A 206,827-nucleotide genomic window follows, 5' to 3' on the forward strand; every position below is an offset into this window, starting at 1 on the left:
AAGGGTTAACATGCACACTTAGATTCTGGCATAGATTAGAATACAAGAATGAATAGCTTGGAAGGTGTGTCAGAGTATGAATTTAGGCATCTTGAAGTTGACTGACAGAAACCAGTTGTTCAGTTTGATTAACCATAACAGCAGGGCAAACAAAATTGCCCTGTTAAGGGAGTATCCTCACTTCCAGATGTTTGCTTTGAGTATCCAAATATAGAAAGTCATATTCTGTGACTGCACTTTAAGATGTCTGAAATAATTTCTTATTACAACTGAGCATTACTGGCAAAATAAGAAACATCCAGACTCACAATGATGCCCCAAAACAAGGCCATATACTGTATACGTCACTTTTATGCTAAACCAATGGAGTCTAAATCCATTTCTAGCTCCCTACCATCCTCCTACTTTTAGATGCATCTCCTCTCCAACTCATCTGAACCAGAACATGTTAATAAGGAAATTCAGGTTGTTAAAGAAGGTGTGATGGAGCAGAGATACATCAAAATGTTGCTGGACAGTGACCCTTGAAGACTGGACATGGTCACCTGTAAGCTAGACTATAGTGATTGTAATCTTTTCCTGCTCTGCTGAAATCTTTGTGCTCTACATAACGATCAGATATTTTCATATCTATTTTAAAACACAAGGTAATGTCAATAATTTGTGGTGGACTACTGTAAGTAGTCTTCAACAATGGCTCAGTGAAACTCTTATCTACACTAGGAAGTCACACAAAACCTAAGGCTCTCCTATTTGATGTGAGTCTTACTTTGACTGCATGTTCCCAAAACTGAGACATTAACCTTAAAGATGAAAAACACAGTTCAGATCTGTACAGTCCGGCACAACCCCCCCCCCCCCCCCCCCCAATATCTGCAACATTCATTTCCTCATAGAAATTACTAGTTGCACCAGCTCCACTGCACTCCAGATTGTTTCTACGGTGCTTTTTGCAAGTCCTAAAGACTTTTAAAAGAACCACACAGAGGCCTGAAAAAAATTGACAATTTTCTGGTGTCAAAGAGGAAAATGTCTTTTCACACATAAAACAGCAAATTGAGCCATGGTTTTTATTTCCCTGACACAAATAGGGTTCAGAAAGAGAAAGGAAACAAAACTTAGAACCTTTCTCAGGAAATGGAAACCTAAAGCATTTGTAGAAATGAAAGGATGAAAACCTAATACTGTTTTGCTAATGACGCATACCAGCAGGTTGAATGACAGTTACATAAACCTGTATTTCTTGCTTGTTCAGAGCCTGCATTTCTAAAATTGGACCTATGGTGCAACTACTTGTTTTTACTCCTGCGTAGAACATGCTGATGAATTCCTCTCTTTAACACGGGATTAGTGACTGTCACAGTATGAAAGTGTAACTTGAAGATTAAATTATAGCTGGTATGAGGACATGAAACTCCCTTTAAAATGTCTCTAGCTTGTTAAAAATATAGCCATGTGTTTTGATAAACTGAACATTAGGATTATTTTCAATAATAAATATTAGGTGTAGATTACAGATATATATATTTCTTCATCTTTTTAAATATCTTAAAAATTTCACTTTAAATTCAACCATATGTGTGGAAAACCAACCTCAAGGGGGCCAATATATTTGCCAAAGGTTACACCCAGAGTGAGGTAAACAATGTGAAATTCTGATCAACTATAAAAGTGAATAATTATTTTGGCTGTTTTAATACAGCCAAAATTTCAGATTCAATAACATTTTTTATATCGCTCTCAATAATTACATCCGTTCAATTATAAATACAGACTGTAGAAAATTATTTAATGTTTGTAAACTGTTGAGTCCATTTTCCACCACTTAGGTCTTTTTTAAGAATTTCAGTTTTTTATGTGCTGATTTTTTAAAATAAAACTCACCTTTCATTTCCCTCCACCTAGTTTTTATTAATCAAATTCTAATGCAAACATTTATTCTTTCTTCAAAATATTCAGCTTCATACTTTTAATCAGTAAAAGCAGCTTGGTACAATATCACCATTTGAGCCTTCAAATACAATACACATCCAAAAATATTAATTTTATTTGCATAAAGACATGGTTCATCAATTAAAAAAAAACATTTATTTGGAGGTTCAATTAAAAATTTAAGTCTGATATTAGCCTTAATTAAACTTTAGTGGCCTCATTCTTATCCACATGTAAAACTGTGATCAACAGCGCAGCTTTGAAATTCCCGTCATCCTGATGGTGTTGAAGAAAGGCTTCTGTGTAACTCAGTGCTTTACTCTTTTTACCTTAAAAGACAAAGTAAAACCATACAAAGAAACAAGAAGTCGTGCAACAAATGTGAGCACAAAGCAGAAAATGAACTACACGGCTGAATAAATATCTACAGTTCAACATTTAAAAGCCATTTGCTCTAAGACCAAATAGCACCAGTCACTGACGGGTAAAAAACTTGCTGTTTTGATCAACAGTATTCATTCTGCTGCTGGATTCGTCTCCTGAACAGGAACTCCAACCGTCTCTATTCCTGTCAGTGATATCGAGTGGTTCTGTTCTTCTCCTGAGGCTCCTGGGTCCTGCAGGGACAAGATTGACATTTAAGTTTTACACGCAGCTTGTGTATACATTGGCCCAATGGAGACGCTTTTTCTGCTGCAAATAGATGCCACTACTTGTCTTTGGATTCTGGTATTCTAGAATTGGAAAACACATCGCTAACTCCATCATCCCCCAATGCTGGGATACCTCAAGGGTGTGTGATCAGTCCACCGCCATTTATGCTGTTACCATGTTAACTTTCATTTTAATGAAATTTAATGACATAGTCATTAAATTTGCTTGTGATATTATAGTAGTTTAAATTAATCTATCATTCCCATAAAACAACCAAAGGGAGAAAGTCAAAAAGCTAGAGGGCTGGTGCAGACAACAACAAACTCTCCCATGATTCATTCAAAATGTTGAAATTAGCTCTGATTGATGTAGCCACATCACAAAAGTTGCACCATTTTGTTCGCACCGAGGCATGATATAACGTCAGGCCTTATAACATCAAACTATTTCGCACACAGCTCCGTGTGATGTGTTGTGTGATTGGTCAAAGATTTGTGCCCATGTTTAATGCAGAAATGCGCTTGGACAGCAATGCTAATATTTGCTTCAAGTAGTCCACTTCTACTATCTGTTTTGATTCTTTTGAGGAGTGTTTATCTGACACAGCAAGGAAGTATGTTTACATGTGCAATTTTTCAATAACTACAAAGACTGTCATGTGGGTAAAACTCCTGGATGGAAACTGCAATGCTGTTGTCAAAGGATGCGGCTGTCTGAAAAAACAATGTGGCACTTTCTTTGTGACTAGCTTGTGAAAGCAAAACGGCAGATGCAGAGAGGAAAAGGGGGAACTCTGAGCATGACGTACACTGAAGATGGAGGGGTGTCACTTAGGTGGTTTGTGCTGTTGCACGAAAGTTGTGTGGAAATACAAATTTCATGCAACCATTTGACTGTGTCGACTGCTCAGCTTTTGGAAGAAATATAGGAGTGCTTATGATGCTCAGTGAGGATAAAATACGCAAGATAATATCGGACTACTGGAGCTAACGATCGGCTTACCAGCAGCACACTTTCAGTAGGAAGAGTGAATAAGCCTCTAAAAGTTTACATCTCTGATGACCTCGTGTGGTGGAACAACAGCACTGCAATATTGAACCAACCAAGAGGCCTTTTGAGAAAACTAAAAACAAACAACACTATGAACCAGCATCCTCCCTCCAGATGAAATATGCCAGACAAGAAGCACATGTACAGGATAATGAAGGAGCTTTCAGCGAACACCTGGTAGCTGAATTGATATCCAAGGTTTCCCCCCGAAAACTTGCTAAGCCTGGTGGTTGGTTGCTAGGGCAGTTATTCATCGAGCGTCTGGTCGGTTTTTTTTTAGTTAAAAAATTTTTTCAAGTTGTCAGGAAATTTTAAAATATCACTTGATAATCATGTGTTATTGAAAGACGGGAAGATTACCTGAACACCAACTATAAAGTTGTAAAAAACGCAAACATTTAAAAAAAAAAAACTTGAATAAATAAACAATGCTTAGCCTGGTGGGGGCACAAGTAAAGCCTGGTGGCCCACCAGACTTATAATACATGGGGGAAACCCTGGATATCAGATCACATATCCAGCAATTGCTGTGTTGACGTATACACAAAAAAGCCATGTATTTGTAATTTAGAGTCTTTTAAAAATAGTTTGATTGATGGTTGATCATAAGCACCAAGTATTTTCTATCAAATATTAATATTGCTGTTATTGCTGGTAACCTTTATTTGTCAATATTGTTTTTATTAGTAAATATATTTCAGTATTTCAACACAATGAAAAAATGACCACACCACTGACATTAAATCTCTTCTTCAGTGAAACGTATAACAATCCTGCACTGCATCACTATTGCATGAAATAAACACAATATGACCAACTCCCCTCCCAAAACACTATACAAACGTCAATAATATAGAAATAAATATTGGTCACTAATATCAAACTTTTATTACGTATCGGACCGATACTGATATGTTAAAAATGACCAACACCAGCTGATCTTAATCCTAATGTGGACATGCATTTAAAAATAAATCTAAAAATTGATGTCTAAGCACATTCACAAACACGTCATAACATTTAGCAAGCAGAAACAATGATTTTAAAGAAACAAAAAAAACTTCCAAAAACCCAGATCTTTACCAGTTTATGTTGCAGGTTATTATTCAGCCTCCTGTTTGTGCCAGCATGGCACTGCAGCGGTGAAACAAAATTCACACGTGAAAGGACACTTAAAAACTATGATAACCTTCTAATCTGAACTAGTTTGATGCAAATTAAAAACAACTCACCTGGACATCAGTCTGTATGTCTGCTGGTTGGGGTGGCTCTATTGTAACGTCTCTTCTGAGTTCTTCTTTAGAACCGTTCTGCTTTGTTTGTATCTGTTTCTTCTTTGCTTGTGATGAATTTGAATCAGTTTGTTGATTTTTTGGTTGGTCTTTTTTAGCAGCAGCATTTTCTTTTTCTACCTCCTCCCGGGTCTCCTGCTGGTCTTCAGACCCCGCGTTAGCATTAGTGTTCTCCACTTCAAGGCTTTCCTCATGCTGCTCACCATCTAGTTCATCCTCGCTGAACCGAGGGTCTGCAGCTTTTAGAGTCTCCACACCGACTGGTGCTCTTTCCTCCTTGACCCTGTTGGGTCGTCTGCGGTGAATGTTGTTCCTGTCCGACCTCGCGTCATTACCTTGCTGCCGTGGGATGGGCTGTTGAGCAATTGCAAGTGGAGGTGCATGAGCAGGTGCGTCTCCACCAGCCAGGTAGTCAAGGTTCTCAATCCTGGGAGGAGGCCGCTGGTTATGCTCCAGCCCTGCAGGAGGTGGATCCCTTCGAGGGCGGCGAAAAGGCGCCATGATGCCATGCTGAAAGGCTGCGTGCACACTTCCATACATGACCACCTGGACGGGAGTCAAACATACCCGTCAAGAGATCCATTGCCTTTACTGTTCACCTTATCTTATTACTAAGTGTGATGATGTGTACTTACCAAAATACAAAGCCCAATAGTTAAGAGGACTGGGATCTGCAGGGTAACTGGAAGATCTTTGAGGAGTTCCCTGAGGAACTCACTGATTCCCTGCCCAAAATGCTTCAGCGGCTCTGTGATGAAGGTTGTGATGGTGACTGAAATAGCCTAAAAAATAAAGTATTTAAGGATTAAACATTATAATAACGCAAGTTACATAGCATGTGAAAGTTGATGTTTAACAAGTGAAACAACAACAGAAAAAACATTTTAAGATGAAAATAACTTTCAATTAGTAGCTGGATAAAAGTGTTCAAAGTCAGACATCTGTCTGCAATTAACTCAAAGCAGGAATACGAAAACACGATTTAGCTAAGAATATATTTAACATTCACCAACATTATTGCATGTTTTTGTTTTCTACTATTATTGAACACTATTTTTTCCTTGTCTGGTATTAAGCTTTTTAGGTGATTTCAAACATTTAAGTGAGACAAAAAAAGAAATCTGTCAGGGAAGGAATACGTTTCAACAGCACAACACATGTAAAGACTTGCTGCACAGGTTCTACGGTTCGTGTCATGATTTTGCTAATGTGAATAACCTTGCAGCATGAGGAAGCTTTTACATAAAACTAGGCAAATCCTTTCAGCGTTTTAACAGGTCTGTTTACCCCCTCTGCAAACATTAACACATTCATCAACATGAAGGCCTACCTTGGTTGGAGGCACCAGCAGGAGGGGGTTAACCATGAGGACTTCATAGTATTTTTTGCAGGGGTCATCTTGCAGAGTCCAGGTGGTTCTGAACCACTCTGTAGAATAATAATATAATAATTCTTGCAACAGTTAAAAGTGCATTTCTTTTACTGAACTGGGCAAATATTATAAGTTGAACCAACTGATCCGACTTTCAGGACATCAAATATGTGTGATCATGCTTGATGGCTTACCTTTTAGATTATCCCTCCAGTCAATTTTCTTCACTCCGGTGCATTTTTCATTGACGTTTTCCATCCGTACTATGTCGTTCTGGTGCTTAGCGAAAGCAGTCTGAATAAGTAAGAAAAGCACATCATTTCAAAGCTCTGAATGGCAGTTAAATAAAACAGCAAGACATCTGAAAGAGCTCATTTTTACCTGGTACAGATAGAACCAGTTCCAGATAATACTGACAAAGAAGCAAACAGCAAACATCCTCCTGAACTGGACTAACCAGGAGACAGCTGACCACAGCTGGGTGCATATTATGGTTGATATAATGAGAACAAGTATCATGATCTGGAACACAGGGAAAAAAATAAGAGTTAACATAAATAACTTAACACCTAAAGCTTATAGAAGATACTTAGAAGGTTTTAGCCAGCCTAGCTATTATTATTTAACACTACACTTGGTTAAAACCTCAGTTACAATATAGAAATGTACTTTTATTGCTGGTTAATGTTTGTTAAGAAAAGGTACAAAAAAATCATCTGACTGCAAGCTTGACCTTTGACTTACTTACGAGATATACAAGGCCAGCTGACCTGTAACCTACTAAAGATACTGTACATGCAAAATAAAATCAATACCTTTAATACTGTATCCAGCTCCACACCAAAGGTGTCTTCAAAACGCCACTTCCAAGCTTCATAATCATGTTGTTTAAAGTCCACCAAAATCTGACTGAGTGCATTGTCCAGAGCTCCTGTTCTCCATCGATCCTCGCCCTCCAGAAGTGACTGAATTTCAGTCATGGCTTGTTTGGACAGCTTGATTTTGGCATCATAGAAGACATCCGACGAGTCAGTTGGCTGATGAGATTAAAAAAGTAAAGACAGAAAATTGCTTGTTTTTGTTTGGTTTAGTGTGTGAATAAGCTTTTTGGGTTCATTCATACAAAAAACACCAAAAGCTACTGTACAGGAAACTGAAGCTAAATGTAACTAAAAATCTTCTGATTTCACATTTTTATCCAATTTTCTGAACGTTTAAAATATTTTTTAACTTCTTAACATAAAAATCTCACTAAAACTGTTCATATGTCATTTATTTTGATTTATTTTTTCTTCTTGTATTAAACAACCTGAACGTTGTGAAGCACATTATTATGGTATCCAGTTAAAACGGATACCATAATAATGATTTATAACGTCTTGTATTAAATCAGGACCCACCACACCGAGTCTTTGTATCCCCTTCAACAGCCTGCTGAGGAACCGTTTGAACACTGGGTTGCAGGTAGGTTGTTGTGACATGAGGGCCATCGCCTTCTTCTGGTCCTCAATCTAAAGAAAAGTAAAACTACATTTTATACAGATGACTTTCTGTACAATTATATAAACATTACTGTTTTTTGGCCTGTGCGAGGAAGCTGGAGTACCCAGAGAGAACCCACACATGCACAGGAAGAATAATGTCAACTCCATGAATAAATCAGGATTCAATCCCAGGACCTTCTTGCAAGGCAACAATTTTAAGATTACTGTTTACAAAATAAAATGGTTTACAATTTTTATTCATGTGTTTACTCATTCAAAAAATACATGAAAGGTCGTTTGGTATTTAATTCTTTAATATTTGGTATTATGCTTCTTTACACATTTCTGAATCCAGCATACCATCTTTAGTGTCTGCTGCTGTGAGGCTGAAGGGAAGTGAACATTTTACAATAACATTTAAGTGACTTTTGTGAGCGCTGACCTGTCTCTGCAGATCCTCCACCTGGTGACTACAGGCTGTCAGCTCAGCCTGGTTCTGGTCCTGGACGTACTCTCTTCTTTTGGTGGCCACATTGGTAAAGGTTGTTGGCTGGGAAGTAACACACCCACAGGCTGAATACGGCACCAGAACCAGAGACATCACCATATTTTTCATAACACTCAACGAGTTTGTGTATTAAACCAACCTCGGGAGGTTTCTTCATCGTTTTGGTGCTGGAATCGTAGTTGAGCATGTCGTAAGGATCGAGCCAGTCGTCGTCTGCCTCCTGACACCGAGCAGGCAGTGACAGGTAGCACAGCAGCAGTAAAAACAGCATTTTGTCCATATGTGCAGAGGACCAACTAAACAGCAGCTCCAGCCCACCTGAAGACGAGCTAAAGCAATTATGTCGAGGATACAGCTACAACGACAAACAGTCTATCGAGACACCGACTTTTGTTCATGTCTTCACTTAAAAACATTACTGCGTTACCGAAAGTAAAAGTTACCGCCACATAAACGATTCAAGCAGCACAACAGCAGGGAGTAGGAGACATCCGTTTTCGGCTACTTTATAAAATCCGGAAGCAGTTTAAGGGATAGTGAAAGGGATTGTGGGAAATGCAGTTTGTCATAAAAAAGATTTGAAACGGATGTCTCTCAAAAAAGTGGAAATAAGAAGCCACTGATTGCTTTCTCAGATGTGTTTTTAAAATGTGAAGTCAATGGACAAACCATTAAAATGCTTTAATTGGTTATATAGTTTATGCAATTATGGCTCTTAGAGTACATCGAAAACTACAAGGAAGTAAATACCTTTTAGCGATATCGGATTAGCTCCACCCTCTGCTTTGGACAGGGCCCGGCCAAGCCTCTATGGGGCCCTAAGCGAAATTTGGTTGAGGGGCCCTCTATTTCTGCTAACAATGTGGACCAGCTGGAATCAACAGTTAGAATATTAGATCATTCGCACACCTGCTATAAACTTATTGCATCTCTGATAGTGCTGTTTACATTATATCCTATGCATATATAATATAGAATACATTTATTAGCCAGTGGATTTCTAGGTGCCAATTTCCTTAATTTTGAGGAATTGTGATTGGCTGATATTTAATTGGCCGATACTTACATGTGAAGCCCATCTTATTCACTGATCTTATTTTTTGTCAGCAAAGGTTTAAAAATCAGTCTCTGTCCTCTTCTGCTTTGCAGTGAGAGGTTTGACTGACAGACCGGCCCACCAGGTCATATCTGAATGTTTACAATCATGACATTCTATGATTAAATTAATTTCTCTTAAGTGTAACTCCAATAGCTAAAGATTTAATTTGCACCAGGTGAGTTTTTCTCCACTGAGAATGTGGACTAGTACTGGTGCCGGGTTGATTCTGAGCCTTCAAATAATTTTATCAGAAGTTTCGCATACCTTATAAAATTGATGTAAGAAATATTGTTTGTTTTACCCACATAAATGATCAGCAGCAAAACAACATATCCCCAACTACAGTTTAGAACAGCTCATTGTTATATTGATGCACCAGCCATGTAACCTGATGGAAAACTATTTGCTACACAATGTCAAAAATTGAGAAGTTTTAATTATTCTTATCAAACGTTATCAAACACGCCATTTTGAAGCTAAAAAACCTCAGAAATATACAGAACCAACCATGAGAATCAACTCATTTAAAACTCAGCTTCACACAAAGACCCTAGCATAAATGTTTGGCTGTTGAACTGAACCGTTCAAGGTAGCTATAAAGCTAATTTTCTATTAGCAGCTTCACAAATCTTTTTTACAAACATTACATTACCAAGACATATTAAAACATATCTTTATCTTGGCTTTTTTCTAATCTTCCTCTTTCTTTTCTCCCTCCCTGAAGGATAAGTCCCTTTTTGAGACATTGATTTGGTTTGCCATCTTATCTTCTACGGGAGCTTTGGACCCTTGGATGAGCACCACACATTGCACAGCAGCTCAAATTACCTACCACGGCCACCAGGGGCCCCCAAGAGCAATTTTTTGCCCTACACATACATCATCAAATATATATTATTGTAAAAACAAATCATTTTATGATAAAATTGTGTGTTTTTGTTATTATAATGACATAGAAATTGTTACAAAAAATAAAATAAAAAATCAGCACCACTGAGGGTGCCCCTTGGTGGCCCTAAGCGGCTGCTTAGTTTGCTTATGCCTTGGGCCGGCTCTGGCTGTGTACATTTTCACAATATGAAACTAAAGATTTAGATTTATTTTTTTAAATCAACCTTGAATTTGGCTGAATTAGATTATTTCTGAAGAAATAGTAACAATGACAAAAGTTATAAAAAGAAGAATTGGAAAGCAAATATTTTATAGAGCCCCAAACAACTCAACCTCAATTTAAACCATTAAGATTACACCCTCATCTCCTCTTTTTATATACTGAGCAGCTCCAAGAGATAAGAATCATGTAAGTACACAGTGTAATTTAAACAAATAATTAAAAGTAGTTTAAGTTGTTAACATTTTAGGTAGTGTCTTAAAAGTCATATACAATAAAGTTTAAAAACAGGAAAAATAACGCAGTACCAGGGTTTATATAAAATTGCTCTTCCTGCTCAAGTACTGAGCTCATTGTGTTTGATGTAGAGTGACACTAAAAAGGATATATTCCAATCAAGAATGAGAAGCTTGAACCAAATTATTAAATTCAGTGATTTATTTTACACAATTTCTATACATGGCAATGCTTTGCTGAGGTAGAAGCATAACTTAAGCTTTAATTACTACCACAATAACTCCAGTTAATTAACAAAACCCTCAAAACTGTACTAAATACTAATACTAATAATACTAAATAATACTAAAGTATTACATGGGCTAAAATAACAATAATGCAGAATTTCACATTTCAGGTCTATTTCAGCAGAAGAAGACCAAGATTGCTCTAGATACACTGTAATAAAACGTCTGTCAACCATAGCTGAAAAGCCTCACCAATTTCTGAATTTTGCCTGATGATGAACAGCAAAACAAACTTCCAGGCAACCAGATAATTCTGGTTGTTTTAGTACGGACAAAAATACACATTCAAAGTCATTTTTCACAGAAAAATATTTTCATCTCGTTGTATAAATGTCCACTTCTTAAAGAAAACAAAATCACAGAGAACCAGTGAACCACAAACAACACTAAAATGTAAAATCTAGCTGAATCACTGATTAACATCCTCAGCATAAAGTATTTTTTTTAAATCTTTGTAAAATAACATTTGTAACTTTCTAACTCTCTTTATAGTCCTAAATGTCTACCATGTAAGTGTTTCTGGATGTATGAGTTGTGCAATAAATGAGTGTTATAGACTCATTACTCACAACAAAAAATACATTATTTTCTCTTAAAAATAAAAATACTGAGATTAATTTATTTTGATTATTTAAACATTTTTTGTTTATTGCTCAATTGTTTCTTCAAAAGTCTTTTCTTGTAAATGTAATACAGCTAGTAGTAATCACAGAGGTAACATTAAGTCTTGTGAATCGGGGAACATTTTCCTTTGTATCTAAAGAAAAATAAAACATTCTTGATAAAAGAGCAAGGTGTCTTTATGCACCTAAATTCAACTTATCACAGAGGAGCCACTTTACTGTTCGCAAGACGATTCTACTATCAAAATATGAGTCAAGCAGTTAAATGGAGATCATTTCTGAACAACAAACTTTGCTTTGGAGTCTAATCCACTAGGATTTGTCTCCTCAACAGAAGTCGGTAGCTTAAAAGAGTTTCTTAGAGACATGGAGGACGTGTCGTCTTCCTTGAAGTCTTCTTTGTCCTGCAGAAATGGGTTTACAATTGGTTACAATAAAACAACTCCAAATTTATAATAAAAAACAAAAAGCACCTTATGTTAAATTTATAAAAGAAAACAAGATCATTTATGAATTATTTTCTCAATTACACATTATAAATGGTTATTAAAAAAATAGATGCATCAGTCGATCATTTATGAATTATTTTCTCAATTACACATTATAAATGGTTATTAAAAAAATAGATGCATCAGTCAATCAGTCAGAGATCAAAATTGGTTAATCTTTCAATAATCTCCGGTCAGCAAATGGCATATCAAATGTGGAATTTTGTTTCCAACCCCCCATGTTTCTTAAATTAGATAAAACTAAGAACTTTGATATGGTTTTATAAATTTTCAAAAGAACCAACCTCCAGATTAGCCTGTGAAGGATTCACGTTGACTGGGCATAAGCTGTCTGGTTCATCAGTGTTGGCAGCAGACTTCTCAGGTGTCTTCTGCTGGTTTGTGAACCTTGAACTAACAGAGAGATTCTCAATCGCCTCAACATTTTCTTTGTTTTTTCTAAGTTGAGGTTCGACACAGCCCAGTGTCTCTGCAGTGATGCTACTTCCCACATTATCGACAAGACTTTTATCAACAGCTTGGTCACAATCCTGGTCAGACGCAGACACCCGATCACCATCCTTCACTCCTGAAGGAAGATCTTGCAGATTATTCATTGGTGTCTTGGTGTAGTGTTGCGAGCCAGGCTCTACACTTTGATTCATGAACCACTGTGTATCAATAAAGCACAAATATTAGTGACGTGATCATATATCCAGAGCTGTGTATTTGTGTTCATGAAACCTTGGCTTCTCATTACCAAAATGATGAGCATGATGATCATGAAGACTGGAAACTGAAGGGTAACTGGCAGATATTTTAGGATTGCTCGATGAAGCTCACTTATACCCTCCCCAAAGTGTCTTAGTGGGTCTTTCATTAAAATCCAGAAGGTAAATTCTACTACCTAAACAAAAAAATAATGTTGAGAACAAATAAACATAACTATCCAATTAGAGACAGAACTATTCCAAAACAGACAACTAGCAGGACAAAGTCATAGCTGTAAGAATGGATCTTACTGTCTTTTTTTCAGAACAGACACACAAAGACACACCAGGTGACCCACCTTGGTTAGACGTACAAGACGGAGGGGATTGGTTCTAAAAAAAGCATAGTAATCTTCACAGGGGTCGTCATGGAGAGGCCTGCTGGTTCTGAACCACTCTGCAGATTAGCATGAAAATGGTTTAATTAGCCTGACCAAAAACGATCTTACACAACTTTAAATCACATCATCTACACCATTTAAATACTATGTAATCGAAAACAGGTTTTCCTTTCAAACCTGACTTATATCACAAAATCTCCTCCCACTAAAGTTTTGGAAGATACAACATTTACGGTAATACAAAAACATTTTCAGGGTTTGCTGCATTTCACCTGTGAACCACCTGATTTACCATTTCCAACATGAATTTACCATTTACAGAGAGGATGGATTCAAAGATATAGAAACTCTATAACACTCAATAATCTTTTAAACAAGTGAAGACAACAAATCAATATAACTTAATTAGTTTGCATTGCTATGCATTCATAAGTGCAATCCTACCTTTCAAGCCATCGGTCCAATCCATTTCTTGTATTCCTTTACATTCTTCATTGAGGTTTACAGTTTCTCTGATGATGTTTTGATGCTCAAAGAAGGCAACCTAAACAAACATTGAAAGCATTTAACGGTTAAATATTGTAAATATTGTATGACAGCCAAACACAAAGCTAGAGAACCAAAGGTGCTCTGGATTACCTGGTACAGACATAACCAACTCCAAGGAATACTGACAAGGAAGTAAACGATCAGCACCATGATGAATTTCAAGGTCCAAACGATTAGAGAACCAGAAAACGTCTTCTGGATGCAGGTGATGGCTAACAGTATCAAAACAAGCATCCCGATCTGGAAAAAGAGGGCGGCAATAGCAGGTAAACGAGATGGGGAACATTTATTCTTTAAGACATGAAAAAGACAAATGACAACAACTTTAGTTAAATTTGGACTTCAAAGTGGTGTTTTTAAAAACTACGCTTAGTAAATAAACAAAACTCTTCAAATACATTTTAAACAATGTTTTATGTGTAGTTCTTTTAGTAATCCCTAAATTCACTTACAGTTTCCACTTCTTTTAATGTAAAATAAAAATGTGAAAGCAGGATTGCACATTTATGTTTGCTTTATCCATCTCACCTTCAACTCTTATTAACTTCCCTGTCCCTTATAAGGAAAAGCATCCCTGCTCTTCTGCTTCCAGATGATGGACTGAGCAGCGCTCCATGTGATAGTCAAAATGTGGGATATAGCTTCCTCAAGTTATTCCTCACCTGGCTGCTGTCCCACATTTGATTGATGAATAAAGGCAACTACTGCAAAAACATTTTAACTATCCACGCAGTAAGACCTCAAACCAAGATTATGACCCAGGACTTTCATGATGCAAGGCAACCGTCACATCACCTGCCCTACCATGCAGCCCTCAAACATTTTTGATGTCAAACATTTTAATGTTGATGAGGTGTGTATACCCCAACAGATTTTAGATCACAATTATTTATTTTGAGCATTTTAAACAGTGTTTCTGCATGCACCCTGTTGAAGCACTAACCTGTCTCTGCAGATCCTCCACATGTTGACTACTGGAACTGCACTGTGGCTCAGTCTAAATACAGAGAAAAATGAACGCTGGGACTCATTTTTAAATAAAAAAAATGCTGTATAAAAATAGATATAAACTGACCGTTATCGTCTTTCGCATAGTTTTGGCAACTGAATCATAGTTGAGCATGTCATAAGGGTCTAGCCACTCGACCATCTCTACACGCCTGGAAAAATAGCAGCAATAAAAGCTGGCTGATAATGCAAAAATCCAGTTTTCACAACATAAGACTTTCAGCCAACCTAAAATAAAATGGATGGCATTAATGTGGCGGACTTCACAGCGTCTCTAACCCTACAAGTATCAACCGAAAGTGAAAGCACGGTCGACAAACTTATTTATGGAAAAAAACAGAGCGGCGTCCAGAAAATGTGGTGAGGAGAGACGAACGGTAAAAACTCACAGTGAAATATCGAGATTTAATGGCGTCTAAGATATTGTTGTCGAAATGCCCGGTGTACTACGTAAATGGGCTGCAGGAGTTTGAGGAGGAGCGGTCCGATAAAGATTCCTATGAGCTCCGCCTTCTTGTAAATGATCTCTATCAACATTGTTTATGATAAACACTCCCAAATACTTCATTGGTTTGTATGACCCTTTAAAATATAAAGTGCTCAAAATAAGTGAGAAGATAAAAACAAAAGGCTAATGTTTGTACAGTACATTTTACTGTTATTTTTTCCAAATACAATAAAATAAAATAGAGCAGATGTAGCCTATAGTATTTCATTTTTTCCATATAACTGGAAAGTGATTTTTGCTAGTTTCACATAAAAAGTACAAAAACTTAAAAGACATCACCGTGTCACCTGTTGAGGGTTGTTAATTGTTGTAAACTTTGTGCCTGTGGTGCTAATATAAATATCATCATATATCATCGAACACAAATGTATGTAATCACTACCTGTGGCGACTATCTGCAATATTTTATAGCAAAAAATAGTTTCATGATCAGTTGAAAACTGAAAACTGCATTTTGCATTTAATCTGATTATCTACCTTGAATTAAAGTTTGTTCAATGATTTGAAACATGGGTCCCCAAAGTCTGTCCTCTAGGTCCGGCATCCTGCATGTTTTTGTTATCGCCCTAGTTTAATGCACCTGGATCCAATGATGGCTGGTTAGAAGGCCTAAGAAGAAAACTGACATGCTGAAAAGGTTGTTGGTTCCACCAGGGAGAGAACTAAAACATGCAGGACGCCGGCCCTCAAGGACTGACTTTGGGGACCCTTACGTGTGACAAAAAAGTAAAAACTGAAGAATTCTGTTAGTGATTGTTGTTTTTACAGCATTGCAAATGTCATACTTTTCCAAACCTTTAAAGACCTCAGACCTACAGATCTGTCTAAACCAAATATAAAACAAAACGTGAAAATAAAAACAAGCATATACCAACTAGTCTGAGTAAGACATTTATTGTCAAATTGTAAATATTTACAAAACATCATGAATGCATTTACTGTAATTAGGATAAACTGCAGTTCATCTGCTGGGAGGAAAAGCATCTTTAAAAAAGATGTACAACTAACATCAGCTTAAACACCACCAGAACAGGTCAAAAGTCTCCAAGGCTTAAATACTCTTTCAGTCATATTTACCTGAAAACAGTATTTAAAAATAAACTCCAGTTCACGTGTTCGTCACAGAGAAGCCTGATGCGTATGTGTCAAAGAGAAGGAGAAAGTTCATTTATTTTCCTCTCTTCCCTTTACCACCTTTAGGCTGTCGTCCTTTTCCTTTTCCTCCTCTGCCTCCTTTTCCTTTCCCTCGTTGTTCTTTCCTCTGCACCCCCCGCATGTCCTTCTTCATGCGTCCGTCCACCACTTTGAAGAGTCCCTTCACTCCACGAGGCCGACTCACCTTCTTACCAACTCCTTTTTTGGCTACCAAGTATGTTACTTCTCTTTTTTCCTTTTTCACGCCTGCTTTTTTGTAGATACTGACAGAATACGGAAAAAAAAACTTGATTAGTATATATATATATTTTTTTTAAGTTAGCATCAACCAGTAAACAACTACAGCTCCAGTCTCATAGTTGTCAAAACAAACCTCTTCAGCTGAGCCATCTTCTCTCTTTCAGAAATGTCGGCAGTGTTGACGACAGCCTCGGCCTTCTTCTTGGCTTGCTCCATCTTCTTCAGCATCTAGATGAATCCAACAGAAACTAGACTTAATCTCTGTCCATTCTCTAAATTATAATGATTTCAATCCTTCTGTATATCCCCAATCTGACCTAGTTTCACAGCGTTTTTCTCTTACCCTTCTCTTCTTCCTGGCCTTCGCTTCAGCCACCCGCTTGATTGGCCGGGCATTGATCTCTTTCCATTTCTGTTTGTATTCCTCCACCATCTCCTTGGTGACAGGCATCGGTCGTGTCCTGTGTTTGCGTTCATCATCCAGGAACCACTCCGGTACTTCCCATGGCTCGTCAGAGTTGGCAAACCTGCAAAGCAGAAACAATCAGCCCCTCTGTACAGACTCAAAATTCATTAAACCCAACTGTGTAGTTCATATTGTGTCTAATGCATCAAGAAACAGCAATAAGAATAATAATAATAGTTTTGTGTATTCTCTGCTGGAAGAGGTATGCACATTTATGAAGTATGACTTCCAAAAGCAGACATTTACCTGTGGAAAGAGAAGTCTACCAGATCTCTGGCTTTCTTCTTGGATGTAGCGATCTCACAGCCGAGGGACAGACCCTCTGCGTCCAGGATACGGGCCTTTTTACCTGAAAACCAAAAGAAACATTTTTAATACAAAGTTCAACAACTATTAAACAAATTCTGCAGTAGGAGAAACCTAAGGTTTCAGCATTTGACTTCTTGTGTCCTGGTCAGATAAAATGCTCTTTCCCCCACAAAGCTTACATTTCTCTGTTCTCATGGAGGCTTTTATACTCACTGGTGCTTTCAACAGGAACGACCTGGAAGTTGTCATCTTCAGCCCCTCCTGCTGCCCCTCCGGATCCCATGGCTTGCTTCATTTTTGTAATCTCACTGAAACAAAATAAGTGAGACTCGCATATCAGTGGACGTTGTGGCTGCAGCAGCAGTGCTCAACTATTTAAGCTTAAAATTTTCTTCCATTAACTCTGTACATTTTGGAGGAAATACAACCCAGTCAGAGAAAATCAAGTTTTACTTTTCATCATCGCTGCTGTCGTCCGAGTCGCTTTCCTCTGCTGCTTCCTGTGACGGTTCTGGAGTTTCCACCTCTGCAGGAGCAACTTCCTCTTTTTCTTCCTCGTCTTCTACTTTATCTTCACTCTCTTCTTCAGCTTTCCTCTTTCTCCCTCTCCCTACAAAACCAAAAAAACTGATTCAACAGATTTACAGAGCTGTAAAATAGTAACCCGTTACATTTTTTTTCTGTATGTTGTCACAGCAGTTTCACTTTAATAGAAAAAGATAACCTGAATAAACACAAACTGTTGTACTTCAGACTAATGTGGCCCCATGTGAAAAAACAGATATAAAAGCTGTTTTTAGCCATTACTAGTAATGAGTCTTTTACATCACTAGTAAAATTTTACTACTAGTAAAATTGTATCAATTCCACCACTTAAAAAGGTTTTTGAACAGGAATCACTAGTTTACAGATGCAATATTGGAGATTAAACAACACAGTCAAGTTGAGTTGAAAAGTTAATATTGGTGCTAAAGTTAGTAAAGCAAATAAATGTAACGACAGTTTGAAGACTGAAACAACTCAAGCTATTTTCATAGGGAAATGTGGCCAAAAAGCAAAAACAAAAGAAATCTGCAAACATTCTTCATGGTATTTTAAATGAGACATTCTGAGATATGAAAGATTGGAGACGGTTGTTTACCTGACTGTTTGGTTTGGAGCCACTCTGTCTGTTTGAGTTCATTCTCTGCATCACCTTCCAGGTCAATTTCTGAAAAGATGCCCTGAAGAAGGAACGAAAACAAAGATAAAAACCGAGATATGATTGAGTGTGAAATAGGCTTAAACAACCAATCAAAGGAATGTGATTTGAAGTGAAATACAGAAGGAGCACTTAAACTTACAGAAGTTGAATTAGGAAAAAATGCATGCATGGACTAACCTTGCTGAACCACATGTTTGTTTCTCGCTCCAACTTTTCATTCTTTCCTTCCAGTTCTACCAGCAAGCCACCATCCTGTTCCTCTTCCTCCTCAGCTTCCTTAGTAAACTTCACTCTGAGTAATAACATTAGGAATGGTGATTATTTTCTATCAAAACCAAACTATGTTTTAAAAACATGTCTCAGACATGGCAAAAATGTATGTATTCCATATTTTTCCTTAATACTTTGTATTAATCTAAATAATAAAAATAATAAAAAATTTATGACATATTTGTCTCAGCAGCATCAGGAATAACTGTTGCTTGTCTGTTTTAAACAAGCATCATCTGATTTTTCTTTGAGATATTTCTTTTGAAGGCTGTTAACACAAAAAATGTTAAGACAAAACAGATTTACATAACAAGATGGGAGGTTTTCTAGAAACCAGAGTGAGGAGCTTACTCATCAATTTCCTTTATAATTTTAGGCTAATAATTTGTTATTAGACTGTGTTTCATTCAGTGAAGGATAAGTAACTTTACTTGTTTATTAATCTAAATTGAAGCTGAAAATATGAGATTTCTTCATTTCTGGTTGTGTCTCCCCTGAAGCCAAGGGATTACTGTAACGTCTTCTTGTAAGATAAAACCATCACTTACTTCTTCGGCGCTTTTTTTTCCAGCTCTTTTTGTTTCTGTTGCACTTCTTCTAAATCCTCTTCATCCAAATCAGATGCCAGGGAAATTTCATCCACATCTTCGTCCTGATCTGAAAGGTAGATGTCATCGTCTCCGTCTCCCAGATTACCCGCAGCCTCCATGTCCCCTTTGGAGATATCAGTCAGCACCTGAAGGAAGAATATCAAAAAAGTTTTAAATTCAACTAGAAAAACATGATCACACTTCCATGTGGAAATGAGAACAAGAGCTGATAATTATACTGGCTCATTATTGTTCTTAATTGTGTTTGATCATAACCTGCTGCTTCTTGAGAGAAGATAAGGAAAACAAGGATGAGTCGGTGGTGCTGGCGATGGAGACACCTGGCAGGTCCATCTTCAGCTCCACTCTCTCCCTCTGCTTCCTCCTCTCCTTCAGCAGCTTCCTCTTCTTCCTGATGAAGCACCAAAGCTCAAGATATACACACACATCATAGCAATAAAGCAAAACATACTGAGGTTAAGCTGCACCTGAAACGTAAAAACTAACCGTTTGAGCTCAGCCACTTCCTGAGCTTTTAGGTCAGCCAGTTTTCTCTCCATTTCATCTTCCTCATCATCATCATCTTTTTCCTTGTTCTCGTCAACTTTTTCTTTCTTTTTCTTCTTTACACCAGATTCATCTTCTGAGTTGATGCCCTCCTCATCTGAAGTTAAACTACAAACAAGGCAGAGTTTTTATAAATGCCCTGTGACATTTCATTAAAACTTCATTTTGTGGTTTTAACAGAGTAAACGTGTTTACCTGATCTCCTGGTCAAGTTGCTTGGCCTCTTCCTTCAGTCTCTTTGCTAGATATCGTCTAAGTTTTGCTCTCCAACTCAGCAGCAAACTTAATGAGGGCAGAGGAGGAAAAAACAACACCTATGTAAGCGTGCAGTAATGACACATCTTGAAATCAACGGCTTCAATGCAAAAGCAGAGCAAAATTAAGCTGCATTATTTCATTATGTATTTTAATAGAAGAAGTATGCATGTGTAGCTAGCTAAAATTAATGTGAAGAAGTGCAATAAGCACCAAAACTTGGCTGTGTCTTGGTCTGAGTTATTTTAGACACTTATGTGTTTTACTTTGGTCCCATTCTTTAATTGTAAATACTCATGTTCTTTTTTAAAATGTATTCTAAAGTTTCTTGATATGTATGCAAAGAACTAAAAAGTGTTAATCTTAATTTTAACTTCAATAGTTGAATCAAAATCACTCAATAAAGACAAAATAAAATGACCCACCGGAGTTCTTTGCGCCCCAGGACTTTGATATCCCGACAGCACTCCTTTATTTCATTGCTGGTGGCAGAGTGAGATTCCAAGAGTGGATTGTCAAATGTGATCTGAAAGAACGGAAGAAGAGTTAAAATGATATCCTAACTTAAATTTCAAATTTCTACTGATCAGCAACATACAAGAGTAAAAATGTTTGGAAACATGACATGTTTCTATCCCTGACCAGAAAGGGAAATAATCAATAATTTATAAATTTTGCGAACTTTTTAAAACTGTTTTGACATTTTGTTTATAAAAAAAAAAGCAATATGCCAAATAATGAGTAAATTTCAGCTGTGTTTGCTTAAAATGATTCTTCCACAGAAGAACTAAAAAAGGAACAGGTTTGTTTATAGGTTGAAGGTAATAGTAACAATCTTACCTCGCTGGCTTTTGCCAGAAAGTCGACAGGGTTTTCGGCCTTTAGAAAAGACGTCACTGTAAAACTGTGGTACAGCGTCAAATCACCATCAGTGTATCCCTCCGCCTAGAACGCACACAGCTGCTTGGTCAATGGCAGGTCAAATATCTGGGATCTTTGCTTCCCAGTACATTTCTAACACAACATCTCATCTACATCAACATCAGGATAATTTTTTATTGTTCCATGTACATATTTACACACATGAAGCTGATATAAAGAGGTGAATTGTGCTTGCCTTTGGCTTCTTCTCAGCGACGAGCTCCTTCACAGTTTTGGCCTGCACCTCCACCTCTTTGAAGGCATGCTTGGGGTCAAAGAATTTACTGTCGATTTTGTCTGGGGCGACGTAACCTATTCAACACAACAAGAGCTTGTTTTAGATATGCAGAAATGCTTTTACACACAAAGTTATCCACAAAATGAAAAATAATTTTAAAAATTGAACTTTAAATTATTTAATGTTAGCACGTCAATGTTTAAATTGGTTTTTTTTTATCTCAGGGTAGAAGGAAATTTAATTACAGGCATTCACACCTGTTAGCAATTAACCTTGCTAATATCAACAAAAAATGAGTTTTTCAATTGAGAAAAACACTGGACACCGTTTATAATTAATGTTTCCCTTCTGATCTGAAAAAATTTCTGAGATGTTTCTTATAACCATCGACTAGTTGTTTTTTTCATTTCCTCCATTTATAGATTTCGTCAGAATGGCTGAAAAGGCTGTCAAGGTAAGTCCTAACCTTTCAAATAACTAAATATATTAAAATAAGAACACATGTTTCAGTCACATCTGTAGCTGTCACCTACCTTGACAGACAACAAAGATTTCTGCCGACTCGTTCCTGGATGCTTGAGGCTTAGTGGCCTGCACCTTCTTGAAGAACTGCTGGAAGATCCACAGCAGCGGCTGATAGTCTTTGGAGCGGAAAACCTTTGTGATGAAAGTGCCGCCTTTGGTCAGAAACTCACAGGCCAGCTTCAGAGCCATGAGGGTCAGGTGAGCTGAGGAGGAAAAGGAGAGATTTTTAAATCTAGTTCAAAAGCAGAAATGAACAATTTAATCAACGTTTTTGTTTATCTTACCCTGGGAAAAGGCATCGTGCTGCCAGTTGGTTCCCACATTTGGGGCTCCATCATTTAACACCACATCTGCTTTCCAAGTTTGAAGCTCCTTACGGAGAGCCTGATCGGGAAATAGAAAACATCTCAAACAAACAAACTCCACTCTCTAACACTGTAGCACAGTTTTAAAGTGAATTCATTGTTTAGTAGAAAAAGAACTGAGTGGCATTCACACCTGTTTGCACTTATCAGTCGTGATGTCTTCTTGCAGTGTCACCACGTTGGGAATGGGCTTAATGGGGACCAAATCGACACCTGACAGGAACACAGACAATTTTAGTTGTCATACCAAGCACACAGATAATTTAATTCAATATCTGTGTTTTAACACTATACTCACCAATGATGAGACTTGAAACAGGCATAAACTTTGATGCTACCTGCAACCTGGAAAAGACATTTCCAATCATAATTAGATTATTCAGCAATCTTTATTTTATTAAATGCAAATGTATGCCATTATTTAGAAGGTTTCTGTACAAAAGTCCAACAGTATTCATTTCAAGCTTACACTTAACATCATTGAAAGGTCATGTGATGACTTTAAAATTATTTGTTTCGACATACAACTCTAGAGAAATTCTACTCAAATGCCTAAATTTTGTACTTTGCTCTCTTAAATCACAAAATCTTTGCGTTGCCAGGGATCGTTCTGGCTAGTCAAATGCAGATAATTATCTTTCCTTTATTCAGACAGCTCAGTCGTGTTTCACACTCTGTCTGAAGATATTGTAATGTTAGAGATAAAAGTAGTCAGGCTGCTCACCATCCTCCAGGAGCAGCGCACAAATCCACCAGAGCCCTCGCTTTCTGCAGAAACTGGAACTTACGGTTCAACTGGATGAGTTTGAAGGAAGACCGAGACCGATAACCTGAAGACAACGAAAAACGAACCTTATGTAACAATAAAATCTTCTAAAATCTAAAGCTTAACCAAGAGCTAATGCTAACACAGACCAACGAGTCTCTGCCTCTGGTGTTTTCTACTAACATTACGGTACCTGTTTCTTTCGCAAGATGGTAGAATTTGTCTTTCCTCGTCTTTCCTACTTTTAATTTCTTCCCCATCTTTATCCTGGTTTGTTAAAACTGGACTCCGGTGCTGAAAAGTCACAACTGTCCCAAACTCATGAAAACAACACGTGTGAGTGTTCCTGCGCAGATGTTTAACGTCACGCTCTCTTCTTCTTCTGGTGTTTCCCTGTCGTTCAGAGAAGATGGCACCACCTGCTGTCAGCTTTGTATAATGCAACCCAACTTCTATAAAAAGCGCTTCTGGTTGAGTTACTGTTCTTACTGTTTCTGTACTTATGCCAAATAGTTGACTACATTCCGTGGTGGGATGAAACGAAGTAGAAGTACTTCGTTACTGTACTTTAATACATTTTTCATGTGTCTGTACTTTACTTAAGTAGATTTAATCGTGCATACTTTCGACTTTTACTTGACTACATTATACTTTTACAGTAAGTATCTGTAGTTTATATTTTACTACATTTCTATAAAGCGTTGCATTACACGTTACATCCAAGTCTCATTGTGCTTTTTTGACGTGACTTACTAATTACGTGTTTAGGGTACAGCTGTCAGCCATCGCCTCCCCCTTTTACTCGCAGGCCGCAGTCTAATACATGTGCAGTGGTTTTCTGAGTGGGGAAGTCTGTCTAATCCTCAGTAAGAAATCTCTCTAATTTGTCCAAAAGAGCCTTTTCAATCATTTCAGATGTCCAGTAACATTCTCCCAAACGCTTCCATACCATTCTGACTGACCTGATGCTGTTTTTTCACTATTCTTTCCCCTTACACGTAGAGCTACGTGAAGAATATATGAGTTGCACAAAAATTAGCATCAGTTCATTTTTGTTTTCACATTCTTTTATTACAGTTGCATGAACGCTGGGGAACGACAGCCTGCAGTGCAGATCTCAGAATTCAGAAAGGCCTGTTTCTGGACCGTGTGTTGATCAGCCCCAGGACAGAGAAGGCACTGGCTGCTGCGGTCACCAGACTGATGGCCCCCATGGCCCGTGAAGCCTGCAGAGACAAGGAAGAGTACAGGACGTGGACTCAGCATGACCAAACTCACACTTTATTTTGAATTAGTAGTACTGCATATTCTGTCCCCATACACATAGAGCTACGTGAAGTGACAGGTAGCTAAACGAGTGTCCTGAGTATTGCAAAAATCGAACAACTCAGACATGAAAATAAAGTTGACATCAGTTTGTCTTCATCTTCATTAACAATGTTTCCAGGACAAATTTGTGAAACTGTAAATAAAAACATAAAAATGAACCCATAATATTATACAATTAATTGCCTTACATGATTATTATCTAAACTACTTGTGGCTAAATGAAACTAAAAGAATCATTTATCAAACTTACTCAAACTAAAGTTAAGAGAAACAGTATACATCAGTTCTGCGCCATTAATATAAATGTAAAGTGTAAACTTACTAACAAATGGATAATATCCCTGCATGCTTCTTATAAACAAAACGGCTGACCTCTCCACTTGATTACAAAAGACCAATTATTTTCTTCCAAAAGAAAGATGTCTTGATAAACATTTTTTCTGAATTTTTTGAAGATGCCTAAAAGCTCCTTCTCCCCCTCTTCACTGTCTATCTCTTTCAGTTTTTTAAGTCCATGCTGCACAATACAGTGTCTTATCATTCACTGTAATGAAAATGAGTGCGAAGGTCAGAAGAGAAATCTAAAAGACCCTCTGATCCCCTAAAGATTTGATCAAGATCATTTTAGAAAGTTTCTTGGGAACTTTTTTCACAGTATTTCAATTTGAGGAAATACAACCATTGTCAATGTTTCGAGAGGCATGAACTTATTTCTTGTAAAAAAAAAAAATTAAAAAAAGAAACAAAGAATGGCCGCAAGAAGAAACTATTCATCAGGCATTGTCTAAGGAGTTAGATGTGTCAATGATGCTCTGATGGCACATTAGAAAAAAGCAAAGCAAACAGTCATGGACCTGCTCAGAAACCCCTTCCCCGTAGCGTAGAAGGGTCACAAAGTGCTCGCAGTTGCTCCCCAGCAGGTCATAGGACACCTCCTGGTCGATGAGGACTTCAGCTCGCTGGATGATCTCACGGACAGGCAGAGGTGTGTGGTTGTCATCATACTTATTGTTGATGCGGTACGAATCGTTTCCCACCACCTCTTTCAGCAGCTGCATGCGCACCACAGCCTTCCTGCTGAACACAGACTTGACGCTGGACATGGTGGCTGCCTGGCTCTCATCTGTGTGAGACACCATTTTTCATCATTAGAAGTAAAAAAAATGGAGAAATGTTTGTTACAGTTATCAAAACGTCACTGAGTTTTGAACCTCATATCTCAAGATAGGAAAAAAAGCAGTTCTTGTAGCTTGTTAAAGCAACTTAAAAGGAAAAAATAGGATTATAATGGTTGTTTTCCATTACTAACAATAGAGATGAAAAGATTTGATATTGCTTTGGGATAATATTTAACAAGTATCCACAATAAGCAGAAACTCTTTTTTTTTTCAAAAGTGTGAAGTGGATTTAAATACCTCCTCCTGTGGATCTGTTATTGATAGTAGAAACTTTCACCATAATTAGATTTTCGGTTTGCTACCTTCTCTGCATTTCTGAATTTCTTATTTTTAAAATAGCTCAAACTCTATCACATAAAGTGCACATATGTTGTGAACATAAATCTTCACCTCTTGCAGAAGATTTTTTTTTTTGTAAATTACTGCATTGTAGCTCTGACTGTATGTTTGCATCCCTGCAGGAAGCTATACCTATGCCCTAGGTCTCTATTCTTTTGCATCCATTTTCATAGCTCTGCCCCCAGGCAGAAAATCAACTTTTAGCTAAGCCATGACTGACCCTGCTTTATATCTGTTGAGTGTACGTTATGCAGAGGAATTCTATTGTTAAAAGCAGGTGTTCCAAATTTGAGGGACGAAGGGCAGAGTTTTACTCAAGTTAAGCTATAGGAACACTGGGATTTGTCACTGTCTACTGACCAACAGGAGTTAAGTTGATGATGTAACCATCTCCCAGGTAGAGAGCCCAGTGCTGGTATGCTGGTCTGAATATTTCAATGAGGTCACCAGGTTGAGGGTCAGCAGAGGGCTCAGAGGGCTCAGAGGGCTCAGAAAGCTCAGGGTCATTAGAGGCCATCTAATACACAGAGCAGAAAAGACAATTATTTTCACAAATTACCTTTTTTGTGTCACAAAAAGACTGTCTTGGTAAATAAAACAACTAGAACAGGGGTCGGCAACCTTTACTGTCAAAAGAGCCATTTTGCCGCCTCCTTCACAAAAGAAAAATAGTCTAGAGCAGCAAAACGTAACACAGCTTATAAAAAACAAAAGTTGAAATTTTTTATTACATTTTATTTTTTACATGTTAAAACAATGGAACACAACCAACAAAAGTGCACCAAGCATGAGTAGGCCTATTCTGAAATTAATTAAACACTGAACTATGCGGGCCTATTTGAGTTCTTCCCATATTTGTTTAAAATTAAAATAAAAACAAGCACACTTTAGTATAAATAAAACACAAAGCCACAGTTTAGATGCTTTAAAAAATGTACATAAAATTAGGAACTTTTGTGACAAGTCCAGTTCAGTGTGCTGTCGTCCTCGATTGGGTAATTTTCGTGGCCTGCAATTAACCAAAGCGCCTGAATATAAAAAAAAAAAGAATTACATCAGCTCCAGGTCTGAAATATATATTTTTTTTTTCTGAAAAATAATAGCCTATTAAATGTTAGTGTTCTCAACTGTTTAATGTGATTTCTGTTCCTGAAGTTCGCCTCAGATCTTCCCTATATGTCGGGGCTGTAAGATGTGACTTTAGGCAGGACTGTATAGGCTCTCATTTGTGAGGCGGGAGCAATATTTGGACTTTTTAATGTTCATACTTGAGAAAACTTGCTAGCATAAGTATGTTTACCCAAAGATGGATAGGACTCCAAACGCATACTTTTTCATGTTTACATCTGTTGAGTCTACTTAATGCAGAGGAACTTTACTGTTAAAAGCAGGTTTTTCATATTTGAGGGACGAAGGACAGAGTTTGACTCAGGTTAGCTGTAGGAACACTGGGATTTGTCTTTGTCTACTGACCAATAGAAGTTAAATTGATGATGTAACCATCTCCCAGGTAGAGAGCCCAGTGCTGGTATGCTGGTCTGAATATCTCAATGAGGTCACCAGGTTGAGGGTCAGCAGAGGGGTCAGAAAGCTCAGGGTCAGGACTCCAAATGCATACTTTTTCATGTTTACGTACATGTTGGGAATGACACTCCATGTTTCAAAAAAAGTTTGTTGGATTTGGGGAGGTTGTCAATTTCACTCCATTTGTGCTCTTTAGCGAGAGTGGCCTTCAGATCCGCTCTCAGGTTTTTGAACTTGTTGATATCCAGAGGTGTGACAGGGAGACCTTATTTTATCTTGAAATGTTCTTTTTTGACAGCTCCCTCCCTCTATGAAAGGGGTAGTTAAAGTGTGCAAGTGAGCACATTATCTGCCCTGGTCAGCTACAGCTAAATTAGAATATTAATGAGAAGTTTATGTATTTCAGTAAACACATTATGTAGATTTATTCTAGACAGATTCATATTTTAAAGATTTTTTTTTGTGAAAAAATCTTTACATAAGTAAAGATGACTTTTTTTTAACATATGTAAAGAAATTATAATTTCTTGCTTATGTGATTTCTTGTAAGCAAGAAATCATGAAATGAAATATGATATTTAAGATTAGAATATGACATCAAACCGATTAAAAAACATTCTCAATGCAGAAATTGGGTTTTTTTAGGGTCTTAAAAGTATTTTCAAGAGGTGCTTTATCTGACGTACGAGCCTCATCGGAACCCGTATTCTAATTTATTGAATATGACTGTAAATGTTAATATCAGATGATTATTTATACAGTATGGCACTAACAGTAAAGTTATTGTGAGCCACATGTTGCAACTGGCCCTAAAATCGTCTTTTTTTTTGTGACAGAAGTTCAGTGTACTTACAGCAGAGTTTGGTCGTTGTTTATCCATCCCACATCATGCTTCCACAAATTCTGCAGACAAAAGAAGACAAGATTTTCAACCAATCAGATGGTTGGAAATCTTCAAATGAATTTCTAAATGTTAAAAATTCTTACATTTCAATTTAGGTTTTGGTTAAATGTGACAGGAATGAGGAAACGACAAAAATGTTGTTGTGAAAGAGAATGCTACATAAATGGTACACCACAGAGGTCACTTAGAGAACACAGCAGCTCGGTCACTCACACACAAACACACACAATACACATATGAGCTTCTGTGTTGCCTGTTCTGCTACAATAGAACCAGCACAATGTGGAAACTGAGGGAAAAATTGCTGAATTCAGGTTGTTTTTCACTGAAGGAACAAGTGCCTCGTGAAGTTAAATTGTTTTCAGTTGTGTATTTTTTTGTTGTCAGTTTTACCAGGTGAGAAAATGAGTATCAAAGGTTTGGTGATCAAAAAAATGTAAATTGGATCATAGTTGCCTATGAATGAGGGGAAATGTATATCTCCCTGGGGGAGCAGAGAGTATGTCCATCTCATGATTTATTTATGACAGTGAAGCTGCATAAAGGCCATGAATTAATTATCAAAGCATAACTCTATCAGCTTCAGAAAGTAATCTACTGATGTAAAAAAAAAGAGAAACATATAAACTATATGTACTTATATGATAATAAGCTTGTTTCTATGTTAGCAGTGTATTGTGAAGGCTTAGAAATTTCATACTTACTCAAACACCAGTAGTTTTTTCTTCCTCACCATTTTACTTCTCCATCTTAAATCCACTCAAAACTACAGGAAAATACAGCAAAAAAAAAGAGTGATCCAAAGTTTTTAGGATGAAAAGCGCTCACTGAGTTGTTTGAATCCCAAACTAGATGTCGGATGTTTCTCCTGGAGCTTGTTCAGTGTTCACGGTTCTGGCTGATTGTAGTTTCTGCCACTGTTGCTAAGTTCTGTCTCTCTGACACAAACACACACATAGATTCACTGACAGTCACAACACAAAAAGGCAGACACATGCATGCGGGGCACTGAATGCACTGCTATTTTAGTCTAAACGAATAAAGACCATGCTAAGCTAAAAATAAAAAAAGAGGAAATAAAAGCACATTTTAACCAAATAAATAGAGGCTTTTATTAAAAAAAACAATTTTTATAAGTTTTATCAGAACTTTATAATCTATTAATGTCAAATTCATTAGAAAATTGTGATATAATTCTGACAAAATGGAGTGAAGAATTAGGAGTGGAAATTACCACGGAGAAGTGGAATTTAACTTGCACCAAAGCTCACATGCAATCCATTAGTACAAAATTTAGATATTGACAGTACTAATGGACTATGAGAAAATACATCACACCTGTAAAACCGAATAAATTTAACCCTAATATTTTTTGATTTGTTTACAAAATGCATGGTGGAGAAAGGGACACTATTACAATGGTTATGGCAATGTAACAAAACCAGCTCTTGGAGAGGAGGCTAGGAAAATAACAGCAAGAATTATTTCAAAAGATTTTTTTAATGGACTCTGCTCTATTTATCTTGAGACTATATCCCAGTGGTCATAGATACAAGCATATTTTGATAGATATGTGTCTCTTGTATGCCAAAAAAATTTATTGCACTCTTTTGGAAAAGAACTGATAGTCTGCGTGTCACATTTTAGATTAGACAAATGTTAATAACTTTTCCATTGAAAATGATAACATACATACAAAAAGAGAAGCAAGAAAAAATTGAGGAGGTTTGGTCTTCATTTTATTTATTTGTTAATGACGCAAAACTCATAGATGAAGAACATTATTATAAGATGTGTATGGCCCTGGTAAATAATATTAAAGAAAATTACTGGTCTGGGGAAATGTAATTGGTTTCTATTGTACCTGTCTGACAGTTTTTATGTGTGTGTGCGTGCGTGGGGGTGTGCGTATGTGTGTTGTTTTCCTTCTTCCTTTTGTCTGTCTTCTTATGGTTGATTTGTTTATCTGTTTGGTCATTTGTTTGTTCATGACCTAAATGTTTAAATCATATGTTTATTCATATACAAATATGCTACAAATGTGTTATTGGAACCCATACAAACTTGGAATATATATGTGTGAATTATATCTCTGGTTACTAAGAATATAACAAATGTATGAATGTTTGGTTCCTATACAAATTCAAATAAAAACAATGTTTTTAAAAAAAGAAAAAAGTAGAAAATTCTTAGAGAATTCCTATTTTTATATGTATATTTCAACTAGTGCTTTTCTGCAGCTCTGACCTCTGTAAACTTTTGATTATAGTAAACCGGGCGCTGAAGGTTGTAAATTCAGCTCGCTGATTGGCCGCTGGAGGCATCGAGTCACCACCAGTGCCCGCCCCTTTCTTGATTTTCATCAAGCTGGCTCAGCTTAGTGAAAAAAAGAAAATTCCAAAATAAAACAAGTTTGACTTTAAAAAATAATAATAATTCTTTAGCGTGGAAAATACTCACATTAACTTGTATTGAAAATATATGAAGTCAAAATTAAAAGAGTAAAAAAAATTTTTTTTAATTATTTGACAAATAACCACAAAGATTTATAATCAGGAAAATGTATTGTAATTAATTTAAAACATGTCAAATTCTTCTGAGATTCAAAAAGAAGATGAAATGTAAAAGTTATAAATATAGAGTTTGTTAATTTCCATCCTTATATTCTAAAAAACCTTTATGACTTGATAGATATAGTATAGATATAAATGATAATACAATTTAAATTTAATGGTAGCAGTTTAATCTTTTCTGTTGTTTATGTATGAGCTTAAGTCATGTTTTATGCACAAAATAATAGCAAGCAAGAGAAATTCTGGTAAGCCAGAGATTGGCCATTAGCAGCATGTTCTGGATTTTAAGGCAGAGATAGTTTCAGACGTTGAGCTACAAAATACTCATCTGCTAAACATCAGTCACGTTTCTTTCAAATACGGCACTATTATAGAATACATAAAAAGGTTTTTCAGCATTATGTAATTTGTTGTCAAGAAGCATTGTTTTAGCAAAGAATACACTAGACCTAAAACACATTTCACTTTTATATTTCATTTCCCGCAATGTGGCTTTTATTTTTAAGAACTTGTGTCACAGTTGTATTTCCGGTGGCTAGCTTGCCTTTGCAGCGGTGCTAGATACAAACAGAAGGTTAGGCAGGTTGACAGCGACGAATCTTGTGCGAAGTGCGAGGATATTTAGTGTAGTCAGGGTAGAACATCTGTGTTTATGTTATGTGAAGTGGACGCCGGTTTATTAGGACTGTGGTGAGGATATATTTACACTTTTGACTAATGTTAGCACAAACCACATTGCCGCTGCCGCTGCTTTCACTAGCCTAGCTTAACGCGTGCTAGCTTCATAGCGGCTGGTTAAATATTACACTTCGACTTTTATAGCTTGCCTGCAGGCAGCCTAGAAAACAGGCACATCTCTGTCAGTTAGTAATTATTTAATATTTTTTTATATTATCAGCAATTTAAGCGTCAGTTATGTTATGGATTTAATGAGTATTACATTGGGTTAAAGATAGATTCCTTCAGAGTAGCCACAATATTGTGGAGCTACATTAGCCCTGTTAGGCTTTAATCTAAATGGTACGATGGTGGGTTTTATGCGCGCTGTCTATAAAGTGTAAATGCATTAAATGTAGTTTGTGTAACACTTCCCTTGTCTCTAGATTGAGCACCATGGCTTCTACTCCAACACTCAGGCGGACAGATTCAGCTCGGGGGGACTTTTCTCCTCTAAAGCACTTTGTTGTAGCCAAGAAGAAGATCAGCAATTTGTTTGAACAGCTTCTCAGCTACGTGAAAGAGACATCAGAGTTTGTCGAAGGTGAGTTTGTCAACTTATGACTGAACGTCAAAGAGCTGTCATCTGTCTTTAAACTTTTTTTACTATTCTCTGCTGACAGTCATCAGTGGGAATGAGGCTCTGGGGACAATCGCGACTCAAGATCAGAAGATGGAGATTCAAACCTATGCCGACAAGCTTGCAGTCATTAAGGAGGTCCTGGCTCGCAGGCACATGAAGGTGGCGTTTTTTGGCAGGTAAATGTCACTCCTCACCTGAGGCTTGATATCCTGCTGTAGAGGTTTTTCCTTCCTGTTGTTCTAATTTGGGATGTAAAATACAATACCCTGGGTAGGTGTGTTTCACTTTCACTTTGCAGTGTCCTGCAACCATATGTGGGAGTGTAGTAAGTTTAATTCATTTATACAAGTATATGGCTGATTTCTTTTTTTTAAATAACAGAATTAAAAATCAACAAAAAAATCAAACAAAAACATCTCAAGACCTGAAGGTCTTTGGCTGTGATATGTGGCTTATTTGCTCTTTTTTTGTTATAATTTTTTAACTTTATTTTTTAGTAAATAAAACATACCAACCACAATTATTAGCTTCTTTCCATCTAAGGGGGGGGGGGAACCCTCCAAAGCTCACTGAGGGAGAACTGCTGAGAGTGACGTATGTTACTCTCAGCAGAGAGTTGGCAATGTTTACCTTCCAACTAGTTGTTTTGGTGACATGCCTGGAATAAGCATTTCTTGTCCTACCACCACAAATAAATATGTGTTATTAGTTGAACTCTTCTGAGAAATCAACTGCAACTGTGTGCCTTGGTCAGCATAGGACTCAATGTTTTATCAACAAAAATAAGGGTTAAATATGTGGAAACACCTCGTTTACACTGTAGAGTATGGTGTAAGATCTGTGATCCTGTGGCCCTATTTCTCCTACAAAGCTACTAGGAATGTTGTTAGAATGAGTTATTATATGAGGAAATGGTAAATATAAATCTGGTAGCCTCAGCACTAGATTTATGGGTCACAATTGTTTCAGGGTTGTCTGTGACAGACCTGAATCCCATAGAAAACATGCTGGTTTTGTTAAATAAGTTTGCTGAGGAAGGGACTCTGGGTGGTGGAGAACGATGAGCCAAAGACTCATCCTTTTGTGTTCTTCAACTTTGTGAAATGACCTTAAAATTATTATTGACCTCCATTTTAAAGATATTTGTAGTAAGTATATTTGTGCCACCACCATAATTTTAAAGATAATGAACTCCAAAGGTCACAAACATAAAATATGCACACATTTGTTTTTTGTTTTTTTTTTGCTTTTTCTCCTAAATTAAGATTGTAGGAACTTGGTTTTGGACTAAAATCACTGACGACATCTTGGTTTGATTTGAGTAACAGGAAGCGGCCTGTTTGACCTCTGATGTTTTCCTTTAGGACCAGTAATGGTAAAAGCACAGTGATTAATGCCATGCTGAGGGACCGCGTCCTGCCCAGCGGGATTGGTCACACCACTAACTGCTTCCTGAGCGTTGAAGGCACTGATGAAGAGAAGGCCTACCTTAAAACTGAGGGATCAGAAGAGGAGAAGAGCATTAAAGTAAACGTCTTAGCTTTTGTTTTATTTTTTGTCAGTTTTTTGTTATTGCAAATATGCCTAAACCTTGTCACATTTTACATCAGAACTATATAATATAAAGTAAAGTTTTAACACAAACCCACAACATAATTACTTCCTTCTAACTAGACTAACTCTGCCGCCTTTATCTGGTTTTCAGACTGGAACAAAACTAGTGTGTATTAGGAAATATAAGGGATCACATTTTGACTTTATTGTGTTCATATCTCAGTATGTAGTCGAATAAAGTGAAAGGGGCAGGAAAAATGTGGATGAACTGAAATGTTCTTGCTGTTGTGAAAGAGTTAGTAAAGTAGGTCAGACTGTTAAGTACACAGTTTGATTGAATTTGTTCCTTAATAAGAGTTGAGACTTTCATACTGACTCCTAAAGACAGGCTTAGGATTTAATCGAAAAAGAAAATGTTTCTCCTCGTCATAGTTTGATCCACTAGTGGTCATGGGTATTTCAGGAATGATTTTGATTACTTGCTCTTGCGTATTTCTGTTTAGGAGTTAATATATTATCAGAGATTACTTCCCTCCACGTTAATGAAACGCATATGTCTATATGTGTTTATTATTCCTTCAACATTCATCCCCTCTGCAGACTGTAAACCAGCTGGCTCACGCTCTGCACATGGATGAAAGCCTGGACGCTGGCTGTCTGGTCCGGGTGTTTTGGCCAAAAACCAAATGTGCTCTGCTTCGAGACGACCTGGTTCTTGTGGACAGGTAGACATAAAACCACATCTGGAAAACCTGCACGACTGTTGCATAGTAGTTTATATAGTTTATTTTAATGTAAAAATGCATTGTTTTTCCCCATTTTAACATTTATTTGGACATTTTTCTCCCTCTAGTCCAGGGACAGATGTCACAACGCAGCTGGACAGCTGGATTGACAAGTTTTGCCTGGACGCTGATGTCTTTGTGCTCGTGGCAAACTCTGAATCGACACTTATGAACACGGTATTATTTCACACCGGTGTCCTGTGGGATTTATTTATTTTGCATGAGGTGTTAAGCAGATTAGATAAGTTTTAAAGTCTTTTATTTATTATGAAACTTGGCATAACCTAGTCATTCCTATATTTAGCTAGTGCTGTCTATTAAATCTGTCGTGTCATCATGAGATTTGCAGGATTGGTGTCCTTAGCAAGGAAGCAGGGTTGTGCTAATGGTGTAACTGCTTTATGTGTTGTTGATGGTAGCAGGGTGGCTTTTTTTTTCTTCTTAGTTCTTGGCTTATAATGCTTGACAAAGATATGTTCTATGATATGGAACAAGTACATAATTAAAATACAGATTTATCCCTGGTATTTTTTTGTTTTTTAAAAATTCCATATAGTTAGGAAACATTATCATTAAAAGCTTGTTTTTATAGTATATGGAATGCTTTTAGTAGTCACTTAGGGTTTAATTGAGCAGCAACTATTTAATTTTCAAGCAAATTGTGTCTGGTTTTTTCAGTCACTTATGTTTACTCAATAGGCCTTTTTACATACTTTCCATCCTGAGCTGGTTAGATTGCAATCGGCTGTGTGTACGCAGCCTCAGAAAGGCTCCACTTGTCTCCCTCTGCTCAGGCATTCATGCAATGTGAAGCTAAACACAGTCACTGCTGCTCTTAAAGAGAAAGCAGACTCACATTCCCATGGTGGCTGTCCACTGGACCCGAACCAAATTCTGACATGGCAGAAGATTAATAAATATATTTTGTTGTTGTATAACAGTGTTCGTTTAGAACATTTCTGTTAGCTGAAAACGATGTACTGAATACATCCTGACATTTTTCACTGCTATGGACTTGTCTGAGTTTGTTTTCTGAAGCATATTATTGACCTTGTGTCTTTATTCCATTTAGGAAAAACATTTTTTCCACAAAGTGAACGAGCGTCTCTCAAAGCCAAACATCTTCATCCTTAACAATCGTTGGGATGCCTCGGCAAATGAACCAGAGTACATGGAGGATGTGAGTTAAAACTCTTGTAGCTTTCATGCCACAAACAAATACATTTCAACACATTAGGCAAATTATTATTGCTAGTAAAATAAACTTTACAAATTTATTTGAATTTATTTATTTCAAACAGACAATAAAAAGTGGCAATGGAAAAGAAAAATCAGACTGTCATGCCAATTGATTAATAGATCTTCTGATTTTCTGCCCCTCTAAATCATTCACAGAAACTGCTTTTGTATGATGACCTTACTTATTTATGTAATATTTGTGTTTTTTTGCAACTCTATAATGAAATCTCATTGAAAATGAACCTGTTAATATTGATGCAAGTGTTTATTTTTGCAGGTGAGGAAGCAGCACACAGACCGCTGTGTGAACTTTCTTGTGGAGGAACTAAAAGTTGTTGACCGTGATCAGGCACCCAACCGTATTTTCTTTGTCTCTGCAAAAGAGGTGCTCAACTCTCGGATGCAGCGAGCGCAGGGCATGCCGGAAACAGGTGAGCGTGAAATATAGTTTACCCTGGTTGAACAGAGTAAAGAATAGAGAAAGGTTGTGTAGTAGTTTCATGGATGGCATTTGTTTATTTATTTTGCATTTTTGTGTCTATTCTTATTTGTTGTTTAAGTATTCTATCTTTACTTAGTGAAAAGAATTAGAGAGCAAACAAACCTTTTTATGCTAAATTAAATGAATACAAGCTAACAATAAACACAGTTAGATTTTTTTTTTAATATATTTTTTAAAGATTTAAATAATTTATATTGTAGGTGAAGTCTCTAAATAGAGTTTAGGTAACATTATATTATACTTTTATCCCACAGGTGGCGCTCTGGCCGAGGGGTTCAAGGAGAGACTAAAGGAGTTCCAGAGTTTTGAGAGGAGGTTTGAGGTACACAGACTAGTGTTACATTGAGGATGTGGCTTAATATCTGGTAATAAAATTACCAGTAAGGCATGATGATTATGTTACAAACTGATCTCTATTTTAATAACGGTCATTACAGTTTCCTTTCTCTTCATTGACTCTCCTTTCTATAGCAAAGCTTTATCTTTAGTCCTGTATCTATACAAGTTGATTAATAGATAATGACTTGGAGTTTTTTTATGCAGCTAGAATGGTTAGTTTACATTGTTCAATTATCAGCTGCCTAAAAAAACATTTACCATAGAATCTATGTTTTTATCTTAAACCACTGGTGAGTCTGTGTGAGAGACTCGCCAGCATAATGATGTAAGTCAATGACCAAAGACATGATACAAATATTAGGCCGTGAAGTTTTCAGGAAACAAAGTGCAATAGTTCTGCTGCTGTAATAAATGTCTTTTTATTGTTTTTTTTCCCAGTTATGAGTGTCTTCACCTGTCACCTTTTCCTCACCAACCTTTCCCTCCTATCAAAATGAGAACCACATAAGAGCAGGATAAACACCTGCAACTGGCTTTCCTTCCATTATTGGACTAATAGCTGCTTCAAATCTCTGGTGTAATTGTGCTGCTGCAAAAAATAGAAATACCCAACTTAGAGTTTTCATCATGTAGTGTGATGGTGGTTTTCAGTAACCAGAGAGCCAGCTCAGAGCCACATCATTATGTTGCTGTAAACGTAAAACGTCCAGTTAATGTTTGTGCTGATTTTGTTTCATTCAGAGGTTTTTGGAGGATTGTAGTGCAGAGAAACAGTTTAATAACACAGATTCAAGGTTTCCCCCAGAAAACTTGCTACGCCCGGAGGTTGGGCGCTAGGACAGTCATTTATTCAACAGCTCGTCGTGTTTTTTAGTTAAAAATGTTTAAAGTTGACAGGAACAGTTTTAAATATCACTTGATAAATATGTGTTATTGAAAGATTGGAAGATTAATACATGAACACCAACAATAAAGTGTTAAAAATGCAAACATTTTAAAAATACTTAAATAAATAAGCAATGTTTAGCCCGTTGGGGACACAAGTAAAGCCTGGTGGCTCGCCAGGCTTGTAATACACTGGAGGAAACCCTGAGATCATATTATTTATGTCAATATCCCTACAAACAGATGACGTCATATCACAGTATGATGTCTTAAATGATGCAGAAATGCTTTTTTAAACAAGTGCTTCTCATTAAACACTTCACAAGAAGCTGTTCTATGTTCAAGAATTGCAGCACTGGACAGTTTTAAGAAAAACTGAGTGTTTTACATCAGAATTGATTGACTCTGTCTGAAGACCAAGACGGGTATAGCAGAACTGAGTCAAAAATTTGTTTCATTGTTGTACTTTTTGTCTTTATGTGTATAAAAATATACATAATTGACTGAACTTTGAAACATAGCGCTTTGACTGGCGGCTTGCTGTTTTTCAACCCACCTCCAGCTGCTGCTGAGAAAGCATTCATTTATTTATCTGTGCTAAATTTAGGTCTTACAGTTGTGGAAATGCACAAAAGTGATGCTAAGCAAACAATAGCACAAAGTTAACATTGGACTAGTCTGATGGGAAAAACTCCTGGTCAGTTTTTTTTTTAATGTTTCCCCACTCAGAGCAGGCACCTGTAGGGCCATTTAGATATGTGCCTGTTCTTCAACCTGCGTCTTCATTGCTGAAGTCTAGATTCACTTAGGTGAGGTTAACAGTTGTTTGGTTTCATTTGACATCTGTTTGCATTTTTCAGTTTTAATATTTTCAGTTTTATTTCACCTTAACATATACCATTTTAGCAAAACATGTAGTTGTATATTTGAGAAAGTCAGCAAAACTACTTGGAAGTTTGAACCTTGAAACATTAGTAATTACTTACTGAAGCTGTGCTATGAACTAACCCAGAGGTGGGCAATCCTGGTCCTCGAGGGCCGGTGTTCTGCAACTCTTCGATGTCTCCCTGGTCCAACACACTTGAATCCAACAGCTGAATCACCTCCTAAGTGCAGTCAGGTTCTCCAGAGTCCTGCTAATGACCTCATTATTTGACTCAGGTGTGTTGAAGTAGAGACACATCTAAAAGTTGCAGGAGTCCGGCCCTCGAGGCCTGGAATTGGCCACCCCTGAACTCACCTGAGCTAAAGCTTTTCTGTTTAGCTAAAACATATCTACATCAATGAAGTCAGTTGCCTTTTGCCATCCAGTAATCAGTTATAAACAGCAAGTACCTGCAGATTTTAGTATAACATTTAATGTGTAAGTCCATCACATCATGACAATTGGACTTACTTCCAGATTGTATTTATTCACAACAAAAGGCATGCTTAAATTTGATTAATATTGAACTGACCAAATAAGAATAGACAATATTCTTATTTGAAATTAGTCTAAACTAACATCCTATTAGGAACAGAGGAGTTTCCTCCTGTGGCTTTAATGTCAAGACAAATCTTTATGTCCATAAATGAATGTTCACTCTAGAAACAAAGGACACAACATTCCTACCTATGTTTTCTTGTTTTGACATGTTTCCTTTTCTTCTAGAATTTGTCTGGTTTTTCATAAGTTTCTATTATTTACAAACTTTTCTGTGGCTAAGCCAACACACAAGTGTGACCCTTTTGTATGTGGGCTGTGCGACACAAGGTACACACTCTGCTGCTGTCATTTTCATGTCTGTGTCTCCATTTTTTTCCCTTCATCTTTAGTTAAAAGCAGCAGGTGTCTATCTTGTCCTGTTTGTCCCTACACCGCATGCTAACTCATGCGGGCGGTCTGGCAGCACCCAGCCTACCTGTCACAGTAAACTTGTGTGTTGTGGCCTCGCAGGAGTGTATCTCGCAGTCAGCAGTGAAAACAAAGTTTGAGCAGCACACTATCAGGGCCAAGCAGATCATAGAAAAAGTCAAGACCATCATGGATGCCATCAACATTGAAGCAGCAGAGAAACGGTGAGCATGTCTTCCACTCTTGTTTTTATTTTATATCCATTAAGAATTTTACAGTCCACGATGAACTAATTGTCTTTTTATCAATGTCTTAAAGGCTTTAACAGGTAAACTAGATAATAGAAATTTTCTGAGTAGTTAAAGTTAAGCGTAACGTGGTTAAACAATTAAAAAGAACAAACACAGTTGACTGTTCAGTTGCTTGGGTGCTTGTATCTGTTGTGACGTTTTGTTTTGGACTTTCAGAGTGGCAGCACTGGAGGACAGAGAGTATCAGAGAGACCGGCTGGAGTTTGTTAGGAATCAACTCAACTTACTCATTGAAGAAATAAAAAAGAAGATCAAAGCCATCAGCGACGATGTGGAGTCCAAGGTAACAAGAAGTGGGAAAATTTCACCCTGCCTATAACAGCAACCAAATCACCAGTAAATATGCTGTCAGACTTATGTACTTGTGTTACACTCAGGTGTCCATTGCTATGGGAGAGGAGATCGACCGTCTTCATGTGATCGTTGACGAGTTCCGCGGTGATTTCCACCCTTCACGTCAAGTCCTCAAACTCTACAAGGCTGTAAGTAAAACTCTGTATAAAAGCTGTTCGCTCTAGTCATGGACATCATACAGTAACCCCTTGTGAAACATAAAATAAACATGACATTTTGTGAAATCTAATCATCAAAATCAAATATATTAATCAATGTTCCAGCTATTATTAATCAAAGGCAACTTTAAATTTGTGGGTTTTTAACTTTGATGTAAAGGATCTCAGAGTTTCAGCTGTTTTGCAGTTGAGCAAACTTTCACTAATCTGGAAGTTTGCTCCAGATTAGTGGAGCATAAAAACTGAATGCTGCTTCTCTGTGTTTGGTCCTCTGGTTCTGGTTTGCTTTAAACCAGAATCAGAGAGGTCTGGAGGGTTGATACAACAACAGCAACAGATCTTTAACATATATTGGTGCTCACCAATAGGAGAACGGTTGAGATAAACTTGTGAGTTCTGGTTCTGGAAAAGCAAAGAATTAAGTGCAATTTCTGCTTGGAGTTGTATTGTAATGTGAACTATAAAATCATAATCACAAGTATTTATGCTCACTATATTTGTGTTTGCTATCAGCCCATTGGAGAACTCAGGTGGATGACTGCATTGGTTCTTGTAATCATTTCTTTAACATTATAATAAACTGAATTCATTCTGTGAGGGAGTTTCTTGCAGAATCTCAGATATCTTTCTCCTGATTTTATATTTGTGTTGAATGTTAATCTTGCAGTATTAAATACCGTTGAGTAGAGTGATAAAATAGGGAGAGGGTTTACAGTCCGTCTAATTTATGTGACTTTTTCAAACTTATTTTTGCAACACATCGGTTTAGAAAAGTGTTTCTTCTCTAGTTGACCTGAACTTGTTTCTTTGTCACTGGCAGCATCTGCTGGCACATGTGGAACAGGGAATGGGAAAGAACCTGGCTTTCCGTTGCTCCAACGCCATCAATGTCTCTGTCCAGTCTTCTCAGCAATACATGATGGGTAACTGACCACTGACATTACAAGAAATCCCAACAGATTTATAGAAAACACATTTTACTGGATCATTTTGACTACACCTACTCGGAAGCGTTTGCTCATCTGACTGTACTATATTTGTCCTTGCTGAATGCCATCACCGCATGCCTCATTATGCTACAAATGCATCACCGTTTCAGACCTGCATGCAGACTGTCCTCTGTGACACTGATGCAGGTAAACTGGTAATGCGGTCGTTGATAAAATATACAGGGTGCTGTTACAAAACTAAACCATGAAGTTTTTTTTTTTGAAGAAGAAATGAAGACAGGTAGCTATGTGTAAGTCTTTTTTCAAATACGAATGTTTTTCGTGTGTGTGTGTGTGTGTAACATTTCAGAGAGCATGGTGCCTCTGCTTCCCTCGACGGCTCAGAGCCAAGTCCACATGCTGGTGCCCAAAAAGACGTTCGACCTGAGCTATGACCTGAACTGTGCTGCCATTTGCAGTGACTTCCAGGAAAACATCGAGTTCCAGTTTTCGTTGGGCTTGAAGGCTTTAGTGCACCGCTACTTGGGTTCTGTTAATGCACAGAGAGCTCTCAAACTGGTAGATCCAAACTTCCAGGTACCTTCTGAGGTGAACATAATGAAACGTCATGTTGTGTATTTGGGGGTAAACCAGCCTAAAGTTGAAGTTGTGTTTTCTGTAGAACTCTAGAGCTGCAGTTCCGGTAACGCCTTCGTCTGAGCCCCCATCCATCGCAGCACCGCCCAATAACGAGAAGGCTCTGATGACCCAGGAAGACCTGATGATAGCCATGGCAACCAACTTGGCATCCATCACTTCGCGCACCTCAATGGGCGTCATCGTTGTTGGAGGAGTGGTATGTCCTTATGAACTGTGTGTATTTAATTATGGTCTAAATGCATCCTTAAAAAGTCTGGAAAAAATTAAGACTTTAAAATTTCTTAAATGAATTTAAAACATTTAAGTATACCTTAAATATGTTGACCACAGGTCTTAAATTTTGTCATTGCAAGACTAATTAATGAACATTTTTATTTTCTTGTTAAGCTGAAGTTTGAATCACACGCAAATGTCTTCATTTCGTTCTTTGACTTGAGGCGGTTGAGGCTACCTGCTACTTGTTGCTAACATATCCTTGCTAGCTAGCAATCTAGTTTTTTTTTTCCTTTATCATGGCCACAAAGCCAATTTCACAGTTTTTACTGTACTTACTGTAAAGCAATAAGTTTCCTCAACCATCCTGTTTATAGATTTTCATAAATTTCCTTCAAGGTGCCATTAAAAAGGTCTTAAATTTGACTTGCCATTTGACTCTTAACAGTTTGTCTTAAAGCTTCTGACTGTTTTTTTTTTTTTGCTCTCAAGGTGTGGAAAACAGTCGGCTGGAGGGTTATTGCCCTGTCGGCCTCCCTCTATGGCCTGGTGTACTTGTACGAGAGACTCACTTGGACCACAAAAGCGAAAGAGCGAACTCTGAAGCGGCAGTTTGTGGAGTTTGCTACTGAGAAACTGCAGCTCATCGTCAGTTTTACAAGTGCAAACTGCAGCCACCAGGTCCAACAGTAAGTCCTGATGTTACAGAAGCTGCCTGTCTAATAACCTGATAACTGAAAGATTATTTTGTTTTGTGTTGTTGGATAAATTCAACAACTATATTCATAATTTTGATTTGCAGTATTGTAAAAAACCTATTGGAATGTATTTTCCCCTCATCATGACTTCCTCCTCTGAGCGGTGTGACTCTGTTCGCAGGGAAATGGCCACGACGTTCGCTCGGCTCTGTCAGCAGGTGGATCAGACGCAGAGGGATCTGGAGGCAAACATCCGTCAGCTGACCACTAATATAGATGAGCTGGAGACCGTCCAGAACTGCTCAAAGACTCTGCGGTGAGTCCTGAACACTTTCTCATGAGTACAACAATAAGGGGAATAGTTTGTAGCTTTTCAGATAATTCAGCAAGTTTTACCATGTCTAGCAAAAGTATTTATACTCCTTGAACTATTTTGCAGACTTTAATGGATTTTCTGAGGATATTATGAAATATACCAACAGAAAATGTTTCCATAATTGTGGAAAATGAACATGATTTTCAAAAAATGTAAAAAATTTGAAATGTGCCTTGCTTTTATAGAAACTTTGTAGAACTCACTTTTTCTGCAGGTACAGCTGCAGTCTCCATATTGCTGCAAAGCAGCTTAAACTTAGTAAAATTATTCTCTGCTAACTAAAAGGGTACATATTGTGCTTTCTTGAACAAGTTGGGACAGGTTTGTGTTCCTCACATTTTGTTTTTGCACAAAATGCTTTACAAACCAGCTGACCAAACATACTGGAGCTGGGGTTGCTAGGCAACAGGGCAGTGCCCGCTGATTGAGACTTAATAATCGGGAGGTTTTTGAAACTGCTCGTTTTTCAGACACCAACAAAACATTTAGTTGTTGCCAAAAAGTGCATGACAAACTTCTTTGGTAAATTTGGTTCATGTTTTATACATTTTTTATTTTCTGCACAGACATAAAGCAACAGAGCTGGAGAAACAGCTGGAGGATTTTACCAAGCAGTACCTGCAGCCTCAGGACTGAAGCCGCAGTCTGGCTCTTCTGGAGTCGTCCTGCTCACGATGCCAACTGCTGGTGGCGATGCTGGAAACTGAGTCAACCAAAACATGGAACTCTTTCTGCACACCACCGGGGGCAAAGCTGATGCTCCTCTGAACAAATGTACCTACAATGTTTCTCAGATATTAAGACTTTTTTGGTTTGTGAAAGATTCTTTTTGTTGCTCAGAAAAACCATTTGTTAATTTTGTAGGTTTCACAGGAAAAATTAAGTATTTTCCCTGTTCTTAACCCAGCCAGAAACATCAGGTGCTCACAAAAAAGCAGTTGAATTAAAAAGGAAAAATCTGCCTAAATGAACAGTGGTTGTGAAATTTCTCTCCACCAGGGGGCATCATGCATTGGTCAGGTTGCCAGGTGTTGGATTCAGTTTTTTGACACTAACCTTTTGTGACTTTAATTGTAAAGATGCCTTTTTTATTATTGTGTTTATGGAGAAAATGAAGACCTTTGCAGACGTTTGTTCAAACGGGATCAGTTGTAAGTGAAAAAAATACACGTTATATTAAAAGTGTAAGGAAACAGTAAATATATGCCCTGTACTCGTGAGTCGGAAGGAAAGCATGTACTGTAGTTTTATTTCTATTTTCTAACAATCCAAACTGTATAGTTCAAAGAATTTCATTATCAGATATTTTATATTATATTTTATTTATACAAAATACAATGGGCTTGCAGTTACACATCACTGCATTTTGTAAACTTTTGCGTTTCCTCTCAAATGTGTATCAAAATTTGCTAGATTGCATTAAACCTGAAATTATCTAAAACTTGACTTTGTGTTTGTATTCATGTTTCGACAGCATGGCACCATTTTTACATGCATGTAACTTGGAGGTGTCAAAAGTCCAAATTGTGACACTTTGACTTAAGTTGTGTGACTCGCAACCAGAATTAAAACTGATACATATTCAGAACCACAACACAGGCAATGGGTGGAGATTGAAACATTTAACGTCTTTATTGGGACATAATCTTGACTGAACTGCATCTGATCCTGTGATGTCTGTAGTTTCCTACATGGCAGACATCATGACCTTGACATGAGTGAAGCTAAAGCTTCTCTACGTTCAGGATCCATTTTGATATCAAAAGCAGAACCACCACATGCTGTTTTCTACCTCGAGTTGTTAATAAGCAGAACTGTAAACATCCAACCATCTCAAGTTGTAGGCCAGGAATCCTAAATTAAACTTTTGAGCAAAATCACCAAATGGGATGAAAAACTGACTACAAAATAAATGTACATTTAGTTAATTTGAACCTTTAAGACTTATTTTTTAAAATTAGTAACTTTTTTCTTGTGTCGTTGGCCTACAAATATACCACGAGAAAAGGTGGAAAAAGAACAAGGACATGCCATTCAATTAAATAGATGTGAGCTGATCTTCGGGAATCTGTAAGCGACTAACAAAAAAAAAAAAAGATTTGTTAAAATTGCCCATATCTACAGAAGAGTCTCGACATACATGGCTGCAAATGGACTCAAGGTTAGGCAAATATTCAAAACCAGCTGTTGGGAGGACTGCAGCTGTCAAAAAAAAATCATAAATGTTCTCATTCATTCTAAAGCAAATAATATGCAGCAAAACAGGGCAGTACGCTGGGGTTATTGAACATTAATGTGAAATGCATTAGATAACATAAAAATGAATCAAATAAAATAAAGCAAGGGTGTCATCCTAACAGTGGTTTTTAATGCAGTTACACTATGCAGTAATAACATTTTAAAAACCATTTTACAATGGGGTACAATATGCTTTAAGGCTTTTATGAACAAAAACTTAAAATAAAAAAATCAGTGAGAATTGATATTGTTGATTAAAAGCTTTTTTATTGGTTACAATAACTCATGGCAACATAGTATCACCAAGCCACTGTACAAATACAAAAAAAGGTCTGGTGTGAAAAAGACTATAAAAATTATCTCATAAGTGATTATAATTTCACACAATAGCACTGTAAAGAGAGTTATGATGGCACCAAGTCCCCGGTCTTTAATGGCTTCGAACAAACAAATAAATAAAGGAAAAACCTCAAATAAAAAACCAGAATGTCAGGACAGTAGGCTGTAGTCAAAGAGCAGTGCAGTGCAACAAAAAAATTTAAATAAAAGAAGCAGGGGTGTCAAAATGTTGACATTTTTGTCGTACTGTAAATAAAACTGGAGCTCAATTACAGACTGAACTCATGCAGCAGCGACAGGAAAAAACTGTCAGACACATGAAAGACGTAACCTGTTCAACACTGAACCTCTGGCTCTGAGCGCACACATGTGATCAGTTTGTAACATCAGCCGACCTGATCAGTCAGAAAGCTGGAGGGGAAAAAAACCCCAAACATTCGGGGACGCAACACTGATGAAAAGCACCGTTGTTGGATTTACAGGTTTACTGTTCGACCTGCATGAGTGAACTGCACAGGCACATGAGAGTGTTTCTACTCCAGGCTCCAGCGGCTAACAATGCAGAAATATACAGGGATAAAAGGTTTGTTTACCGAATATCATCATCATCTCATACTGGCTGTCAGCTGTTAAGGGTCATGGTGTTTCTTCTTTTTTTTTTAAGATTCATAGAGCAACACAGTGAGAAACTGACATGTTCAACATTTAGTGAAGATGAGAAGAAACATCCAACATAATACAAAGATACAACCAGTGATAATGGGAAATAATCCTAGGCCGTTATGAATTATGCTACACATGTTAAAATTATAATCATTTTAAAACAGTTCTTCATCGTTTCCACACTATTACTGTTTCTAGTAAGCAAGGAAGAAGAGCAGTGGTGCTTTTTCAGCAAGCTGACCAGCAGCCCACAGCAAAAGGTTGCTGTTGCTTTAGAGTCAACACAGCTGGAGAAAACGCCGGTCAATTCAGCAGGATTTTTTTTTTCCAAGAATAAAACAATTAGGATGTAAATGATATGAACAGTTTTTGCAGTTTTGAAACATTTTATTTTTGCTTTGGTATAGCTTGATATCCTCAATCAGCCCATGGCTAGCTGCCCAGGAGTCCAAATGTGTTTTTACCGGAATGCTCAAAGTTCCTAGCAATGGTCCAGATACTGGCCTGACCAGCTTCCCAGCTGAGAAAACTGCAGCTGCTGGATCTGTCATCCTGACCAAAGCAGCATCATAGACTGCAAGGGGAGCTCCTAATCAGATGTTGTTGGGTTTTTTTTAACTTTAAAATGATCCACTTTTCAGTTTAGATTCAGTCGCTTCCTAAAGTGGTAAAAATATTCATCCTGCACAACAGAACATATACATCTGGTTATGACTGGATTGATTAAAACCAGCTATGTTTGAGAGTTAACATGCAGACAAACTCCTGCTGCATTAGTGTTCAGAGATAAAAAAAAAAATAGAACTAAAGAATGCAGCTCAAGTTACATTTTAATAGGTTAAGAAAAGCCACAATGTCAAGAATCTACTGTTGATGGAGTTAAGAGAAAATTAGACCAAAAACATTAAATGTTTCTTCAAGCATCTTCTTGTTGAACCGTCAGAGAGAGAGAGAGTACTCCCACAATGATGTCCCGTCTCTTTATATCCAAACCTTTTAGTCCTGTAATTAACACATAAACATCTGAATGTTTTTGAGCTTGGTAGCGGAAATTACACTTATGGTTACAAAAACTCACAGAAGCAGTCAACCTATCAGATCAGACAACAGATTGGGTGGGAAATGACAGAGAAAGTTGGCACTTGATTAACGCTAGCAATGGGTTTTTTTGTTGGTTTTTTTTATTTTACAGACTAGTTTTCGGTTCACAGCTCAGGGTCTGTGGAGCACATTGGCACAGATGAATGAGGAAGTAACACATGAACATCAGATTACACCCGGTCCCTCTACCCAACACACACAAGCCTTCGTCAAAACTGATATGCAAGACATTTCACATCCTATACGTCTCTCCAGGATATCCTACTAACTATCTGCTGTTCACAAACATTCCCTCAGGATGAGTTATTTAACTTCAAAAGAAGAGTAAAATCACATGAACCTTTCAAAATGAAATGTTGACCAGAACCACGGCTCTTTAAAAGAGGGAATAACTGACGGCTGAACCAACCAGAAATACAAACGTTTCTGTGTTAATTGAAAGCAGATTTATACATAAAAAAAAAAAAAAAAAATACAAAGAATAAAAGAAGTGAGGCATTAAGAAGCGGTGAGGAGCTGCATGCGGTTTTCCTCTAAGCGTTCGTCTTAGTGTTCACTGGAATCAGTGTTTGCTTCTGTTGGGAGGAAAGAATCTTCTCACTCACACAGCTCCTTAACGCCATACTTTACAAGTCATTTCTGAGCCATGGTTCGAGTATAAAGACAAACATTTACTATCAATTTTAGACATTTCCCCTCAGTAGACAGGCTTTAGATATGGCATATAGAAAACAAGGTGGTAAAGAAGGAAAGATTTCTTGTTGGATGATTGAAAAATAGACAATCTGTGGAAAGCATGGATGGTTGGATGAAGAGATATCTGATAAATAGATTGGCTCATAGACAGAGAAATTGATGGGATTATTTGTAGGGTCGATAAACTGAAGGATTGATTTATAAATAAATGGGTTAAAGGATGAATTGTTTGATGGACAGACGGGCAGCTATGGAGATCGGCCAGTGGAGGAACTGGTGAATGAGTTTATAAATGGATGAATGGATTGAAGGATAAATCAGTTGGTTAGAAGAATGGACGAGTGGACAGATGCACTGGTGGATGGACAAACAGATGCATGGATTGACAGGATGATACATGGATGACAGATTAATGAACAGATGTCCAAACTGACTGATAGATGAATACAACATCCTATTTACTTACACACACACACATTTTCCATGTTGCCAATAAATCAGGGAAAAATATCTAGAGAAATATATTTTTCTAGATATATTTCTAGAAAAAGTTGTTTGTTTGGAAAACCAACAAATCAAATTCCAGACTGTAGGATCAATGTGGGGAGTTTGTGTAAAATAAAAGAGAAAACGTTTCTATTCTTCTTAGCTAATATCACCCTCCATTTTGAACGGCGTACTAAGGCAAAGCGGAGACAGCAGTGCCTCGTCGCAAACCCTCCTCTGTCCAGCCCACAAGCTCCAAAAGTTTAGAATCACAGATAGGCACCTGAGACAGCTGATAGGTCCAACTCACACAAGATCTGGGTTTTGTTTCAAGGTTCTTAAATGCAAAATGGATAACGAGAAACCTCAATATCACAAAATCTGTACTATACTACTGCTTGTGCGTGCGCTTCTAGCTCTCTATTAGGTGTATGTTCTTCACTAGTTAGATTAAAAGTTTATGATGTGTTTTTGGTGAGGAACAAAATGCTAAAGGTTTAAATGTTTGTGTCCTTTTTTTTGTAGCAGGCTTGCTATGGCACTGGTGTGATTTTGAAGTGGCTAACATATTTTCTGCTGCTTTTCTCACACCTTGATGACAAAAATAAGTTCAATCCTTCATTCAGGAGGGAAACAAATACTGAACTGACACGGCAAGCTCTGACATCTTTTTTCCTGTTTTCTCAGGCTGCTACAGTCCTTCACAGTCCCAACAAGAAGCTCCTGTAGATTCTGGTCAGACAAACTCAATTTTTTTTTTTGTCCTTGGGCAGAGTTGTGTCAGGATTGTAGGGAGAAACCAGCTTCGGCTTGTATTTAAGTTGCCATCATAATGTATATAAATAACCGAAGCTTGTCCCAATGTTGAAGGAAAGACGAATCTCCTGCAGATCACGTGAGGTAGGGCTATTACGACCTCCGTTTACCAGTCAAGCTACAGCCGATTTGCATGGAATGGATGTGGTTGTCCCGATATTCAGAATTCGATGATCTGAAACCACCAATCCAAAAGAGCGGAGGTCAAACCGAAGCCTCGGATCGTTTCCTTCCCCGCCTACTGTAGCCTGAGCTTTAGCAGTTTCTACTTTGGAGTTAAAGCTTGATCCAGACAAAAAGAAAAAAAAAAAAAAAAAAAGAAAAAATATTGGATTGAAGCTCCTCCTGAAATCTCAATCTCTTGATTCCCTTCCAAAACAAAATGAATATTTTGACTCAACTAATGCCAAAATAAAAACCTAAATATGCCCTTTAATAATAATAATAATAAAAAATGTAGCCAGGCTAAATTTTGACTCGTAACTGAGTGAAAAGGCTTACTCTCATTTTCCTTTAATTAAAGTTTGCTAATATTTCTGGCATTCTGCGGTTATGTCTATTTATCGTAAAACAAAAAGGAAAAGCAACAAAAATACCTCGATAGGCAAATGAACTACAAAAATATATACATACACACATTATATATGCATATATGATGCATATATACACACATAATGCTATACATATATACTGCCTTTATATATACATTTACATATTACACACTGATACTAATTTTGTTTTGTACTCATGGCCACAAATGCACTTTAATGCCCTTAAAAAGAAAAAGGAAATTAAAAATATCTTTCAGTTATTTTCATTAGAAATAATTTCATGGTTTCAATTTGACGGCTTTTTATGAAGAGGTTTTTGTGGCTTCGTGACAGCTCTGCTGAGAAAAAACTAAAAATGTTGAGAAAGTCTTCAGCTCGGAGGAGTGAGAAGGGCTTCAGAAATGCACTCCCTGCGGTCCAGCCCAGCGGGGGAGTCGGGGGGCTGCAGACCCAGGGTGGCGGGCAGTGATCGAGTACATCAGGCGAGACGCTGAGTTTAGTTCCAGATCCGGAGGAAACTGTCCCAGGATCCGGTGGCCACGGCCATGCCGTCAGAGGTCACTCCTAAGCAGCTCACACGATTGTCGTGGCCGGCGAGGACGCCTGCAGGAGGAGGAAGACGAAGCAGAGCCGCAGGCTGGTCACGTAGTCTGTACGTACAGAGGCTTACAAGGGTTTTCATGCATCTGTTTTTGTCACACTGAAGTTAGAAACAAAGTGTTTTACTGGGATTTTATGTGACTGGTCAACACAAAGTAAAGCAGAACTGAAGTGGAAGGATTAAGCTTCTTTTACAGATTTTGCTAAATAAAGCCCATTTCAACAAGTTGAGTACATATTATGTGGCTCTACAAGGCTAATGCAGTCAAGCATGTATTAATCAAACATAAAATATAGCAACGGCAAGAAGTTTACAGAAACTTAAACTTCTTGCCGTAGAAGAAGTTTATGTACAAGTCAAATGAAGAAAAAAAAAATAAGAGGCTGCTTTTAGATATTATGGAGTCTAGTTTCTGGAAGTTTCTCCAAGATACGTTCATCTTAAACGTATGTTTTTAGATGCGCTTCCTTGCAGTTACATTTGAACTTTTCTGCATTATACTGCTATTACCTTTGCTTCACATTAAAAAAAAAACCTTTTTCTGAGACAGTGCTCCATAAACAGACTACAGAGCATATCAATTCAAAGCACAGACAGCTGACCAATAAAGTCTTTGGAATCCAGTTTGGAATTCAAAAATCACATAACCTGACTTTAAATCAGATTTCTCACAGATTTCATTTTAAGTTACTGCCAACTTATAGAGCTCTTTTTTTTTTAAACTGAATTCTTGCTTCTTATTTCACCACATATATAGGGTGAAATAAGAGCAGAAACAAAAATGTTTACCTGGCTACCTACAAAGGAAGAGCATTTACAATTAAAGACAGACTTTGTTCATCGACATTACGCCATGGGAGCTGAAGCCTGGTCATTTGTCTCATACCTGCTCTATCCCCTTTCAGAGTGTCCCACACGTTGCAGTTGAAGTCGTCGTAGCCGGCTAACAGCAGACGGCCGCTCTTGGAGAATGCCACAGAGGTGATGCCGCAGATGATGTTGTCATGGCTGTAGGTCATCAGCTCCTGGTCGGCACGTAGGTCAAACAGTCTGCAGGTGGCGTCGTCCGAGCCTGTGCCGAATGCATTACCGTTGGGGAAAAACTGCAGAAAGAAAAAGAAACTGCTAAAACTTTAACTGTTCAGATAGTGTTGTGCTTGCTTTGTTTTGTATTTTTTTCTTGCCCAGAAAAAAGCACAATCCTCCAAACTTGAGTTTGTCTGAGGCTAAAGTTGCAGAACTCACACAGACGGCGTTGATGTCAGACACGTGGCCGGTGAAAGACTGCCTGCACATCCCATCACGGATGTCCCACAGCTTGGAGGTGGCGTCACAGGCGCCGGACACAAAAGTCCGGAAGTCTGGGCTAAGAGACAGGCTCATCACATCACCTGTGTGGCCGGTGAAGGAGGTGGCCTGCTGGCCCGTCTCTATGTCCCATAATGCACTTTAAAATAGGAAAAAAATTTTAATACTAGTGACCCAAACAGTTTTTTTTTTTTTACTCTTAAAGAGACAAACCCAATGAAACCAAAATATACCAGCACTAAATAAATGCACAGAGTACTGCAGTTTAACCATGTAAATCCTGAAGTATCCTCTGTCTGTACTCAATGGGAGCTGCAGCGTTTTGAATGTGGGGTCTGCTCACCAGGTGGTGTCTCCAGAGCTCGTTAGTATCTGGGAGTCGTCCAAGAAGCGACAACAAGACAAATAACCTGAACATAAACAGAGAACCTATATCAGAACAGAACTAATTTTTCCTGAAAACTCAATGTAAAACAAGTTTTACTGCCATTGTAACCAGGAGAGACAATACAAAATGTGGCTAAGTGTGAACAAAATAAATAAAAAATCCCCCCTACCTGTGTGTCCTGGTAGCTCTCGGGTGACCCGCACGTTGCCCTCACGGGTCTTCAGACTGTATATAGAGCAAATGTTGTCCAGGCCTCCGCAGGCCACATAGTTCCCAGAGGGGGCGTAGGCGCACGTCATCACCCATGAAGAACGCAGTGGGATAGCATGCATCTAAATTCAAACAAGAGTTAGTGACAGAAAACTGCAGATTTCCTACAAAGCTTAGGGTCCAAATTAAGGCTTGCATCTTTTATACAAACTGCTTTGCACTCATTGCAACAACTACACCACAATCTAGATCACTAAATCTGCTTTCTAAACGATGTAGCAGCTTCATCGACAGTAAATGAAAATCAGGTTTTATTGCACTTGCATAATCTCACTACATTACTTCTAATCAACTTCTGATTCTTATTCCTGTGCAAAAATATAAAACAGCTTTATAAACGTTATCCCTCTTACTGCAGAGTTGGACATATCAAAGTGAAAAGTTATTTCTTGTAAAACTCATTATTTAAATTGCATGTTTTCTTGTCTTTACCCTGCTACACTTTCATCCTAGAAAACACTTCTGTTTAGAATACTGCAAACGCTTCATTCTTCACTGCAATAACAATGTGAGGGAAAAAAAGCAAATGATTATCTTTTTAATTTTGCCTTGTATTTGAATAATTTTTATCTGTTAGCAACTCTGAAACCAAAAATGCTAAATGAATTTGACTAAACCCCAAGATATCATGGGGCTGGTCAGAAAGATCATCCATAATCTAATTATAAATCAATTTAAAAGTTTTGAATTTGGTAACTCAAACTTTTCCCCCATACTCCTCCATATGACCATATGCTATAGCAATAAAGGAAATAATTTTTTAATTTTCTTTAAAACTTTTATTAAGGTTATATTACAATAAAACTGTCCACTTATGAACTTAAAAAAGTTTTCCCCCCTCTTTCTTCCAAAAAAACATCTATGACTAAACACACACTTATTGGAACAAATCATCACAAGACACTTCAGATTATATTTAAATAATTTCAGCTGTCAGCCATTATTAAGCCTACACACCTTGTTTGTGGTGTAGCTGTCCCAGATGATCAGCTTTCCATCTTGTGAGGCACTGACCAGTAACCTGGAGGCAGGTGAAGCACATCAGCATGACGCTCTGCTCAGATTCACATTATCAAGCACAATCTAAGCTACATGCACCTTGTTTATTATAAGCAATGAGTGGCAGCCACCTTAAACACTGCTGTGCTGGATCGTCAGCCTGGAGGTTAAAAAGCATTTAGCATCACCAATCTCTTACTCCTCTTTTTCCTCTGCATGTCCCAACCCAACTAATATTCAAACCTTCACTTAAGCAAAAGCCAAAACTGTGGTTTACTTAATCTAAGCTGGGAGGAAAATTTGAGTAGCTAGGTGAAGGTGGGTGGGGGGAGGGCTCTAGATGGCACAGATGCAGGAACAGCTGGAACCCCTCCCTCTCATCCTGATGGGGTGTTTCCGCCTCTCCGGGTAAAGGAAGTGGTTTGATGGTGCTGCAGTACAATCAAGAGGAGAGCCGTAGTCCTCAAATGTCAGTGGCTGTATACAAAACAAATACTGGTCCCCTGGGGGGTCACGTAGTAGGTGCTCGGCACGCCTATGCACACTCACACCTTCAACCGAACACACATCTTAAGGATGTGTGTTCCACAGAGATCAGGCCTTTACATAAGTCCAAGTGTGCCATTAAACACCATTGCATCTTTCAAAAGCATAAAAATATCATGTTGTATTACATTAATGAGAGTTGGTGGATTCATTAAGAAACACCAAAGCTATTCTCACAGCTGTAAAGATTTCCCTCATATCAAACACCCAACACAAATGGATCAAAATCACTGGTTGTGCATGTCTTGCTGATTGACATTCTTGTATTTTTTTTTTGAGGCAAAGGCCTTTATAACCTTCCTTTTTTAGTTGAAAAAATATATACTTGTGTAATTTTGATCCAGATCAAATTAGTATATGCAGCTTGTGGAAACAAAAAATACTTTCTGTCGCTCAAGATTAGTGCACTGCATGCATACTTATTGTGAACTATAATCCTAACTGTTAATTCTTGGTGCCTCTCAGTGTGCATATTTGCAGCAAATTGTTAGAAAAAAAAAAAGCAGTTTATAAGATCTAGTTTAATGAACATTTGTAGACTACAGAATCTTGCAATGTTAGATTTGCAAGAAAACAGCAGTAAAAACTGAGATCTTAGAAACTGCATCTGTAATAAGGAAAGCGTTTTCTGCCATATGTCGCTGCTGTGCTCATAGCGAAGAGGAAAAACATTGCTGGTGCCTTGTTAACGTGATAGTAAAAGGTGATTATGGTAATATTAGTCATATTAGTAGAGAGAGGAGTGGGAGAACAGATGGAACTGATTGTTGTGCAGCCCCAGACCTGGGACTGTCGTCACTGTCACATTGCATTGATAGAGAAAGAAAGAGTGACACAAACACACAATAGAACAAAAGGAAAATATTTAATTACCACTAATTAAAAAATACTTTATTTTTGATATATGCTTTAAATTTATGCTGCACTACAAAGTACTTGAACCAGAACTTTTCATTGGTGCTTCTACAGCAGCCAAAGTATTCAATGCTGCAGGCAGGATCATAAATATAGATGGAAGATGATCGAATATTTTTTGTTCTTTTTCTTACTTTGAACTTTGGAAGTGACTGCAGATAGATTACACTGGAGCTGACTGAACAAATTAAGGCAGCAAATGGAGGAAATAGATACTGCAAAGGCAAAAATCTAAACAAAGCCAAATCACAGCTTTTAAATGAAATTTTTTAAATACACAACTCTTGCAAAAACAAACAAACAAAAAACCCGATTAACATAAATATCTACAAATGACAAAGAGAGTCCTTACCTGGATTCACTCCCCCAGTGCATTGCATATATCTTGGCCAGGTGTCCCCTGAGAGTGCGTCGTGTCCGCATCTGTATCCGGCCCACCGAGTCCAGACCAGCTGTGATCTGCATAAACACAGGAAGACGGGTCACTGGTTACACTGGATGGAAAGACTGATGCCAGAACTGGACACAAGCTGAGGCAGCAAAAACAGGATGATACTTAAAAAATAAAAAAAAACATTTATATCAGGATTTCCTGGACTTTTATTTGTGCACAGTGAAGTCTAAATGGTAAAACAAGCTTCAAATATTCAATTAGAATGAATAAAATACACGGCAATTAATGCACCGCTGTGAATTTAGTTTCGGAACACCAGATACTAACTCGCTTAATTCAATATCTAAATTGGATTTAGATGTGGACTTTGACTGGGCCAGTCCAACATTCAGCCTGAAGCAGTTCGCTGCCTTAAGAAGGTTTTCTTCAACAAATTGCCATAAAAGCCAGTAAAGTAAAGCAGCTTCTTTTGCAGGCAACTGGTGGTACTGGTTTGGCCCTTAAACACAGTCTACTACCTGATCCAAAGCTTAAAGATAAAAATATCCAGAGTCTTAATCTATTTTGTGTGTTTGATTAGAATTAAATCATAACATATTGCTGAATGTTTATTAAAATTATGTTTAAAGAGTGCAAAAATGTGCTTAACAGCAAGATAAACCAGCAAGTAAAAAAAACTGCTAGATACGTCAAGTAAAAATGACCTCAATGTGGTTCCAATTTGGCCGACCATGATTATTTATAACATACGCAAATGTGGAGGACATACCAGAGGGGCATGTGCATGATGTTTTGTTTCAAAAATTAAAATAAAGCTCAGCAGCCTACAATGAAGAGAGTTACCATGTTAAAAAACTGATACGATCTTTCGCTACTCAGAGATTTTGATCTTGGGGGAGACGATCAGTGTCGCACTCTAGAAGTGAAAGTGGATGTCAAAGAAACATTGGCTAGAGAAGTCTCCGGTGTTTTGTACAAATACACAATTATGCCTGTAGTAAAACCATATTCATGTAAAATAAAGAGCTCCAGAACAAAGTGGTTCCTTAAGTATGAAAAACAGAGAATTTCACTTGTGATATTTCTCTGATCACCAAATGATAAATCATCCAGTTCAGCAAAGCGATGTTTCATGAGTATTTCATTACTTTAAGCTGCTACGCCTGCAAACTGTAACAATACACTGGGCACAGAGTTTACTCATAGCATTATTTGAAAACAAAGGCTCAATAGGCAATTCTTTCATTGAGTTTGTTCACAAGCTGTAGTTTAGCACACAAATCATACAGACATGTTTTAGGTCTGACTGAATAAAATAAGTTGTCATAATTTCCTGTGATGAGCATCTTGGCTACAATTTGCATACACATGTAGTGAGGATGTGTCTCTAATAAATGTTTAAATCACTTTTAAATTGTGCTTAAATATTCATATTTTCTTAGTTTTTAAGTTTTAATTTACTTTTTTTGTACAGCTATACGAAAACATTTTCATTGTCATCATTTCTGTGTCATTCCATTGTCTTTGTGACTGTGTGTTTAGGCTTTTTCACTGTCACTCATTTGACTCCAACATTGGTCAGCTCTAATATATATTTTAACATTAATTGTAAGACATTTAATATTTTAGCAATTCACAGTAGATTAAGTGGCAAGTCATTTGTCAGTACCGATGCACAGATACCACATTTTTCCAAACCGAGTAGTAGTCTCCAGTTTTTACAGAGTTTCACTAAGAGTAATCCTTAATGCTCACTTTTAGTGTATTTAACATAAATAGAATTAGACTTTTCCTGCAGTAAATTGTTAGAAAACTGTAACATTTACAGCCTTGCCACAACTGTCACCAGAACAAAGCTCTTACAACCAACTCATCTTCATTTGTAGGGAAGGAAATGTATTTTTCTATGCACTGTTGAAGACCCTGTACGCAGCTTGTTTCGGTAAGAAAAATTGGTTGACAAAATTACACCTCGTCTCAAAAAAACAACAATAAAATGAAAAACAAAAAAATAAAAGTGTTTTTTGTGTAAGTAGGTCCCTCACCTGTGACAGAGTGGAATCACTGCAGGCTTTCCTGGCATCCTACAAGGAGAAATCAAGAATGAAGGAAATTCAAAAGTTTCATGAGAAATGGTTTCAGCTCAAGCTGTGCGAGTCATTTCCAAGTTATTCTTTTTTAGTTGTTTTACCCGAATCTGGTTGCGTAGTTGCTCGGCTTCCTGCCGCAACTGTTCGAGCTCACTCATTGTCCCTGTGAGATGTGGTCAGGACACAGTCCTCTGTGAATACTGGCTGGGTTGAGAAAATACACGAGCCTGCTCGCGCACACACTCACTTACAGGCTCACACACACGAAACGCTTGACCAGCTGACACCTGCAACACAGAGACAGAAATAATGTAAGTTCAACAGGTATACGGAAAAAGAATAGCAGCACCTCCATAAGACAAACAAAGGTTCCCTGTTTTGGGCTGCGAGGGTACAATGCTGCCATCCAGGCCCACCAGGGGGATTTCAGGGGCTGGGTGGCAGCTTGGAGGGTGGTCTATCTCTTCAAACACCCTCACTCTGGTTCAAAAGGCCATCTGAACTGGGCCCTGACCTTTCCTTACTCAATCAGCCTTTTGTGTCGTCGCATTGCGCTGCTGGCACGGCCCACTGCTGTGCGTGCGAGCTCCGAACGAGTGTCTGCGCATCGTGTGGGCCGATCTGGACGGCGTATTAGACAATATGTACAACAGAAACCATTTGAGAGCGAGAGTACATTATGTGAGCAGATCTAAATGTGTCAGATTAAGCATTCATTTGCAAAAGCATGCTTGTGTATTTATGCACGTGCAAGTTGCCACTTCCTTTACCTTGGGGAGCCTGAATGTGGGTCACAAAGCACTCAGAGATTCCTCTGAGATGTTTGCACTTCCCCGACCCCGTAGGCTGCTGATTTTCCACCCGATTTTACTGCGATCCACAAATCCAACGTACTGAGATTAAATTTTTAGATCCATGTTCAATAATTCAAATATTAGGGCCAACACAGGCCTACATATGTCAATATTGAAGCACTTGATCATTATAGAATAGCATAATTGTGAATACTTTCATAATTCTTTAAAAAATGTGTCCAGAGAAGCCATTTTTGAAATGTCTAAAATCCACTGATGTAGCCTGTTGCTCCTCTCAGCTGACAAGATGGATTCAATGGACTGCTCATTGTGAGCTCATTTATTTAAGCCTTTGCTGAGGCATTGCAATGCATTCAGCTGCCCATGACAACGTCACTCTGACGCATCCGAGGAGGAGCTCAGCATCGGCCTGAATCAGAGGCATCTCTACTCTAAAACAGCCATCCATCTGTTATGCTATATGCCTCCATAGGCCGAGGCATCACACAGGGTTGCTTGTGCTCATAATGGGTTTAGAAAGTGCTTTTGTTAAACAATACTGCAACGAGTAACATAACAGCAAACGTTCAAATGAGATGGTGCTGATACTGGTGGTGGTGGAGAGGGACTTTAGGCAACACATCATTTGATTTCAAGAACTACATGAAAGGACTTGTTCACATTATGAAGAAACTACTGCTCAATCAGAAACCAAAACAGGAAGGAGGCCGTTATTTTGAGAAGAGCCATTAGGTGAATTATCCTAGAAAGTTTTAAGTTGTAGTTTTCTTAATAATAATAGCTCTACATAATAAAAAGAGGGAAGAACATGAGAAAGGCAAAGGGACAGATAAATCTTATACTAATGTACTGTCAAAAAAGTTTGCTGGCTATATTTCTTGATTCAGGATGTTGTCAATCCTGAATGTTTTTATTCCACTTTATTTCCAGGAGTTCATTCAGAAGTGGTGTAACAAAGCTGGGCATCACAGAGAATTTCCCCCAAAATTAAATAAAGTTTAAGTAAGTAAAGTTAAGGACATAGGTGCAGGGTTTACCCCAGAAAACTTGCTAAACCCTGTGCTTGGGGCACCATGGCAGTCATTCATCTAGCCGGCCACCATGTTTTTTAGTAAATTTATTTTGAAGTTGACAGCAAATTTGAAAATATCACTTGATAGTTATGCATTTTTGGAAGACATTATTGGAAGATTAATACCTAAATAACAAGTATAAAATCTTAAAAAGAGGAAATTATAATAAAAAACTGAAATAAATAAGCAATGCTTAGCATGGTGGGGGCACAATTAAAGCCTGGTGGCCCACCAGGCTTATAGTACACTGAGGGAAACCCTGAGGTGGGTATTCTCGATTGTTTTATAAAAAAAACGGACATCTTTAAAGGAACCTAAGCTGCCTACATTGTAGATTTTTATACAAAAACATATAATAACCCCAATATGGAATATACTACTAAAATAAATGAAAATTATAAATGTATTCCTTTACTTCCCTCTCTGTATTTTTCGTACATCTAGCAAACCCATTTTCACGTGGAATTTTCCTCTTTTTTTAACATGTCCTACAAGTTTTTAATTAATTGAGGTATAATTTTTTTTCACCCTTTTGTCTCTCATTACATTTACTTCCGTTTCGTTTTAATATTCCGTCTATTTTTTCTGTTTTATTCCTGTATGCATTACAACTTAATTAGGGCGCATCCATTTTTCAGATTTGAGTTACTTCCTGCGTCTGCCGCTCTAATGCTTACGGAAATGCAAAGAGTAGTCAAAGGACGCTGGTGATACAGGAAAAACAAAGACAAACGAGGATGCAAATTAAAAAGGGATAAAGGAAATGTTAAATAGTTTCCTCAAGTATAATAAAAACCCTCAACAAAAACAGAGGAAGTTAAAAAAAATGAATATTTTGTCTGTATAGATGGAAACAGGTGTAAATCACATTTGCAATAATAAAAACTTAGCTTGGTAGTTAATTTCCATTTGTTCTTGATTAGCAAATTTCCCATATGCAACTGGCCAATAGTTTTGGTTAAAGAAACGGAGGCTAAGTGAGCAAAAAGAAAACTGAATTTGTTCAGCCACTTTTCCATTTCAAATTCAGCTTATTCATATTCTGTCAAGTCACAACAAATGTCATTGTAAGGCATTTTAAAATATAAACAGGCTCAAATAATTCAGAATATCCATGACTCAACCTTTTCTTATCATTTTCTGAAGATAAGAGGTTTGTTTTTCCCCTGACTTTATCTTCCACCAGTATCTTACTCTACGTTACACTTTAAACATCTCCCACTTACTGAGGAGTAAACCAAGTACAGTTTTATACGTCATAACATGAGTTAAAGAATCAAAGGGGTGTCTCTGCCAGGTGTGAACTTGTTCCTACTGACTAAACATCTGGAGAATGGAGAAAGTTATATCAAGATTCCAGTAAGGTGAACATTAACCATCTTCCTTCTGGTCAACCAGTTAATGTCCTTTAAATGTAAAGCGTCAATATTTACTGGAATTTCACTGACTTTTAGCTTTTGTCCAAACTGTTCAAAAATGTAATTATAACAACATCAGAGACTGCATTTTATGGCTAATTTGCTTACTTTAGATAAAAAACATTTCATTGTTTGGCCTCTAAACCACCTGAGATCATATTTATTTAAAGAACCACAAATCTAGTTTGAAACCCTAATTTATTCTTAATTGTAATAAAAAAAGAGACTAATACCACTACCAAAGGTTTCAATTTCACAAAAGCAATTTTTTTTCAGATCTTGGTTTAAACAAAGTCTGTATAATTTAATGGAACCTAAACTGCCTTGATAGTAGACATTTATACAAAAATATAAAAGTTTAATCTATATTAGACTTGAATCTAATAAAAATTAGACACAAGTGAGAAGTCTAATTTTACTAGACGCAAGTGAAGCCAAAGCAAGATGCTGCACACTGCCTGTCAGTTGGCTAAATAAAAGCACTACAACTCCCCCCCCCCCCCCCCCCCCTTTTTTGTAGAAAAATAAAAATCACACTTGCCCGTTGCAGAGCTATGTAAGCATCAACAATAGCTTATACATGGATGGACGTTTTCTGACGTCAATAAAAAATTACATAAAAGGTTAAGACACATACTTGGGTAGCATTAACAGGTGTAATCTTGTAATTCATTCATTTTGTTTACCACCTGAAATCAATAAACATGCAGAACATTTAACCACTTTTTGTGTGTGAAAACTAATCAGAGCATTTGATTAACAGTAAAGAAAGCAAACATAACTAATCTAAAATTATTGAAAACTTGTTTCTATTCTACATTGTTATAAAATTTTGTTTAAACTACTTTTCCTCCCACTTATCTTTTTTAAATGTTCCTTACATAAATCGTTTTCAGTAACTCCAACAAACAGAACCTGTTGTTAAACAGGAGAGTTGAAATTTGACATATTCGGCTTTTTTTTTTCGATACTAGACCCACCAAAACTAGTTACCACTTGTTGATGACATGATGAAACCAGCAGATTGATGACATGATTCACTGTGTTACTTCACAGTTTCAGACAAACACCGACTCCCAACCACAGACAAAAACGTAGTTAAATCATGTTAATGGATTGTGCGACAAATAAAGTGTGTTGTTTTTACAGGCTGATGTAGTGGAGATGCGTCTGTGGAGCATGAGGCAGGGCCCCCGTCACACCACCAGTTGATACTGATAGGAAGGCGGACTGTATATTAATTACTAAGAAACAGGGGGAAAGCTACGTAGAGGACTGCGCAACAAGAAAACTTAAAAGTACTGTGGGAAAAACTGGAAACAAAAACGTAAATACAAGTTTTTTTAAAAAAAAACTAGTGACAGTTTTCTTGCTCGTAGTTTCCGCCCTACAGGCGGTAAAAGGCCGCGTTTGGAGAGCCGCGTTTAGGATTTTGTAGGCAATGGAAAGCTTCAAGGAGGGGAAAACACAGAATTGAGCCATTGAAAAGACTGGGAGCAGTTACTTCAACTGCCACAACCGCTGCCGCCGGGGACATTTCATGGTTCTGGGCAATTCTGGACTCCACCGAGGCTGCAAAAACAAAAATAAACCCGCTCCGAGCAAAAACAGGAAATAGCCTTTAAAAACACACACACACACACACACACACACACACAGACAACCAAAATACGAAATACGAGACTGCACGTCCTCACCTGAAAAAGAGGCGTTCTGGCTCAGTCCCGTTCCTTCGGTCCGAGTGGCACCGATATGTTTTCACACGACAACCATGGCCTCAGCTGGGCGGGGGAGACCGTGGAGAGGAGCCGCGTTAATTTCCACACAATTTAATCCGCTTTAGGGGTCAGAAGGGAGCACCCACTCGGATCGGATTTGACTGAAATTTTCACCAAGCAGGCTAATCACCACACCCATGAAAGTGGGAACATGGCAACAGCCTACATTGAGGGGTGCACACTAGTTTACATGCTCCATATTTTTAATTTATTTAATCACAAAATCAGAATTTAAAAAATGTTCTACCTTTAAATCTATGTATATTTAAGTCAGTAATGAAAACAGGCTTTTGATTCGAAAGGTTTTTCTTGTTAAGCATACTTGGAAAATGTCTGAAAGTGTTTGTGTCCCCTCCCACTAAAATGGTACAGTCTGCCAGCCCCTCTACTAAAAGGAACGGAGTGGGATACGGGAAACAAATATTAGAACTCTAAAGCAGTTTTAAAATAAAAAGTAGCAATTAAAGTAGGAGCAGTTGTAATGTTGCAACACTTATGGTTTAGTTATTCATAAATACAAAAAGAAAATCCTTAAAAGTGCGGCACATTTATTTACTTATTTAAATATTAAATTTGTGTATTTTTTTTCTGTAACAAGTGATCACATCACACACACACAGTAAGACCACAACTGGGTAATGAAACAGATTTTCACTGCCGAATTTCACAAAATGAGAAGTTTTAAAACAGGGCAGGAAACAAATCACTGCTAATTCTGCGTTTTATGCTGACTTGAGTCAGTGACATCACACAAGGCAGAAGAATAGAGCTCCAGGTCAATTCTGTCGTTTAACAAATGATACTACTACTTTACTTTCACCCTTTCCACGCCACTTTCATGGCTATAAACAAACTATTTTGTAGTCAGAGTTAAACCGCTGTTGATATGTTTATTTTTCTATGTAGTTAAGTATTTTCATGAAATATTGAGACAGTCACAAAACACTCAAATCTCACAAATAGTTTGAGTGAAAATACAATTATTTTGTCATAAATTAGTATTATGCCCTATTTGCATTAAATTGGTTCTTATCCCTATTTAAGTTGACCCTTGCAAAATCTAGAATTTGAACCTAAGTGACCTCCTGCTGCTAAATACAAATGGGATAAACACATTTTCTTTCAGTACCCCATAAGAAACGGGGAATTACTTTAAATCCTTTCTGCTTTAAGCAGGTACAAAATATTTGAGTAGCAAGAAATTAATCTGTAAGTGAACCAACAGATTGAACCATCCAATGAGGATGGTAATAAATAACCGTACGGTTTCTGTGCATATTTAAAACTGCAGAAATGTATAAATTGTGTTTTCTTCTTGTTTCATGTCAAATTGTTATACATTTTACCAGTAGAGTGGTTCTGCTTGTTTGACCTCACACTATAACCTCTCTTTTTAATTGCAGAGTGATGGATTTTTTTCCCCTCACTTCTTTCCACAGGTGTTACCTGGAACAATGTGATAGCTAGGCTCTGACTTCAAAACCGTGTTAATACAACATATTGACCATTTCCTTTTTATGCCAACTTGGCTAAATGATTGGTGAGTCAAAGGGGAGACTTTTGAAGGAAGAATTTGATTAAAAACACGATACTAAATGGTTGTGGCAAAACAAAAATGAAGGTTCTCAAAACAATTCTGATCAATTGCCTTACACTTTGTGTGATGTTACCAGAGGCATGTGAACGTTTAGCCTTAATCTGGGGAAAAAAAGAGCAAAACAAATAGAAAAGGTGATTGATTTCACAGCAAGTGTCTTAAAATTGAGATCCTTTACCTATTGGTAATCATAGTAGCAAGAGAGAGCAAACATCTTATATTGAACCTCTCATAATGGTCACCATTAAAGACGACAATAATAATAATATAATCAATATTAAAATTCTGCCCAATTACCTGTTTTTGAAACCAAATTCTTTTTGTCACCCAGGAGTTTTTATAATCTCATTGTACATTTGTAAAGACAAACACTCCCAAGCAAGAAACAGTGGTTCCCTACTAAGTGACTTCCATTTTTATTACTGCAGCTAATATTTGTTTTTTTTAAAAAAACAATGGTTCCAGTAATAATCCTGCAGATGGAAGCTCGGTCCAAGACTTTTTCCCTCTGCTGTTTACTGTTCCCACCCCATCTCCACCTTCTGTTTATTGATAGACTTCTAGTTATTCTATGAATATGACACTTCCTCATTGTGTCTGCTCAGGTCACGAAACATTTAAATCTTTGCATTTTATCATATTCTACCATCGTATTATCCAAACACTCAATACCAGCCTCCGCCATGGATGATATTTTTTATGGATAGTATTTTATGGGTTTGGTGTATAGAGCAGGTATCACCCTCTTTAAAGATAGTCTTCAGCAGAATAAGCTTTTAGATTTATATTTTGTGTAATATTTAAACAATAGCTTAGCAAGACATCTGAAAAGCAAAAATAAAGAGTTAAATAAGATGTAGCTTCAACTCATATATGCCAGACCTTATAAGTAGCTTAGGCAAAGCTTTATATATAAAACTGTCACCAACCTTTTAACTCAGTTGTCTTGTATAAAATAAGCCTTAGACTTGCAGAAAATGCAACCTAAAGTTTTTACCTAATCTGCAATGAACAAGAAAAACCTTTTTAGTCTTTTTTTATCCATGCGTAGATATTCTGTTAGTTACAAAAGAATAAAAACCAATACCTAAAGTCATTAATAAGTTAGCTTTAGGATAACATCCAAAGCATGCAAATGTCTAATTTTGCATGATGCCAGGAGACAGCTGTGCCGCTGCGTGCTTAGCCTGCAGCAGCCTCATTCAAAAGGATCTCTCTCTATCTCCCTCTCTCCATTAGGACGGGATGAATTTTTTATAGGGCCTATGAAAGGGAGCAGTGGGATAGGCTTTTCCAAATCTCTGCACGAGCCATAATCAATTGAGGGAGGATGAAAGTTTCACCAGGCCTTGGTTTCCTTTGGGAGATGCATGGGGTCAGATTAAGTCTATTTGAATTCACTTACACAGCGGTGGTTTAGGTGTGTCTCACCAATTTACCCCTAAACAGATTAAGAGGATTAGAATTAACATGATAGCAGATTATGTTAGAATGGGGTTATTATTAATGCATCTTGGATTATGTGGTTCTTTTCCTTGCAAGCATGACTGGCGAAAACTAGTAAATGGAGAATAATTATTTAGTTTTTGCACTACCTTAAATACTTAAAAAAATACACTACAAAATAACACACTAAGTCTTGTGCTCTCAGAGTCCAGTAAGCAGAATAAGAGTGAATTTCATCAGCCAGTCGAGTGTCACAGTCAGCAAAAGCATCCCATTGGCCAATCAGGTTCCCTGTTCTATTGCTTGGCAACCACAAGGAAAGGAGGTAGGGCAAATTGACAATATAAAAATAGCACATCAATAGGCTTGTGTCTGGAAAAAAAAGAAAAGCAAATACGTGGGGAAGGCTATTAATAGCAGAGTGGAACCCATGACGGGCATTGTATACAGTATACTGTAACCCGTTTGTTACCTGTTTGTAATGTGGCTTGCATGTGAGACAATTTATTTGCATGGATGCAAATTTAGCAAGTAGCAGAACTCAGCGACACACAGAGTAACAGTACTGTGGATAAAATTACATTTGAATATGATGGTTGTTTTTATAGGGTTCACTGGAAACATCTCGTTAATTCTCATGAGAAGTTCCTCCCAAACAGGTTTTTGCAGTATCCTACTTCTTGTTAGATGTTGCTTTGCATAAATGCAAAAAAAGAAGAAACTTTTGCAAATTAGAATGCATTGACAGTTGTTTTGTTCATCAACAAATTTGCAAGTCAAAAGGGAATTTAGGGTCTGGTTGTTCACATGAATAGGCTTATAATAATATCTGTTATTTTCATTTGATTTACTAATTACGTATTTACTTGAAGAACTTCTGAGAGCCAGGTATTGATCTAACATATTAAACACCTCAACGTTTCTGATGTCACTGATCTTCAGAGCAAACCATAACCAAATCTTAGGAATTATGAATTTTCAAAGATGACCGCAGTTCATACTTGACCAAATCAAATAGAAATAGTAGAACATCTTCAATGCATGTTTTTATCATTTTTTTCTCCACTCGTGGTGACACTATCCGACCGCCTTCATGTAATACTTCCAGTGTATCAAAGACAATTAAAAGGGGGAGCAAGAGTTGAACCTTAAAAGGCTTTATCTGGGCCGTCTTATCCACCAGACATCTCTCGGGGAGGCTGGCCGTTGCCAGAGTAACCATCATAAATGGCAAGTGACGTCAAGAAGGTGGGAGAAACACCAGGGAGAGCCGGAGCTGCTATGCATTATGGATTATTGGAGAAAGGGTCCTCTTGAAGTGTGCAAAGTGACTTAAAATATGCGTGTCTTGCTGAGGTTTCTACACCCGTCTTCTCTTCATTTTATCCGTGAAGGGGAAAATGGGAGATGACAACTCCAGGACTGTATTTGCTGACTATCAAACCTTTAACTGTATCTCATTGAAAATGTACAATTTGTGTCACACACACACACCCACACATATATTGATATATACTGTATGTGTGGGTGTGTAACACAAATTGTACATTTTCAATGAGATACAGTTATTATATTCATATATATGTGTGGGTGTGTGTACAAATTGTATATATACACAATTATATATATATATATATATAAAATTCCCTTCTCACCCACCGCGGGTGGTTCTTATCCTCTGAGCTCGGGTCCTCTACCAGAGGCCTGGGAGCTTGAGGGTTCTGCGCAGTATCTTGGCTGTGCCAAGGACTGCACATTTCTGGACTGAGATGTCTGATGTTGTTCCTGGGATCTGTTGTAGCCATTGGTCCAGTTTGGGGGTGACTGCCCCGAGGGCCCCGATGACCACAGGCACCACTGTGGTCTTCACCTTCCAGGCCCTCTCCAGTTCCTCCCTGAGGCCCTGGTATTTCTCTAGTTTCTCGTGCTCCTTTTTCCTGATGTTGCAGTCGCTTGGTATTGCTACATCTATCACAACGGCTTTCCTCTGTTGTTTATCCACTACGACAATGTCTGGTTGGTTCGCCATTACCATTTTGTCTGTCTGGATCTGGAAGTCCCACAGGATCTTAGCTCTGGCGTTCTCCGCCACCTTTGGGGGTGTTTCCCACTTTGATCCCGGGGTTTCCAGTCCATATTCTGCACATATGTTTCTGTACACTATGCCTGCAACTTGGTTATGTCGTTCCATGTACGCTTTCCCTGCCAGTATCTTGCACCCTGCTGTTATGTGCTGGACTGTCTCAGGGGCCTCCTTGCACAACCTACACCTTGGGTCTTGTCTGGTGTGGTATATCTGGGCCTCTGGCCGGGCGACGTCTGCCGGCTCAGACGTCGCCCGGCCAAACAAGGTCTGCGTCAGGTGTTGGGGAACCAGAGCACCTTGATGACAAATGGGCTACTGGAACAAGACGGAAATGGGCGAGAGATGAAAATGTGGATCTGTTGGAATGCTACTACTCAAGTAACCCTAATCAGAGAGGTTACATGCAAAGACTGGTGAAGGAATGGTTACTTCGACATCCCCAGTCAACACTAAGCGCTAAACAACTAGTAGCTCAGTGTTCCAACATCCGCAAACGGCAACTGCTATCACAACTTGAGATTGACGAAATACAACACAAATGCTACGAATATATATATATATATATATATATATATACATTATTTATGTTTGTTAACATATTTTGATGTTAAAGTCTAAACTTCATCTTGTAACAATGCGCTTTCTCCGTCCAAACTGAGACTCTTGAAGGGAGATTGGTTGAATAAATTAAAAACAAAATAAACTACGAACTATTCTACAAGGACCATAGGTTTAGTTCTTCTGTAATTGGATTGTGTATGGGAGGGTCATAGAAGCAAACCTTGTTTCACAAATAAAGTCAACTTTTTCCCCCAAGTACTTTTAGGCCTCAAGTTGATGAAGCTTGAATGTATATGTGAAAGAAAATTAGCCCTTGTGATTAAGATTTTGTTTTTTAACACACAGGAAAAATATTTTTTCACAAATAAAATCTATAACTTCCTAGTGTTTCTTCTAAAATGCCTCATGTTACAACTTGGAAGGAGTCAGTGAAGCGAAAATGGAAGTTTTTTTTTGTACGAGAAGCTGCAGAGGAAATGAACAAAGTGAAGAAGTGAAATTATTTCATGCAAGGGGAATCCCAGATGCTTCTGTAAAAATCACAGGTCGACAGCCAACACAAAGCATAACAGGGTCTGTTTCCAAAAAAGTGAATTTTACAACTTGTGAACAGAGGGGGAAAAATTAGAGGAAGTGAGGAACAACCCTGGTGTGCTAATGCCACCATTTTCAAATGCCTCCCATCACTGCTGCACCACTATGAGATGATCATTAATTTATTACCATGAGCTCATAATTATTTTTGCTTGACATTTTGGTGCACCACACGTTGTGAACATGGGATAAGATCAGCGTATTACCTCTTAACTACCTGAAAGCCAAACACAAGCCTTCACAACAAATAAATCAAGTAATTGGACAATTTTTCCTCTAACAACTAGAGCTCATATTGGCAGTAGTTTAAGCTCAACACGTCTCCGTTTTAATTCAATGGTTTTACGACAGCATATTTTAGAAAATGTGTTTTTCAAAGCTGTGGCAGTACAGATAAGATGACTAAAATCTCATTCACCCTGAAACTGTGCAGAAAAGAAAACCTAGATAATTCAAAAATAGTTGAGGCTTTTCTACCTTTTTGCAGAGAAGATGAGACGCAGAGGAAGTCCTGAATGACATGGACTGTGAGTCGCACAGTGCTGTGGTTTCGCTTCTTCTTTTCAGTTGTGAGTGGAGTAGATGCTACTGGGAGAGGTCATAAATAAATGGAGAGTAAAAGCAGAGCTGGAGTATGAGTGGAGAGCAGCTGAGTGGGAGGGTGAGCAAACTGGGGGTGGGAAGTGGAGCATGGGGAGTGGAGCTGGAGTAGTATTTTTATTAAAGAGACAGAGCTGATTTCATCAGTTTTATTTAATATTATCTCACAAATACAGACTTAAGTATATTTTTTCCAAAAACTTAGTACAGCTAACTTGTGAAATTAACGTTATGAATTTTTTATCTTGAAGATTACAAAATTTTGATGGTCACAAGCAAAATGTACCAAATTCTATATTAAGAATAAACCAAAGCGAAATCATTAAATGTATTTTGAGCTGAATTTTACCTTTATAAGTCAGCTACATGTAAATTATTTCCTTTTGATTTGATTATTGAAATCAGTCAATAACTGTGACTGATATTGGTCCTATTTCAGTCTGCATTGCAGATTTCCCATCAGGACACAGGACAGATTTTAACTTGGTTTGCCTCTGGTAGTACACATCTTTGGCTATAACAAGTGTCACATTGTAATATGACACCTAAATGGGAATTTAAGAAGTACAGAGAGAGAGAGAGGTGCTTCTCTCTCACCTCAGGTGGAGAGAAGCACCAAGTAATGCCTTGCTCAGGATGCAAGTACTACTTGTATTTTGAACAAGTAGTACCTTTAGAAGTGTGTTAGTCTATTTAAGGGGTTAAAAATAATAAGACTATATTTCTGCTAACCAACCTCAGAAAAAAAGCATAGAATCTAAAATGTCTATGGTTTGCAGCTAGGTTTCTGTGTATTTTTGTTCTTTAAGTTTTTGGGGCAACTTTGCAGGTAATTGTAAAGCAAAGGTTTAAACTGTAAACCTAATTTCCATACAAAGCAAATTCTTTCCTCTCTAATATAAGAAAACTCCAACAGATGTGTTTCACTACTTTATTAATACTAATAAATAAATTAAAGCATAGTTAAACAACACCACACCAATGCTAGTTTTTAGTTTGATGTCATTTTAAAACTTAAAAGGAGGACAAACCACATTTATATCCACAATTTCTTTATTAAGTTTTTTTCAATAGCTTTGTTTTTTAAATGCATCATATATTGTAAATAGACCAAACAGCAAGTGTTTTGTTCACTACATTCAATAACCAATCACAAGCTCTTTGATCCAGAATAATGTCTGGACCTTAGTCCAGTTGATTTTTCAGTTTTTTGTTTACAGTATAAAGAATCTGATACAGTCATTCAGTTACCAGGGTGACATTTAAGTGCTTGTAGAAAAAGTGCACATGAACATTTTCTGAGAACAGCATTTGACCTTTAACTGAAAACTATCAAAATTTATTTCTTATCCAAAATTAGTATAATTCACAGCTAAATACTGCTCCAAAATTATTCTGAACTTTTGGTTAATGTACACAGACTTTTCTAAATGCAAAGACAATTGTTTCACAGTAGATATCGTGAAAACTACATAGATTTAGTGTTACTAAAATTAACTTGACGGCTTCACTCAAACTTGATGCCCTGAGCCAGAGGAAGATCCTTGCTGTAGTTTATTGTGCACGTTGAGCGCCTCATGTACTGCTTCCAGGAATCACTGCCTGATTCTCTTCCACCACCAGTGTGCTTCTCACCACCAAACGCTCCTCCAATCTCAGCTCCGCTTGTGGGAATGTTGACATTCACAATACCACAGTCAGACCCTTTAGGCCCCATCCAGCGGAAAACTCTGCCCATATCTTTGGTGAAGATGCTGCTGGACAGACCCTGCTTGACCTCGTTGTTCCAGGCAAATGCCTCTTCTTCTGTCTTGAACTTCAGGACATAGAGGATGGGGACGAAGGTTTCAGTGTGGACAATGGGTGAGTCATGAGGCAGACCTGTAATGATAGTGGGCTCCACATAGTTACCAGGACGATCCATTACTTTTCCACCACAAACAACAGTACCCCCCTGCTGCTTGGCCTGCTCAATGGCAGCCAGATACTGCTCCACAGCTTGTTTGGTGTGCAGAGGACCGTAGAGAGTTTTTGGGTCCCAAGGGTCTCCAATCCGAACTTGTTTGTAGGCCTTAGATATCCTCTCAACCACCGTGTCATGAATGCTCTCATGGAGCATCAGCCTCCTGGTGGTGGTGCAACGTTGGCCGGCTGTTCCTACAGAAGCAAAGACCGCAGAGGGAACCACAAGGTTCAGGTCTGCATCCTCAAACACAATGATGGCGTTGTTCCCACCGAGCTCCAACAGCTTGCGTCCAAACCTTTCCTGCACCATCATGGCCACTAGCTTGCCAACGTGGGTACTGCCAGTGAATGACAGGAGATCCACACGTTCATCCTTTGCCATGGCAGTACCAATATCTGCGCCACCACAGGTCAATGAGCAGATGGCTCCAGGCAGATTGTTTTGTTCTAGCACCTCAGCCACTATTTTGGTAACTGCAACACTGGTGAGAGGGGTGGTTGGGGCACCCTTCCAAAGGCAGACGTTGCCACAGGTCATCGCAATAGCATTGTTCCAGCCATAAACAGCCACAGGGAAGTTAAAGGCGGTGATTATGCCAACGAGCCCGACAGGGTTCCACTGCTCCAGAAGAGCATGTCCGGGTCTTTCAGAGGGAAGGATGGGCCCACCAATCATTCTTGACAGACCGACAGCGTAATCACAGACGTCAACGTACTCTTGAACTTCTCCCACTCCTTCAACAAAGATCTTACCCATCTCCAGAGAAACTAAACTTCCAAGAGTTGTGATTTTCTTTCTTAATGCATCCCCTATCTGTCTGACAATCTCCCCTCTTTTTGGAGCTGGAATATCTGCCCACACGTTCCAGGCCTCTCTCGCCTTCTGAACAGTTACTTCATACTCTGCCATAGTAGCTTGAGTAACTCTGGCTATAGGCTCATTGTTGGCAGGGCAGTAGGACGTGACCACTTCCCCGCTGCCTCCCCAGCTCCCATTGTAAACACCCGGGTTGTCCTCAGATAAACCCAGCTCCTTTAGCCACGAATATTTGGGTTGGTTGATGAGGAGACTCGACATGGCGGCTGACTGGTGGCAGCGCACAGATGCAAATTTATTTCTTAAAAGTAGCCTGCTGTGCCGGGCAAGGGTCAGAGTGAAGCAGCGCTGCATGGATGCTGAAAAACAAGATCAGAGTTAAAGATTAATTTAACATGTCAGATGGCATTCAGAAGTAAATCATCTATGAGAACAATCAATATATAAGATTATGATTTAACTCACAATGTCCAAAAGAAAAACTATGCCTCCAAAGTTCTAAAATTGAAAGTTAAGGTTAAAATTTGTACATGTTTTAAAAAAAGCATCAGACAATGTTTGCCATGTCACGATAAAAATACAACAAGTTGCAACATTTTATTGTATTTCTTATTTTAAAACTCACAAACCTTGTTAAGCATTAAAATATCAGTCACCAAAATCTAGATCAGGTGTATAAACAACAGTAAAAGTCCATCAACAAGCCGAATATTATTGGAAAGCAAAGGATGAGGAATCCACTAAAAATTGCACACGTTCTTTGCAGATACAATGACACTGCTGTGCAGTAAATTGTGCAGATCTGGCTTCCAATGTAAAACCAGACTTTCCTAAGACTCAAGTGCAATAATGTCTGTATATTGTCAGTATATTTTCCACTTTATGTCGTATGTCTAAAGATGCTATGCTGGTATAAAAGTATATTAAAGTGAATGTAATGTAATTAATTTTACTGCTTTTATACCACTTATGCAGCAAATGTACATGATAGTTCTACAATTTTTCATTTCAGTTTGCATAATCATATTTGCAAAACGCCTCTTTCTTTGCCTGAAACCTCTTACCCTGTAATAGAACTGTACCTGTTTTTTTTTTGTTGCTTTTTTTTAAATAACGAACCAAATTACTCAACCTAATCCAACATGTACTAAGGCTACAACAAATGTAGTCTTGGTACATGTTGTAGTCTTTGACACGAAGGCATTCATGCTATTGAATATGTGAAGGAGTTACCGCTTAACTGCAACCTTTAACTGCAAGATAACGCCGCAATTTGTGCGTCTTAAACTCCAACATGTGTTGTTCACTTGATACTTATGCGCCATGAGGCGAGTTCATAGTACAGCGAGGACTCAAAGGTCTCCAGGTTAACAAACTCTAACTCCGCCGTTTGCTACAAGTCCTGCACATGAAGCATTTGCACATTGCCTTATTCCCTAAAAATCAAGTTAATGTTGTTTGTCATCACCTTTTTACTCACGCTGATATGAAGTCGACTAGGCCACGTCCACTCCAGAACAGGGAAGTACTCACAGTCACTTAACGGAAGCACCACGATTGTGCTGAATTCTGATTGGACGGCTGGTCCGACGCACAGTGGCGCCTGCTTTGTCAGAGCGATCGATGCTACATGCTAGCAGATAGCTTTTGTTGTGATTGAACATTGAAAGATTTATTTCTAGTCCAGTAGCTTCGATTTCAAAAAAATCGTTCGTTGAAACACTTTGCACAATGAGTGGTGGAGTGTATGGAGGCGGTGAGTAAAAGCTTTTGATTGAAGTGGAACTAAACTTTAGAACAAGTTGATGCGTCTCGCACTACCATTAGCTAGGCTTACAGTTAGCTAGATGCGCTAACGCTCAGCTCAGTGGAAGACTAAATATGCGTTGTTTTTTTGTATTTATAGTCTCTGATTTAAATATATCAGGACTGCAATATCGTTTGGATACACTATGTTGTATTTGCAGCCTTGTTTACGTTTCGATCATGCATCTAACCGTAGTTGCTAAAAGGAAATGAATGGAAGTGTGCTTTCCGAAGCATCCATTTATCTATCTAATTAAAGCATCTGTTAGGATATAATATATTGTTTCGCCGACTTGGAATGACAAACCCTATTACGGAGATAACGATAAAGTCCTCGTTTTAATAATTTGAGAACCTAATTTAAATGTCCTCACTGTCATTTCATTTTTAGTAACCTGAACTGTCTGTTAAAAACACACATAAAGTTAGTTTATCTGTCACTCGTCTTGTCTTTGTTACCAAAATAATATTACTTTCCCAGTACAAACCATTAATTTAATTTGTTTTGACAAATAATTAGGAGAAACGTTGCACTAAACATATCGATATAATAAAATCTGTTTTATTTTACTTATTGAATACTTAACCATTGAATGTACATTTAAATAACTGGTGACCTATAGAACACTGAAATCTATAAGATTATAATCTTATTTGATTTTACTGTACATATTTACTTAGAATTTTTATCATATGAGTACTGTACTCCAAAATAGTTTGATTAAATGTGTTGGCATTAGGGTTGTATATCACAAAGTCTTATTGTTTATGTTGCAAACAAAAAAATCACTATTAAAAACAGATAATTAATGCTTTTTGCTAATGTAAACTAATATTTGTTTGTTTCCATGCAGTCATTTACAATATTCATACTCCTTACTCTTTTGTTGTTATGATTGACACAATATTTGAAGTAGAGTTACATTTTATACACTGAACCACGAGTCTCCATATAAAGTCCTCAAGAGCTACTGTACTGCAAATTTGACATGTGTCCCTGCTCCAACACACCTGAATCAAATCAATGGCTAGTTAAGAATGGCCTCTGCTAAACTTAGATAGATAGATAGCATTTATTGTCATTGAACAGAATTCAACGAAATTTCCATTGCAGCTCCCGTGCAAAAGGTCAAATATATACAGTATAAATAAGCAAACACACAATAATAATAATAACAATATATACAACTAAATTAACTAAAGGCACTCAACCACACCAAAGAAGTAGCAGCAGGTCCAATTATGGCAAAGTACAGATAATGTGACAGTGCATTCTGTCACATTGTCACTTGACAGCATTCTGAAGAGTTAAGTCAATAAGAGTTAACTGTAAAAGTTGCAAGAGAATAGCTCTTGAGGACTGGAGCTGTGGACCTCTGTCACTAAAGGAACAATGCATTCTGAATTGAAAAAAGTTACAAATTATTGGATCTCTCTTGAGAGTTTTGATTTGATTTTTGATATTGTTGTCATGAAGCTGTGTTTAAGATATAAAGAAGAAATTATATGTATGCACAAGTTTAAATAGCTCTGTGATGATGACTTAGCATAGCAACATTGCGATGCTAGTGGTTGACTTCTTTTAAATTCATTTAATGTCTTCAGGCTTTTGTTGTCATTATGCCACTTTGTGGTAAAGTTGTATATAACTGAATAAAATCTAAATAGACTAATTTTGGACCAAATATTTATGGCTGGAAACACCAACAGAAGAAAGATATATATATATATATATATTTCTCCAAAATTCATTTTATTAATTAACTTGTTTTCTAAGTGCCCTTGTACTCTTTCTCTTTGCAAAGACTTGCATGCAAATATGTTTAAATGCATGGTTTAAATTCTAACATTCTAACATCCCTGCATCATTTGCTCTTTTCTGCAGATGAAGTGGGAGCATTGGTGTTTGACATTGGTTCGTATTCTGTAAGAGCTGGCTATGCGGGAGAAGATTGTCCCAAGGTAGGTGAATCACTCAAATGACCTGATTAACTGTGTGTCTTTTCTTCCTCTGAGTGTGTGCATGTTATCTCTGGGGGGACGCCAGTGTCAGGAAATTGGGGCTGTCACCCTGGAGACAGGCTGAGTAAATTGAGTTCAGATCATATTTTGGAACACTTCCTTGGTTTGGATTTTTCTGTGCTTTTGTTGGAGTTTTTAATAGTGGAAATAAGATGAAGCATTGATTCATTAATAAAATGTTTTATTTGTTCATTATGATTATTTCAAAACACCTTGTTTATAACACAGTAGCATGCTGTGTGTTCAGGGTTTGTTTATTGGTATGACACTGTTGCGATGCTAGTTTGAATAATTTCTGACCAACCTTGAAGCAATGAATTTCCTTTGTGGGGAAATACAAATTAGCTTAGATGTATAGAAAAATCTTTCTTAAAATCTTCTGTTGGTTTGATAAGAATGCAAATGAGATTAAAATTGGGTACTTTTCAGTACAATGTAATTTCATAAGTAACACATTAGTTCGAATATTAGCTCAAAAGTTTGCAGGAAAACATTTTTCACCAACAGAAAGCCAACGCTGATGAAGAAGTAAATGTAAAAGTGTGCCTTGACTTGCAATGTGTTTTTTTTTTCTTTGTTTGGCCCTGGCTTAGGCGGACTTCCCAACAGTGATTGGTGTTACTATTGACCGGGATGATGGCAGTACACCTATGGAAACGGACGGAGACAAGAGCAAGCAGAGCGGCACCACCTACTACATCGATACCAATCAGCTGAGGGTTCCCAGAGAGAGCATGGAGGTCATGTCTCCCCTAAAGAACGGCATGAGTAAGTATTCTGTCAGTTGGTTGGAAGTCTTTAAATGTTTTTCTGACGATTTATGTACAAATAGAAATTAACTTTAACTTAATTAAATTTCTCAGTGAATACATTTTCTTTAGTTTTTCAGTGCTGCATTATTCACATGTTGCATTTTGATTAAAAAAAAATAAAATTAATTTTTACTATGGTCAGTGATGACAAATAGGAATACATATTTAGAAATTGCACTGCTTGATCCATATCTATAGTTGGACTTTCAGTGTAACTTTGTAATTGAGCTCCTCACAACGCTTACTGACATATGAGTTCTGTTTATGAATATTTATAAGACTATCTTGAGCCAAAACACTAAACTCACCAAACATAAATGTTCTTTTCCCAGTTAAACCCAGGTGTCTCTCTTTTATTTTGATTTAAAACCATGTCTGTGTAAATGCTAAAATACTCCTCATCGGTGTAATCTGTTACTTCAAGCATCTACGAATGCTGACCACATGTCCAGAACTGTCCGCGGTACTGAACTGAGTTTAAGCCCCAATAACCTGCAGTGGCAATTGAAAAAAGTAAAAGTAAAGTCTTGGGCAGATTTTCCATAAAATGGTCTTTAGAACTAATTTGTACCGAGCCAAATGTTCTTAGCATGCGTTGTTGTATGTGCTGTGATATGTTTAAGATATGTGTTGTAGTGGCCATTCAATAATATTATTAAAATTATTTTGCTATGTTCCACATTAGAAATATAGTCTTCTTTGATTCTCTAAGCTATCTAAATGGGGAACTCAAAAACATTGACAAAATATTTAAGATTTCTTTTTATTCTGTAATTGAACAGTAATAAGCTGCATTTCCTTTCCTTTCTTATATCAGGATTATAATTTTTAGGATTTAAATCCACAACATTTTCTGAATTCTCACAATTATCAGCATGATTGGAAATAAAACATGCGCCCAAATGCACCATTCCAGCAGATGATGATGCAAGTCAGAATGGTGATTCATTGGCGTTTGGCTTTGCAGCTACCTAGAACTGAGTGTGACACCCATGCTAATTGCAGCAGAACAGCACAGCGGGACCATTGGCTCCCGTGGAGGCCTGACCTGGAACATTGGTGCTCGTCTGGTGCTCAAATTGTTATCTAAAAATAACTCTTCATTGCTCTAATTCTTTTATCATTATCTTGGCTGGGTCAAATAATAGTAAGAGATATATTTTTTTAGTGTATGTGATGTTTAGCTTTGCTTCCAGCAGTGAGATTTTACTGTATCTAAGATGTCTTTCTGTTTTTTTTTAATAGACATAATTTTTTTTAACTACTAAGCACCATTTTTAAAAACTAAATGGCTGGGTGTCACTTCATACATAAAAAAGACAGGTTAGAGTAAACAGCTGCTTTACTTTCTTTTTTATTTGATCTATAGTTGAGGACTGGGACAGTTTCCAGGCAATTTTGGATCACACGTATAAGATGCACTTCAAGTCTGAACCCAGCCTACATCCTGTGCTCATGTCAGAAGCATCGGTGAGTTTGTTGCTGCTTAATGTTAAATGTAATTGTCATCTTTAATACGTACTGTAATCAAACCATATTCATGTACTTTCAGCACAAGTTGGCAGCAACTTGAATTTCTGAGATGCCCTTTGTTTTAGGCTCTGGAAAAATATTGTGGGACAGGAATTAAAGTGTAAAATTTGCTTCCTGTGCTGGTGCTCGTCACTAACCGGGGGTCTGCATTTGTTTAAGGGTGTCTGACAGCCACCATTTATTGCAGGTGAGTAACTGTATCTGTTTTGTTTGCAGTGGAACACGCGAGCAAAACGAGAGAAGCTTACAGAGCTGATGTTTGAGCATTACAACATTCCTGCCTTCTTCCTCTGTAAATCAGCTGTACTGTCTGCGTATCCTTTACAGTTTTTTTTTTCATCCAGTAAAGAGAACAGTTTGACAGGAACTACTGGGCTAATTTAACGATGACCTTTCTCTTCAGTGATTATGTTAATTTGCAAAATGGTACTATAACTTCTGTTCCTGCACCTTGAATCCCTTTCCTGGTCCCTTAACTGTGAATATCCCAGCTTTGCTAATGGGCGGTCCACAGGTCTGGTCCTGGACAGCGGAGCCACACACACAACAGCAATCCCAGTGCATGATGGTTATGTCCTTCAGCAAGGTAAAGAATGGTTTCACATGTAGCCCTAGGATTAAATTATAATACAAGACAAATTGGAAAAAATGGTTGGAATCTAAAGCTGAATTATGTGGATTATGTCTCTTCTTGGCAACTTGATGCCATCTGCTGGTTGAAGCTCATCTCGGTCATGTGCTTCTCTTGCATTTATGCAATTTCTGCAGTTTGTGGTAATGAGTTTTTGTGATGCAGCATTCTTTGTTTGGAAATGTGCTGACATTTTCAAAAAAAACAAAAACATAGTCTTATATATTGCTCATATTCTTGCAGGTTGACTCCTTAAATAATTAAACCTCAGCATTTGTTTGTGAAACTTGATTAAATTATTATCGTACTTTTGGAAAAGTAATCCTCAAACCTTTACACATTTTGTTACGATCCAGCAACACAAAATGTGAATACATTTATGGTGCCGTTCACACCAAACCGAAAGCATCTGACGCTTCAAGTTCAACGCATGTGCACTTTTGGTGCATTCATGCCAAATGCATTTTGAGCGTCAGGGGCGACTGGTTTATATTCAAAGTCTATGTGGAGCGTTGAATGCGCTCGACTCGTCAAATGCTTCAAACAGTTCAAATCGCGCTGTGCTAGACGCTCGAAACGCGCCTCCACATAGACTTTGAATGTAAAGTAGACGCGCATGACGCTCAAACCGTGCTTGGTGTGAATACATCATTAATCTGTATGAAGACTCTAAAGGGAAAACTTTGATCTTTTAATTTGGTGCAAATTGTGAACGATCACTGTAGCTAAAGTCAACGAAGACAGTGGAAATGGCCATTGGTGTATTATACAAAAACTAAAGATTTACTATCAAAATTGAACTCTTAACTTTCCCAACGTAAAGCTAATTTTGTGCTGTTTTTTGTTGTTGTTTTTGTTTATGACAGGTATTGTAAAGTCGCCTTTGGCTGGTGATTTCATGAGCATGCAGTGTAGGGAGTTGTTTCAAGAGTTAAGCGTGGAGATAATCCCTCCCTACATGATTGCATCAAAGGTAAACATTTTGTTCATTTTAAACCTGTTTTAAGTTTAATTTGACACATTTTTAAGTAGCCATTTTTGCCGATTGCTGCTTGCTGTGTGAATATGTCACAGGATCCAGTGCGGGAGGGGGCCCCGGCCAGCTGGAAGAAAAAGGAGAAACTACCTCAAGTCACTCGGTCTTGGCACAACTACATGTGTAATGTAAGGAAAGAGTTAATTTGTTTTGCAGCACTTTCAGGATTTCTGTGGAGTGCTGGAATTAAATGTGTCATTTTCTGTGCTCTGTTTATCACAGTGTGTAATCCAGGATTTCCAGGCGTCTGTCCTGCAGGTTTCAGACTCTCCATATGATGAACAGTGAGTTACAAGCAAATATTCTTAGAGTTCACAGTAGATATGTTAATTTTTGTTATCTGAACGACTTCATCTTTCCTTTTTCATCAGAGTTGCTGCTCAGATGCCCACAGTCCATTATGAACTCCCTAATGGCTACAACTGTGACTTTGGTGCGGAGAGGCTAAAGATCCCAGAGGGACTGTTTGACCCCTCTAATGCCAAGGTTGGTGCTAAGTTTGCCAGGTGACAATAAACTAAATGTACTTTTAACTTAGCAGTTATCAGTGGTATTAAAAAAACCGCAGTGAGTACATTGGTACCTTGAATAAAAAAATAAGTGTTCAGATATTTTTATTATTGCATAATTCGCCTTTTTTGTAAATAAAATCGATGCATAATCTGTTCACCTTTAGGGCCTGTCTGGAAACACCATGTTAGGAGTTGGCCATGTGGTGACAACCAGTGTAGGAATGTGTGACATTGACATTCGACCGGTGAGTAGTGGACAGCTTTTAAAGTTTTATTGCACCTAATTTTTTTTTTTTATTATTGCAGGACAGGTTTTTGAGTTAGTCTGCAATTCCCAAAACAAAGGGATGAGCTACTGTATATCAGGTTATTTTAATTAGCAAATGACTAACTTTGAGTCTTCCTCTTTTGCAAACTATTTCTACATCAAAGAGTTATCATGGCCTGTTAGTTCATTACAAAATGACTGAATATTTGAGTTTCACTGATTTGTCCAGCTGAAAATCAGCCGATTTGGATCAGAAGTTATTTTCTGTGATGAGGAAAACGATTGGCTCTGTTTGTTTAACATTTGTGATTATTGACGTGTATCTAAGGGTCTGTACGGCAGTGTGGTGGTGACGGGAGGAAACACGCTCATCCAGGGCTTCACTGACCGATTAAACAGAGAACTTTCCCAGAAAACCCCTCCAGTAAGAAACAGTTATAATTTCTAAACAGTTTTGAATTTATCATAAGTTGTGACGGGAAAGTCAGTTTAGCTGCATTATGTTAAATGCTAGATTTCCCCTTGTTTGTAATCTACAGAGCATGAGACTGAAGCTGATTGCCAACAACACTACGGTGGAGCGCCGGTTCAGTGCGTGGATAGGAGGCTCCATCCTGGCATCACTGGTAAGACCATACAGAGGCTCTGTAGTACTGTGAGCCCCTCACCTGATAGAACCTATTATATTTGTATATATATTGCGTATTTGACAGCATGTTTTATGTTCTCCAGGGAACCTTTCAGCAGATGTGGATCTCGAAACAGGAATATGAAGAAGGAGGAAAGCAGTGTGTGGACAGGAAGTGTCCTTGATTCGACATCCAGCCTCAACCTTTCCTTCTCCATCTTCTTCTAGCTCAACTTCACGAGGAATCAGCCTCCGACCCAGACTCAGGAACAGTCAACTCTCATTTTGTATTATTTGTTTTTAAATCTGAGTTGGTCGTCTGTTAGGATCTTAAAAAAAAAAAGAATAGAAAAAAAAAAATTCAACTTAAGATCCTTTTTTTTTAATAGCCAAAACAGTTAGACTGTTGCCTTCTCTGTTACCTGCTGATGGAAACTTTGGGTCATCAAAAAGTTGTTTCCAATTACACTGAGAGAAATGAGTAATTAGGGTTGTACAGGATCCCAGCAGAAAACTGGTAAGATGTTGTGTGATAAGGGTCTTTATTTGGAGGAAGAATCATTTAGCAGGATGTGAATGTGTTTTGTTATCGTCATTTCGTGTACTTGGTAAATTCACGAGTTGCCGGTCAGTTGTTGCCCCTGGTTACTCATATTTCAACTAAAAATCTGTATTTAATTTTCATTTTTACTTGTCATTAGCTACATATGACCTTTGAAAAATAAAGTCAATTTTGTTATGATTACATGACTAGTCATTTTAAAAGTAATTCTGAGTTTGCTTTAATTACAAGATGTCCAAACAGTAGTTCGGCAGGATGGTTTATTAGACAGTAACAAACCAGAACACATTTCCAATCGAGAAAACAGTTTGATCTTGTAAAATCAAATAACAGCTGGATAAGAATTTGCTCAAACTTCAGTAGATTGTGTGAGCTGATTCAGGCAGCTGAGTTGTAGCAAACTCAAAAACAAAGATCCCTTATTCAGGAAGATGGAAGCTTTGTCTGGGGAAATCGCTCTTTTAATTTGGCCAAAGTTTTCTTCTTTAAGCTGGCTTTCCTGGTCCTTTCTCGAAGGAATCTCTCAATGCGCAACCTGCCAGAAACAAACAAAAAGAACCCTTAATGCAACATCTTTATATATTAAAATTAAAGGAAGAAAACTGCACTGCAGCCTATGAGTGTTCTTACCTTATATGAGGTTGGACAAAATAGGGCGTGTAGAACTTCTTGCGCTTGTGTCTTTTATTCATGTACCAAGGAATTGTGTATTCTTTGAACCGATACCTGGAGGTTAAAAAGGACTATTTACTAAGAGTAAAAGTTTCTTGCCTTTAATGCGAGACAGGCGAAACCCAGAGTTGCATTTTACCAAATGTTGTGTACAAAAAACCCCATTGGGATCAGAGTCCAATAAGTTGCTGAATTACAGGGCCAGTATAAATTCACAGAAACGTTCCGTACCAGAATTCATATCCGAACACGTTCCTCCTCCACTCTCCTGGCCGGCCTTTCTCCTGTCCCGTCTGCAGCAGACGCAGTGCAGTCTCCCGTTCTTTCACCACCGTGTCCAGCCTGACCATTGACCGTTCAATCTGTGAAGACACATACATGTTCCCTTTAGCCTGGGTTTTTACTTCACCATCAACAATAATCTGTAAATATAAACAACACATTAGAAAGAATCCCACTGAAGTGCGGGAGCTGGAGCTGTCACTTCAGCTTCAGCGTCGCACCAACCTTCTTCATCCGTTCAGGACTCGGCATCTGAACCCTTTGTCTTTTTGCTTCCTGCTCAAGCGTCAGCAGCATGTTTCTTTCCTTCAGCAACACATACCTGAGACAAAACTGAGGTGTTAGAAGCAACGGTAAATGCAGAACTCCTGTTTAAAATTATTTCTTTAGCACCATTCAAGCGATGAGACATTTCAAAGTGCCTTACATAAAAAGACAAGAAAACAGTCTGGCAAAATTTCTTCAAGGTGTACAACTAGATAAAGATGAGTAACAGCATAACATCAAAACAGTATATTAGATTTTCAAATATTTTCTAGAGTTGTCACATAGTCTTGACATTGCTCACCAGAGTTTGTGCAAGTCCTCGTTGCTCTTTGTTCTCAGCTGTTTTGCTGTCCATGGAGCTCCTGTAATGAAACAAATGTTGACCTACGACATTTAAAATGCATTATGCATGATCATGAACATTGTGTAGCTACTAATCCGCAATTTTTGACAAATCCTAACGTCTGCTGAGAACCATGCTGAATCACTTTAGCATGTAATAATTATTTTCTGACTCTAAAAATCACTTCGATATTTAAACAACATTTAAACAACTTTTACATACAATTTAATAAATATAATGTTTTACCAGACTTCACATTGGACTCTCCCCAGTTCTCAGGCTGATCAAAGAACTCTTCCAACCCTCTCCTGCTGATGGTCGTGTGCAAAGCTCGATGCTGACCCACAAAGCTGATGGGAGTGATCCAAGATAAGGCAAACGGGGAGGATTTTTCACTGAAGGGAAAAAAAGGATCTAACTCATGCATTGTTATTTATACATATAGTTTCATTTTACTCAAAAATTTAATTAATTAAACGTCCCAACTCCCAGATTGTTCTATTGGGATGTCAAGCCTCCAAATAAGTAAAGAAAAAATAGACTGCAAAACATTTACCTTCTTGAGCTTTATTATCGGTCTGTTTAAGGAATCATGAACCAACATGATACTGAATTTGTTGTGAAGGACACCAAACTGGACTGGATTAAAAAACACTTTGTTACGAACAAACCTGTTAGACTGGGACTTTCAGATGATAATTTATCTTCATTATTGATGTTTTTGTTCGTAAAAATACTAAATAATTTCCTTTTTTAAAGGCAATTGACAGATTTCCCTCTGACTGATCAGTAAATCAAACACTGAAAAATATATATATTTTCTGTTTAATAAATGTATCTCAAATAAGAAGCCCGTCACCATCAATAGAAACATAGACTTTTATGCAATTTGAATTTTATTAATAATCTGATAAAGACTACAGGCGCATGCTTTGATGCAGAGATTAGATAATAGTGTAATTGCTTCATTTTCATTAAACTGAGAGAACCTCAAGCACATTTTACATCTTGTTAGATGTAAAATGATGTAAAAAGTTTAAGGTTATAGATGCTGAGGTTGAGCTCATAGGCCAGAAAATGAAGAGCACTGCCGCCGATTTGAAGGGACGATGGCTCTGTGGTAGTTTAACCAGACGAAAATAAGAAAATGCCATGTCCGCTGCTCCACTGCCCTACCTTAGAAGATTGTTCTGGCATCTTTTCAGATTTACAACGCAGTGTTGGACGCTTATCGCTGGAGATATCCTGAAGACGCTCTGTAACTGTTTGGACAGAGTCAAAACACGTCCTAACGACGAGGACGACGCCATGTTTTACCTAGAATTACCCAACATGCATTTTGTGTAAAAAGATTTCCCCCCCCCCAAAAAAATAATATTTTCTTTATTCTACAATTATCGGATTTTATGTTATTATTATTATTATGCCTTTAGCATTAATGGCTAAAGGCATTTAGATAAATATAAATGTAATGTTTCCTTGAACCAATCACAGCGCGGCTTGTTGAACTGTCCCTACAGCAGCCATGGTGGGCATGAGCCTTCTCAGGTCGGCTGCTGCCTTTGCAGCCAGGTTAGGTCCTCTGAAAGCTGGGAATAATGCCGCCAATATACTCGCTCGAACCATCCCACGGACAAATAAAGGTGAGAGCTTCTCTGCTGGTTCGGACAGATCAGCTTTCGACTCTAAAATCGGCTCCTTTCTGCTATGACCTTGCGCCGCAGCTTGTTAGCATGCTAACATCAGCTAACTGGTAACGTTCGCCCTGCTGTCAACAAAGAGGAAACAACTCCAAGTTTAATGATGAAAACTCTATATGTTAGATCTTGTAATTGCATATTAGTTGACTTTATGAGTGTAATGAGTAGTTACGATATTTTATCCTCTATACGTTTATTTATATCCTATAGAGATAGAAGTTAAGTGTTATTTAGCATAAGTGGATGAAGGACACATGATTTAGCCACTGTATTTTAATATAATGGAGTACCTTACTAGAGCTTTAAGAGTCCACATTGTACAATTTACAAGGTAATTCTATAAAGTTCTGATTTCGTAATTAAGCTCTTAAAACGAATTTATCTCAGATGTATTATAGTCTGCTTACTAGCAATAACATGCATTGCTGTCACTATTGTGTAAGGATGAGAAAACTTTGTTTTGCTAGGGCCTTAATGTGGCCTTGGAGGACACAATTTCCATTAAAAAAATGTGAAGTCATAAATTTAACAGAAAAAAATAACTTAAATTTATTAACCCAAGAATAGCTATTTTCAAAAGTATGAGTGAGTGATTGGTTCTATTTTCCTGTATCAGATTGACATCTAAAGAGTGCAGATTTGATACAATTGTGTTGCAGCTTTTTCCTCATTGATAAGGCGAATATGCAGGAGATGTCATTCTGATACTGGGTTATCAGAATGATAACTATTTTTGTTGGAAATTCCTGACTGTATATCGGCAGAAAATATGTTGCTTTTAATATTACAAAGCTATTTTTAAAATCATGGAAAATTGTCATTTCCAACCTTTCAACATCAGAGAATATGTACTTTTTCTTTTCTTGTAAATTTGTGAAATTAATCTCAAACATTTTGGTAGAAATGTATTCCTCTGTGACCATTTTTTCTTTTTTTTCTTTGTTTTCGATGGCTGTAATACTCCGCTGTATGAAATGGTTACATTTTAAATGTATTTAAAATAAGCAAATACTCTGTTTGATCTCATAAAACACAGTTGTAAATATTCCATTGGCAGAGACTTTATTGTGACAGCAACTATTGCTCTTTTTTTCAGTGGCGACCCGTTGGGGCCATGGAAAGAAGATGTTTGTGGTCAACCCAACTGACTATTACGACAGGAGATTTTTGCATTTATTGGTATGTATCATAACAAAATTCAGTTTACACGCTTAAGTCCTTTTCAAAAATAGGGAAGCAAATAGCTACAGTATATGAGGCAAAAAATTAACATTTCAAATTGAAAAACATTTGAAAACCAAATATCCTTTTCCTGCCAGTTTATAGATATGCTCTGATCTATGTGGGTCTGTCACATAAATACATTGAAGCTTGCTGATGTAATATCAACAACAGATAAGGGGTAGGATTACATAAATGTTCACTTCTTCCCAATCCTTCTCAAACAGAAAAGTAGTGGAAAGCTAATTATTTTGTTCTTGGTTATGGATGCACATGTTTCCTTTTGTCCTACTGATTGCTTGTTTTCTTGATTTTAAAAACCTGTTTGAAATAAATAAATAAATGATATATGTAGTGGCTTGCAAAAGCTACTATTCACTAATGCATTTTGATTTAGTGGTAACCCTACATTACCGGTATTTACATATTTTGTATGTCCAGCAAAACATTTAGTGAGGAGGGCCTTGATTGCATTTTTAGTTCTGTTTGTGGCAGACTGAAAACTGTGAATGTTTTCAGTTTTTCATTTTTCTTCTTATTCTTGCAGCGATATTACATCCTGCTGACTGGTATTCCAGTGGCTCTGTTGGTCACAGCTGTGAATATCTTCATTGGTAAGTACACATGTTCTTGGTGTTTTAAAGTATTTTATATTAATGTGTCCTTTTGGTCCATGATATAACTTTAGGAAAAATCAAGTGAATTATTTATGAATGATTCTAAGTTTTTTCTTTTGCTTTTTTAGGTGAGGCAGAGCTTGCTGAGATTCCTGAAGGCTATGAACCTGAGTATTGGGAATATTACAAAGTGTGTTCCTTCTTTCATTTTGTCATTGGTTTGTCACAGCTCTTAAACAATGTTGTCAGGATAATTAGGTTCAGGTTTGTCATATATTTACGTATTGAGGTCACAGCACATACATTGCTTTGCATTTGGCAGATTAATGTTTATTTTACAGATAGTTTCAATTGGAGTGGTCTTGCACCCACAAACAGACATTATGATATTCCACAAAGGAGAGTTTATTTTTTTCACCATCTGTACATGTGTTTTTACATTTTTTTGAAGTTCTGAATCGGTATTATTGTTCCACAACAAAATCAAATAAAAACAGGCGCTGCTTGTAAGAACTCTTGAAGAATTTCTAATCTAGCAAACATATTGCTCTTTTGAAAGCAATAAATTTTTTAGTATTATTTATTGGTTCTTTTCATTTCAGCACCCCATCACCAGGTGGATTGTACGGAACATTTATGATTCCCCAGTGAAGGACTACGAAAAAGTGATGGCTGCAATCCAAATTGAAAAGGAGAAAGCTGATATGAGGTGATTATCAGAGTTTCTGTCGCCAGTTTAAGACCAACATGTTGAAGTCTCTAAGGGAAACTAAAATGTGTGGTCTTTAATATTTCCTGCAAAGTGTCTGACTTACATGTGTCAGAATGGAACCGATTAAAAGGAGTGAGATTTCAACAGATTCTAAAAGCTGAAACCTAAAGTTGCTTGAAAGCAACTATTGAGCTGTTTAACTTAGAATAACATGAAAACTGTCTAAATGGAGAATACTTATCAGGCAAGGGATGGAGCTTTTAAGAAGAAAGAAGATGTTATGTCTGAGTCCATATGGCTGTGTTTGGACCGTGCAGTTATTATTATATCTGATTTTGAATTTGTCTGAGATTCACAGTGGAGTTTAGTTGGTCCCTTCTTGAATCCTCAGTAAATGAGCTCTAGTTGGATGGTGTAAGAAGAAACTGGAGGTCTGGACCCATGCATTTATGTTTTCTGAGGGATTGCTGGGTCTACACTGCTGTTGCACTCCTCTCTCGTAGGAAGTAATTGTTGCATCCTCTAAGAGAAGCAGATATTGTTCCTGCTGGTGTGTGTTATTTTAGAGATGAGCCATCATTACAGATTACAGCGACTAAGTTCAATAGTCGTAGATGTACTTTTCTCAAATTCACAGCTTGTTTCTTGACTACTGTTTTGTAACCCTGAACAGACTGACACAGCTGGAGGTTCGTCGGCAGATGAGACATCATGGAGACGGCCCCTGGTTCCAGGTGCCGACGGCTGACAAGGGGCTGATTGACAACAGCCCCAAGTCATCACCTGACAATTAACGAACGGTGTTAGCAGTACATGTGGTCATCAGTCCGACTGTTTGTAAATTTTTCCCTTGTTGATTAAATAAAGTATGTTTATGTGGTCTAATAGCCAGTTTTGGGTACAATAACTGAACATCAAACATTAAAATTTAATTATTCAGTTTTATCACAATCCAGAAACATAAAGTGAATAGACTCCACCACATCAGTGTGGCTTGCTATCTGTTGGTTTGGCTTAGTGACAGTGTCCCTGTACAAGAGGTAATTCTTGCTTCAGAAAGGTATTGCATATTTACTGCCTTATTTTGTTACTTTAAAGTCATTTTGGTTGTTATATTTATACAGCTCAAATTTACCTGAGGGTATTTAAAGTAATTTAGATTTTGTCCATCCATCTCAAATAATTTAATTCAAACAAAGGAATCAAATTGAAATGAAATGGATGAATGCATTCTAGATAAATTAGAATGCATTCATCGAGATCAATTGTTACATCAATTTCCGTCACTTGATTTAGTGCTTTCATGTCTGATTGCACAACTCTACACTGCAAGGAGAGGAGAGGCTAATAGTCATGAACGCAAGAATATCCACTGCATAAACGGGTATACTGATATGTCCACTGAACCATATTCTCCACTGGGTGGCAGAGCTCTGTAGACTGACTACTGTCTGACAAATAAAAGGTTAATAAATACCTGTGGATATGAACCACAATTATTTTATTTATTCGTACAATAAAAGAAAAAACCCTCCATATTCAATGCATTGCTTTCTTTTTAACCCTCATTTATTTTATTTTTCTGTTAATCGTTAATTTAAATGATGGAAGAAGGAAAAACTGTGCGTGTTTCTGGGTCCTCCCTCAGAGGTGGGAGTGGTCCTTTCGGTAAATGTGAAAGGACGTCACTACAGTCAACAGCAGCGCTGTAATTTCTGCGCAGGTCCATGCTTCAGTAAGAAAAAAGAAAAAAAAAAATCAACAAAAGCGCAGCTCTTTACCCTCCGTGCCCTTACCCTCAGACTCAGAGGCCAGCCTCCTCCCCCCTGTCATTTTATTTTTACGTTTCCAGCGTCACATCCCCTCTGGCCTGGCCGGAGGAATGTAGAGACCGAGGGGCTTTAAAAATAGCACCCTCCGCTCTGACAGCGCCGCTCCGGAGGCTCCGCAGCACTCTGCAGGGAGAAGCAGGAATGCGAAGATGGCTGCAGACCTGGGAGAGCTGCTGGTCCCCTTCATGCCCACCATCAGAGTCCCCAAAACAGGAGACAGAGTCTACAAGAGCGAGTGCGCCTTCTCCTTCGACTCCCCCGTAAGTGTGTCCGCCTGTCAGACACCCACACACGCAGCCTGCACACACCGGGACGTGAGGGGTAGAAAAGGTGCGTCGCAGGCGGACTGAACATCACACGTGTTTCGGCTGTAATCTGATGTGTTTGTAGACGTGAAGGAAAACACTGTTTTCGTCTTTGGAGAGAGATGCAGGCTTATTATTTTTCTTTTCACGTCCAAATCACCTCCCATAATCTTTCATTGTCGTTTTAAAAACACTACACTTGAAGTAAGCCATTTAATATTTATAATGAGGGTAATAATTCTTCTAAACTACACCTTTTGTTTAAAACAGACTGGTTGTTCAATGTGATAGGTGGACTGTTTAGCCATTTGAATCATTTTAAAACAAATCACTATTTGGCTCAACATGTGAGGGTTTAATACATTTTTTTAAAAACACATCATTCTGAAACCCAGATTTGTTCGTTTTTATGCCTAGGAGCAACTAGTAGGGCCAATATTTAAATGTTTTAAACTAAGTTCTTTAGACCAGTCCTCATTTATTATTTGTGGCAGAATCACAATTTGCAAAGTTTATGTTTGTAAATGTCAGAATATATTGACTGAAGCATAGATTTGATATTTTTTTTGTGTGTGTTTCTGAAGCGTCTGTGATGAACCTGAATGTAGCGTTCCCTTTAGAGCTTTCCTACACCATTATCTGGACTGAAACCGTTTTTAAAGGTGACTCAGCTGTCTGGAGTTCATCATGCTGGCCTGAAGACTGGTTTATTTTTATCTTGCACTGTTGAGGCTCATATGTCACTTTGAACCACTTAAAGGTTTAACACTGGAGCTTATAAAGCCTATACACTTATTACAGATTTCAGGTTAGTTTATGAAGGAGGTGTTTTCCATGTGCTTTGTCCCTAGAGTCCATGTGTGAGGTGTAGGAGTATGTGTTTTCTTTTGCTTCTTTTTAAAGGCACATTTAAAACTAAACTAGAGTTATTAGCTGCAACCTATACATGGATCAAATTAAATAAACTATGTTAATATATGACATCCTGTTTAAAAATAGTATTTTTTTAAAGTAAAGTCATTGCAGGGTCTGAAAGCATAAATTGTTGTTTCTATATACTATATACAAATTGTAGCATAAAAAATGCTATGTTTTTTTGCAGAAGATTTAAGATCACAAAGATTTTTCTTTCTTTCTTTGACTCGCATATAATTGAAGATGATTTGGTTTTTTTTTGTAAAATCTCTACAACAAAATTATTTGCTTCAGAAGCAGGTTTTTGCAAATAAAACAAATATTTCCAGGCTGGATTATTGGCTGATTAGCAGATTTTCGATTGAAATGTTTTGAAAATGTGACTGTAATATAGATGATTAAGTTCTAAACTTCTTCCTATATTGTATATAGGAAGATATATTAGTTGCCATTTCTATAGCTTGTGCTGATTTGAACAAAAAAGAATAGAATCTGAAGATGGATTCTTGGCTTAAGTTTTCCTCTCTGGTGTCCTAACATGGAAGTGGGTGAAATCTCAATTTGACTTTACTTCCACTAATGCAGCAAAATGTAATTTCTTTTGTGTGTTCAGAGTAACCCAACCATATGCTGATAAATAAAAAAAGAGTATGATATAACGTACTGTGCTGACCAAAACAACAACAAATTCTTACACTTCATGTGAAGCTGCACAGACTGTCCTCTCATCTGGTCTTGTTGGCTCCTCAGCTCATGCTGCAGCTGATTGTTATTGTTTCCCTTTGTGTGCAGGAGTCTGAGGGAGGCCTGTATGTGTGTATGAACACATTCCTGGGCTTCGGACGGGAGCATGTGGAGAGGCATTATCGCAAAACAGGACAGAGTGTTTACATGCACCTCAAACGACATGTTAAAGAGGTATGTTTTGTCCCCTGCCTTGTAGATATAAAAAAAAAAATGCATTTTCAATAATTCTGTTTTCAATATATATATATGAAAGATGACAAACCATTTGAACACCATAGACAATCAAGAAAAGCCAAATACAACCACAACACAAACTATGATGTTTTCACTGTCTCTGTTGTTTTTTTTTAAATTTTGTCATATTTATCATATTCAAGAATAGTTTTCAATTTAGGTTTTACATTATTATTTTTTATTTTAAAGAAAAATATGTCTAAATAAAAAATAAAAAATAAATAATGAATAAATGACTATCTTTATCAAAAAGAGTAAGTTTAGAAACTGTTGTTCTTCCAACATTTTCTAAAGTAAATCGTATACACTGTCAATTTATTTAAATGTTTTCATATCTGCATAAATATGGAGAAACATTTGCATGCCCAAACTTTATTTCTGTTCCTATTTTCCATATTATCTTTTGCAGGATTTCAATAAATAACCCTTGTGCTTTATACATAAATAAGTAAAAGATGCACATATTATGTATCCATATATATACATGCCTGGATACCTACAATGAATTACCACCCAATGGTGGAAATATATGTGTACAAAAATGTGTTTTTGGGGGTTTTAAGAAAAAATGTCCAAATAAGCATGTTCCATTTATATTATTAAATACATTTTAAGTAATACCCTGAACAGTGTAGATTTGTTGCTTTGTTATTGTTTTAAACAACAAATTAACACAAACTGTAAGACTTATTATGATTCCATTTTTGTTTAGATGTCATCTGTGCACATCTTTTATTTTTATGGTGGTTTTAAAATCGACAGTGTCACAGTTTGAGTTTTTGGTTTTGTTGACTATAACTAGCAAGTCGATTCTTCCTAAGACAGCAAACTCAGACAAACCCCTCTTTTTGCTTCAAGCTGGTGGTGTGTTTCCTCTCTACCTCTAATTGCTATCAGATCAGCTCTGCTTTGAAAAGAGCTGCTATTTCCATGCCTGGATCTGACCGCAAACAGCTGCTGCACATTCTGCAGGCTCCCGTGTCTGTGCTGTTTTTCTTTCATGGTGGTTCTCTTGATGCTGTGGGTGTCAATATTTCCAGTTTCTCAACTTTGTCTGGTCAGATTAATCTAAAACTAGTCAAATTAGACGTAAATCTGCTTGGCGGCATTGTATTGTTTAGCTGACCAGGGACTAAGGCTACATATTTATGTTTTCATGAAAATGTTTTCTTTTTGTTTTAATCTGTTTGGTTATTATTTTTTTAAGTTGCTCTGCTGTCACACTAGAAATGCCATTTGCAGTTAAGGGTAAACCCAGATGAATAATGTTTAAAGGTTTGGAGAATTTCCCTTCACTTATAATTATTATCTAGCGACCAAACTACTACTACTACCAAGACATTAGTAGCAGGCTAAATCTGATTCAGGGGAGCATATAAATTAATCTATGCTTTAGTTTTAAAAAAATACAGGACAAAAATCTTGATACATGTACAAGATACCATACATGTATCATTTTGCATATATATATACTGTATATATATATATATATATATATATATATATATATATATATATATATATATATATAATATTGTTACTACTTGTTTCTTGCAGAAAACCACAGGTGCTGCCGGAGGTGCCATCCCCAGACGAAGAAATGGAAAAGTGTTTCTAGGTACGTTGTTTTCACTGGAGTGACACTTCTACACTGCAATGTGAAAATCTTAGAAAAACAATTTTAAATAAATCTATTAGCTTGTTGTGACAAACATGCAAAATGACAAGATTGACAATTTAGCTCAGCAGTTAAATTGTCATCAGCTGCTGACGACAATTTAACTTATTCCGTTCACATCATCTCCACCCACTGGAGTGTGACAAAGAAAACTCTTCAGTGTTCTTTTGATTTTGCACATTGTTGTTTTTTTTACTATTATCCTTGGCCTTTTGGCAGCCTAACTGGCCTGTTTCTATCTGAGGAAGGCCCAGTTTTTAGAATATCATTGCTGTTTTCAAATTTTTGCTAACTGTCTTGAATTTGCCTGTGTGCGTTGGGGTATTGTGGGTGTGTGTGTGTTTGTTTAGACTCAGTCAGGTTAAGGTTTGTTACAATTACCTGAGTAATTTATATTTGCTCAATGTCAAGTTAATGACAGAGGGAATATTATTTTTTAAAACGATTTTACAAAAACATTGTTACAAACACTGGGTTTACACAATGTGGGAAAGCCCTATTGATTTGACTTTGTAAGTTTCTGATTTTAATGATGATTTCACTACTCTGGAGATAAAAAGGACGAGTATTTGTGACAGTATTTTAAGGCAACTCCTCAAACACACAGCTTCCTTTTGTGAAATCATGGGAAGAAAGAAACTTGAACAAAACAGACGCGGTATCAGAAGAATTGTTTCACAAATCTGATTAAAGCTTTTTTTCATATTTTGTGTTATTTTCCCTAACTGATTTTTTTTTCAGCCAAATTAAAATCAGAAAAAATTAAATAATTTCTCACACGGTATATATTTTTGGACTGTATCTTGTTTATCACAGCCTGGTTCAGCAGTAGTAAAATCTTTTGTGCCATAGCGACACTGCGTAAACTGGTTCAGTTTAATTGTTTAAGGCTTGCATGGCCTTCAGATCACATTTGTTTTTATTATTATTATTATTGTTAATTAATGATGTTATCGAGGTTATGGTGTGTGCATGTAGATGATTATTGTATGTTCAAGAAAAAGGAATCAGTCAAATTGTGAAAAAGGCTACAGAAGGCAAAAAAGACGTATACCAGCAATGACCTGCTGCTGGCACTTTGCATAAGTTGGTACTTAGCATTAGCACAAAGTTGTGGTTTTCTATCAGGCATATGCCCAATGTGAGTGTGTACTTTGCTTTTGCTGCTGGGTTCAGAGACAAGTCCAGACTTTGCGTATAAGCTTCTTATCAGACACGCATAATAAAAGAGCAGTCAATAACTGTTTGACATTACTTTCTGCGTCAGTCTAAAGAAGTAGTTCTCTGTACACCCCATTTCTGGTGCAAAGCATCTGTTAATTAGAAACATCCCAAAGAACCATTAAAACAAGTCCAACCCAGATTTGCGTTAGCCTATTAGGAACAGCTTAGGCTGGATGATGGGTTTCTTTCAGAAGATCATTAAAAGTAGTGTGGCTTCTTTCTGATTACAGTTTTCTCATTGAACCGGTGATTTTTATGTCAGTAGGATAATTAGAGACAACTCTGTCTGCTTGGGAAGTTCATCCACTACATCTTTGTCAAAGTTTGTTTGTTGTCAGCCAGCTGCCGTTCTAACCAGCCTCAACCAAACATTAGATATTTCCACTGACGAGCCCTCTCCACCAACCCCTGTCCTCTAATAATAGCCTATTTATTTGTATATGTGGTTGCTAACTGGTCTAAATCAAAGCTTGGCCTACCCACTCCTCCTCCTCCTCCTCCTCTTTCTCCTTCTCTTCCTCTGGGTTGGGGAGGGGTGGCAAGTGTACCCCAGCGCCTCTTCCAATCATGTGCCGGCCTCTCAGCTGCTGCCACCTGTCAGTATCCTGCTGAGGCTGACACACATCAAACTGAAGCGATGACGCATCTCGCCAAAGCCCAGGTGTCTGGCTTCCTCCAACCTCTGTTTGAGGAATTCCCTCCTCTTACTCCATTTTACATTCATATTCCTGTTTTCTACTTATATTTTCCACCTATGGGTTAATTGCCTTGTGTTTCTTCTCCTGTCTGACCAACATCCGCTGTCTTACTCTTTGTGACATTTTTCGCTGTCCCTTTAAGATCTTTGACCCGTTCAACGTATCCATACCGGTTCTGTGATCTAATCAGACAGCTGGCTGCAAACATCATGTGTTTCCATGTAACCAACCAGTTGCCATAATATTACTAATAATAGTAGTAACGTCAGAGAACAATTTTTCATTGATGAAATAGTTGATTGATCAAACAAATTTATAAAATAATTTGTAGATTATTGGGTAAGAAATGTATTTTGCTTTGTGATAAATTAAAATACTTATTTCCACAAAATAAGTCTGAACTGCTTAAAAATGTCCAATGATTTTATTTGTTTTTGTTTTCTTTGAAATCAATTACTTTTTTTATATGAAACTTTGCATCACTTCCGATTTAATATAACTTTATTTGTAAATTCAAGCTAGAAAAAAAACCTGTTTCAGTAAGAAAATGTCATCGCAATTTTCTTCATATTGTACATTGTGTCGAACTTATTCTATATGTCCTCATTCAAAGGGACGATTGTGCATAATTGTATTGATAAAATCCTTTAACAAGCTGTCAAAAATGTTAATAAATAACTGTCCGAATTTGATGAATGCTTCTTAAAATTAAAAAATAGTGACTCTCTTTTCACATTGATGTAATTTGGCAGTATACTGGTAAAAACTGCTTTGATGTGATTGATAAAATAATGTTTAAGCACACAACTGTTTTTTATGTCTCCCTCTTTGGTGTAGACATCATCATCAAAAGCTATGGTGGTCCAGATTTGCACCCCACATCTTGAGTTTGAAACCTGTGTTGTACAGGGTTCCACTTATAGATCTAATTTAAGTTAATAGTGATGCTTAAATAATGACTATTTTAATTTTGTTTTATGGTTTAAACTTGTGATCACTCTTACACCTAATAATCCTACTTCCTCCCTTAAAGATTTAGAGCTAAACCGAGATTTTAACGGAGAGGAGTATGAATATGAGGATGAGGCAAAGCTCGTCATTTTTCCAGACCACTTCGAGATCCCTTTACCAAATATTGAGGAGCTGCCCGCTCTGGTCAGTGAGTTGGTTCTGTGTGTTTCTGTGCATGTTGGAGGGGAAACGTCCACTTGGTGGTTCCCTGGCTTCAGGTCAGGCATGTCTACGAATTAAAAAAAAGGGATAGTTAGCATTTTTGAAATGAATTGTGAAACAACCGTCTGTCTTACCTGCAGCTTTTGAGTATTTTTGTTTGAATGAGGTGTCCCCTTTTCATTAGATTTCGACCCGTAAGCTACTGAAAAAATAATTAAATAAAAAAAAACAAGCATTTGTCTTGAAAAACGTTTATTTGAAATCTGATGCTTGCCTCAATGTAATTTCAGATATCTTTGAGAGATCTGAATTAACTTAAAAAACATGGTTTAATTCATTTGGTGACTGAGTTGTCACTGCCTATAATAGCAAAAACGATCATTTTTATTAAACACATCTTCTCCAGATGCCAAAATTGTTTTTGAGGACCTTTAACTTTGATTTTTCAGATTACATTCATGTGATTATTTCAAATGAGGTTAAGATGACTTGCTGCAGGTGAGATATAGAGTATCTTAAAGTTCCTCATTCAAAAATCTATATGATTCCTTTAGAGAAGCTGCAATCTGTTACCTTTTAGATTCAATAAAACAAATCATTTTGAGAAAACAGCATCTAGTAAAACATCATTTTTCAGTAAAACATGATTCTGGGGAACCACAAGGTGTACATGTTGATGCTTTCATTTTTTGGGGGGCAGTTCTTTGCTTGTTTTGTGATACTTTTCTACTTGTTTTTCTTTTTATAGCTTCACTTTGGCATGCCTATTTGTTTGTTTTATTGCTATTTTTATAAGAACACCTGATATAGAAGTTACAGATGAATTCTTAGTGTTATGTTGTAGTTTAAAAGAGGTTACTGATTTTATTCTGAATCTGCATCTGCGGGAGAAATAAATTTGAAACAACTTGCGTGTGGTTGAGGATGAGCATAAACACTGAGAATCCAGATTTGTTTCCAGCTGGGTCTATTTGTGGTAAATTATAATTGTCTGTAAATTGCAAAAAAGTAAGATTATTATCCCTGTATTTTAATCCTTCAAAAGATTTGAATTTCCTATACAGGTCTGAAATAAATGTCAAATCAGATTTGTGATTTTGTCTCAGTTTGATTTCACCCCTTCTGTTTTTACACCATGTCAAACACACTGTATCACATTTATACCATTTCTAGCATAAACCTCCCACAGCTAATATGTCTTGTTGTGTGCACGGTTTCATGTGGAGATGTAGTTTATTTGTACTGCCTGAATTCATTTGTGCGTTACCTCCAACCTATCCACCCTCTGCTGTGCTGTCTGACGCCAGGTGACCATAGCCTGTGATGCAGTACTTAACGCACCTTCAGCTTACAAGAAACAGGAGCCTGAGTCTTGGGAGGAGGAGATCCAGGTGTCAAGACATGCCAGAAGCCTCAGACAGCTGGATAATGGAGTCCGGATCCCACCCAGGTAGACCTAACATAGTGCAATCATGTGCAAATAAGCAAATACAAATGAATGTATATTCTCAATTAGAAATTGGTGTTATTGACACTTTTTACAACTTTTGTGGAAAAAAAACCTCTTAGCTGGCAAAGCTTTATTTTGAAAATGTTCTGTTTTAATCGGTGTCCAAAGATCATTTGCATAAAGACGATTATAATAAAGGTTTTGGAGTCAAACTTCTAATCTTTATAGGATGACTACTTTTCTTATTCAGTCATAAAATATGTCAAACTGCAGTATGTTGCACTGCTGAAGAATTGTTATAAAACGGATCAGAGCAAAACGTGTCCACTTAGTTTAAAAGTGGTAGATAAAAATATAATATTGTAATTTATTCATTTTTGGATATTCTGGTCAACCTTTGTTTCTGAAAGAGTTGAACAAATTTTTGTAATCTTGGTGTTTTTTGCTTAGAAACAATACACATTAATAAAGCTTATGGCCTAATGTTTCTGTGATATTCTTTGTTTCTTTAAAAAAAGCACATAACATAAATGGAAATCATTAAAAATTATATTTATAAATATGTTTCCTTTATACATGGTATTGTATCTTATTTTAATGTTGTAAAAAGTATGAGAAAACAGTTGGTACCGTTGCATTTAGGTAAAAAAAAATAATAATTTGACAAAATATAAACATGTTTCCAATTCTGATGGTTCAGCCATCAAGACAGATTAGTTTTACTCTGATTGCTATATTCTGATTGTAGTGTAGCTGCAGATATGCATGACTTCACATGTATCACTAGATGAACAGCTGTCAAGTTATTACTAAAGTTGATGAGATTGTCAGATGATTTTCATTTCTGTGTTTTTGCCGTCAGTGGCTGGAAGTGTCAGAAATGCGAGATGAGAGAGAACCTGTGGCTGAACCTGACTGACGGCTCGGTTCTTTGTGGGAAGTGGTTCTTTGATGGGAGTGGGGGCAACGGTCACGCTCTGGAGCACTACAGAGAGACCAGCTACCCACTGGCTGTTAAACTGGACACCATCACTCCAGACGGAGCAGGTCTGGGAACAACACAACACAACATCTACGGTGTATAATATGTGTTCTTACAGTGTGTCTTAAACCCAAGAACTATCATTACTTTGCAAAATATGCACAGTGCAACATTTATATGCTGTCAGAATAAAATTACTGGGTAGTATTTTTTTTTACCTGCTAGATTTATCATAATTCAGTCATCTTATATAGCTGCAAATCTTGTTGTTTGAGAATGTTTTACATAACAGGGATGCAAACTTTTAAAAAGGTTTTTACAAGAATGCCCCTCAAAATTAATTAAATCCAGAATCTCTTGACTTAAAGGCCCCATGTTTTATTTATTTATTGCTTCCTTTTAGTTCATTAGAAATATGTCTAATTAGTCTGAAACAACTGCAGTTGGCAGGATGTTGGGCTGAAAACATCCTTTTTGTATTGCAGCACTTTGCCTGTATCCCATTTTATCCATTTCTCCACTGGACCTCAAACCTATATTTATAAGAGGCACATTGTCAGAACTGTTGTTTTGAAGTAGTTTTTCTTTTTCTTAAAAAGCTAATTTTATTTAAGTTCCAGCCATGAAACAAGAATAAAATAAAAACAGTATTAAGATTGCCCCTGCGACCTACACACATGCATAAATAAACAATGCAAATCAAAACCAAATAATGTGGTAGCTCATTGACAAAACAGAATTTATGTGTTTAAAACATCCAAGTGTTCTGCTCTGTCATAGGTTTGTAATATTTTTTGAAAGAAGGTGTAGTTATTGTTGTAAGTAGACTTTTAGGCACACAGTTTAAAACTGAGTGGTAGCTGCACATTCAAATCCTGTTACAAATGTAAATTGTTTACAGTGTATTTTTAATTGTACAGTAACCACTATGGTATCTAAACTGAAGTGTCCCAGTATGTTTAGTATTGGGCAATTATCGTATCTTTACCATGACGACAGTAGTGATGTTTGCAAACCGGAGAACAGTGTGATTGGGATTGTTACTTTTGATTTTTTTTTTCTACACTGCCATGTGAACATTGATATCTATTAGTATAGTCAAAATATGACTACTGGTAATTATTGTGCTGTTTATTGATACAATAGCACTTGATAATAAAATGTGCTAAGCTAGGCTTTTTGATAATGAGTATATTTGATTAGAAACAGATTTTGTGTCTCTACGGTTATGGCTACGTATTATTAATTTTATTTATGAATTTTTTTATTGGTAATTTTGCCACAGTAATTTACTCCCCTTTTTTATTACAGATGTTTATTCGTTTGAGGAGGAAGAGGCTGTTTTGGACCCCCACATGTCAGAGCACTTGTCACACTTTGGGATAGACATGCTCCAGATGCAGAGGAGAGTAAGTGGACTAATTTCACTTTACATGAACTCAATCTAATTCGAAACAGCTGCAGTGTTTAAAGAAAATGTGTCAAAAATATATTTTATTAGAGCTATATTAGACGTTTTGTCAACATTTCTACACAGCAAAGAAAATTCTTCACATAAAACCGTCTTTGTCATCTCCATCTCCTCCTATTTCAGACAGAAAATGGACACCACACAGACAGTAACCCCCGACCGCGAGTCAGTGAGTGGGAAGTGATCCAAGAGTCGGGCATGAAGCTGAAGGCGGTGTTTGGTTCTGGTTACACAGGCATCAAAAACCTGGGAAACAGCTGCTACCTCAGCACAGTGCTACAGGTCCTGTTCAGCATCCCAGATTTCCAGAGGATGTGAGTGCTGTATGCCGTGATGCATTCATATTGTACTGTTTTTGTTTTTTTAACTACAGCAATCCTTGATGACATAACTTTTGACATACTCATGTTAAAAATCTTAAACCTGACAGCCTTATCAACTAATAAAATTTTTCAATGTAATGATGCTCATTTAGCAGATGGAAATCTTAAATTATTTTCATTAAACCAAGAAGTTCGTTTCTGATTGGAAATAAGGGTGGTATCTCTGTATATTTTGTGTTAGGTAGTTCTCTATATCAGTGTGTGAAATATTTGGTAGCTTAAACACACACGATTCCGACTACAAGCTCTCAGGTATGGGTGTGGTCCATTACTATATTAAATTTAAATTTAAAAATGTGTTGTTGCCTTTTAGTACTTTCCTTCTCTGACATTCCACGGTGTCATCATGGCACATCACTATGTTTACACTCTTAGTTGGGCTTCCACAATGGAATAGGTACTGCTTTTGATATCATTTCAAACACAATTTACTTTTTTACTATTTGTAAATGGTAACATAATAGAGTAAATGAAGTATCAATTAAAAAAAAAAAAGTTTTTATTTATATACAACTGGCAGTTATCAATGGACAGATCTTTTTTTTTTTTTTTTTTAAACTTACAGCAGTCAAACTCTTTCCTTTATGACCAGATTTTGCATGTAGTTGATGATTAACTCCAGGTTATTATAGTTGAAAGGCCTATATAACATCACCCTAATCTTTAGCTTCCTCTTCAGATTCTATATCTGATTATGGTTTGACACTCGACACTTTGTTTGGCTGCTCCAAAACAAATTTGGCTGTGTATGATCATAGATGATAATTAAATAACTCGTTGACCTGCAGCCGGTCTTTTAAATTCCTCACATGTTTCTCTAGAGGCAACGTCTGTGTGTCACCCCACATATCAACCCCCCATATGTTTTCTCTCTTAGGTATGTAGGTAACCTTCAGAGGATATTTGACTATTCGCCCCTGGACCCCACCCAGGATTTCGCCACACAGATGTAAGTGACTCCTGAGAGTTATGCAATGCAGTGACAGAAGAGAAGGTGTTTTCCAGCTCCCTCTGTCACTATTATTGATATTTAAAAGCAGAAGTTCATTAACAAATAACCTAAATTACATAAGCATAAATTGCATAATCTGTATATTGTAGTATCCATTTATTTGATCTCTATTTTAATAAAACCATCACCATTTTGTTATTGAAGTCCATGTGTTGCAAGAGGCCAGATGCATCAAGAGCCTGACAACAGCTATCAGACAGGTGGCCAAATAAACATGTTTATACCATAAGGCAAATGGTATTTGGCAATTTGAAAAAGTTGTTTACTTACTTTAATGTAATGGTTAAACCCAACCCATCTCTAGATGACAAGGATCCTCTAGTGATTTTTTAAAACAGATTTATCTATTTCTTGCCATGATTAGCTTTTATGACAAGAATAATTTGTCTGGAGGTACCCCATAAAGAGGATGCACAGTGTGCACAGATAATTATAGTGGAACAATACTATAAGTTTGCCTCATCCCCATTTTTTAACTTTGATGTTGTCTGCAAAGGGGTATTTTGATTTAAAGTAATTATAGATATAGTCTTGGTTTTATTGTTGACTCTGATAAATCAAAATTTGGTTCATAATTTGCCCTGTTTCATATTTCCACTGCCTCAGCAGGAATCCGAGGAGCAATCAGTGGAACAAGGTGTAATATAAAACAAATACATGTATTATATTTTAGATATCAGCATGCATATTTATCTTCATAAATAAAAGGTTTGAACAATTATTCCCTCTGGTTTTGAATGTTGTGTGGCTGGAAAGATTTTTGTTCTTCATTTCTTACACGCAGATAGTTATAATGGTGTGTAACCATGGCCATAAGGTGTTTTTTTTTCCTTCACAGGTTTTCACTACACTTTCAGTTTGATTAGATGTGTTTTAAAAATCTCACTTAAGCAAGACTTTTATGCTAACTAAAACTCAAAACTCATTTGTGCTGATGTTGACAGTAGTTTCCTGCAGAAACCATATTTTTGTGTCACGTGAGAATTGCTGTATCTTCAGAGTGTGATGGGCAGGAAATGAAGCCAAATGAATGTGAAATGAGACTGACTCTGTTTTTCTGCCCGTTTTTGTCCATCAGGGCTAAACTGGGACACGGGCTCCTCTCAGGCCAGTACTCCAAACCACCCATGAAATCTGAGCTCATTGAACAGGTGATGAAAGAAGAACACAAGGTATTAAACGGGGTATGTCCTGCTCCATAACTGAGTTTCCATGGCCAATGTTGAAAATGAGATGTGACGGAATCAGTGGTCATGGCATCATAAAGCATTACAAAGTAATTTCCTTCTACTCAATGTAGCGGTTTCTTGATGTGAGAAGCATAAAGGAGTTGAAGTATTACATAGACCAGGACTTTCTGTGACCTCATGGCTTGTTTTTAGCCTGATTGCTGCCAGTAACTGACAGGGCAAAGCTGTGATCCTGAACTTAAATGTGATGGAGGAGTCAAGTTTAGACACGTCTTGACAGCTGAGAGGAAACGGCGGTGAACTTGTGCTGACACGCTGTGCTCAGTTTGCACAGAGGGATTCTTAACCAGTGCAATCACATATATATCATTAACCTGGCTTTCTAATTTTATTGATGATGATGGGAAATTTTGACATGCTGAGATATGGACTTGTTTGCTGTGAGAATGAATGTCAGGGTTCAATGCCCCAAGTACTGGTTTGTCACTTTGAAACCCCTGACTTCAATGTGTTTTATGTGATAAACCAGTGTAAAATTAAGTGGAAGAAAAAGAAAGTATATTTCCTTACTTGTTTTTACAAATAAAAATCTGAAATGTGTGGAATCTGTCTGACACCCCAGCCAATGCCTTCAGGAGCCACCTAATTAATAATTAGAAACTAGCTGTGAGTAATTTAACTTTACATCTGCAGCAACATTATAAGTGCAAATGAAATGCATTTGTTTAATTTTGCTTAGAAAATATATACTATAAATATAACCCACCTGAGTAGCAGAAGTACTCTCCCACCACAGAAGACAAGTGAACTGTATATCCAGTGACATTATCAGGTCGACTTCAAAGATAATTCAAACTTTTACCTTTTTTAATGTGGTGAAAAAAGTATTTAAGGATTATTATAGAAGCTAAGGTTGAGCTAAGTGTTCACTTTTAAGCCTGTGACTGAATACTTGCATCCTGTCACATTTTCTTAGTGGTGAGTGCATCCAAAACTATAATTTTAGTTGCCACAAAAAAGTTGCTGGCACCTTGTCCAGATTTTATATCTCATTTCAGAACAGTTTAACCAAATTAGGTTTTTTTTTAAAGCTAGTTTTAGTGTCATACTTTCGCCTTTGAGAAAGGTGACTTCTCATGAACAGTCGGTGTGCGTGACTCTTTCAATATTTAGCTTTTTGTCATTGCAGCACCAACAGAGGGGAATCTCTCCCCGAATGCTCAAGGCACTGGTCAGCAGGGGGCACCCAGAGTTTTCCTCCAACAGACAACAGGATGGCCATGAGTTCTTCCTGCACCTTATCAACTTGGTGGAAGTAAGTGAATCAATCCCTTCTGCGTATTCAGGATATACAGTGTGTTTGCAATCGTATACCAGCTAAACTTCCTGTCCGTCGCTGTAGAGGACAAACGGAACAAATCAAACCGCCACTAGAGTCGGCCACATACACTATTTTTTTTTTCATATTGTTCTTTTCACAAATTGAACAAAAAACATGCTTCTTTTTGAAAAAGATGTTCAACTAAACGTTGTTCCGATGTTTCAGACCTTTTTGACTGGTTCTTGCTGGTTTTAACGAAAGAGTTCAGAACCTCCATAGTCAGCTCATACATGCAGTACAAAAATCTTTAAATGGGTTTTTCTGATGCAGGGTTTATTTATGTTCATTGCTATCGGTTTCATGTAGTGGTGAGAAAATGCTTTCTTAAATATCCTGGTTATCAGACATAATCAAGCCCCCAAAAAGAACCTGACACTTCAATCCTGTAGCATTAATTAAATACATCAACTTCTTTCTCCCTTTGCTAAAAGTCCTCATATTGTCTCAGTATATGCAGAACTTCTTAAACAATTCCTAAACTCTCCTTTCAATCCAGTTCTTGATATTTTTTTAAGCTGTCTGTAAACAACCCCCTGGTTTATGCAGGCAGGTAACCAGACTACAGCCACAACCATCAGTCACCCTACAAGCTGGGCCTGGGTGAAATTATAGCTTGTGCATTTCTGTAGCTTCTCAGAATAGAAGGCAATAGTCCACAGCCATGCAAACTGGTTTCCCTTTCATAAAGCCCTCAAATAAAACCCCCAGTGACCCCAGCCTATTTTGGCACTGGAGACCTGAGCAGCTCCTGGAAAATAATTAATGTGGTGGTGCTTCTAAAAAGATGCAAGTCTGTCAAAATTTAAAGACAAATTTGAGATTAAGTGACATTGCTCTGTGATCTAAGTACAGTAGACTACAGTATTTACACGCACATCTAAAACACCTGCATGTTTTAGATGTTCCCCTAGTCCAGCACAGCAGAAATATAAATTACCTCTTCAGCATGTCATTAGTCTGAGGAGGCCTGGTAATGAACTGTTCATTTGATTCAGGTGTGTTGAACAAGGAGTTGTTCCCTCTCAATTGTGGCCAGACTTGTAGTGGATAATAATTATAGTCATTTCTACGTCTGCGATGGAGCATTACATGAAAATTGAATTAAGCCAAAAGGAGCAGAAGGGTGATGTTAGGTGTTGTAATAGCAAAGTTTCTAGCTAAAATTTAACTTCATACTGTGAACATAATTTACATCTATTTAGAGACAAGGAAGTCAGGAGAAATGCTGTGTGGGTGCAGTACCTTGAAAACATAAGAAACCGGCACCCTATGGAAGGATTTAAAAGTGTTCTGTGTGAGACACGTCTGTCTGTAATTCACCACAGTGAGGAATTACTACAGAGAGGAAACACTGACTTGAAGCAGAAGCATTCTCATACACATGTTTTCTAATTCGCCCACCATCATTACCCTGCTGGCATTAACCTTCTCACTAGAATACTTGATATTATGGCGCCACGTGTTATTTGTGCCACTTTTTTGCACATTATAAACCTGGTTTTACTCATGAGGAACTTGTTCTTCTGTAACGTAGCTGTCAAACATCAATCTGATGACTTGTGTTTTTTGGTTAAAAAGCCACTTCAAACTAAGGCTGAAGTCAGAATAATCAGGCAACCTCTGAAGTCAATTAATTGTTCGTCAACTGAGAAAAAAACCCGATGATGTTGCCAATTATTGGTAAAACAAATCAATGTGTTTTGAGCAGCTCCTGTTGCGACTCCAGTCCAATCATACTACTAGTATTATTCTGGAGGTCAAGTCAATAACCTCAACCTAGTCGAGCTCTATCAGCTTGAGCTACTGGTCATACCAATGATGTGAACTGTGTTGTGTATCTTCTTTCAGCTTTGGATTCTTCCTCCTCTTAAATACAGGATTCCATTTTTTCAATAATCTTGAGACAAACATTGTTTTTGGTGGATGAGCAGAAATATGTTCTCCCTACCTGTGTGTGAGTTCACCCACGTTTTCTAGATGGTATTAAAATGCTCACTGTATCCTTCTTCTCTGTTGCCAAAACACTTCTATAAATCCATTCATTGTATTGCCCTTATAATAGTTTAAATAGTAAAAAAAACCCACTCCTCCCTCCTTTAAATACGGGGGCTCCTTGTTTTTAGGCTCTCTAATCTGCTGGTTTTGTAATATTCTATCACAAATGAAAAAAGTTCAGCTTATTAGCTTTTACATATTAGTAAAACTTTGTCTCAATGGGTTTATTTATTTTTTTCAGAGAAACAGTGCTGGTTCAGAGAATCCAAGCGACTCGTTTCGTTTCTTGGTGGAGGAGAGAGTTCAGTGCTGTCAGACTCGGCGGGTTCGTTACACTCAGCGGGTCGACTACTGCATCCAGCTACCGGCTCCCATAGAAGCAGCGACAAACAGAGGTACAGACAGTGGCTGTTTTTGCATCAATGACCCCTTTCATCAAACTTCATTTGGGTTTTCAAAAATACGTAAGCAAAAAGGAATGATTGGTCCTGGTTTGAACTGCCTATGCAATTCATTACTCACACTATACTCGAAAATTGATGTCATAAACCAAAGGTGTATATAAGGTGTATATAAATTTTAAGAATCTCACGGCAGAAGGGTCTATACAAAGTCTTACAGACATGCACCTTTACATGCACGCGCAGGATTGAGAGATCTTTGGTTCTGAATTGAGGGGGACATTTATGCGCTGTTTTATGTAACTAACTTCAAATTTCCACTGTAATAACACATTTTGTTTTACAATATTTGAATCTCTGTGTTTATGTTATGTTTGCTAACAATTCCTCTCACTTTGAACTCTGATTTTTCCAGAGGAGTTGCTTGCATATGAGGCCAGGCGGAAAGAAGCCGAGGAGAACACGCGTGCCCCTCCTGAACCGGTGCGAGCACGGATCCCTTTCACAGCCTGTCTTCAGGCCTTTACAGAGCCTGAAAACGTCCCCGATTTCTGGAGTTCAGCGTTACAGGCCAAATCAGCTGGAGTCAAGTAATCAGACATGCATCTAATGAAATCACTTCATTATTGTGTCTTTCATTTACTGCTTGTTTGTAATCCAGATCTTTTTAAACATTCGTTCCCAGAACTTCCCGCTTTGCCTCGTTCCCAGAGTATCTTGTTATGCAGATCAAGAAATTCACCTTCGGTGTTGACTGGGTGCCAAAGAAGCTTGGTAATTAAGCTACAGCCTGGTAGTGATTAATGGGAGCCGAAACTGAGATTCCTTAAGTGCTGTAATACTAAAAATAACCAGCGGAGGGCAGCACCAAACTGCATTTCGCAAAGCATTTACATGTCTGACAAACTAATGCAAATTCATAAATAATTCACCTGCAGTTTGAAGATAAACAATTTTTTTCATCATCCATATTTATCAACACTGTTGAAAGCATAAATTTTATTATAGACACAGACGTGTTTGTTATTGATATCGTGTGAAATTATTTATGGTGCTTAGTGACTTGCCAAGCATAGTTGTTAATGAATCTCCTCAGCTGACACCAGTGTGCATGTTGGGTTTTACAGACCTGGCCATCGATGTTCCAGACTTCTTGGACCTGAGCCGGCTCCGAGCCACAGGGCTGCAGGCGGGCGAAGAGGAGCTTCCGGATCTCATGCCTCCCATTGTTTTACCAGAAGACACCAGAGGTATGACACTGACCAATATGGCTAAAAGGTTTTACTCTGTTTTGAGCTAAGAAAACCTTTCTTTGTTGTTTTGTACACTTACAATAAAAACAACTCCAGTATTTGGTTCTGGCTCAGTTAAAACCTTCTCACCAAGAAACAAATGAGATTAAGTACAGAATGTAAATAATCAAGAATACAAATATATTCTGGATCATTCAGATGCTTTTTTTTTGTTTTGGTAAAATACTTCAACATTTAGTGGATAAAATGTTGAAAAACAGAAAAATGATTGCAGTGAGATTAGATTCTGAGTAATATTTATTTTAGATTTACCTGTTTCTACTATCTTCAGAGAAAATGAAAGTCAACAGAGCCCTGTTGTATTACTGAAAAAATATGCATATTAGAAAAATATATCCATGCAGAATATGATTTTGCAATATATGAGATAAAACATTTGCAAGGCGTTTTATTTAATGTTTTTATTGTTACTGATAAGATATTTATATCTATTTTAGATAGATAGAAATATCCATTATTTCTATTATTTCTCTCTGTTATATTTGCATTTAACAGAATGTAAATGTAAACATTTAAACATGCGATTGGTGATTTAACAATCTGCTTAAAAGTTTTAAACTGAACGATAAAAAATATATAACTCTTTGTGTCCAAGTTTATACATCTCCTACAATGTGCCAGTTTTTTGTGGCGCAGAGTTGTGGAATATTAGCCCATTTTTCTCCGCCTCACTTCACGGACAGGGGTCTCCCATGATTTACAAGCAGTGGCCCACAGCAGCGTCGGTGGTGATGCATGAACTCGTTGAAGAAAATGCTAAATGGCACTCTTTACAACTTGGGGCATTTTTGGCCCTGCATTTTCAATTTCACAGTCCTATTTGTGATGTTAAAGGGCAGCGTTTTCCCTGAGCGCCTGCGCTTCTGTTTGGCCAAACCAATTTTTGTGCCTTTGTTGAGTCACAAGTTGTGACTTTTTTTGTCCAACAAAGTCACAACTTCCTGTTGTTTTGAGAAGAAACTGCAATGAGAGTTGTTAAAAGCAGATACCATAGATTCTTCACGTGGAGTATTTTTTTGAGCCCAGTCATCTGTGAAATTGTCTTTAATATAATCTGCTCAAAGCTACCCCAGTTCTCTCTTAAGTACACATTCAATGAGAATCTCAGGGAAGGGAAATGCTCAGTCAATTAAGGTTGTTGTGCTGAAAGTTGTGTTTATTGCATGTGAGACTTTTTAAATGTACATCACGGGGCTTTTGGAGAACAAACACTGAAATATGCTGCTATGTTTTAGAGGAAATAATGGTTCCACTTTTCTAGAAACTTTGCTTAACCGGACTTTTACTTTGTGAGACTTAATTTCATCTTTTTTTCTGTCTTTGTTCAACCCACATCCTGTTGAAAAGTTAATCTACTTGAAATTGTTGGTGTGTTCCTAATATTTTAGAAGAAATACGGCAGATAGAGAGAGAGAGTTGATGGCAACACTTGCAGTAGCTCATAGAAAGAACAAAACCAGGATATTTAAAAAAATACTTTAGACTACTACTTCTCAGTAAAGGAAACTTGGAGAACAAAAAAGACAAATTGGACTTTCTTAGAGTGGGCCTAAATATTTCAGAACTGAGCAGCTTGTACTGAACACACTGAATTGGATTCAGAATCTATTAGACATATCTATATTGGTCATTATGTATGAGCACAAAACTGTGCCAAAAATGTTCTGTACTTCTTAATCAAGGTTTTTAATGTTGTAAAATGTCTAAGAAAAGAAAAAGTATCCTCCTTTTAGAATCTAGTTGTTGGCATTTTTTTGGAATACCTAATTGGAGATACACTGCCATGAATATTTAAACCTTTAACGATTTTTTTTATTTATTAGTTGCTTTCTTCAAAGAAAGTTAGATAATTTTTCCCCTTAATAAATTAAGTGGTTTGAGCCAGGCTTTATGTTTTTAATCAGATTATGTTTGTCCGATATAATAACTATTTGAAATATATTTATGACAAAAAAACAAAAACAGAAGAAATTTGTTCTTTATTCACAGCTCTGTACAAACAGAATGTGTATAAAAGTCTTCACATGTCTAAGTGCACATTTTGGCTCACTTATTATGCATTACACTGATTGTGACCAATCAAAGTGTTCAAAAAGAAAACGTACATTTGCACAAACCGTAATTTCTCACCGAACTGGATTTAAAAACACAAAATACTTTTAGCCTTAATTTTTGCCAATATTTATACGCCCTTTACTTGCCTCACATTGACCAAATTTGCAATTCAATGGATGCATATTCAGAAACCAATCTCGCAATTTGACAACAGGACCACAAAAATGGTGACCACACTTATAAAACATTTTTCTCATTCGATTAAGTTTATTTCGGTGTTATTTTCTCTGAGTTTTCTGCTCAAATGTGTTTATGCAAGGTCACAATAACATTCTTCTTGTATTTAATCTGATTAAAACTGTGAAATGAAAAGAGGTCAGAGCATACAACTTGCTGTTTCTGAATGTGCTCCTATATTTGCTTATTTTGTATTAATATCTTGAATTTTTATTTGCTGCCAATGAACCTCTGATTCGTTATCCCATCTAGCTGGAGTTGGCAGTGATGAGTGATTGGTCACCCCTTTTGTCTCCAAATGCATCAATGCTTCGCACTGATTACACCGTAGCCCACAAATGTGTTTTCTTGTAGCCTGACTGAGCCACAATATTGCTCATCAGTCTGTTATTCAGTTGTGTGCTAAAATATTTCAGACCATTTAGGGGGAGAAAAACAAAAATTTGTTGTTTTGCTTCAAGATTTTTTTTTAATACATCAAACTAATGAAAGCACCTTGGATAGCACACACTTAAGATATTGATTTATGAGTTCACCTTTTCTTTTTTTTTTGCATTTAAATATGAAAATAAGCCACAAGAATAAATATGTAAACTGTTTTGTTACTAAATTAAAATGTTGCAGAGGATAGGAGCACAGGAGCACTTCCTGTATAGATTACACAGAAGAACATGTACAAAACAATTTATTTACACATGAAGATGGGAACAGAACAGCAATGTTGTTTTGTATGTGGCTTGGGAATCTTAGTTTCTTTTAATGAGTTATAACAAGAAAATATGATGATGATAAGTTATTTTATTGCAGTAATTTAGTTTCAAAAAATGAAACTTGCGTATGTCATTACATAAATTTATAATTTTTAAGTGTTTGTTGTGATAATTTAATCATTGTGAATTTCATCTAACAAAATACCAAAATTCTGTTTCTCTAAAAGTTACAATTTTGAACACAAATATTGGTTAAAAAATAAAGAAAATTCATGTAGAAATTTTGCATCATGTGATGGGCCACACAATTATTGGGAAGATTGCCAGCTTAAGTCAGCAACACCTTGTAAGTCACAAAAGGTCATTGCTAAAGAAACTGGCTGTTCAGAGTGATGCATGTTAGGATATTAATGGAAAGTTGATTGAATGAAAAAGTGGAAAGAGCTGCAAAAGCATAAAGGTTAACTACAGCCTTGAGAGGATTTTGAAGCAAAGTCCTTTGAAAAGTTTGGGAGAAGATTAAAATAATGTGAACTACAGCTGAAGTTCTGCCTGAGCTAAGAGGGAAAAGGCACATGGTAGAACATTTTATATTTCACTGGAAAAGGTCTGAGAGTCTTGAGGAAGAGCGGAGAGGCACGTAGTACAAGCCGTTTCAGGTCCAGAGAGAGGTTTCTACATCCAGTCATGATTCAGGGAGCCATCTGATGTGCTGGTGCTGGTCCAATGGGTTTTTTTCAAAGTCAGCTGAACAATCAACCAGGGCACTTTAGAGCACTTCTACATCTCCATAAGGCTTTTTCATTAGAGGAGAACATGAGTTCATTTTCCAGGAGGACTTAGCACCTGCCAAAAGGCGCTAAAGGCACCAATGCCTGCACTGATGACCATCACCAGTGTTAGCTGGCCACCAAGCTGGCCTGAGCTAAACCTTAGAGAATCTATGCAGAAGACTAGTTGAATGACCTTTTCTTCCTCAGGGGCCTAAAAACTATTGAGTGCATGTACTTTACTGTACAAATGACTGTCAAAGTAAATACTTTCTCTGAAGTGAATGAGCACAAATCACACAAAATAATGCAGGGTCTGCTTCGTCTGTAAAGCGTCTGCTGTGTGCAGATGAAGCATCGCATCAGAAATTGAGCATGTTTGCTTCTCATCAAATAATGCTTTGGTTGTGTTGGTTTTAGGAAATAACATTTTGCTTAAAAATCACCGCTGCTTAAAATTGGGCTGCTCCTCATTAAATGTTCGTTTAATGAATTTTGTGTGTTTGCAGTAACTCTCACTAACAAGCTCCTTTTAGCTTTCTTACAAGTAGCCTCGTTCACCACAAAAGCACAAAATCTAACCAGATAAATTTGGTGTAGTTTCTAGTAAGAATATGTTAGCAAACTTGAAATAAGACAAAACTAACTTAAAAGTGACTTTTCAATGAGATCTATAAGCTTGTTTTAATTAAATAATGCCTTTATATTGATGAAAACAAACTTGTTCCATTGGCAGATTATTTAACTTTTATAACAAGACATTTTCCTAATGTTATAAGTTAATTTATCTGCCACTGGAACTAGTAGGTTTTCATCAATAGTAAGAAATTATTTACTTACTAAATAATTCCTTAATATTTAAGTTTAAAACAAGCTTAGATATAACAAGCTTATACTGAAAGTTACTTATAATTTAATTTGTCTTATAAGTGTAATAAGATATTTGCACTAGGATCTAGTGCAACACGCAGTGTTTAAAGCAGTGAGGAGAGGTGTTTGTGATGAGCTTACACAACTTTATGGATGTGAGACATTTAGGGAATGTCTGTAAATCCTTTAAAGATTTACTCTTCCTGCAGCAGAGTCTGAGCTGAAACAAAAAGCACAACTTGTGATTATTGATCTCACTGTATGCTGCTACCTCTAAGCAATCATTCTCCTCCTTTTCTCCAGATAACTCCATGAGCTCAACCGACTGTGAGTATTTATTTCTCTTTTGACTCACACTCTTTGAACAAATGTGTTGGATGCATGTAAGTTATTGCTTTGGAAAGTGTATTTTCCTTTAGACAGCTGTGATGAATGCCTCCACTACCTGAGCAGGTGCTGCAGGTGCTCTATACTTTCAGGCAAACTTAACTTTTTCTGAATGTAGCTCTGCTTATTTTAGCCAGGCTCATTTCTCTCTCTGATAAATCTTACCTGGCCAAAAATGCCTCGCCGGACCCGATTCTCCTCTGGTCCTTCTGTATAATGAGTCCCAGAGAGAGAGGGTTACTGTTACTGCTGAATTGGTGAGTGTATGCTAAGGTGTTGTTGATGTTGGTTTATTTCGACCACAGCTCCAGAGATAGACGAAGGCGCCGTTATGCAGCTGGCAGAGATGGGTTTTCCACTGGAGGCCTGCAGGAAGGCTGTGTACTACACAGGAAACATGGGCCCAGAGATGGCCTTCAACTGGATCATAGCCCACATGGAGGAGCCTGGTAAGGCAGCAATGCCTCACAGAGCATGGCAGCATGGTGCTGAGGGGGAGTGTTTGACAGAAACTGAGCAAACTCCTTTAGGCTGACAGCAGTTTTTAAAAAGTCTTTTGACATATTTCAAAAGTTAGTGGGCCTAGATATTATTGCTCATATATGAGACATTTAAGAGGGAACCTTTCTAATGGTAGTAAGTTAATTAATAAAATACATAAACACAAAAACAAGAAATTTTGCTTTATTTTTGACTCAATAAAAATGAGTTAATTTTTCTGCTAATTCTGTTTAAGCTGTTTTAACTGAAAGCATTTCTTTTGACAAATCAGTGACTATCAAACATTAGCCAGCAAATGTAGCAATTTACTATTTAATCTTACAACTTTGACAGTATTTCAGTTGCACCAAAGCCATATCATATATTAAATATCTTGTAAAAATGGCATCAGAAACATGTAGACAAATATAAATGTTCACCAGCCTTCAGAAAACAGGATTTGTAAAGGGTTTACAAATAATAAAAACCTGCTGTTGGATTATGTACAGAAATAAAATGCTGCAAATTTTCAAAGGGCGGTGCATAGAGTTTTATAAGCTCTCTTATGTTTTAAATTAAGGGTCCACTTTATCAATCTTTTTGTAGATTTTACTCTTCTATTAATGAAATGCACTATTAGTGATGGAACAGAGTGGACTAATAACATAACATTTGCTTTTATCCTCAAATTGTGGGGTCTATGAACATCCAATTTTGAAAGCAACCCAAGAAATGGTGTTTATGCAGTCTGTTGCCAGCAAATATGTGGAAAAACTAATCACACACCATCAAAATTAGATAAGGAATCATAACATCAAAAGCCTGCAAAAGATTTCTCTTCTAGATTACTCTAGTTTTGAGTTAGTATTGAAGGGTAACTGAGGAACTAAAGACCTGAACAACTGCATCTAAAACTCTGTTTAAAGTTATTGTGCAGTAATTTTAAACAGGGTCTACAGGCTTTCAGAGGGTGCAGAGAGGAGCAGAAAAAAGGCAGAACTTTATTTATTAGGGACCTTTTGAGCACAGAGGTAATTTGAACTTATAGACACGTCACATCTAATGTTTTTCTACTCTGTATATATAGAAACCCAACACTGTTCCAGACAATCTCCAGTTCTGGGCTGCAAATGTTTATTTGTGCATGTCTGTATATTACTGATCCTCAACAAAAACTTAGTGGAAATCGACCCAGAGTATCTGAGCTGCTCAGCAGTGAAGCTGTTCCCCCAAGGCGTCGAGGCGTGTCACTTTTTATTTCCCTTGCTGGATGTAAAGAGCCTTTGTACAGTGGATGGAAATTAGAGCAGCCTCCTGCCTGTTAGTCTTTAAATGGGTCTAATGCATCTGCAAAATGGCTGCAATCAGATGCCGTAATATCAGCAGGATCAGCTGTTCAAGTGTGCTTCATAAAGTTTTATTCTTGCTCAGCTTTCTTCTTTTTGATTAGCCTTTTTCTCACCATTATTACTTCAGATTCTTCTAAATGTTTTGCCAGAAGAAAGTTGTACATCTTTCTACAAGTTTTTAGAACCTGAAAGCATTGTTGGTTAACAAGATACTTAACCACATTAACTTTTATTTCCACACACATTTTGTAGCTTTATTAATAAATGTCAAGCAATATTAAATTCTGCAGAGATGTTCCCTGCAAAGAAGGGGACCAGTGCTGCAAAACTCTGTTTTTTTAATATATATATATATTTTTTACATAAAACATATAGAAATGTAGAAAATTGTAGGCTTAGCTAAAATGATCACAAATGCTTTAAAATGGAAACCAAAGGCAGAAAAAACATAAAGTGAAGAGAAATTATAATTGAAATAGATGATGGGATAGCTGAAACATCCATCGATCAGCCACAAGAACGTCAAGAGTTTCCTGTTGGTGCTGTAATAATTAATTGGTGTGAAACCAAGTTTTTGCCAAGGAGCCATTGCAAAAGGTCCTATTGCTGGAAAACAACACATCTAAGGGGTAAAAGATTGTTACTTTTGGATCTACGGGCAGCACAGACCTTCACTAAATTCAAACCACAGAACACTGGGAATCACTGTGGATCAGGCTCCATGTCATGAGGACAGTGAAGTGGGCACTTTGTGTTCCTGTTTATGAGTAATTTAAGAACCAGGTTGAGATATTTCAGTAACATAGTCTGTCTGCAGAGGTAAGCTTGTTAACAAAAAGAGCTAATGCACTCTTTCTCTGCAGCTACTAGTTGACTGTTTTGCTTTTAGACAGTCTATTCTCTTCTTATAAGAGCTGCATGCAGCCAAGGTCAGTCTGTTATATTTGATTTATTCCTGAATTAGCTTTTAGAAAATATTGAAGCATGTTTACAATGGGCCATTAAAGTATGGTTTCCTGACCCAGCTATAATGATAACATCTTGAAGACGCCCATTTTCATGTGAATAACTAGCATGGACGCAGGACTACAAGGCCGAGATGGAAAATGGTCCTGGAAGATAATGTTCTGCATTTTCATTTATGGCAATGACTATAATAGAGGCTCTGTCTAATACCAGTGTGAGCGTATCTATTAGATGTGTCCTTGTTTGTGGTGGAAGGATATTATGGTGCGATTTAATTTGGTTTAAAAGACCTGGAAACCATGATTTTTTTTTTTTTCAGGGTTAAATCTGAAATGGTTACCACGTTTTTCCAGGTGGGCAAAATCTCTGCCTTTTTCCTCACAAATAATTTGATATAAAAAAATAACCACTAGAGCATTTTGCAGATTAGTTTCCAAGCAACACACAAGCGCAACAACCAAAGCGTCACAGTGGCAGGAAAAAAATGATGGGCGCCGCTAAGAGCCACATTAACATTAGGAAAATGTGCAGCATGAAATCTCCATCCATCCAGCTTCTACACCTGCTTGTTTTGCAGGACTGCACACACTAAGACTTAAAATCAATCTAGAGAGACCAATTAACCTACCAATCGTGTTTTTGGACTGTGTGCATGCGTGGGGTCTCTCTGACTTCCTGGCTTCCAGTTGTTAGCAACACTGCCACTGTGCAGCCCAGATGCAGTCTCATTGGAAATTGCAATAACATGCCTTATGTTTTTGTTTCTCATGTCATCATGATGCGTGAGAGCGCAGTTACCTAAGTTTTATGTACACATTTTATATGTGCTGTCAGATTAATTTGTCATCAGATTCACAAAGCAGATTATTCTCCCACTGTTACCTCCTGATACTTTTTATCCACCTTCCTTTTGCTTTTTTATTTCTTTATTTTATTCCTCCTTCTAATAAATCATAAAATCAGCAAAATCGGTCAGCCCATAAAACGGGCTTTCATCAAGGACTCGAAGTGTTATTTCTATGTTCCCAGTAATAATAAATACTCTCTCTATATTTTTTTAAAATGATCTTTCTCTGTTTTTGCAGACTTTGCTGAACCTCTCACTTTGCCCTCAATGATGGATCCTCTTCCCTCTACCAGTGACAGCCCCATGGGGGCGACGCCACTGGACAACTTGCCTCCCGAGGAGAGCATCGCCATCCTCACCTCGATGGGCTTTCCTCGCAATCACAGCATCCGCGCTCTCAAAGCCACGGTCAGTCATCTGCTTACTGTGTTTCTTTTCCATCATTTGCTTCTACTGAACTTAAATAATACATTCTTTCTTTGTGCATATTGGACTAATATTGCTTGTAAATCTCATAGAGACTGATATATTCTTAGCCACACTTTGTTAGATGTGAATACAGGGCATTAGAAAAGTTTTTGTATCCATTATTTCCTCATGTTTCAAACGCAAACTTGAATGTATGTCATTGGGATATTGTGTGATAGACCAATATATATTTTTGAGAATAAAAATCTATAAAATGTTTCAAGTATCTATTCAGCCTTTTGTAGAACCACTTTCCTCTGCAATTACAGCTGTAGCGCTTTTGTGCTATGACCATCAGCTTTGCACATCTCTGCAGTGTGATGTGAAAAGTGAGTTATTTTAGCTGGAAACACGCAGAGCTGAGCTGTCTCAGCGTGGGCAGACACGGCCGTCGCGTCTGACCTCCTTAAAGAGGAGAAATCTTAGGTGGATGGCCCTTCGTCTGCCTTTCATGCAGACTGTTGATAGTTTGAAAGGAAGTGGAAATAGTCAGACTTGAGCAAGAGAGAGGATGGAAAGGGGGCCGCCTACACCATGTGCTGAGTGTCTCAGGGAAACGAAGGGCTAAAAGCACATCTGTAACAACTGTCTGGCAAGACAAGGAAACACTTTTCCGAAACTTAAAAGAAACTGTAGCTTAGGTTAAAGAGGAAAAAAGCAGGAGGAGGGCAGGAAGTGAAGTGGCATTTGAAAAGAGGGCAAAGACAGAGCATGATGATGAAAAGCGAACTCTAAGTCATAAAAGGCTCTGGCTGCCCTACTTGTTCACTTTCCAAGGTGCGGATTTATTCGGACCTACATGTCAGAGTGATTAAAGATGTCTGCTCTACATGGTGTTTACAAATAGTCCCTGCATCACACAAATGCCCCCTCCCCTCACCTCCATGTTGCACAGACTTTCTGGTTGAGGAACGCACGAAAGCATCAGACAACTGGTAAAGCAGTCCATAATCACAAATGGTGTGGAATAAATTAAATGTTTTTACTTCTTTTATGGGTCAAAGAGAATGCCACCTCCATTTCCAAGTTCCTCCAGCCTCCAAATGGCCGCTGATTCTCACATTTCATGTTTCATATTTCAAACTGCCCCTCTCAGCAAAAATAGCCCCGCAGACGGCTGGTAGGAAGCAAAAATAGATGCCGGGCTTTCTTGTTTATCATTAGTAAAGCCACAGAGCTTGCTGGCAGACACGCTGCTGCTGCTGCTGCTGCTGCTGCTGCTGCTGTTGTTGAAGTGGAGAGAAAACAAAGAATGCATATTCCTCCCGAGGGAGGGAGGGATGGAGTGATGGAGGGAGGTGTGAAACAGTGAGGGGTCTCACTGCTGGTTTGTTGTCGGACCATATTGAGCGCGAGGCACGTTTATCTGACCCCATAGACCTCTCTGAGGGATAAAAACAGATGCCATCAGCCAAGCTGTCTCCACATGCGTTCCCCAGACTCTCATTCCCCACCTGTCACACCTCTGCTTTGGTCTCAAAACAAACAGGGGGAAGTTTATCACAGATGGAAGCCTCCCACTTCTCTAGTGAAAGATTGCTCATTTATCGTGTTCATCATGGGGCATTCAACAAATTGGCAAAACTAGAAAAGCAAACATTTCTAATCCTGGTTTCTGTAGCATGCTCTAAGATTGCAGCTCTTTGCAAGAGTAGTACGTGGGTGATGGTGGCTCAGGAGGGAGGAGTTGGTCCTGTGACCACAGGGTTGCTGGTTCAAACCCCTCCACGAATACTAATCCTAGTTACTGCTAATCTTTGCATTAGCAGTAGCTCAGTTTCCGTGCAGAAAGTGTTTTAAAAATCTGCATCAAATGACCAGTTTCATTTGCAGCGACTGTGAAGCTGGCTAACAAAAAGACGACTTGATATCAACTTTTTTTTTCTTAGCTTGGCTTCCTTTTATGATTTTCTAGAATAATAATCTTGAGCGAGCGCTCGACTGGATCTTCTCCCACCCAGAGGAGGAGGAGAGCGACGGGCTCTCTGACATGGCGGACACTGAGCCCAACGACAACGCCTTTTCCAACATGAACTCGCACAGCGACTCCACGCTGTCCCCAGACAGAGAAACGTCAGGCCCGAGAGTCAAAGATGGACCAGGACGTAAGTGCTTCACACTTACTGTGTCTGTTTTTGATCTTTCTGTGAAGAAAAGGTAATCAGACTTTGGACGTTTTAAGCTTCTTTTAAGAAATCTTCAGCACTTATAAGATTTTGTTTTGTAAAATTCTGCAAAAGCTTCCTGGCATAGTAGGAGTAATGTGATCATTTTCCTGATGTGCTTTACATACACAAGGAAATCTGACTTTAATGACCCTTGAAATGGCTTTTTTTTTATTAAAATGTTGCAACATTTCTGTGTTAGTTTGTTTCTTATCATGTTTGTGACTTTTCTTCACTTAAGGATATGAGCTGTTTGCCATCATCAGCCACATGGGAGCCTCCACAATGTCTGGACATTATGTTTGTCACATCAAAAAAGAGGGAAGGTCAGTAGCAACCTGTCTCAAAAAAAATGGCAAAGTCTGTTCACTTTTTCCTATTTATTCTATTTAATCTTGTGGTATTTATGGCTCTGAACAGTGTGTATAATGAATAATCTTCGCTCCTCTTCATTCAGGTGGGTGATCTACAACGACCACAAAGTGTGTTTGTCAGAAAGGCCTCCAAAGGACTTGGGCTACATCTACTTTTACCGTCGCCTCTCGAGCAGTTAAAATCGCTGCCTCCCTCCTCCCTGCAGTCTTTAAATAGCTTCAGTCTTTTACCCAGAAATACTGGCAGACACCTGCGACGACAGCCACAGCAGAAACGATGGAAGAAACCTCACAGACCAGCTTCTTGCCTTATCCTCATCTCACACAGGAGTAATTAGGAATAATAGTCGAAAAAGGAAAGCGATGTGCTTATTTTCTGTGCATTTGTCGTGCTTTGAATGTATATTTTATGGTTTATGTTGGGAGAGATAAAGAGAGGGAAAAAAAGTAAGTACACAGGGATGCATGCAATTTGTACTTCTGGAGTGGTCTGGAAACAAAACGATGCAACATATCAAATCAGGTTGTTCCTCCGCTCTGCCTTCAGCTGCTGTGCTGTACTTTCACACTGCTACATTTTATAAATGTGTGCTTAGATGGCAGTGCTACACTTCCACTCCACAAATGCTCAGATTCTGCAACAAAACATAAGTGATGTCTGGTGCTGTTGGTGGCTTTGCATCTTGCCAGGAAATACAACAAATGTGTCCCATTCATTCACTCTGGATGCTGAGGGAACACCCCAAACACCTTTTAAGCTTCCAGATTCAGGGAAGCACAAGGAAAGTTAAAATGTTATCTAGACTGTAAATACACAGAATTATTTGCTGGATTACAGCTAAAAACTGCCCCAGAAACAAAATGTTTCTGTTTCCTTCTGCGCTGACTGACTTCTAAAATCCCTAAAAGCACTTTTAAATAAAAAAAAATGTTCTGCACTTGATGCAAAAGAAGTGGAATAACATGTCTATTCACCAACAAGTGAAGTTAAATTATTCCTTAAACCGTGACAGTATTAAATATCGTGAATGCCCAATTGGAGCATGTATAAGCCTGTTTAAATAAATATTAGGTCAGTGCTGCAGCTATATCTCGAATAAAAGTTCACAGTCCTGAACTTTTTAAACAGTTTTTGCCCAAATTGCAAAATATTTGCTTCCTCTGCAAACTTCAACCCAGCTGCACCTGCAGCAGTTTGGTTTCTTTATCACCCCGACAGATTCAGACTGTGACCCAAAAAGGTGAAATGAATGTTTTCTTTGAGTTGCTGCCAATTTGCAGGACTCTTGTTATTTATTGAACTGTTGTCCAGACTCCAGAGCAGCACGTCTGGAGAAATATGCACTGCAACTAAATCCGGGATGAAGGCTGCACACTGATCCGTGTCTCCTCCGCAGTGCACACGCTGCACATGCTTTTACATTGCCAAATGTAAATCTTTCTGGTGCTCATTGTAAACAGAACCTCCTCTTTCAAAACCCTTAAAGCAGCAAAAATCATTCAACTCATTTGAATCTAAATAGGATGTCTTCAACATTCAGGATGCACTGACTGGTAGACATGGGATTCATACATCAAGGTTTCAAAAGGTTAGTTTCCAGCTGATATCATCTTGTTATACTTTAGAGAGTACAAAGAGCAGAACAGTTTAGAAGGTATATGTTGAGCAATAAGTACTTAAAAACTAAATTTAAGGGGCATTTTTTTAAATGCAATTTGCTGTGAATCAAAATGACAGTAAATAAATCATTTAACGATAAATCAGTATAATTTATTTTAGCAGCAGCAGTGGGAATAATTTTATGTTTTGTTATTTTAAACACATTGACGCACTGAAGCCATGACATTTTACCACAACCTTCTCAAACCAGCAGAATCTCATGCTGGTCCATGCTGGTTTGTTGTACTTTAGTTTGGACTGGAATATAAACTGGTTTTGTTTTATGCATCCACGCAAAAGACAGTGCAATATTTCAACGCATTGGCCATTTGTTTTGTGCACCGACATGCTTAGCAGCAACTCAGTGGCTCCTGAAGCTGAAGGTCTTGAGAATTCAAAGTTTACTCTCAAATTGATCCTGGATATAAAAAGATAATTCAGTATTTAGGGTTTGGAAGGTCTAATTTTATTCTTCTTTATTTGACGTACCAGTGGTGAATGTATTTCCTGACTGGTCACATGTCTTTGTTTGCTTTGCAGAACTTCACTTTGACATCTGTGGGTTGTAACGTTTTTTTCTCCTCCAAAACTCAAGTCCATCTTTACATTTAATTGTCGACATAATGGTTTCCATGAAAAAATTGGATGCCAACTAACCAATGTTAATTAGTGTGTTGTAAAAAAGAAAAAAAAATAGTAGTTTGAATAAGAACAGCAACAAAAACGATATTTTTAGCTGGTAGTTGGAATATGACGGAATAGAAACAAAAACGCTTCTTTCATTCATAATCACTTAAAGGCTGTTTCTATTCTGTCTTTACAGATTAAATGCTATTTTAACAAATACTCAATCTATGGGATAAACTTAATTTTCACTGTGCTCCTCTTTAACAACACTGTGCCTAAACCTCCCTGGACAAATCTCTTAACTCATATCAAATCTCCACCTCTCAATGAAACTGCTGCTGTGTTTCTCGTCTATGCAGCAGGAAATATTACTCAAAGTCTCTATGCAAGTCCTGCATTTCTGCTGCTCCTCATCAGCAGATGACTGATGAGGTTGTTGTCTCGCTCAGCTGTGGTCAGTTATAAATGTGTCCACCTGTGCTCTGAAGTTTGTCTTTTCGCTGCCCCTTCTGTTTCCTGGATAGATATTTTTATTTATTTTTTTTATTCTTGTCTTGTTTCAGCTTTACCTCCCCTCTCTCCTTTCTTGTCTTCTTATTCAATTCGTTATAAGAAAAAGTTTCATATTCAGCACGTGCACTAAAGGTCAACAAGTAGTTATTTGGATTGTACAATAGTACTTTTGCAGCTTTTATCCTATTTTTTTTTTCACTTTCATAAATGTCAAACATGTTTGTTTTTCTCCCTGCTGCCTTTTTGCAAAAGGATCTGTGCCACCACCTTAGTTTTTATTCGTGGGATTATTTTACTTTTGTAATGTAGCTGTTAATTCAAATGTGGCTTTAATGTACGTGAATACCGTACAGTATATCCAGTGGCACTGTTTACTTTATGATGTTTGGGTAATTTAATAAACTCCACATTTGTTGAAACAACCTGAAAAGCTTGAACCAGATTTTTTAGTCTTGTTTCTTAAAGAAATCATATTTTCTGGTGATATTCTTGAAATGGTACTAGGCTGATTTTTTTTTTCTTCTTTTTTTTGTTGAATTTTGTTGAAACTCAGCTGTTAGTCCATCAAAACTTTATGGTTGCTTTCTAACCTCACATGATTTCTGTCTGTTCTGCATTTAGCTGGAGGACATTCAGACCGATAGCCGGATATCAAATGATGTTAGATTAAAAGTAGCCCGAGAACAGATTCTTGAGATACCCCAAAAAAGACAGACAAGCAGAAAATGTATAACAATAGTTTTATTTTAAAAGGTTACTTCCATACTTTGTTGTTAAAGGTGCTAATGCTTTCCTTGTGATTATACAAGTTCAGTAACAAGCATTATAGTAAGTGGTTTAATAAATGGATGCATGTATAGAAAGTATATAATTTCTAGTTTCAATCATCAAAATATAGTTTTTATTCAAATGTGATGCTTCAATTAAATTTGCTAAAGCAAACTATCACTATACATGTTGCAACAAAGTAACAGCAAGGGTTAATGACGTTCATGAGCCGCGGCCTACAGGCAGCTTTAAGTCGTTTTTAAATGCTTTAAAGTTACATCGCAACAAAACCAGCATATACATTATTACATCTGTAAAGTACAGATTCTTTACATCTATGGAGACATAAAATGCATTCGAGCCTTAATAAAATATAGAATAAACATTTAAGATGACAAAATGCGTTATTTAATAAAGGTAAAAAAATAACTTAATCTTGTACTATAATGCATTCTTTCTTAAAGCAGATGCTTTTTTAAATGTCTTTCTGGACATTTAATTTTATTCTAGTTACATGTGTGAACTTTTGGTCTGTCTGTGAAAAGCATAAACAGAGGTGTTTAAACGTGTTAAATCTCTTAAGTAGAATAAGCAACAATGATAGGTGTAAATGTAAGAATGTAAAATTATTTCAAATAGTTGCAATAAACTGCTTTGCAGTTTTACTTTACATTTAGTATAACATTTTTAAAATCCCTAAACCCTGTCACACTATTGCATATCTGCCTTGTTTTTCCAACTGGTGGCTTCCTGCTCGTCTGATACCGTAAAGTGTAATTTCATCTCCAGTTAAACAAAGAAATGCCAGAAAGCTTTTGTACAAGTCAAAAAAATAAAAAATCTTTCACATGAGCATTGCAACTAAGAGATGTCATATACGACACAGATAGGCACTAGTGCTACAAATTTGACATAAATGCTACTTAAATGCTTCAGCAATATAATGTTAGTGATGCTATGCTACAGCATGCAGAATGGTTCAAGTGGCTCCAACAGCTAAATGGAATGACCTATTTTCTGATAAAAATCAGCTAATAATTATTTGGCCACTTGGAGGCAGTCACATATTGGTGTAGAGAATTTAACTTTTACTCCCAGAGGGATAGACAAGTAGGGAAGACCATTTCTGTCGCTTTGATTAAAAAAAAAAAACAACTTTTATCACATAATTGTTATTTTTTTCTCTGCCAAACTGGTTACCATTCAGTTTTTTTTTTTTTTTAACATTGTGGGATTCTTCCAAAACTGGTAGGATTACTAGATTTATAAAATCACTTCTTTCTTTATATTAAGCCAGACTTGTTTCACTCATCTCTTTATAATGTCACAGAGCCAATTCAAGGCATTTCAGTATAATTTGATACAAGTTTATTTGTTTTTTCATCAAAGAGGCAGGAATGGACTTCCTCAAACAAGAGTTAAGTAGGAAAAATAAATAGCAGTGTGTGACGAAGCGTGACGAATTTACACGCTTCGTCCCGATGTGCTTGCACTACACTAAAAGAGGTCACAGCAAAAGCAACATGCAAACTTTATAGAAAAGCAAAAAGTGTTTTTATATACGGCAACAAACATGGCATGATAAGAAAGTAACCGAGGCAAAAAGCAAAGTTTTATAGGTTGGGTTCACTACATCAATTACCCCCTGGTGATCAGTTTCAAAATTTTCAGTCTAATAACTATGATCGCCTACAGCTGCAGGGAAATGATCTAAGCCTAGATTTTTATGAAAATGTTTTTTGTATCCTCATTATTCTGCGTGAGCCCTGCACTTCTTCTTTTATGCCATAGAACATACCGTGTACTGAATAAATACTGGATATATAGATATTGTTTAATGCTAAGTACATTGTAGAAATATTGCAAGGGAGCCTCTTCTTATGCCTAAATGTTACATATATTAATGATAGCATAAGCAAGCACCTACATGCATTAAAATGAAGGTATAATTATGTGCCGTAATTAACATGCTATCTCCTCATGATGTTTCTCAGAAGCATGCACTATGCTACTTCAGTTCACCTGAGGAGGTACCTAATTCTGCAAAAATCTTGACTTTAAGGGCAGAGCTTAAAGCTTCCTCCTTTTTTTGTTTCAAAGTTACAGAATAAAAAAGTGAAGGCCCAAGATGTGATTTGAAAAAAGAAGAAAATTCCAAAACACAACTATTTTTCTACAGTTCTGCTGAGAAAGAGGACAAATGGAAACAAGTTGTGTGTATAAAATGATTATAAAGAACATATTTTTCTTTTCTAAAAGTAAGTAAAGCTATTACAAAGAAGACATAGGATGAAGACAGGCAGAGGTTTACCTAGCAGCCAAACACAACATGTCTGCTGACAGAAACACTCGTGCACACACATCTGACTATTGTAGTTGTGTTCTTGGGACATTACTGCTTGACTATTATAATTATTTCCAGAAGATGCAACTGAAGATAACAAATGGCATCTGTAAATATATATTTTGGATTTGAGTGGAAACATTTCTGGAAGCAGCATCCGTTGACCATCACTAGTATTTAACTTAATCTTATAACAAAGTAACTTACAAGTCAATATATTAATTGACTGAGCTAAAAAAAAAAAAGTAAATTGAATTAATTTTACTGCATGTTTCAATTTGCACAATGCATTTGCTTGTAATCCCATGCTTGTATCATTAAGAATCCAATTAGCTCTAAACTGGAAAAAACTGTCAAAATGCCCGAATGTTGTCTTGGTTTTATAGCTAAGCTGAACCAAACTGGGGCAACAAAGTGCTGGGAAAAATGTATGTCATGTTGATTTCACTGAGTTGATGAGGAAAGGCTATAATTAAAGCAAAAATGTTAACATTTCAGCTTGTGGAAGGGGAGTTTAGTTGTTGAGAATAATTTGGATTTGGGATGATTTTACACAAAACAAGAGATTACACATTAATTAAGTGAAAACAACATGAGTAATAGTTGGTGCATCAGAAACTGTTGAAAAACTCCCTCTTTACTCCTAAATTAGTAAGTATTTCAAATATATATAAAAACTCAACAAGTTTCTAAGTATAACTAAACTAAACTTGCCAAAAGAGTACCAACCTCTCTGAACATAAAGTTAGAAATACATTTGCCCCCTAATTTTCTGCAAGGCCTTTCCAGAAGCTACTTTTGCAAAGTATAAAACATTCAACCTGCATTTCATATGCCTCTTTGAAATGAAACAATTTTGTTTCATTTTCAATTGTAATGCAAATGTCACTGTGAGCAAATGATATCCAACTAAAGTGATTTCCTCTTAAAAGTTTTTTTGGGCACTGAACATCTTATTGAAGGTGGCTGCTTTTTAAGTGATACTCACTTTATTTAGCATCCTAAAGTAAAATAAATATCTTTGAGAATTGTTGCAGTACAGCCACAAACTTCATCGAATTGTACGCAGATTATATAAGACAGACAACAAACACAATGTTCTGCATGACGGTGAAGTCAAATGGAAATAATAAATGTTTGTGTTATTTTCACAAATAAAATAACACAGCATAAGCCCATTTATGCTACTACCCTATGCTACAAATTTACTTATTATAGATCACTTGTGTGTAACTTCTCTATATAAATCCATATGTTCTGTGAAGGCCTCGAGGTTTGTTAGAGAACATTAGTGAACAAACAAAATCCTAGAAATGAAGCAACGCATCAAATAAGTTAAAAGTAGGGTGAGGTTTTTAAGCAACGTCCCACAATTTGAACATCTCATGGGGAATTATTTGACCCAGCTGCAAAACAATTCAGACCTCCGTAAATTGGCCAGAGAGGGAGCGCATTGATCAGAAAAGCAGCCATGGTGACCAACGTGACTTCAGAGGAGATTCACAGCTCAGATTGGAGACTATGTTTATATGTCGCACTGGTCTTTGCAAACAAGTGGCAACAAGCTAGTCACCTTGAAAGAAAGACGTAAGATCAGGGTATGTTGATGCTACTTCAGAGTGAACAGAGCCTAAATACAAGACAATCATAAAAAATAACAAAACTGCAAAGCCTACAACCAAAGATACCATGGAATGATTTGCTAAAAGCATTTTTGTATTGGAATGGCCCTGTCAAAGTCTATTCCTGCATCAACTGAGGCATGACTTAAAAATTGTTGCTGGCGCATGTTTCCCATCCAACCCAACTAATTAGCAACTTTTCAAAGCTGGTAAAGGAAAGCCTTAAAGATTTGCAGCTGCAATCTTTGTAAAAATGGATTTTACACTGATATTTTTTATGGGGCCTGAGGACAAATGCATGTTGCACTTTTTAATTTGAATTTGTAAAAAAATAACCAAAAACTATCTATCAGTTTTCTTTCTCTTCAAAATGATACACAATTTTGTTTGTATATAAGCAAATGTTTGTGGCTGTAATGTGACAAGTATGAATACTTATGCAAACAAAGAGAAAAGTGAGCTGACAGAAGAAAAAAATGTCTACAGCTGTGAATTTGGTGTGTGCAGCTGCAGCCGCAGATGCATTATTATGTCGCAGATTCATACAGTGTCAATGCTGCACTTCAGCTGGTTTGTGTTTGTTCTCCCCCAGCCGCCTGATAAAACACTCCTTCTAACACAGAGTGTGTCATCCCAGCTGCACTGTTAGGAAGATGAATGGTTCTGGTTCTGGTCTCTGCTTCCCGCTGATAGCATTCATTCAAAACACAGAATCAACACTTCCCTTTGGTCCACTGAGGCAGATGGGGGACAAACATGAAACGTGACCTTTTGCATAGGAGCCGACAATAATAAGAAGAAGGAAAAAAAAAAAGCTTTCTGCAGCGCACCCGGACTGCGGACACGACCGATAAACACCAAAGTGAGCTGTACTGCACAGCAGATAATCTATCATTCACTCCGCCGCCGCACGGCAAGCTGCACGGCGTTAAACTCACAGTGACTTTCAAACTGTGACTAAAAGGAAGCTGACAACTGAAAATCATAAGAAATATTTAGAGGTGCTGCAAAGGGTTTATCTTAAGCAGGAGCATCAGTGTATTTTATAATGTATAATGATCTTCTGAACAGCATTTATTTATTTATAAAATCAGTTTTTCCTTGTATGGATGCATATTAATCTGGTAAAAGCAAACTAACAAATGTGTGCAACTCTACGCAAGCCTCTATAAATATTGAAATCATGCATGATGGCTGAGGGTAACTGATTTAATTAAATGAATGAGCTTCGCTGCCGGAAAAGGAGCAGCAAAGATACGAATGATTACATTAAGGAAATTCATCAAGCTGCTGTCTTGGGTCCTGGCTTGCAAATACACATCTTTTAATCTAATGTTAATATGCTGTATTGAAATGAATACAGTCAGCATAAATAAAAATTAGGCGTTTCTTTGTAGGGGCCTCTGAGACGAGACATTTTTAGAAATATAAGCACTTTTCCCTCTGAGAAAGGTAAAAAAAACAAAACACGATTCAAATCAATATTACCTGCTCACTGTGTGCATTCCTCCAGCCAGTCAGCATTAAAGCAACAAATATTACATACAAGCTGCATAAATATATAAACAACTGAACTGAGATTAGCGGATCAGAAAATGTACAGGTTCTAAGAACAGCACTTATGTTAAGAAATTTAAACCGGTCTGAAAATGGCTTTGATATATTTTGTTCCTTGTTGCCATAAAAATAGTGTAAATAAATAATGTTGGACGCATGCATCTCATTAAGGCTTTACAACCTGGGTTGCGCATTCCACATGGATAGAGGAAGTCATCTAAAAGTGCAAAGGGAAAACTTCTATAACTATTCTAATCTCTCCATTTCTGAAAATGTTTGTCGAGGTTTTTTTGATGCAGAGTAATAAGTCTCCATTGACAGAGGGGGAGATGAAGCCAGGAAGACAATATAGAGCTCCGGGGTTATAAGGTGCAGCCTTTATTGTTCGGCTCACAGTATCCATCCGTCAGAGAGGGGGAGAGACAGTCCTGAGTCAACAGATCTTCCTCTCAAAACCTCATCTTTTCTGCTGCAAATGGCTTGTGAGGGTTCCTCTGTGGGAGTCTTAAATCTGGCTGTCACTCCTGGCTCACCTCTGTTCCACTGCATGAGTCAGTTTTTAATTGATGTGTCCTCTAAGGCATTGCTCTTACAATCTTCGCCCGTCCTTGTGCTCTTTAGGGAAATCACAAATTGCTGTGCAAATTCCATCGCTAAGCAGTCCACCTGAACCCCTGGAAGAAGCGGCCCTCCGAACTGCTCTCAAGAAATTTAGGGCGAGAAGACATGACAGGGTTTGACCTTTTTAGTTCATTTTGATATGCAGAAACTAAACACACACACTGGTGTGTTAACTCAAACCATGTGCACTTTGGGCTTTTGGCTTCTGGCTAGTGATCAGAGAACAATTGACAGAGCTCATTCCATCCATTACTCAAAAGTCCAAGTTAAAGGCCCTCATCAGGAGATCCAGATCGCCAATGTTTGCGGCCTGGAAGAGTTCGGGTTGGTCCATCATAGATAAAGCTATCCTCAGAGCTGCCCAGATGTTGCCAGACATCACCTGATGGGACTGCTGACCGCTCTGGCTTTTCCTCTGGAGACTTAAAGCCGTCAGGAAGTTACTGGCTGCCTCTCTGGGGAAACAAAACGGACAAGTCACTTCACGTAGTGTAAACTGTTAAGAGTTTATGTCCGGTTTATTTCATTTTATGAATAAGTTATAAATAAATGTCCAAAATGAGATCTCCTCAAAGTTTCTATTGTTTAAATAGGATGTGCACTCTAGCTTGTTACAGTAGCCAGATGAAAAGCAAGTCTCGGAGATTAGTTTATGTCACATGAATAACAATGTATGGCGCCTTGCATAAAATATTAATTTGCCTTAAAATTTTCCACATTTTGTACAAATATAAATAAAGTTTGTATTCAACCCCCTTTCCTCTGACAGCCCTACATATAATCGAACAGAATCAGCTGCTACCTTTAAAATTCACTTTATTACTAAACAAATGTATTTAATCTCTGCATAAATAGTTCTGAGAAGATCTCAGAAGTTTAAGGATTTTTTATTTTTTAACAAACAAAGATCAGGAACTACAGTAGCAGTTCTAGAAAAAAGTTATGCAGATGTTTTAAGCAGCGTTAAACGTTAAGCAACATTTGACAGACATTGGACATTTGACAGAGCACTGTCCAATCTATAATCTATCCTCCATCCCACATGGAATAAACGTATGACTGAGCTATAAACCTATTGTCCACATAAAATAACACACTAGGCAAGAGGGACATTAATCAGGTTCATGATAACTTTATGTGAACTGTAGAAAGCTCAGGTGGGATAATCTGTTGTCATATCAACTATTGTGCTGTCCACAAATCTGCCCTTCATGGATCAATGGAAAGAAAAAACAGATTGTTGAAACAAAGCAATAAAAAATACTTTTTTTGATTTGCAACACGAAGCTACTCTGTTCACTTGAGATCAAAAGTTTATTTTCAGGTGAAAGATAATCTTGAGCACAGCATTCCCACAATGCAACATTACAGAGGTGGCGTCATGCTATGGGACTGCTATTCTTCAGCAGGACTATCAATAGACAACTTCAATAGATCCTCAACTTTCAGAAGGAGCTGCAATAGAATAAGTTTGATCCAGCTGTATTTTTGTATTGGCTTGGCCCAGACAAAGGTTTGTCTATCGCTAGACATGGAAACCTTCGAGGGACATACAGCAACAAACCTTACAGTTGTAGATGCAGTAAAAGATTATTTTGTTACATAAAACAACAATAAAATACATTGAAGTCTGACAGAAATCAAAGGTATAGAAATGGTTTTGCGAGGCTGTGCATTCCAACTTTGATTTACCATCTGTCTTGTTTCAGACAGGATTATGTGGACAGCATGACATTCGCTTTTCCCTCACAAGTATAAGTTTCTCTTGCTCTCTGCTGGTTTTTTATTTGTCATTCTAATTCTGTTTTTATCTATGTCTTAATATTAACAGGAAAAAAGTTCATACCTTAATATATACAAAATGTCAGAATTTTAGCACTGCAGCTTAACTCCATGATGATGATGATGATGATGATAATTTATCATCATCATCATCACCAACAAAACATAATAATAATAAAGACTTTCATGTTTCTAAGTGTAAATACAATCAAATTGCTATTACTATCAAATTTACATACTCAAATACATGTAAATACAACACTTATTCGGTGGCAGTGAGTTTGAAAAGGAGTATGATGAAGTTTAGCTTATATAATCATGCCCCTTTTCCATTCATAGCATGAATAGTCTTCCTGCTTCCATTATCCATTTATAAAATTGGCCATTTGTTGCTGTACTGGGATTCATCAGATTTGAACAACACATATTAAAATACATAACTCAGCTCCGTGATAGACACAAAACCTAAACTCTGATTGTTATAGATGGTTTAGGCAGTCTCTCAACCCTTGTAGAGTGTTATTTGCAGCTTCACACCATGAAGATAAATTGCTCTCAAAATGCTAAAGGTCACTGCTTCTCCTCACCAAGCCAAGTGTTTGGCTATTATCCTGAAAACAGTTTGTTCAGCTACTGTCTGATTGCTTGGCGACTAACGGTGCTGCTTGTTTCTAACACAAATAAATAAGAAAAGTTATCATACTAAAGAGAATTAACTATTTAGTAGCTAAGTCTAAGTTAATCAAATATGTTTTACAGCTTCTGAAATGATGATATTTTTTCTATGGCTGAAATTTGGTTCCACATTACAAAAGCATTCAATTTTCATCCATGCGAATGGTTCCTAATTTTTCGTCAGTTGTGTACATCTCTCCATCAAAACTATAAAACACTCACTTGCTTACAAAAGTGATTCAGTCAGCCTTGCTTTCAGGAATTAAAAGATGGCTGACTGACCCTTTCTGCTGTTATTGAAAGAAATTCAATGTTTAGGAAAGATGTCACTGGAATATCCATTAAATACTCAGAGATGATCAATATGGTATCATAATGGTATAATTTATGACAGCAAGGTTTATAGTCATTATCTTCTCAAACATTGTCAAACCTTCTTGTGATAATTAAGATGGTTAATGCTGGTATTTGCAGGCTAATTTATCTGTAGTTGATTGACAATTTGTGATCCTGCATTTTGGAGGAAACATTTATACATATTTTTCCATTTTGTTATTGTAAATCTTGTTAATTTGTCTAGAAAAAGTGCTTAAAAATAGCCAATTAGACATTGAGGAAAAAGTAAGATTATCTCCAGGGAGCAAAAATGAGAAAAGTGTAATCTGATGTTATTCTTACAGTGCTTCTGGTTTCTGCTGCATGTTGTATGTGGTCCACTGCATAAAACCAGGACATATTCATTTGTTCTCTGTCACACAGCCTGAGGTGACTCACCTGTGGGCCCCCAGGTTGATGCAGCTGATGCCCAGGTTGTAGCGGGACCTGATGAACCCTGGATGCAGCTCAAGGGCTCGCGTGTAAGCCTCCACTGCCTCTTCACTGCGGTCGCCGTTCGCTAATGTGGCTCCAAGGCGATTCCACAGCAAATAGTCCTGCAATGGAGGAAGAGCACTGAGGTGATGAAGAAAACTCAAATATATATATATATTTTTTTAATTTTGAACTATGTTTTTGGACGATTATTAAATCACTAATGCCCTTTTTCCTTTTTTACATTAATTTAGTAGCTGAAGTGGTTTTTGTTGTGTCAAGATAAAGTAAATATTCATGGGTGGTTGTTCATCTTGATGTCTGCAGAACAAATTACTGTTTTACCAGCAAATTATGATCTTTGCCCAACAACAATAACCTATTTTGAACAACTGTGCATGGATTTTGGATATAAAAGTAGTCCGACAAGGTTAGTTTAATGAAAGCAGAGTTACATCACGCTGGACGTCCTTGTCGCTGTTTCCCACCTGCAGGCTCACAGGCTCATTCAGAGGTCAGTGGTCTGGTACAGAACAGGGGTCCTTCATCTCTGGCTAAGCCAAGCAGCAGGCTATAATTATCCGCCTTTTGTTTTCAGTGCTGTTTTCTTTTTCTTTTCAGCGGGGGAGCAGAAATTAGCAAGTCAAATGTGGAAGACTGGATTTAACAATAATTGTCATGCCTGCCTGAGAAAGGGAAGGCGAAGAGATGGACCGATTTGTCTGATGCTGATAGAGGAGAAAGTTTGTAAATGTAGTCGATTTTGAATACATTTTTTTTCCACATATATTTACTTTTTGATATATGCATTTATGTTTACTTTTTTGTAGGGAGATTATACACTACATCTTGATCTTGAATAAAAATCTATATTTATCTTCAATCAGCTGCAAGGTTTTTCAGGGTGAGAATATTTTTGATGTTTGCACTCATTGACTCTCCCTGGTAAGGTTGTTTGCATTTATTTTATTCATGTTAGCTTATGAATCTCTTACATCTCTGAATCTGCTCTCATACTTTGAACTGACTGTACAGTATTCATGTAGATGCATATAAATTCATCTTTCTTGTGCTTTATTGGGGGTATTTCTAGTCTAAAACCATTTTCTAACATGCATTTATTTATCTGCTCCTCAGCTCATTTCTGCGGGAGCTGAGATGAAAGTCTGATTGATGGATCCATATTTGATCAGCTCTTCTGATGATCCTGCAGACTGCATTATTAATTGAATAAATAGGACTCTAACATTGCAGCACTGCCCAATGGAAAACATAGAATATAGCAAAATTATTCAAACTGTTTGAAAACTAGAATCAATGATTGAACTGAAATGATTTTTTGTAAATGTCTTGACTCTGCCAGTCTGCTCCAGGGCAGCTGAGGCTACGATCCAGTAGCTCAACACCATCAGCAGGTGAATGTAGTGTAAAGTGCTTTGGAGTCCTTGGACTTTATAAAATGCTATACAAATGAAGGCCATTTATCATTCAGATATCCTGTCTGTCGACACAAATCTGAAAACTTGAGCATGATGGAAAGGGCTATAGCAATGAGTCTTTAGATGCAAGATAAAACTGTTTAAATTGTGAAAAAAAAATACTATTGGGTAGTACGACTTTGGTTTTGGTAATGCACACTTAAAACTTCTGTGTGTGAAATCACACTGCCTATGTAGATTTAATCCAGCGCGATGTTAGATAACCTTTTTTTACAGCTTTTGCAGTGTTTGTATCTCACTCAATGCACTCCTTAGGTTGCTCCATCTGGAGTCTCTGAAGCTGCAGGCAATTTCATCTCCTTTTTGCCAGGTAGATTTTTACTGTGCACAGAGGAACAAATGTCAGAACTATTTTGGACAAACTGCTGAAGAAAGATATCAGAACCACCCAGCGAGTACAAAGACCTCTTTCCTCAAACACCTCAGTAGGTGCCCTGGCTTATTCAAATGCAGCTCCACATTGAGCCAACGACATAACATTGAGCTGCACATATTCTTAAATTTACGAGTTCTGGTATAAAAAGTCAACTCAAGCTAGAAATGTGTCTATAAAGTCAGGAACTGCTTGCCAAAGTGTTATTTTAATTACTGGAAGCTGTATTTTGGTCTCCTTTTTTAGACATTTACTTGGTTTTTGAGTTAAGAACTGAAATTTAAGAGAAGAAAAGAAATGCTAAAACTAAAACAGTAAACAGTGTGAAAACACTGTGTAGTTTGTTGTTCCTTTTCATAATTATTTTCACACTACATGGAGAAAATTTCCCAAAAACCTAAATACGAGCCATTTATTCCAGATAATTTAAAATATGAACTAGAGTTGAACTTTGTGTACCTTTATCTTCCAAATACCTACTAACAACAGAAGCCTTATTCCATAAGTATTGGTCAATATTGCTGTTTTATGTTGTAAAAGCAGCAGCTCTAGAAAAAATCAAGACGACTTAAAATGATCAGTTTCTCTGATTTTACTTTTTATAGTTATATGTTGGAGTAAAATGAACATTGTCCTTTTATTCTATGAACTGCTGACAACATGTCTCCGAAACTCCAAACAAAAATGTAGTATTTATTTGCATAAAATGAGAAATGGTCAAAATAATGAAAACGATTCAGTGCTTTCAGACCTGAAATAATGCAAAGAAAACAAGTTTTTAATAATTTAAAAACAACAATATTAATGTTTTAACTCAGGATGAGTTCAGAAATCAATAATTGGTGGAATAATCATGAGGTTTTCAATGAGGTTCAGTGCAGTGGGCTCTTAATTTTCCCCAGAGCTGTATATATGTATATATATATAGTAAAACAACAATAAAAAATGTAATGTTACATTTAACTGGTGCAGTGAAAATATGCTTTATAGGCCACAACAAGCAAAGGACATTTTTAGAGCTCAGTTCTGTTTAGTCTGCATATTTTCTATCAGATTGAGCGAGAGAAAGCCTTTGAGGGGTTTCCTACCTCAGGCCGGACTGACAGGGCCGTATTGAAAGCCTCTACAGCTTTGTTGAACTCTCCGCTGAGGTTGTAGAGGACCCCAAGGCCCGTCTGTAAATCCGGGTCAACGCTGTCTGAGTTGTTCTGAACTGCTTCCAGGAAGAGCTCCTTGACCTCTGGCAGCAGTGAGCTGAGAACACACACGAGCAGAAACACACACACACACACACACACACACACACAGAGGCATCAGGATTAGTGTGACTTAGAGCTGCTGCTGAGTCTGTAAAGCTGTGCTGTACAATGTGGAAACTTTCATTCATAAACTGATGGAAGAGGACTGATTGAGTGAAGGAGTGAAACAGAGTTGTCAAAATAAAAATTAGTTTAAATACATCAGGTCCACCTAATGTACATAAACACACAATGCATTCAGTGATTATACATCTGTAGTTATAGATGGAGGTAAAAGGTCACAGTTTAATGTAAGCCTCCACTGAGAGCAGCCTTAGAAAAGAATGAAGATTGAATCAGGGATATGTAAAGAATAGTGAGGTTAAACTAAAGTAATGGTATGTGCTGTAGATTGTTGTCCAGAGGGAACAGCATGGTAATTGGTTCTACCTGTATCTCGCTGCACAGGCGAGACGATTAATGACTTGATGAAATTTTACTTTACACTGAGAGAAAAGTTAGGCCTCCAGAATCTGATATATGGAGCGATCGAATCCATCGGATTAACAATGAAGTGGACAGCCTGCCTTCCTAAGCAGTGAGAGCTATTTTACAAGAAGGATGCTTTTTTGGTTTGTGTCTGGCTTTTTAAGAGTAAATTCAATTTATACCATCTGTGGATGGTATAAATGTAAGAAATATTTCTAATAACATAAAGACAGAGACTCTAAAATATCTCATTTTAAATTTCATAGGAACAACTAAAAGCACAAACTTGTCAATGATTTTTTTTTTTACAGTTGGACTCTGAGGCATCAAAGCAAGATGATATTCTGACCTGATAGTAATATTTAAAATACAACATTATAAGGAAATGACAATAGAAAAAAATGAAATATAAATATAAGCAAAAGGGGATATAAAAATCAAAGTAAATAATTACATAAATAAAAACAGCATCAAACTAATAGGAGGTCTGACTTTAAAGATGAAACTGGGCCACACAATCACCAGAGTTTTTGTTTTCATTCATTATATAACATATAAAATCCTCAAAGTCTGCAGAACTTCACATTATTAGTTTAGATTAATAGACTGTTCAAAGTAAATAATTTTTAAAGCAGTATTTATGAAATTATTCACCATTCTCCCAGAAAAATGGAGGGTCTGATGATTATGATGGATGAGAAGGTTTCTGCTCTAATTCATCCCAAAGTTGTTCCTAATAGGTTGAGGTCGGGACTCGTCAGATTCTTCCACACTAAATTCACTCATCCATGTTTTTGTAGACTTTGCTTTGTGCCCTAGTTCCCAATCAGGTTTACAGGAAAGCGGCTATCGCCAAACTGTTGCTACAAACATGGGAGATAGAATTTCCTAAAACATCTTGGCATGCTGAAGCATTAAGAATTAGTTTTAACAAAACCAAAGGATTTTTAAAAAATTAGACCTATTACATAATCCCCTCACACAGCTTTACGTCTGACACAATGCAGACTCTTCTGGGATGCTACAAACCCAGGCTCGTCCATTGGACTGCCAGACTGAGGCATGAATTGTAAATACAGGTGAGGCCACTGTGTGATGTAAACCAATCCATTCTTTCACATCTGTTTATAGTAACTGTCTGCACACCTATGTAACCCGGGTGTAAATTTTAACCTTTATTTCCTCCTTCTCCGATTCTCCAGTCTTTTAACCTTTTTATATCTCAAACCTCGCGATGCTTTTAATAGAATGATTGGCGATTCTCGGGAGACTGTTAATTAGCCAATTGGGGTCACGTGTACCGCTGCAGCGTTACCTGCTAGGTATATTAGCTGGAGCGGGGAGGCATGAAGGTTAGACCACGTTGGAAGGAGCAGAGCTGCAGGTCAGTTAAGTGTGGTGTTATTCATTTCCCGTAAATCTGTACGATGCTCACTTAATGTGCTAAACCATAGGAGCCAACTGGTGTGAGCCAGAAGGGAGATGAAATAAAACCCGGTAGGGTGAAATAAAACTGCGGAACTGGTGAGTGTTTTCGTCAGTGACTTGGCGTTGGCTTATAATCACCGTTATTGTGTAGCCGCTAAGTTATTGATTGTACACTTCTATTGATAAGCAAAAAGGTGGCTTAAATATTTATTAAACACTGGTTTAAATTAGATTTTACATTTCATGTTTATTGATTATATGGTGTATATTTATTGAATATTTCATGAATGTAATTTATACAGAATTTTAGATTTATTGCAATTGACTAAACATGATTGTTTAGAATTATTTATAGTATAAAGAGTGCTATTTATTGAATTGTGTATACACTAGAAATGTTTAGATTATATATATTGAGGAAATGGCCCTGTTTAGTTACCTGCTCTTTTTGAGTCGTACTTACTGTATCTTCTGAGGAAAAAAACTAGCCATTTACCTTATTGGTCAAAATCCAATTATATTTAATATAGAATATAGTATTCTATATTAAATATAGAATATTGTTATTCTTATAAATATGCTACACCTACCTGCTGGATTTTATACACATTTGGCCATGGCGGTGAACTAAAACACTTAATTTATCAGTCTGGATATCTTAGTACATTTTTGCAGTTTTTTAGATTTTGATGCTGTTTTTTGCAAGTTCTGCTGTTTCTTATGTCTATGCCACCCGACTGGTAAAAATAAACAGTAATTAATAAGAGAGACAGGCTTATTCCCACCGTGAAACCTAAGAAGCAGTAATTTTCTGTGAAATATGGTTAAATTTAAAACCGTTCATTTCTATAATAACCAAACGGAAAACGCCGACATAAACATAAACAAATAAAAGTTCTGAAATATTAAAAAGGCAGATCCTCACATTGATATGCAGCACTGTTTTTGGCTATTAAAATAAATAATTAGGCAGTTACGAAAGCTGGAAAATTAATGGGCACATAATTATATTATTGATCACAGCAGATTGTTAGTCATTCTCTTTTTGCTGTTTCCTCAGTGATGTGAGGACTCTCAACTTTATTATAACTGCTTATAATAAACTTATAAGCAGTTATTTGTAACTGCTTAAATGTCAAAATTTTTAATTGAATAAAGTCAATCAATATTTATAATTTGATAAATATGTTAATTTATTCATGCATTAATTGTTTATTAATCCTGAAGCTAATTAGAAGATAAATCAATAAGGCGGTAAGACAACTATTTTTCTTTTACACAATAAACAACAAAGGGGGGAAATAAGGTCCTAATTTGAATAAGTAAATTAGAACTAGAATGAAGAAAACTTAAATAAAACTCTCCTCAGAGTTATTTAGCCAATGAAGAAAGACCATAATATCAAAAAGTTGCTGTCTGTTACTTTTAGGACTATCCATGTTGGATCAGTTCAGGTTCTCTACCTTTCATGTCGGCCCGCGTTGAGAGCGTAAGACAGTCTGCGCTGAGAGTTGGGGGAGCCTATCAGATGGATCTTGGCCTTCAGCAGGTTCTTGTACTTGGGATTGTGTTTCAACCAGCGGAGCAGGGCTTCACAGGCGTCATGACGCATGCCGGTGTTGGTCAGGCTCACGGCCAGAGCCATGAGGGCCGGTAGGTTGTTAGGGTGGAGCTCCAGACACCTGGACAGAGACAAGGCGAGAGGGTGTAAAGTGGGACTTCAAAGAGAAATTTAGATGTGACAAACATTAATTGGGACCAGTTGAAGCAGAAGCACATCAGGCCTGGATGAGCTGCGACTCTTTTTGCCCTGCATTCTCCACAGAGGAGCAGGTTTTTCATGCTGCTCACACCTGGTTGATTTGAATTAACTTTGCATTTATGCAAACTCTCATTTGGTGATGTTGCAGGAGATTGGAAGTGTCTCTGCTGTGGTTACTGCAGTTATATCTTCAAAATACATCACTGAAGATCTTTCGTTGGTTTTGTAAGAGGAAAGGAAAGTAGACCATAGAGTTGGAAGAAGGACTTGGATAAGTTAAGAGACTAGGTGAGAGGCCAAAACAAGATTTGGCTTTCATTAACATTTAAGCCTGATTTGCTGCAGTTTATCTGCCAACTTCCTTAAAACCATCATAATCCCAGACCAACTAAATTATTCCAGCCTCCTGCTGGGAACTGTTCTTGGCTAAACTTGCACACATGCAATGTTTGAATTCAAAGAACACTTAAAGAAATGTCTCTTTTTTTTTGAAGGAAAGAAAAAGCTAGGTTTGTGTGTTTACACTTTCTATGGTTTAAGGACGGAACTGCTTGTCATGTCTGGGAATAAATGATTCATGTTTTGATTTATTTAGCTACACACAGCAAGTGCTTGTGTTGTGCAGAACTGTGGCTGGATACTTTAATGATTAAAAACTAAAACCTATTCAGACAGTAAGTTTTTGTAATTAGATACAAAATGGCAATGTGATGGCTGCCAGTTGATAAAGATCAGAGTAGCAACAGCAGGATTAATGCCAGAAAAAAAATCTAATCTCACTTCAGACCAAGCTACTCCTCACAGATGGAGTGATTACATAACAATCAAAGTCAATATGAAGCCAGCAAGCAACCTGAAATTTGAAAAGTGCTCATATGCAAGAAGACTATTTTAGAGGCAGAAAAATAACTATAGATCTGCTTTGTAATCAGTTCAGTTTGAACCTAAATTATCTGCTTATCTACTAAAAAAGTAAATTGATGAAATACTTTGAAAGTATGGATTATTTCTCCTCAGCAGCATCTTTACTTCACTTGTCAGTATTCACACTCTGGGAGAGGTGCAATTTCTGACTTTGGCAGAGTTGTGAATGAAATTGGGCCACCTCCTATTGAGGAATCCAGTCAGAGCCCCGACTTTTGCAATCACAGTCCAGGCAGGGTTCCTCTAGTTTAAGAATAGGAAAAAATTACATAAATTGTTCTTCCAATATGGTTTAAGGCAATTCAATAGAAACTAGTGGAGGCCTTATGCCTTTTAGAGCTGTGGCTACACTTCCATTTCTTACTAAGATATTCATAGCCTTTTTACTTACATTTTGTCATGTTACAACCTCATCTTTCATTGTATTTATTACAGGTGGCTCTACTCAGTGTTGTCTCAGGTAGGCTGAATACAAATGCACATCATAGTTTTCTGAGTATTATTTGTAAATCATATTTCATCTTTCTATCCTTCCTTGTGTGCTTCCTTGTGTTGCTCGATCGCATAAAATATCAAGAAAATACATTAATTGTATAGTTGAAATGTGACAAAATGTAAAAAAAAAAAAAAAAGTCCAATTCATGGTACTTTGCAAAGGTCTTGGCGCCCATTTATCTCTAACTCCAGCTGTATGTGCATATACCGTCAGAACGCTTGTATAAACCTCTAAGCAAATATGAAATCAGGATCTTTTGTTATTTTTAGATTTCAAATCAGAACCGAACTCAGATGTTTCTCATTACCTTTGGAGGGAGACAATTGCCGCCTGCTCATTTTCATTTTCTGCCTGTGTTGTCCCTAAGACTTGCCAGGCCTGTAGGGAAACGGAGAATACAGATATCAGTAAATAGCAGGAAGGAAAAATCATAGCGCGTCTTCTCAGGGGGGTCAAACACAGAAGGAATAAAAAACAGAGATCTGTCACAGAGCGACTGATGCTGCTGCTGCAGATCAACTGGCTTACATGAGCGCCAGAGCTCATCAACCACAGCCGAGCATTTCGCTCCTTTTAGTTGAAGAAATGTACCTTTAATTTATTTGATTATTTTAGCTTCCCAGTTTCATTCCCCATCTCATTTGGGTAATTAATTTGTTTAAATCTTGATTAGGTAAAATGCCTATAAGTCAATTAAATCTTTTTGTGAACGTTTTTCACCATGTAGGTAATAAAAGCAATTACACAAACACCAAATCTTCAGTGGATCAAAGATAAGAATCATTTTCCTTTGAATGATGGATCCTAATTTTCCCAGTGAATAAATAACTTTGCCTTGTTGCCCATTTTATTCCAATGGTTGTCAGACAATTTGTTGTAATAGCAAAACCAGAGTAAATATATTTGAGTTTGCATCAAGCTGCTCAAATTAACCATTAATTGAATTTGAACTAAGAAGAATGAAAAGTAATTGATTACTTCAAAACTTATAGAGAAACAAGCCTGAAATTTTGGAGATTTAAGAAGTGCAAAAAATGCTATGAGTTGAAAGATCTGACGACAGTTTGTGTTTCAGGACATTGCAAACATAAATAAGATGATTTGCATTCAGTGCCTATATGTACCTTGGAAAAATAAAGCACTTTGGTATTACAGCTTTACATACAAATTGCTGTGTTGGCTGTTTTTTACCGAGGCCTAATGTTTGCAAAGTCAAGGAACAGAGCCAGCAAAATTAATCAGCCATAGACCGACAAATGAGATCAGCTTTGGTTTCTAACTCACGGAGAAATACGAGAATAATAACTTCTTAGGCAAATTTCCGGGACTGTATATGATCCTATATAGCTAACAGGGAAACAGGAGTTGTACCAGTTCCTGAAGAGCTGAGGTAGTAACTCATTTTACAAGAAAACTTTCTTCTGCTCTTTAACTTAACAAAAAAAAAAAAAAAGATTTAATGTTCGAAGATAAGTTTGAGGGATTTTTTTCTATGTCTGACTAAAATTGTTCATTTTTGTATGACCTCAGTGATTTTCTCAGGGTGGAAACTAAACCCTTCAACAGCAGCACTAATTTTATTTCCATTTAAATGTCCTGTCTTCCACAAACAGGTTCATGTTCTTTACGTTCTCATATTTTTAAAGGAGAAATGGTTAATAACTACAATGCCTTGCAAACATATTCACACCCTTTGAATGTTTTCACACTTTGTCACATGAGTGGGATTTTACGTGACAGACATAATCAAAACACAAACACAGAGACTGCAGATAATTGCTAAGTAGAAAGAAAATGACTAAACATTTTAAACAAACTGGAATCTAAAAACTATAATGTAAAGGTACGTTCATTGACTTATTTTGAAGCTAATCTCTGATGATGCTGTTTTCCTTGACTCTTTGAAACGAGGGGCAAAATGATTTCTGAATGATTCACGGTGGGGCAATAAGCCACTAAGCACCCTATGAGGAATTTGGGAATCGTATTAGTTCCATACACCACAGGATAATCCTCTCCTTGGAGTAACTGGCACATTTCTGAATGTTCCAGGGGACTCTGAAAGCACTTCGTGTGACAGCTTTGCTCTTTGAGCTTGCAAAGAGGTCACTCTTTTAGTAAAAAGAGGAAGATTTAAAAATATACTAGAATGAGCTATTCAGCTCGTTGAGCAAATGGAAGCCCTGATGAGGAGCAAGTTGTGAGCTACAGTAAACACTCCTGCTGCAGGCAATCAGCGTCAGGTCTTTGGATGCTGTCTGCTAAATCAGCTTCACACAGCCTGTGGTCAGGCAGGCGTTCTTCCTGTGCAGCTTCTCACCGCATGAGGTGGAGAAGGTGGAGTTGGACTGTGATTAAGGTATGCAGCTTATCCAGGTGCTGGCTGCAGTATTTCTCGCAATCACAAGAACTGTTCCTTCCTTCTCCTCCCATAAAATGTATGTGTAAATAAGAACGTCCCCATGGTTAACTTTGGTAGTCAAATAGAGCAAAGAGCAAACAAACCACAAACCAAGGAGTGTGTGTGTGTGTGTGTTATCTCGTGTGCTAAATGAATTCACCTCTGAATCATGAGGGTCTTGCAAGACAGCTGCTTCGAGCAAAAGCACAGCGTTTGGCAAGTCTCCCTCTCGAGATTTCTTCAGTCCCTCCTCAAATGCATTAGGCAAGTCCTTATAAGGATTATCTGTGTGGAAGTAGTAACCCTGTCAGCAGAGGAGAAAACAACAAAAACAGGGGCAGAGGCAATGTCAGTTTTTCTCCTTCTCATGAAAATGCACAACAGCGATCCCGTGCTGTTGATTTTTAAGTAAAGCTCCAACAGGAGGCATTGATTTTTCTTTTTCCCCCTTTCTGCTTCACATCAAAACCATGAGGACCTCCTTTGGGTTCGACTATTCTCTTTAAATGTTAAACCTTGCTTTTTTTTTTACTTGGATGAACCTACTCTTTTACATGGATTTGTCCTTGATGACTTTGAAACTGCTTTTTCTGTAAGATCTTACTCTGTGCTGGGAATCAGAAGACCCATAATGCTAATATTATGGGGTTTGCTTTTATGAGAAGGTCAGTTCATGGTTGAATGGTTCAGGAATACTCTGGTGTACTGTAAGGGCTTTTACATTAAAATTCCAAAGTAATAAAATTAATTATACATTTGGTATGCAAAAAAGTAACTAAAATTCTCTTGTGTCAATATTGCATGACTTTATAAAGAGCTTATTTCCAAAACATTGAAAATGTTTTTGATATTTTATTAGAGCCTTTTGCAACATGAAATTGAGGATTATTTTATTTTTTAAGCCTTTGGCAAGTCTACAGGCTGCTGTAGTATTCATGCCTTGACTTTTGATTTTCAAGATTGACTTGGACAAGTTTCAGAAGTCGGGCAAAAAATAGTCAAAATCTTATAAAGAAATGATCATGTAGATGTAATCCCTTATATAGACAGCAAAACAAAACAATGAATAAACAGGTTTGTGTTTCTATACCAATTGAAATGTGTGAATCATTTATTAATTACACAATTTGATAAAAGTTTACTGTAGTTTTACTGTAATTATTTTGAATCACCTGTGCTACAGAGCATCAGACAACAATTTAGAAGCTCATAAATAAACCGTAACACCTGATTTGTTAAATTGAACGGCGACTCATCTGCTTGGATGTAGATGCTTTGGCCCCACCCACTGACCTCGATTAGCAAAGCTGCAAATAAGTTACTGTGCTGCTACATAAAGTTATGAAAAAACCTTTAATGTCTGATTTTTAAATTACGTATAAAGTTATCAAAAATGTAAATAATTATCAATAAATAACTCATTTTGTATTGCACTGTGTCTCTTTAGTCTCTTAATATGCATTAAATTAATTAAATCCTAATCTGTGAACTTTGTCCAACTCCTAGTAAATAATGCATTGTTTAGGTGCTGTGACTACATGAATCGTTTTAAGACACCAAAACAGAACAGATTTCATCTCAAGGCAGTTTACAAACATACAAATTACACATTTATTTACATGCATTTCAGTTTAACCCTGAGTAAAACACAAAGTGGCTTAATTTGTTTCATAATGTCAACAGGTTAAAAATTGCCTGTCTTATGGAAGGAGAGCTGATTTTATTGAGTTATTACCAACAATGTCTCCTTCTGAGCAAACATGTGGCTACAGTGGAAAGGAATGATCATTTTAAATGTCTTCTGCACATTTTCTTCACTATCTGGAGAGATCCCTGCACATGGATGCTGTAAGACATTCTGACCTTTTCATGTGGAGATACAGATGAGGGTATTTGTGCCTGCTCGTTTTCTGTCAGCCAGTTTCGTCGGGCCAGTTCTTCCCACTCTGCCTGCATTTTGTCCCAGAACTCTGTGTCCGACTGCAGACATCATAGAGAGGAAGCAGAGGAGGGTTATGGTTGCTTGGATGGGGAGAGAGTGCAAGGTGACAGCGGGGAATGACTGATTAGTGTGCTGTAAAACAAAAGCTCCTGTTAGGTTTTCCATCACCTGGAAATGTCACATTTGTCAAGATCAGCGAGTCTTTGTAATTTATGGACTTCGCCCTCCTTCTGACTTATAATTATATGTCAAAGTGGAGCTTAAAAAAGTTTGTAAACTGAAAACAAAAATATGGATTAAAAAATAATCAAGTCCTTTAGTAATTGAGCAGCAGGTCAAAAGAAAAAAAGAATATTTAATAAAATAAAACACAATGTAATGAAAGTAAATTATATTAATGTGTTACAATGGTGCCCTTAAAATATAGAATTTAATGTAATTAAGCTCTACAATCATATTTTTATTATAGAATGAAATACAGTTTAAAAATATCTTAATTGCAAATGTGAAAGCATCCCAACCCAGGACTTTACAGTCTCTATCAGCTTGACATTTGAACTGTTATTTGCTGGCATTTAATTAGCTGCTAACAGAGCTGAGGTTCGCTCTAGATGGGCGACCTGTCAGTTTAAGATGCCAAATCACTTTCTGCATTTACGTTTCATCTTTATGTTTGGCAGGGAAGCAAATCCTGGACCTTTGAGATAGAGGAGCCTTTACTTCATGAACCTTTGTCTTTTAAAGCCTCTGTTTGAAACTTCAATCTGAGACATAAATGAATTGATTTCAGTTTGAATCCATTATTCCCATATACTATAATCTCAAATCTTTCTATTTGTACACTGTATAAGTTTTAGACTGATTCGGTGAACATCAGCGTTAAGAACGAAGGATGTGTTTAATTTTATTTAACTAATAGCAGACTTCATTGTAATTTATGATACATTAAATACTCTTTAAAAGCATAATAGTACTTTGCATTGAAAATATTTAACTTACTTAATGTGAATTCATCTATGTCTACAACAAATGGGGAGGTCATGAAGGAAATGACCCTGAGGATGCAGTAAAAGTGCAAAAAAAAAGACAATAAGTCGATGTTTTGGCTCTGTTCTTTATCCCATAACGTGTGTGTGAAAACACTGGTTCTGTCAGGAGGAATGGGCCAGAACTCCATCAAACTATTGTGAGAAGTTTGAGGTTGGAAAACCCAAAATGTTTGACCCTAGTCATACAGTTCACAGGCAATGCTTTCAAGTACTGAGAAAATGCATGAAAACTTATGGTCTTAAAGAAATTAATAAATAAACCTCTGACACATTGTTCTTCTCATTATTGTGGCATATAGGAATAATTTGGGTAACTTCAACTGAGCTAAAATGAGTTTGGACTGTTTCACAGTCTGTGCAATATGATGTGCTATACATTCTGTGAATGTACAGTGTGTCTCTTATGTCTGTAAACGTCCAGTTTCAACTATTAAAAAAATATGATTGACTGAAAACTGGAACAGTGCTAATTACTAAATTAATTTTACTAAATTAATTTCTTCGATGACAGAGTTGGTCAGTCTTTAACCTCGTGGTTTGATTTGTTTGTATTAGTTGGAAAATATGCAAACAACCGACTTATCAAAAAAAAAAAACATTACAATTAAATTCTTAATAGTTACCATTTGATTTTACTTTAGTTTAAGCTGAAAAATCTTATTTTACAAACTCAAAGCAGGTATTGTTATAGAAATGTTTCTCTGAAGGAAGATCGACTCCGATCCCAACCGACATCAGTTGAGCATGAATCAAGTTCAAGTTTTTTGTGTTTATACATTTGAACACTTAATGAGTGGTCCCATCTCTTTTTGTGCATATGGCTGCCACTACAGATGCTTTCACTGGCAATGAATAGCCTCAGCTTTTTCTCTTCCATCTGGCTGGTTCCATGATTTTCGGATGTCTTCCTGTCAGAAAGGAGAGCGAACCGGGAAGAATGAAGCCAAGCAGAGCAGAACAGCCTTGTGCGACTGACTGACTAAAGCCTGAACTCCATCAGTACATGACGGATCAAAATACAGTCACTGTGTGTGTACTGATGCTGCAGACGGGTGTAAAATACAGATCTATATATTTACATGGCAAGAAGACCGGAGTTGATGTGAGATGACATTAAATCCTCCACACGATTGATAGTGAGGCCATCATGTTGCTCCACTGAGTGTTTATCTTATTTTGATTTTAACATCTTTTGCAATTTGAGAAACTTAAATAAATAAAGTTAAAGTTTATTCTATATCTTTATCCACTAAATATTTTATACTGAGTACTGTTGCAGTATGTATAATGTGAGTTATCCTTTAAAGCAGATTTGTTTTAGTACTTTGGCGGAACCATCACACATTGCATCTCATTTGTTTCTGATTGCTTTTAATGTCCGTCCTGATGCCTGTTTTAATGATTTTCATGCAGCAGCTATTATCATTTTCATAATGCTGCCTTAATGCTTTTCATTATTCCTTACAGTGACGTGGGCCTCTGTTTGCACTGTGACTTAGTTCATCGTCTTATTACTGTATCTTGTCAATCTGCTCTTCCTCTAATCACATCAAATGATGAGATGCATGTTTGAAATGGAGTGAGTGTACAGGCATGTTATTATTACAAATATGTTTTCTTATATTGCTGTGATGTTGTTTTTAACACTGGTGCTGACAGTTTAATTAAGGGAAACAGAGCAAAAACACAGAGAGAAAATTTAAATCCTGTGTCTTTCTGGAAGGAGCCCATAGCTCTGACTTTAAATCTGAGCCGCTCTGAAGGAGCTCCAAGCCAATAAACATGTCACAACTGGTTAGAAATTAATTGGTAATACCTACATCATGATTAGTGTGGCTTAATTTGCATAGGACAGAGAGAGGGTATATGCAGCCTAAGTAGATTTTCACTCTACTGACAACAACTACAATCCATGTCAGGTGCATAGAAACTATTTAATATTCTAAACTTAAAATTAAAATATAATCAGACCAATAAAAACATTTTATAAAACAGAAATGTGGGTTTAATGAAAAATGTCATTCTTATCAGTTTAAAGGTTATTTTCAAAATGTACTTTTAAAATAAGAATCGAGTCTCGTCAGAAAGAATATTGTAATTCATTGAATATGACTACATATCTTCAGACAAATTTAAATGCACGGGATGTTAAATGGTTTGCATGACCACATACAATAGTCACATTATTAAAATACCATTGTGGAAGTTTTTCCAGTAATCTTATCCTTTCACTTTCATTAAAATATCAATGCATAAACCCAGCACTGCAAAGCGACCCCTGTTTTTGCCTCATTAAGCACTGCTCCCGATTCGTATACTGTAATCCCAAAAGGAATTGAATAAAAAGGTTTGTTAGAGCACAAATGAGCCTTTTCACCTTCCACATTAATTTGCTCCAAGAGATAAAACCTAACATTCTGCAAAGCCAGCTGTCGTATATAAACTTTATGTTCACCAGCTGCCAGACAAGCACAAAAAAACGGTGTATGAAGAATCCTCACAAAGAAAGAACCTCAGTAATGTAAAAATAGAAAACTGCTGTTCATTTGAAGTGTAGTTTCTTTATTATGACAGGGAAGAAGGCTTGGAGACATGGGAGACTTTTAATAGTAATCTTTTTTTGATAAACACACAATCATTGTTAACCCTTTATGACCTTAGTTTCTAATGTCTGTCTGGACATTCTTGCTTCTTTTAATTGTACGCAGTTCTTTAAATGTCCTGTGAGTAAAAATATACAGTATTTGCCCATTTATCCATAACAACTGGAACTTTCAATAGCTAGCAAGTTATTTCCACAATTTACCGTCTATTAAAATAATGTCTCAGATTAATTTCACTCCCTGCTACAGTGGGGTGAAATACCGTAATAACCCAAGATTGGCTGGAAAACGCAACGTCTCCGCTTTTAGAAAACATTGGAATTTTTTATGGTACTGCAAATTTGGTTGGATCGTCGGCGCTCTGTTTGGTCTGGAAGGATTAAAGAGTTAACAAACATTTGCAAATATTGTAACTCCTGATATATGAATCCATCAGGATTAATTTATTAGATCGGGATTTGTTATGATTCATAAAAATCCTATTAGAAAAAGTGTTTATTTGGCATTCAACTGTGTTATGCTGGGTAGCCTAAAAGTTTTAACATTAACCATAAATTTGTATTATTTTGAATTGAGTCAGAGTCTCTGGAGCCAAGCAAGTAGTTCCTCGAAGTTTCTTAACCATATTTTGCCCAGGGAGCATATTTAAGAAAAAAAAGGGAAAGTCTCATTATTTACCGGTGACACAGCAGCCTCCTGATGGGGAAAAAAGTCCTTTTCATCTGCAGCACATTCCTGGCCTGGTCTTTTAATGTTAATGAGCTACCCGCTGCTATGCTGCATAGGGCAAGTCCTTGGTCAGCAGGACAAAAATAGGAAGCTGGAGTCCTGATAATGTCACTCAGAGGAGAATAAAACATCTCTTTGGACAAAATACTACAAAGTTATTAAAGAAGGGAATAATAAAACTCTGGAAATGTCTTTCAGGAGCTAACTGTGTGCTTCTCTTACGGACCGTCACAAAACCATTGTAAGCTGTTGCAAAATCAATCAAAACGTCAATCAATGTCTGATCTTTTATTCTCAAAGGAAATCATCCCTAAAGATAAATTGTCAAATACCAATGAAAACATGCAAAAAATGGTTAAGAACAAATAATTTTTCTACATGACTGGTTACGATTTAATTTCATTGTTTACAACCTGGTTTTAATGGCTGTTTGCTTAGTAGGAAGCATTTTCATTAGTTCCAAATGACAAATTATGTATTTTGCAATTACAGTTTCTATTCTATTCTATTCTATTCTATTCTGTTTTTGAATATTATTGAATAGGTTTTTCATGGTTCTCTTTCATAAAATTGCCTGCATGCAAATAAAACAGTTTGCAACAATAATACAATAATATGATAGATGACAAAGGAATATATGAAGGTCAGATGAGATGATAGACAAATAAAACAGTGAAAACTCTGAAACTCTGCAAATCCTTCAGAAAAAAGAAGAGATACAGTCATTGTAGAACTGTATTTCTTTTGTCTGCTTTTCACGATGTTCTGAATAACAAAAGTAAAACCCTCCTGTTGTCATTTTATACAAAATAGGATTTATGGTCACCTTTCTCTCATTTTATCACCAGTGTGGGAGTATTTTTAATTGTCCCTCAGTGTTCTTCAAAGTCATGCTTTGGCTGTTTCAGTGGTTTCATGAAAGTATTTCACCGTCACCACCTCATTTAAAATCCAGAGCCATTTGCCTTCTTTAAATATCTCTTCATCACCTTCCTAGAACAGGAATTCAAAGCTGAGCCCCATCTCTTGGATCACCACCCTTTCTCCTGCCTTCTCCATTGATTTTTATGCATAAGGACATAAAACTTTACAGTTTCTTATCAGCGACGACTCTGTAAGACGGAGCTCATACTTCTGAGGCTAATTCTTTGTCTGCTGCCTCTCTGGGCCATAATTTCCTGATGTTTGTCTGGCTCTTCTAATCCAATGAATTAAAGTGAAAAGCTCAGTGCTAATTTAATATTCTCTGAGCTATCTCTTTTAGGATTCCTAGATGAATGTGAAAGGGCATGAGTATGCACTGCCTTTTAAATTGGAGTTATGTGATGCTGACTTTGGACACTTACAACAAAAGCAAGAAACATTAAGCCTCCTTGAACCACAAGGTATCCACAGAGGAGGCTGAGGCTGAAGGATACAGCTACAAGTTGATGTGGCAGGCTGAGATTGTGTCGTTTTTGTGGATAGTTTTTGTCTTTTGTCGTGAGACATCATTGCTACGTTTGCAAAGGGATTTCCAATTCCTGAAGTCTCTGCTAGAGCTTTCGCACACATTCCATAGTTGCTTCTTATGCTATTCAAAAGTGTGTAGAGTAGGACTACTTTAATTCATTTGTAGTAGAAGTGAGAAGTACTCATTTAAGTGTAAAAAGTATTGGGGCGTAGTGTAGCGCTGTGGTTAGAATGGGTGCCCTGACATAGCCGTCCTGAGTTCAACACTCATTCTTGAGTCTTTGGGACTATTTTCTCTTTTCTCTACCCCCTTCCTGGCAGACTACTGCTACATAAAGGCCACTAGAGCGGAAAGTTGGCCGTCTTGTTGAAATTGAAAATTTTTAAGATAAAATTCCATATTTAACCACTAGTTGGCATCAGAATAATGCAGGAGTTGAAACTTAAGAGCAGAACTTTGTTACATTACAGGATAAAAATGTCATATATCAGCTCAACATTTAATGGTCTTGAAAAACCATCCATATATGCCAAACAATGCACATTAATAAATTTAATTTCTTTTCTTTTCTTTTTGGGGGGATTTAAATTGGTGGTGTAATTATAAAGAAATGGCTTTTAAAAAATAACAAAAACATAAGACTCCATAGGACTATAAGATATAAGAAAAACAGAAAACAGAAAACGTTTTTTTAAGCATTTCTTCTGCAGGGACTCATTTGGGAGCATTGGGTATAAAGTGTCAGCTTTATTCATAGCTTACCCCACAGAGTTAGCATTGTTTTTGTTCTGTAAATAAACAGCCAGAATTATTGCTGTTGTTAAAAAACTAAATAAATAAAAAACTAAATAATCTGTTTAGTCTGTTTTCATCATTCCATCTCCTGACTTTGAAAAAATATCCCTCACAAGGACATTACACAAGTTACACAAATTTTATCTGCTGGAAATTGAAAAACCATCTTGGCGATTCATGTTAAATCTCATTAAAAGTTGGCGGGGAAGATGCCTTGCTTTTGACAGGTGACAGATGTGAGCAATAGCACTGAGCTGCACACGGCTTACCTCAACAGCAGCCTTGGCTCGCTCAAACTCCTCCTCCAGGGACTGATGTCTTGACAGGAGGGCACTCCCCCAGCGCTGCTCCTTCGTTAGACGAGCCTGTCACACAGACACACACGCATACACCCCTTTCATGATATAAACATTTATGCCAAGAAAAGGTCTATTACACGTACACCTTTACATTCACGTAGCACATCACAGCACACACGCGCAGCCAGAGGAAGAGGCGGGTTGGGAGAGTGTGCAGGGTCAGCCGTTGCTGCTTTCTCAGGGCCGAGTACATAGTCCTGCCTCAACAAAGCCTCTAACATGCTCAGGAAGGATAGCAGAATCACTAATGTCAGCAACCACCACCAGCGTACATCCCCACCACCCGATCCACATCTGAAAAAACTGGCTTCTCTCAATTTCATCCCAAGCCTGGCCCAATTTCTGTGCACCTGCACATGCAATAGTAATAAAAAAAAAACAACACAAGCTGATATATTTTCTGTGACAAACTTAGATGCAATGCTTTGTCCTGCTTTGAAAAAAATAATCATCGAGTTAAGTCCATGCATGTAGTTTGGCATTGTCAGACTGCAGTGTAATTTCTATTATGTTTATTACAAATCTGCTCTAGTAAATGGTTTTTATATAACCCTTCATGTTCTGGTATGATATGACACAAGATTTACTGTAAATAGAAAAGGCTACATGTATCCCAAGGCAAGTAAATCTATTACAAAGACCAACACTGCTCTATCTTCTGATTTTATTGCTTGGGAGGTAGGCGAGTTATTACCTGCAGCAATTTCCATCTCTAAAGATGGGAATTGAAGTTTAATTTAGGTTGATGCCACTAAATGGATCAGGAAAATTAAAAATAGCCAATGCATATTTGAAAGGAACAAAAATATAGCCAGATTTAGAGTTTCTGGTTCCCTTTGCGATGGCAAAACATTATTTTAATACACTGCAGTTGGTGTTTTAAAGGAAAAATCCACCCAAAAGGGACACAAAACAGGGAATTTAATTTTCTACATCTTTACAGCATAATTATCTGTGGACAATATTCAATTAGAAACCAAACAACAATTTTCATTCAACTGAGAACAGGACTATTTAGTTATGCTTTAAGATAAAGTTGAGAAATTAAAAATGACTTAACTGAAAAGATTTCAGATTTCTTTTCTTTTATATATAAATGATCACACATCATGTGATCATTGTGTATTTCTTGCCTTTCTTTAGTAAAATAAGTAATGTCACACAAATTGCAAAGTGGCAAAGTGGAGTAAGAAGACTCTGGCTGTCCTCTTAATTACTGTTGCTAAGTTATGCTTATTTTCCATCATAGTGCAAACAAAGTTCAATTGCAAATCAAAATGCAAAGTCATTATAAATAGGGTATCATAAAAAGGGATTCTTGACTGAATGCTGCCTGTTGTACCTATTGTACCTATAATTGAATCAGAGGTTTTACTATGGATGCAGTAAAGCAAATTTCAGGATACAACTATGTAGATTATGATTTACCATTAGGGTGAATGCTGACTGTCTTTCTTGCTTTTTTTTTCAGTAAAAGAAAGTCAACCCTCTGTCAATTCTAGGATATTAGTGTGGAAATTATCTAGGTTGTATCATTTTATCAGGCTATGCAGTGGTTTAATCCTCATGCATTTAAAATCAAATAAGATTGCTATGTTATTATTGATCTAAAAAGACATGTATAAAAAAACCCATGCCATGTACCTAAAACACATAAAGCTCTATAATTTAAAGAGGATGCAAGAGTGTTTTTTTAATTTTTTATCATGAGTTAGGGTGGATTTTTCCTTAAGCTCAAATAAGTGAGCCACACAATTGTTGTTAGTTAGTTGGGAAATAAATCATGCAAGACATGTTTCCTCTATGCATGCATGCTTTTCCATGTATTTTTATGTATGTGAAGAGGGTGTGTTGGTTTAAGGGTCACTAAGTAGACAGGAAAGTAAAACTAATCTCCACAGTATCCGAGTCACAGATATAGCTTGTAATTCCAAAGTGAAACACATTTCTGTGTTTGTTTGTCAATAAGGTCCTTCCATGTGGAGCTTCTATCTTTACTCCAAAATCTATTATTCATGAGAGCTGAAAAGGTGATATATGCTTGCTTAGTAGGACCAACACTAATGGGCTCAGGGTAAAGCAGCTAAATAATTCATAGGCTATTAATCTAATAATGGCATCTGGAAACAAGACTCCTTACGTTAACCTACAGAGCGGCGTCAACGAAAAAGAGAAGCGCGTGACATTTGGACATAAAGGCACCACAAAAGGAAATGGTAACAGTGAATGTTGATTCCTTCGAATAACTAAGACTTTGGTCCTTATTGAGATGGTGTCATGCTGTCGAAGTGGTGCAAATGTAAAAGTCTTTTGTTGCTGAAAGGATATATAGGGAGGCTTACATGTCTTCCACTAATATACTGCCTGTTGAGCTGAAATGGAAGAATTGTAGGTGTTAGGACAAAATGATGGGTAAACAATGACAGAACAGAGTGACTTGTCAGACACAAGCTTGGATATACAGTACGTCACCATTGTGCAGTTGTTAAATAAGTTAAACTCATTTAAAATGTCTAAATGATGATTGGATATGTTAAACTGTTCATATCATGAACAGGGTTTAAATTGCACACACAGAGCTCATGGTAGTGACATTATCTCTCAGCTCTTCTGCTGTAATACTGAATACTTACTTGTGATGCCAAGGCTGATTCTGGCTCTGCTTTGGTGTTTGCTTCCAACAAGTTCTTATTTGATGAGTCAGATTGGATTTTGCAGTCTATAGACCTACGGGAGAAAAACATCAACATGAGGTGCAATATAACACATTACAAGTTATTTTATCTGGGTGTTTTTACTTGACACATATGTGATCATATGTGGAAATCCTTTTGGTGCTTCTAATGCAATCAACCCTTCCAGACCGAACGGAGCAGCTACTATCCAGTCAAATGTGCGGTACCGTAATTCTGCCACATTTCGCGCTATCTGAAAATTTCCAATGGTTTCTGAAAGGGGAGATGTTGCGCTTTCCAGCCAATATTGGGTTATTCTGGTAATTTCAGCCCCTCTGTAGCAGGGAGTGAAATTAATCTGAAGGGTGCTCTTTTAATAGACAGTAAATTGTGAAAATATCTTGCTATATATTTAAAGTTCCATTTGTTATGGATAAATGGGAAAATATATTTACTCACAGGACATTTAAAGAATTGCGCACAATTAAAATAAGAAAAAATATCCATACAGACATTTTAAATTTATGTCTTAAAGGGTTAATGTCAATGTTTAAAGCTAAAAACAAATTATTTGTTTTAAGTCTGTTTCCCGGTAAGTTCAAATATGTTCAGATTTCAGCTGCTCCGAGGTTGTTTTGTTACTCATTCTGCTGCAAGTTGGCTCAATTTTGACGCGCAAGACGTAACCGGTAAAATCCGGTTTAGGATTTTCAAAATAAAACATCCAGAAGTAGTTCATTATTTCTTGTGCGGCCCGGTACCAATTGGTCCGCGGCCCGGTGGTTGGGGACCACTGATATAAACAATGTTTGCAACGCAATAGAGGAAGCCAAATTTTTGTGAACATTAGCAAAGACATTTGGTATCTGTTAGGATAGTCAGTTTGTTTTGTTGTTATTATGTGGAGAGCAGAATGGTTTTATGGTTCTCATGTTTTTAAGAAAATTCACATCAAAATAAATTGACATGCTGCCTTAACAAACTAGTTTTAGTGTGATTAGCATTTTGTCTACATTGTGCAGATGGTGTTGTGTTGCTTAATGAGCAGAAACTGAGGGTTTATTTTATTATGACCAGACTGTTTTAGTACAAAAGCCACATCTGTTGCTACTTTAAGCATTCTCAGTATGCAGACATTACTGATTATTTACATTTCAGCTGACAAGGGAACAGCTTTTTCGTATGGGTCGTAAAATAACAAATCAACAACATCATATCATGCATGATGTGAAGTACAGATTAGTAAAGAACATATTAGGATCATTTTTGTTATATCTTTAATTTGTAGACAGAACAAAAACAACCCACCACAAGAACTCATTGGATGAGTTTTTTGAAGAGCGCCGTCTCTCCAGCTTCCATTTTCTGTTGCCATTCTTCTCAGCTTTGGGATTAAGTTCTTCCCATTTATCCAACGATCCAATGGTAACTAGGAAACATAATTGAAATACAAAAAACATGATGATTGCCACACAATAGAACAACCTGAATTGAAAAACTGAATCCAAACACAATCATGTTTTGATCCTAGTAAAAAGCATGAAACTTTCCAGTAAAACATGACCTACAAAATAACCAATAATCTGACAGGTCTTAATTGCCACTGATATTTCATAAATAAAAGAAGAGCTGATATTTTTCTCAAAAAGCTTCAGGACCCAAATCAGTGTCACTCTCTTTGACCTCCAGTGCGTTATTACTTATCCCTTTCACCTTTTCAGACGCCAAATGCAAAAGTAATTGGCCCTATCCTGGAAATGCCTTTCAAAATGATAGCTGTCATTACCCTAAATTGGTTTGCCCCCTCTGTGGCCTATCCTGAGGATGTTTGAGGTGGCAGAATAATGGAAATTATCGCTATGGAGGGAAAGTGGCAGAATTGCAGAGAAAGGCTTGTGACGTTTTTGTGCCTTTAGAGCACAGAGGTGACGTGAGCATAAAGCATTGCAGAGTATTTTCTTGAATATTTTTCCTTCATTGAATATATTGGCTTAATAAAATTAAAACCAAACACAGATTTCAGTTTATTTTGTGAGTCAGACAACAGTTGTTTCCAGGTATTAAAATTCTAAATAATTGCTGGTTCATTGAGGGACTAGTGACTTCTTTAAATTTTGATAAACAGCAAACTGTCTCTACCTGACTCAAGCGATGCCCTCTCAGGGTTTCGCATGCCTGGTCCTGTCTGTTCAACTTCCACCTGGATCAGCTCTGTCTCATCTGTCTTTTTCTTGTGTGAGCTGTTCTTTTGACTGTCACCCCGGGACACCAGAGCACTTTTCTTGTCCTTGCTATTCCTCCTTTCTCCCGGTTCACTGAGATCTAAAAGGTCCAGTGTCGAAGAAAGAACTGTAAGAGCAAAAAAAAATAAAAAAAGAGAGAAGTTAGGCTGCTAACACAGACAAACTACATGGCAAGTGCAAACTGTCAGTGAAGACTTTTTAAAACAAAAAGCTATCAGCTTTCATTTCAGTAAATAAACTATACATTGGGGCATAAACTGTTCACTTGGTTGTATAAGAAACTAAGTTGAGAGGGAAAGGAAAAATGCCTTTTAGTGAGGATATTTAATTCTTATTCACTGGTTTTATTGTGATTGCAGTCAGATTTATTGTAAATTCAGCTTTTGTTTTTCAAGCTGCAGTAGACAACTTTTAAAAATATGTTTTTTCCATATTTGATTAAACTGTAACTATGTCCTGACAGCGTAATATGAGACTGATAATCTGTGAAAAGCTCAAACTCCTTTGCCTTCTTCCTGTGGTTCTACTGCCATCTGCAGAAATTAACCACACCCTGTCAGAGCCAGCAGGAAGATGTTAGTGCTGTCAATCATGCTAATGTACACATCACTCACATGTCTGTCTGCTTGCTTTCTTGGTTATTCATTTTAAAAATGTCATTTACTATCCCTGTACTGAGGACAGCATTCCTGCTCACTGACAACTCTAATTTAAAGTAATTGGAAGGCTGCTGCTTGCAGATGAATGCTAAATTTAGCTAAATTCTCCATAAAATGCATTTGTCTAATTTGTTTCTCTAAAATAAACTATTTTATATAATTTTACCTGTTTTTTGAAGTTGGATAAAAATAAAAACAGCTTTTATAGAAATCATGCAACCCTGCCCCCCAAGAAAAAAAAACAAAAACAAGAATATGTCAACTAAATCTGGATTTTTGTACTTGGTAAAAACTGAAGTATTTCACTTTTTTCTCCAAAGGTTTTGACTGTACATTTTGTAGAGCGTGAAGGCATAGCTGCAGGCACATGTCTGAATAATTGGCATGTTTCTGTTTTATGACAACCAACCAGAGAGCATTTGCTGACTGAAATCTGTGTGTAATCAGAGACTGTGCTTGCTTTCATGCCTTGTGCCTTTTAGATGACGAGGGTAATTACAAATCAAAGGAGACAGACTCAGGAGGGTAGTTGTCTGAACTGTTTTCAGTGTTTTAAAACGGGTGCAAGCTACTCATGAAAACACTGTAATGTCAAAAAGGTTTCTCCATTTCTTGGTGAGACTGGATAGATGCTGTGCTTACCAACCAATTTTCTGTTTGGTGGTTTAAATGTCCACAAATTAGCTGACTCAGAGAATATGAGCTTGCTTTAACATTTGAGTGTCTATAGATTAAATTAATTACTTCAATCCTATCTAGAAAGCATGCCTTTGTCAAGTCTGATATGCCAATAATGCCTGTGATAATGACAAAATTGGTACAGTGCCAGCTGTATTAGGAGACCTGCATCCATTTAAAGAGACACTGCTATGTGACCAGGAAGTGTGCCAAGCTTAATCATCAGTCATATGCCCTGCATACGTCTTTGCAAATATATCAAATCACAGTTGACATCACAACAGGAAATCATGCAATATCACAATTGCAAAGGACTGTTCTTATTCAAGACATTTAGTTTGGTCTGTATAAAAGTCAGATTGTCTTGCTTTTGCTTTAATTCTTCATGTAACTATGATGACTAAAATATATATTTCTCCACCACAAAGGCTTTGGCAGAAGGCTCTTTATTATTTTGAGAATAAACTTTCTGAGTAGTGTTAGCCATGATTTGTTTTAAGGTCTGTCGCTCATCACTAGGCAAACAACATGCAAATTTGTCACCTGGTGCTCAGTGGTTATAGTAAGTCTAGTTGGTTCTATTACTGGGAAGAAACACTTTATTTGATGGGTTGTGAATCAGACTGTCATGACACCGTCATAAACATGACATAACACCTTTCATAATCATGAGTAAGTCTTCATGAATATTTATGACTGTAAATCATGACACTTTTAATATAAAGTTGACATTAATTAAATGTCTTTGTTATGACAACTTGACATTAACCAAAAAATCATGATCTGACATAAGTTTGTTATAAAAGTATTACTGATTAAACTTTAGCTTTAATAACATAAAGCTACATCATTTTTTTTTTTTTTTTTTTTTTTCTCCTAAGAGTTTTTGCAGCGCTAGTGGCTCGTATTTCTTTCGACAGTAGGCAGACAGGAAAGAGGGTGAGGAGAGGAGGGAAGACATGCGGCAAAGGTCGTCGGGACCGGGAGTCGAACCCGCGACGTCCGCATCGAGGACTGAGGCCTCCAAGTGTGGGGCGTGCTAACCCCCTGCGCCACCACAGCACGCCCCAAGCTACATCATTTTTAAAGTATAATCAGTAATACTTTTATCACAAATTTATGTCAGATCATGATTTCTTTGTTAATGACAAGTTGTCATAACAAAGACATAGGAAACACCTTAAAATTATTTTTTGTTATTATACACAATCCACCAAACCAATCTGTTTGTAAAAAGGTGAATGAGGATCTTATCTAAAGTATCATCATGGTAGGTAAATTAAATCGATCTACCAAATGGAGAACAATAGCTTGCATTATGCATTATGTGTATAAGGCTTTTTAGAAACAGTGCTGTCTGTACGCCTGCTCTGGTTCTATTATGGTGTTACAGTAAAACTATGCCCTTTATAATACACACTCTTTCTCTATTGACCATATGTTGGTCAGTAGACCAATTCTGTTAAACTAATGCACATTGTGTCTTGGCACAATGACAGCATTATTCTCGTCTCATTTTTTTTAACTGGGCATAAATGGCTAGCTAAACTACAGCTACACAAAGAACTGAGAGAACAAAGCCTGATGTCTAATGAGGATAGAAGTACTTCTGTTTGTGATTATCTTCATTAATCTTGGCCAACTATCATTTAGCTTTGGAGAAGTCCATGAAAAAAACCTTTATCATGAAAATCAAAAATCAAATCTGTATTGTTTTGCATCGTCTCAGACAAGCTCAAATTTTAAGCTTTTCATGTTTCCTAAAAAGAAAGGATTATCTGTTATTTTGTTTGAATTTGATTTGTGTGTTTAGTTGATGCCAGTGACAGCAGGAGCACCATGAGGCTGTGAGACAGAAGGCTGAGGGGTTCCCAAAACGTTCTGCTATTTCTTTCCTCAGCTGAATCAACATTAGTCAGTGGCCAGTTTAGAAATGACACATGTCAGCTGTGCAAACTGGCTCTGCAAATTATGACTTTGCAGATGGTAGGACTTTTTGATCAGTTACCATCTAAACCAGGATGATAGTGGTCTGAATGATTTTTGCCCTTTCACAGATTTCCCCAGTTTTATCTGTCACTTAAATGCTAAAAACATTAAAAGAGTCAAGCTTACTGAAAGAAAAGAGAGAAAATATGAATACAGTATGTCACTTTTTAAATTATATTTCTAACAATAGAGTCATCTCTAGTTGGGACAAACACTAGACACCTCTGTTCAGCATCAGATGAACAGAAAACACAGAAAATCCGAGTAACATGGGAACTCACAGAAACTAATTTGTTTAAAAACAAGAGCCAGAAAAACAGTTGGCGCTGGCATTGCCTTGACATTGATAATCCTGTTTGAATGGTGCACATATGCCCTGACTTAAAAAGGCCCAATCCATTACTGGCTGCAACACAAACTAATTTGGTGACTGAAAAGCCTTGTTCTTTTGTCGGATGCAAACCTCATGTGAAAATATGTGTTGAATAAGTTGTAACAATGAACATGTGGGTGTTCAAATAACAGACATCTGATACATCCAAACAGAAGACAAGCAAATCTCAGATGGCTGATAAAAACATATCAGTTGAAAGCAGCTGCAAGCTTATCGTTGAAGTCCCTCATGTGTTTTGTGTTATCAGTAATTGAACAGAGTGAAAGGAAAAGAATCGCACCGGCTGTGTTGGAAGTCACTGGGCGGGAAATCCCATCACATTTGGTCTCGCAGAGGAAATCGTCAATGGAAGGGCTTAATAGCGGCCGACTCTCTTGTTGCTCGCTCACCAGCTGTAAAGACAAATGGATGAGACAGTTCAGGCTTTCACATGGCATATTTTTGCGAAACTCTCATTATGTCCTTTGCAGCTTGCTAACATGAAGTGAAGATCTGCTCTTTGGGCATGATTCACATGACAGTAATTTCCCTGTGTCACGAAAGAAATTGTCATCTTCAAAGTTATTTTGTTGGGGGAGTTTTGTGGGGAAAATATACCTGCTTTTTAAATTTTTTGCTTTACTTTTTTATGCAAAGCAAATCACTGAAAATCACGTTTGTATCAGATGTATCAGAAGCTTATTGTTTGAAATAATCTATTTTTATCCATCCATGAATACTGATCTTGATTATACTCAGCAGATGGCTATTAGAAATATGGATACATACAATCTGAAGGATTTCAAACCCCTGATGTTTTCTCACGTTACAACCAAAGACTTTACTGCGTTCATTGGAATTTTATGGACCTTACCAAGCTCCGCCCACAACCGACCCACGTGACCGCAAGTCTCACAAGCAAAGCCTCGCGGCGCGTTGTTTCTATGTAAACATGACTCGATTAGTGCATCATTTCTTCCGGATTTTCACAATATATCAGCTACTACAATGGACAGAGGAACTAACAAGTTCATGTCATCATCTGGGAGGAGGTTACTGGTTTCTCAGTCACAAGCTGGTTGCAAACCTGAGGCCAGCAGGTGTCAGTCAGTTATGGTAGATCTGACATTTGGTTTGATGACCTCAATATGAGAAGCTACAGACTGATAGGAGGAACCAAAGAGCTCTGTAAAGGTAAAGGCAAATCTTCTGAAGTTGGGATATAATTAATTTAATTTCACATAATTATCGCGGTAGAAGCCATTTGTTTGTTAAAATTTTATGAAATATATTTGTTCTATTTGATGTTTGTTGTGAATGACGTAAACTCACAAAGGAACGAGGTAATTAGTCCAACGTTTAGAAACTACAGCGGCTGTAATGCGCCACAGCAAAGGTAAACAAAGGTAAAATAACCCGAACAGGTGATCAACTCAAAACCACTTGTACCTTTTTACTCTCTCTCTCTTTGTAGTTTAGCACACCTGTTACCGTGGCAACCGCCTGCGCCCCGCAAGACGAGCAAAGATTAAAAACATAACATTCAGTCCGTTACGATATCAAGTTTCCAGGCTTGATATTTATTTCTCGATTATTAATCAGCGCTTCCCTGAACACAGATGGTTGATTGACTAGCTGTACTTTGTGCTAACGTGGCTAACACGAGTAACAGTTTAGTCCAAAGCCTTTTCTGCTAAAATAAAATCTTTAGTGTATGTCAGATACAGTACACATTGCATATTGATCTGTTTAGCTAACGTAAGACTGTGTAGCAGACAGGCTTCAAGGTGTAGAAGTTGTATCATTGCTGCCATTATGCTGTACTTGGCTAACGGGAAGCTAAGTGTGTTTGTGAGACGGCCACTCACGTGACCACGTAGAATGGGCATCAGCCAATGAAAAGCGGCTCCTCTGGTAAGGTCCATGTAATGACCAACACATTGTTGCACATTACTATGAAGGGGAAGAACTATGTTAGGCTGCTTTCAAACTTTAGAGCAAATGAAAATCAGAAAACGGTGGAAATATTTTGTATTAAGCCTTATTTAAGCCATTAAGCCCAGTGCAACTAACAATAAAAAATGAAAATTGTTCTCATATAGGCCACACTTGAGCTGCAGGTGTCCACGATGTAACATGAGATATTTACAAAGATAGATTTTTTTTAAAATTTTGATAAAATATGTACCATAATTAATTTTTCCAAACACTGCATGTAACGCGGATGTTTAATAAAAACATACCTGGAAAAGTTATTGATTGCAATCTACTGCAAACTAAAACCACAAAACCACTGAAGTCATATTCAATGTCGCATTTTTCACACGTTTCTCAGAGGACTTGAAAGGGTTTGCAGCAGAGCAGACATAATGTAAGTCAGGGTGGTCAGGAATGACTCTGTTCACCGGCGAAGTAAGCAGCAGAGAAGCCTGAAGTGTAAATCTCAAGTCACAGATTTACACTTAAGGGCATTTTAGAGAGACCAATTAATGTAACAGTCAATATTTTTGGGCCGTGGGAGGAAGTTGGAGTACCTGGAGACAATCACACATGCACAGGGAGAACATGCAAACTCCATGCAGAAAGAACCCACAATCTGCTGCAAGGCAACAGCTACCAACTGCACCACTGGGCAGTCCTGTCACTTTCAACTCAAGGAAAATCACTCTTGAGCTTGTGGTGTCCTCTTAATCATGCAGTAGTCCAGTCTTTCGAAACAGGTTGGCAAAAACCCATATATTAGGTGCATGTAGTCCGGAAATTATGGTATTTATGTCACCCAAGAATGAACAACCAAAAATGAGAGACAACCTGACTACTAAACTTTACTTACAGCGTGCAGGTGAGATGCCCTGATAAGAATCACAGAATGAAAACACACTTAATGAATGCATCCCTGAAATACTTAACTTATGTGAGCTCACCTTCCAAACTATGAATCTGCTAACAACTCTCTTTCACTGTGGGTTTGTCAGTGCAGCAGCAGGATGGTTTGCCTTCATGTCAGTATCTCTATTCAGAAGGTAACCAATTTTCCCACCAATACTACAAAGTTTGGAGGTGAAAATTAGACAGATAAGCCACCACATGCAGTTGCCAGCTTGGCCAGATTGACAAGAAAAAACAACTAAAAAAACAAAACAGAATTGAGGGAGCATGCTACTTTCTGTAGCTGCTCTTTTGGCCGTTCTCTCAAGTTGAATTTTAATAAAGGTGCATGAGGTTTAATTATGAAGGATGAAGGGGTCTGCAACCTGCCATATGGTTCATAGAAAATTGTTCAGTGTGGGAATTACAGGTCCACTGTACAGTATGTTCATCGAGTAGCTCAGATAATTAACATCTTCAGTATGTGTTCTTGTGTGAGCAATACAGAGTAAAGAATCAATTTTAATATCCAAAACTTATGGCTCAGGGATGTCAAATGATTTTCTCTTCTTCTTTTTTAATTGCAGTGAAGTTAGCAGACCCTTTTCATGTTTTTGTGAGCTAAAACAAAAAAGGAGATACATTTTGGACAACATTACATGTACTTGCTAATTAAGAGCAGTAATGATTTAAAAAAAAAATATATATATATATACATAGAAAAAGCTTTTTTATACTTTGAACATGTACTATAAAATGAACTTTTTACTAATGTCTTGATTTAAATTTGCTTTTAAATTTTAAAAGTTTATGTGAATGTTTTTTTATTTTGCATTTGTTTTTACTCAGCTTACTGTTATTTTCACTTCAGCTTCTAATACTTTATTTCTTCTAGACAAAATCATATCAATCATTAATGTCATCATCAAAAACCATCATGCGTCTCATTTGTTATCCTTTTTTATAGTGATAATCTTTATACTAAAAATTATTAAGAAAATCAACCTTTTACTAGTCGATTATATATCATTTATGTCGATTATAAATGTTCACAGAAACATGAATAATTAAAAGTCTACCAGGTCATCTTCTAACTCCAACCTTTACGCATCGTCATCCTTATATAAAAATAAAAGCTTCTACTGCAGGGAAAATGTAGGAAAATGCACATGGCCATATCTCTTTTGCTGCATGTTTTAACTTGAACAGCTTTTACATGGGATTCCCAAACATGGGATTTGAACAGATCTACTTCATCTTGGCAGAGCGCCTCCCTTTCACTGCTTTCACATTCTTATTTATTTGAACATCTGTTCTAAAATGGGATTTTGGGAGATCTCACATCATCTTGACATCATGCATATTTAAACAAAAAGTTTTTCTTTTGTCACTTCAATATAAAATTGATATTCTGCCAAAATACAAGCTGAACGATTGGATTCCCTCTAAAGAAAATGGAAATGCCAGTAACACAAATTTTAGATGTGCAACTCACAGCAATCCTTTGAAAAAAAAGTAGAAGAATACAAACCCAGACAAGGGTCATCGCTTTGTTGTGTGAGAGTCTGTGAAAATGCTGAGCCAGCACAAGTAATTAGGGCGACTGAGGGTTTCTGCTGGTGTCAGAAGAAAGATGTAGCTCACAGGAAGCCTTACATTGAGAAGGGAGGTTATTTTGCCTGAGGCTGCTGTATTTTTGCTGAGTCCTTATAAATAGAGACAAATTATAAGTAAAATGTAATAGTGTCAGATTTTTTAAGGGGTTATTTATTTAGTTATTCATATAATGTTTTCTCTGCTAAGTTTGATTTGATTTTATAACATCAATTTTATGAATATATAGACAGCCTTGGCAGTGAAAACTGCTAAAGTCTGCATGTGAAAAAAAGGCTAATACATACAGAGCTCCTAAAAGAGACCTCTAAGATGGATGAGATAATCATCTCAACCTTGATTTACATTATGTCTGATTGGACTCTATCTTCAGTGTTTCTGTTGTAAACTGCAGCCGGATAAGCAATGTATAGATGTGAAACTACATGAGATTGGTTTATCTGAAAGGACTTTGACAGAACAGTTCATAAATTAAGATCTTTTTGGTTTTTTATTTATTTAAACAATTTAAACATTCTGATTGTTTTATTTTTTCGAAAGAAAAATAGCTATTTTGGGAACATAAATAAAATATACTTTTACTTGTTTGGAGGCACAGCTTTCATAATTAAACTACTGTGCTGTATGTTCCACACTGCTTTTCTATATCCAAAAGGAAAAAACCCTTCTGTTGTTCTTGTTTCCAGCACATTATTTAAAGCTGTTTACAAGCTGCCTCTTGGCTGACTCATCTATTACATGTCAGCAGTGAACACTTGGAAAACTCAGAGGAGACCTGATGACTGGAGGCAGACAAGCTCTTAATAACGTAAATGATATTCATGAATCCACATGAGGCCAGCTGACTAGATGATAACCAGAAAATCATCTGTCTGTGAATAACAATTTATGTCTGTTGCAGACATCTGTAAATTACTGTTTGTATAAGATCTATTTTAAATAGTACAATAAATTATTCAATATTTTCTGGCTTTTCACTTGAGTTGCGGTTTCTGATATGGGTTACATGGGTGACTGCACAGGGCGACATCTTGTGGGGGCGGCATGAGCGCTCCCCCCAGTCGCCAAAGTCATCTTTGAATATTTTCTCTTAACATATTTTCTTAAGAAAATATGCAGAAAATATGCAAAGGTTTTACTTGTAGAGCAACATTATGAAAAGTGATGGTGAAAAGTAAGTGCCAGCAACCAATCTGTTGTTTAATTGATTCATAGGAGATAAGACAATATTTCCTAAATTATTTGAAATGAAATAGTATTTTACTTGGAGTTAAATGGGTAAATATATTAAATATTGTCAACATCTGCTGGTAGAAATCAGTGCTGAGGCTAAAAGCAGCCTAATAAAGCTGTTTGCGTGCTTATGGACTCTGATAGCATAATTTTACTGCAGTTGTTTGCTTTCATAAGCTCCCAGTGTTTGTGTTTTAATAAGGCTCATGTTCTAGTACCAGTTTAGAAAAGCCTGCCAGCTGCTTCCAGATGAGGGATAATGTCATTCTGTGATATTTAAAAGTTGGTGGACATGTTTGCATATTTAACTTAATAAAAGTTGCACGTTCCTCTCTCCAATTATTTTTCCTATTTCCGTGCGCTCACCACAGTACTGAGACTAACCTGACCTCTGCATAAATACGGACTGTATAGAACCATAGTGCTGGTTCATTCAACACTGTTGACCATGATAAATTATTAAAGCAACTGCAGAACTGGGTTGAACTCTCTGGTACGGTACTTGACTGGTTTGAGTTTTACTTAAAGAACATTTACTTCTTTGTGTCAATAGGTAACTTTTTATTGGATGCCTCAAAGATCCATCTTGGACCAGTCTTATTTAATTATCTACATGCCCCTACCAGCTCAGATTACAACAAATAATAAAAGTTACCATGACTTGTCTTTTGACAATAAACCTACATGAACCCATGCATAGAGGAAACTAATGCATGAATGTGCTACAACTTTATTCAGTTAAATAAAAACAACACTGAAGTAATAATTTTGAACCGAAAGAGATTTGGCTGACACCCTTTCAAAATAAAAGCAAATCAGAAACTTTCCTACTAACTGGATTGAATGTGACTGAAAAATATACATATTTGTAATCAAAACAAATGTGTAGAAAACTTTTGACAAAAATTGTGACGTTTTTCTTGGATGAAACCTTTGAGGAAAAATGGCATAATTTTTCATATTTGAGAATATGCTGGTCAGTGGCATTCGTCAAATAATTTTCATATTTTCCACATCAGATGCAATTTACAAAACATGTTTTTAAAACATGTTTTTATGTGGAGTAATGCTCGTCCAGTGCATCCTTTCTTATTAGCTTTTCTGAGAAATTACAAGAGAAACCCAATTACCGACTGTTGGGTACATTAGTATAAACCCATGGGACATAATTGTTTGTTTCATATTGAGTCTGAAATGTATTAGTGTCACAGCTTTTAGTAAGCACTGTAATCATGCTGTTTCCTCAAAACATTTACAATTTTCATTAAAACTGAAATAATGACATCTCATTTTCTTCAGCCATCCAAAAAACAGGGATAGAAGATAGGCTGTGTTGTTCCTGGGAGATGATTCAAGCACAACGCAGGTACCAAGCAAAGACTAATTATAGGTCGAGTTTAAACCCAGGAGAGGAGCTTATTGAACCGTTTGCCCATTACTCTGAGCAGCAGGAACGTTGCTGTTATATCCTGTTGACATTTTCCATATGCTCTTCCTATGCTACTATTTTTCCTCCTTTCCTATTCACTCTGGCGTTTTGTTTACAAGTGTTTGAAGAGGTAATCTTAAAAAAAAATTATGTAATGGAAAATCTTGGCTAATTGCGCCACTTGGGCTTTACTCCAAGAAATCTCTCAGATATTGCTGTCAAGGGAGCAACTAGTCTTGTCAGAACCTGAGGTGAGGACATGCGGGAGGTGGAGAAGATGGAAAATACTATGTTAACTGGAAGGTGTGTATAACAGAAATATAAGAAAAAAAAAATATATATATATATATGTATATATATATATATATATATATATATATATATATGGACTTTCAAAGCCTGTGTTTTGTGGTTCATAAAATTCACAGGGAGAATAAAATTTACCTAATACTAATTCTAGCTCTCCAGCATGAGTACTTTAGTTTTCTGTAAAACACATTTATTGTATGTTTTTGGATCACTTAAAAATGTCTGTATCAGAACTTGACTCATTACCATATTTTAGCTGCTTCAGTGGGTGGTAATTTAGTCGCAAAGGCCTGAATACTGGAGGTTTGCTTCGTATTTTGTGACTCATTCTAATGGGCCAGAGCTGCCCTTACATCAAATTATAAACCTCCATGTTGAGAATGACTGGATTTCAGAATGGTTTGATAAGTTTTAGCAAACTATGATGGCTCTGTGTTTTCTAAACCCACACTATTTCTGCTAAAGCTAAAAATGAGTTGGTGGGAATCGGTGAACATTTTAAGAGAATTTCAAAACTACTTATGAGATTTTTCGGTTACACTTTATTTGACGGGTTGTGAATAAGACTGAAACTTTAAAAATTATGTAGCCTTATGTTATTAAAGCTAAAGTTTAATCAGCAATGCTTTTATAACTAATTTATGTCAGATCATGATTTCTTGATTAATGTCAAGTTGTCATAACAAAACATTTTGAATAATGTCAACTTTGTATTAAAAGTGTCATGATTTACTGAATGACACTTTATGACAACAGTCATAAATATTCATGAAGACTTACTCATGTTCATGACAGGTTTTATGTCATGTTTATGACGCTGTCATGACAGTCTTGTTCACAACCTGTCAAATAAAGTGTTACCGATTTTTGTTTAAGGAAAAGGTAAAGATAGCTTCCCTCTTAGATTTATTTAAGCATATATTGGACAGACCTAACTACATTTTTGATACAATTTATAAATTAACATTTGCAATAAATGTGATGTGAGTTGGTGTGCTTACAATGAAACAGTTTACTGTCATATGACGCTAACTGTATATCAATATAACTTTTTCTCTTTCAAATGTGTGTGTATGAATTTAGAGTGTTAAGAAACTCCAAATATTGAGATGTCATGTCATCAAAATACAATTCTTAAGAAGGAACCTTTTTGTAATTCCCTTACTCAGCTCATGCATAAAATATTTACCAGCTGCCCTGTGCAAAACAGTGCTGACTTGCACCAGCTGCTCTCTTCTGCACATGTGTTTGTGTAAAGTTTGTATTGGAAAAATTAGAATCTGTTTACAGTGTCTGTATTTATTGTAAACAATCTTCTCTAGGTTGTCAGATTTAGCTGTGATTAGCAGCTCCTGGTTAAAAACCTAACAAAAGTAGGCTTAACTTTTTGTCCTTTTAGCATTTACAATATGACACATAGTGACTGTAACTATCAAGCTGAATATGAGTTTTAAGTTATGAAACCACTTTTATTTATCGTCTTACTTAAACAATGACTGGTAAAATTGTTTCAGATGCTTTTAAGCTTATAAATAAATATAAATATAATATTTGCCACAACTATCTAGACATAAATATTCATACATACACAGCAGCACTCGCACACTTCACAGAAACAAACAGACAAGCACAGCACACAAGAATCTATTTTGGCATCTGGAAACTCCATCCTGCTAAACATTTATAAAAGAAAATATTTTGCAACATTTATAACAAAGAGAGCTCAGATTGAAGCACAATGCTATACTATTATGCATAGCATTTAGAAAATGCTTTCACACACTTTGATTAGCTGCTTATGAGGTGTAAAAGTCAGAAAGTTTTAAGTGACCTCGTTAGGAATGGGACAAGAAGTTTGCCCAGCACCTCCCATGAATCCTTTATGCTTCACTCAATATACCACAGAATACATTTTAAGAAGGGCATCATGATTTCTTAATGCCTAACTGGAAAAGATAAAATATAATATGGATTACTGCAACAAACTGACCCTACTTTTGCTGTCCATTACATCATTTATTCACTGAATAAATGCAGAAATGTAGTGTTTTATACCCCATAGAGCAGCTGGAAAATATAATTATAGTCACTCTTTTGTTAGATACAACAGTCATAAGCCTCAAGTAATGAGTTAGCAGACAGTGGAGGTCAGCTGTAGGACACGCTAAGCTTTGCCAATGTTTCAGTGTCACCAACACATGAAGACGTCCCACTTAAAGGTGGGGGGTTCTGGAATGGATCTGCCCACCTTGGTAGTCACTGTGAGGAGGGGCTTCCCTTCTGATGACGCCTTACTTGGTATCTCCTTCAGGACCATGGCAACAGTCTTATCTGCAGCCCTAGAGTCTTTCCCCTACAACAGTGAAATCAACAATGACTTTTGTCAGGACAGTTAGACAACTTTTTGCCCCCATCGAGGGAACATCACAAAACACTGTATGATATGTGTGAGGCTGTCTAACAACAAAAACATCAATATTTCCACATCACTATTACAATGAGAAGCGTCACTGCACAATGTAGACGTTTGACTGCATATACAGATGAGTATGGTTGTCCAGAGCAATACTTTTTCCAATTTAAGATGGGAAAGTATTATACAGAGTCTAAAAAACAGCTTGTAACATGGATAATTACAACTCTAAAAGATGCATGACAGGATAATCACGTTACTTGTCACAAATCTACAGCAAAAACTGTATTGAGTTCAGAAAATGACCTGATTTATTTTATATAGAATAGAGCCAAAATCAATTTTTTTAAATCTATTTTTTAAATTGTTGAATACTAACTTAAAGGTGCTATTTGGCCTTTGGCTGCTTGATTGTGATAGTACATCATACAATTCTTACCTGAATAAATAGAGGACAAAATAAGTAATGTACTAATGGATAAAATACATCTGTGTGCTGACACTAAACTGTTTAAATCAGATCGTGCTACTGAGTATTTAAGTTGATGATACCAATGTTTGGATAAAATGTAATTGGACTTTTCTGCTAAAATTTTGGTGGCACCTCATGGCTATTAGTCCATAGCTAATAGCTAATAGCCTCAACCGTCTCACTTAAGCCCCTTTTGTCCTAAATTTAAAATGGATATAATGGACATTTTTGCTTATTTTAATTATACACAGTTCTTTAAAAGTCCCTTTTATCCATAACAACTGGAACTTTACATATCTAGCAAAGTTATTTTCAAAATTTGCCATCTTTTAAAAATTACCGTAATAACCAGATATTTGCTGGAAAGAGCAAAGTCTCCCCTTTCAGAAACCATTGTAGTTTTTCAGGTAGCGTAAAGTGTGGCAGAATTACGATACTGTAAATCTGGCTGGATCGTCACTGCTCTGTGTAGGACTTAAAGGTTTAAGTTTTGTATGTTGTAAGTGGAAGTTTTACATACATGATGATAATACACTCATCTACAGCCACACAAGTCACATAATAGTACAACGTTTCATTAGTTCTTTCACCAATTCTTACCAATTTTGCCCCTACACTGCTATTTTTGTCCCCACCACAACCCATGTAAAGCATTACATATTAATGTATTTCTATAGGTAGTTACATAGTAGTTAGATGGATAATATGCATAGGTAATCATGAAAAGACAAATATATTATTTTAATTGTTTGGTTCCGCTGTTTCATCTGAAATGTCTGAAAATAGTGGAGTCACTAGTAGATAACTACAAGACCAACCGAAAGACGAAAAATGTTGTTCACCACTCTTTAACTTTATGTTTTTACTCTGCAAAGGTCTCAGTTGGTCTCATGAAATACTCTGCCAGCAAATCTTATTAGGGGTTTTCACATTTCAGCTTGTAAGAAAAATAAATTAGGTTCTTCGTCTACTGATTTCCTCAACTGATCAAGTGACAAAATGCATGAGCTGAACCCAGAGGGAGACTTTCCTTAAAAGCTTAATACTCTTGATAAAGCACCTGCTCCCTATCTCTGGCTTGAACTCACTCATATAAATCAGCAGCACAGCTCGTCGAGATGTAGCCAGAAGCGAAGCGGCAATTGAGAGACCAGAGATTCAGGCAACACAAACATTTGTTCCTGGAGGTTTAGTCTAAAATGCAAATTATGCAGTTTTTGATTTGTCAGATTTTCATTTTGTGTCAAATGTTCAGGACTTGCATAAACTGGAAAAAAAAGTCCAACACAGACATACTTTGTTTACTCATATTTTTCCATGTTGCAGTACTAGGAGAAAGAAATTTGCTTTACTTTTTTTTCTTCTAATCATTCCAAAGCAAATTGAGCAACAGCCTTAAAACGTAGCATCTTTTAGGTTCTCTATTAAATCTGATTTGTTCATTTTAGGACCTTTCATTTAGATTCTGCTTATGTCACTTAGTTTTACCAAGAACATTAAGTATTTTAATAATAATTCAAAACATGTTATTCTTTTCACATTGTTAGTCTTGAGTGCATTCGACTTAATTTAGTTTTTGTACATGAAATGACAAACACCTCTGAAACAGGTTGTTTGTATTCTCTGTGTAAAATGACAACATTTTTATGTTACATACATTTACATTATTTCTATTTGCGATGCATATAAGTGTATATAGCAATTTGTAAAAGCTCAGATGCATGACTTTAAGATTTCTTATAGATTAATTCCCAACATTTGAGGTATTTGTGGAGACATCTAATGATATATTTTAAGGCAACACTACAGATGGACTGCTTCTCTCTTCTGTTGGATCAAAGAAAATCAAAAGAAATCAGGAAAGACATAAGAAAATTAAATGTAGATCTCCATAGCTAAGATTCATCCTTGGGTCCAATATTTAAAACCCTGAAGGTCCCATGCTGTATTCACATAAATACTTAGTATAACCACTTTGTTCAGATAAAAACCCTATCTACAGTGAAATGAGTCATAAAAAAACCACAGAGAGAGGGAGATGCCATTACGGCACAAGCAGCAGAACAAAGACGTACTATAACTTGCAAATGCACAGAGGGACGAACATAGGGGAGACATGTCCTGCAGTCTGATGAAATAAAAATGTTTAGCCATAATGACAATCATTACTTTTAGAGGAATAAGGGGAAGTTTGCCAGCCTGAAGACAACATTTCAACTTTAAAGTACCAGGGTTTGTTTTCCTCACAGCCCAAAGCCGTAGGGTTGTTTTGCTGTAGAAGGGAGTGGTCCCATTTACAAAATTAATCATACCATGGCAATATTGATGCCACATGATTGTCAGCCAAGAAGTTAAAGCTGGGCCCAAATAGACCTTCCAAGGCACAAACTAAGTTACTTGGTGGAAGTATAATCAAGATAGAGGTATTTTACAAAGTACTAAACAAGTTCCCCTGAAATTGTCAACACTGTACTATCTTCTTCCTAAGACATAGAAGAAGGTTTAATTTTTTAATGAAAACCCAGGTTTCAACAACAACAGCATAACCTAATCCACCAGAGCAGAACCTGAAATGACTTGCAGCTTTCGCTAGTCCAGACCATTGGGTGAGGGATATATCTGCCTGAAGATGCAGCTCTAGCCAAGGGACTTGATTTCCTCATGTTTCCACAAGAACTGAAGACTTTATAACTTTCACTGAATTGGCAACTAGGAGCAACATCTCAAACCAAGAGGCAGAAAAACTTAATATCAACATTTCAGCAACTCTCTTTAACACCGAGCCTCCTCCCTCTGACCTCATGCACCTCAAAATGAAGGCACAGTCGTTCCCCACAAGGACAAATACGTCACAGTTTTGCCTGCAGACATGTGGAGATGTTCAGTGATCCTTAATACACCTGACTATAACAGGACAGTCATTATATTATGAAGGGATACTTCTACCTACAAGGCACTGAATAAGGACAAACTTCCTAAAAACACAAAAAAAGACAATGAATGATTGATAGTTAACACCCTACATCACTTACTAAAGGGTAAACGACTTCCTTTTGAATACAGCAATATGGGCTGATCAAGGAAAATAGATGATTCAAGAGAGAAGTGGAAGAATCTATCTACAACAAACATAAAAAACAAACACTAACCAAAGGGTGATGGCCATAGGTTCTCACTTTCTAAAATCTAGATTGTATCTTTGACTCATTTCACCTGGTGGCTAGACAACGATAGGAACATGTGATCTAAACACCTCATGCTGGCATTGTAAGGAAGCATTTCACAAATGATAACACAAACAATGGACCAAATGAAGTATTGAGTGGGTGACTTATGTGACCTTTGCAGAGTAATAATTCTGACTGCAACTTTTAATCCTGATAACTCATGAACAGAACTACAGACACCTTTTTGAATGAGAGGGGAATCTAAGAAACAAGAGAAGAAGTCCAACTAACTTTATTTTAAGTGCTTACATAAATGCAGCATACTTTTTGCTTCTTGCAAACCTCAGTTCTGCTCACCTCCTGCGTGTCTGTCTCTCGACTTCACAGAGAAGCTACAAACAACTTGATCCCTCCAGGCAAACAGAAAATTGATCAGCGTGAGGGGTGAACTTATACTCTGTGGACTAGAGTGGCAGATACTGCCACCGGTGAGCTGAAATACTGTGGAAAATAACAATAAATAGAATATAGGGGCGACTAACGCATCCCACCTCATCCAAAGAGAGAGTTTTAAAGTTTAAGCAGATTCTCAACACTTTAACATTAGCCTTACATAAGTTATTGGACCAAACCACAAACATTTAGAAAACAAAGGCAGTTCAGTTCAAGTGTGTGTAAAGTTTAGCTACATTTATGTTTTAGACTGAAAACTGAACTTCCTGTGCTGTTAATTTTCTAGATAACATAGGTTGTTCCTAATGAATATTATTATTATTTTCATTTTATTGCTACTGTTTCCACTGTAATGTCTCAAAGAGAGTTTGGTTCTTATAATGAAAAAGCAGTAAACAAAGCAGGAATCTTCAGCCTGACATACTTGAAATACAGCAGAAATAACTTTGCGGGTGGAGCGGCATACATCACGATCCACATTGATCGCCCTGGACTACAATGTGCACGCCTTTGCAGCGACATTGGGCAAAAATCTGGGGATTTCTTTGTTGATGGCAGTTATTACAAAGCATGCTCTAAATTAAACTGCAGCTGAGGGACATTTATATCCCAGTGCAAATAACTGGCCTCACTCTAAGGCTTGTCTGTAGAGAATACATTTATTAGACACTCATGTTTTCTGAGTGGTTTATAAGAACTGAAACATGATCTCCAGCTTCCCACAATAAATGTCAGCTATGGACATGATGAAGTTTTGAAACTTAAAACACTTTAATAATTAAAAAAATTTATTTGAGTTTTCAATTAAATACCTTTTGGTGCTAGAGGTGAAATGAACTGAAATGAATTGCAATTATTGTAATGTGCTTAAATGAAAAGCCTGAAGCATGGCAGTTTTATTCCATGGTTATCTAATTACATCCAGGATAAGAGTCCAGATCAGACGTTTGAACTAATTAGATAAATCAAATGGTTCACCAAAATTGTTTCTCATATACAATTATACAGCAGAACATAAAAGACAATATTCATCACAACTTGATGAATATTGGAAGAAGTGACGTGTGGCATCAGTCTTCTTAGAGCACATTTGGCTGGATAATGTAGTCCATTTCTCTCACAGCCGGAGCTTTGGTCATTTTAAAAATGTTTCAGCTTTTTTGTGTTTGCACAGCCTTTCATCGGCAGATTGCTCGGACAGCAGCATTTGGCTGGTAATCTGCGTGGAAGTGTTTGCCTGTCAGGAATGCGAGCTGTAACATGTGACAGACAGGGCTGTCAGGATATAAGCTTTAGTAATTCTTTGAACCCTTCAGTCAACAAAGCCGGCTTCAGGCGATTTGCTGAAAGGCACCCTCCGGCAAAATTTCCGCACTTCCTGTGTTTAACAACAGACCAGTACGTTAAATGTCAGTCATAAATCAGAAAAGTTAAATTGTTTTTAATTGTTTATTTTATTTATTCAAACTGGCAATGTTGTATATTTAATAATATATCACAATTCAGTGAATTAAAGAAAGCACTAAATCTGTACTTTAATGTGTTGCTTATTTGTTAAAATGGACATTTAAAATCTAAAGTATTCTTTATAATTACACACAAAAAATAGAAACAGTCATTGTTTCCCCTAAAATAATGATCCATATGATTATTTTATGGTTTTCTGTTGCAGATTTATTATATTTTGTCTGTCAGTCTAATCCATCAAAGTTAGTGGGAGAATTAATTACACTCATCAGGATGATTGCTTTAAATTACAGTTGTTATCAGTTATGACAGTCTGTTGATGACAGACAATAAAAGTTTCAATTACTTAATAGTTTTGCAGCTGCAGCTCTAGTGCTATTACAATAATACTGAAATAAGATGTATGATCACAATGTTAAACTTTTTGAGCAAAATGAAAGTATTTTGATTTAGAATTTAATGATATGATGTTGCATTTAAATGAGTGCTATACAATGTAATTATTTATATGTTCATTTACAGCACAGTGATTGCAGGGTAAATTTTTTGATATATTTAAAAATTTTGCATCCAAAACTGTGTGTTTTCCATAAAGAGACATTATTTGGACAAGTATTTAAACCCTGGTGGCAGTTTAATAGCTAGGATCAATAAGAGTTACTAAGAGCATTTTCTCATGGTCTCCATGCATCACTTCTCTACATTTTCAATATAATATAAGACTAGAGTCATACATAACTTTCTAAAGAATCTAATATCACAATATCTAATAAGTTTTAACGGAAGCAGAGACCATCAACAGAGAATCTCTGATCACAGAAAGCTTCCATTGTAAGTCTGTAAAGTATTTTATGGTAAAGTCAATACTACAAAGATAGCAAAAACAAGCCAGGATCATAAAATGTGTGAGGAATATAAAATTAATCTAAGGTTCATCTAACAAAACTGGAGAAAGTAAAATGAGGAATTGTAACTGCAGGTTACATAAACTTGATTTTATCAACCAATCAAATATTTATAGATACAATTTAATTTCTGGACACAATGGATCATTTTTAACAATGCATATCTTGAGTTTCTGTAGTTCATAGTAATGTCAGCCCGTCCAGAACCTATATTTTTTACAACCATAATTTTGCATCTTGGACTTGGATTTTTAATTCATATCAACTCCCAGAAGGGATGATTGAAATAAGAGCAGGTTTTGTAAACCATTTTCTGTCATTTGTAATTTATTTTTAAGAAAAGAAATGGATGAAAAAAGAGACCACTAATTTAAATTGGATTTGGGATGAGTGAGATTTGATTTTTGCCCAGACCTAATTAATTACTTTTGTTACCCAATTCTAATTATTTGAGTTAAAGATGTTGACTTTTAGGTTTTCTCTTCACTATGATGTTTTTCTCTCTACCAGTTGTGCAACTTAAAGCCAAAGCTTGGACTACACATGAAGTGCGCCTATTTGTGTCAAAATATGTATGGAAAAAGTAAACAGAATTGGGACAACTAAATGAAATACTACTCCGTAATTAGAAATGTAATAAGTCACAAGTTACATCTTCTTCAGTAGAAGAAGTACAAAATTATGAACACACAAGACGATGTTCTTTGTATGGTAAATAAAGATACAAACCTCCTCCTGGATGTTCCTCTGTATAAAATAGTGGATTCAGTGTTATTTATGATACTGCAGGTAAGTATGTCTGTTTATAAATCAAGAGGTAATTGACCATAGTTTCATCATCACACCAGCTATTTACCATTTTTATCTTTGATTGGATTTACAGCACAGAAAATAATCATTCAACCTAGTCCCCACAAACCTAATTTCATTGAAGAGCAGCTGGTAGTATTTCATTTTGAAGAGAATGTGCCTGGGCCAAGCTTTCGCAAAAATGAAGCGATGCTCTGGGAGAGGGAGAGAACAGTAATGCCTCATAATGATTATAGATGGCGAAAAATTATCCCAGAGGTTTCCTGGGACAGCTCAGCAAACATGACTTACATAGAAATGAGCGCAAATGCATTAGTGCGTGCTTGAGAATAGTGACACGACTGCTCGTAAATCCAAATAGAGACCAACAGGAATTTTCTAGCTTTGACACTGGATACATCAACCAAGGTGGAAATGCTATGTGCCAGGACTGGAGGTATTGCCGGGTTATTCACAAACCAGTGAATAACCAGTTGGATATACATTAGGGCACAGATTTTTTTAGCTAACAATTGGTCTTTCAGTGTTTAGTGTCAGGCATAGGCTCTGTTGCGTTGGGTATTTTTCTTTCGTTTTCTCCCTTGAACAGCGTCTGTGCTAACCGTCTGCAACATTTATTGATGAAAAAAATAAGATTCCAGTTATTTTCTGATCTCAAATTTCTTTTAATTAAATGTTAAAAGGATGATAAATGAATGAAAAGAATCACTTTCTGACCACCAGAACCTAATCTATTAGTCCTGGGGACAGTCTTGTTACCTCATTGTGTATAATAACCTTCATTAATCACTCTTCTGTATGTACCCCATTATAACGATGATTTTTTTTATAAATGGCATCATGTGTATCATTCTGCTTTGTAATCTGTTACACTTGCAGCTCCGTGTTCAACATCCAAGGTTCAGATGGGAGAGCAACTCGAGCAAATAAGATGAATGAATTCACAATGTAACCAGACGTGTCCTTCCATCTAATAGACATGTAAAAGCCCATTAGTCTGCATCACAGATGTACACACACCAACACACACTCAGAGTGTGTAAGGAAGACCCTAGCTTCTGTTTTAGGCATCCAGATTAAATTACAGGCTGGCAGAAGTTGTCAGAAACGATGAAAAAAGGGTTAAACAGGCTTTTTGGTGATGAGTGACAACAACATTTTAAGACTTCAACCATTAAGCATATTTTAGGTGCCAACAGTGTCAGTTCTTGCATGAATAGCGTCTCTTTCCAGGTTCAGTTATTATTCTGAAATGGTTACTGAAGACATGTGAGGTTTTTCCCTCACTAGAAAAATTGTTGCCTTTGAAATAGCACGTACAGAAAGCTCATAAAAAAGAAGAAAAAATATATAACAATGTTCATATTTTCATTCTGAGAATAAACCTTTTCACTTTTGGGGGTTACATTCCCTTGTACTTATAAACCAATCCAACCCAATCCATGCAACTACCCATATAAAACAACAAAAACAATATTTAACAGCCCCATCTGCTGAACTATACCAGTGTTTACTTTTCACTTGATGTTTTCAATATACAACCTACACCTAGACTTTATTAAAATTATGTGAATACAGATTTTAGATAACAAAAACAAGTCATTGCAAGTTAAAACCAGTCAACGTTCTCATCCTTGTGCCCTTTCCATCATATAAACATCCACAGAAACATATTTGATTTGTGAAATGCATCAAAATTTTCAGGATGGGTGGAGCTAAACTCAGCAAGGACGGTGGGAGGTTAGCTTGTGCTTCCTTCCACGAGGGGAAAACATGAGCAACTGCTCACCTCTATCCCTACAGTCACTGGATTCATGTTGAATATTGATGAGAATCTATCATGCAGGTCTATCATTTGCAAACTATTAAAAATATTACAAATTCTCTAAGTTTATTTAATAAAGAAAAAAAAGATAAAACTGGTGTGCAGTACTGCACAAAGCTGTAACCTGTCATCATATTCTAAGCAGCAACTCTGCACAACTCAAGGGGAACTAACTCCATATTGAATTTGCAAGCAAATAACCAGGACTGCCCTCAAACTAATGGCGCCCTGGCAGAGAGTCATATCTTCGCTTTTAGCAAATGCTACTGTTGAAGGTTTTATGTTTTTTGATTTTGATTAATACTTTAATCAAATCTAACAAAGCAATTTACTTTCCTGTTGGAAGGCAAATGTCTTTTACTTTCGAGTTTAGAGTCATTTATTCTGAGGGGAAATCACTACTTTCTCTGCTAGGAGCATAACAAAACATGTAGCTATATTTTGAAGTTTTCATCTATTTGGAATTGTTCAGTCAAACCCATTTTTTGACTTGTGGGGCCATAATAAGGTTACAAACCAGATAAAAACATATATACACATATATACGCATATACTTAATTTAGTCCATTTGCTTTCATTGTGAATAGTAACCACAAAAATAAAGATTTAATTTTATAAATGATAAAATACAAATCAAATCTCATTAATCTAAAAATAAAGTTAAACATAATTGCAGTTTTTTTTATTACTATTGCACCACTTGCTTTTATTTGGAGACTTTTTACAGGACCGTAGAAAAAGTAGCTCCTCTTATTTATAGCGTGGTGTCACCAGGTCAAAGTTTAAATTTTTCTAATGTGGTCACGTTTTTCTTTGTTTGAGCAGAGGTCAGGAGGGCAGAAACACATGTTGGCCCAGTTTCACCAGCCAAGCCAGGTGCCAAAATGATTAAAAAAACAAGAGGGTGCTAACAGACCTTACCACGATACTCATGTCAAACCTTTCAACCTGAAGCAGTGTGATGTGCAGATGGCCTGCGCTCCAGTTGAAACGTGAACATGAAACAAAGACTGCTGCTCATAAAAAATTAACTCTGGATTACAGAGCATGTAATCAGTTTCAGGTTGGCTGCATAAATCCCAAAGATGAGGGAGCAACTGTGACCTGATACATGAATATGTATACCCACTGGACATTGAGCATGTTTTGTTGCAAATAGCTGTGAACTGGTGAGAGAACACGGCTTATTAAGCATCAGTGTGAAAATGAACTTGCTGGCTTTTTTTGCTAGATGAGCCATTTATTATCTTGAATCAAATTTGGTAATAAAAAATATATATATAATATTTAATTGCAACTGCTTTTATGAATTATGCTACAAATAGATCTAGAATGCATGCACAGATTTGAATTTCTGTCTTGAGGTAAGGTAAGAGAAATATTAAAAATGATAATAGATTTAAATCTAATTAAAATGTCAATTGCTTTTCATCTACTTCCTCTGGAACTGCTGTTAATAGTTGTAGCTACTTGTTATTTCTCTGACCTTCATGTTTCATTTTCCCAATTTGCATGCCGCTAATTACAGCTCTTAAATAAGATCTATCTTGTTCAGACTTACAAGCTTGTACTTAATGAACTATTATAAACTCACAGAGGTCTATAAGCTGCTCTGTCGAGTGTTTGCATTCCTCTTAACATGCTCTTCTCTCCTCTCTTCCCCTGAATCTGTACGTTTTCTCTGGAGACTACTCCACAATCAGGTAACAAGGCACAAAATAATAACCTTTGTTTGGGCCTCCAGGTTTCTGAGTAGAAGATTGATTTTTTTCTTTTAGCTCGTTAGATTACGCCTCATGTCTCCTGACTGAGGGGTGAAATTGAATTGTGCACCTTTAAAGGGAAGTCTGTGTGAGCAGAGATCATTCTTGTTTTGGGAAAACACACTGATGGTTCTTTATGGTCAAGTCAGCCACAAGGACAGGGGAGCAGGCTTTAATTTGAGCGGTCATGACCAGCTAGGCAGCTGACAAGCCAAACAGCCTTGCAGAGTTTGCTGTCAGTGATCAATTATTGAAGCTGTGTGGGCTTCAACATCCAAACTATTACCAATTTCATGCCTTTATTTTCATTTCCCTAATAAACTGAGAGTTTCACCAGCTGTAAATTGAAGATTAGAGATTAGAGTGTCTTTGTAAGCCTTCATTTTAATTAGCATGGTCATTTATTTGTTGGTCTTTTAATGAGTGTTGCACCATCCATTATCTATACCTGCCTGTTTATCCAGGATTGGGGGGAGGCTGGCACCCATCTCCTGCAGTTATTGGGTTAATGGTTATTGGACAGCTCTCCAGTCCATCAAAGGGCAATTCATGCACACACATGTTCATAATAAAGAACAATTTAGAGAAGCCAATTAACCTAACAGTCAAGTTTTGGACTGTGGGAAAAAAACCAGAGTACCCAGAGGGAGCCTGTGCACGCCTAAGGAGAACATACAAACTCCATAGAAAGGCCAGTATTCAAACCAAACACCTTCTTGCTGCAAGGCAACAGTGTAGCAACAGTTTAGAAATTGTTAGGCCAAACTGATTCCTTATTGACTGATTCCTCTTTCATTCAAACCAGAGTTTCCACATTAGTCAAATTCTCAATGCCTTCAGAAATAATGATCTACACCTCGAAATCAGCTGCCAAGCAAACATCTACTGTATGTTCTCTGAAAGGATTGTATTTTTACTTGCCTTTAAATGAGGCATCATTTATAGTATTTTAGTCCTTCTATTCAGCTTAGAGTCAGGATAAATTACATCACATCACCAAGAACCAGCACTGTTTGTGACAAACAGGTATAGCCTGAAATTCAGTCTCCCAAAAACTAATAATACTTAAGCAGGAGATGAAAAACCTACTTTTGCATAACAAAGGAATATCTGCTTTCTTTTAGTGTTGCATGTTTGACATTAGCACAAATAATTTCTGTAAAAAGATTAGGTAAAAACATAGCTGTTGCAATCCTACGTGTGATTACGGTGTGCTTCACATTTCTACTTCTGTACTTGCCATGTTTGTAGCAGTGATTGTGATATAAGTAAGAACTTATATCACTATAGAGCAGTTAATTTGCACAACCATTGTACCTGAAGGGCATGCTTGAATCCACCTATAATTAGTACTATGTGCTTGTGAAGTTTATAGGATGTGCAAAAGTGGAAATAAAAAATAAATAAAACATCACCACCACAACCCCAAATTGGAAATACAAAACTTTAAAATAAAAAAAAAGAAAGAAAAAAGACTCTGTATCAAATGTTGCTGTCTTATTATGCCCAGCAGCAATTAGAATACAAATCTTACATTAAGTGGGGCTTTTACTGCGTTATTACATTGACTCTAATGCACATTCTTGAGACGGTAAATGACCTGGCAGGAAGCCTTGATATAACAGTAAATGAATCATCCTAAAGCTGTTCAACAAATAACCATGAGTCAGCTCTCTCCTTCTTCTGGACAAAGCACTTAACAACCATCTGTGAGCCACTAAAGAAAGTGATGAACTTATGAAATAGCATAAGCTCAACCGTTTTTTTTCTGCCTTTGTACTTTTGTGCACTCTGTCAGCAAAGACTAATGATAGAAGACTTATTTTGTTTTCGACAACAAAGTAGATCATAAAGCAGCTGTTTTTCATATGATGCATACATTATGAGGTAATAGCTAATTGTTGCATCAGCATATACAGTATGTTTTTAACATGTTTAGATTTTCTAAAATACAGAATCCTTGGATCACTAGAAAAACAAAACAATTAAAGCTAGTGGTAAGCTACCACTTTAAATATAGCAGTTTTACTCTCACACAAACTCACAAATGCTATTTAAAACTGAGAAAGCTCAAACCATTTGAAATAGATCAAAATGAACACAAATGCTTAATGTACTTATATCTGCCTTTGGAACAGATCAGACCTGGTGGGCACTTTGACAGTGGCCAATATATGAAGAGTGACTCAAGGGCAGTGGAAGTTTAATGATGATGTGGCGGTAAATCTCAGCCTCGGGTTGAACTCTCCTCTCTAACTTCTACCGCCATTGATAACGCCTCAAACCCTGACAGTACAAAAGCCTTTTTCAGGCCCTAGTGGCCAATTTCCTCCTTCTCCATTCACCTGCCCATTAAGAAAAACTGTGGAGGAAGCGGACAACGAGATCCTCTTGCAGCGTGTGCACAACTCATTACTTACACTGTAGCTGTGTTGCTACTTGCAACTTGGCTCGCAACTGCTAATGATGAGGGATGACAGTAAAAGAAGGAGAATCCCCTCTGTGCATCGAGCAGGAGGGTACAATAACCTGATTACTAACGACTGGCTGGAAAATAGCATTAGGCTCTTTTTGCAGATGTGACACTCACTTTGAGCCGGCGACTGTCCTAGATCCGGGCAGCTGCACTATCTCACTCTCTGTAGATCAGTTTATCACTGTCCTTTTAAGTTGCAGTACCAATAGCCGCTATATTTGCTCCTTAGTGCTTTTTTTACAGAAGTTTGACTTTCTGCCTTCCTTTTTTTGGATTGCTATGCCACGTTACAGAGATATGCAACATTTTTATTTAGTTATGTATGTAGCCTTAAAGAAGATTGTTTACATCCAGATTTCTTCATTTAAAGAGGACAAAGATTTGGTGTAAACATTTAGAGGTTTAACTAGATGTGCTCTCTAGGATGAAAACAAGGTGTATTATAAAACCCTAGGGCTCACACATAGTTACACACCAACACTTTGCACCATTACATTACCATTTATAATTAATCTCCAATTCATGTTCTAGGAACATTCAGACAGTCTCTAGTTAACTATGGTAGACAGATGGTTCCAGAGTTGGAGACCAAGAGTTAGCAGCCCTTCAAGGATAGGGCAGGAGGATATGGATGAACAACATATTTCAATATAATTTCATATCAGTCAATACCAGAGGTCACGTTAATGGAATATTTTCTGTATTTGATCGGTAAATTTTTTAAACGATGGGAAAATTTGAAGTCCATCAGTCATTTGACAGGTTATAATTCGCACCCTTGACCGGTGCACACAGGCAGACATTATAGACTTTATGCAAAGAGTCCATCGCGGAGGCAACTAAAACCAAATAATTAAAAAAATCCTTTCTGAATATCATCTCATGGACACTGAACTTAATGCGTCTTTCTGACTGGGAGCTAACAGCGTATTGAAGAGTTATGGACCGGACGCTTTGGAGCGCGTCTGGTTCAGAAGCGCATTCCAAACCTTTGGTAGAAATGGCGCGTTTAATTTCAGTCTCCATTACAGACCAGAGAAAACTAAAGAGAACGTTGTGTTAATCCATTTATAATCTAAACAGAGGAGCCGGCAGTTTATCTTCAGGAAACAAATAAAGGTGCAGAAGTTAATTAGACCATAATATGTGCAGTCCGCTGCACAACTAATGCGGACGCTGCAAAGAATTAAACTTAACTCATCCAGCGGTTTTAACAAATGGTGCTGGAAGACATTAGAGAGTGTGGTTCTGGATCGAAGTTCAATGAAATTATCAATAGTATCGAACACGTCTATTTCAACAGCTATCATTATTGCTTTAACACCCAGCCTTACTAGAATCTCGCTCATCCTATGATGTAGAGCTCTAAACTAAATATTGATATCAGCATGACTAGCTGGATCATAATGACAGTATTAATATGCAGGCTTAACGTTTACTGGTGCAAATATCAACGGTTTCAGCTCAAAACCTTCTCAGTGTAGTTGTACATTAGACATTCTCTGTTTGTAATATTGCCAGGCATTGCAATGAATTTATAAAATACTTGTTCAAATATTTGGGAGAAGTGCATGTTGAGGCAGTGGATTCACCTCTGGTGGAGCTGTGTCACCACGGGGAACGAAGCAGAAAGCTGGTGCCTGCCCATTGATGTCTGTTTATATTCCACTATACATGTTTGATTACACATTCAGTACACAGGCTGACATTCCACAGTCTGTCTAATATATTTAAGTGTGTGGCATTCTTGGTTTTTTTAATCATACAGCACCTCTTAGCCTAACTCCTTCCTTACAGGCTCCAAAGTTAAAGCATGTTTTAATTTTGAGCGCATTGCCTTTTTTCAGATAACACACATTGCAAATTATTAGCTTGGTAATGTTGGGGCACTCTCACTGACTCATTTTCTTCATCTGCTTTGTCCTGTTCATGGCCGTGCAGGGAATGAAGGCTCTCCCAGCAGTCCTTCAGTGAAATATGGGGTACATGCTGGACAGGCTGTTAATCTGGTGCAGGGTCAACACGGAAATGCACAAGACAAAAAAAAGCCAGGCAGACGCACATATAGCTATAAATAATTTTGAATCAGCAATCAATGTAACAAGCATTTTTTTACACTGTAGGAGGAAACCGGAGCACCCAAAGTCCACGAAGGTACAGCAGGACAGAGATGTGTCTGCTAGATTTAAATAAGTATAATTTTCTGTAAAATAACGTTTAAAACAATGCAGGTTCTGGTGAGGATTAAACTAGTACACCCCACATTTATGGCTAATATTACACACATGATGAGAACACTTTTACTTGGAATTTTAATTGAGGCTCAACCTCAGACATTTAGTTCAGTGTGTTACTGACTACTAAAATTTGAAGCTGTGACAGTTGAAGGTTAAGGCCTCAAACAGTTCAAACAAATGAACTGTTCGAGGCCTTCAGAGAGAAGATTGTAGCAGCTTTAGATTCAGATTAGGAGGTCTCAAAAGAATTTGAATCAGCCACTAGAGTGAGTGGAGAACATGTAGGAAGTTCACATTGAAAGCAGACCGCAACTAAAATAAGTTTGTTTTTAGAAACTATATAAACTATTATGTAGTTTATATAGTATATTTATATTATAAACTATTATGTAGTTAATAATCACATCTATTGTTTTTATGGTGGTACTAGACTGGCATCCAATGTTTTGTTATTGTTTCCCAAGCTGTGAATGACAATAAATATAACATAACATAAAATAACATAAAATGGGACCAAAAGCAGGTTCCTGCTACTTGTTGAACTAGTAGGTTGTCTTTACCTTTGACTTCACATCAGTCATATCTTGTTGACCATGACCGGTTTCCTACTTGTTATTTTAAGTGTTCCATAAAATGGACAGAAAGTATGACAAATGGCTCAATAGAAATCAGATTTTCAGAGATTATACATTACATAGCAGTTGTAGGTCCAGTGTAGGTCCCCTGATATTATATTACACTTATTTATCCCCCACTGTGACGTCCAGTGGAGTCACACTGCTTCGTCAGACACTGACACCTAACTCCACCCTCCCTCTCACTTACCGCTTCTTCTCTTTGAAACTGGAACAGTTTCAAATCCATCTGTGCAAACAAGACATGTTGCCAAAAATTGCTTATTGTTCAAGGATTTTCACTCACGCTGTGAAAGGAAATTAATGTCGACTTTCACTCAGCTTCATGAAAGGCTTAGAGTTTATGATAATTATATTGTAATGCAATCAATCACATATTCTGTGTGTTGTGTCTTAACTCTGATTCAAATACTGCGAGATAAATCTTTTATTTTTTTGTATTGACTAAAGTCCTACGCAGAATGTGTTTAATTAATTAAAATTAGTTATAACAAACAGAGTATTAAATGATTTTCTTTCAGTTTCTGACTTTATTTTCCATTAGAGATGATTTTACCACAGTGAAAATGTAAATGTGTGAACCTGAGATTATGCTACTTAAGAGAAAGATGACCTTTGTTAAAGTTTTTCTATATAAATGTATGTGGAGGGTGCTGCTACCAGTCATATATTTAGTCTGCCAGCTTCCTCCCTTTATTCCATTGGTAATAAACACAGATTAGTGTGTTTAGTCTACACACACTTTATATATATATTTGAAGAAGAATATTCCATTGAATTCCTTCAGAATTATTCAGATTTTTTAAAGACGCTGTCAGACTAGTTTTCTGTTTTTCTGCACTGCAAACTGACATTTTCTGTTTCTGTTGAATTAATACAATTTGTTTCATGCACCAGGTAAAATAACATAACAGAGATGATGAGAATGAAATGAATATCAGTTTTCTTTTATGATTTTCACAGTCATTTGGGGGAAAATGGCAGATTATAAGCCATAAAACACAGAAGACTTGAAGGTCTAAAATGCATCTAAAAACAGACAGCAGCTCAGATATAATTAAGGCTTATGTGAAGCAACATCACAAAGGCCTGATAAACAGTCAACTTCCCCTTGTCAAATTGTATCACAAGCATCTCCTGGACAAGTTCAGCAGGTTCAGTAGAGGGAGTGACCTCAAATAAGTTTTAAAGTGGAACATTTCAGGTTTCTGACAACATTAAGCTGCTTGTCTCATGTAATTCAGGGACAAAAGAAAATTGTACTTCCTTACAAAGACGTAATGCCTTTAAGACGTACAGTACAAAGCCATTTCATTTCAAGAAGGGGCTCAGTGAACCATCTAATGGCTCCACTGTGGTCATCACATAGTAATGGTATAAATCTATCAAAAATGTGTCAAACATAAATGGCAGGATGCCTTAAATGGAAACTGTCAACTGTTATAGCTGGTTCTCTTGTATTGAGGAGGCACAAATTTTATTTTTCAACATGTAGGTATGTTTGAGTCTTTGTGAAAATAAGGTGGTTTCTAGACTGATGATGGAGCACCCAAGTGTGTGTGATAAAGAGAGAGAAAAGAGAGAAGTCAGCAGACAGTTTATCTTTCCACCGCCACCACAAGACCTCGGTCTGATAATAAATGCCCTCTCACAGCTTCAGTGATCTCAATGGAGAAATAATACAAATGCTACACAAAAGCACCGTCTAACACACATTAATACCTTGACATGTTTTTTTTTTGTTTGTTTTTTTCAGGAAATTTAATCCAAAGGCAGAGGTGACATCACATCATGATCTCACTTTCCCTCTTTTAAGATTAAATCTTTGAAGCTCTTGGGTTTAAATCAGCACTAATCCTTCCTAAAATCCTCAACGGAAAATCAAACTATGATCAAGGGCCACAGTGGCCCAATGCCATTTATTACAAATAAAACAAGCATCGAAAGCAGATCCCTCCTGAGCCATAGATAGATAGATACCGTATTTTCCGGACTATAGAGCGCACCATACTATAAGCCACACCTACAAATGTTTTGAACAAAACAAAACTGTAAACGTACATATATAAGGTGCACCGGGCTATAAGACGCTGGTATCTCCGCCGTTCTCGGGTTTCCATAAGGCTCAGCAGAGGGCAGCGTCCTAATAAATCTGCTCGATTTATTAGGACGCTGCCCTCTAGCTCAAAGCCGAACCATGGATTCGTTCACGCTGTTTACGTGCAGTGGCTCTATTTCCCTCCTGTACTGTCAGATCGACAGCCCTCAACTTAAAAGCTGCATCATATGAGTTTGAAGAAACTTCTCCATCGTGTCTGCTGCTAGCACGTGCTTGTTCTAAATGAAAATTAGAACTTTCTTCTTTGATTTCCAATTTTTACTTCCAATGATTCACTTCCTGCTAAAGAGACCCCTGGCGGTTGAAGAAAAATCCACAGAAAAGCCGCACCGGGCTATAAGCCGCATGGTTCAAAGCGTAGGAAAAACGTAGCGGCTTATAATCAGAAAAATGCGATCGATCGATCAAGTGGTCGATCGAAATATCGATCGATAGATAGATTAACATCCCTGATAATACTTCCAATTTCTTTACATCTTTACCTAAATTCATCAAGATATCAATAAATCAAATTTTTTATCATGTTAGCTCTAAATGATATACATAAATACCCACTCTAACCCAAACCAGTGATCATTAAACAATGTCTGTGCAATCCTGACAAACAGCATCACTTGTAATTAGGAAAATCTTTCTATCTCACATTTTTGCATAATGTCTCACTTTAGCAGATAGCATTCATGAAGTATTTTAACAGTGTTTATTGTTAACATTTCTTGATAAAATCTCAGTGTCTGTCTGCCTCATTACATGTTTAAATAGGTCATAATTACAAAGTTTTACAACTCTTTCTTCTTACACAGCGGGAGAGCAGATTATGTCATTAAAGCACATTCTGTGACTACAAACTATTAAAAGAAGATAGTAATGATATCAGGGTGTAATTTGTGGCTTCTGGATGGAAACAGATGCACAAAGGAAACAGACCAGGGATTCCTCGGCAATGGCTTCCCTGCTTTGAAACAGAGCCTGGCTTTAAGCCCAACTAGCAACTAGGGAATCTAAGATTTCACAATTGCTTTCTGGAGAGACGCTGCTTCCAATTTCTATTTTGAAACACTTTACCACATGATTCCCTATGCAGAGCTTATTGATAATTTGATACTTGATGATAATAACAGTTTGGAAACATCTTTTGACCAACCAATCACTGCTGAAGAGCCACATTCATCGGGGCAGAGATGTATATTATCAGTATGATAATTGTCTCGTGTTGGACCACTCAAGAAGACCAAAGTATTTTTTTTTTTTCATGGAGAGGCGGATGCTGGTGTTCCCACTTCCCCTTATGTAAATTTCATATTTCTAGTGCAAATTACCACAGCGAGGAGTTCATCATGGAAGGCTAATGTCTCTGCTGGTCATTTGGAGCTGGCGCTGGTGACGTGTTTGTGTCTGAGGTGTGGCGGGGCGAATGAAGTGCTCCTCACTAAGATTTAGATGTGTACAGCAGGGCTGATTACACAAGAGGCTGAGAGCCACATGTAATCATGTCGAAGAGCTATTTTCTATTTTTTAAACTGTCTTTTCTGTCTGTCATGACCAGGATATTCAATCTCCAATCAGTTGGACTCATTTTTAAATTAATGAAAAGAGAAAGAAACTGAAATAGTGCTTTGTGCCATTAATATATTAACATATTTCCTTAGATCATCTTAGTCTGTTGTTGGAGTTGAATCCTTTGGCTACTAAAAGAGGCAATCAACAGTAATTATAGGATAAAGAAAAATGATTTTTGTCCTCTTATCAGCATGAACCTATCCTCTGTTTCACTGCAGGCAGATTTACACCAACATTATAATCTAAAAATATAATATAATTCCTTGATAATACTTTAATAGATTTGTTAGTGGGAATTATGAAATTATTTTGTCAGATCTTTTCTGACAAATATATATTAGTGTGGCATTCAGAATATAATAGTAGTTATGTTAGTTCCTAAGACAAGTTGGAAATGATGTTTCTGAATCAGTGTCAAACACAGATAAGAAGTCTCTTATAGAAAGCATTTTCTATAATTATTTATTTTAAGCCAAGAATGCAACAAACCCTCAAATAAATACCTTAGAAAAAGAACCTACACATGTACAGTAAAACGGAATGTACATCTTTTATCTCTGCTGAATGAAGGCTGCCAATGTTTCCCAAATTTGGATAATTCATATAAAATGTTTAAAACTATTAAAACTGTTTAATAATAGGTCCCAAAACTCTTATACAGTCCCCTAAATTAAAACCATTAGTTTTTATTACATTAGTGTAATCTCACCATTTAAAAAAATTCTGAAAAAATCTGTTTTCTGAGTATTCAGTGGGTAAAAAAAATATTGCCTTTAGCAAAATCACCAGCGCCAAATTGATAACACCTTTAACAATCCCTCTTAATTTACTTTTTTTCTTGTTTAGGTTTTTATCAGATTGCCCGGGAACAGTTTGGAAACATGAGGAAATAATAGATGATTCAAACCATGTTAGCAAAAAGAGCTAATACCTCCTCCAGCTTCGATGGTTTCCATAGCTGTAGATTACAGCAGTAGTTCTTATTTCCATGTCTGAATTTGAATTCTTTGAAAGTAAAATCCTAAAATGAACAAATTGAGTCACAGTGAGCAAATTGCTAAGATATGGAGAAGAATGTCACATAAACAATGATCGTCTAAGAAAGAGTAGCGAGATGTTCTAGGATTTATCCACTGCTGTGACGCGTTACGACACTCTGTGACTGCAGAACCATCAACTTCTTCTTCTTCAGCTTTAACAAGAAACTATTAACAGTACTTGATTAATCACCCCTGGATCATTATCTATGTAAATATTAATGGTGACATCTATTATATATTTTCATTTATAATAGATAAAAAATGGAATGGTTTTATGATTCTTATTCTATACAAAACAAGATGGATTGTAATTAAAAAGAACAGCGAGCTTTTCTACCAGGAAATAAAACTCATTTCCCTCACTATTCTCAGTGAGCAGCAGCTCAAGTCTCTACTGCCACAGGAACAGGAGACAACTTGTCTTCCACCTCACCTAACCTCAATTTAACCTTGTTGCTTCACTTCTTCACCACAATTGAGCAACCAATTGCTGCCAACAAGCACCAGGCCAGTGCACCCGATCGCCGCCTCTCTGTGTCACAAAGTGCAAAAACACATAGAAAGCCTGTTTCCTATAAGGCAGAAATTCAATATGCCAAGCCCTAAAACAACTTTAAGTTTTCACTTTAAGTTTTGTAAATAAAAAAGGATCAAAGCTAGGACATTTGGTGTGTGCCCTGTAATTGAAATTAATCATATTTCTACTGTTTTTATTGTATTTTTTGAGGCAACTTTTTCAGAATTTTGCATTAAAAATATTACAGAACACTTCTGTCTTTTTCCAAAGGCATGATAAAAGATAAAATGTAAGTTTTATTTAATAAAAGTTTTGGATTATTAAAATTTCTTGCAATGATTCATATAAACAAATCTACAAATGTTCACTTCCAGCAAAAATCTTTAACGGTACTAAAACAAAACATGAGAACAATAAAAACAGCAGCCAATAAATCACATCTGACACTCTGGTATTTTGTCAGTACTTTATCATCTTTTTTATCTTGCTTTATTTTTCTCTCTATCATTAAGTCTTTCAGTGACCTTTCCTTTGGCAGCCTGTCTGCAAACGATAGCTGAAGGATACGCTTTAATTGACATGAAAGTATTCCTGAGTTCGGATGAGGAAGAATCCTGAAAGCAGAAAGGTTACAGAGGGCTACTCAACAACTTTCTGTGAATTTAAATGAAGCTATACAGAGGAAAAATGTATCAATCCTCTGCAGTAGGAATAAACAATAATTCTGATAGCGATGATAAGGACGAAATAGTCTTAAAATATTCTCTGTGGAAAATGTTAAATGACATTTTTGTAAGCTGTGTAAATTTTAGACACCTTTCAGTGACTTTGTAAAATAATTTTCTCTCTTCTTCCATGGGAAACAAAACCAGCACAGCAACGCTTGAGAAAAACAGCTCTGACTGCTGGTCTGCTTTAAGTACCACAGACATACAACACTTATCTCAAGAGCTTACTTATCCATTAACTGGAAACAGGCTAAACATTTTCTCTAAATTCTCAAATGAATTTTGTCGACTAAGTCCTACTCAGATGCTTGTTTTGCATTGTTTTGATGTGCAGTCTGACCCAGTAATATTCACATGTAAACAGAAAAAATGGAGGGAAATTTTCATCAGGCCAAAATAGAGGTGGGTAAATAGAAGTGGAGTGTGCTTCATTATCTCCACTGGTGGTTTATTTCCATCCAGTCATCAATCCAGACACTTCTAGTTGGTGCTGCTGTATGTGTGAGACGCCTGTCACTTTTTCATGAGGAGCTGCTCTAAAAGTGTGTGTTCATCATAATTTTAAAAGTTAAGAGGCCAGAAATCGTTATATTTTAGAGTGGGAAAATATAAAACTCTTGAGAGTCTGAAACAAATATAACTAAGTTTCGATAGATTTTTATAGCAAACAAAGGAATTTTAAAGCACTTTTCTGAAACACAAGGAGCTTTTTAACTCTGAAAGGAATCAACATATGTGGATGACGCCTAACAGCATCTGCAACACCACTCATAATATCTCAGTATAGTCACATAATATATTGTTTCTTTAACAAAAAAGTGTTTTCTAATAAGAAATATGCCAGATGGATGTTTAGCCAATTCTTATCAATATAAGGAAGACATAATATCACCAGGTTGGTGTGGATATGTCATTAAACTTAATAAATCAAATCATCACAGAACAGGTTTTTGTACTAATGTACGGAGCCCTCCAAATACTGATTGAAAATCTTTCTTTTTTTTTTTTTTTTTTTACTGCACGTTTATGTCTGTTAAGGCTAAGATGGAACTGAAAGCAGCCCTTTAAACCATTCAGACAACCAGCACAACAGAGACACAATTAAAACTGTCACATGACTTATTACCTTCGATAATAACTCAGAAATAGTCCAAATTAGGATGTATTTTTATTTCTTTCCTACTTACGGAAAGTTTCTGTTTATATCATAGGTTTGTGGTGCCTTTCTATCCTAAAGAAAAAGATATAGAACTTCACATATTTCACAATAAGATATTGACATTCATGGAAAAACCTTACATAAGCTTATATTAAAGAAGAAAGTACGGCGGCCACCGTAAGAAAGGGACTCCGGGAGATTTTGTCTAAAGCGGTGTTTTTTCACTGTAGCTTTCTCTCTTCTCTATCTCTCACTTCTCTAAACTTTAATCCTACAGTTCTGTGAGTCCTGCAAGCTAATTTCAGATCTAAACAAGAATCTCAAACTGTTGCTAGAAGACATTCTGTTCAAAGAGTTGTAGTATTTTATTTTTGTTTTCTCTTGTGCTTAAAGCCATGAAATGATTGCTTCTGTTATGAGAGTCCTGCTCAGAGCAGGCAGCCTTGGGTTGAAGTTGTTGAATGTCTGAAGGATGTATTATGTTGTTTCAGGTTATCGGTTTTCAGGCCTTCAGTAACTGGAACAGAGAGTGAGCAACTACTACTTTTTCTTTTACTTCCATTCGGATTCAACACTATGACGTTGTTATGAATTTAATAACATTTGTAGTTCACAATTAGCTACAAACATTTTTGACGAATGATACAGCAAATAAAAAGAAATAGATAATATATCAAGTCAAAACATTTCCATTTTTAAAAAGGTACAGTTTTTGAAAGTTTTTCTCTTCACTAAGAAGCAAAGCAGTGGATTTAGACAGGCCAGCTACTGCGCTGCCTGGTCTTATGACAAGATAATATCTGATGTGCCCCCAAACACAGTATTCTAATAACAACAAATTATACAAATTTACCATTTAAAGACATAATTCATTCTTTTTTAGTCTCATTTTTCCTTCTTCTACCTTCTGTCTGCTCCATACTTTAAATTCTCCAATTTTCCTCATTAGAAAAGACTCTAGGAATATTTATCAAATATTTTCTCAACCTATTTTAAAGGTCTCAATCTATTAGTTTGTGAAGTAATTAAATTAAATATCAAAATCATACAGAAAAATTATTTTTTTACTACTTTTTTGCTTCCTGTGCTACAGTACATCAGGAACTAATTCAAACTGCTGCTATGTCCGAGTTAATTAACCCTAACATCTCAGTTTCTTTGGCTAACCTGCAGAGAAACTCAGCAGCAGACCACCTGTGGGTGGAAGTGACGTTGTAGTAATGTCAAACAAGCTACCAAACAATGAAGTTATTACCCTGTACCATCCTCCAAACATCACCTGTCGGAGCGGTTTTAGTTCGCACTTCCACTTCGAAAGACACACAACTGGTCTCTGATAGAAACTGCTAAGTTTGTTAGCATCATAAGAACAGAGGACAGAGAGATGAGAGATCCAGCTGCAGGTAAAATTAGATTGGAGAGCGAAGTGAGGTGTGTTCCTCAGGTGACAGTTGCTTTATGACGCTACTTTATAGCAATGTGATGGAGAGGCTGCCTGACATGGAGCAGAGGAATAGATTGAGGCCGTGTATTTTCATCTCCTTGCTATAGTACACCAAGTATTTAATTCTTTACTCGGGCAGCGGACTAATCAGAAGTTGTGTCAGAGGACACAACTTCTATTCTCTGCCTGAGACAATCTTGTTTGTCCCCCCACTGTCTGCTATAGATAGATATACAGTAGATACCAATTTCAAAACAGAGTCCTGACCGTCACTGTTTGGTTATATAGTATTGCAGGATGCTCCTGATTTCTTTAGCCCCAGATGTTGAACCCCTAAGCTCTCCAAAGTGCCTCATAATTGTGTGATTATTAGTGCTTGTCAACTTGTTCCTCTCTGCAGCCTAAAACTGGACCAAGCTTTGTGAGAAATGCAGTCAAAAAGTGACAACCCACTTGAAAAAACTGAACTTGCAAAAAGATTGTGGAAAAGACTCTTTTTTTTTTCTTTTTCACCCAGTAACTTATGCACATATAATTATTTGCTTTGCTAGCAAGAAGAAAGCCATTGGACCTTTTGACCTCCTCTCTGGCACACCGAAGCTCCAGACATTTGAATGCATACCCACAGCTACATGCAGGCACACCTGTACATTTGGGAAAACTCTGACACATATGTTATATTTAAACTTCAACAAGCATAAGATGTAGCACATATTCAGAGTCAGATTGTGGCCTGTGGAACTGTTCCTTCTCCTCTGTATGGCTTAAAAGCTTTCCTGCCATCAAACCTTTAAGCTGGTGTACCTTCGAACAAAGATACATCTCTCGTTTAAGCTCTGCTCTGAAAGCCCAGCTTTTAACCTCTGCTTGGGAATTTAACTGTAGAAAATGTATTTATAGAAAAGCCTCGCTATTCTCCCTCTGAGCTGCTTGATTTAGACTTGAACAAGTGAAGGAAAAGTGTTACAATTTCATCTTTATGACCTCCTTTGCTTTCCAGCTTCACCTAACAGACTTAGATGAGCATAGTGATGTAAATCTATTTATTATTAAACCCTCCTTTAATTAAGTGTGTAAAAATAACATCAAAGGTTCTTGTTTTCACTACAGCCTCACACAAATAAGTGACCATGTAGCAGTTTTATAAATTAATCTGAAGTAAATAAGCCACCTTTCCTTTATGTTTTAATATATTTTCTCAAAAGCAGGGTGGTGTTTGGTCAATACTCTAGCAAGGACCTGAAACTGTGACTACTGCTGAGAGGGCTGTTAATGAGTGCATGCTAATTTCTGAAATATTATGCAAACCATAGTTTTTGTCCTATGCAATTATCTGACATAATCACTGGCTTGGGGAAGAAGAGCTGCTGTTTATGCTGAAAGTGATACTCGCCACTTTATGTTCTCATAAAAAAGTTGGGAGTTTGCAAAGGAAGAAGATACATATCCCAAAGGAGCTACAAAACACATTTAAATAGAAGTCAAAAATAATGTATGATACAGATAAAAGCTGCATTTTATCTATTCATTTAACCATTAACAAAGATTCATATTGGCCTGCAGCTTGATAAGTAAAGCTGTCCCTGATTACAGATTTGATTTTACTTGAGCCTGTAAGTCATTTAAAGCAAAAATGTTTTTGAATCACAGGCAGGATAACAGCTGGGGTCAAAGTCAAGAAAATTAATAATTTTCTTCATTCAGAAACAAACAAAAAGCAGAGCAGGCCTGAAGTATAACCAATCTAGGATCTCTGTAGCAGCAGGGGGCCAAAACTACAGTATCCTTATGTAGTTTTTGTTTGGTTTTTACAGTGAATTTTATCAATAAGGAGACAAATTTTAGCTTCACTGTTTTCAAAATTTTGAATTCGTAAATTAAAATTAATGAGTTCCACATTACTAATCATTTAAAAATAAGACAACTCTGCAGGTAAGCATACAAAGTCAAATTGTATTGTTTTTATATTTGTGACTGGCCACAACAAAACAAGAAAAGTGTGCATTCTGGATTTTCTAATAATGTCAAACCTGGCAGGTTTGGCAGTAAAAAAAAAAGGTATGCTCATTTGAATATTGACTCTCTGCAAGCAAAATTTGTGTAAAAACAGAACAAAACAAATTCTGAAGAATAGTCCCCATCTCTGATGAGTGACCTGGAGCTGGTAATTAAGTAATTTAGATTACTTTGGAACAACCCCAAACCTCAGCTTTGACTGTCAACAGGTAAGTACAAGAAGGTGTGTAGACAAAAGGGAGTTTTTTCTGGCTTATCTAGTCAGAAATATAAATTTCTGAAGGTTTCCAGATTGTGTTCCATTTTTCAATAAAGTTGTGAAAGCAAGGATCTTAGTGGAATTGAACCATGCTTCAATTCAACAATGTTTTCTTTCACTCCAAAGAAAATAATAATTTTATTGTGTTACATCTACTAGCTGCAGTTAGTCTGCATGGTCACCTTTTGTGCAGGTTTCCAAGACGAGTTGGCAGCCCAATCAGAACTGAGTTGAGTTAAAATGACTGGGCAGTTATCAAGGCTGTTGCTCATTGTACATTTGTTTGACAAGAGAACAAATAATTCAATTTTTTGGCAATGTGAAAATACAAATTAATTTCATGCCCTGTCCTAAAATTCATTATGAGCAAATTACACAGGAACAAAAACAGAGATTCAGCTAAGGTGATAAATAATAGAAATAGAAAAGTTGTGAGTATCTTCTATTTTTTCCTGACACGGACTGGTTTGAGAAGTTGCTTTTGCACACACATTGAAAAGCTACATGATATAATAACAAAATGCTAACTGTATTTTCACAGTTTTGAAATAGTTTCAAAATTATACCAAATTAAACAATAAAGTGATTTCTGTTACTCCACAAGGGACAATGATTATTGACAAAGAAAACAATCCAAGAGGTTAAATCTGCATTAAAAGTTGATGGTAGGTAATTACTGAGGTTACAATAAATCAGCCCCTCAGAGAAGAGCTGTTTTGCTTACATCTGGCACCAGTGAAGGGCGTATTTGTTTATGACCAGCTCTCATCCATGAGAGCTTATGTCTCCCTTGAGAAGCGACTCCATGCTTTCTACTCTCACGCCCTCAGACGCCTTGTTTCTGGAGCAAATTCATTCCCGGTTGGAGAATGGCTGTTATGAATGGGTTGGGCAGGAGAGATGGATGAACAGCTCCTTCTTCGGCACGGCCCTCTGCTCCCGGTGACAAAGACGCTGGAGCTTGTCCTACTTTTGTAAGAGGAAGAAAATGTGACTCTTATACAGTAGCTCAGGGGGCCTCTCCGCATGGGGGCTCGTAGGGCAGCGGTGGTAACGGGTGTGAAGCAGAAACGTACCCAGAGGAAATTCTCCAGCAGAGATGGTGACGTGCTAAGCAGTGAATTGTTGTTCTACACATAATTAGATCATTTTTAAAACACAGGCTTTGTCTTTATAAAATCTGCCACACAGTTTTTGTGTCTCAGTTTAGACCAAATCAATTCCTTGACATTCAGTTGAGCAATCATAGTGTTTCCTGGACACTAGTTCTTTATAAACGGTTTCTAAGTTGTATTAGAATTGATAATGTAGCACTGAAGAAGAGAGCTTCATTTAATATATAATGTCATCTGAAATACATGGCACCAGGATGCACCAGGAGGTCTGATCCTATCCTTTTAATCCCATCACTAACATCACATGTTAGCAAGATCTAAATGGGGGATTAGTTTTACATGGCAAAGAGTCTATCACACTACATTTTATGCAATATATTCCCCACATACACAGACACCATGTTGGATTTGCTAATTATTAATTAAAAAGGGATTGTAGGATAGTGTTCGTATCTTACCCATCTAAACAACCTCAGGTTGGAGAAACAGCATAATTGTGACTGGAGCTCCAATCTCAAATAATTTGTAGGTGTGTAGAGAATTAATGACAACAATCTTTCATAAACTTTTCACAGCCGTCATGTTTGCATTAACTTCTGACGCATGTTGAAGAAGTTCATGACTATTATATGTGTGTTTTCCGTATGTTTAATTCTGCCCTTGTCTGTTTGCTCACACAAACGGTATTTTAATGTGGCTAAACTCTCAATTATGCTGCTATTATTTACAAGCAAAGCAAGTGTAAAAGGTTTACCAATAACTCTATATTTTTTATGTCAGACACCTTAAAATTACTACAAGACTTTTAGGTAAAATCCTGATTTTGTTTGAATAATCAGACGGTGAAATATTCTCATGTAATTAAAAGACAGAAGTGACTTCATTAAGCTGCAGCTGATTGTCTCTGCTGTATAAACGCTCCCTCCATGCCTTCAAACAACTCCTGTACACACAAACAACAATGTAGGAGCACCTCTGATCATTAAGACATTAAGACTCAGATTTTATTGCTATAATTAAAGCAAAGAAGAAGGTGATATAGTCAAGCTTAATATGAAGAGAAAGGCATATATAATCAATAACAAGTCCCCCACAAAGACAAATGTATGTGTGCACACCGAGTGAGTCAATGTGTGGTAATGGACACAAATATCAAAATACTGCAAGCGCTACTCTTTCAACTTTAAGAATAAAAATTCCTGCATTAAAATATATAAGTAGAGGAACTTTTAGGACCAACTTTTGTGTTTTGTTTACCAGATAATTAAGTGCAGTTTATGGCACACCAGGGCCAGCTGTGCTCTGTTTAAGCTCATCATGTAAATAACACTGCTGTGAAGATCAGAGTTGTTTATTTTAAGGTATTATTGCACAAAGCCGAGAGGACATTCAAAGAACCTCGGAGATGAATTGTGGCTCATTTGCTTCCAGCTGGATGTAGGTTTTTAATCTGACTCCCATAGGATTGGCTTCACTCTGTATGGCTTTATTTCAATTAACCTTTCAACTCCTTCTCACTACAGTAACTCTGTTAGCATTATCACTCCATCAAGTTCAATTTAAAATATGCTGCAAAGGTCATGGTTTTCTACAGTTACAGTTCAGTTTTCACTCCTCAGTGTTTTGTGCATAGACTGTGTTTTTAAAATCAATGCAACACTAGCCCTTTAAATCTTTAAGCTTTCACAGATTTTAGACTTTAATTTGATGGATAAATATTTAATGTTTCTCTTTTGGTGGAAAAATAGGCAAACTAAATACAAGGTTGGTAGCAAGTTATGACCCGATACACAATAATTTATGAAACCATGCAGCAGTATGGTCAGAAACATATTTCCATAAATCATTGTGAGATCCTGCTCGCTCGGTGCTTTTTATTTATATTTTTTACATTTAGAACTGTAACATTTTTCACATCTGATTACTCACATTACATGCATTCTAAAATAACAGAACCCTCCAAAGATGCAGAAAACCATTAATGCACCAGATTGCCTCAAGTGTCTGTAGCACAGAAACAAATAGCTATACAAAAAATGCAGTTTAAAAAACAAACAACAAAAAAAAAAGTTCTGTTGAACCATAATTGACTGGAGGGAAATCTATAAACAGTGTTTGACCCGGCAGATCAAACTGCAAAAATAAATCAGCAGCATAATAAAATAGTAATGCAAATGACTGGGACCTTAAGAGACTTGATCTACTTCTTATCAGCATTTGTATCCGTCCAAGATCTTCCCTGCAGCAGTTTGAATATGATAATCAAATTATGTAATAATGTTGTGCTTAACAGTCCAAATATCTGAAGGCACCAGAGTATCACTCCTATTACGGCAGGGTGTCTATTACATAAACACTACCAGTGAAACCTTAATTGGATCTACAGTAAACATGAATGCCAACACAGAAAAGCTGCTGTGGCAGTTCCACACATTATAGGAGGATGATGTATAAGAAGAAGAAATAAAGTCTTAAGGTTTTTTTCTCTCTTTTTTTGATGAATAGCATCAAAACAAACCACGCAACCAAACTAACAATGATGTCTGTTTTGTTTGACAGAAGAACAGCTGTGCTGAGTCAGCTCGCCTCACAGAATATCCAGTTCCATGCTCACACAAAGAGAAACGAGGCTGAATGACATCCACACCTTTGGACTGCTTATCTTTAAGTGTACGAATCTATTCCAACACCGGATACAGTAAGTAATTTTCTCCCTTAGAGAAGGCAGACAATGACTACATGCATGACAACAAAACAATAACAAAAGGGGCATGTGGATGCATTTGGAGGAAATAGAATGGCTTAAAAAATAGAGGAGAAGAGCCCAGCATTGTGTTTCTGCCAGGCAACACCGATCATGCCAAACTATGACGCTGTACATGTGGAATTGATCCACACAAGCCAACCTTGATGGAGGTTTGGCCTCTTTCATGAGACTGAGCTCACGCCAAGATAAATTGATCCATCCAATACTTGATCGTTGTATGCAGATCATTCAGAACTGCATAAGAGGTAAATGTGGTAAAACTGAGGGAGTTAGCGGTATAAAACGAATCAGATTGAAACCGGACGCCCTTATCTTAAAGCATCACGAGCTGCAATGACCAAACAGCCAAATCTTGTTAACTGGTAACTTTGCAACAAAGATGCACTTCCAAAGCATAGGAACTTCAGGGAAGGAAATCTGATAGCTCAAGCTATGAAAAACTGAGTCATGCACCGGTAGTCTATGTAGGAACAACATTTAAAATTCCAAGCAATAGAGAGGCACATTTCTCAATTATTTATGCCACAGGCTTTCATTCAGAGGTCAAATCAACAAGGGAAACAAGTTCAGATTAATATTTTTTTGCGTTCAACAATCCTTTAATGTTTTCTTTTTTCCATGCATAATATACATGCAAAGTAGATATTGCAATTAACATTTTTGTAATTGAAGGAAAACCCTTCGTTCTTAAATGCATGAACTCTAACCTGCAGAAAATAGTGTGCATATTATTTACTTTTATTAATCTAACAAAAAAAATTACTTTATCAATGCCAGGAGACTCAACTATCTTAAAATGTACAATCTCATTCCTTCCAGATTATATTCAGCATAGATTTGATGGGAAAACTCAAAGTTTCACCTCGCGTTGATATTTTATGCATGCCCACAGTTCTGCATTTGACTCAGTCAAAAGTGACACCAGGACGAATGTTTTCATTCTAATTACAAATAGAGCATTCACTTTTCATTAGAATTTATTTTTGCTGAATTTGTTTCGCACAAAGGCTGAACTGGATTCTGACATGTTAAAATTGTACGGGCGCCGTTATGACTTGCATGCATGTTATGGGAAACACAGAGTGTGTGACACTCAAAGCATGAATTAAACATGGAAAACATATAATTTAGATGAAGATCCGCATCTGGTCACATTTAAAAGCATTTCTAATTAATCCCCTTACATCAGTGTGATGAACTATAACGCTTTGGTGTGTCTCAGTAGCAAGCAAGTATTACATAATCAGCTGTCTAGGAGCAGGAGTCTCTCTATGAACTATCAGGCTTCTGGAGTTCAAGGGGACTTTTAGTAATAAACACTGGAGTGTTGTTTTGTGTTATAATTATGATCAGCATATAAACAGCTGATCATTTAAAATCTTTACGTCAACTTAAGAAGCTGAGGCATGACAATGCAGTTTTTAATATCTGCTTTTGTCACGATTCTTGCAAATCGGTTTTAGATATTGGGGACTCTGGACACAAAACACATTTTGCTGTTTACAGTTTTGACGTCAGACCAGATGACGTCAAAATCTGTGTTCTTGGGTCTTGCTAAATTGATATCTCTGTAAAGTAACCTCAAACATGCCACGGTGTTGCTAACCTTTTTCATGCTTCTGCACGTGTTTTAGACATGCACTGTGAACTATCGATCCGGAATACACGACCAACTGATTTGATGGGGAATTAGTAATTAAAATATTTGCTCTATCAGAACAAGAACACCAAAGCAAGCCTAACTTTCCTCCATGACATAAACAAAATACCTTAGATATAAACTGGGCTGCAGGAAGAAGTGATCCCGTTTGCTCCGTCATGCTGGACAACATGCAGAGTCTGGCTTCTTACCTGTAAATGCCCCTGGTACATATTGAGCACACAGTCGGTCGCCGATCCTTCCCTTAGCGGATCTGTGCGCTTCTTCCTCTCTTGCAGCGGGCAGGGGGGAGCAGCTTGTCGGACCGGGGCAGTTCACATCAGAAGCGGCAGAATAGTTTTTGGGGCAGGGTTTCCCAGAAGGAGCAGACAGAGTGGAGCTTTCCTCCTCTCAGGTGCTGAAACTGACACTTTTCCTCCCGCCGCGCTTATCCAGGATTTGACTCAGAAGCGCGACGCCGGACCGAACTTTAAAGAAAAGGTGTCGAATCCTCACTGCGTCCTAATAGTTTTGTGCCGTTCTGTAATAAACAAGATATTGGCTTTAAGGAAAAAACAAACAAACAAACAAACAAACAAAAAAAAAAAAACAAAATAAAACATTAAAGACAATTCAGGTCTTCATTGTGAGCGCTCTCCAGCGTGTCTCCCCCTCCCCTCCTCTCTCGGCTAAATGTTTTGACGCGTCTCCCGGCTAATGCTCCTCTTATAGTGTGCTCCTCTTTCCTGTTTGCCAACCACCCATCCCTCCGCAGCCTCCTCCAGTGCTGACGCACTCACTCCACAAGGAGGCACGCAAGCACACCTCCATCTGCCTTCAAAGCACAATATTCAAAGAAAAAACTTACAACTCCCGAAACACGCATGTGTATAATTTACACGACAAAATGTTATGTGTGGATGAAGGCTGTTGAGACATCGTGCATTATTTCACGGCATGCAATGCACAAATCAGCCCCCCTTTTTGCTAATTAGTGGGAGAAATAATTACATAACCAAAATCGCAAAAGACACCTAATTTCCAGGAAGCTAATTACGAGCGAGAAGCGGGACAGAAATTAGCCTGCAGTATTTATTTATACAACAAAGGCAGATGTGCTGTTTTAACTCAAGTGTCTCAGTTTTCCCATATGGGTTTATGTTTCAAGTAGGGCTTAGCTTGTGTGAAAATTGAAAACAGGTTACTTTTTTCCAAGCTGTTACTCCTCTTGCATTATTTTATTGTCTTTTGAGAGATGCTTGTCTTGTTTGCATTTGGAAACACTGAAGTGATGGACAGTTTCCAAAGTACATAAAATCCTTCAAAAATATTTCTGGTAACATGGATTGAACTTCTATGAACACATATGACATATTTCAGAGTTCTTCTACTAAACAAAGTGTCTGAGTTAAAGATGCATAAGGCCACTTCTCACACAGCTTGTGGGTGCTAGAAAGCATCTAGAGGTAAATAATTAAAAATGTCACTAACCAGAGATCATGTTATGTGACAAGAGTGAAAAGTACTCAGTGTTTTCTCAGCATCAGTGTTGAGAAGCAAATTAAGAAGTCAGACAATGTACTCATAACGATGACAGTTAATTAAATACTTGATACGTTTAGAGGAAAACTAATAAGAGTAGTAAACGTTTTTTTTTACTTAATTATATAATTTTATGCCACTTTGACTTTTTTTTCACCATTAATCTCAGTAGTTCTACGTGTTGGAACGTCAGTCAAGAGACAACCAAAGCAAACCTTAGGAACCCAATTTAAAGTGAAGTATCACAATATGAACACATGAATTGATCAGGGGGATTTGGAACAGCTGTGAATGAGACACAAAGGAAACCAGGTGCAGAAAAATAAACACTGATCTAAGTGGAAAACTACACACACAAACTGGGGCAACTGAGTAGTTGTCTTATGATCGAAAGGTTGTAGGTTTCACTTCAGCTTCTTCCAGCCACATGTCGGTGTTCCCCTGGGCAAGGCACTTCTTATACCCAAACTGCCTACAGATCTGCGTATTGGTGTATTGGTAAAACTACAGTAACAATATTTAATAACTCCAAAACATAAAAAACAATTTTAAAAAACCAAACAGCTGACGATCCTGACATCATCCATATTGTTGTTCAAGAGATTAAGCTCTAGGTTTATTCAAACTTTTAAAAACCTTTTGTGAAGGAATCAGCCAAGTTATATGATTTCTATCTGCTCCAAGAGAGAGGTTGAAGTTCTCTCCTTTCACATCTGTTCTGATCCAGTTGACCTCCCGTCTGATTGGAAACATCAGTCACTCTCTCTCTCTCTCTGGGTCTCAGGCTCTCATTAAGCAAGCTGTCAAAAGGGGCCAGCTACTTATTGCTCGGTTGAAGGAGTCTGAGCAGTAGCCCTCAGAACCGGCCTTACTTTGAGGCAGGAAAGGAAAAGTCACTAAGTTCTGAGTGACCGACTTGGATATTTGAAGGAATGAGTCTTTGGGTCCCTTCCCAAGACAGACGACCAGTATAATAGCAGATAAAAGAAAGGAGTACTTGCCAGAAAAATCAGCAGGAGATTCCCAATGGATTGATAAGGAAACACAGTCCGAAAGAAGTTTGTGCAAAAATGACTCATCTCAGGTATTAAAAAACAAAATGCAGACAAGTATTGATGAAGACAAAATGAAGAACTTTCCCAAAACAGTCTGAAAGGTTCAGATGATCAATCTATGCCTATAGATGGCACTTCTTGCTTTGGGAGAAGAGCACACACTGACATGATGTTAAGGTGAGTAGCTTCAAAAGTGTCTCTCCACTTCAGATATGTCAAACAAATCGCTAGAGAATGAAATAGCCGAGATGTTGGCAGAACTCACATTAATCCTTGAATAATATTCCTCACTAATATTTAAGGAGAACCAGATAACCCCACATAACCCCAGAAAATTATTCAATGTAACACGTTAAAGACACATTCAAAGTGAAAACTGTCATGGCTGTAATAGTAGAGCAGAACAAATCCACATCATTCAGGGACACTGTATTTATTTGACAGTGTGAATTAATAATTATTAATAATTAAAGGCACAACTTATCATTAAAATAATTTAAAATGCTTATTTTTATCAGTTAAAAAACAGTCTCTGTGGCCTTTGTATACATGCTACATATTTGGGTTGTATATTCTGCACCTTTGTCATCCTAACGACATATTCCTGTTCTGGAAAATACTTTTAGCCAAGTCAAAACCAGACATTGTTT

General features: G+C 37.0%; 12 protein-coding genes across 23 annotated transcripts; 4 read left to right on the top strand and 8 right to left on the bottom strand.

Annotated features, from left to right (window-relative positions):
* Positions 1–1,958: 1,958 nt before the first annotated feature.
* LOC102221642 (chloride channel CLIC-like protein 1) lies at positions 1,959–8,816 on the bottom strand. 2 transcript variants are annotated; one of them, XM_023338899.1, is made up of 11 exons: positions 8,432–8,816; positions 8,227–8,334; positions 7,701–7,811; positions 7,116–7,337; positions 6,682–6,822; positions 6,495–6,594; positions 6,259–6,356; positions 5,564–5,710; positions 4,869–5,474; positions 4,720–4,770; positions 1,959–2,549 (listed from the first exon to the last, which is right to left on the bottom strand). In XM_023338899.1, exons 1-11 carry the CDS (start codon positions 8,570–8,572, stop codon positions 2,448–2,450), a joined length of 1,827 nt encoding a protein of 608 aa, XP_023194667.1. In that variant the 5' UTR covers positions 8,573–8,816; the 3' UTR covers positions 1,959–2,447. The 2 variants fall into 2 exon arrangements, with proteins under 2 accessions (XP_023194667.1, XP_023194668.1); XM_023338900.1 differs by lacking the exon at positions 4,720–4,770.
* A 2,122-nt stretch (positions 8,817–10,938) lies between these two features.
* On the bottom strand, positions 10,939–15,295 carry LOC111609673. Of its 2 annotated transcripts, XM_023339225.1 has the most exons (9): positions 15,195–15,295; positions 14,873–14,957; positions 14,741–14,794; positions 13,888–14,037; positions 13,693–13,792; positions 13,207–13,304; positions 12,898–13,044; positions 12,443–12,808; positions 10,939–12,053 (listed from the first exon to the last, which is right to left on the bottom strand). In XM_023339225.1, the coding sequence occupies exons 2-9, from the start codon at positions 14,945–14,947 to the stop codon at positions 11,922–11,924; spliced, it is 1,122 nt and encodes a 373-aa protein (XP_023194993.1). In that variant the 5' UTR covers positions 14,948–14,957; positions 15,195–15,295; the 3' UTR covers positions 10,939–11,921. The 2 variants fall into 2 exon arrangements, with proteins under 2 accessions (XP_023194993.1, XP_023194992.1); XM_023339224.1 differs by having other exon boundaries at positions 14,873–15,274.
* Positions 15,296–16,185: 890 nt separating this feature from the next.
* ftsj3 (FtsJ RNA methyltransferase homolog 3) lies at positions 16,186–23,554 on the bottom strand. The gene is made up of 21 exons (XM_014469318.2): positions 23,378–23,554; positions 23,143–23,248; positions 22,717–22,763; positions 22,552–22,631; positions 22,338–22,437; positions 22,062–22,256; positions 21,487–21,602; positions 21,210–21,314; positions 20,795–20,895; positions 20,310–20,396; positions 20,055–20,222; positions 19,824–19,959; positions 19,506–19,693; positions 18,865–18,979; positions 18,625–18,706; positions 17,937–18,093; positions 17,697–17,791; positions 17,421–17,523; positions 17,052–17,235; positions 16,842–16,936; positions 16,186–16,731 (listed from the first exon to the last, which is right to left on the bottom strand). Exons 1-21 carry the CDS (start codon positions 23,442–23,444, stop codon positions 16,482–16,484), a joined length of 2,577 nt encoding a protein of 858 aa, XP_014324804.1. The 5' UTR covers positions 23,445–23,554; the 3' UTR covers positions 16,186–16,481.
* A 679-nt stretch (positions 23,555–24,233) lies between these two features.
* LOC102222171 (phospholipid-metabolizing enzyme A-C1-like) lies at positions 24,234–29,366 on the bottom strand. The gene is made up of 5 exons (XM_014469326.2): positions 29,163–29,366; positions 28,408–28,457; positions 26,391–26,547; positions 25,368–25,636; positions 24,234–24,410 (listed from the first exon to the last, which is right to left on the bottom strand). Exons 2-5 carry the CDS (start codon positions 28,432–28,434, stop codon positions 24,309–24,311), a joined length of 555 nt encoding a protein of 184 aa, XP_014324812.1. The 5' UTR covers positions 28,435–28,457; positions 29,163–29,366; the 3' UTR covers positions 24,234–24,308.
* A 2,204-nt stretch (positions 29,367–31,570) lies between these two features.
* On the top strand, positions 31,571–44,614 carry mfn1 (mitofusin 1). 2 transcript variants are annotated; one of them, XM_023339764.1, is made up of 18 exons: positions 31,571–31,721; positions 32,135–32,292; positions 32,372–32,507; positions 33,696–33,858; positions 34,486–34,610; positions 34,739–34,847; positions 35,743–35,850; positions 36,187–36,340; positions 36,666–36,733; positions 39,572–39,693; positions 39,937–40,063; positions 40,158–40,262; positions 41,113–41,215; positions 41,592–41,830; positions 41,904–42,077; positions 42,587–42,783; positions 42,974–43,108; positions 43,735–44,614. In XM_023339764.1, the coding sequence occupies exons 2-18, from the start codon at positions 32,145–32,147 to the stop codon at positions 43,802–43,804; spliced, it is 2,283 nt and encodes a 760-aa protein (XP_023195532.1). In that variant the 5' UTR covers positions 31,571–31,721; positions 32,135–32,144; the 3' UTR covers positions 43,805–44,614. The 2 variants fall into 2 exon arrangements, with proteins under 2 accessions (XP_023195532.1, XP_014324803.1); XM_014469317.2 differs by having other exon boundaries at positions 41,592–41,818.
* Positions 44,615–50,175: 5,561 nt separating this feature from the next.
* Positions 50,176–69,523, bottom strand: gnb4 (G protein subunit beta 4). 3 transcript variants are annotated; one of them, XM_023339504.1, is made up of 11 exons: positions 69,415–69,523; positions 62,573–62,656; positions 57,671–57,856; positions 57,525–57,563; positions 55,438–55,544; positions 53,583–53,646; positions 52,525–52,687; positions 52,311–52,377; positions 51,905–52,106; positions 51,546–51,762; positions 50,176–50,661 (listed from the first exon to the last, which is right to left on the bottom strand). In XM_023339504.1, exons 3-11 carry the CDS (start codon positions 57,725–57,727, stop codon positions 50,555–50,557), a joined length of 1,023 nt encoding a protein of 340 aa, XP_023195272.1. In that variant the 5' UTR covers positions 57,728–57,856; positions 62,573–62,656; positions 69,415–69,523; the 3' UTR covers positions 50,176–50,554. The 3 variants fall into 3 exon arrangements, with proteins under 3 accessions (XP_023195272.1, XP_023195273.1, XP_005800550.1); XM_023339505.1 differs by lacking the exon at positions 69,415–69,523 and having other exon boundaries at positions 57,671–57,732; positions 57,821–57,856; positions 62,573–62,791; XM_005800493.2 differs by lacking the exon at positions 69,415–69,523 and having other exon boundaries at positions 62,573–62,791.
* Positions 69,524–70,572: 1,049 nt separating this feature from the next.
* aldh7a1 (aldehyde dehydrogenase 7 family member A1) lies at positions 70,573–73,881 on the bottom strand. Of its 3 annotated transcripts, none has more exons than XM_023339469.1 (2): positions 73,800–73,881; positions 70,573–72,678 (listed from the first exon to the last, which is right to left on the bottom strand). In XM_023339469.1, the coding sequence occupies exon 2, from the start codon at positions 72,671–72,673 to the stop codon at positions 71,045–71,047; it is 1,629 nt and encodes a 542-aa protein (XP_023195237.1). In that variant the 5' UTR covers positions 72,674–72,678; positions 73,800–73,881; the 3' UTR covers positions 70,573–71,044. The 3 variants fall into 3 exon arrangements, with proteins under 3 accessions (XP_023195237.1, XP_005800551.3, XP_023195238.1); XM_005800494.3 differs by having other exon boundaries at positions 73,788–73,881; XM_023339470.1 differs by lacking the exon at positions 73,800–73,881 and adding an exon at positions 72,785–72,805.
* Positions 73,882–73,895: 14 nt separating this feature from the next.
* On the top strand, positions 73,896–82,314 carry actl6a (actin like 6A). The gene is made up of 14 exons (XM_005800495.3): positions 73,896–74,075; positions 76,011–76,087; positions 76,741–76,915; positions 78,329–78,429; positions 78,709–78,806; positions 78,984–79,078; positions 79,990–80,096; positions 80,198–80,287; positions 80,382–80,443; positions 80,531–80,645; positions 80,836–80,916; positions 81,268–81,363; positions 81,479–81,565; positions 81,672–82,314. Exons 1-14 carry the CDS (start codon positions 74,051–74,053, stop codon positions 81,750–81,752), a joined length of 1,290 nt encoding a protein of 429 aa, XP_005800552.1. The 5' UTR covers positions 73,896–74,050; the 3' UTR covers positions 81,753–82,314.
* A 61-nt stretch (positions 82,315–82,375) lies between these two features.
* mrpl47 (mitochondrial ribosomal protein L47) lies at positions 82,376–85,020 on the bottom strand. The gene is made up of 7 exons (XM_005800539.3): positions 84,870–85,020; positions 83,940–84,088; positions 83,652–83,712; positions 83,309–83,405; positions 83,033–83,163; positions 82,760–82,855; positions 82,376–82,664 (listed from the first exon to the last, which is right to left on the bottom strand). The coding sequence occupies exons 1-7, from the start codon at positions 85,001–85,003 to the stop codon at positions 82,553–82,555; spliced, it is 780 nt and encodes a 259-aa protein (XP_005800596.1). The 5' UTR covers positions 85,004–85,020; the 3' UTR covers positions 82,376–82,552.
* A 164-nt stretch (positions 85,021–85,184) lies between these two features.
* On the top strand, positions 85,185–89,419 carry ndufb5 (NADH:ubiquinone oxidoreductase subunit B5). The gene is made up of 6 exons (XM_005800496.2): positions 85,185–85,336; positions 86,490–86,572; positions 87,162–87,228; positions 87,360–87,421; positions 87,834–87,940; positions 88,617–89,419. Exons 1-6 carry the CDS (start codon positions 85,219–85,221, stop codon positions 88,735–88,737), a joined length of 558 nt encoding a protein of 185 aa, XP_005800553.1. The 5' UTR covers positions 85,185–85,218; the 3' UTR covers positions 88,738–89,419.
* Positions 89,420–89,646: 227 nt separating this feature from the next.
* On the top strand, positions 89,647–123,235 carry usp13 (ubiquitin specific peptidase 13). 3 transcript variants are annotated; one of them, XM_023339323.1, is made up of 21 exons: positions 89,647–90,035; positions 91,788–91,913; positions 93,534–93,594; positions 96,610–96,731; positions 98,057–98,199; positions 99,062–99,246; positions 100,493–100,590; positions 100,776–100,966; positions 101,913–101,984; positions 103,126–103,219; positions 104,427–104,552; positions 106,855–107,008; positions 107,430–107,604; positions 107,700–107,788; positions 108,142–108,264; positions 113,273–113,296; positions 113,662–113,805; positions 117,237–117,406; positions 119,382–119,571; positions 119,873–119,957; positions 120,089–123,235. In XM_023339323.1, the coding sequence occupies exons 1-21, from the start codon at positions 89,925–89,927 to the stop codon at positions 120,183–120,185; spliced, it is 2,580 nt and encodes an 859-aa protein (XP_023195091.1). In that variant the 5' UTR covers positions 89,647–89,924; the 3' UTR covers positions 120,186–123,235. The 3 variants fall into 3 exon arrangements, with proteins under 3 accessions (XP_023195091.1, XP_023195092.1, XP_014324806.1); XM_023339324.1 differs by having other exon boundaries at positions 103,126–103,198; XM_014469320.2 differs by having other exon boundaries at positions 89,649–90,035; positions 103,126–103,231.
* Positions 123,236–123,442: 207 nt separating this feature from the next.
* On the bottom strand, positions 123,443–204,280 carry pex5l (peroxisomal biogenesis factor 5 like). Of its 3 annotated transcripts, XM_005800540.3 has the most exons (15): positions 203,793–204,280; positions 170,843–170,947; positions 161,443–161,554; positions 157,339–157,548; positions 156,508–156,628; positions 155,158–155,251; positions 154,867–154,896; positions 152,435–152,530; positions 145,458–145,574; positions 143,755–143,898; positions 141,501–141,571; positions 139,475–139,693; positions 135,945–136,110; positions 132,949–133,106; positions 123,443–130,172 (listed from the first exon to the last, which is right to left on the bottom strand). In XM_005800540.3, exons 1-15 carry the CDS (start codon positions 203,811–203,813, stop codon positions 129,971–129,973), a joined length of 1,866 nt encoding a protein of 621 aa, XP_005800597.2. In that variant the 5' UTR covers positions 203,814–204,280; the 3' UTR covers positions 123,443–129,970. The 3 variants fall into 3 exon arrangements, with proteins under 3 accessions (XP_005800597.2, XP_023195094.1, XP_023195093.1); XM_023339326.1 differs by lacking the exon at positions 170,843–170,947; XM_023339325.1 differs by lacking the exon at positions 154,867–154,896.
* Positions 204,281–206,827: the final 2,547 nt, after the last annotated feature.

The sequence above is a fragment of the Xiphophorus maculatus genome, chromosome 9 (assembly GCF_002775205.1).
Source record: "Xiphophorus maculatus strain JP 163 A chromosome 9, X_maculatus-5.0-male, whole genome shotgun sequence".
In the NCBI taxonomy this organism is placed as follows: domain Eukaryota; kingdom Metazoa; phylum Chordata; class Actinopteri; order Cyprinodontiformes; family Poeciliidae; genus Xiphophorus; species Xiphophorus maculatus.

What these genes read in the sequence shown, in the direction of transcription:
- LOC102221642 (XM_023338899.1), bottom strand. Translation starts at nt 8,572, where the DNA reads ATGGACAAAATGCTGTTTTTACTGCTGCTGTGCTACCTGTCACTGCCT. An exon ending in CTGGAGGGATAATCTAAAAG is followed by an intron (nt 6,357 to 6,494) that starts GTAAGCCATCAA and finishes ATTATTCTACAG; the next exon opens with AGTGGTTCAGAACCACCTGG. An exon ending in CTATTGGGCTTTGTATTTTG is followed by an intron (nt 5,475 to 5,563) that starts GTAAGTACACAT and finishes ACTCCCGTCCAG; the next exon opens with GTGGTCATGTATGGAAGTGT.
- LOC111609673 (XM_023339225.1), bottom strand. Translation starts at nt 14,947, where the DNA reads ATGGTCGAGTGGCTAGACCCTTATGACATGCTCAACTATGATTCAGTT. An exon ending in GTCTTGTACGTCTAACCAAG is followed by an intron (nt 13,045 to 13,206) that starts GTGGGTCACCTG and finishes TTTTTTGTTTAG; the next exon opens with GTAGTAGAATTTACCTTCTG. An exon ending in CTTCACAGGCTAATCTGGAG is followed by an intron (nt 12,054 to 12,442) that starts GTTGGTTCTTTT and finishes CCATTTCTGCAG; the next exon opens with GACAAAGAAGACTTCAAGGA.
- ftsj3 (XM_014469318.2), bottom strand. Translation starts at nt 23,444, where the DNA reads ATGGGGAAGAAATTAAAAGTAGGAAAGACGAGGAAAGACAAATTCTAC. An exon ending in TTCTGGCAAAAGCCAGCGAG is followed by an intron (nt 20,896 to 21,209) that starts GTAAGATTGTTA and finishes CCGTTCTTTCAG; the next exon opens with ATCACATTTGACAATCCACT. An exon ending in GTAGACTTCTCTTTCCACAG is followed by an intron (nt 17,236 to 17,420) that starts GTAAATGTCTGC and finishes TCTGCTTTGCAG; the next exon opens with GTTTGCCAACTCTGACGAGC.
- LOC102222171 (XM_014469326.2), bottom strand. Translation starts at nt 28,434, where the DNA reads ATGGATAAACAACGACCAAACTCTGCT. An exon ending in AACAACGACCAAACTCTGCT is followed by an intron (nt 26,548 to 28,407) that starts GTAAGTACACTG and finishes TCTGTGTATTAG; the next exon opens with ATGGCCTCTAATGACCCTGA. An exon ending in GGGAAGGGGTTTCTGAGCAG is followed by an intron (nt 24,411 to 25,367) that starts GTCCATGACTGT and finishes TTGTCTCTGCAG; the next exon opens with GCTTCACGGGCCATGGGGGC.
- mfn1 (XM_023339764.1), top strand. Translation starts at nt 32,145, where the DNA reads ATGGCTTCTACTCCAACACTCAGGCGGACAGATTCAGCTCGGGGGGAC. An exon ending in ATTGAAGCAGCAGAGAAACG is followed by an intron (nt 39,694 to 39,936) that starts GTGAGCATGTCT and finishes TTGGACTTTCAG; the next exon opens with AGTGGCAGCACTGGAGGACA. An exon ending in GCGACGATGTGGAGTCCAAG is followed by an intron (nt 40,064 to 40,157) that starts GTAACAAGAAGT and finishes TGTTACACTCAG; the next exon opens with GTGTCCATTGCTATGGGAGA.
- gnb4 (XM_023339504.1), bottom strand. Translation starts at nt 57,727, where the DNA reads ATGAGTGAGCTCGAACAGTTGCGGCAGGAAGCCGAGCAACTACGCAAC. An exon ending in GTGATTCCACTCTGTCACAG is followed by an intron (nt 55,545 to 57,524) that starts GTGAGGGACCTA and finishes GTGTTTATGCAG; the next exon opens with ATCACAGCTGGTCTGGACTC. An exon ending in AGAGCTACCAGGACACACAG is followed by an intron (nt 52,378 to 52,524) that starts GTAGGGGGGATT and finishes GTTTATGTTCAG; the next exon opens with GTTATTTGTCTTGTTGTCGC.
- aldh7a1 (XM_023339469.1), bottom strand. Translation starts at nt 72,673, where the DNA reads ATGCAGCGCTGCTTCACTCTGACCCTTGCCCGGCACAGCAGGCTACTT.
- actl6a (XM_005800495.3), top strand. Translation starts at nt 74,051, where the DNA reads ATGAGTGGTGGAGTGTATGGAGGCG. An exon ending in TCCCCTAAAGAACGGCATGA is followed by an intron (nt 76,916 to 78,328) that starts GTAAGTATTCTG and finishes TTTGATCTATAG; the next exon opens with TTGAGGACTGGGACAGTTTC. An exon ending in TTTCCCAGAAAACCCCTCCA is followed by an intron (nt 81,364 to 81,478) that starts GTAAGAAACAGT and finishes TGTAATCTACAG; the next exon opens with AGCATGAGACTGAAGCTGAT.
- mrpl47 (XM_005800539.3), bottom strand. Translation starts at nt 85,003, where the DNA reads ATGGCGTCGTCCTCGTCGTTAGGACGTGTTTTGACTCTGTCCAAACAG. An exon ending in AGAGTCCAATGTGAAGTCTG is followed by an intron (nt 83,713 to 83,939) that starts GTAAAACATTAT and finishes GTTTCATTACAG; the next exon opens with GAGCTCCATGGACAGCAAAA. An exon ending in GTCCTGAACGGATGAAGAAG is followed by an intron (nt 83,164 to 83,308) that starts GTTGGTGCGACG and finishes GTGTCTTCACAG; the next exon opens with ATTGAACGGTCAATGGTCAG.
- ndufb5 (XM_005800496.2), top strand. Translation starts at nt 85,219, where the DNA reads ATGGTGGGCATGAGCCTTCTCAGGTCGGCTGCTGCCTTTGCAGCCAGG. An exon ending in GGAGATTTTTGCATTTATTG is followed by an intron (nt 86,573 to 87,161) that starts GTATGTATCATA and finishes TTATTCTTGCAG; the next exon opens with CGATATTACATCCTGCTGAC. An exon ending in AGCTGTGAATATCTTCATTG is followed by an intron (nt 87,229 to 87,359) that starts GTAAGTACACAT and finishes TTGCTTTTTTAG; the next exon opens with GTGAGGCAGAGCTTGCTGAG.
- usp13 (XM_014469320.2), top strand. Translation starts at nt 89,925, where the DNA reads ATGGCTGCAGACCTGGGAGAGCTGCTGGTCCCCTTCATGCCCACCATC. An exon ending in AAATGGAAAAGTGTTTCTAG is followed by an intron (nt 93,595 to 96,609) that starts GTACGTTGTTTT and finishes CCTCCCTTAAAG; the next exon opens with ATTTAGAGCTAAACCGAGAT. An exon ending in CAGGATTTCGCCACACAGAT is followed by an intron (nt 101,985 to 103,125) that starts GTAAGTGACTCC and finishes TTTGTCCATCAG; the next exon opens with GGCTAAACTGGGACACGGGC.
- pex5l (XM_005800540.3), bottom strand. Translation starts at nt 203,813, where the DNA reads ATGTACCAGGGGCATTTACAG. An exon ending in TGTACCAGGGGCATTTACAG is followed by an intron (nt 170,948 to 203,792) that starts GTAAGAAGCCAG and finishes TCACTGTTGTAG; the next exon opens with GGGAAAGACTCTAGGGCTGC. An exon ending in AATCAGCCTTGGCATCACAA is followed by an intron (nt 154,897 to 155,157) that starts GTAAGTATTCAG and finishes CTTCCATTTCAG; the next exon opens with CTCAACAGGCAGTATATTAG.